Source organism: Rosa chinensis, chromosome 7, assembly GCF_002994745.2.
Source record: "Rosa chinensis cultivar Old Blush chromosome 7, RchiOBHm-V2, whole genome shotgun sequence".
In the NCBI taxonomy this organism is placed as follows: Eukaryota; Viridiplantae; Streptophyta; class Magnoliopsida; order Rosales; family Rosaceae; genus Rosa; species Rosa chinensis.
Genome location: NC_037094.1, coordinates 23,962,496 through 24,237,941, shown reverse-complemented (window position 1 = coordinate 24,237,941; position 275,446 = coordinate 23,962,496). Strand labels below are relative to the sequence as shown.

The 275,446-nt window shown below is 37.8% G+C and overlaps 26 protein-coding genes, 6 long non-coding RNA genes, 1 other non-coding gene and 1 pseudogene across 55 annotated transcripts; 12 read left to right on the top strand and 22 right to left on the bottom strand.

The window, feature by feature from the left end:
• Positions 1–12,909: 12,909 nt before the first annotated feature.
• On the top strand, positions 12,910–13,980 carry LOC112177638 (LRR receptor-like serine/threonine-protein kinase ER1). Its single transcript, XM_024315911.2, has one exon. The coding sequence runs from the start codon at positions 12,910–12,912 to the stop codon at positions 13,978–13,980; it is 1,071 nt and encodes a 356-aa protein (XP_024171679.2).
• Positions 13,981–16,930: 2,950 nt separating this feature from the next.
• Positions 16,931–21,344, bottom strand: LOC112176926 (probable serine/threonine-protein kinase PBL19). Its single transcript, XM_024315064.2, has 4 exons — positions 20,320–21,344; positions 18,772–19,032; positions 17,735–17,857; positions 16,931–17,532 (listed from the first exon to the last, which is right to left on the bottom strand). The coding sequence occupies exons 1-4, from the start codon at positions 20,659–20,661 to the stop codon at positions 17,098–17,100; spliced, it is 1,161 nt and encodes a 386-aa protein (XP_024170832.1). The 5' UTR covers positions 20,662–21,344; the 3' UTR covers positions 16,931–17,097.
• A 9,741-nt stretch (positions 21,345–31,085) lies between these two features.
• On the bottom strand, positions 31,086–37,487 carry LOC112176929 (novel plant SNARE 11). Its single transcript, XM_024315075.2, has 10 exons — positions 37,411–37,487; positions 37,212–37,304; positions 35,013–35,106; positions 34,867–34,904; positions 34,126–34,214; positions 32,807–32,886; positions 32,629–32,685; positions 32,408–32,500; positions 32,229–32,303; positions 31,086–31,643 (listed from the first exon to the last, which is right to left on the bottom strand). Exons 1-10 carry the CDS (start codon positions 37,485–37,487, stop codon positions 31,554–31,556), a joined length of 786 nt encoding a protein of 261 aa, XP_024170843.1. The 3' UTR covers positions 31,086–31,553.
• Positions 37,488–51,143: 13,656 nt separating this feature from the next.
• Positions 51,144–52,481, bottom strand: LOC112177637. The gene is made up of 2 exons (XM_024315910.1): positions 51,923–52,481; positions 51,144–51,859 (listed from the first exon to the last, which is right to left on the bottom strand). Exons 1-2 carry the CDS (start codon positions 52,479–52,481, stop codon positions 51,144–51,146), a joined length of 1,275 nt encoding a protein of 424 aa, XP_024171678.1.
• An 8,015-nt stretch (positions 52,482–60,496) lies between these two features.
• LOC121050633 (SNF2 domain-containing protein CLASSY 3) lies at positions 60,497–65,577 on the top strand. The gene is made up of 4 exons (XM_040511387.1): positions 60,497–60,630; positions 60,919–62,146; positions 62,561–62,719; positions 63,619–65,577. Exons 2-4 carry the CDS (start codon positions 60,944–60,946, stop codon positions 65,497–65,499), a joined length of 3,243 nt encoding a protein of 1,080 aa, XP_040367321.1. The 5' UTR covers positions 60,497–60,630; positions 60,919–60,943; the 3' UTR covers positions 65,500–65,577.
• Positions 65,578–74,037: 8,460 nt separating this feature from the next.
• On the top strand, positions 74,038–81,440 carry LOC121050453 (SNF2 domain-containing protein CLASSY 4-like). Of its 6 annotated transcripts, none has more exons than XM_040510419.1 (7): positions 74,038–74,177; positions 74,704–76,565; positions 76,672–76,809; positions 76,998–77,402; positions 77,642–77,800; positions 78,603–80,518; positions 80,677–81,059. In XM_040510419.1, the coding sequence occupies exons 2-7, from the start codon at positions 74,733–74,735 to the stop codon at positions 80,678–80,680; spliced, it is 4,455 nt and encodes a 1,484-aa protein (XP_040366353.1). In that variant the 5' UTR covers positions 74,038–74,177; positions 74,704–74,732; the 3' UTR covers positions 80,681–81,059. The 6 variants fall into 6 exon arrangements, with proteins under 6 accessions (XP_040366353.1, XP_040366351.1, XP_040366352.1 ...); XM_040510417.1 differs by having other exon boundaries at positions 74,038–74,181; XM_040510418.1 differs by having other exon boundaries at positions 74,062–74,318.
• A 946-nt stretch (positions 81,441–82,386) lies between these two features.
• TRNAE-CUC lies at positions 82,387–82,459 on the bottom strand. Its single transcript has one exon. It is a non-coding gene; the product is annotated as a tRNA-Glu (tRNA).
• Positions 82,460–83,771: 1,312 nt separating this feature from the next.
• On the top strand, positions 83,772–85,217 carry LOC112178927 (60S ribosomal protein L37a). The gene is made up of 5 exons (XM_024317202.2): positions 83,772–83,889; positions 84,105–84,144; positions 84,572–84,660; positions 84,744–84,826; positions 84,919–85,217. Exons 1-5 carry the CDS (start codon positions 83,887–83,889, stop codon positions 84,980–84,982), a joined length of 279 nt encoding a protein of 92 aa, XP_024172970.1. The 5' UTR covers positions 83,772–83,886; the 3' UTR covers positions 84,983–85,217.
• Positions 85,218–86,394: 1,177 nt separating this feature from the next.
• On the bottom strand, positions 86,395–91,118 carry LOC112175773 (MORN repeat-containing protein 1). Its single transcript, XM_024313518.2, has 3 exons — positions 89,644–91,118; positions 88,038–88,293; positions 86,395–87,130 (listed from the first exon to the last, which is right to left on the bottom strand). The coding sequence occupies exons 1-3, from the start codon at positions 90,516–90,518 to the stop codon at positions 86,951–86,953; spliced, it is 1,311 nt and encodes a 436-aa protein (XP_024169286.1). The 5' UTR covers positions 90,519–91,118; the 3' UTR covers positions 86,395–86,950.
• A 6,967-nt stretch (positions 91,119–98,085) lies between these two features.
• LOC112179694 (putative casein kinase II subunit beta-4) lies at positions 98,086–106,949 on the bottom strand. Of its 5 annotated transcripts, none has more exons than XM_024318158.2 (5): positions 106,450–106,949; positions 104,813–105,031; positions 104,259–104,368; positions 104,000–104,165; positions 98,086–98,672 (listed from the first exon to the last, which is right to left on the bottom strand). In XM_024318158.2, exons 1-5 carry the CDS (start codon positions 106,697–106,699, stop codon positions 98,542–98,544), a joined length of 876 nt encoding a protein of 291 aa, XP_024173926.1. In that variant the 5' UTR covers positions 106,700–106,949; the 3' UTR covers positions 98,086–98,541. The 5 variants fall into 5 exon arrangements, with proteins under 5 accessions (XP_024173926.1, XP_024173923.1, XP_024173924.1 ...); XM_024318155.2 differs by lacking the exon at positions 98,086–98,672 and adding an exon at positions 102,523–103,131 and having other exon boundaries at positions 106,450–106,944; XM_024318156.2 differs by lacking the exon at positions 98,086–98,672 and adding an exon at positions 102,532–103,131 and having other exon boundaries at positions 104,003–104,165; positions 106,450–106,944.
• Positions 106,950–107,871: 922 nt separating this feature from the next.
• LOC112179693 (coiled-coil domain-containing protein 97) lies at positions 107,872–110,244 on the bottom strand. Its single transcript, XM_024318154.2, has 3 exons — positions 110,020–110,244; positions 109,064–109,608; positions 107,872–108,412 (listed from the first exon to the last, which is right to left on the bottom strand). The coding sequence occupies exons 1-3, from the start codon at positions 110,186–110,188 to the stop codon at positions 108,038–108,040; spliced, it is 1,089 nt and encodes a 362-aa protein (XP_024173922.1). The 5' UTR covers positions 110,189–110,244; the 3' UTR covers positions 107,872–108,037.
• A 5,512-nt stretch (positions 110,245–115,756) lies between these two features.
• LOC112179609 (NAD-capped RNA hydrolase DXO1) lies at positions 115,757–121,046 on the top strand. Of its 2 annotated transcripts, XM_024318071.2 has the most exons (13): positions 115,758–116,281; positions 116,730–116,980; positions 117,324–117,389; positions 117,488–117,566; positions 117,780–117,859; positions 117,951–117,974; positions 118,368–118,492; positions 119,022–119,238; positions 119,341–119,394; positions 119,665–119,711; positions 120,001–120,085; positions 120,279–120,342; positions 120,609–121,046. In XM_024318071.2, exons 1-13 carry the CDS (start codon positions 115,912–115,914, stop codon positions 120,710–120,712), a joined length of 1,566 nt encoding a protein of 521 aa, XP_024173839.1. In that variant the 5' UTR covers positions 115,758–115,911; the 3' UTR covers positions 120,713–121,046. The 2 variants fall into 2 exon arrangements, 1 of the variants encoding a protein (XP_024173839.1); XR_005803815.1 differs by lacking the exons at positions 119,665–119,711; positions 120,609–121,046 and having other exon boundaries at positions 115,757–116,281; positions 120,279–120,295.
• Positions 121,047–123,507: 2,461 nt separating this feature from the next.
• LOC112179562 (receptor-like protein EIX1) lies at positions 123,508–127,065 on the bottom strand. Its single transcript, XM_040511385.1, has 2 exons — positions 123,977–127,065; positions 123,508–123,802 (listed from the first exon to the last, which is right to left on the bottom strand). Exons 1-2 carry the CDS (start codon positions 127,063–127,065, stop codon positions 123,778–123,780), a joined length of 3,114 nt encoding a protein of 1,037 aa, XP_040367319.1. The 3' UTR covers positions 123,508–123,777.
• Positions 127,066–132,583: 5,518 nt separating this feature from the next.
• On the top strand, positions 132,584–141,019 carry LOC121050632 (annotated as a pseudogene).
• Positions 141,020–158,845: 17,826 nt separating this feature from the next.
• On the top strand, positions 158,846–163,036 carry LOC112175405. Of its 3 annotated transcripts, none has more exons than XR_005802695.1 (8): positions 158,847–159,271; positions 159,349–159,541; positions 159,934–160,121; positions 161,137–161,283; positions 161,383–161,487; positions 161,554–162,026; positions 162,191–162,349; positions 162,751–163,036. It is a non-coding gene; the product is annotated as an uncharacterized LOC112175405 (long non-coding RNA). The 3 variants fall into 3 exon arrangements; XR_005802696.1 differs by having other exon boundaries at positions 158,848–159,271; positions 161,554–161,754; XR_005802694.1 differs by having other exon boundaries at positions 158,846–159,271; positions 161,554–162,349.
• Positions 163,037–164,950: 1,914 nt separating this feature from the next.
• LOC112179365 (protein ABA DEFICIENT 4, chloroplastic) lies at positions 164,951–168,636 on the bottom strand. Of its 2 annotated transcripts, XM_024317764.2 has the most exons (7): positions 168,536–168,636; positions 168,277–168,389; positions 167,228–167,459; positions 166,110–166,210; positions 165,647–165,775; positions 165,463–165,551; positions 164,951–165,372 (listed from the first exon to the last, which is right to left on the bottom strand). In XM_024317764.2, exons 2-7 carry the CDS (start codon positions 168,325–168,327, stop codon positions 165,219–165,221), a joined length of 756 nt encoding a protein of 251 aa, XP_024173532.1. In that variant the 5' UTR covers positions 168,328–168,389; positions 168,536–168,636; the 3' UTR covers positions 164,951–165,218. The 2 variants fall into 2 exon arrangements, with proteins under 2 accessions (XP_024173532.1, XP_024173533.1); XM_024317765.2 differs by lacking the exon at positions 168,536–168,636 and having other exon boundaries at positions 167,231–167,459; positions 168,277–168,508.
• A 1,672-nt stretch (positions 168,637–170,308) lies between these two features.
• LOC112179167 lies at positions 170,309–171,792 on the bottom strand. 2 transcript variants are annotated; one of them, XR_005803476.1, is made up of 2 exons: positions 171,483–171,792; positions 170,309–170,754 (listed from the first exon to the last, which is right to left on the bottom strand). It is a non-coding gene; the product is annotated as an uncharacterized LOC112179167 (long non-coding RNA). The 2 variants fall into 2 exon arrangements; XR_005803477.1 differs by having other exon boundaries at positions 170,309–170,748.
• A 571-nt stretch (positions 171,793–172,363) lies between these two features.
• Positions 172,364–177,543, bottom strand: LOC112179900. Of its 3 annotated transcripts, none has more exons than XM_040510218.1 (5): positions 177,407–177,543; positions 175,074–177,108; positions 174,878–174,992; positions 174,492–174,785; positions 172,364–174,097 (listed from the first exon to the last, which is right to left on the bottom strand). In XM_040510218.1, exons 2-5 carry the CDS (start codon positions 177,098–177,100, stop codon positions 172,583–172,585), a joined length of 3,951 nt encoding a protein of 1,316 aa, XP_040366152.1. In that variant the 5' UTR covers positions 177,101–177,108; positions 177,407–177,543; the 3' UTR covers positions 172,364–172,582. The 3 variants fall into 3 exon arrangements, with proteins under 3 accessions (XP_040366152.1, XP_040366153.1, XP_040366154.1); XM_040510219.1 differs by having other exon boundaries at positions 172,364–174,094; XM_040510220.1 differs by having other exon boundaries at positions 174,878–174,989.
• Positions 177,544–178,420: 877 nt separating this feature from the next.
• On the bottom strand, positions 178,421–181,398 carry LOC112176130 (bromodomain-containing protein DDB_G0280777). Of its 2 annotated transcripts, none has more exons than XM_040510139.1 (4): positions 181,264–181,398; positions 180,717–180,896; positions 180,385–180,585; positions 178,421–180,141 (listed from the first exon to the last, which is right to left on the bottom strand). In XM_040510139.1, exons 1-4 carry the CDS (start codon positions 181,342–181,344, stop codon positions 178,729–178,731), a joined length of 1,875 nt encoding a protein of 624 aa, XP_040366073.1. In that variant the 5' UTR covers positions 181,345–181,398; the 3' UTR covers positions 178,421–178,728. The 2 variants fall into 2 exon arrangements, with proteins under 2 accessions (XP_040366073.1, XP_024169719.2); XM_024313951.2 differs by having other exon boundaries at positions 178,421–180,138.
• LOC121048883 (interaptin-like) lies at positions 181,380–185,645 on the bottom strand. The gene is made up of 8 exons (XM_040511384.1): positions 185,519–185,645; positions 185,318–185,397; positions 185,042–185,089; positions 184,362–184,520; positions 182,560–184,274; positions 182,365–182,479; positions 181,481–182,247; positions 181,380–181,407 (listed from the first exon to the last, which is right to left on the bottom strand). The coding sequence occupies exons 2-8, from the start codon at positions 185,351–185,353 to the stop codon at positions 181,380–181,382; spliced, it is 2,868 nt and encodes a 955-aa protein (XP_040367318.1). The 5' UTR covers positions 185,354–185,397; positions 185,519–185,645.
• Positions 185,646–201,023: 15,378 nt separating this feature from the next.
• On the bottom strand, positions 201,024–203,538 carry LOC112177636. Its single transcript, XM_024315909.2, has 4 exons — positions 203,514–203,538; positions 202,801–202,919; positions 201,468–201,928; positions 201,024–201,074 (listed from the first exon to the last, which is right to left on the bottom strand). The coding sequence occupies exons 2-4, from the start codon at positions 202,820–202,822 to the stop codon at positions 201,024–201,026; spliced, it is 534 nt and encodes a 177-aa protein (XP_024171677.1). The 5' UTR covers positions 202,823–202,919; positions 203,514–203,538.
• Positions 203,539–211,824: 8,286 nt separating this feature from the next.
• On the top strand, positions 211,825–216,072 carry LOC112179639. The gene is made up of 6 exons (XM_024318090.2): positions 211,825–211,959; positions 213,059–213,133; positions 213,222–214,318; positions 214,412–214,988; positions 215,078–215,545; positions 215,637–216,072. The coding sequence occupies exons 1-6, from the start codon at positions 211,945–211,947 to the stop codon at positions 215,817–215,819; spliced, it is 2,415 nt and encodes an 804-aa protein (XP_024173858.1). The 5' UTR covers positions 211,825–211,944; the 3' UTR covers positions 215,820–216,072.
• A 1,627-nt stretch (positions 216,073–217,699) lies between these two features.
• Positions 217,700–223,291, top strand: LOC112180793 (inner centromere protein). Of its 6 annotated transcripts, XM_040511833.1 has the most exons (8): positions 217,701–217,901; positions 218,264–218,348; positions 218,549–218,603; positions 219,340–219,470; positions 219,567–219,680; positions 219,762–220,198; positions 220,269–221,151; positions 222,878–223,291. In XM_040511833.1, the coding sequence occupies exons 6-7, from the start codon at positions 219,764–219,766 to the stop codon at positions 221,145–221,147; spliced, it is 1,314 nt and encodes a 437-aa protein (XP_040367767.1). In that variant the 5' UTR covers positions 217,701–217,901; positions 218,264–218,348; positions 218,549–218,603; positions 219,340–219,470; positions 219,567–219,680; positions 219,762–219,763; the 3' UTR covers positions 221,148–221,151; positions 222,878–223,291. The 6 variants fall into 6 exon arrangements, with proteins under 6 accessions (XP_040367769.1, XP_040367767.1, XP_024175125.1 ...); XM_040511835.1 differs by lacking the exon at positions 219,340–219,470 and having other exon boundaries at positions 217,700–217,901; positions 222,884–223,291; XM_024319357.2 differs by lacking the exon at positions 219,340–219,470.
• A 1,619-nt stretch (positions 223,292–224,910) lies between these two features.
• LOC121050815 lies at positions 224,911–227,822 on the top strand. Its single transcript, XR_005804052.1, has 3 exons — positions 224,911–225,208; positions 225,426–226,548; positions 227,503–227,822. It is a non-coding gene; the product is annotated as an uncharacterized LOC121050815 (long non-coding RNA).
• A 3,417-nt stretch (positions 227,823–231,239) lies between these two features.
• Positions 231,240–235,444, bottom strand: LOC112176001. Its single transcript, XR_002926748.2, has 6 exons — positions 235,134–235,444; positions 234,977–235,049; positions 234,391–234,488; positions 233,902–233,974; positions 232,132–232,303; positions 231,240–231,482 (listed from the first exon to the last, which is right to left on the bottom strand). It is a non-coding gene; the product is annotated as an uncharacterized LOC112176001 (long non-coding RNA).
• Positions 235,445–244,637: 9,193 nt separating this feature from the next.
• On the bottom strand, positions 244,638–249,100 carry LOC112175396. The gene is made up of 5 exons (XM_024313072.2): positions 248,867–249,100; positions 246,365–246,439; positions 245,648–246,277; positions 245,095–245,562; positions 244,638–245,004 (listed from the first exon to the last, which is right to left on the bottom strand). Exons 1-3 carry the CDS (start codon positions 248,972–248,974, stop codon positions 245,675–245,677), a joined length of 786 nt encoding a protein of 261 aa, XP_024168840.1. The 5' UTR covers positions 248,975–249,100; the 3' UTR covers positions 244,638–245,004; positions 245,095–245,562; positions 245,648–245,674.
• A 751-nt stretch (positions 249,101–249,851) lies between these two features.
• LOC121048852 lies at positions 249,852–250,970 on the bottom strand. The gene is made up of 2 exons (XM_040511971.1): positions 250,070–250,970; positions 249,852–249,988 (listed from the first exon to the last, which is right to left on the bottom strand). Exon 1 carries the CDS (start codon positions 250,942–250,944, stop codon positions 250,084–250,086), a length of 861 nt encoding a protein of 286 aa, XP_040367905.1. The 5' UTR covers positions 250,945–250,970; the 3' UTR covers positions 249,852–249,988; positions 250,070–250,083.
• Positions 249,852–254,041, bottom strand: LOC112175331 (putative mediator of RNA polymerase II transcription subunit 26). The gene is made up of 5 exons (XM_024313003.2): positions 253,925–254,041; positions 252,413–253,620; positions 252,217–252,331; positions 251,838–252,131; positions 249,852–251,444 (listed from the first exon to the last, which is right to left on the bottom strand). The coding sequence occupies exons 2-5, from the start codon at positions 253,165–253,167 to the stop codon at positions 251,208–251,210; spliced, it is 1,401 nt and encodes a 466-aa protein (XP_024168771.2). The 5' UTR covers positions 253,168–253,620; positions 253,925–254,041; the 3' UTR covers positions 249,852–251,207.
• Positions 254,042–256,495: 2,454 nt separating this feature from the next.
• Positions 256,496–258,588, bottom strand: LOC121050631 (putative mediator of RNA polymerase II transcription subunit 12). The gene is made up of 4 exons (XM_040511383.1): positions 257,950–258,588; positions 257,467–257,596; positions 257,083–257,321; positions 256,496–256,840 (listed from the first exon to the last, which is right to left on the bottom strand). The coding sequence occupies exons 1-4, from the start codon at positions 258,586–258,588 to the stop codon at positions 256,496–256,498; spliced, it is 1,353 nt and encodes a 450-aa protein (XP_040367317.1).
• Positions 258,589–258,916: 328 nt separating this feature from the next.
• On the bottom strand, positions 258,917–260,670 carry LOC121050304. Its single transcript, XM_040509865.1, has 3 exons — positions 259,680–260,670; positions 259,487–259,601; positions 258,917–259,375 (listed from the first exon to the last, which is right to left on the bottom strand). Exons 1-3 carry the CDS (start codon positions 259,724–259,726, stop codon positions 259,001–259,003), a joined length of 537 nt encoding a protein of 178 aa, XP_040365799.1. The 5' UTR covers positions 259,727–260,670; the 3' UTR covers positions 258,917–259,000.
• On the bottom strand, positions 259,853–260,515 carry LOC112177635 (transcription factor SPT20 homolog). The gene has a single exon (XM_024315908.1). It carries the CDS (start codon positions 260,513–260,515, stop codon positions 259,853–259,855), a length of 663 nt encoding a protein of 220 aa, XP_024171676.1.
• Positions 260,671–260,672: 2 nt separating the features above from the next.
• LOC112177634 lies at positions 260,673–262,750 on the bottom strand. The gene is made up of 5 exons (XR_005802616.1): positions 262,615–262,750; positions 262,416–262,492; positions 262,174–262,221; positions 261,536–261,693; positions 260,673–261,452 (listed from the first exon to the last, which is right to left on the bottom strand). It is a non-coding gene; the product is annotated as an uncharacterized LOC112177634 (long non-coding RNA).
• A 4,403-nt stretch (positions 262,751–267,153) lies between these two features.
• Positions 267,154–269,173, top strand: LOC121050792. Its single transcript, XR_005803895.1, has 3 exons — positions 267,154–267,665; positions 267,884–267,945; positions 269,115–269,173. It is a non-coding gene; the product is annotated as an uncharacterized LOC121050792 (long non-coding RNA).
• Positions 269,174–270,934: 1,761 nt separating this feature from the next.
• On the top strand, positions 270,935–273,913 carry LOC112180814 (protein argonaute 4A). Its single transcript, XM_040511382.1, is given in 12 exon segments — positions 270,935–271,112; positions 271,285–271,374; positions 271,413–271,462; positions 271,557–271,762; positions 271,845–272,075; positions 272,154–272,290; positions 272,368–272,465; positions 272,545–272,642; positions 272,790–272,949; positions 273,026–273,142; positions 273,235–273,372; positions 273,548–273,913. Coding segments are annotated over 12 exon segments (1,671 nt in total). The 3' UTR covers positions 273,716–273,913.
• The last annotated feature ends 1,533 nt before the right edge of the window (positions 273,914–275,446 follow it).

Here is a 275,446-nt window from a genome sequence, read left to right as displayed (position 1 = left end):
TTTATATCTAACCACCTCATTTTTCTCATTACGCTTTCTAACAAAGACCCATTTATGGCCAACAGGCTTTACATTTGGGGGTGTCTGCGTTAAAGGGCCAAATACCTGTCTCTTTGTTAGTGAATCCAATTCAACCTGGATCGCATCTTTCCATTTAGGCCAATCCGCTCTTCGTTGACATTCTTCAACAGAGCGAGGTTCGATATCATCATATTCTATAATTCCTTTTGCAATATGATATGCAAATGCATCATCAATCGCCATAGAATTTCTATCCATCATCTCATGTACACTAGTGTAATTTATGGAGATCTCTCTATTCTCTGGAGTTGGTTCTGACATTGGAGCGTCCCCCAATGATGTCTCTTGGACATAACCATAATCCGGAATATTCTCATGAGATGGATTATTTACATCGATGATTAATGGATTATTTTGTGCCGAACTCGCTTTCTTTCTTGGGCGAGAATCCATCGAACCTATGGGCCTCCCGCGTTTCTTGGCGGGAGCCGTGGGCCTAGCCATAACGTCACCATCATTGAGAGATGGGACGTTGGCGCCATGCTCATGCATTCTTGAGTTGGCGTCATGTCCTCTACTTTTAGGGACATCAATCCTTGCAGGCACATTTGCAGCAGGTATGTGTGATCTCGTCACTTTAGCGATATCAGAAAACGCATCAGACATCAATTCTGCTACGTTCTGAAGATCGAGAATTCTCCGCACTTAAATTTCGGACTGTGCGGTTCGGGGATCAAGATGAGATAGAGTGGGGATAGACCACGACAATTCCTGTCGTTCCTGTTGAACATTTATGTTCTTATCTCCCCCTAACGACGGGAAGACTGTCTCATCAAAGTGACAATCCGCAAATCTTGCGGTAAAGAGATCGCCTGTCAAGGGTTCTAAATAGCGGACAATAGTTGGAGAATAATATCCAACATAAATGCCTAATCGTCGTTGAGGACCCATTTTGGTGCGCTGTGGCGGCGCAATAGGCACATATACTGCACACCCAAATATGCGTAAGTGTGAGATATTAGGCTCATACCCAGTCACCATCTGGGACGCAGAAAAGGGTTGAGTGGCAGTGGTCCTCAGACGAAGAAGCACAGCTGCATGCAATATTGTATAGCCCCAAGCAGAAATAGGGAGATTGGTGCGCATTACCAATGCCCTAGCGACCATTTGTAGTCGTTTAATGGCGGCTTCTGCGAGACCATTTTGGGTGTGAACATGAGGAACTGGATGTTCAACCTCAATCCCAATGGACATGCAATAATCATCAAAAGTCTTTGATGTAAACTCCCCAGCATTGTCTAATCTTATAGACTTAATAGGATGATCAGGGTGGTGAGCCCTTAACTTAATAATCTGTGCTAGGAGTTCAGTAAATGCAGCGTTCCTTGTGGACAATAGCATGACATGTGACCAGCGTGTCGATGCATCAACCAACACCATAAAATATCTAAATGGTCCGCATGGTGGTTGAATAGGTCCACAAATATCACCTTGGATTCTTTGCAAGAATGGTATATTTTCTTTAGTGTCCTTTGCATAGGATGGTCTCGATCCTAATTTTGCTAAAGAGCAGGCTTTGCAGAATGAATAATGGGCTTTAGAAACAACCAATGAGGATTTTGGTTGAGCCACGAAGTCACAATGGACTTGAGAAGTAGAAATTGGAGTCAGGGGAGCAGAGGTGGCGTCAAAGCCACCCTTGGGCCGCAGGGGGATGGCGGCGTCGGCTTGTGATGGCCGAACTTGAAGGGGAAAGGCACCGTGAGGCGCAGATGCTCCTCCTTGATCCAAATTTCAAGTTTTACTTCTTTTCGTTCTGAAAAATGGATGTCCGTGTGAAGTCTTTAATATATGGATCATCATATCACGACCTGGATGTCCCAAACGGTCGTGCCAAAGCCTATATGTGTCGGAATCCCATAAATCATCCCTAATAACATGATTGGATTCAATTATTCGAATAGTGGTTGCATACAACCCACTAGATCGACACATAAGTTTCTCTAAGACTCTTTTATTTCCGTAGTCATTAGAGGTGATGCAAAGGAACTCATGTCCATTCTCACAATGCGTTTCCGCATGAAAACCATTGGCTCTTATATCTTTTAAGTAATCGATACTTTATTAATAATAGCCAATGATTACATCAAAGTTTCGGGACCATAATCTAATCCAAAGTAAAATCAAACATTAGACAAATTGTAGTCACTCAATTCGTTCGGTAATTCCAATTAAATATGACCAGGGAAGTAGAGAGAGATGTCGGTGGAGCGAAGCTCTCTTAAGTACCACTAATCTCAATTACTTTCCTAGACATCATACTTAATTGAGTACGCCTAGAGGAAAAGAGATAATCCAATAAGTCATTTTATTGATTAAGGCATAATTGCCATTACATAATTCTTGGAAAAATAAAAGACTATAAATAAAAATCTGAGGTATTTTGTCTTCATCGCCAGATTTAAAGTCTTTGAGAACTCGAAGTCTTGATCACCATGATGCGACTACCTTTGTAGGTACATTGCAAATTCAGGTCCATTGATCAGACGTTCCATATCAGAAATAGACACCATAAAGAGGATTCTCCCTTGATTGAGGTGCATTGGCGCAATATGCATAGTCCCTAGGACTGGTGGCGTTTGGAAAGTGGTGCCCATGGCCAACGTTGGCTCCATGGTTTCCAACCCTATTTCCCTCAAAATCACGCCTCCTACGGTCGTGGGATTGTCGCCTTGAGCGATTACCTTCTTGAGCATTTCAATCGTATGGATCATGACGTCGATGGCGACTTTCTCTAGCCATAGGACGATGCTCTTGATAGCTATCTTGAAGCCTATCAATTTCTCTTTTCACAAGTTCATTGCCATGTCTTTCAGTAGTGGCCATAGCTGCAATAAGCTGTTGGAAACTTGTGATCCGTCTTGCATTTACATGAGTCCGGAATAAGTCAGAGGACCTCATAGCATAGACGGGGAAGGTATTGAGGGTTTTCTCAATCAATTGGTCTTCTGTGATTGTTTTTCCACAGAGACGCATCATTGCTTTGATGCTGAGAGCTTCCGAATAAAATTGCATGACAGTGTCAAATTCAGAGAAGCGAAGATCGTTCCATTCTGCTTCTGTATTCGGAAGGATGGAGTCACGAATATTGCCATATCGTTCGCGAAGCGCTTGCCAAAGCTTTATAGCGCTATCCTCATTTATGAACTCAAACTGGAGGTCACTATCCATGTGACGTTTCATAAAGGCAAGTGCCTTGGAATTATCTTTCTCAGTTTGAGGGTCTGGAGCTGTTTCTATAGGACAAAGCTCTTGGATTGTATGCAATAAATCTTGGGCAGTAAGATGGGTCGCAATGTCAATGGCCCAGTATAAATATCCTTTGCCTGCATAATCCAATGGAACAAAATCGAGTTTGTTCGTGTTTGACATCCCGAGAGATGAAACAGGGACAAGTTAGTTTCAGAGCCAATGCTTCCACGACAACTAAATAATAAGATTTCCGAGCTATGCTACCAAGAAATCGATTTCCAAGAATAATTGGATTAGACCGAAACAATGATGTTTATATGGTCGTTAATCGATGCTTACGGACGCTCTTAGTCCGAAGTCTTACGAACGCTCTTAGTTCGTTAATTGCGTGAATCCCCACGATTCCGCTTTTCTCAAAGATCGAACCCACGTTATAAGAAAGGTGGGATGTAGAAGAAGGGAGGTTTTCAAGTCCCCGAGAAAAGAAGAAGGAATATAAATTCTGAAATTACAGGAACTTCAAAACTTACTCTTTTGAATACTTACTTGGTGAAAATTCGGAGCAGATTCTGTTCTGAACAGCTTGTACCTCGATTGGTGTACAGATCTCAATATGACTCCGATAAGGCTGAAATTCGGAGGTTAGATGGAAGAGACAGAGACGAACAACTTTGATGAAGAAAGTTTTTCGATCTGAGCTTCCGAACTAGACGTTTCGAGGCTTGCAAGAAGACGGATGTGCACAGGAAAGGGAAAAAGATGCAGTGGGTGTGCGTTGGCTTGTTTGCGCAGCAGGGATGCTTCGGTGGCAGCAGGCTGGAACGCAGGGCTTCAGGGAGGGGGCAGCAGGGGCTGCTGTGCAAGGTTGTAAGCACACGGGCGCTCGGGCTGCAGCGAAGGCTCGGCTAGCTCGGGCTAGGGGCTGCTTTGTGAATGAGTTTTGGTTTTCTGTTTTGTGGTTAGAGTCGTGCTGATAACGTGTTTAAGGATATGTGTATTGAGAGAGATTGATGAGAGAATTGTGTGTCCTATTATTGAGAATAGGAGCCCTATATATAGGGATTACAAAGTACTAGTTCTAATGTTACAAGGAATACCAATCCGTGTAGGATTGGGAAATCTAGAACCTTCTCTCCTATTGCTACTCCTAGTTTGATAAGGCACACTAAATCGATATTGCTTCAACACAAACTGGTTTCTTTGACTTCACTTATTACTTTCTTCAGTTCTTGAATTGAGTTTTAACAGCCACCAGTTCATCCCTGTTGAGCTCAAACCTCCCTAATTTCAAAACTTTAGAATGTTTCTTGTTTTTGCTGATGAACAAGAAACTAGTTCTTGTAGGAAAGTTCAATATCCCTTTAATAGTACCATCTTTACCATGAAGAAGAAAAAGGGCTTCGTGTAAATATTGATGTAGCATAATTTAACTAGCTAATACCTTTTTCAGTGTTTTAGCAAATTAGTTGACAACTACTGATAAAACAACCAAAGTAAATGCCAAAAGGCCATAGGCAGATACAAATCATCAACCAGTTAGCCACTAGGTTTGCATATTTCTGTACAAGAGAAGAGAGTAGGTCAGCAGAAACATAACGCTAGCCTTTCAGAAAAATAAAAAGAATATTGCATGGAAAATCCGAGATACATTTATTATTTCATCATCATGACAGGCAGGGCAAAGCCTCTATGATCCACAACAAGTAATATTGACACATTAATTCACAGAATGCTTCTTCATTAATTTGAAACACCAAAGCGTAAGATTCAACACCAACTACATTATCTAATTCATTCATCTTGAATAACAACTATGTCACAGCAGAAAGCTGCATCGTCAATGCAAGTCAGCATACAAAGGTTAAACTCCTCAGGAACGCACACTCTTCAGGATAGGTAAGATGACCTGAAAACAGCCAAAGATGGCTGAAGGAGTTTTCCAGTAAGGCCTTAAAGACAATGTTTTCTCAAGCTTTAACAAATGAAGGGATTTCCACACTGCCCACCTGATGCCATCAGCCTGCACCCAAACAACTGAATAATTCACAATCCAAACAGGAATCCCTACGATACATGAATCAAAATTCAAACTTAAACAAGAATTCACATTCTGAATGACATTTCATATATACAACTATTTCAATTCACATTTAATTTCAAGTACACGGAGAAGAGTGGCAAATATATAAACGCAGTAAAAGACTAATTACATAAGAGTGCCATCAGCTTGCACCCAAATAGAGGGATAGTGGAGCATCTACTGTCTAGGTTCAAACACCACATCATTCCACCAAAAGATGATTCAAAGAATAAAATTTAAAAGAAAGAATAATAAGAAAAAAGTTCAAACTAATTTTTATCAGCTGTAAGAATACTATGATTCCAATTTCATGTTGAGCCTGTAATGTGACATTAAAAAATCCAACAATGAGGCAAAAAGAAGAAGCACGCCCTTAGGTTTACAGCAGAACACCATCTTTATAAGTAAACTTTAACTGAATTACATCTTAGAATTATATCTTAGAGTTACAGCATCGGGATTTTACTGAAGTCTTGTAATTTTACCCAAGTCCTCTGCTTTTGGTTTTCAGTTTTGAATCAATTTTACATTCACTTGCAACAAGAGCACACATTAAACCCAACCAAGCACACCCAGTGACTCCTTTTGTTTGTTCTTGGATTTGAAGGAAAGAAGCACTTCATTTCTTAATCAAAGCTCTAAACAAAACTATAAGGCTCTAGTCTCAAATTGGGTATTTGATAAAAGTTGTAAAAATGATAGCATGATATCACAGAGATAAAAAAGAAGAGCTCAAAAGCTGAAACAGAGAAAAAAAAACAAGGAGAAATGACAGAAGGTCTTCGATTGGGAGTGAGTGAGTGAGTGGGTGAGAGAATGGAAGTACCGAATGAAGTCAGGAATGAGGATCGGAATTGGGATTCTGGCGGTGAAGGTCTTGGATTAAGCTTCTGAGATCTTTGCGAGAAGATTCTCTTCCAAACATGAAGCCGTACCTGATTCACAAAAATGAAAGCAGATTCTGTTCCAATTCAAGTTCTTGAGAGCAAAAATCTCTTTCTTTAGTAACTGGTAAGAGCATTGTCAGACAAAGAACGCTGCATAATATGTTTTCCAGCTGAGAGAAACAAGTCTATTTACCATTCACTTTAGGAATGGTTTTCAAACACTGCATGAAATCCATTTGCCTTATATTAGTATTCACTTTCCTTTTGGTTCTTGTTAACACTACAAATGATGATATACTCTCCACATTCCTAGAGTTCCAGCACCAGATGGATTCCAAGGTCCATAATTGTCATATTCCACAGAACTACATATAGGGTCATTAACTAATGTACAGTTGTACACCACAGAACTTCAGTGACTTGATCAATAGAAGACATTCAGATTTCTTTCAACCTCAATAGAAAATCATTACGTCGCATTTAGTCTTTTTCAAGCCCTACTCACTTTAGCACATTCTCTATTGATTATTAACTTCCATTTCATTTCCACTCCAATTGGCCAAGAATTAGGAATGACAGATGGGTTGGTAACCCCATGCCCTTTTTTCCACCCCACTTTACTATGCCTAGTGCCTAGCGCCTACCATGTATTTTGGGATTATATTGAAGCAGTATACAGGAGGAATTGAATAGTGTTCTTATAAATCCAATGAAAATCTAAGTTCAGCTGACAAGCTATATTAAGTTATTAACATGTAATAAAATCACAGAGACCCAATAAGTCTACTAAACAAACCACACGTACTAGTCAATTAAAAACCATATGTTTATTAACAAATGCAGAACACGGCCACTACTAGAAGTATAGTCAAAACATTAACATATATATAACTATTCTTTAGGAATAATTCAACCCAAAAACAAACTAATTTAATTCCCTATCCAATATGACAACTCTTTCAGATCAGAATATAATAGCATTCAATGCTACCATCACAATCGTTCAACATCCAAGACCAAGAAAACCAACCAACCAACCAATTAAGTAGTAATGTAGAAAAACCAAGTGGAAGAAAAACAGACAGAAAAAATGGAAAAATTAACCAAACAGTTTAAAGTTCCTTGAAGTTAATAAAGATAAGAACTGGAACCTGTACGCTATGTGGATTCAACTTCTTTATGGCAACCCAAATTGGAATACCCTTGCCATTTTTGGGCTTGATTATTCGTTTATACACACTCCCAATGTTACACCCCGTATCCAATTATTTTTTTCTGAGTCTAAAGGAATTATTATACGTTTTACCGTTTTTGATTTCAGTTTTTATCAATTAAGGAGTTGCTTGAAGTTGACTGTTTATGGGTTAACAATTTGAGAAAATTTCCTTCATGTAAGTTGTAGGGGACGTTAAACCGAGTCCGTGGACATATGGTATACTTAAATCGGAGTTCGTACGTGAAAGTTATAGCTTAAAATGTGGAAGTTACTGTTTATGATAATAAAAATATATATGGAAAATTACCATTGTAGGTTTCCATTTTCGGAAACCCACGGTAACTCTCTCTCTCCTCTCCCCCGACCTCTTCCTCATTTTCACTGATTTCTTCTTCCTCTGATTTCTCCCTTTTCCGGCCGACCCACGAAGGAATCCGGACACTGGCAAGCTCGTCTCCTCCTCCTTGTCACGCCTGTGGTGTGTTTTGCGGTGGCTCGGCCAGTGGAGCTCGGAATTGAGCCGTGAAGTTCACTGTAGCAGTTTGGGAGTTTTGTCGATTTCCAGCGATTCCGGCTGTCTCCAGCCACCAAACTGGCGTCGAAGGTTCGGTTTTTGCCAAGGATCATTTCGCCCCTATCCTTGAGCCACGATTTGCAGTGTGGAGGTCGAATCGATCAAAACCCGATCCTAGGGTTCTTGAATTTTCTGGAAATTTTTCACCTTTTAGATTGGAGCTCTTCCAGGTAAAATTGGAACTTGTTGTAGTTGAGTAAGAGGTTGGGTCTGTTGAGTAGGTGGTGCTGCCAAAATTTGGTGGCCATTGGTGGTGGTTGCCGGTGGCGCGTGGGCCCCACGTGCGGCCATTGTGGGTGGCGCGTGGTGCTGCGTTTTATATACTGTTTTGGCTCCATAAATCCTTTAATGATTGTAGAATTTTATACATTAAGTTTGGTGGAAATTGGAGAAATTACGAATTGAGCATGAATTGTTGATTGTTGATTGTTGATTTACGTGAATTCGATTGCCGAATTTCTTTCGAATTCACTTTAGAATTTATATATCGATGAATGAATATTATTGGAGAATTACGGATGGATTCGATGTGAATTAAGGAGTTGGATTTTGAAGGGGGACGTTCTGAATTTCAATTTCTAATTATCGTAAAGTTAATTTTTGTCCTGTAAATATATTTTTACGAGTGCTATCCGTACAGGACGAGAGGAGTCTTCGTACGAGGAAAATACCAAGCGACGTCAGGATTGACCATATACTGTGAGTGGACTTTTATTTTCAAAGAATGATGCATGCATTTATTTATTTGTTTCCGAGATGATAATTTGTTTATCGTATTACTTTCTCGAGCATATGGTTATTTTCGGAAATGGTTTTGGATATTTGATTTTTTGAAGATTTTATGGCGTGCGGGATCACGTCATTGGAATATGCTTATTTTCTCTTATTTATTTTTGAATTTGAGTTTATCTTGGCGTGTGGGACACGTCATGGGAATTCTTTGCGAGAGTTGGGGAAGCCTTATGTATTTACGATTTTACTGTGGTTTTCGGATTTTCTTTTGCCATACTTTGGGTGACTTATCATTGCTAGCTTTGATCTTCCGCCTTTGTGGCGAGGTGATGGGATCACCGAAGCCCTCCGTCTTTGTGGCGCTGGTTACTGTCTCTGTGACAGTAATTCTGAAGCCCAGTATCCTATCGCTACACTTAGTGGCGTAAGGGTATATTACAGGAGTAATGGGAGTACTTTAGCCTGAGAGGCTATCACCCGAGCCTGGGAGGCTCACTTGTATGGCTATCGTCTTCCCCTACTCACTTTACTATTTTTTTACTAGCGGGGCTAGTTCGATTTCCGTTTAACTAGCGGGGCTGGTCTTATTTTCTTGAGTACCGGAGTTTCAATCTTTTCATTTAGTGTGTGACTAGCGGGGCTAGTCGGTTTTTCTTGTACAGAACTTCTCTTGTTTTGTTTTCCTTAAACATTGCATGCATCGGGAGTTTATAGAGAAATAAATGGGGAAAGTATAAAATTGCTTTTGTTTAAAATTGTTTATTTTTGTCTACTCACGCTAACGTGTTTTAAATTACTTTTCCCCTAGGCCCTTCGGTTTTAAATGCCCAGTTTACAGAATTGCTGCTTGGCTTTCAGGAGTGAGCCATAGTGACCGCATCCGCTTCCGCCATCACATTCCGTAGGTTACCTGTTTAACCTACTGTACTCTATGTTATTTTATATTCCTAGAATTGCTCTGATTACTACGGGATTTGTGACCCAGATTTGTAATTAATTATATTTGAGGTCTACGACCTAACTTTGGTGAATTGTGGTATCTTAAATCTTGGAGTTTCTTAGACTTGAAGTATTTGATATACTATTATTATCTTTGAGTTTGAGTTGGTTGATTTATGGGAGCAAGGTGGCTCCAGGAGTATGTGGTTGAAATTTTTTTTGGAAGTGAAATTTGTTTTCCACAGGTTTTTGGGTTGTCCATTTTTAATGGAGGTTGTGCCGAAATTTTTGGTAAACCTTCTTTAAAAGTGGGTCCCGCAGGGCCACTTCGGATTTCAGAGTGGAATCCGGGGCGGGCCTTGTCACCCAAAGCCTCCTTCACCAAGCTATTGCAACCTGCTGAAGCCATTGGTTGAATCCCTGAGCTCTTGGAATGAGAAAACCTTCAAATTCTGCTCCTTCTTTTTGTACAATTCTGGTATGCTTCTTGGTGAAGGTAGAGATTTCGAGGCACGGTCTAATACTGCAGTTAAGGAGCACACATCAAACCCAACAAACCACACCCAATCTGTAACCACCATGACAAACATTAAAACACAAATTGAAGGAAACAAAAATGTATCATTATTTATACAAAATATCTGAGGCTAAACATGTCAAAACAGATTGTGTTGAATTAGTCCAAGCAGTGTCGAGTTTATCTTTGGATTTTCTACCTCTCGGGTTCTTAATGGAGGATCTTAAATATAGGTTAGAGCAGGCTTCTTCAGCCTCTTTACGTCATATTAGGAGATCAGGTAACGAGGCTATCCCATTCTTTAGCTCAAATGGCTAGTCATTTGCATATATAGAGATTTACCTCCATTATTACCATTTTTACCCTAAGAAAAAGGGCTACAGGCATAAATAGATGTAGCTTGATTTCACTAACTGATACCTTTCACAGTGTTTTAGCATATTAGTTCACAACTACTGATAAAACAACCAAAGTACATGCCAAAAGGCCATAGGCAGATACAAATCATCAAGCACTTAGCCACTAGGTTTGCATATTTCTGTACAAGAGAGTAGGTCAGAGCAGAAACATAACGTTAGCCTTTCAGAAAAATAAAGAGAACGTTGCATGGAAAGTCTCAGATATATTCATTATTTCATCATCATGATCGGCAGGGCAAAGCCTCTATGATCCACAGCAAGTAATATTGAAACATTAATTCACAGAATGCGCTTCATTAATTTGAAACACCAAAGAGTATGATCAACACCAACTACATTATCTAATTCATTCACAGCAACTATGAATAACAACTATGTCAAAGCAGAAAGCTATAATCTTCAATGCAAGTCAGCATACAAAGGTTTTAAAGTTAATATCCAAAACTCCTCAGGAACGCACATTCTGCTGTCAAGGATAGGTAAGATGACCTGAAAACAGCCGAAGATGGCCAAAGGAGTTTTCCAGTAAGGCCTTAAGACAGTGTTTCCTCAAGCCTTAACAAATGAAGGGATTTCCACATTGCCCACCTGATGCCATGAACCTGCACCCAAACAGGGATCCCTACTTGATACATGAATCAAAATTCAAACTTAAAGAAGAATTCACATTCTGAATGACATTTCATGCAGCTATTTTTAAAGTCAAGTACGCGGAGAAGAGTGCCAAATATATAAAAGCAGTAAAAGACTAATTAAAATGCACCCAAATGGAGGGATAGTAGAGCATCTACTGTCTAGGTTCACACACCACATCATTCTACCGAAAAATGATTCAAAGAATTGCATTTAAAAAGAAAAAATAACAAATAAATAAAAAATTCAAACTCTATCCTTATCAGCTGTAAGAATAATATGATTCCAATTCATGTTGAGCCTGTAATGTGACATCAAAACTTCAACAATGAGGGAAAAAGAAGAAGCATGTCCTTTTACCCAATGTTATTTTTACCCAAGTCCTAGAGTTACAACATTGGGTTTTTACCCAATGTTATTTTTACCCAAGTCCTCTGCTTTTGGCATTAACAGCGAAACCCTTTTAGTTTTGAATCAATTTTACATTCAGTTGCAACTAAGCACACCCAATTAGAATTCTTTAGTAAACAAATAACTATGAAGCCGACGAAGGTCCCAATGAAGTCAGTGAGAGAATGGAAGTACCCAATGAGGATCGGAATTGGGATTCTGGCGGCGAAGGTCTTCGATTAAGCTTCCAAGCTCTTTGCGAGCAGATTCTCTTCCAAACATGAAGCCGTACCTGATTCACAAAATTGAAACATGTTGAAATTTGAAAAGAATGGAATTCCGGGAAGTGAGAGAAAGAAAGTAAGTACCAGCCGGAAACAGCAGAAAAGAGAGGAGGAGGAGTTTTCTCAATTTTACAAGAGAAGAGAGCATTGGGCTAGACTTAAGGGCCCAGCATAGAATGATTGTACAAAACTACAACATATTCTGTCATATTCTGAGACTGAGACTGAGACTAAAGAAAATCAATAAAGAAAAAACCAATTTCCAAGTTATGCCGATCAAGTCAGTCAATGAAGCAACTCCATTGTTGTTTCCACGATTATACATGGGTAGTTTCCAAAATCCTTTTGCTTCAACTATATATTACTTCACTTTGGTTTTGTTGCATATCATCTTCATAATCATGTTTTTCAGTATAATGAGTGGTAGGTCTATGCATTCTGTTGTGGTTGGGCTTGTGTGCCTGGCCATTGCCTCTGCTGTTTGTTGTTCTAGTGTTGGAAGCTCCAACAACATCATGTGCTTGGAGAGTGAAAGGCATGCTCTTCTCCAGTTCAAACAAGGCCTTGTGGATGACTCCAATGCTCTTGCCTCTTGGAAAAGTGAGAAAGATTGCTGCAAGTGGAGAGGAATAGCATGCAACAACCAAACAGGTCATGTTATCACTCTAGATCTCTCTTATAGTTATGATGCTAATCTCGATTCCACTGAATTGAGAGGTGAAATTAGTCCTTCCCTACTTGAATTGCGATATCTAAATTACTTGGACCTCAGTTTTATTGATTTTGGAGAAATTCTGATTCCCAAGTTCATTGGCTCTTTGAGTCAATTGAAAGAACTCAAACTTGTATATGCTAATTCCAATGGACCTGTTCCTCCTCAACTTGGAAACCTCTCTAATTTGCACACTCTTGATCTTTCCTCCAATGATTTTGAAGGAATGATGATTCCCAAATTCATTGGCTCTATGAGTCAATTGAAAGAGCTCGAACTTGCAGATGCTAATTTCAGTGGACCTGTTCCTCCCCAACTTGGAAACCTCTCTAATTTGCACACTCTTGATCTTTCCTTCAATGATTTTGAAGGAATGATGATTCCCAAATTCATTGGCTCTCTGAGTCAATTGAAAGAACTCAAACTTGCATCTGCTAATTTCAGTGGACCTGTTCCTCCTCAACTTGGAAACCTCTCTAATTTGCACACTCTTGATCTTTCCTTCAATGATTTTGAAGGAATGATGATTCCCAAATTCATTGGCTTTCTAAGTCAATTGAAAGAGCTCGAACTTGCAGATGCTAATATCAGTGGACCTGTTCCTCCCCAACTTGGAAACCTCTCTAATTTGCACACTCTTGATCTTTACGGTAACCAAGTTGTTAGTTCAGAAAATCTTGAGTGGTTATCTCATCTTTCTTCCTTGAGATACCTGAACATGTCATGGCTGAATTTGTCTGAGGCTGTGAATTGGCCAGAATCTTTGAGCAAGCTCACTTTACTGACAGAGCTCGAGTTATCCGACTGTAACATTCCTGATGTCAATCCAAGATCACTTGCCTTTATTAATTCTTCCACCTCTCTTCAACTCCTTGACCTCTCTTATAACTCTCTGAATTCTTCAATATTTTATTGGATAGCCAATGTCAACAGCAACTTTGTCCATATAATTCATCTCACTTCCAACAATCTTGAAGGTCCCATCCCAGATGTCTTCACAAGGATGCTTTCTCTAGTAACACTAGATCTGTCACATAATCAACTTGAAGGTGGGATATCAAAAGGCTTTCAAAACTTATGCAGCTTAGAGTCGTTGACCTTACGGGCAAACCAATTGTCTGAAAACATTGGGGACTCTGTTAAAACCTTGTCTATTGCTGAGAACACGCTTGAGACCTTGAACTTGAGAGATAACCTGTTTTGGGGGTCGCTGCCAGATTTGTCACGTTTTTCAAAGTTACGAGTGTTATATCTCGGTCTGTACCCGAGAGTGTCGGGCAACTCTCTAGCCTTGAAACATTATTTCTCTCCGGGAATTCTTTGAGTGGTGTCATAACAGAAGCCCACTTTTTGAACCTCTCTCGTTTACAATCTCTGGCCGTTTCTAATAACCGTTTCTCTATCAACCTGAGCTCTGATTGGAATCCACCATTTCAACTTGATTGGTTAGAGATGTCCTCTTGCAAGGTGGGCCCAGCTTTTCCCAAGTGGATTCTAACGCAGACAAATCTTACTGCTCTTTATCTCTCTAATGCTGGACTATCAGGATCATTACCTAATAAGTTTTGGGATCAATTTTCTGGCTTAGTGTGGTTAGATCTCTCTATGAACCAAATCCATGGGAAACTACCGAATCTGTCATCGACAAGCTTGAGTTATGTTAACTTGTCTTCTAATCTATTTTCTGGCGCATTGCCCTCATTTTCTCCTATGCTAGAAAGGCTGTATCTCTCAAATAATAGGTTTTCAGGACCTTTGTCTTCCTTCTGTGCAACGCAGGATCCAGATTTAGCATATCTTGACATTTCTAAGAACCTATTGTCTGGGGAGCTTCCTAATTGTTGGATGCAATTTCAAATTTTGTATCTATTCAATTTGGGAAAGAATAAATTATCTGGAAAAATACCAAGCTCGTTAAGCAATCTACAGGGAATTCAGGTATTGCGTTTACATGATAACAACTTTTCAGGAGAATTGCCTTCTTTGGAGAACTGTACTAGATTATCGATGGTTGACCTTGGCAACAATAACCTGTCGGGAAAGATACCAACATGGATTGGCCAAAGCCTAACAAAAGTGGTGATTCTACGCTTACGGTCAAATGAGTTTAATGGAATCATACCCTTCTCCCTGTGCAGTCTAGCTGCCATTCATGTTTTGGACCTCTCTCACAACAATATTTCAGGAGGCTTGCCACATTGATTCAATAACATCACCGCTTTGGCTCATGATTCGGGAGTTGGTGGTTTTATTGTGGACCTTGTGTGGAAAGGAATAGAAATTGAGTTTCCCAATATTAGAAGTTTGAGAAGCATTGACATTTCAAGCAACTATTTGATTGGGGAAATTCCGCCAAGTATAGCAAGTATGACAGAGTTGATTTCTCTGAACCTGTCTAGAAACAAATTGACGGGAAAGCTTCCTGAAGACTTTGGTAACATGAAGATGTTGGAATCTCTTGATTTGTCAAGAAACCGGATATCTGGTAAAATTCCTACAAGTTTTGCGAGCTTAAACTTTCTTAGTGTCTTGGACTTATCACACAACAACTTGTCAGGAAGAATTCCATTAGGCACCCAACTTCAGGTTTAATGCTTCTCAATATATGGGAAATCTTGGACTTTGTGGACCACCGCTGACACAAAGTTGTCCAGCAGAAGGAACAGTTCAAGATGATGGAATTGCGAGAGGAACTGAAATTGATAACAAAGAACAGGTTAGTGATGGTCTCATAAACCTTGGATTCTTTATTTGTGCAGTGCTGGGATTTGTCACTGGATTTTGGATGGTCTGCGGCAGTTTACTGCTTAAGACTTCTTGGAGATATGCTTATTTCAGATTCCTGGACAATGCAAAAGATTGGATCTATGTCAAAACTTCTGTGTACAAGGCAAAAGTGCAAAGGAGACTTCAAAGATAAATGGTAAACTAAGCAACATAATGTTGAAGGTTTTCAGATGTCGTTACTTTCTCTTTCGGCAAGAAATAAATATTATGCTTGTTTCCCTTGAGATATGTGTATGAATAATGGATTGTATGTTGTATGAGTTGGCATAACTTTTGATTCCATGCAACAAGACCTCTATTTAGCTTCCTAATCTTTCTGGCTGTAATTTAAACCTAGCTTTCTCGATTGATTTCAAAGTTATTGGCTGCAGTTATATAATGTCCCATTCCAGAGCATTTCAATGTATCTATTCCAATCTAACTTGATCATGTTTGTGTTATTCAACTTGTTTTCCAGAAGTTTCATTTATGTCAATCTAACTTGATCACTACAATAGTAATCCATGTCTCTTAGTATTTCAACTTGAGTCCAGATGAGAATCCAACATTTCAATATTAAGCATACCACAGCTCTTAAAGTCCCCCAAATATGGGTCTACTCAAGATCCAGTTATCTCTAGTGGCAATGGAAGTGAGAAAACTGATGGTATCAGAAACCTAGGATTTTAAAACGATAGTGCATTGCTTGGATTCTTCAGAGGATTTTGGGAGTCTGTGACACTTCACTACTAAAGTCTTCATGGGATGCGCCTATTTCAAATTCATGTATGGTACTAAAGATAGGATTTATCTAATGATACTAGCAGATCATCATTTATTGTTTCGTACTTACATAAATGTTTGTAGTGTGGTCTTTTTTTCTTCGTATGATGATCTTAGAAGTTGCAGCCTACTGTGGAGGAAGGAATTAGTAGCCTGCTCCAGAGTAACCAGGATATAGGAGGTTTTTCTGATTTGAGATGTCTTTGCCTTCTGCTTCTTCAGTTTGTAGCTGCATTTCGCTCTGTTTCTTTTTCTTTTGTACCTTGTTTCAGTTTAGAATGCGTACTTCTAATGTAAGATAAGAATGGATATGTGAATGTGACAGAATATAACAATTTTGCTTTCTAAGAAAAGCAACCAAAAACGGATGTATATTGTACAGTAGTTTCTTCAAGGTTTCATACATCACTAACCAGCCAAAAAGAAAGCGCACATTGTAGCTCCAAGAGATCATTTGACACTGAGGTGGTGAAATCATCAAAGCCTTATAAAATCAACTACCCTTTCTAATGAGTGATCGAGTCTTTTGTAATTCTTTTCACTCCCCCTTTTTCTGCATTCTTTGCTCAAACTTTCATAGCTTCAATCTCAGGAAAACAAAACGTAGAAATAGTAACCTTCCAATTGTACTTGAACCCCCTCAAGTAGTACACACCCTCTCTGAGAAGTGATCAAACCATCCTATGTTGGACCAGAGACTTCGGTTAATATGAAGGGTGTAAAAATAGAGGTTAAAAATATTTGAAGTCTGCATAATTGGAACTTTTACAAAACTTCCCATTTCCACATATCCAATCATTTCAACCTGTTAAAAAATTTAAATAGAACATAGTCACAGTAGACACTATTAATAATGCTTTCGTTTGATTTGATCACAGGCTTCTCTCTTATATCACCTCAACTTGGGGTTCTTTCTACCCATTTTAGACCCAGATGCCCCAAAATTGTTATTTACAGAGTTGGTACCCTTTTCTGAATCTTGTATAGCTTGCTTCAAGATCTCTACTACCTGATTCATTGTTGGCCGGTCTTTTGCATTCTTGTTTAGGCAGCTATCTGCCAACTTGGCAATTTTCCGAGCTGCATTAATAGGATACTGGTCTCTCAGAAGTGGATCTATTATCATGCTGAATTTTTTACTGTCTGCAGGGTACTGTCTAACCCAATAAAGAAGCTTCTGCTCCGCCGTTGGCCGATGTCTTTCTAAGACACGCCTCCCAGTGAGGATCTCATACAGCACCACACCAAAACTCCACAAGTCACTATGGATGGAAAGATGGCCTGTTTCAACATACTCCGGGGCAGCATATCCATAAGTCCCTACCACCTGATAACAAAAGCAAATGCAATATGAACCAGGGAAATGTTAAATAGAAGCAAAGAACCAGAAAGGCGAATAATAACTAATACCAATTGTCCTCTCAATATTGCAATTCAAACAAGATTCTGCCAACCTCCAAATGAAGTTGACATCGAGTTCTAAAAGAACTTGGGCTAGTAGTAAAATAAGTCATCTATTATCTACTTACAGCTGTCGATACATGAGTACGGTCACCCTTGGGCCCTTCTCTAGCAAGCCCGAAGTCTGAGAGCTTCGGCTTAAAGTCCTCATCCAAGAGCACGTTGGAGGATTTGAAATCTCGATATATCACCTATTGAAACAATGCAACAAAAAAGGTTCAACAAAGTATATAAAAATTCTTGGCTTCAAACAAATAAAGAGTTACCATGCGAGGTAAGCCATTATCTACCATCCTTAAATACACTCCTTAGCATTTGGATATTGATGGCCAGAAGCAAAAATAGAAGATGACTTTTGTTTCAACCTCACAAGCAGAGCTGAACCAAATCTATGATGTAGTATCATAAGTTCATAACATTAAAATTAAAGCAAAAAAAGCATTTTTAAGTAGCGAGAATTAAAATTTTTCCCCTTAATTGACTGTCAGTTTCAGCAATGGAAGAACAAGATCAGTGGACGAGTGTGTTGAAGTAAACAGGGGGTACCTATTAACGCGCAGAAATTACATAATGATTACACAATGATAACTTAGTTATGCTTCTTTTATATTACTTTCAAGTTTTATGTCCAAATTCAATTAGTACAAGACAGGAAAGAAGAGTGCAACGTCATTCGAAGGTTTTGAACTCAAGAACTCTTTTACCATGTGACAAAACCACAGGTCCCAACAGCTAAAGCTTTTAGAGAACAGAATACATCAAGATAATGGACAGTTACTGAAGTGACAGTGTCCACCAACGCATGTAACTGAAGGCAATTATATTAGTTGCGGATACAATTTAAGTTCCAAAATGAGAGATGCCACTATAAATGCAGCAAACAAGTAAAAGATGTATAACGTAATATGTAGTTGCTACATTCCAATCATTAGTTATGGTTCTAATACTACACTGTCTTAAGCAGGTCACACTGATTTGGTGTTCCATTGGTCAAAATAACATATATGAGTCACATGTTCACATGATATGGTAGTTCTACATTCCAAACAAACTGAAAGGAAATACGTGGTCAAACATAGGTCAAATAAATGAAAACTATATTCACCTGGACTTCCAGTCCCTCGTGTAGATAAGCCAATCCTTGAGCAGCACCAAGCATTATTTGTAACCTAGTGATCCAAGGAAGAGGGTTCAAAGCCCTATTGAAAAGATGATCTTCTAAGCTCCTATTAGGCATATATTCATATACCAATAGCCGTTGGATCCCTCTTTCTCCATCTATAGAGCAATATCCTAGAAGCTTTACCAGATTTGGGTGATTTACCACACCAAGAAATTGAACCTCTGCTAGCCACTCTTTATGACCCTATATGAAAACAGCAAAGAACCATAAGCTTGACAACTAAATAGATAAAAATGATATAGAGGCACACAATGTCTCCAAAATGGGTGTTTAGGAAAGGATAACTTTGAACTCAGAGTTTAGTTGAATGTGCGGATGTCTCTCAACTATTTAAAAGAGTAATGAGATGTATCTTTTACACAGGCCAATATCATCTCTAGGGCTTAATCATTACTTTTATCCATTCTCAAATATAAAGTACTATTTCCACAAAATTTGACAATCTGTTCCAATTCAAGTTCTTGAGAGCAAAAATCTCTTTCTTTAGTAACTGGTAAGAGCATTGTCAGACAAAGAACGCTGCATAATATGTTTTCCAGCTGAGAGAAACAAGACTATTTACCATTCACTTTAGGAATGGTTTTCAAACACTGCAAGAAATCCATTTGCCTTGTATTAGTATTCACTTTCCTTCTGGTTCTTGTTAACACTACAAATGATGATATAATCTCCACATTCTTAGAGTTCCAGCACCAGATGGATTCCAAGGTCCACAATTGTCATATTCCACATAACTACATGTAAGGTCGTTAATTAATGTATACCACAGAGCTTCAGTGACTTGATCAATAGAAGACATTCAGATTTCTTTCAACCTCGATAGAAAATCATTACGTCGCATTTAGTCTTTTTCATGCCCTGCTCACTTTAGCACATTCTCTATTGATTATTAACTTCCATTTCATTCCCACTCCAATTGGCCAAGAACTAGGAATGAGATTGGTTGGTAAACCCATGCCCTTTTTTCCACCCCAGTTTACTATGCCTAGTGCCTAGTGCCTACCATGTATTTTGGGATTATATTGAAGCAGTATACAGGAGTTATAAATCCAATGAAAATCTAAGTTCAACTGACGAGCTATATTAACATGTATATAAAATCACAGACACCCAATAAATCTACTAAACAAACCACATGTACTAATCAACTAAAAACCATGTGTTTATTAACAATTGCAGAACAGGGCCATTACTAGAAGTATAGTCAAAACATGGAGAGATATATAACTATTCTTTAGGAATAATTCAACCCCAAAAACAAACTATTATAATTCACTATCCAATATAACAACACTTTCAGATCAGATTATAATACCATTCAATTCTACCATCACAATCATTCAACATCCAAGACTAAGAAAACCAACCAACCACGTAGTAATGGAGAAAAACCAAGTGGAAGAAAAACAGACAGAAAAAATGGAAAAATTAAGCAAACAGTTGGTCCTTAATGAAGATAAGAATTGGAACCTGTAAGCTATGTGGATTCAACTTCTTTATGGCAACCAAAATTGGACTACCCTTGCCATTTTTGGGCTTGATTATTCCTTTATACACACTCCCAAAGCCTCCTTCACCAAGCTTTTGCGACCTGCTGAAGCCATTGGTTGAATCCCTGAGCTCTTGCAGTGAGAAAACCTTCAAATTCTGCTCCTTCTCTTTGTATAATTCTGGTATGCTTCTTGGTGAAGGTAAAGATTTCGAGGCACGGTCTAATACCGGAGTTAAGGAGTCGCTTTTGTTTCTCAAATCCGGAGCTGATTTTGACTCCTTTTGTTTGTTCTTGGATTTGAAGGGAAAGAAACACTTCATTTCTTAATCAAACCTCTAAACAAAAACTCAAGGCTCTAGTCTCAAATTGGGTATGTAATAGAAGTTGTAAAAATGCTAGCTTGATATCACAGAGATCAAAAGAAGAGCTCAAAAGCTGAAACAGAGAAAACCCAGAAAGAAAACAAGGAGAAATGACAGAAACTCTGGAAAAGTGAAATCCTTGACAGAAAATGAAGGAATTGAATGAATTATATAGAGGATTAAACAGAGGAAGGAAAACCCAGTTGGTTAATTGAACAGAAACTCCTACAAAGAGACAAGCCCGGATCGAATTTGAAGGTGAAAGGAGTAAGGATTGGATAGAAATGGAAACAGAGACCAGAGAAAATGGAAAATATTAGAGAGAACGAAAACGTGAAAGTATATACAAAACAAAACAAGTGTCGAAGTCCTTTGTTATAGTAGACAGAGTGAAAGTGACAGAACTAAAACACGGCCAGAGATTTTTCTACCTACACAAACATGGTTTTTCTTCCAAACCTTTTCAAAGCTTAGCTGTATGAGCAATTCTCTTCCTGGATTCACATTTTAGAGAGAGACAGAGAGAGGAGTAGCTTTGGGTCTTGGTCGTTGCGCGTTTGGTTTGGTCTCCTAAGAGGCTTGACTTATTTGGATTGTCCTTTAAATAATTTTCTTGGTAGTCAATCAATCCAAAACCAGCAGTCACGTATAGGAAGCACAGATAATAACGGGCACAAGAAACAGTGATCCCGTACAGAGAGCCACATCATAATAATTTATTGCAGTATTGGAATGGTGGAATTTGGGTTCTCGTAGGACCATGCCATGTGGTTTCTGTGTGGATATGGAACAGGGAAGTGGGGGATAGATAGACGATGAGGAGTGACGTATGCATATCTGAGTCGGTGACTCGGTCTGGGGAAGGTGTTTACAAGACTACTGACGTATCCATGAAGTAATTGCAGTCGTCTTTGATCGGATAACCGTCAAAGGGGAAAGAGCGTTGCAAGGGATTGAGTACCCTATCTAGACCGGTAAAGGCTATGCCACATTAATATTTGTCGTATGAGTGTGGCAATTGCGGAAAAATATAGTGAAGGTAAATAAAATCCTCATAAGAATAAAGTAAATGATCAAATATGTAATCAAGTCTTAAAAATTGTAATTCTATATAAATTTTATGACAGTAACGACACACTTTTAAGGATTGTAAGAAAGAGTCGTTACACAGAATACACTATGTAGCACTTACAGACACACACCCATCTTTTGAACTTGCTGTATCCATAGTTTGGTGCAATATTAGCCACAAAGCTTTATTATTATTTGTTTCAAGGAAGATTAACCATAGATCAAGCATATGAGATGTTTGCATCAGCATGAAGTAAAATTGGACAACCAATGTAAGTTCATTCTCAATTCAAAATTGAAATGTTAAAAACAAAAGCCTTTCAAACAAGTAGCCTGATACTTGATTCAATTGACTTCTTTTTTTTTAATTATTTGATGATGATTAACCCATGCACTTAAGAGAAATTGAACTTTTGAAAATGTCGAACATAAGCATTGAAAAGTAGATGAATGCTCAGGCATGCCGATTTTAAATTTCAGTCTTTCCACTCCACTTCTCACAAGTATTACAGGTTGGTGATAGATAGCTTATAATTAGATTATTATCAGGAAGAAAAAGAACTTAACTAGTGGGTTTTTTTTTTAAAAGTACTTAACTAGTGGTTTAAAAACTTAAAATGCATAAACAATTTAATGAATAAAACCAATGTTTACACTTTTGTAGGTTTAACTCCTACTTTTATTGGTTAAGAGCGTTTATTCGTGCATCAAGGATTATATTCAAAATCAATTACCGGAATTGTGTTTGAATCTGTAATTTCTTTTGATTTAACAAAAATTTCATGAGTTTTTCTATTGGAACCTCCAAATTTACTCACTTGACCTCTATGCTTTTTACGCCTCTTATCAAATCTTCAAATACTAAATTTACTCACTAAACCTCACTAAACTTTCTCAAATAACCTCACTTATATAATTTGCAAACAAATTATTATCTTTAAAATAAAAAATTTAATCATTTCAATGATTTAATCACTCTATAAATTTTAACTAAATATACATTTCTTAATCAAACTTGAGTTTCAAAAATTAATGTCTAATCAATAAGAAAATGCCATGAACTATTATTTTTTTAATTTTTTTTCTATTTTAGCTGTGCAAAAAAAAAAAGAGGAAATCATTTATTTTTATTCTCAAAAAGAAAAATCATTCGTTTTTTAATGTTTATTTTTTCTGTATTTTTTGTACCACATGATTAATTATTTAAATATTTTTATTTTTTTTTTAATTTTTGTTTTCTATTTTAGCTGTGCAAAAAAATGAAGAAATCATTTGTTTTTATTCTCAAAAAAAAAAATCATTCGTTTTTTAATGTTTTTTTTTTCTGTATTTTTTTTTACCACATGATTAATTATTTAAATATTTTTAGTGTCTTTTTTTTTTTTTTGCAAATATAATGGATTGACTTAAATTTAGGTCATAAATCATAAGAGGATTTATTTTGTTTTCTCTCACCAATATGTGTTCAACATATATATCATACATTTTTATGTTACATGATCTTAATCATATTTTTAATTCTTATTAAATATATATATATATATATATATATGAATGCTTTAATGAGTATGTAGTGAAATACTGAAATTGGAAAATGAAAATAGATAAGGAAAATAATAAGGAATACAATCTAATATTATTGAATTGGATAGTCTACATAAAATAAATATAATATTTTGTTGGTATAATTATTGTCCTTAATAGTCATTTTATAGTAGATTATATATGTCATTTAATAATTCATAATAGAGTGAGGTCAAGGGAGCAAATTTGGAGGTTCCAATAGAAACTCTCAAATTTCATTCATAACTAAAATTACAATCATAATTGGGGACAAAATATGGTCTCATTAAAAAACTTGCACATGAATCACAAGTAAAAAAGACTATCACTACATTTACATCAACCAGACATATTATCCATTACAATTTTTCCCAATCATAGAGAGTCAGCTTCCTTCCAAAATCTAGTGTTTATTTCCATCAATGCTTCTTGAATCTATAACATTGATATAACCTAAGGATTTGCAGAAAATTAAAAGTAAATCATCTACAAAATAAATATGTAATATACCAAATAGAGATAGGATTGAGATCGCTTGACTTTAGCTGTTTAGTGCCAATTAAAATGTGCATCCCTTTCAAAATGGAGTTATGTTTTTGTCACCCATTTGACTTTGTTTAGTCTTTTTCTTGTTCCTGAATTCCATTGGGTGCGTCAAGCTTAAGATTATGCGTTCAGTTGAAATGCTGCCGCTCGTTTTTTCCAGATGCCTCTTCATATGCTTAAAAAACAGTTGAACATTATTTTATATTGGGATGCATTTTCTTCTTTGTAGAAAACAAATGCTGCAGCCGCCTATAAGAAAATGCATGTGTTTATTCTTCTTTTTTTTTTTGGCTGGAAGAATTTATTCTTCTATGTTAGGGTCGTCATGATCTGACCCTAATATTGCGCATATATTTTTCTCACAAATCAATTCTGCCATGGCAACTGATATTTGAAGTTTCCAACTAGATGAGGTAGGCCGGTTCCGACGCCCGAACCAATACAATACGTCAATACCCTTTTAAATTGCTTTAAAAGCCAAGTTATAGAACCATATAGCCGCTCTCTCTCTCGAGGAAACCCTAAAGGCCGGTTTTTGTTCTGGGCAATCATCCTCGTCCAACGGCGCCTGGGCGCACCGGCTGGCCTTTGGCCTCGCCATCGTCAAGAGGTTGGCTACCGGACGGGTATTGGATGGGCTATTGCTTATGGGATGGCATCTGATGGGGGGTTTGCTCGGGGCTTGTGGATGGCCCGGCTGGGATGGAGTCAGAGGTGGTAGTTGTGCTAGCAGATCCGGCGATCGAACCCTGATGTCGGCGTCATTGATATGGCTGTTTGGCTGTGGCTCGGGGTTTGGTTTCTCTGAGGAGTCGTGGCTCGTGCGGGTTTGGGTTGTCGATGGTATGCTTGTGGCGGTGCAGATCAAGCGGTGCAGGTCGTGGTGGCGTGTTCCGTGCGGTTTTGGGTCGCAAGAGGTGGATCGTGGGGCGCAGATCAGAACGGTGCTGGTCATGGCAGCGTAAGGCGGACAGAGCTTGGCTGGCTGGTCTGTGCGACGGGGATGGAGTTTGGCTGGCAGGTGGACTGGACCGGACCAGGCTATTAGGCCTTGGGTAGACCTTTGCTGATGGATATCCTATTTGGGCTTTGAGTTTCTAGGCTGGGGTTTGACCTTGGTCTCTCAATTGGGCTAGGGTTTAGGCCCTTGGCCCAACCCTATGTTTTTAGTTTTATCTAAATTCAATAAATTCCTTGTATTAGGAACCTAGATCTCTAGCACCTCCGGCGTAGTACCAAAGGAGGATTTCCGCTATCTCTACGATCTGAAATGTACAATGAGTTGGTCTATTTCTATGTACCACTGTGGGTAGTACCACTACCTTCTTGCCTGTCTATGTCCGTAAATGACAACGGAATGGTATGTAACGGTCTATTCTGGCTTGTAATGAATATATTAATTCGCCCCGTGTGCTTGATTCAAAAAATATAGAACCATATAGCCGAGCACCCAAAATATCGGAAACGTAAGGTAAAAGTTACTAGGAGATAGGCAAGTGTTTAGACCGATTTTTATTTTATATTAATATTATTATATAATATATAAATAAGTACTTACTTAAAACAAGAAACTGTACTGTTGGGCCAGTACAATTCGGTGTCACATAAGTCTCTCATTCGTGAATTCGATTCATGGAAGATTAATAAGTTGTTGATTTGATCAAAAAACAAAAATAAAAAATTTGTATTGTTTTTTATGGAAGAATATAAACATGCAAAATAGAAGGATCTATAAAGTATTATCAATATTAATTAAGCCAACAAGGCTTAAGGTTAAATTTTCAATAATCCTACCATTGCCCTTGATTAATTAAAACTCTAAGACTATAAACTTTAATAGATAATGGATAAAACAGTAAATTAAAAATAGGAAAAAGAAAAACAGGAAAAGGGAAAAGAAAAGAAGAGAGAGAAGAAACTGTTAATCTCAATGTGGGAGGGCTTTTACTAGACGTGTGAGCAATGAATCACCAATTATTATTTACCATAAATTCAGAAACTGTATTATTCATTATTTTTTATTGCAGTTTGATAAAGAAATAAATTATGTAAAACCAATTTTTTAGTACAAAAAAACATTAAGAAAAGTCAATTGACACACGCTTATGCGTGTGCTAAGAGGCTAGTAATTAATTAAAAATATGTGGAAAAAGTTGAGCATATAATAAGTACTTACATATAAAAAGTTATTTTCAAGAATTTGACCCCAAAAAAAAAAAAGTATGAGCATTTTATTAAACTCAGCCCACCGGCCCCACCCCCACTTTCCATCCTGCCTAGGGGCCACCCAGCTTATGGTCTACTTGGCAGTTTTCAATTAATGGAGTTGGCCACCACCCAAATCAATTTTTAGAACACTGTCATGTGGGGCTTCAAATCTTCTATCCCCAAAATCCTCTCTCTCTCCCTGTCTCCCTATAAAAATTGGACATTTGGCACTTTTGCTTGACACCTGGCCTTTTCATTGACAGCACTTTGACAACGTTAGGCCATCTCCAACCAGGGGCTAAATTTTAGCCCTAAATTCTTTACTATTTATCGATGTGACATCAACCGTCTCTAATCCGTCAAGGCTAAATTATAACCCTAAAATATATTTTAAACATTTGAATGTTATATATATACAGATTTTATCTAGAGTGAGGCCTCGCTTTGAAATTTCAGAGCGAGGTTAGGGTTTAGGATCACTTTTTGGTTTCATATCCACATCTCAACCGTTCAGTTTTTAGGTACTAATGTATAGATCATCTCTACAAAATTTCAGCCAAATTGATGATCTTTAAGGTATCTAACTCGCTTAAACCAATGGACGAACTGAATATGTTAAACTTGAACCATACTGGCTTTAAGACAGTTATCAATGCCTTAACGACTATCAATTTAGCTGAAATTTTGCAAAGATGATCTAAACATTAGTAGCTAAAAACTGAACGGTCGAGATGTGGAAATGCGACCGAAAAGTGACCTTAAACCCCAACCTCGCTCTGAAATTTTAGAGCGAGGCATCGCTCTGGATAGGATCTGTATATATATATATATATATATATATATATATATATATATATATTCTTTTTTTTATCAGATTCTTACTTACAGTAATTAAAATCATTTTTATGATAAAAAATATTTTTCCGATTGTAATTTTCAAATTCCATGTATTGCTTCACAAGCAATGTTGTAGTTTCTTATACGATTTCATATATGTGACATAGGTCATGAATAAAATAAATATTGAAAATATGACACATGGTAGTAGAAGGATGATGTGAAAAATAAGATTGAGGTGATATGTATTTATAGTGTAAATTTTTTTAAACCATATGTTATAAAAATAAATAAAAAATAAAAAATAAACCAACGGCTACATGACGTCAGCAACGTGCATTGGTCAAGCTGACCCTAAACGTGGGTCATTATAGTTTTCTGATCCATTTCTTAATTTATAGGGCTAAAATGCTAACCAAATGGCTATTTTTGCCCCTTTGGGTTACCCTTTGCCCCTCAAATTTGGCCCTTTAGCCCTCCCCCCATGGGTTGGACACCATTTGGGTTATTTTTTTGCCCTTTAGCCATTTCCCCCCATGGGTTGGAGAAGGCCTCAGTTCCCTTCCGTCTACTCGTCCAAAAAACATATACTAATCAAAGCTAAGGGGCCAAGTGCTCAACACTTCGGCCAAGTTCGAAGATCTCTTGCTTGAAGATACTTGAAGAACATTTAATGAATTCTTCTGGTACTTAGGTTTATATTTTCATTCATGTGGTTGTAAACTAAAAATAGATCACTGTGTCCTTGGGTTATTCTGTTTCCTCTAATTAGGGTTGTCAATGGGTCGTGTCGGGTTAAAATATTTGTCGTATCGCAAGATACAAACCCAAACCCAACTCATTTAATAATCGTGTCAAAAATTAAAACTCAAACCCAACCTATTTATTAAACGGGTTACCCGTTTCCAACCCTCTTAACCCATTTATAACCTATTGTCGTGTTAAACAAAAACCCCTTTTTTGTGTTGAAACGGACAAAATGACCTCATTTAATGGTTAATAATGCGACCCCATTTAACTAAAAAAATGCATAAATTGATTAAATTCACTAAAAACTCCACAAGACGAAGAATATAAATAATTATATGTAATTCATAAATAATTAAATCCACTAATAATAAAGCAAAATATTTGAAATTATCGAATCTTATGATCAAATACTCTGAACGTCGAAAATTTCAATAAGTATAGCATAATCGTGTTATACGAGTTCACTTCGTGTTGGTGGGTTGACCCATGGCCCACCCATTTATTAACCGACCCGCTTTTTAATAGTGCGGATTGCTTTATTTCGTGCGGGTTTCGAGTCGTGTCGCAATTGACAGCTCTACCTCTAACTGGGTATTAATTTTGAAGAATCCATTCTAATTCATATGTATCTTTATGTACCTCAAGGATTTGAAATCTGCATTTGGTGCTGATAGGTTTGGATTAAGAAGGTTGGTTCATGTGAAATCAATCTGGAATCGAATAGAGATTTCTATTCCATGGAAACTAATCATGATTTCCGTGTCCAAGTTATGGACTAATTTCACGATTTGTGTTGTTAAGGATGATGATTTAAAGAAATCAAAATTGGAAAAGATGAGTGGTAGGTTTTTGAAGGATGATGATTTGAAGAATCAAAATTGAAAAAGATGTGGGGTGGGTTTTTGAACTGTATGAGAGAGAAGAAGATGATGCTTTTTTTTTTTTTTTTTTTTTTTTTTTCAGAAACGATAGAAGTATACGGCGTTAATTGCTGTCAAGTTAGTGTCCAGGTGTCGAATTTCTATAGGAGGACAGGGAGGGGGACAGAGTTTCAGGGATAGAAGATTTGGACCCGTCCTATGGCAACAGTGTCATAGACCAAGTAATAGTCTAATAATGACAATAACCGCTAATTCTCTCTTCGTCAGTTACTTTGACCAAAGCATATAACGTGTTTTTACTTTAACACGTGTCCAATCGTATTATTTATTTATTTATTTATTTATTTTAATAGAGGTTTGGAGGCTCAGCCCCACGCCCGGTTCCATTTATTATATTAATAGTAGTAAAATTTTGCATGGGGGACATAAAACTTGAACCCCAAGCTACATAAGAACAATGACACATATCCTCGTAGAGAACGTCCTAAATAATAGCAGGAGTCTCATCTAATCATACATCATCAATAGCAAAACAACTAGCAAGGTGTGCAAGTCTATCCGCAACACCATTTGCTTCACGGTAAATATGCCGAATTCTAACTGATTGGAAAACATCAAGATAATCTCTACAATCACCAAGAACCCGACTAACCTCTGAGAAATTCTTCTCCTCACTCCGTAGAGCAGCAATCAGAATGGTAGAGTCGCTTTCAATATTAATGTCATCCCAACCTTGGTGAATCCCAAGGAGTAGACCAGCAGCAATCGTAATCTTTATTAAGATGATTGGTAAAGTGTTTTTAATTTTAATTTTATTTTTTATGACGGTAAGACAAAAACATAAAACAAAAATAGAAAACCTCTACTAATACCCCCTTTGTAGCTGATCCAACTAGAACTTTGGGGACACAGCAAGGAGTAAACAAAAAAACCATACAGAGTTGGCGGAGCTGTGTTACGGTCCTGCGGGGTCCGGACCCCCCCAAGCTTTGTGTCAAATATACAAATATATATGCATGTTGTTAATCAATGTGAGAGAAAAACCTTCTCTTCTTGTAATGGACCCCTCCCAAAACCTCTGATGATCAATTCCTGTATAAAAGTGTAATAAAATAACCATAATAATACAAATCAATGACATATTAATTAAAATTTTAATTACCTTTTTTCATTCTTAGCGTTGGTTTTTTTAATTTTGAAGCAAGAGTTGTATATGATTTTGTTTCTAAACTATAAATTCCTTATGAATTATACTGTATATAATTATTTATTTATTTTTGGAGTAATTTTTTTTTTTAAATTTCTATCTCTAGTTCTGAACCCCCCCCCCAGTGTTTAAATCCTAGTTCCGCCCCTGATTTTGAGAATTATGCGCTAATGAAGCTAGATGATCCACTATAAAATTTGCTTTTAGGTAAACATGTCTGATATCCTAAAAGACGATAAAGAAATACCGGACACGTAAAGTGAATATGGGCCATACGACAAAATCTTCCACAACCCCTTATCATTCTTATAATTAAGATACCGTAACTAATACAATTTTATCTTAAAAGACTTCGATGAAAGTTGAAGCCAGATGATAAGATTTTAGAGTAGAACCACAATTTTTCCTATACTCATAGTTTCACCCGCTTCATACAAAATTTAGGTACCTTTATTACGTGGGTGGAACTTAATGATCTATAATTCACTACCATTTAAGTTTGACTCTTCATATCCGCCACGGGTTAAACTTGTGGGAGTAAAATGACCATGTTAGACTTTTTTCGTGAGAAAGCAAGAAATGTAGCTAGGACAGCTGATAACCTTTTTCCTATCCACTTGGCAAATGTTCGTACCACAAAAGGGAAATAAGCAAAGATACGATTACATAAAATTAGAAAACCCCAACTCTGTTTCAAACAGAGATGAACAGCGAACCAATGATGCATTTGGGGTCATCATTCTGTCTTTCAGTTGAAACTGCAGTTCCCTTAGGAAATTGAACACGTCATACATGTGAAAGCTCAAACAAATACCATAAACGCAAATTTTGAGTTCACAGAAGCTCAAATTGAGTTTCACAAACACCCAAAAAATGGTCAACACGAAAATGGGGATTTCTACTATATAAGTTTTGACTCTTCATTCCACCTAGTGGGGGGTTAAGCTTGTGGGAGCCAAATGACTATGTTAGACTTTTTTCGTGAGAAAGCAAGAAATGTAAGTATTTAACTAGGTCAGCTTATGAGTAGAACCTTTCTCCTATCCCTGACCAAATATTCGTACGACTGAAGAGAAATATGCGAAGATATGACTACTAAAGATTAGAAAACCACCACTTTCTTTCAAACAGAGATGAAAAGCGAACCAATGATGCATTTGCGGTCATCATTCTTTCTTTCGGCTGAAATTGCTGCTCCCTTTATTTAAGAAATTGCACACCACACATTTGAGAGCCCGAACAAATACCATATACGCAAATTTTGAGTTCACACAAGCTCAAATTGACTTTCACACATACTCGACAAAATGGTCGACACGAAAATGGGGATTTGTTTGGTCAAACCCTACACCAAAGATTCAAATTGATTTCACTTCAGAAGTATATTACGTTTTCGTACATCAAGAGGTTTTAGTAAAAGGGACTACAAAATCACTCTGTTTATACAAGGTAATAAGGTATAAACCAATACAACCTAGAATACACATTGTAAGTTTTCCTCGCTTTAATAGGGAGTAACTTTTATAGTCGGGCGGGGAAGAAGAAAAATTTTGATCATACAACAGATCTCAGGGGAAGCCAATGAACAAGGCACAACAACAGTAATGAGACTAGCTTTCTGGAAATTGAGCCGGTCTCTATTGCAACTGACTGGGAAGTCATTCACTACCTGCTTTATGAAACAGGGCCAAGAACAGCATCACAAGCTAACAGTCATCTGACCATGAATGCAAATCATCTTGGCAATCTTATCATATCATTCATTTTCAACTCTCTTTGAACTCTCTTCAATAAGGACTCCACAGTAATTTTCGGTTCATCGCAGGAGGGGCAAGCCCAGGAATATCTCGAATGTCTTTGTTGTTCGGATGAACGATCTGAAAAAAGTTCAATTATAAGGATGGTTTAACTACATATCCACAATAATGAGAAGTCAAATGTAAGTTTTTTCTTTCCTCTGCTCCACTGCATGCACAAACCATTGAAAATATTCAAACGACTGTATAACCTGATGTATAAGGGATAAAAGACATAAAGGAGGATATAGTAATCTATAATCAAGGGAAATTTTGTTCAATCCTTGATAATTTCAAAAACCTTGCATCAAGAATTATTCAGCACCCATAAATTGGCAAACATACTTTCAAAATATTAAAGAATCAATGACGTAATCTTTTTTTATGAGAAACAAACTGCTTTGACCCGAAAGGCTGTATGTTATTAAAGATAAGGAATAAGTTTCACCATCAGAATGTAAGTGCACTGAGTGGCTTCAACGGCAACAAAAGAAATCGATGGGGAAAACAACAATTTTCTACAATCCAAGAGGCTATATGTTTTTAAATAATGTCAAGAACTACTTGAGTAATTGCAGATGACAAACCGAAATCTTATATATGTAAAGTTTAACACAAATAAAAAAAAAATTAAGGAAAAAGAAATCTGTTGTATGCATTACATACCTTCACAATGATGATGGCTATGACTCCAATGACAATAAGGACAAGAAATCCCATAATACACCTATCAGTTGCAACCTAATATGAAAAGAACACGAAAAAGATAAGAAAAACAACAATGAGAAATAAAAATAGTAACCATCCTCAATGTAAGAAAAGCAAGTGGATATTCAGAAATTGACCTGCCTACCAATTTCCTTCACCAGCTTGGTAGCCTTCTTGATTGAGAAATGGATAGAGTCCAGCTCGTTAACAATCCTACTCATTTGTTCAGTCTGAACATATAAAGAAAAATAATAAAAATAAAAAATACCTTTGGCTACCATGACTTTGAAATTTGATTAACTTGACTTTTTATGAAATGATATAATATCAATTCTTCATTTCCAAGTTGAATACATACTTGAGCCTTGAGAGTTGCTGCTGTCTCTGTTCCAACATTGATAGTCTCATGAACAACCTATTATAAAGAGAAAGACAGAGAAAAGTTCAACTTGAATCACTTAAAAGTTATAAAAATGCCTGGTAGCAGGAACAGATGTTTGTCTAATGATGAAATCAGATATTGAAGATGAACCAACCTTTTGTGCTCTATCGATGGCTTGATCAGTCTCATCCATCATTTGGTGTCCATTATCAATAAGTTGCTGATTTGTCATACCTGCAAAATTTTGAAGACAATGTTCAGAAATTATACATCTGGTTTTTCTAAATTTCAAGGCAAACAAAACAAAGTAATCATTACATCAAGCAGAGGCTACAGAGCAAGAATTTGATCTCCTTTGTAACACATACTTTAAGTAACATCCTTAAAAAGTAATATGCATAACTATTTATCTTTTTTATACCAAATTTGGCCTATAACCCTCCACCAGCTTTTACTCTTGATCAGACAAGAGTCGTATATTCACAATGTAGTCAATATGGTGAACAGCGAGCAAGCTCATATCTACTCCAAATCCCAGTTCTTCTGAAGCATCCTAGATTCATACAGGTAAAGTACTAACATTGCACATCTACCGGAAATCAATTCTTGGTTATTGAAGTACTACCGTATCAGTATCAGGCAAACAAATTTCAGACAAGACCAGAGATGCACTTTCTAGATACTGTCATTAGAGTGAGAACCATGCCGCTCAGTGTTTACAGACATGTAACTGTCTTGTCCGGTGAACGAGTCTCCTCAAGAACCTCAAATGTGTATGGTAAGTAATCTCACTATGTATAGTAACTATCTTGTCCAGTGAACAAGGAGTTTCCTCAAGAATCTCTATGTGTATAGTAAATAATCTCACTATGTATACTAACTATCTTGTCCAGTGAACAAGGAGTTTCCTCAAGAATCTCAATGTGTATAGTAAATAATCTCACTATGTATAGTAACTCAAACTGACAAGTACTTTGATAGGGTCAAATTTACTTCTGATTAATTTGATGAACCTCCAAGTTGATGACAAAGGCCACAGTTATATTACCAAACCATGTACATCCCACAGAGGTCTACAGAGTACTTAATCTAATGAAGTGCATAAAGCACACAAGCCTTCAGCTTCCAGAGAGAGAGCATGTGATGGGGAACACAACTAAATAGAAAGAAATATTGCATTCATTGTTCCTCGACCGAAACATGACTCAAACCTGAACTACCCCCATCTCTATTTCTGTTATAAAAAAGGAACTCTGTTCTTTTTTCTGTCACAATGAACTCTGTTCTTTTTTCTGTCACAATGACCTACATGCATGTGCATAAGCATGTGTCTGAGATATATTTAAATCACTAATAATCAGCTGATGAGTAAAAGAAGATGTAGATAGTGAGTTGTGTATCCCAGAATTAGTGCAATTATTATGGCAAATGATGCCTAATTGTATGTTAGTAAAAAAGGAGATATTTGCTTACCCGAGGCAAGCAACACATTTTGTTCCCCGTATTCATTAGCTGGTGCATCAAAGAGATCCACTTTCTTGTTTTCAAGATTTGTTGCATATCTGTACAAGAACCACAAGACATGTGTATATTATTCTTAAAAGCAAGAGGATATGTATCATTTAATTATGGTTCTAAAACATTTGCCACTTTATCAAACAAACCAGTACATTGACATAGAGTTATAAAACAACAAGACAATTTGTTTTCAACCAACAAATCAATATAAGATCTTCCTGTATTCACTCATGCTTCTTGTGATGTTTAAAATACTATGTTGAGGCTAGCAACGTGTCTAATATCAGGAAACACACTGCATAACCAGTAACTCAACCCAAGTGCATATGTTAAAGTGCAGAGAATGAAAGGTCGTCAATTTGGATACACATTCATAATTGCATCAGAGCCTAATGATGAAATAGACATGGAAAAGTTTGGAAAATATAGGAACGTTCCATAATCATCTTAATCCAAGATTGTGAACCAATTATCAAGACACAGAAACAAAGCATTTATGTATTGCAGGTACTTTGGTTTCCCTAGAGATTGTAATACACATATGAAAACATCAATATATGTATTCAAGTGGGTCAATAGTCATCAAAGTCACTTATACAATGTACAGGCACCAACAAAAAAAGAAAACAAAGCACTCACACAAGTCTTTCTTATTCATGAATATGCTAATGAAACTTCTAGCTGATGTTAACTTACTGTTTTTTCAAAGCCACATATGAGTTCAACTCTTTGATCTGCATAAAAATTCCCAAGTACAACTTTAAAACGTTGAAATGAAAATGGATTCACAAAACAGGCAGTTTAAATAAATTAAGAATAAAAGTTAAGAACAAGTCACCCACCATTGATTGCTTTTTCTCACTCAGCATTCTACTTGTGTCTGGATCAATTCGTCTCTCCATATTCTTTACTTCCTTGTCAAACTCTTTGATAAGTCTGAAAACAATAAAATTATAACCTTCTTAACAGAGGAAGTACAGTAACTAAAAGCCGGGATAGAGAAAAATAAACAGAGAGATAGATATGGCTATAACAGGTTGGAATTTAAACATAAGAAGCAAACAAGCAGAGTTAATTGTATAGTCACAACTCCTACAAAATGAATGTCAAACATATTTTGTAATTAATTACAAATCCATAACACACGTTTCTCGAATGACATGCCATATCTTAGATCCCGCATCTCTATACTGAACGATGCATGGATACGTAAAAACAGAGGCGTATCCCGTACCGATACGGGAAACTGGTTCGATATGTGTCAGATACGCTTGGATATGAGTATTTGTGTTTGCTAGTTGGACATGTTCTTTTGTAAATAAATAGGATAAGTGGGGCCATATCAGACTTTACCCTAAAATAGAAGAAATAAAATACTGAATAAACCTAATGTAATCCTACCACAAGTCTGATACAACAGTCCGCAGGCTTCACTTCATCTTCGCACAAACAAAGAAGTTTTCATTGGACTTCATCAATTCATTTAATAGATATTATCTCTTGTAAGTATATAATCATTTATCTTGGATAACTCCTCTGGTGATTACAACTCCTAGAAGACTTGTGTAGTTTTACACTCCTAGAAGACTTGTACTTGTTATGTCTTATCAGAATATAAAACACTTGTCAGCCAGGCACAGATATGCTTGACAACCCGAATTATCTACTCTGTTGCCTGAACTTTTCTGTTTAATGTTTAATGTTTTTTCTTTTAAGTTACATAATATATATATAATTATATTATTTGCCATATCCTTAATTTTTTAAAATTTCTGCTTCCTCGTTATCATGTTGTACCGTTTCCCCAAAACCATACCCGTTTTCCATGCTGATACATATAATTATTACTGATACATATAAAACATTGATGTTGTGGCCAGAAAGCTGAAAGGTAACCAACAAGAAGCAGATGGCATTCATCACAGGCCATTTTTACAATTGTGGAAAAGACATCTCTCACCTACCATGAATGACGGAGCATGATTAGTGACCAAATGCAGAGTCAATTTCACCACCACATTAGTCACAAATGGCGTGAATTTTCCACTTCCAGTATATGGAGAGGCATTCAATGGCCTTCCAACCCCCACTGGTCAACCATCCCAAGCACAACTACAGATAAGACATTCAAATCCCAATGCCACAGGGTACCAACATCATCATATTTAAACTTAACCAGAACCTCACCCACAAATTGTATAGTTATACCAATTCCAGCATATAGGCACGTAAGTCTTAATTCCAACGAGTTTGGTAGCTTCCAACACACACAAACTTTCTTATCCCTTCACAAATAATGGAGAAGGATTACCAAAATGTCACCTTAGCCAAATTCATCTAGACCTTCTAACATTAGTCACAGATTGTATAACAATTCCAACTTTCCTATACTGTGTAATGGAGAGACATAATTCTCCTCCTCAGATTCAATTCCGGTGTTTCCATAGACTTCCAACACCCCCACGTCTAAGAGTTCACTAGATTCCTACTTGGCAAAAACTTCAAAAATACAGAGGGAGCTAATTGTATATGAAGAATGAAATTGAAAGGAGAATGAAATTAGAAATCAAATTATCACCATTGCCACGTCTATCTCATCCCAGAGCTGGTCATCAAAAGTTAAGGGTGCAAAAAAAAAAATGGTTATAAAAGAAGAGAAATAATTGTCAGATGGCAAGGAAGGATTTTTCCATGCCCTTCAAGGTGAAGCTGTGCTGACAATGGAACTTTTCTCCATTGTTCCAAAAACTTATAATTATGAACTTACATAACACGCAATGCAGTCTCATAGCAATGTACTTTCTTATCATCAACCATTCAACCAACTCAAGATGAACCCGATATAATGAGAACGAAAATTTTGACATTCCAAACGAAGCTCTAATTGAAAGTTAAAGTACTGAAACTCATTTATTTCTATGCCAACCAGTATCAATAATAATTCAATATCACCATCACCAATCAAATCATAATTCAATATTCCTGCGATCACAAAATCCACCAACTTATTAAAAGGCATGGAAAGAGAAAGGTCAAATTACCTCTTACAGTCCCGCATCTTATCAGTGAGATCCTCCAGCTGCCGGCTCTGCCTATTCGAGTCCTTGATCTTCTCCACCTTCTGAAACCCATTCCTGCCACAAATCCAAACACACCACCATCAAACCTTCAAAACTTCAATCAACCATCAAAAACTCTGCGATTAAACACAATCCAAAGCCAAAACTCGAAAATGCTTACGATAACGCACGGAAGACGTCGGCGATTTGGCCGTCGATCTCCGCCAGCTCCTCGCTGATTGCAGATAACGGATCCATCTCTTTTTATACAAAAACACTAATCCAATCTCACCAAAATCCTTCAGATCATCACAAACCTCAGATCCTCACACACGCGAGATCTTCAACTCCCCGATCCAAGCAGCTCCGAAAACTCGAACCGGAACCCGCAGAGATATCGGATCGGAGCAATGCAGGTTACGCCGGCGACGGAGGAGACCAGAAACGAAGGGTTTGATCTGAGAAAAGGATCTTTGGTTATAATAATAATGAAATGATGAGAGAATAGAAGAGAGGCTCGTCGTGATTTACAGAGAAATCAATTTTGGATTTTTTTGGTTTTTTAGAGGTTTCGGGTTGGGCGGGGGCGTTTTAAATATTTACGCCCAAGATTTCGGCCGTTTAAGCCGCTTATTAGTAACTGAGTGGGACCTGGGAGACGGGACCCACCCTGTAGAAACGCGTTTTTGTACCGTTTTCGAATGATTTCGCTGTTGTGGACTGTAACCAGCACCGGCGGTTGTTTACATCCCGTGAACTTGGAAGGAAAGGTTTATGTCATTATCTATAGCAGATTACATGCACCGTAGTTTTAAGGGTTTTTGTCAATTTATCATATTTTTGGAGATTTTTTACCTACTTATTTTTTAATTCTCTCTCATCCAAAACACTCTAAGGAAGTATTCCCTAATACTCCATTAAGGTTTTTTTTTTTTTAATACCATTTTACCCTCACCTCTTTGTTATTTAGAGAGAGAGAGAGAGAGAGAAACCATATGAGACTTCGTCAGAGCCGGTCACCGGTCAACGGAATCCGATCAACTTTCACTGAATCTGGTCACTGATTGCTGCCCACCAGAATTTTCTGAAAACATCTGTTGCCCAAATAGTATTGCCCCTTACTATATATCTATTGGCCTCCTTATTAGACGTCTATTTCGGTCACCATAATAGAAACTAATCTTCTTATAATTAGACAAATAAACCTTTGACTAAAAAAAAAAATTAGGAGATTACATCAATTCAAAACGTCTATTGCCCCCCAATAAATCTTTAACAGACCTCTATTACCCCCTAATAGCCCTTTATTGCCCCAAATATTTTTAGGATGAATGATCAAAACCCCAAAATAAATCTTGATGGTCAAATATCAATATCTCCAAACTTCACTTTCTTGGACACATGATGTTTAACTAAAATATACATACATCTATTTAAGCCAAAGTAGATAGGACAACCAAAGGCTCCTCTTCATTTTATATTTTTATATATTCTTGAACCAATCTAAAGCAAAAGAAGCATCCCCACACTTATAGATCTTTTGGCCTCTAGTGAATGATATGAGCGCACCATCAAAACACTAGGCAATGTATATATTGTATATTATTAGAGATTGAAGAAGAAAAGCAAGACAACACACCAACAAAAAGGTCATGACCTTGGAATCAACGCGAGGCCATTCCTGACAAACCAATAGAGAATTAAGAATTAAGAAGAAGAGCAGCATGAATCTACTCAGAATCTCTTCTCCGACGAGGACTTCTCCCATCTTTCGCTCTTGCAGTTCTTTCGTCCCCAAGGCCATGACAAATCTGGAAACTAAGCCTAGTCGAAGGCATAGAGGAGGAGGGGAGAGAGAGAGGACGCCGAGCCTTGACTACTACCCAGAGGAGAGAGACAGCGCAGAGGAATTAGAATCGGGTTTGGAGTTTCCAAAAGCTATCAGGAGGACGAAGTGGGAGAAGTTCGAGAGAGTTGTTCCGGCGAAGCTAAAAAGGTATGACACCGAGAAGGGAGAGAGAGAGAGAAGAGAGAGATCGATCTGAATCGGGGAGAGAGATCGAGAGAGATCTAAAGAGAGGTATCCAAGGGTTTATTAATTTGTTTAAGGACAAAATTGTCATTTTATTTTAAATTGGGTTAATGAGAATAAATTTTGTTGTTGGGGTAAGTGAGATAATTTTAGTTGATTTTGATTTTTTGGGTCACGAACCCTAATAATTAAGAAGTAAGAAGAAGAGCAACACGAATGTCCTCAGAATCTCTCCTCCGACGAGGACTTCTCCGATCTTTCGCTCTTGCAGTTCTTTCGTCCCCAAGGCCATGACAAATCTGGAAACTGAGCCTAGACGAGGCGAGGAGGAGGAGGAGGAGGAAGAGGAGGAGAGAGAGAGAGAGAGAGAGAGAGAGAGAGAGAGAGAGAGACGGCACCGAGCCTCGACTACGGCCTAGAGGAGAGAGACAGCGTGGAGGAATCGAAATTAAGTTTGGAGTTTCCGAAAGCTATCCGGAGGATGAAGTCAGAGAAGTTCAAGAGAGTTGTTCCGGTGAAGCTAAAAAGGTCGGACACCGAGAAGGGAGGGAGAGGGAGAGAGAGAGAGAGAGATCTAAAGAGAGGTATCCAAGGGTTTATTAATTTGTTTAAGGATAAAATTGTCATTTTACTTTAAATTGGGTTAATGAGAATAAAATTTTGTTGCTAGGGTAAAACTCAACAACATGATTAGCAATATCTTGTGGATCAGTAAGAAGATTTCCCCCAACCTGTAAGCAATGCATTAATGAGCGCCTTGCCTTATTGCTGGCATAAGCATGGAAAAAATTTGTGCATTTATCCCCCTCGGTAAAGCATTTAACACTAGCTCTGTCCCTCCACAAAAAGCCTCATGTTACTTAACCACATTAAGAACATAGGCCTTTGCAAGAACTTCAGCCTCAAAATTAATATCAGTAGAACCATTAGAAGCAATATCTTGTTGAATGGCAGTCAACTTAGCACGGGCCAACTCCAAGTTTCTATGAACATTCCCAAATACCGTGTTGTTCCATTGCTTAAGGCATAACTTCAAGGCCTTTAATTTTTGTAGCATCACATACATGGGACAACCAGCTGGTCTGGTGGTCAACCAACAATTCGCCACCAACTTCGTGAAAGAAGAGTGGAGAAGCCACATAGATTGGAAACGAAAAGGTTTAGGATCCCCTAGTAAAGACTTACCGACTAAAAAAAGTAAACCATTATGATCAGAAACCACTCGGGGAAGAGCTATACAGTTGGTAAATGGCCAAGCATCAAACTAGCCATCATCACATAAGGAGCGATCAAGCCGTCATTCTAAGTGCTTCCGACCTCGCCCTTTAGACCATCTAAAGAAAGCCCCAGAAGTATCAAGATGAGTGAAATTACATTGTTCTGTGGCATTGCGAAAATCCTCACAAGATGAACGCACAAGGATACTACCATTCATGGCCTCATGAGCCCCTAATACTGCATTAAAGTCTCCTATTGACATCCATGGAATAGTGGTCTGTTGACGAAGAAGTAATAAATCCGACCATAACTTACGACATTTGAGTGCAGTTGTAGCTGCGTAGACACAAGATAGTTGAGTAAGAGTGCCTTCCAAAGTAATCTAAATAGTAATGTGTTGATCTGCAGAGAGCACTAGTGTAGGAGAAGAGATATGTAAAGAACCAAGAAGCCAGATATTTGGAAAAAGAGTACCTCTATCATTTACCGAAATTAGTCGTAGATTCAAGGAAGCTCAGTAAGCAGCAGGGACAAAGTCAAAAGGAATCATTGGCTCTGAAATGCAAACCAAATCTGGGTGATATTTAGAACAAAAATTTGATAATTCTGCACGGGTATCAGAGTTGCCAATACCACGAATATTCCAATAAAGGAGCTTCATCTAAGACGGAGAGGCTTGTTTCGAACCCTTGATGGGTATGGATTTTTACAATCTAGAGAAGCGTTAGCGGTTTTTTTTTTCTTTTTCTCCAACTTCTTTTGTGATTTAGTGAGAACTGGAATAAACCCATCAATATCCTCACCATTAACAAATCTTGCAACCGCATCAATTTCTGAAGCCACATTATGAAAATACAAGGACAGAATATGATTTTCTGGAAAACGGGGATTGCAGTGCACTGATCAATCCTTACTGGGCAGATATCAGAAATAACGAACCAAACACCAGATTTTGGTTACGCAGTGAAAACCTCAAGTATGAGATTAAAAACACTGCGGGGCTCTTACTCTTGAGAACCCAAAATAAAGATCATCATATTGAAAATGATATGTTCTTTTACAAACTTTGAATAGCACTAGCTCGGCTACAAGATTCACACAAAATCTAATACAAAGTTTGTCTTCCTTCTAGAACTCCTTCACTTGAACGATCTTCAAATCTTGTTCTTCTTTCTTCACAGTCTCCCTACTGATCTCGAGAGAGTATTATGCATATGAAAGTATGATCACAAACACTTATACATGGACCAAGTGTTTTGACTCCTTGTGAAGACACAAACTCAAACAAACATGCAAGACTCTATCAAAATTCTTGCCTCTATAGATGTGTATGCAGACCGTGTATCTTTTCTGCTCATATAATAGACCTGCGGCAACTACTCAAAGATCATGCAAAAATTCTACCCTAATTCCCAATTAATTTGGAAAGAAACTTCCCATATATGAACTCCAACAAATCTTAAGGGAAATCAATTAGGAAGACAAGTCCTAAAAACCCTAGGGCATCAACACCACGATTTTAACACTCAGAAAAATCTTTTAAAGACATAAATACATAAAACCTAAAACCTACTTTCCAAAATCGGACTCCACATAAAACTGACAGCTGACTCGGGGATTGCAACACACGTTGCAATCCCATGCATATGCAGATGCAATCACTTGTGACTCTCCGAGATCAGTAAAGGGCTTTGTCATAGTTTTGTATGGGAATGCCAATACGATATGTACAAGAATTGTACCTACAATCTCCCCCTTTGGCATTCCTATACAAAACACATCTAATCCATGCAAACTCCCCCTCAACAAGTACAAGAGAGACATCACAATTCATCATCCATAATTTTCCTGAAACACTTATCACACAACACATTTAACATCATATATTTCTCCCCCTTTTTGAATAGGAATGACAAAGGCAACGTACGTAGCGGAAGCGATGTAGAAGGATCACAAATAGATGGTGCACAATAGACACTAGCCCAAGTCGAATCAATCAGAGGAAGATAGTCTAAGTATTAATACTCCCCCTAAGTGTGATCATGTTATGAAAGATGCAAGAATGAAATGAAAACACACAATGAGTGGGTTTGTATCCAAATGCCAAGAACAGATTTAATTCGCATAGCTTTTCCAACAAGAGCAATACCACTTAACCATAAACAAGAGTGCAACAAAATAAGTTCACACATGCGAATCGATTCCGACAATCACAGGGTAAGAGAGAGAATGATCGAGTATTCTATACCTCTTGATGTGTAGAGTGAACATATCTCAAGATGGGGTGTGGAATATTTGTGGAAACCTGAAAAGCAAAGCTCACATACGAAACACATCTAAGCACATAAACTTTATTCCCCCTTATAACACCGTGTGGGCATGATTTTGAATTTTTCTTTTTGCCTTTCACACAAGTAACATTTTTGCTCAAGAAGACTACGACCCATGTAACGAGTATTATGCTAGCAGCTCCCAAGTCAGATGACTTTAGGGTACTAGATGTAACAAGGACATCCCAAAGAGCACATCTACTCGAGTCAATAGTTTCACAATCCACCGGGGTGACCAAACCATTCCTGTTTCTTCCCAATCCTCATATCGTTCGTCACGACCGAGGCCTGTTTACTTTGGGAATAGCCTGGCCATGCTCCATAAACCAATAATTTTTTTTTTAATTTATTTATCAAGGAGCAACCAACAAGAGTAATTTTGTACATGAGCAATGAGAACAAGCCAACCATCAATTAAGACTTACCACCACTTAGAGTATGTGTGCATGTGAGGTTTCAAGATTGTAAAGAATATGTTGTTCAAGCTCACAATTATAGAGTGACAAAGTACAAGTTCAAAACGTGCTAGGCACCTTATTGCACATAGATTTAAAGAAAAGAGTATGGCCCTTGTCAATCTAAGTTCAAAATAATCTGTCAAACACTCGGGGATACAAACCACTATTTTTCAATTCTAAATTTCCAGAAACTGAACCTAACAATGCAGAGACATAAAGAAAATGCACCTATACCATCATGAAGACATACACCATGAATGCATGCAAAATGGATCAAATGAAGTGAGAGTATCAATACTTAGAGCATCCACCAACGGTGCTTTTAAGTGATTCAAATTGAGATATGTCTAAAGGCCTAGTAAACGAATTAGCCATTTTGTGATCAGTAGGAACAAAAGCACGCTCAAGCATATTATCAAGATTATCCATATGAGTAGAAAAACGATTGTTTGAACCTTTTTTAATCCAGATTTGCTTCTGCTTCGTTTTTGTTTCCAGATCCACGGGGATTGAAGCCAGCTTTGCAATCCTGGTGATCAGATTCAGACCCTCTTTCAACTTAGCTTGCAGCGAGACATGTGAGTTAATACCCATCGTTTTCCTCTGATTTTGAGTAACCCTGCGAAGCATATTGCACCTAGGACGTATGTGTCCTAATTTTCCACAATAATGACAAGTAGGAACAAAGTTTTTGGAGTTGTGAGTATACCTGGGCTGACAAAGTTTGTCAGGACTTACCTGAGCAACCTTTTTATAGGTTTGAAGGTCCAATTTACGTTCTGGTCTTTTGGGCAATTTGGGACCAGAATCAATGTCTTCTGAAGCATGTGATTGACCCAGCGAATTTTCACCTTCCACACCTTTTACAAAGGTCAAAGGCTTGCACGACTCACCTTCAAACCCTAACCCTTCTTTGTTGCCGTGAGTTTTACCAAATCCTATCATCTTGGAGACCTTTTCAGACCCTATGGAGAACTTGTTGAAGCTTTCCTTAACTTTAAGCAACTCATCCTGCAATTTCTCATTTTCAAGGGTTAGTGAAACATTTAAAGTGGATTGAGCCTTGACTTCAACCTGCAAAACTTTAATTTTATTAATGAGATCACCATGTTCCTTGTCCCCAACTTCAGACTTAACCTCATCCTGCAAAACTTTTATCTTATCAACAAGGTTAGTACGCTCAACATTCCATTCTTTTAGAGAAGTTTCAAATTGTAGCTCAATTTTCTCTTTTTCTTCTCTTAAAGAATCAACTTCTTTTTCAAGTGTATAATTTTTTCGAAGAACAATTTTTGAAGCTTGATATAATTGCTTACACTTGACATTTGTTTCTTCATCAAGGGTATCATCTTCTAAGTCAGAATTATCAGAAACATCAATATTAAGAGAGGAAGTAAGAGCAAGATTTACCTCTTCACCATCTGACTGAGAGCCTTCATCACTATCACTCCAAGTAGATTTTAGAGCCTTGTTTCCACGCAAATTATACCTTTTATTGCCACAATCGGCAGCAAGGTGACCAATTCCACCACACTCAAAGCATTTAGGTTTGTTAGGCAAAATTTTCGAAGAGTTTCCAAAGGATTTTTTATTTTTCAGAAAATTTTTGAACTCTTTTGTCAACAATGATAAATCCACATAATCATCAACAACATCTTTCTTTTTAACAGAAGAGAAAGCAATATTTTTTACCTTTTTCTCGGGCTTGATCCTCATCTCAAAGGTTTTGAGATTACCTATAAGTTCGTCAAGAGAATAGGTGTCCAGGTCTTGAGTCTCCTCTATTGCAATTTGCTTGGCTTGAAATTTTGAAGGAAGAGCTCTGAGAAATTTCTTGACTATTCGATGCTCCTCAAATGGATCATCAAGGCTACAGCATTGGTTTGTCACATTGAGAAGTCGAGCATGAAAATCATCAATTGATTCATCTTCCCCCATGGTCATGTTCTCAAATTCCAATACGAGTCTTTGAAGCTTCTGACCTCTAACCTTCTTGTTTCCCTCATAAGTAACCTGAAGTAGATCCCAAGCTTGTTTGGCTGTGTCACAGTGGCTAATTCTCATCCTCTCTTTCTTGGACAAAGCTATGAATAGTGAATTCCTTGCCTTAAAGTCACAAGTTCTATCACGAACTTCTTCTTCTGTCCATTCCTTCCTAGGTTTGAGAACCCTTGCAGAGGACCCTTCTACTTTCTTTGATTCTTCGGCCTTGGTTGGGTGTTCCCATCCATTCTCAACTATATTCCACATGTTTTCATCTTGAGAGTAGAGAAAAGCCCTCATCATAATCTTCCATTGTGAATAGTCTTCACCATCAAACAAAGGCGGGCAATTTATAGAACTAGAGGCTCTGTTATATTCACGTTCCATCCTTGACCACGGATCAACTAAAAAAGCTTTAGAACCTGCTCTGATGCCAAATGAAAATACAAGGACAGAATATGATTTTCTGGAAAACGGGGATTGCAGTGCACTGATCAATCCTTACTGGGCAGATATCAGAAATAACGAACCAAACACCAGATTTTGGTTACGCAGTGAAAACCTCAAGTATGAGATTAAAAACACTGCGGGGCTCTTACTCTTGAGAACCCAAAATAAAGATCATCATATTGAAAAGGATATGTTCTTTTACAAACTTTGAATAGCACTAGCTCGGCTACAAGATTCACACAAAATCTAATACAAAGTTTGTCTTCCTTCTAGAACTCCTTCACTTGAACGATCTTCAAATCTTGTTCTTCTTTCTTCACAGTCTCCCTACTGATCTCGAGAGAGTATTATGCATATGAAAGTATGATCACAAACACTTATACATGGACCAAGTGTTTTGACTCCTTGTGAAGACACAAACTCAAACAAACATGCAAGACTCTATCAAAATTCTTGCCTCTATAGATGTGTATGCAGACCGTGTATCTTTTCTGCTCATATAATAGACCTGCGGCAACTACTCAAAGATCATGCAAAAATTCTACCCTAATTCCCAATTAATTTGGAAAGAAACTTCCCATATATGAACTCCAACAAATCTTAAGGGAAATCAATTAGGAAGACAAGTCCTAAAAACCCTAGGGCATCAACACCACGATTTTAACACTCAGAAAAATCTTTTAAAGACATAAATACATAAAACCTAAAACCTACTTTCCAAAATCGGACTCCACATAAAACTGACAGCTGACTCGGGGATTGCAACACACGTTGCAATCCCATGCATATGCAGATGCAATCACTTGTGACTCTCCGAGATCAGTAAAGGGCTTTGTCATAGTTTTGTATGGGAATGCCAATACGATATGTACAAGAATTGTACCTACACATTAGATTTGACAAAACCAGGAGGTGGACCAAGGCTTGGTGGAGCACTAGCTGGAGCCTCTCTGTTCAAACCTTCAACCCTCTCCTCCTCAAAAATATCCCCCAAAGTATGGGTAAGTGAATCACTAATATCTGTGTCCGAAGCAACAGATGCATCATTAAAGGCAAGGTTAGAATTATTCTCCTCCATTACCCTTTGAGCCTATTCCTCCATAACCTCAGCCGCTGCTTCCTCCAAAACAGTATTTACAAGAGCCACAACAACATCACTTTGGATGGGAGCCTGAATGGAAATCTCTTTAGGTGAAGCCACTTGATCATTACCTGAATGGAGAACCTGATCACCTGCCAAAGGTTGCTCTATGGCATTCAAAGTAACAACATTATCGTCAATATCGTTAATGGCATGTGAGTCAGAGAAGCTAGCCTCTTGAACATGGGTTTCCTGCAATTTATTCTTTATACGATATTCTTGACGAACCTCTTTACGTTTCGCAGGACCTTCCTTGGACTTTAGTTGCCTGCAAATTTTCCTTTCATGCCCTATCAAACCACAGTGAGAGCATTGAGGAGGCAGGTTTTCGTACTCGATACCTACTGGAAAACAGAGGTGTTCTCTTTCAACCATAATGGACGTAGGAAGAGCACCCAACAGATCAACATCCACCAACACTCTAGCATAATATCCATATCTTTGTTCTTTAGTTGCCGTATCCAATTGCAACGGGGTGCCCACTAAACCGTGTCTCCACGAATTGTTGGCGCTGGTAGTTGGCTGATAGGAACTTGGGTTTCCTCTGAACCTGCAACAATGCATGCAAAGGTTTTTGCCATGTGAATTTTATGTTCAAGTGTAGAAGAAGGAGATCTCGTGTCAAAGAATGGCTGAAGAAAATTCCACGGCCAGGCTGGAGGAGGCTCGCCCATGGCGGTGGCCTGGTGAGAGACGGCCCCAATCCCTAGTTCGTACTTTGGTAAGCGCGTGTCCTAGTCGACATATAAACTAATTTAATCTCTTTAGTTGTGAGAATACAATTTTGTTATTCTACAAACATCGGAAGGAAATTTGGGTGGAAAATTGATGTGCAAAGTTACAAACTCGCACTAGGCACTACTAAGCTCGACGACGACAAGTGTATGTTGATGTTGATCTGTATAAGAACTAGTATATATCATTCTTTCATGTGGATCAAAAAGTTCACATTGCAACGCCACTCTAACAAATTAGGTCCCTCGAATATTGAACAATTGATATTCTTCTTCAACGTCTAGTCGATCTTACACAGGCCAGCTAGCTAAGATGAATTAACGCATGACTACAAATGAGGCAATGTGGGTTACCAGAAAATGCATTCAGTACATATAACTATACCTGACATAACAATACCATCACTGCATGGAAGGAGTGGTTGCATTTGAGTAGGAATTAGGACGATGGTAGGTGATGTAGGAGCTACATGTCAAAGTTCTGAAATAAATTGGAGATTGCTGAGAAAAAATTAAGCTAGCATAGGATAAAAAAATGAAAGGAAGTCAAAAAGTGAATGTATGACGAGGGCCCATGCCAGGTCGCACAATGAGATGTAGGAGTATCTTGATCTTTGGGGTGCGGCAACCTTTGCAAGTGCAACGTATTGGAGAAACTTTGCAAGGTGCAACTGATGCAACCAAGATACCATTTGCTAAATTCATGTTTGATTTGCTACCCACCCATTGAGGATGGGGTTTCCTACTAACCCGAGGGTGGGCATGCGTAGCAGTGCTCACCGAAGTGAACTACAAATCAAGACCCCGACATCTCTCCTAGCATGGTTAGGCAACCAATCCACTTTAATGCCTCGCTTAGTTACAAACCCACGCTACTGGGCTCGGTAATAACTTAGCCAAGTGCAGTCCTTTTAAGTCGCCGTTTATCCATGTTTTATTTGATGTGGGATTATACCAAAGTATAAAATATTTTCTTCTCCATTGGAACACAAATTTTTGTGGATTCTACATTATTAGTGATATCAAAAATTAATTCATGATGTTTTTGATCGAATGAAGGCTGAATGAGTTATAAAATTATAACTGAAGAACTTCGAAGAAAAGTTCCTTATAATTAAAACAATGGAAGCACACTGGTTAATCCTTATGGCAAGTTCACCAGGCTCAGTTTTGCCCGGGCACCATGTTAGTTTTGCAGCTTGGGACACCAGAAACTCACTATTGCAGCTTCCATCGGATCTGGGGCAAGAGCACAGTGGGCGGCCCAGGTCACAAGCTCGGGTAGGAGTGTGATTGAGCCTGTGACCCAGGTTGCCACGCTGGCCCAAAAAGAAGAGGAGAGGGGAGACGCGCCGGCTTGGTGGACTGGGAGGAAGTCGCTTGTCACGTAGCGCCGACAAGCCCTGCAAGAGCGTGCGAACCAGTTTTTTGGCTTGTAGCGGCGTGCAGCTGGAGACGTGGCAGGTTGCCATTGGCTGTGCATGGGAATTTGAATGCAACGGTCAACATATCTGGACCGTTGCTTATGATAATTGAAGGGATCGGACGACAAAGAATTATGGACCTATAATTCCTGTTTTGCAGAGGTAAAAAAAAAAAAAACTTTGTAACCGTTAGATTACAACGGTAACAAAAAAAAAATAGAACAAAATTTCCTATAAATACCTCACCTCCTATTTTACTTCTCACACCAAAAATATCATCTTTCTTCCTCAAATTTTTTTGTTCCTTCTCCTCATAGCTTTCATACTCTACAATTTTTTGATTCCAATATGAGTGTACGAGGCAATACTATTGTCCAACCAGTATCATATCCAAGTATTGACGGGACACATTGGCAGACTAATGAAGACATTCAATTATGCAAGTCTTGGAGGGCTGTTAGCCAAGATCCATCAAAGGGCACGGAACGAAGAAAAGATGATCTATGGATAGATGTACGCTAACACTATGCCGAACATTGGGATGGATATGTCCGATCATTGCAAGCTTTTCAACGGAGGTGGAAAATCTTGAAAGTCAAACTTTATGCTTGGCATTGTGCGTTAAGGCAAGTGAAAAGTTGGTACAAGAGTGGTGCGAATATGATTGATGAGGTATGAATTTGTAGTGTAACACGAATATTAATTTTTATGATTTTTTTAGTGTATATTAAAATTTAATTAGTTGATACATCTTACTTTAAATTATTTGTTGAAATATTTTGTTGATAATTATACTTTAAATTATTAGTTGATATAATAAAATTTAGTTGATAATTATACTTCAAATTAGTACTTCATAATCATACTTTAGACTTCATTTTGTTTAAATTATACATTATACTCACCTTATACTTAAATAGTTGATACATTGTACCTCGTTTATATTTGTACTAATAGATTTATACTTTTTTGTTTAAATTAAATAGCAACGTCAAGCACAAGATTCGTGGAGAGTTGCGATGACCAAATCGAAAGGAAAACCAAAAAAAGGTGATTTCATTAGTTTAGAATGTTACGAGATTGTTAAGGGGTTTCAACAATTTGATGACATTCCAAACCATTCCTCTTCGGTTGGAGGAACCTCCAGGGGAGGAACTGAATGGATGCACACACAACAATCCGTTCCTGATTCTCATGTCCAGTTGGACATAGATGCAGATGAGATAAACGCCGATGCAACTCCCAATCCTTCGGTGAGGCCTCAAGGAAAGAAGGCTGCCAAAGAAGTTATTTTGAAAGGAAAGAAAGCATCTAATGATTCCAGTCCTCTGACAGCCGCTAAGGAGACTATAGCAACCAACCAAACATCAATGTTGTCTGCCAAGGAGAAACGGGTTGAGGAATATGCTCGACATCTCCGTGACCAACAACAACGAGATTATATACGCTTGCAATTGGATATTCAAGAGAGGGAATTCAAAATTCAAGAGAGGGAAGAGCGTATTATGGAGATGGACACAAGTAAGATGATGCCAACCAAAAAGAATTACTAGCAAAGAAAACAAAAAAAAAATTACAGAGAAAGAAACTGAAGATGCAACCCGTGGATCTAACATCCCACAACCACTATTCACCGGTGGATATTATCCACAACCTCCTTTCCCCAGTGGCTATCCACAACCACCATTCCCCGGTGGGTATTATCCACAATCTCATTTCCCCAGTGGTTTTCCACAACCAACATTCACCGGTGGCTTCCCACAAACACCATTCACCGGTGGCTATCCACAACCACCATTCACCGGTGGAGTCCCTTCCCCACCTTTCTCTTCGAGTGAATACACCAACCCCAGCCATATGGATGACCCCACAAACACAAATTGGATTCCTAATGAAGATGAGGATTAGGAAAATTAGGGAGTTATATATTTTAAATAATTGTATTGTTATGATTCCAATGCTTGGCTTTTCACTTATGTAATATTATATTGATGAAATGAAAATTTATTTGAATAATACCCATACAAATGAAAAGCTAAATGAAACCACACCAACATAATTAAAAACATAAATACTAAAGTAGAAACCACACAAACATAATTAAAATCATAAAAACTAAATGAAAACACACACAAATAGCATATCTAGATACTCCTATTGCCTTGAAATTCCCAGAAGTGTTGAATGAGGTCTTCCTGAAGGTTGGAGTGACTGTGCTCAGATCTAATTTGTTGGTAGCGGTCCATGAATCCGTTCAAATGATGAGCATCTCTACCAACAGGATCAAAGTCTCTACCGGTTAGTCCCTCCCATACCTCAACAATCTTGGGCCTCATATTGTTATCCTCCTCATCATCGGACTCCAACTCATCATCGCTGTCTTCAGGTCGTTCATTTTCGACAATCATGTTGTGTAATATAATACACGTCAACATGATGTATCGAAGGTCCTTTTTATGCCACCCACGAGCAGCTCCTCTAACAATACCAAACCGTGACTGTAATATACCAAAACATCTTTCTACATCCTTCCTATACCCCTCTTGAGTCTTTGCAAACTCGATTTCATTGGGGCGTGTAGGATTTCGAACAGTTTTCAAGAAAGTCGCCCATCGAGGATAAATACCGTTGGCGAGATAGTACCCTAAACTGTGAGCTCTGTTGTTAACTTGGAATTGGATCAGAGGTGCTCTACCGGCGGTAAGCTCATCAAACAACGGAAACTTTGCCAAGACGTTCAGGTCGTTGCATGCCCCGGGCATTCCAAACAATGCGTGCCAAATCCAAGTGTCGTAAGATGCGACTGCTTCCAGGATGATAGTGGGGATCTGTTTCTTACCACTATATTCTCCAGCCCAACCTGTCAGACAATTCTTCCATTGCTAATGCATACAGTCGATGCTCCCAATCATTCCTGGAAAACCTCTCCTCTCAGCTTTGGCAAGAAGTCGTCTGAGGTCGGCATCAGTAGGAGCGCGGAGATATTCTACTGAGTAAAGATCAACAATTCCTCGTGTAAAGTGCTGAAGGGCTGTGACGGAGGTGGATTTCGCCATCCGACAATATTCAGCACATTGATCTGCCCCTGCACCGTAAGCAGGCATTCGCAAGGCAGCTGTCATCTTCTGCTCCGAAAGCAGTCCGACTTTGCCGGTAGCATCTGACCTTTGAACAAAGTAACGATCATATTGGCAAAGGTCAGTAGATATACGCTTGAAGAGATTGAGACTCATCCTGTAACGTGTTCGGAACACCGGATCTTTGAACACTGGTCGGTCGACAAAGTAGTCAGCCAACATACCTTTGCCCTTTTCTTCTCTAAGTCGTTCCTCTTTTGGTGCACGACTTGGATGAGAACCATGCCCTCGGTGTTGGTTTCCATATTCTTCTGCGACTGCAGCGATGACAATGGCATTGGTGGCCATCATCTCTTCATCATCTTCATCCTGAGACCGTCGAATTTGATCCCACAAATTATTCATTGAAACGAGGAAAATTTAGGAAATATGTAATGCTAGAGATATGAAAAGGGTGAAGGTTTGTTAAGCTCGGATGGTGTGTGTGTGTAGTGAAAACATCATGTCTATTTATTGAAAATTTTCACACACAAAAGTGTCGGTGGGTTATCACTCACTCATTTCAAAAAAATTATCGGTGGTGTGCATGTGATAAAAGTGTCGGTGGAGTTAAAAAAAATTTCACACTTTTCAAAAACTTTGTCGGTGGTGTACATGTGATAAAAGTGTCGGTGGACTTAAAAAAATAAAAATAAAATAAAAAAATAAATAAAGAGTGTCGGTGGACATTTAATTTGTCTACCAATAAAATTTTCTTTGGTTGCATTTTCAAATTGTTTATCAATACTATTTATTTAGATCATACATTTCTCATTTTCTAAAAAAAAAATTAATAAAATATTCGATGAACAGTAACTGACTGGTGACCCTGACCCAACGAGTGGAAGCAAAGATCCAGTGGCAGTGAATAGTTTCCTGCCCTGGTGACCTAGTGACCCAACGGGTGAACTTGCTCTTATGCCTCAAGTTTCCCCTTGTGTAGATAAGCTGAATTAATACGCCTCAAGTTTCCCCTTGTGTAGATAAGCTGCTTTAATTCGTACATAGATTTTAAATGTCTAGTAGTATAAATTTATACCCGAATCCTCTCATCAATTTTGAGTGATATCTTGAATTCAATGTAACGATTGAATTTATACTGCAGCTGCGTAAGATTGGCTTGGTTGATTAATACTAGAAGATCCATAATACAAGAGAAACTAACTAAAGATTCACTAGTGATCTCCAAAGATCCTTTAGAATATTAAGACTGGCCTCTAAACTAATTGGAGAGCACAGTCAGGAGCCTATTGAAGTTTAACATGCATGATATTTTTGTTTGGAAAGTCTGATTGCTAATTCTTGAACAGTAATGTATACTTTTCCCCATATGATAATATCTTACTTCAGTAGTCAGTAAATTTAGACTCAATGAACGTGATAATTTCATGATTTTAATTCTACTAGCAGTAAAAGTTAAAAATGGCAATCGATCCTTTCTGACAATTCCGCTACGGCTGATTGTGCGCTAAAAAATGTCCAACTGAAATGTGTTTAAATCATAGAAAATGTCCACTGTTCTTCTAGTTTTGTTTTCATCTGAAGGTGTCCCCGGTTTTATTAGAAGTGTCTTCTTATTGTTCTGCCGGTCATGTAATTACAAAGTGAAAATTGGTCATGGGAATGTTGAGGGCGATTTCATATGATCGATGTATGAAACACCTCAAGTTTCCTTCTAAGAAAATAAGTAGTCAATTTTAATTGATGATAAGCTTAACCTATGTTAACTTGCAGTAGAAATACCGACCTTGGTTGGTCGTACTCAACTTCCACTTCCACTATGGCCAATAGATGGAGGTCAAATCATGAGTTCAAGCTGGAGTTCAAGGAATGGGGCTGAGTGCTTTCAACCTGTCTGACTTTCAGTTGATGGCGGTGGCTGCACGGGGAGACGGTGAAGTCAAAAAGTGAATGTATGACGAGGGCCTATGCCAGGTCGCACGGTGAGATGCAGGAGTATCTTGATCTGTGGGGTGCAACTGGTGCAACCCCGATTGTATTTGCTAAATTCATGTTTGAATTGCTACCCACCCATTGAGGATGGGGTTTCCTACTAACCCGAGGGTGGGCGTGCATAGCAGTGCTCACCGAAGTGAACTACAAATCAAGACCCCGACACCTCTCCTGGCATGGTTAGGCAATCAATTCACTTTAATGCCCTGCTTAGTTACAAACCCACGCTACTGGGCTCGGCATTAACTTAGGCAAGTGTAGTTCTTTTAAGCTGCCATTTATCCATGTTTTATTTGATGTGGGATTGTGCCAAATTAAAATATTTTCTTCTCCATCGGAACGCAGATTTCTATGGATTCTACAATTTTAGTGATATGAAAAATTAAGTCATGGTGTTTTTGATCGAATGAAGGCTGAAGGCTGGTATGAGTTATAAAATTATCAACTGAAGAAGTTTGAAGAAAAGATCCTTATAACGCCTTGGAAGCATTGGTTGATCCTTAAGCCTCAAGTTTTCCCTTGTAGAGAAGCTGCTTTAATTCGTACATAGATTTTAAATGTCTAGTGGTATAAGTTTATACTCGAATCCCTCTCATCAATTGTGAGAAGATCGAATAGTGATATCTTGAATCCTATGCAATGATTTGGGGATAATCAGATGACTTTAACAACAAGATATTTCATGTAAGGGTTGGAATTCGTCCCCTTCATAGTTCTTAATGCAATTGTTTTACTTAAAGCATGACAATCTTGCTATATCTCTTTGTATTGCAATCCTACTTCTGCTTACTGTCAGTTGTGTTAGGTCCCTCCAGAAGGAAGAAGCCATAACTTGTCATACATTAAGCTCTCTTTGTTTTGCTTAGGGCTTTGGCATTTCTAAATCTTTCGAGTTTTGAGCAGGCCAATTCCGAGAAGCAGAATGGAAAAGATCACAGAGATGTGCAATGCTTTAGTAGGATTTCGCTGCTTTCCTAATGTACTATTGGGATAGAGCTTTTCAAGGACGGGGATGTTTAAGGACCTTTTCAATTGATAATCACTTTCACTGCTATTGTTTAGTTCTATATTTGGCTATTTGCAGCTGTTTTAAGTGATCTTAGTTGATTAGTACACTAGAAAATCCTTCAGAATCTGAAGATGGGTCATAAAATCTTGGATTCGAAAAGATGCAGAATGAGCCTAACCAAGCTTGATATGATACTTCAAAACTGCTTGGAAATTCAGATTGTCAATAAAATACCAATTTTTCTGAACCTATTGGTTCATTATTCTTTCCCTGATACCAAGCATATACCATGCTCGTACGATCAAGGATTTTGGAAGAGTTTGTATATTTCATAAAAAACTTTTATTACTGTATCTCCATTGACCCAGTGAATAGAAAAATTTCTGGCTTCACCAGCCATTCTTAAACAAAGATCTAAAGATCAAACTAATCCGTGGTGTGTACTTTAACTACGTAGAAGAGTTATTGATTTATTTCTTTACCTGTAATTGTATTACTCAATTTAGGAGCAGCAACTACAGATTGTAATTTTATGTTACTCTATGAACCTTCTTCACTCTCATTTGTATCACAATATAGAGGCAATCACTCAATTAGGCATCAGACCAGAATATCTGCATTTCACCCAGTAGCTTTCCTTAACTCCCAAGGCCTTCCAAACAGCTGGAGAGCCATCAACGATGTTGTGAGGGCATGGAAGCTGGGAATCATGAACAAGATCACAACCCATTGTGGAGTCACACTCATCAACAACCTTGGCTTTCACAGTAGTACTCCTTCCATTAGCATGCATGGTAATGTAGTGTGAACACCTCTTCCTATTGTTGAACCACCCGGTGGACAATGCCACGACCGTGGTGTTATCCGAGTGGAATTTATTGTCACATTCAGACGGTCCACCACCATCACCGCCTTTCTCGAAGCTGTTGATCGTCAAGGTTGATTTTGTACGCTTGGACACCGGAGGTGAGCACTTTTAAGTGGTGTAGAGCTTGCCTTTTTTGCAGCATTCAGACTGGTTCTCAGGGTTACATTGTTTCGGAGGAGGCTTTTTACCCACTATTTTGCCACTTGGCTTGCAGGTTTGAGCTTCAATGGTTAAACAGATTGTTACAAGAATGATAAAGACAAAGAGAAAAGCACCTGAAGAACAAAAGTGGTTCATGTTCTTTGTACTCTTGGCTTTTGGGTTTAGGTTGGTTGAAGAAGTTGGATCCTAAGTAGGCTGCTATATATAGAGATCATGAAACAGCTAGCTAGCTAGCTGGTTTTAATATCAAATTACTTGGTTTCTCTCTAGAATGATCATACTGTCCGTTAAAGATACGGCTTCGTAATATTGCTGATAAGTATACTGTCAAATTGTGCAGTAAGCTTCCATATACATGCAATCTGATTGTCTGCATACAGCTCATTATATCACCAAATACAAAGAACCATTTTTGTACTCAATACTGCAGATGTGTAAGATTGGCTTGGTTGATTAATACTAGAAGATTCCTTAATACAAGAGAAACTAACTAATGATTCACTAATGATGGATTGCTCCAAAGATCCTTTAGAATATTAAGACTGGCCTCTAACCTAAAAAATGTCTAACCAAAATGTGTTTAAATCATAGTAAATGTCCATTTTCTTCTAGTTTTGTTTTCATATAAAGGTGTCCCCTGGCCTGTTTTATTTGAAAAGTGTCTTCTTATTGTTCTGCCGGTCTTGTAATTACAACGTAAAAATTGGCCATATATGGTCCATGGGAATGTTGACTGTTGAGGGCGATTTGATATGACCGAGGTATGAAGTACCTCAAGTTTCCTTTTAAGAAAATAAGTAGTCAATTTTAATTGATGATAAGCATAACCTATGTTAACTTGCAGTAGAAATACTGACCGTGGTTGGTCGTATACAACTTCAACTTTCGCTATGGCCAATAGATGGAGGTCAAATCATGAGTTCAAGTAATTGATAATTTTAACTAGTAATTCAGATTATTCTACAAATACTTGATGCATGCAATGAGAAATAGGTAAGTCTAGGAGTTAGGAGGACATATCTCCTAAAAAATTTGCAATGCCTGTGGACCTGGACTGACTATAAGTTTGTTTCAACTGCATATATAGATTTGCTTGTAGAAAAAATGTTGATGTGGATGCTAACATTACATTGTGAGTGTCAACACAGGCAAGGATTAATCAACACAGAAACGCATGATAGGCATGGATTTGCAGATAGGGAGATAAGTCCAATTGGTGGTACGTAAATATATTGAATATAAAAATAGTGCAGTTTTGGTTTTCTTGCATAACAAAGTCGACGTAGAAACTAATTTAATCTCTTTAGTTGTGAGAATACAATTTTGTCATTCTACAAACATCGGAAGGAAATTTGGGTGGAAAATTGATATGCAAAGTTACAAACTCGCACTACTAAGCTCGACGATGACAAGTGTATGTTGATGTTGATCTTTATAAGAACTAGTATCATTCTCACATGTGGATCAAAAATTTCACATTGCAGCGCCTCTCTAACAAATTAGGTCCTTCGGATATTGAACAATTGATATTCTTCTTTAACGTCTAGTCGATCTTACACAGGCTAGCTAGCTAAGATGAATTAACAAGCATGACTACAAATGAAGCAATGTGGGTTACCAGAAAATGCATTCAGTACATATAACTGTAACTGACATAACTATACCATCACTGCATGGAAGGAGTGGTTGCATTTGGGTAAGAATTAGGACGATGGTAGGTGATGTAGGAGCTGCATGTCAAAGTTTTGAAATAAATTGGAGATTGCTGAGAAAAAATTAAGCTAGCATAGGATAAAAAAATGAAAGGATGTCAAAAAGTGAATGTATGACGAGGGCCCATGCCAGGTCGCACGATGAGATGTAGGAGTATCTTGATACGTGGGGTGCGGCGCCCTTTGCAAGTGCAACGTACTGGAGCAACTTTGCAAGGTGCAACTGGTGCAACCCCGATACCATTTGCTAAATTCATGTTTGATTTGCTACCCACCCATTGAGGATGGGGTTTCCTACTAACCCGAGGGCGGGCGTGCTTAGCAGTGCTCACCGAAGTGAACTACGAATCAAGACCCCGACATCTCTCTTGGCATGGTTAGGCAACCAATCCACTTTAATGCCCCGCTTAGTTACAAACCCACGTTACTGGGCTCGGCAATAATTTAGGTAAGTGCAGTCCTTTTAAGCCGCCGTTTATCCCTGTTTTATTTGATGTGGGATTGTACCAAAGTATAAAATATTTTCTTCTCCATTGGAACACAAATTTCTATGGATTCTACATTACTAGTGATATTAAGCCACGAAAGCGCACTGGTTGATCCTTAAGCCTCAAGTTTCCCCTTGTAGATAAGCTGCTTTAATTCATACAAGAATTTTAAATGTCCAGCGGTATAAATTTATACCCGAGAACCCTCTCAACAATTTTGAGAAGACCGAATAGTGCTATCTTGAATTCTATGTAATGATTGAATTTATATTGCAGCTGTGTAAGATTGGCTTGGTTGATTTATACTAGAAGATTCCTTAATACAAGAGAAACTAACTAAAGATTCACTAGTGATAGTTTACTCCAAAGATCCTTAAGAATATTAAGACTGGCCTCTAAACTAACTAGAGAGCAAAGTCAGGACTCAGGAGCCTATTGAAGTTTAACGTGCATGATATTTTTGTTTGGAAATTCTGATTGCTAACTCTTGTACATTAATGTATACTTTTCTCCATATGATAAAATCTCACTTCAGTAGTCAGTAAATTTGGACCCAATTAACGTGGCAATTTCACGATTCTGATTCTACTCGCAGTAGAAGTTAAAAATGCCAATCGATCCTTTCTGATAATTCCGCTAAGGCTGATTGTGTACTAAAAAATATCTAACTAAAATGTGTTTAAATCATCGAAAATGTCCATTGTTCATCTGGTTTTATTTTCATCTGAAGGTGTCCCCTATTTTATTAGAATAGTGTCTTCTTATTGTTCTGCCGGTCATGTAATTACAAGGTGAAAATTGGTCATGGGAATGTTGAGGGCGATTTCATATGATCGATGTATGAAACACCTCAAATTTCCTTCTGAGAAAATAAGTAGTCAATTTTAATTGATGATCAGCGTAACCTATGTTAACTTGCAGTAGAAAATACCGACCTTGGTTGGTCGTACTCAACTTCTACTTTCACTATGGCCAATAGGAGGTCAAATCATGAGTTCAAGCAGGCTAAGAACAATTAATATTCTTCTTATTTCTAAGAAAAAATTAAGCTACCATAGGTGAAATAAATGAAAGAAGTCAAAAAGTGAATGTATGACGAGGGCCTATGCCAGGTCGCACGATGAGATGTAGGAGTATCCTGATCCGTGGGGTGTAAGTGGGATAATTTTAGCTGATTTTAGTTTTTTGGGTCAAGAACCCTAGTTTTAACCCTTTTTTTTTGTTTTATCGATATTCAAGTAATCAAGTTGGTGATTTAGAAAACAAACGGTTATGATTCTAATTCTTACAATGATGACGTTGTCACTCTTGTTTGTGTTTTTTTTTTTTTTTGTGATACGATTAAATTTTTTTGTCTTTGTGCTACTGAATTAGGTGAGATTGTGGAGATTTTTGTATCCAATCTTGAGTTTCGTCAGAGTTTTCGTACCCATGGTTGATGATTTGTGAAGGATTGTCAAGTCTAGATTTTCTCTTGGATCAATGATGGACATTGCAACGGTTGCAAATGACATCCCTTCTAAATCTCATTATTTAAACCAACACCAACGATTGAGGATTTGGTTATCCTACATAAATTATGTCTCATTATTTCACCTCATCGATCTATTAGACACTATGTTGCTCTCAACTACTTTTATTTAATTTCTTTTAGTTCGAATCTCTTGTGTAATCTAGGTAGGCGTTAGATTCTTTCTAGTTAGATGATATATTATTAGGCAGGCTAAATAACACTCAGTTTTATCCTCCAACCCCTACCAATTGGATTGACACAGATTCATCCTTTTTTTTTCTTTTTTTTTTTTCAGGAAACAAACGAATAAATAATTTTAGAAAAAATTAAATACATAATTAGAACGATCGCCCTAAATCAACACTTGGGTAATCCCCGCAATCAGAATTGAGGTGGCTCAAAAAACTCTCACAACTTATGAAACCCTAGATGTTTTCATCTTTAACTATTTTCTTAATTTTTATTCCAATCTTGTCACTGTAATCCGATTGAGCACAGTAAAACAGAGTATCAGCGTGGCCTGCATTGATTCGCTGTGAGGTTGCTTCATCTGGTCGTCTCCTAGACTCCTACCAATCCCATTCCAACACCCTTTTCTTCCATTCACGATTTTCAAAGCCACCAAAGGGCAATCCCGTCAAACAGACAAAACCTCTTCTTTTCAACTCTCATGGACAGTCACTCCCAGTATGTCTGAGGAAAGAGACAGAAAAGAAAAAAACAAAAACAAAAAAACGCTGACGATCTCTGAAGGCTTTCTTCCCGCCTTTTTGCCTCCCTAGTTTGTCCTTATATTCGCCATTGCTGCACGTAAATCACCATCGCCTCTCTTTTCTTCTCTTTATATATTTGCATGTGTTCTGCGATCGTTTTATAGGTTTTTGCTATGATTTTACTTTTACATTTATCTTTCGTTTAAATTCTTAATTTTCAGCCGAACAATTATTCGTTTCATGATTGCTGTGGTCAATTTTGCTCTTAAAAGTGTGAAGCTTTTTTGGTTAAAAAGGTTGATTTGTTGTGGCTATCTGTTTCACGATCGTGTAAGATACAGAAGTAAAAGTGCTTAATTTTGTGATGGTTTTGTGTTTTTGGTAGGAAAGGTTGAATCTTTGCGGTTGAGATGTTTGACTTTAGCTTGCCTATAGCTAGTAGAACAAGGAAGGGGCAGGAGAGAGTTTACAAGGAGTTCAATGAAAAAAAGAAGCAGAAGAAGAAGAATGAGGGTGGCTCGGCGCCCAATGATTTTGAGAAATTGGGGTCTGAATGCATAGTTCTTTCGGATGATAGCATGGAGGATGTCGATTCAGAGGGTTCTGATTTAGAAAAGAGTGAGGGAAGTGAGAAGGTGGGGAAAGGGGGGAGTGTGGAGGTTGGGGGTGTTGAGACAAGTACAAGGTTAGGAGTGGATTTGTCAGCCGATTCTGTAGCTGATTTGGATGATGGTGACAGTGAAGGTGTGAAAGTCATTAGTTTGGTTAGTGATAGTGATGATGAGGAGGTGTCAATAAATGAAGAGGCAGGTGGAGGAGACTCTGACGGCGATAAGGATAGTGATTCGAGGAGTGTAGGTTCGGACGATGAACACAATGTGTACTTGGCTGATGATGATGATGATGATGAAGATGATATTGAAAGCATCTCTTCAGATGATGATGCAAGTAAGTATTTGAATAATGAGCGACCGGTTAATTTAGATTGTGAAACTGAGGATGCGGAGAGAAGTGGAGGAGAGGGAGAAAAGGTTGGTATTTGTCAAAAGAGAAAGAGAAACATTGGAGAGGATGGTCAAAAGTTCAATTGTGTAGCACACCGTACTCGGTCACGGTCTACAAGTCATTCTTCTGGCCATGATGATCAGAGGGATGATGTTGATAACAATCACTGCAGTAGTCAGACAAATAGGCATCCTAAAATGAATTCAAAGTGCAACAATAGAAGAAGTTGTGACAATGATGAGACCTATGCTTGCAGTCTGAACAATGGGCGTGATAAATGGAATTATGTGCAGAAAGCATCTCAAAAGAATGAAGGGCTGAGGAAGCTTACTAAGAAAAAGTGCACCAGGGTAAAAAAAGATGCTAGTGCTTACAAAATTCTAGCAGATTCGATTTATGAGGATGGAGAATTGCTCCCAGAAGGGTCAGCTTCCTTCGGGGATAAAGCCGTTAAAAATGGAACTCTTCCGTTGAAGTTCTCATTTGGTGAGCCGCCAAGTATTGTTCCAGTAGAGAAGTCAGATTGTGAGAAAGAACTAGAGAACCTTTTTAAAGAAATGGAATTTGCTATTAGATCTGCTCAGATTGGTTCTACTGACTCTAGTGAGGTAGGTTCTGCATAAACAATGCTCTTTTGACTCTGATCTATAAAACTAGCTATTCGTTATTGTGATTAGCAACTTAGTAATATGCACTATACATTTTACTTAGGTGGCTAATAACATTATGACATAGTTGTGGCAGTCCTATTATTTCCTGCATATGCAGCTAAGTTTTGAAAAGACGATAACATATTCTGTTCCATTCAAAAGAAATATAGGGTACATAAGCATGAATTTCAGAAAAAGTATCATTTTTATCCATCACACATGGATGGGTAATAGAATTGAAATGCATAGTAAACTACTCTGGTGTCTTCAGTGTCTAAAATTCTGCTCTTCTGCTTGATTATGTTGTCAATACTAGACGGTCTGTTTTGTTTGTTGCATGGAATTGTTATTAAGTGAAGGTTTGGTTGGCAGGTTGAAATTAATGACACAGTCCCTCCAGTTAAGGAAGTTACTCAGCATATGCTTTGTAGTCAAGGGAAACATCATCTTATACTTGATGAAGAAATTGGACTGATTTGCAAATTTTGCCCTCATGTGCATCAGGAGATCAAGTATATTGTACCAGAATTTGTAAGTCCTGCAATTATTTTAATTCACATTCATTTCGATTAAGATTGGTCATCCTAGCACTTTGTTTTTATATTTATGCTAAATCATTGAATGAAGTGCTGTATTATTGTGATGGTGCTGAATATAGTGCTCTATGTCCTGTTTGGCACGTGCCGTAGTAGTTGGTATGCATCGTCTTGTTAATCCAGATAGGCCTCAGAGACGTAGAGAAAGGCTTGCTTCATATAGCTGGGATTCTTTGGAATCATCTTAGCTGTATTTCTGTTTCTATTCCTTTTCCTTTTAGTTGGCTAAGTTTCACCAAATTTGACAACAAACTGTCAGTTCAAGTTGTGACCAGATTGGAGTCTTCAACTGTTGTTTTGTATGGTAAAAATTTTTATTAATTTTTTTTTTCCTTATGGTGATACTACTTGTGAGTCAGCTCTAGCATTGTTTGGTTGTGGTTTCTTGTGTTTCTAATACTCTGCTTATTGGTGCAGAACAATAGGAATAAAATGTAGAAATGGATAGAAATTAAGTACCAGCATCACACTAGAAATATATCGATATTTCATATATTAACTTCAATGTTTTAGCTTACCACATAGCTCGCTTTATAGAGTATTGATACACTAGTCATTCAAAGGAGCTTAAATGCTCTTAAGAATTCTAAAAGACATAATTGAAGACCCTTATTTCATAGAACATCATGACATAGAGAAATGGAAAACACACAGAACCTGAAAATGCATGTCTGAATTGCATTTAATACTTGATAATGATTCAATTCTAAGCATGTGGTGGAGTACTTGGATGAGCTTACTTGTTAATTTGAACATGGCTGCTGGATTGCTTATCAACTTACTAGTTTTTTCAAATCAGATATCTTATTTTTCCCTTGGTTACGATCATTCCAGGCTCCAAACCCTTATGGACGATCTGGCAGGAGATTTTATGAAGAAGACAACCGGTCTATTCCTGTTGAGCTACAATGTCATGACTCTGGGTCTGGCTTTAATTCCCATGCTCATGTTGATGGCACGGTATGGGACTTAATTCCTGGTGTTAAAAGTAGTGTGTATCCTCATCAGCGTGCAGGTTTTGAATTTATTTGGAGTCATATAGCCGGTGGAATTCATCTTGAAAAGTTGCAGAAGACAAGTAGTGCTGATGGTGGGGGTGGATGCATAATATCACATGCACCTGGAACAGGGAAGACACGTCTGACCATTGTCTTTCTTCAGGCATACATGAGATTTAACCCAAAATGCAGGCCACTTATAATCGCTCCTCGTACCATGCTTCTCACCTGGGAAGAGGAGTTTAAAAAATGGGGCTTCGATGTTCCCTTTCACAATCTCAACAATCAGAATTTATCCGGGAAGGAGAATAAAGCAGCTCTCAAGATTTTGGTGCAAGATGGAGGCCAGCGCCATGTGAAAAGTGTGGATGGTAGTCGTTGGTTGAAGTTATATTCCTGGAAAAAGGAAAGAAGCATCCTTGGAATTAGTTACAGACTTTTTGAGAAACTTTCTACTGCGCATAATTCTGGAGGCAAGAAAGCTTACCTAGCTAAGACAATGAGGAATATTCTATTAGACTTTCCTGGTATTGTAGTCTTTGATGAAGGGCATACACCTCGAAATGATAAGAGTCATATGTGGAAGGCTTCATCAAATATCAAAACACATAGACGTATTATTCTCTCAGGAACTCCTTTTCAAAACAATTTTGATGAGCTGTACAATACAATTTGCTTGGCAAGGCCAGACTGGATCAGGCCTACATGCAGTGGACGAAGCCTAAAAAGAAATGTAGTGAAAGCGCAACAGACGTCTCCGGCCAAATACATTACCAAAGGTGCCGGTGATAAAGCAAAACAAGCTGAGGAAATAGGAGCTAGAATTGCCCCAGTTGTGCATGTTTACAGAGGTTCCATATTACGAGATACACTTCCCGGGTTGAGGAACTCGATTGTTGTTTTACAGCCAAGCAAGTTACAGAAAGAAATTTCTACAAGAATTCAAGAGAGGAAGGATCTTCCATTCTTTAAAGATGAACATTACGAGACTTTAATATCTGTTCATCCTTCGGCTTTGCTGAACCTGGAGAAGGAAAAGAGGGTATCCTTGCTTAATCAGGTCGACTTGGAGAGGTTAAAGGAAAAAAGATTAAATCCTGAATCTGGGATGAAGGCAAAGTTTGTGATTGAACTCGTACGGCTTAGTGATGCTATGAATGAAAGAGTTCTGGTGTTCAGTCAGTATATTAATGCCTTGACCTTTTTAAGGGAGCTTTTGAAATCTCAGTTTCAATGGACTGAAGGGGAAGAGATTCTTTATATGTATGGAGCAGATGATGAAAAGCAGCGCCAAACATCAATGAAGGCTTTCAATGATCCATCAAGCAGAGCCAAGGTATTATTAGCCTCAACGAAAGGTTGTAACGAAGGAATAAATTTAGTTGGAGCTTCAAGGGTTGTGCTGCTTGATGTTACATGGAACCCATCTGTTGAGAGGCAAGCTATATCCCGAGCATACCGATTGGGACAGAAGAAAATAGTGTTCATCTACCATCTTCTCATTGCTGGGGCAAGAGAAGAGGATAAACACAGTAGGCAAGTTGAGAAGCATCATCTGTCTGAATTGGTATTTTCTTGTTCAGATATGGAAGCTGCCAAGAAAATCCCAGCTGCAGTTGCAGAGGACAAGATTTTGGAAGAGATGGTTCAGCATGAGAAACTCAAGCATATATTTGAAAAGATAACATTACTGGATGAAGCCTCATGTTATGACTAATATAAAGTTCTATGAAGCTGAAAGCCTTTTGTCAGCTCGGACATGTTGAAACTGTTCAATTTTGCCAAAGTTTTTTTCATAGGGAGATATTGTGTAGCTATTGTTAACTACTTGACAATGGTTTTGTTTTGGAATATCTCTTCTAGGTGAAAGAAGCAATGCACAGATAATCCACAATTCCGGTCACGTTGAAGCAATGAAACTTAGATCAATGTATGTAATGATGTAATATGAGGATGTGGATTTGAAAGTTTAATGGAATCAATAGCACTCATCTTTGATATTTATTTGTTGACATGCCTTTGTTTCTATTTGCAGTTTGTAACTTCCTTTATTGAGATATTCTTTGTAGCTTAACTTGCTTTGCTTAGGTTAGACAGCTATTTTACTAATAACCAGACATGAAATGCAGTGGCTATCATTTTATTCATTTACAGCAGCCAATGTCATCCTGCGTGCGTCTCTTAATTGCACAGTACAGGCATCTTTCCCACCATCACCACAGCTAATTTGGCTTTGCGAAGGTTTGTTCATTTAAAGTCAGACGAGCTTGCATTCTGTTTGTTTTTTATTCTGCTTTTCATATATCGTGTTTTGATTTCTTTTGCAGTTACCAGTTTACAAGTATTGTTTCCTCTCTGAAACTAGTATGACCTCAGAGGAGAGGTGTTTTCAGGATTTGAAATCCTACCGGCAGAGAGCTCTGATTGTATGCGGTATGATGTTTCACCAATCAACTAGTTTAATTGTTAGTTTCTGTCCTCACTGTATTCCATTTTGTGCCTCAAAGGTTGAATGACTCATTCAACATCACATCTTTGAAGCTCACACTAAAATAAGATAAAATAAAATAAAAATTAGAATTAGGATACATAAATTTTTTGCTTGCTTTCTGGACTTTCTACATCTACAGACAGTTTGTGTAACCAGTATGACAATCTTCATTGAAATGGAAGTGAAGGCCCCAGTTACAGTAGACACTAGACACACTGTTTTGCTCGGTAGAAAGCATTAGAATCCTAAGTGAATCAGTCATGAATTCAATTCAATTCAATTCAATTCATCAATCATGATCAACATGCGTCTAGACAATCAGTGGCATAATTTCTTTTGTGTAGATGCTTTTCTTTAGTAATAGTTTACATAATGTAAGGATCATATCATTCATATATTAATTGACACAGGCATGATTGAAAAGATTTGGACTGTTAGTGTAAAATAATCCAGAGCAGTCAAAAAATATGAGGTATATAAAGGACACTGGTAAGAAAACAGATCCAGTGAATCGAACTAAAAATCTTTACATAGGAGGAAGATTGAAAATTCCTCATATGGTTCAACAAACTGTGTTCTAGAATTAGGAGCAGAATGATTAGACTGAAGCCCCCTTGTAGCTGGTCTAAACTTTTTTAGCTACAACTTTTGAGACCATTAGCTTTAGACAGGTGTTAAGAATATTAATTCGTTTGCTCATTTTTGTGCAAATTCGGACTTCACTAGAGCTATGACAAGAGTTGGATTCACTCGGCTTTCCATGCTTTCAACTTTGATCTATCTGAGTAATTGTGCACTAAGGCTTAGGGTTATAACATGTGACTACCAATAGATATAGCTGGATGAAATTTTGATCGTAACATCATATGAATTATTGGATCATTGGAAGGGTGAATATTTTGGCTGCATTTAATTTAGGGACTTCCAATACTTGAAAAGGCCAAAGTAGTAGTAGTGCAGTATCATATATGTTTTTTTTCTTTCATTTTGAACAAAACTAATAGCTGCCTTGGTGCCTGTAGTCCGTGTAATCACCATTGTGGTTTTTTTCCTCTTTTGCTAAGCAAACATTAAACAAAAGAGTTTGCAGCTTTAAAATACATTACCAAATAAAGACCATATAAATGCAATTTTGTGTGGCAACACTTCCTAAGCGGAGGTGGATATCAATATTGGTGGAAATTTCAATTGTCATAACTTAGAAAGAAACTCTTACTTAAAATAAGAGATGTGGGTCTTTTGGTCACATGTGCTCTTGGTCCCAGAATTAATCCAAGAAAGGGCGTGGATTCTTGCCGAGTGAAGTGAGGGTTGTACTAAGGTTCTGATTTTTACTCCACTCAATGTCCCAAATAAGTAAAAGGGGTATATGCCTTTTGTTTTTGGTAATTATTTTTGGATGGGTAACAATCAATCGGCTTTTGTTAAATGTTAAATCTTAGCTCACAAAACCAAAAACCGAAATAAAATGTTAAACCGAACCGAACCGAACCGAATTAAATTGATTAGGTTTCTACTTCAATCTACCCATAACTAAACAACATCAAAATAAACCACTGTAAGTAACCTAGTAGTTCCTGCCTAGTTGGGTGTGCTCCCCAACCTAGGTTTGAACTCCGAAGCTGTCAAAGTGGATAGGCACTGTGTTGCAATGCATAGCTGGAGCATTTCACATGCGCCCAAGGGGTTTATCTTGGGCTCTTGGGCCTAGGAAGCCTTTAGGTTCCCTTTGACAAAGTCAAAAAAAAAAAAAAAACATCAAAATGATGTCACTTTGATAGTTTTTACTAAAGCAACGCTGATTTTTAGTTGTTTTGAGTCACAAAAGCTTCCTCAGTCTATCGCTCTCTCACTTCCACTCTCTTAGTCAAAGGCTCCTCCTTTTCTTCTCCATTGCATTTCTATTTTTAAGATTAATTACGCCGATCAGAGGGTTTTTTTTTTTTTTTTTTTTTTTTTTTGAGTGGAAGACGACAATAGAACCAACACACACACCCATGCAGTGTATCCCAGCATAGCCAGACTAATCACTGCACCGCAGACGCACGAACCATTGGGTGTTTTAACTAACCCAGATCCCTCAAATCTGCTGGCCACAGGATGGGCCTTAAATTCAAAACAAACTCCAAACTCACCAAGTATGGGGGACTAAAATCTATAAACATTTATCTTTCTTTCTTTCTAACCGTGTACAATTTTTTTTTTTTTTCATTTCTTTTTCACGGCTTTCACATACATTTTTTTTATGGACAAGTCTACCCCCACACTTGAACTTTCACCTCTTCTCAATTTTCATTCTCAATGCCAAATCCTTAAGTAAAGTCCCCAAAAGATAGCTCCACTAAGTTTTTAGAACAAAGGGTAGGAGTGTAGCTATACTAAGGTTCAGGGTTAAGGATTTTAAGGGTGATGAAAGAAAAGGCTTAATGTAGGCTCAAAGGGGTTTATCTAGGGGAGTCCTACGACGGGCACAAAAGGGGACACAGGCTTATATGGCAATTGTGGTAATTCCTAGGGTGCCTCTGTCCTTTCCAGAATCAGGGACATGTATTGATAAAAGTCTCAACAAGTACAAGAGCGAATTCTAGCATTCTCTAGTCCATCAAACTTAATCTATGGCAAGCAGTCAATCAAATGAAAGAATAATGAGATCATCAAAACATCGCCAAGAATAATGAGATCAGAGGGTTATAATAGGCAATAAAGTTGACTTCGCCAATCCTTCGGCCCCACACAGGCTCCCATCAATTACGAAATGGTGAGGCTATTTCCACCCTATCAATTCTTGTGTACATCCAATATTTTGATCTAAACTTCTAAATTTGCCCCCAATTATAGTTAATAGAAAATAAAATCGCAGCTAAAATATAAAAAGATTTCAGTAAACAAAAAACTTGAATCCAATCTTCACAAAACAAGCAGCGCCGTCTTCATCAGTTTTCGGTTGGCCTGCTTTCTTTCTCTCTTCTCTCATTTCTTTTTCTCCATCTTTGTGCTCTAAGTTTCAACTTCCACATATAATATAAGAAACCAAGAAACCACAACAAGAATTGAATGCCAAAGCTGTAATTAACGGCCTCCAGATTTGATCAGTCATGATATCATACCAATATTTCATTGAACTCCAAAGCACCATTTATCTTTGATCGGTGTATTGCTATATTAATTAGTATATAGTGTATATATGTATATGTTCTCTTAAGCTTGATCCCCTCATGCATTCACCTTGGCTTAATCGCCATATAGAGAAGGGAGAGAGGGAAACATGAAAGGATAAAAGTTGGGGTATGTTGCAGGGACATATTACACGACGGTGGAAGGGTAGCCTTAGCTTTGCAGCTTTTTCTTTCTTTCTTCTATTTATTATTTTTTATTTAAGGGGTGAAATCGGTAGTTTAGGCTATATATATTTAATGTAGGTTGAGAAAAGAAATTACTAGGGTGGCAATAGACGCACCCTTACAAAAACAAGCACTCGAGCTTTGTAGGTTTATTGGGCTATTGTAAATTATAGTTCTTGGGGTTTTTATTCTATTTTCATGAAAAAATGAGAAGTAAAAATAAATAAAAGAGATCAAAATAAACTAAGAAGAAAAAAGAAAAAAGCGATTCGGTTTGGGTTTTGTACTTAAAGGCGAAAAAAGGAACCGAACCGAACCAACCCTAACCTAGCTTTTATTTTTCTTCTTTATTCGATAATCCAATGCAGAACCAGTGGAGCAAATTAAGCAACAAAAACACTCAAAAAGGGAAATAAAATACCCAAAAAAAAAAAACCAACTTAAATCCTTAAGTTTTCAAATTTTGTTCTATTATTTCATTATATCAGTTGATTGACAGCTATCTCCCTCCATCAATATTCATCATATATCACATTGCTATAATTAGTTAAGTAACAGTCTTCAAGAACCATATGACCTTTGCTGCTTTAACCCTTTTGGTGTAACTGCTCAAAAGTAGTGCAGGGCTAGCTATCCTCATAGCTTAGAAGGATATATATTCACTTTTGAGCTACCTATACTTATAGCTTTTTTTTTTGTTTTTTTGAAAGGACCTATACTTATAGCTTAGAAGTACAGAGAGAGAGAGAGAGAGAGAGAGAGAGAGTGTGTGTGTGTGTTTAATAATAGGCAGCAGACGTTATGTATCTGCATGCTGAAAATATTGCAGCAGTACACTACTGCGTACGTTTCCACACTACCATGTATGAAAATTATATATTATCATCTGGCTTCTTTGAAACTTTGAATCTTTTGGAATGGTTTCAGTGGAGCAATCTTGTCATGTTCATGGTTCTCAACAAAAAATGAAAAATAAAAATGTTGATCGATCATGGTTAATAACCGAAAATGATTATGCATACCCCTTTTATTATTTGGTTCTTAATTTGGTTGGGTAATAATAATGAGCTTAGCGTTTGTATTTTTCTTCTGAATACAATAATCCAAGCTAGCTAGACATGTACCCCAGTAGAACAAGATAAGAAATTAAAACAACCCCAAAAGGGAGTTGCAAACTTGCAATTGTGCTGATCACCGGCCATCTCCCTCGCTGCTTGTATATACTTTATGTTCTTTATAGCACTCAACACCTACTGACCTTCATTACTGATGATATGGTAGAAAAGATATGGTAAATATCTTGCATACTCTAACTAGTAAGATGACAGTCTTCAAGAACAATATGACCTTGGAGTGCTTTAACTATTTTGGTGCAAGTATTAATAGTAAATTGTAGATATGCATGTAGGTTTCCCAGCACAGGAAGCTAGCTAGCAGGTAGCAGAAAACGAGATCAGATCAGAAAAGCGGTGCAGGTCTCATATTATAGCTAGTAAAGGCTTGCAATAAATTGAGGTACTGTTTCTTTAATCCTTGGCCAATCGGCAACTCCGATTATCTGCATATAAAAGACAACAGAGGTTATAAATATGTATCTGCATGCTGAAAAATTGCAGCAGCTAACCGTAGTAAAGTACCATGTTTATATAATTATCCATGATTTTAAATCTTTTGCCGGGACCAGAGTGAAATAAAGGGTCAAGGACACATTACTGATAACGATATAATGGTATGTTTAATCAATATCTTTCATGATTGAGAGCTTATATTAGGAAATTAAAGATAACATTAATTAGTGAGGAGATGAATGCTTCTAATATATGTGATTAATTAGAGAGAGATCAGTACTTCTTAATTTGTTAAAGAGTTGTATTATGATATCTTATAAATTGATTTGTTATATGGCTGGAGGGTTAATCTCATGCATATGCAGATTAGCTAGTTGCAATAGCTTATTATTAAGAGCAAATTCAAGAGATTCCTTATTCAAAGGTTTGTTAATATATGAGCTGAGATTGAGCAATATTTTCCTCCTCTGGCTAACAGACCCAGCTAGCTCCTATTGATCTTATCAGCTTGTCTAGTTTAATTAGGAGAACGCATGGAAGACTTTGTACAGTGTTTCTGAATTCATCCAGGGATGGCTGTTAGAGAAGATGGGGGATTCATATATATAACCACAGTAGGCAGTAGAATTAGGGCAATACCATGTCCTTATGTTACTTTTGTTAATGAACTCTTAACTCCAAATAGTAAAGTCTCCATTTGATCTATTTCCGATTTTAACCAAATAAGCTCATTGATCATGAACTGAGAAGAGAATATATTTAACTTTAAGGATTTACTTCACATTATAGAGATAAATTGCTTGGTTTGACTAAGTTACTAGTTGCAAATTTGCAATCCATGTATCTACCAAGTACGTACTAACAAATAGTCTAGTACGTATGTGAGTAATGAGTAATCCATATGGATTATTCTTCTTCGATGAATTTATGTGTACTGGCTAAGCACCCTCCCGTTATAGAAGGAGAGTTGTAATTAATACGAGAGTTTAGGAGCAATGCTTAGAGCAAACCAAGGCCACTACAACTGATATGAGTTAGTTACAGATTATGCTACTTATAAACTCGACAAAATTCTAATCTTATTGTCAAATCTGAATAATTTTGTATTAATAGTCCATATCAGTAATTCCATCTAAATGACTTATTGGTATGCTGAGAGAATAATACAAGAACCAAACTTATTAGGATTCTTTTTACCACTAGCATTATGCACTGCATATAAATAGAACTTTGCCAAATTTTCCTTACTACCGTAATTCATATCTCCTTGGGTAGTTTGGTTCTGGCCTTCAACAGATGCCATTATGACTAAGAGGGGATTTTGGATTAATGGAATCCACAAGTACTTAGCTAATTTTAGGACTTTGAAAACTACTTTCACCAAAAGGAATAAAATCCAACAACCCATCAAGCATAAAAAGAGAAACAATATAAAGAGGAGCTTTAGTTTTGAAGATGCAACTTATGGTAATTTGAGAGAGACATTTTGCCAGCTCCCATCTAATCTCCTCATAACCTCAGCTACTTTTCTTATTATTTGAATCCTTTTGAAAATGCATGTAATCAATAGATCAAATAAAAAACGAAGGAGATTTACAAATTTTTGCATTCTAAAATTAGTAAACAGAAAGCCTTGAAGAATCATGTGACGTTTAATTTGTTTAAGAATTTTGGTGAAAGTGAAAGTTAATATATATACTGAACTACAGTGAGTAAAGCAGTTTGTATTGTATGTGCAGGCCAGTAATATCCGGAGTAACACTAAGTAGAGCCGTAACTATATTTAATGGTATTTATTGAAGCCTTTAGCAGTGTTTCACTAGTATTACATACATGAGGATACTTGAATTGCAATTCCAAATCTTGGGAGGTGATTGGTTGAAAACTTACAGTGGTTTGATATTGTTCATGCACCTTCTCCAAGATTCAGAGTTGGTACTCGGTATATATGGTTTATTTTAGAAACAATTAAATTCGACATTCGACATTCAAGAGTTCGAAAAAATTAAGATGGTAAATTTTTTTTCATGGAGTTGAAGAAGCTGACGGAATAAGTGAGACACCAACTTCGTAACAAGTAATTAATCTAAATCACTATGTTTTGTCGTTCTTGAGACTCGAGTTGGTAATCGAGATTCGAAAAGATAATATCTTGAGCTAAACAAAGTTTGTTAGTTGAAAAAGTCTCAAAAAGTTAAATTGAATATATACCATTCTATAACAGAAAATCAACATTACTTATTCAAAATTGATCTTTATGGCCCAAATCACGCTACTTTACGAGATCATGTCTCTTGAACGTTATGTCAAAAAACTAACCTTACACTTTAAAAAAAAAAAAAATTCAATCCCTTCAATAGGGAATACCCCTAACACTTGAGAACTTATGTCTCTTGAAGTTCCACTTAGAAAACAGACGTCAGAATTATTCTAAAACCCAGCTTAGATTCACACTCCCATGTTTTCTTTAAACATGAAAAACCTCATTTCATTTATTTATTTCAATACAAACAATAATGATAAAGACTCGAGCGTTTTCTTGTAAATAGTTTTTTTGCTTCTAAAACTTGCTTGATTGTGACGTTTAGTCCAATCAAATTGAAGTATCCAAAGCATGCAATGATGATAGTATGGTCTCCATTTTTTTTTTTTTTTTTTTGGGTCAGAAATAGTGAGGTCTGTTTGAGGAAAGCCAATGAGCCTGTAACTTACAAATATGGTATTAATTTCCACTCACGGACACGTGTGCCATCAAATACCAATTCTACCCTCCCTATCTCACACCAGATTACAATCGTAAACCCCCTTGCAAGACCAGGACCTCAGAGCCATGAAGGGGTGTTTTGGTCAAACAAAGACTGAAGACTCCATTTGACTCAACTCTTGCTCTTCCAGTAAGAAACGAGAGGGAGAGGAAGAGAGAACAGAGAACCCAGCTAGCTCTCTCTGCATGCTCTGTATTTTCTTCTAAGCGCCTATTTGTATAACCTGTTCTGTCCGTACTGTATCTTCTCTCTGCTTCTGGTTTTATTTAACACAAGGCTTACATTTTTGTCTTGGAACACCTCTCTCATTATCTAAAGCAATGTTTTCTCTGTCTTTTTTCGTGTTCATGTCTTCAATGGTGTTGTTTTTGGTATGTGTGATCTTGGTGTAGCAGACATAATTTTCTGATGCACTTTGGTTCTTTTGAGTTTTGAGTAGAAAATATTGACCCTTTCTGATTATTTTGTTTTATATGTATGTTGTGTGTGGTTTCAGTGAGAAAGACCTTATACTTTTTTGTTTTGATTTTTTTGTCAAAACGAGTGAATCCCTGTGTTTAGTTTGTGATTTGGTGTGAAAGTAAGTGTTCTTGAAACTCTTTGTTTTTTTGGGTAGAAAAGTTGAATCCTAAGGTTCTGCGTTGAATGGCTATTCTATATATGTGGGTGCGTTCATTTTGGTGCGGAAGTGCAGTATTTGGTAGTAAATGTGGAACCTTTGATCTGTTATATGAACAATTTCTATGTTTTTGGCAGGACATTGTGGAGTCCTTGTAGAGAAGTCTATGGATTATAGGCCTATATCAAGCAGAACAAGGTCGAAGAGAGAAACAGCTCTCATGGAACGTTATCGGGAAATGAAGATCAACAGTGGGGTGAGTCCAGCAAGGAGTAAGAAAATGAGGAGGTCCAACCAGGCTTCTGTTTCTCATATGAGTGAGTCCAGTTCTAGGAAACAGAGTTTTGAGTGGGTTGCTGATCATGTGGAACAGACTGATGACGATTCGGAGGGTTTTTATTCTCAAGAGAGTAGTGGGAAACAGGGAAAGGGGGAAGGAGTTGCGGTTGATGTGAAGAGAAAGAGGAGTTTAGGATTAGATGATAGCAACAAAGATGGTTGCAACTGGAGAGCTGTTTCAGATAATGGTGTGGAAGTTGTTGATTTGGTGGATAGTGATGATGAGGAGGAGGTAGTAGTTTCTAAAGGTAAAGAGGGAAGAGGAGGAGGAGGAGGAGTTGATGTTGATGATGTGAGTGATGGTGGAAGTAATGAGGATGTTGATGATGTCAGTGGTAACGAGAGTGATGAGGCCATTTCATCCGAAAGTGAGTTCTTGCCAGGGAAAGAGTCCACAGTGGAGGAAAATGATGAGGAATGTATTTCTTTTTCAGATGAAGATAGCTGTGAGGAGGGAAATGAAGAGGAGAGAGAATTGACAGAGAAGAATGAGAAAGAAAGCAAGGAGGAAAGTGTTGAGGTTGGTTTGGAGAGAAATAGAAATGCTGATGGGGATGACCTGCATTCTTCTTATGGTCATGATTTTGACGACAGCAGCAAGAAAGTAAGCAAAGGAGAATCTGTTGAGGTTGGTCTGGAAGGAAAGATAAGTGATGATCTGCATTCTTGTTCTGCTCATGATACTGATGTCAGAATTGAGCAAGTCTGGAAGGAAGAAAGTCTAAGGATTCTTCCGAAGGGAAAGATTAATGCTGATGGGGATGATCTACATTCTTCTTTTGGTCATGATATCGATGACAGAAGTGCGAAATTGGGGGAGGCAGAGAGTGTGTTGGCCGAAGAGAGAACTGGGTGTGATAGAAGTGATGACAGCAATGATGGGAAAGTGTGGCAGGAAGAAATTGTTGGGGTTGGTTCGAAGGAAAACAGAATTGGTGAGGGGTATAATCTACATTCTTCTTCTGTTCATGATATTAATGACAGAATTGAGAAATTGGGGGAGGCAGAGAGTGTGTTGGCCGAAGAGAGAATTGGGTGTGATAGAAGTGATGATAACAATGATGGGAAAGTGTGGAATGAAGAAAGTGTTGGGCTTGATTCGAAGGAAAACAGAAGTGGTGATGAGTGTAATCTACATTCTTCTTCTGTTCATGATATGAATGACAGAAGTGAGAAACTGGGAAAGGCGGGAGGTGTATATGCTGAAAGGAAAGATGGGTGGGATAAAAGAAGAGAATACGGCAGTGAGGGAAAAACTGGTTTTGGTTATAGCAGAAATGAAAACAATGGTAAATTGAAAGCAGAGTCCGAAACTGGTTCTGCTAGTAGATTAAAGGATGGCACCAAATATAAAGGAAAAACTGGGGCTGTTGGACGTAAAACTTGGTCCGGTAAATGGAATGAGGTGCATAATGAATGCAAAAAGTCCGCAGGGGATAGCTTCCTTTCTAAACAAAAGGGCACGAGGGCACCAAAACGGAAAAGGTTACCTACAGTTGCATTTGAAGCCCCAAAAGTTGAATCTCTTCCTTTGAGATTCAGTTTTTCTAAGCAGCCAACTATTCCTGAGAAGCCAGATTATGAGAGAGAAGTAGATGAACTTTTTGATGAATATAAATTTGCTATGGCATATGATGAGAATGCTTCGACTGAATCTAAGGTTTGCATATATTAATCTCTGTACTCTGTTATTCAGAAGTACACTCTAGTCTTTATAGTGTTTCATAAACTATATTAGTTTGACATAATCTTTATTGATCATTCAGGCCAAAGGAAATGATGATGCAAGGTCAAAGAATAGGATACATGATTTCGATGATGAGACGCATGGTGGTACTTCAGAATCTGGTTTTGATAAAGGCAGTAAACTTGATGTGCAGACGGCTTGCAAGACGGGTGTAGAGGTAAGAAAGTACAAATTTATATATTTTTCCGAGTCGCCATTATCAATCTTTCCTTTGTTTGTATCATGCATATATCTAACATCGGCCCAGCTAATACGTAGATTGTAGTAAAGAACCTTTCATCTTTTGTCAACACAAGCACATAATTGTTCGACTGTATTTTGACATGAACTTTCCTGATTATCCAGGCTGAAGGAAACAACTTTTCAGAATCCATTAATTCACGAAAGGAAGACAATGATGAGGCATATGGTGGTAGTCGTCCGGAACTGTATAAGGAGCAAGAAAGGGTGAGGGAGCTTACCAACGAAAAGGGCATTACAGCACCAAAAGATTGCAATGCCTTTATGATTCTTGTAGATTCGATTTATGACAAGGGAGAAGTGTCAGGGGAACAGTTACCTCCTTCTAACGATGAATCCCCCCAGGATGAAGCTCCAAGAGATGAGCCTCTTCCAAAGTTTTTCAGGCTTGGTCATCCTCCAAGTCCTGCACCAGAGAAGTCAGCTTCTGAGATAGAACTAGAAGAACTTTTTGAACAATATGACTTTGTCCTCATGTCTGAAGGGATTGGTTCCACTGATTCTATTGTGGTAGGTTGCCATAAACAACACTCCTATAAATCTACTCTTTGAAACTACATGCTTAACTATGGTGTTTTATAGCCTATTAGTACATGCTTAACTATGGCATAAACAACACTCCTATATTATTTGTTGCTCTATGCTGTATTAATACGTGTACTTGGAACCAGTTACAAATTGTACAGTTTCACATCTGTTTATATTGTTTCTTCCATAAGATTGTTCATAATTGAAAGTTTGGTTGGCAGGTTGAAACTAATGACTCAATCCCTCCCGGTAAGGAAGTTACTCAGCATATGCTTTGTAGTCAAGGAAAACATGATCTTATACTTGATGAAGAAATTGGATACATATGTCGATTCTGCCCTCATGTGCATCAGGAGATCAAGTATATTGTACCAGACTTTGTAAGTCTTGCGATCTTTTATTTATGTTCCTTTCAAGTTTTAATTGAGATTCATCATGTTAAGTATTTAGGTGTTTTTCATTTGCACTAAAATCTTTTGAAGTCTGGTGTTTAAATCTGTTGATGATGCTGAATACAGGGCACTGTGTTGGCACATGCATTAGTATGCATCCTTTGTAGGCTTTCGTTCTGGTTTAGAGATGTAGCAAGGACTTACTGGAAATATGTGGGATTCATTGTTTGGATACCATACTGTATTTCTATTCCATTTTCTGTACCTTTAGTTTGCTTAGTTTGATTTGATTTCACTACAAACTGCAAGCCCTAGTATTTTGACTCAATTTGTATTCTCAATTGTTGTTTTCAATTTTTAGGTTTTAGTTTGATTTAATTTCACTACAAACCGCAAGCCCAAGTATTTTGACTCAATTTGTATTCTCAATTGTTGTTTTCAAGTTTTAGGTTCTATTGTATTGCTGATGTTGTTTGGGAATAACTCTTCCATTATTGGACTCGACAATTCCTTTGATATTTCTAATTTGACAAGTCTTGTTTGTTCTTTGATATTTGGAGGATTGAAGGATGACATTTTTCATTAAACTCATTGGTGCTTAATATTATTAAAAGCTTGAATTTGTTGATTTTAGACTTTCAAATAGAACTATCAAGTTAGTTGTGCTGAATGTCCTTGAATGTTTCTGCCGTTTGGTTAATCCTTTGCTTTGTCTAGCAATTTAATTTCTTATTGCTAAAACTTTGAAGTATCTGACATGTTAATTTTCCCTTGGTTGTGATCATTCCAGGCTCCAAACCCCTATGGAAAATCTGGGAAGAGATTTTATGAAGAAGACAACCGGTCTATCCTTGATGATCTTCAGTGTAATGACCCTGACGATTCTGGCTTTAGTTCCCATGCTCATACTGAAGGCACAGTGTGGGACTTGATCCCTGGTGTGGAAAGTGATATGTACCCTCATCAGCGTGAAGGTTTTGAATTTATCTGGAGGCACTTAGCTGGTGGAATCCAGCTTGGAAAGTTGGAAAAACCTACTGCTTATGGTGGTGATGGATGCATTATATCGCATGCACCTGGAACTGGAAAGACTCGTTTGACTATAATCTTTATCCAGTCGTACATGAATTTTAACCCATCAAGCAGGCCCCTCATCGTTGCTCCACGTACCATGCTCCTTACTTGGGAAGAGGAGTTTAAGAAATGGGGTTTTGACATTCCCTTTCACAATCTTAACAATCCTGATTTCACTGGGAAAGAGGATGAAGCAGCTCGCAATCTTGTGAAGGATGGTAAAAGTTCAGAAATGATAAACTTGACCCGTATCGTGAAGCTGAAGTCCTGGGCAAAGAAAAGAAGCATCTTGGGGATTAGTTATTCACTGTTTGAACAGGTATGTGGAGCCCCTACCAAGAAAGGAAAACATCCACTTTCTTCAAGACGAAAGTTCGAAGTTGAGCAGATGAGTGAAATCCTTCTTAAATTTCCTGGTCTTGTAGTATTTGACGAAGGGCACAATCCTCGCAATGACCAGAGTCACTCATGGAATGCTCTTTTAAAACTGGAAACAAGAAGGCGCATTATCCTCTCTGGTACTCCTTTTCAGAATAATTTTGAGGAGCTCTACAATACAGTCCGCTTGGTGAGGCCAGAATGGACCACCAATCTTACCTGCCTTGGAGCTTTTGACAAAAAGCAATGGACTTCGGACCAAATTCGAGGCAGAGAAGGCAGAAAAAGCAATGCTGGGAGAGGCCAATTTGCGGATGATAATACAAAGCGAGCCAAGGAGGTCAGAGGTATGATTTCCCCATTTGTGAATGTTTACAAAGGCACCATACTGCAAGATAAGCTTCCAGGGTTAAGGAACTCAGTTGTTGTTCTACAGCCAACAGCTTTACAGCAGAGATATTCTGACAGAACTCGGCTGATAAAGAATCCATTCAAATATGAAAGAATAGAGGCTAAAGTAACTATCCATCCTTCTCTCTTGCTTACTGAAGAGCGCTCTATGTTTCATGAGGGTGACGAGTATTCAGGTGACTGGGAAAGGCTAACTGAAATTAAGTTAAATCCTGAATGTGGAGTCAAGGCAAGATTTGCAGTTGATCTTATTCGGCTTTGTCAAGCTATGAAGGAAAGAGTTTTGGTATTCAGTCAGTGGCTTGATCCATTGTTCTTGATAAGGGACATGCTCAAATCTCAGTTTCAGTGGGTGGAAGGAGAGGAGGTTGTGTATATGGATGGAAAATGTGATGCAAAGCAACGCCAATCCTCAATGAGTTATTTCAATGATCCATCCTCCAAAGCAAAGGCAATGTTAGCTACAACAAAAGGTTGTAATGAAGGAATAAGTTTAGTTGGAGCTTCAAGGGTTGTACTGCTTGATGTTGCATGGAACCCATCTGTCGAGAGGCAAGCTATATCCCGAGCATACCGATTGGGACAGAAAAAGATTGTCTTCATATACCATCTCCTCATGGCTGGGGCAAGAGAAGAGGACAAATACAGCCGGCAAGTTGAGAAGCATCGGTTGTCTGAATTGGTATTTTCTTGTTCGAATACAGAAGCAGATGCCAAGAAACTCCCATCTGCGGTCGCAGAGGACAAGGTTTTGGAAGAGATGGTGCAGCATGAGAAACTCAAGCATATATTCCACAAGATAACATTACTGGATGAAGCCTCATATTTGGATGAAGATTTTATGTAAATCTCCTGATCTTTGAAGCTGAATTCATAGTTTAATACAATTGTTCTATTCTACTATATCTTGCAGTTACTTCTTTACCATGCTCTAGGAAAACATATTACCTCCATTAGATTCTAAAGCATCTGTTTTTTCTCTTATATTCTGGGTTTGACAGATGAAGATTCTAAAGCTTCTGAAGCTGTTTTTATACAAGAGGTACTTTGAGGATGGCGAAGAAGTATGCGATGCGACATCTGCAATTTAATTAGTTGTTCTTGTTGGTGTTGTTACGTTCCTGTCTGTACATATACAAATCTGCGTGTTCAGTGTCTGCTGTATGCATTCTCGCTTCACGGAAAGATCAATAGAAAAATCCATGCATTCATTTATTTATGCACCTGGATTACAGTTGCCAGTTATTTGCCGCTGTATTTAATTAGAGTTGAATCAAACATACTTTAATTAGAGTTGAAAGATGATGAATATTGTCCTCTTGTCATATAACTGGCATGGTATGTTGTGATATTTTCAGCAACTCAATATATCGCATCCCATTATCCAAAATGACTCCTCTAATGAATGACTGATCTTTTGATTAATCAAAGATATATTGAAACTCTGTAGGGTCTTTCCAGCTATAATCTATGAAGCTTTTGTAATTTTTGTGTAGCCATATTGTAAACTTGATAAGATTTTAATTGTTTCCTCCTTTACACATCTGATACAGGCTCAAAGAAGCAAGGCATAGGAAGGATTATCAACTTTCTATCTACCAGTTTCTTCCTCGTGTTATTTCTTAGTTGTCTTTAGGAGATCACAACACCTAGATAGATCAAACTCTTGGCTGTTTATATCATGCTTGTCTCGGTTTAACAGTACTCATCTCTATGTTCTAGTGTATCTATCATTTGGGTTTTATGGAAGTATTCAGACCATATTCTGGGAATGAGAAGATAATTTTGACAATGTTTTGGTAACTGTGGATGTCATTTCTATAGCTCAAATATGGATGTTTATTCCCTTTTTTCGTCACAGTAGTAGCAAGGAAACACTTACTGACCCAGCATATATCTAAACACATGAACTAGCTGCATATAAACATTAATTGAACATTACTTTTTCATGGAGTCTGTGACTCGCTAAAAAGGTATCAGATTCCTAATTGGTTAACTCAAAGGACTATGTACAACTTGCAAATGTATATAGTCAAAGGAAAAACTGAAAGGGCTATGCACAACTCGTTGATTCCAGCAAGATTTATACCATCTAAACTTCAATAATAGGGGGATGAATATTCCTGCCAAGTTAAAAACCTTTTTATGGAGTGTTCGTGGTACAAAAAGGTTTTACAGAAAATGATAAGTGTCATGCTTGCCCAAGGTGAGTAGAAACTCTATTACATCTATTTAGGGATTGCCCTAAAGTCCCCACCATTTGGGAATCTCTTTGTTGGCTTTTCAATTGGATTGGCTTGGATGGCTTGCTGGCTGGTGCAAATCTACACTGCCTCCTTGTATTTAAGATGGTGCAGTATTTTTGTTTTCACTTGGTATTTATGGAAGTGGAGAAATAAGGTAGTTTTGTGAGGATAATTTCCAGCTGCCTACCAATGCTACCCAAATCATCTTAAATGCTGCAAATGAATGGAGGAATGCTCAAGCTCAACTCTCCAGGTTGTATTGTTATTGTCTTAATATCCTTCTTGGTTGAAACCTGTTGGTTTATGAAACTTAATCTGGATGGCACCAGATCCAATCAATCTGGGTTTATCGGAGCTGTTGGGGTAATTACTAATTAGAGATCACAATGGAGATTGATTCTCTGGTTTCAGCATGAATGATTTCTGGATTGAAACTTGCCCTCGAGAAAAAGGAAAAAAAAAATTTTCCGTTGCCGGGACTTGAACCCGGGTCTTTCGGGTGAGAGCCGAATATCCTGACCAACTAGACTACAACGGAGCTTGCAATGTAATCCTGCAATTTTTTATTTCATGTGTAAGCGCATTTCACAACTATACAACTTGGCTTCATCATGAATTACAAGAATGCTACGAGTTTCTTTTTGTCTCAAGTATCACTATGGAAGATCAATGAGACTGCAAATCAAACTAAGACTGTAACTAATTTTGTCTTTTTGGTTATTGGGTCAAATAAATTTTCAATTTCTTCCCCCATTCTTGTTGACATTCCCAATCTTGCCTCATTTAGTATTGTGTTACGAAGAAAACACTTGAGCTTGTTAGTAACTGCATTAACAATGCTTGTGATGTCCCTGCGCCTTCGCTCCTTGGTGAAAAACATTTTGTCCCTTGCTAGGATTTTGAGGATAATTCCTTTTATCACATTATGAAAAGCAAATTTTATTGCTAATGCGGTTATGTTTTTGAATTCTTAATTTTAGGTTAAGAAGTTTCCCCACTCGACCTTCTCGCTCTTCTTGACCTTTTATTTAGATTATTTTAGTTTTGGTTGTAGGGCTGTCAATGGGTCGTGTCGGGTCGAATTCGTGTCGGGTCAAAGTATTTATTGTGTCACAAGAGACAAACCTAAACGCAATTTATTTAATAATCGTGTCGAAAATTTAAACTGAAACCTAACATATTTATTAAACGGGTTACCCTTTTTAAACCCGTTTAACCCATTTAATAAATATGTCGTGTCGTGTTAAACAAACAGACCCATTTAAGGGTTAATATTGCAACCCATTTAACTAAAAAAATGCACAAAATTGAGTAAATTCACTAGAGAATTTAAAGTATTAATGGTGAAGTGGTAACCCTAGTTTAAAGTGAGAAAAAGTCTTATTCGACCTTTATATACATATAATATTTTTTTAAAAAAAATTGGTCGTCTATGCGGATTATATATAATATAGAACCTGACTTATTTAATAAACAGGTTATACAGGTTCACTTTATATTGGCGGGTTGACTCGCGGCCGACCCGTTTATTAAATGGGTCATAGCGGTTGACCCTCGGCTAACTCACTTTTTAATCGTGCGGATTCAACCTGCTTTATTTCGTATGGGTTTCGAGTCGTATTATCAGGTCGTGTCGAAACTGACAGCTCTATTTGGTTGTCTTGGTGTTTCCATTTTGTAATATTTCTTTTATGTTCCATAAAAAAAAACCCACCAAACCAAGGAATTTTTTTTTATTTTTACTCAAAAGATAAGGAAATATGAAAATATGAAGTCGGCCTGGGCTGAATAGTAGATTTTGGTTCGGACCAAACTCCTTGACCCGTTCTAGGGTCGGCCCAATAGGTCATTTTAAAGCTCTATAAAAGCGAAGAAAGCAAGTTAGGGTTTCTCCTATTGCTCAGAGAAGTCAGTAGCAGCCGCTTCTCCACTTTCAGAGCCAGCGACCTTCTCCTATCCCCAACCATGGTAACTCTCTCTCTCTCTCTCTGTTTCCACTGAAAGTTGTTCTTCAAGGTTTCACTAAATCTGTGGCAGAAAAGGATTAAGTTTCTGTTGAGCTAAAGCTAGAAACTTGATTCGATTAGTGAATACAGAGTTGTTACGATGAATTTTAGTTCAAATTGATTTGGTATCTGGAAAAGTTGCGTGTTTCTAAGAAATGGTGATTGTTTTTGTTGCAGACTAAGAGAACGAAGAAGGCTGGAATCGTTGGGAAATATGGTACGTTCTATTGAATTTAGAGAGATCTAATTGCCTTTTCTGTTCTGATGGCTTGTATTGCTTTTGTGATGCCTTTGTGATTGTTTGTGAGAAATGTGTGGGCTTTATCTTTCGCTTATTGGTTTATATATGGGCTTTGTGGTGTTTGTGAGTGAAAACATTCGGTTCGGTATGTTAATTGAAGAGGTTTATGTGTCTTGAGAAGTAATTCTGAAAGTGATTGATAATCGGAAGTTATTAGTCGACACTGTTTGTCTTTTATTTTCTTGGAAGTTATGTATTGATGTGCGTTTTTTTTTTTCATAAGAGAAATGTGGTTCTATGCTACAGTTTGTGAGCTTGTCTAGATATGGTTTGCATTTGACTTTCTAGCCTAGTCCTTTTGTTGATGCGGGTGTTTATGATTTTTTTTTCCCTGTTATATCAGGTACCCGTTATGGTGCCAGTCTGCGTAAGCAGATTAAGAAGATGGAAGTCAGTCAGCACAGCAAGTATTTCTGTGAATTCTGCGGCAAGGTAATGCGGTTTTATTTTCTCAAAACCTTAAGTGTTTTACTCCCAAAGTAGAGCTGATTAAATTTTTAATGTCTTTGTTGCAGTATGCTGTGAAGAGGAAGGCTGTTGGCATCTGGGGATGCAAGGACTGTGGCAAAGTGAAGGCTGGTGGTGCCTATACTTTGAAGTAATATACCTCTCCTTACTTTTATTCAATTTTCGTTAAATGTTCTGTTTAAACAAATCAACTAAACAGTATTTTTTTTTCTTCTTCATCAGCACTGCTGCAGCCGTTACAGTTAGAAGCACCATCAGGAGGCTGAGGGAGCAAACTGAGAGTTAAGCTGCTGTTGGTGTACTCTTCTGTGTGTCGGGCAATTTCAGCTTTTTGTAGGCTTTCAAACAGTTTTGAGAAATTCTTCTCCTATTACTTGTTATTTTATTTTCAAGAACTATGGATGTCATTGTTGACTTGTGGTAGCATCTTTAATCAGAGATTATTATTATTTTGCTGTCTTGGAAGTTATTCGGTTGCTAGTGCAATGGAATTATTAATCAATGACTCAATTTCTGTTTTACTGCCTTTGAATTTGTGAAATGAGTTCATGCACTAGCCAGGTTTGATTTGTTCACTGTGCATTGCTCTAGCCTTGCATACATTTGGCTAGGACTTGATGTCTTGATTCGGGTGTTATAGAGTGGGTTTGTTCTGTAGGCATTGATCCTGCTATGTCATAGTACCAAAAAAGTTGCAGTAAACTTGAAAATTTGAGTCCCTGTGGTGTGAGCATGTTTTGTCATTACAATTGTCTAGGACGTGGGTGTTTTGGAGTGGGTTTGTTCTGTAGGCGTTGATCCTGATATGTACTATGACCAAAAAGTCGCTGTAAACTTGAAAGTACGAGTCCCTGTGTGAGCTTGTTTTGTCATTACATTTGTCTAGGACGCGGGTGTTTTGGAGTGGGTTTGTTCTCTGTAGGCTTTGATCCTGCAATGTCATAGTACCAAAAAGTCGCTGTAAACTTGAAAATTTGAGTTCCTGAGGTGTGAGCCTGTTTTGTCATTACTTCTGGTTTACTTTTGGTTTGGTTTATAAGTGTATTTCTTACTTTTTATTCCTTGAAGCTCAACAATTTCATAGAGGAATTGTAGGGAACTAGGCTGTGAGTTCTGCGTAGAACTGAGGAGCAGCCAAAAACTTTTCTTCATATTAAGCATGGATCAGGTATACTGGTAGAATCACCGACATGTAAACATGAAGGTGGTAATTTTCTATTTTTTTATAACTTATGTAAGGACCAAAAAATAAAAATAAGATACTACACTTTTAACGCAAGCACAAATCCCAGGTATCGGTACAAGTCTTGACTTGTTTGTCAAGCAACCTCCATGGCGGAGAGGTTTAGATAACTGTTGATGACAGATTGATATATGCCAACCCAGAACAGAATTAAGTAAAACGACTCTCCCTATGAGTTGTCAATGAAGTGATACTGAAATTTCAGTCCATCACCAATATCTATAACTTGGTGCCATTCAGTTTCATATGGTCCATATATCATCCCGAAAAAGTTCACCACAAAATGGATAGTTGCTTAATTATCTCCAGTTCGTTTTAACTTGTACTAAACCCTATACGACATATTCTCTTGCCCGTTTCAGCTTTTACTCCACGCTCTGATGTTGGCATAAAGTCTCTAGATTTTCTTTTCTTTCTTGTAGAAGACGTGTACACAAACAACATAGACAAGAGAGTGTTCATCCAGGAGCAATTACACATAATTATAAGTTTATAACCAGTTCAGTTTACATCACAGGAAAGCAAAAATGTAAAAGCAACCCTGGGCTATAGAGTTTGGCACTCTGGTGCCAAACTTCGTTCAGAACTTGAACGCTCTTCTTACTCACAACTCATCCTATGTACATAGTTTTTAGGCCAAGAAAATGGGAAAACCTACCTGCTCCTCAAACGGCCATATGTATATATGAATGACCAGAATGTGGTTCCAGGCGGGTGCCCATAGTAATAATTGCAGAGGAAAAAACAAAAACTAAAGAGAACAAAACAAAAGAACCATTTGCGTGGCACTCATCTCGGTGTGCGTCCGTGCTTTGTCTAACAGTAACAGTATAACATGCTGTAAGAATTCTGCTGCAGAAGTGTGATGCCTGCCTACAGAACCTGTTTTCATCGTCCAGACACTAAAAGGTGTAATACGAGCATCTGTGGACAAAATTATCACAGAAAGATGATATCTCATGGCTATTGGGAATGCATCAAATCAGAGGGCTCTAGATTGGTCTGTTAAGACTAGACGAGTCGTGAGGGAGAGGTGCCATCATTGTTATGCTGGTGTATTTGTTTTTGCACAGCCTTTACGGCCGCAACTCTTGCAGCATTTGCTGCTTTATTAGCTGTCGCTATAGTTCTCTTCACTCTTTCATCCACCTTTGCCACTTCATATGCTCTCTCAGCAGCTCTCCGTGCTTCCTGTTCATAATTCAAAAGATGATTTGGTGAAAAAAACTCAAAAAGTAGTAAACCACGGTGAACGCTTGTTCAATTCAGATAAATGCAAGGTGGACATATTTTATTGAAAAATGCAAAGGTGTCATTCCAGAGGAAATGCCCAGGCAGCTTAAGGTCAAAAGCCAAAAGCCTATCTCTAGTAACTGATGATGTGTAGTGTTAGTAAGTGAACTCATCAATCCACAAACTTCCAATAGACTGACAAAAATGCCATCATGAAGCTCCCCACCACAACAATACATCCACTACAATCTCGAAAAAAACCCAAACGAAGACAAACTGATCTAAAACCAATGGAAGATGCACCTCACAAAGATGTTTTTATAGACTGACAAAAATGCTATCATGAAGCTCCCCACAAACCACAACAATACATCCACTACAATCTAAAAAAAAAACAAACGAATCCAAATTGATCTAAACCAATGGAAGACACACCTCATAGAGTAGGAGACAGTTTATCCTCAGAGAAAGCTAATCTAAAGCAATGCCGACCTTCACATAATGCTGATAATGGAGCGACAACAAAAAGATCTAACTGATTGATGTTCCCATGAGAAGAAATGACTTGTATGATGGTGTGCCAAGGCCATACGAAGAAATAGAGCAAAAAAAAAAAAAAAAATACTAGATGATGATGTGTAAACTCTAAATTCATGAAGTCAGCAACTTATTACAAACTCAAAAACAATAACCGTAAAACAGCAACTTATTCCAAACTCAAAAACAATAACCATATAAACACCAGAGCCTTGGCAACTTGACAAAAGATTCATTTCAGGTAGCTAACTAATTGAAAATTGCATTACAGATAGAACTTCTTCAGAATTTTTTATTTTTTTACCACAAGGGCATAACATAGAATTACCTGGACTGCATTCAGAACTTTGGCATGGTTGATAGCATAGGAGGATCCAGGATGGGTATTCTGCATGCTGGGATCAATAACCCCATTTTGCCAGTGACCAGATTGTGTTTCACCATTTCTGAAAGTGTACATACCAAGTCCCTGCTTTCTTCCTTCATGCCAGGCTCCTTCGTAACGATGTCCATTTCCAAACTGATACACTCCAAAACCATGCATCTTGTCAGCAAAATATTCCCCAGCATAAGTGTCTCCGTTTCTGCATTATCAATCAGCAATTTTTGTTAATAAATACACATTGAAAATTTAAAAAATAACCCACTTACTATGGCTGAACTTTTCAACATATTCATATATGAAACTGTCAGTACCATGAAAGTATGTAATTTACCCATACTATACCTCTCCTGTATATTACTAATTATGATTATCATTGATATAAGGTCTTGTGGGATTTTCACTTGTATACATGGATTTATGTAACACAAGGATCACTACTAAAATATTTTCTCTCCAATTGTAATTTCTTGGTATATGGTGATTAATGTGCGAGTGATATACTGATTTATCTAGCAAGTGTTAGAACTGGTTTCAAGCACATGCAGAACTACAAGACAGATGCAGGTTGGAAACCAAACCAGTTGTCCATTTAACAAGTGAAAATACATCAGCAGCATAATCAAGAAGATACAACTTATAGCAGTTCATTTAAATCTATAAAAAAGGAGATTCAAGGGGACCCTGTAGTAAATGCACATGGTGAATGCAATAACAACAAAAATGAGAGGGTAATGCACATCATCAAGGTGAAATCCCTACTTATAATACACACACACACACACACACCTGATTATAGCCTAAGGCTGTAAACAGTGAAGCCTGCTGACCTACAACAATGATTTTTATTTTTTATTTTTAAATTTTTTTTTTAAAAGCAAAGGAACCCCGAACAGTAATACAACCAAAGGCCTCACAGACTTACGAGGTCTATTAGCTCATGACTCAAAGAAACAAATCTCTAGGTAAAGAGTTGTTAGTAAACTGCCAAACCTGGTGCACAATGTATTCCATTACGCTTATTATACCTCAAACATGTACTATGTTGACTAATACACTATACCTCTAATAATTCTATGGATTCCAGTCCCATAAGACTAATATTTCATGGATTGAAATCCATCCAAATATTTTGTTCCCAGGTTTTACCCACACAGCATACATTGAGGTTCAGTTGTCAATGAACTTTGCAACTGAGCTTCCTATATCAGATAGCATACCAAGCTCAACAATCTAGCTTGACATACAACAAAAAAAAATGCTTTACTCAATCTCGGAATAGCCTTTTAACTCAGAGAGGGTATGCAATCAGTTCAAATCCCTCGACTATTCCACCTCTCTTTCCATTTTGATTAACCTGGCCATAACCTACTGGAAATTGCTAATGTGTCATTACTCCAGTTTGAGTAAACTCTATATGCATCCATAAGAGGCCTTATAGAATAACATGTCCACCAGTAAGTGTGTTAACTCCAAATGTCAATATCTTATCATATACAAGAACATGGAAATCCGTTAACATATCTAAAACAAAGAGAAGAGTGTAATTTACCTGAAATGATAATGACCAAGTCCATGTTTGACACCCCACTTGAACTCCCCAACATACCGGCTCCCATCCTCACAAGTATGTATTCCACACCCATGACACTGCCCATTAGACCACTCTCCGGCATAAACATCACCGGTGAAGAACCTATACACCCCGATTCCATGCCTCAAGCCCTGCCTATACTGCCCGCGATAGCGGCTCCCTCTTGCCCAAGTCTCCACACCATGACCATCATACTTCTCATCCACCCAATCACCCTCATACCTCCCACTCATATTATAATAATAAACCCCACTTCCTGAACACTTGCCCTTATCAAACTCACCCTCATAAACATCCCCATTACTATAAACCTGCACCCAGGACCCAGAGTTCGGCCTCTTCTCCGATTTCGGCTTGGACCCAATTGACCAGAGCACAGGAGGAGGAGGAGGCTTGTTGAGCTTGGAGGTGTAACAAGATGAGCAAAGCGGCAAGGAGCGGGCAAGAAACAAGCGAATTGAGACCAAACGAGGCAGTGCAATGTTTATAGAAATGAGAATGGCAGCAGAGAAAGCTATCACAGAGAGGAAATCAAGAACGAAAGAACGGCGAGGACTTGTGATGAAGTAGAGAGAAGGCACCAAGAGGAGAACAATCAAGCGACAGTGGACTCTGAGCAAATGGGCACACCGGAAATGGCGAAAAAGCTTCAGAAGCAGCGACCTTGTGGCAAAGGGAATGATTGCCAGCGAAGCAGAGCAGAGAAAAGAAGTGGAAGACGATGATGATGAAGAAGAAGGGCCTGAATTCAAATGACTATGGTTGTGATGATAGTGATTGTGCAGAGAAGACAGAGTAGCGGAGTGGGATAGGGAAGAAGGTATGTGGGTCATTATAGGACTTGAATGGTGAGCTGAGAACAGGGTCTTGGATTAAAAGGGACTCTTGGAAAAGGGTTCCTCATTCGATTTTGGATTTGGGTTTGGTGATGGTGAATGATTTAGCTTCGGAATTAATCAAAAGTGGGTGGTGGCGATGACGTGTTCGACAAACTGGGTTTCAGATATTGGAATCAAAATCCAATCTTTTTCAGCCTTCCGGTCTCCTTCTCCGATCTGGGTCTGTGAAATATTATTGCTTTTCTGATGCAAAGACATACAAAGTTGCTTTCTTTTTCACTCTGTTGGGTTTTGTGGCATCACTGTGGGCTCTGCTGCGAAGACTGGCTTCTGGGTCTGCTCAGAATCAGAGAGACTCATCAATCTGTGTGTGTGTGTTTTGAGTTGCTTGTTTCTGCTGCTCTGGTGTGGTTTTCATTTCTGGTTTTTGCAGAGTGTACGAAACTATAAACCGACCTGGTGGAGGTTTATAACTTTATTTAATCTTGTTGGATTAAAACCCCCCGGGAATTTATGATATTTGCTTAAAAGCCACTGCTGAAAGATGAAGAAGGAGAGTTGGCGACGTCCAATTGGATAGAATGCTGACTGTGTGGGGAGAAAGAAGGATAATGCTGAATATCAGAGTAGAGTTTACCTTATAAAACAAAGAGGGAGGACTAGGAGGATAATGGTAATGACGCAAGTTGGTTCTGACAATTTGTAACGTTGATTGAGCCATGAGATTCATTGTTTTACATTATCAATATTAGTGATTATGATGTTTTAAGAATATACTATAGTGTTTTTGGTCTATTATGAGGTGTTTAGATAGGTGTAATCTTCTCATTAATGGCAAGTTCATACCCTCTAAACCTTCTTACCCAAAATGGTGACATGACAAAATGATTGATGGTAGATATGGATTCTCCTAATGATTTAGTTCATTTCCAAATTAGTTTGAAGGGGTAATGGGATTTTGTTAGATATTTGACAAGTTATAGTTGTCGATTGTGAATCTCCGGTTCCCAACCATTCAATTGCAGAAATTTTTACTTGCTAGGTGGTGCATTTGTCTAAATCACTCGCTGTTATGGCTGGTTTGTCATTATCAATTCTCATAATCGCAATCGGCGATGCCGAAAGAGGAAGGTTAATCAATTGTGCAGGCGACGTGCATTCTCAAACTCCTAATGTAAACAACATTCACATCATAGTCTAGCTACAGTTGTGGAGACAGAGGAGCTTCACCAAGATGATTGCTTTGATGTTTATCATGGAAGAACCATCCATGTTATGATTCTGAGTTTTCGAAAAGGGAATCCACAAGTTTCTTTGTATCTTTCACCTTCAACACTTTTGCAATAGTAACACAGCTCTCAACGCTTATTCTGAACTGTTGCTGTGATCAACTCGAGCAAGCAATGGAATAAAATTCCCAAATAGAAACCACCCAACAGTTAAAAAAATCCACCAAGCAACTTTTCAAGTTTTCTTGCAACTTCACTCTACCGTACTTTTCCCCATAACCACCCTACCCCATTAGTAAACGAAGCAAAAGACAAAAATATCGCTTAAATTCATTAGGCAAGTGAAACAGTGTCTGCAACATGGCTACTTGCTGCTACAGTAGTTCAATAATGATAAGGGATGAGTTTCCTTGGGCATTTGGTGGTGGTAATCATTTGTTTATATCTAACAGTGTGTATTGTGTGTCTACGGAAACGTTATTAGCACTCCCAGAATGTATTTGTTAAATTTTGCAATAATAACACAATAACCTTGGAGTGTAGAGTGCCACTAACAGCTACCACTAACTTTGGAGTGCTTACCAAGCTTTAGTAACCCTAAAGACTGTCCCTTGAGAGTAGCCAGGTCAAATTTACGACTGCAGCAACCTCTGATATCTAACAGAGGGTATTGACTTTTACCACTGAAGCAACCTCTGATACCTGGCCGAGGGTAACTGAAGCAACCTCTGATATCTAGCAGAGGGTATTGACTTTTACCACTGAAGCAACCGACCTTAGCAAGTAGCTGGGAGAGGGTTTTACCACTGCAACATTTCTCATCCTTCAACTGTGGGTTTACGGTAGGAAAATCAACTTCATGTTTTATATCAGGAACGTGATTTGAAAGGTGTAACACAAAAGGCCAGATCCCTCATGTTTCTGTGTATCACCATTTGACCTTCAATTAATTTTTTTTTCTCACATTAAGTGAAACAATATCATCATTCTTGGTTCAGCAAAAACATTTCTCTTGATTAAGAATGAAATACATCCATATATGACGTATAAGAATGAAAATGAAATTGGTAGACAATTCAAAACCATCATATCAGGCATAACATGACCAAAATATACAATTATACACAGAAAAACAGCACTGACAAGACACTGGCAGTATATCAAAAAGCAAATGCTCAAAACCAGAGTATGAAAAAATCCAAAAAGAAAAAGGCAACTAAAATGACATTGCATAACTGACAAGATCACCAAATATGTTGGTTGAATTAGTTCTATGGAGGAATAACATTCATCATGGTCACTTCACTATCCTTGGACCTTGATGTTGCAAGCTTCGAAGCTTGCCTCTCCATTATAGAAATAATGCTTTTGCAAACACCAATGCTCATTTTCAAGTGTCTAAGAGCTGCATATTTTCCTATAACAAGCCTATACCCAAAGTAAAGAATGTTTCTCCCTCATTTCATCTTATGATTAAACTCTAAATGTGCAATTATATTTACCCTCAAGTATCAGTTCAATTTTACATACATTGGCTTATAACAAAGCAAGTTGATCATCCACCCGGGTACCATAAAATGATCGGTCAACATTCTAGTACATGTCAAAATCGCCCAAACTATTATCCGGGGACCATAAATTGATCAGTTAAGTAGGCAACACACTAGTATATGTCAAAATCACCGAAACAACGTAGTATAACTCATAGATGCACACAAACGATGGCTACTCGGCATAAACAACAAAGATATAAACATCAAATTTATTAATCGAAAGGATATAACCCAGTAAATCTCCACTGATCATCAAAATAACACACCTACTGGATCCAGTAATCACAATTCAACTACCACCTAAAATGAACCGAAACATTTAAACATACACTTACAAGCAGAGAGCTCTTCACCATTCCCAGTACCACTGGAAATCCGAAACTCGAAACTCTCTTGTCACTGAATCCCGGCCAAAATAGAGGCCTCCTCCGCCAGCAACAGCACATAAAACTCATTCAACAGCAGCGGCTCATTCCTCGCCGTAATCGAGTTCCGAAACGCCTCATACTCCTCCGGCAACCCCCTCAGAGCATGACCAATCATCTCCGCGTCGTCCATCATCACCGAAAACCCGGCCAGCTTCGTCCTAATCTCATCAATCCTCCCCACGTACACATTCACCGAGTCGCCTCCCTTGGTAATCGTCTGCAGATCAGACCTGTACTTCATGATGTTGAAATTCGACATCGACGTGAACCGCCGCTCCAGCGTCAGCCACAGGTCCCTGGCCGTGTCGGCCCCGATGATGTGCGGCAGCGCCGACGAGGACAGCGTGGCGTTGATGACGACCTTGACGCCGGCGTCGTAGCGGCGCCAGAGCCTGAAGTCGGAGGTGAGCTGCGCGGTGGGCTCGCCTTGGGCGTTGAGGGCGAATTTGTCGGGGGTTTTGATGGTGCCGTCGACGTAGCCGCGGAGGCCGTGGGCGGTGAAGATGGTGGTCATGAGATGAGACCAGATGAAGTAGTTGGTGGATTCGAGGCGTATGGGCATGAGATTACATATGGATGAGAGGAGGACGTCTGGGGTTTCCGGGTAGGAGGAGGAGGTAGGAGATGAAGCGGCCATGGTTTAGGGTTTCGACCTCTGTGCCTCTGCTCTGTAGACCGATGATTTATATGAGCTCCGACGGAAAACGGAGACCGCAGGGCACCGGATTTTGACACGTGGCTTTCAACGGGGTAAATGAAAAACCAGCGATTAGGTTCATCCGGATTTGGTAACCAAAACACTATTAACACTCGATTTTTTATTTTTTTTAATACTACTCAAGTACTCAACAGAGTCACACACTCACACTTCATTAAAAGATTTTGGGTTTTTTTTTTTTAAATTACCGAAATAATTGCAAAGTATGTTACCATTACGAGCCGAGACCTGATTTGGATAAAATTCTCATCATGAGGTGTTTTTCATAAGCAGATAATCAGGGGCAGATGTAAGTGATGGGCTATATGGGCTCAAGCCTAAACAATTTTTTTTGGCAAAAAACGACCAAATGTGTGTGTGTGTGTGTATATATATATGTCTAATTTCAGCCCATACCCAAAGAAAAAAAGAATAGGGGAGGTAAACGCATCCACAGCAGGTCACTTCTCTCCTCTGTGGTCGAGATGTCAAGTGCTTCTCTCCTCTCTTCGCCTCCTGCCCTCCTCGCCTATTTTTTACTCAACGGAAATATCAAACCCTCAGCCTTTTCTTCTCCACCTCTCCCTTCCATTGCCCGATCTAATGCCCAACTGCCCAAGGTTTCTCTCACTCTCCTTTACGCCAATTTCTTATCTTGTTCGATTTTCTTAATGTGTGTTCACTGGGTTGCTCCACTTTTTTATTAATCATTTGCATCGCTATGCTATCTCACTAATTTAAGAACCAAATTTAACCTCAGAGCCACTTGACCACTTATGTTTTGATTCTAGGTATATTCCATTTCACTTGCAAATTTGCAAAGTTTCTTGGCTTCTTGTAGACTGGAGTGACCGAGTGAATGCTTGGGTTTCTGGAGCAGTTTTGGGCCTCCATGTAATTGTGAATTGGGATTTTGAGTTTTGGGTATAAGTTGATGATTGAGATCGTTGGATTTGTTTAAGGGATATCAGTTTTGGGTTTGTTTCACTCGGCTTAGTCGGTTATCTCTTTTAAATATGTCTTGCTTGTGTATAGTGTTTGTGTAGATTATATGAGGCTGAACTGTCAGAGGCCACGATAGAAAGAAGGGGAGCTATTTAATATTATAAGGCTAACTAATGCTCAACTCCTGAGTTTGATCCTTATCGCAGCGTTTCGGACTTAATTGACTGCTATTGAGTGTTGATGCCCTTTCCATTTGGTTAGTGTTACTAATTTTATATTCTTTAGCCTGTTTTATACACATAATTTGACATTAAAATCTGCTGCAAGTTAATAACTTCAAAACAAGATAGAAGATGAGTTTCTTGATGATTTGATGGTTCTCTACATCGAAAAAGAATTTGCCGATAGCATTGATAATGATTCTGTGATTGCTGAGTTTGAAGTGAGTGGGTCTTGAAGGATACGATTTAGTTAGTTTATTGTTGTTTTACAACCAACGTATGCTTGTAGTTTTTAATTTACGGGGTTTGGTTTTATGTCCCCTACGTTGTATGTTTTGATTGAAAATAATAAAGGCGTGAGAATAAGCCTCCCACTGGGCTTCAAACCTAAAAATAAAAAAAAATAAAAAAAAATTAGTGTACTTCTAAGGGAAAAATTCACCAACAGTGTCTAGACACTTAGGGGACTTTCAGAATAATACCTGAATTTACAAAGTTATCAATGTGATACCTGGACTCATTTTTTCGTATTAATGTCGTACCTACGACTAATTTCAGTCACGGAGCCGTTAAATTTTGCACGTGCATCGCACGTGAGTCACTTAATGAAGACAAAAAGACCAATTTACCCTCAAAAGTTTTTTTTTTTTTCTTTTCTTTTCTTTCTTTCTTTCTTCTTCTTCTTCTTTTTAGTTTTCTTTATTCTCTCCCCCTCTCCTTGCCAACACCACCGCAACCAATACCAAACCACACCGGTCGATCAGTTTAACCAATTCCATTGCCACGCCCATAGAGCCCATTTTCTTTCTTGATCTCCGGCGAAACCCTCTTTCTTCCTCATGGTCCTCTTCTTCTTCATCCTCGTCCTCTTTAGCAATGGGCAACCTAACCCTCTGCATCCTCGTTTTCCAGACCTCCGTCGGTATCATCTGCCTCTGCTTTCACTCTCAACCTAACCCTACAATTGCCTCTGATCGAAGTTGGGCTAGAGGCCGAAATTGTCGGCTAGACCGATGAAGTTGTAGGTGAGGATGGTGTGGAGGTGTGTTGCATGTCGGGAATGACGGAGAGGATGGCGGGGTGGGATTGGAGCTGTGATTTGAGAGTGGAGGGATGGTGGGGTCTGAGTTTCTGATCAATGGTGTATAAAAGGGGATTGGAGGAGAGAACGAGAGTGGTGGTGGCTAAGTCGGCGACGGCGGGGATGAACTCGGAGTGAGCGGCAAAGCCTCAGTGCACAATTCAGTTTGCTGTAGGATTTGAAGTGGGGGGAACCAGAAACATCTGCGGTGCATGAAGGTGGATTGAGACGCAGTGGCAGTGGGAATCGGACGAGCAAGATGATTGTGAATCTTGATGATTCAAATCAGGGGAAAAAGAAACCAAAAAAGAAAAAGAAGAAAGAAAGAAACAAAGAAAGAAGAAGAAGAATAAAGAAAGAAAGAAAGAAAATAAAAGAAAAAAAAAACTTTTTAGGGTAAATCGATCTTTTTGTCTTCATTAAGTGACTCACGTGCGATGCACGTGCAAAATTTAACGGCTCCGTGACGGAAATTGGTCGTAGGTACGACGTTGATACGAAAAAATAAGTCCACGTATCACATTGATAACTTTGTAAGTTCAGGTATCATTCTGAAAGTCCCCTAAGTGTCCAGACACCGTTGGTGAATTTTTCCCTATTTCTAATTAGCCTAAACAACTCTCGAATCCTGGATCCGCCACTGCAGATGATCGAACACTGGACCTCTTTGAGTATCCAGCTCACATTCACCCAACTTGAAAGCCTAGTCAGGTTTTTCACTAGAGCAAGCCCCTCGGGTCATTCTCTCTTCATAGTGGAATATACAAAAGAGAGTGTGAACGGAATTTTTAAGAGAAAAATTAGTGTGAATATCATCATCTATAAGAATTATTTATTTATCTAATTATATCGAAACGAATTCATCTTCTGCCCATACAACGGTCATTTAAGTCCTATCACGGTTCGGTTCCTTTGCAAACCCTTGGAATTTGGTTCCAATTGAAGAACCGGCCTCATATTATGAAGTCCGAGAGGGTTGGAGAGGTTATTGGTGCTATTGATCTCGATATTTTGAACCCAATTTGAAAACCAAGAACTTTATCAAAGGCGTACTTGGTTATGGAAAGCTGATTTGGGTTACCAGTGCATTACGATGGCGCCAAGCGTAATGAGTTCCGGTCCCAATCAAGTGCAGCTTTCTTTCTTCTTGTTAGGGACTAGGGAGTGTCTGCCTTATTTCTTTGGGCCCTAATTTGCAAACACTAACTTAACCCGTCTCATGTCCTCTGGAACAGCATGCAAATCCAAGCAAAAATTTACCAAGTTGACAGTACACCCTTTGTATTTCGAATTTTGAATTTGGCTTCAGTACAAGGATTTTCGAAAGCAGAATTCTATTTTTACAGAAGCTATAGGTTAAACAATGAAAATGAAAGAAAAGAGGGAGACATTGAAAATATCAGCACGTAGAATTGTAGATGGTATATATGACAACATATTCCAACATTAAGTGCATACAACCAACAGCTGACTTGACAGATCAAACCAAAATCATTAGACAAGAATATTACAGAATACACTCTGAAAATATAAGATGGGGATGAGGGGTGGCTATTCTCAAAGTGTCAATAATCCCAGCTGAGCTAACATGAAAATGAAGAGAGAAAAAAGTCGGCAGAAAACCACTAGAAAAGTAATTATTAATACTAAAACCAACCGGATAAGTTCTATAAAAGCCCACCAAGAGGCAGCTAAAATGGAAAAATGAAGCTTGGAATGGCTGCAAATTGATTTATAGTGGATCGAGAACACATGAAAGTTAAAATTTATATCCGAGTAACCCTGCCCTGAATCCTCAAGAGCATTTCTGACAGAGGGAAGGAAGTCTTGTATGAACCCCAGTTCAAGCTTGAAAATTTGGCATCATGGCTTGTGAAGCTTGAAGCCAAACACTCTTGGAACATAGCTCTGTGATGGCTTCCGTGGCTTCAGGTGCCCGTATGTCATCAAGAACAGGTGAGGAAATGTACTTCCGAAATAGGCTCCGTCAATGTCTAAATAGAGTTAAGTAGTTCAGGAACTAATGCTAGCAAAACTAGTGAGTATTGTGTCCGACCCTGAAAACGAGTCAAAGCCAATGATGTTATAATCATAAAGCACATGTCATGATTTGGTACTACCTAAATATGCATCAAGTTTCGCGCTTTTAACAAAATCAAGAATCAAATTTCCATATAAAAATTGAAAATGACTACATCAGTCTTAGTAATATATTACTGCGACAACTGACAAAGGTTTATTAAAGAAAAAATAAAGCTTACAGATAGAATAAAACCAAGCTTTTAAATTAGCCAAAAAAGTACTCATGTCCTTTAAACATCACCCACAAATCCATGCACAGATGAAATGAGTTTGACGAAAAGTGTAAGTTCTTTCATTTACCTTCTAAATATATATATATATATATATCTATATATATATATATATATATATATATATATATATATAATAAATATAAATGAAAGAAACTGAAAGTCCAGTTTCAACCTACATCTATTTAACAACAAAACCTACTTCTCAGGCTGTATGATGGTAGGTTAGGTCCAGTGGTGCCCTTGATCACCAATCATTAACTAAGGGGGGCAACTTAGTACAAACTTTCCATCAATTTTTGGCTACTTGGAGTTTCTAGTAGTGCAAGTTAAAAACTAAAATGCACCCCAGGTCCAAATTAAAACAGAAGACCAAGGGTAAAAAGAAAAACCTTATAGCCTAGCCAAACAGAACCATGGGATGGTAACCAGAACAAAAAAAAGCAGCAGTATAAAAAGTATTTTGTAAGCAGCATCTTGCCATACCAGCTGCTTATATTCGGCCAGCAGTTTCAAATGCAGAATTATAAATACAAAGGATACTACCTTGATACTTTGATCGAGGGTAGTAGATATCTTCACACTTGGGGGCAGTATATTTTTACAGTGCTTGACCGTGGGATGTCTGATTGGCCAACTGGTAAGCAGGGTTGTCCACAGCAGTACACTCTTGGACATCTCCTGAAATCATAGTTCTTGTATTTGTCTAGCTGTACATCCAATAACACAATTCTAGAAGTGCCCATATGTAACAGTTGAGAAAGCCTATACCCAAAGGAAAGAATATTTCTCCCTCATTTCATGCTGTAAATGTGTAATTATATTTACCCTCAAGCATCACTTCAATTGTACACACACTGGCTTAACAAAGAAAGTTGATCATCCAACTGGGGAGACCATAAATTGATCAGCCAAGTAATCAACAGTCAACACACTAGTATATGTCAAAATCACCTAAACAACGTAGTATAACTCATAGATGCACACAAATAATAGCTAATCGGCATAAATAGAGAAGATATAAACATCAAATTTATTAACCGAAAGGATATAACCCAGTATTTCTTCACTGATCATCAACAAAACACACCTACTGGATCCACTATCACCTAAACGAAACGAAATGAGACATTCACACTTACAAGCAGAGCTCATTACCATTCCGAAATCCAAAACTGAAAACTCTCTGTCACTGATTCCCGGCCAAAATAGAAGCCTCCTCGGCCAGCAGCAGCACATAAAACTCATTCAACAGCAGCGGCTCATTCCTCGCCGTAATCGAGTTCCGAAACGCCTCATACTCCTCCGGCAACCCCCTCAGAGCGTGACCAATCATCTCCGCGTCGTCCATCATCACCGAAAACCCGGCCAGCTTCGTCCTAATCTCATCGATCCTCCCCACATACACAGTCACCGAGTCGCCTCCCTTCGTAATCGTCTGCAGATCAGACCTGTACTTCAAGATATTGAAATTCGACATCGACGTGAACCGCCGCTCCAGCGTCAGCCACAGGTCCCTGGCCGTGTCGGAGCCGATGATGTGCGGCAGCGCCGACGAGGAGAGCGTGGCGTTGATGACGACCTTGACGCCGGCGTCGTAGCGGCGCCAGAGCTTGAAGTCGGAGGTGAGCTGCGCGGTGGGCTCGCCTTGGGCGTTGAGGGCGAATTTGTCGGGGGTCTTGATGGAGCCGTCGACGTAGCCGCGGAGGCCGTGGGCATTGAAGATGATGGTCATGCGACGAGACCAGATGAAGTAGTTGGTGGATTCAAGGCGGATGGGTATGAGATTGCATATGGATGAGAGGAGGGCGTCTAGGGTTTCGGGGTAGGAGGAGGAGGAGGCCATGGTTTAGGGTTTCGACCTCTCAGGCTCTGCTCTGTTAAAACCCTGAGACTGATGATTTATATGAGCTCCAACCGGAAATGGAAAGCGCAGAGCACCGGAATTTGACACGTGGGTTTCAACAGGAAATTGAAAACCCAGCGAATAAGTGCATCCGGCTTTGGAAAAAAAAAAAAAATCTATTAAGTCATTAACACTTCATTTCTACCTTCAACAAGGATACAAAAAGAAAGTACCAATGTGGGTTGGTTCAATTGTTATGGACGTACTTGTAATTGAACCGCAATCCAAATTTGATCCTCGCTGCCAATAGTTCTGGATTGGTTCACGCAATTTGTAAATCTTCCGCAAAAATTCATAACTTCACGTCAGTCATTTATATATATATATATAAAATAAATAAATAAAAAGAAACTTCACGTCAATCATTCGAGGTCAATGTTGTAGGTATTCCATAGCGCGGAGGTGTATAATGTCTTCCTCTCTTCAAACTTTTTGTAACCTAAAAAAAAAAAAGAGTATGAAGTGTGAACAGTATTTTTAAGAGAAAAATGAGTGATGATATATAAAAAGATTCATCGAGTGAATATCATCACATGTACGAATTATTTATTTATCTAATAATATATAAAAAGATTCATCTTCTGTCCGTCGTACGGACATTCAAGTCCTACTACGGCTTCTTTGCAAGGTTCACGGAAATGAAATCAATTCCTTTGTATTTCATATGGAAAAGGAAAACTAGTGGGACGTATGTTTTCCTTTCCGCTGTTTGAAAACGTTGGGAAAGCAACAAAAACATGTGTGTTTCAATCTTAGTGATTGGTTTGTGCAATGAAAATAAGCTAAATCATATTAAGATTTCATTTATATCCTCATGTATTAAAATATAGAATTATACAAATCTCATAAATTTTTTGAATAAAATTGTCAATAATAATTTTCAACAAAAATATGTAACTATATTATTTAATTAATGTTGGGAAGGTAGAAAGGAAAATGAATGATGGGAGGCATCACCTTCCCCCATATTTTCCATTCTTAAAGGAAATTGTTCATTTTCTTATGCACACCAAACATAGGAAATGAATAACTTTTTTTTACCCAACTCCTCACTTCCGTAAAACAAACAAGGCCTTAAGATTTGGTTCCGATTAAAGAACTGACCTCCTGTTGTGAAGTCCGAGAGGGTTGGAGAGGCTATTGGTGCTATCATAGGCGTAGCCCTTGGGGTTGATAAGCCTAAAGGTCATCCTACGACGCAATTGGCAAGGTTTCGCATTGACCTCAATATTTTGAACCCAATTTGGAGAACTAAAACCTTCGGACTTGTACAGAGTACAGACAATAAAAATCAACGGTGAACTTCGTTATGGAAAGCTGATTTGGGTTTCTAGTGCATGACACTGCCACCAAGTACAATGAGTTTCGGTCCCACCTATCTGGGTGAAAAACAAGTGCAGTTTTCTTTCTTCTTGTTAGGGTGTGTTTAGTGTTTACATTGTTTCCTTTGGCCCTAATGTGCAAACACCAACTTAGTAATGACTACCACCAAAAACTTGCTAACTTAACATTACACCCTTTGTATTTCTAACTTTGAATTTGGCATCAGTACAAGGATTTCTATAAGCAGAAATCTATTTCTATAAAAGCAATAGGTTAAACAATGAAATCGCAACAAAAAAGAGACATTACAAATATCTGAACGTAGAATTGTAGATGGTATATATGACAATATATTCCAACGTTAAGTGCATACAACCTACAGCTGACTTGACAGATCAAACTAAAATCATTAGACAAGAATATTACGGGACTACAGAAAACATTCTGAAAATATAAGATAGGGATGACGGGTGGCTATTCTCAAAATGTCAGTAATCCCAGCTGAGCTAACATGAAAATGAAGAGAAAAAAGTCGGCAGAAAACCACTAGAAAGTAATTATTAATACTAAAACCAACCGGATAAGTTCTATAAAAGCTCACCAAGAGGCAGCTCAAATGGAAAATGAAGCTTGGAATGGCTGCAAATTGATTTATAGTGGATTGAGAACACATGAAAGTTAAATTTATATCCGAGTAACCCTGCCCTGAATCCTCAAGAGCATTTCTGACAGAGGGAAGGAAGTCTTGTATGAACCCCAGCTCAAGCTTGAAAATTCAGCATCATGGCTTGTGAAGCTTGAAGCCAAACACTCTTGGAACATAGCTCTGTGATGACTTCTGTGGCTTCAGGTGCCCGTACGTCATCAAGAACAGGTGAGGAAATGTACTTCCGAAATAGGCTCCGTCAATGTCTAAATAGAGTTAAGTAGTTCAGGAATTAATGCTAGCAAAACTAGTGAGCATTGTGTCCGACCCCGATAACGAGTCAAAGCCAATGATGTTATAATCATAAAGCACATGTCATGTTATTGTATAGGCAAGGTAGTACCTAAATATGCACCAAGTTTCATGCTTTTTACAAAATCAAGAATCAAATTTCCATATAAAAATTGAAAATGACCACATCAGTCTTAGTAATATATTACTGCAACAACTGACAAAGTTTTATTAAAAGGAAAAAAAAAAAAAAAAAAAAACTGATGAATCTTACAAATAGAATAAAACCAAGCTTTTAAATTAGCCACAAAAGTACTCATGTCCTTTAACCATCACCCAAAAATCCATGCACAGATGAAATGAGTTTGACGAGAAGAGTAAGTTCTTTCATTTACATTTTAAAATATTATATATACATATATATATATATATATATATATATATAAATAAATAAAAGAAACTGAGAGTCCAGTTTTAATCTACATCTATTTAACAACAAAACCTACTTATCAGATTATGATGGTAGGTTAGGTCCAGTGGTGCCCTCGATCACCAATCATTAACTAAGGGGGGCAACCTAGTGCAATCTTTCAATCAATTTTTGGCTACTTGGAGTTGCTAGTAGTGCAAGCTAAAAATTAAAATGCACCCTAGGTCCAAATTAAAACAGGAGACCATGGGTAAAAAGAAAAACCTTATAGCCTAGTCTAACAGAACTATTGATGGTAACCAGAACAAAAAATGCAGCAGTGTAAAAAATATTTTGTAAGCACCATCTTGCCTTACCAGCTGCTTATACGCAGCCAGCAGTTTCAAATGCAGAATTATAAATACAAAGGATACTACCTTGATACTTCGATCGAGGGTAGTAGATATCTTCACACTTGGGGCAGTATATTTTTACAGTGCTTGACCGTGGGATGTCTGATTGGCCAACTGGGAGGCAGGGTTGTCCACAGCAGTACACTCTTGGACATCTCCCGAAATCATAGTTTTTGTATTTGTCTAGCTGCACATCCAATAGCACAATTCTAAAACTGCCCATATGTAACAGTTGAGAAAGCATGAAATTGTGAAAAGACAATGGAGAAAAGAAACTCACCATGGCAGCCATGCCCTTGCTGGTCAAAATATATCGTACATGAATCAGACCATAGAGCATCTCCGCTGCTGATTCAATTAATTCATTTTGTTCTTCTGTAAACATATCACCTGCATCATATCAAATGATGCAAAGTATTCATCAGAAAGGTAAACCAAATGGGAAAGATTAACATTTGGTCATTCTGCCTGAACGTAAAAGTTTGCTATTGTACCGAGTCTCACCCAAGATAAATACTAGGATCCAAAAATTTCAAAATACAATTTCACGATTGGTATAGCTAAAACCAATCTCAGCTCCAACTAATGGGCTTGAATTTTTCAACTTGAGCTGAAAAACTCAAAGAAGCTTTTTAGAGAGCTTGAAGTTGGTCTTGAATCTATATATCATCCTCCACCCTACTAACTAAGGCCAGCTATGGGTGTAGGCAAGCGATGTGCGACACGCCTATTTCCCTGGTTCTATAGGTTCTACCATATGTTGCTATAGCTATAAATCTCAATAATGATTAAACTGACGATGCACAATGCTGAGTACACTGAAGGTAAGCTTACCATGTGAAGACTCAACATCCAAGATCAAATCAAGTGCATAATCATAATACGGAACTTGGCTGCTTAGCCCACAAAGGTTGAAATCATCTTGTATGTAATCATCATCAACTTCACAAAAAAACTCATTTCCTCTCAAATTGCAAAACCATGATATCCAAGATGTGTCATCCCCATCTGAACCACTAACATCTGACTCTTCACTATCTGTTTCAGATTCCTCTACAATCAATATAAATACACCGTTAGTTCTTTATGGAACTAGTAATCTATATCTATCAATAGCCAAACCAGCAAAGAAAAAAAAAAAAGAGAAGCAGAGCAATAAAAACATTAGATGAATAAATAAAAGTGCACATATATCTTTTTCATGCACAAGAGTGGAGTTCCTTGTGTCCTTTGTAAGGAGGTCAGTATATGGATGTTCAAAGTAAAATAAATAAATAAATAAATTAGAAAAAAAGATCTCCTTTTGAGTATAAGATAGTAGAAAACAAATAATTACCCTTTTCTTACTTAATAGCGTATTCTCCATTTTCTTAAAAACAGTATATACATATTATTTCTCAAATGAAATATAATAGTACGTAGATACAAAGTAAATGCAGACTAATCTTAAGCTGTTTAGTATATGTAGGCAGACACAACAGTTTGCAAAGAATCACTTGTAAGAGAATGAAGTTCAATAAGTAAGTTGCTCTCTATTGTAATGGACGCTGCTCCTAATTAAAAGAAACAAATTTGGAACCTCAAGAACAATGCCTTCTTCATCTAGGCGGGAACTAAACACCGGATCAAAAGACACAGCAGTTTGATTTTATGAAATGTTACTAACACTAAGCTGTATGGTATTACTCCCTATAGAAGCCATATCATCAACTCTTGCAAAGACTAAAAAATTGAATAAGAACCGCTTTCTAATTCTAAGAATATTAAAAGAAAACGCAAAATAGTTTCTAAATGTTTCTTAGTGAATTTTACCAACAGTGCAAAATACCCAGTAACCTCAGAATTCTAGACCTAGTCATTTAAAGAACAATAAAATCAAGTGAAGGAAGGAATGCAACAACATAAAGAACAAAAAGACAACTGAGTTATAAAATGACAACTTTTCTACAGAGAGCTTGCTGAACAGAGACTGTGAAGTTAAAACAGTGAAACTATATACGAAAATTTGCGTTCATCCCTATGACTACCACTACATGTTTCAATGACTTTCAAAATCCGTGCATATTATACACAAATGACTACATGCAGCACCATCAGATAAAATTGAAATTATGGACACGAGCTGTCTGTGAGTCTGTCTATCAAGACTTTGTACTCATCCTTTTGAACACGCTAACATTTTACATCGAAATAAAAAGAATGCTCTTTACAATCCATGCATTGTTAAATATAGGACCATCAGATAACTAAAGTATAGACACAAACCCAGCTGACATCACAATGTGCACTATATGCATCAAAATATGCTCTCCCCAGATGCATCCCCATCCGAAAACTTTATCTAAAAGCAAATTTTGGGGAACAAAAACACGATTTTTTTTTTCTTTCAAAAATCTTGAGCAAAGCAAATTTGCCCAAATTGTAAGAAATTGAATAGGACATAGGGAAAAAAGAAAGAAAAAATGTCAAACCATCAGAGCAATTGGTTTTGGATAGAGAAGCAGAGGCAGAGCGAGAGTCTCTACGATGATCAGATATCAAACCCTTACCCCCCATGATAAGAGGCTTATTACTGCTGCCATCCTTGCCGTTGATTGCAGCCCTAGAAGTCGACGGCGACGATCGCTCCAGCTGCTTGTCCAAGGCGTCGTTGATCCGCTTCCGATCAACCGCCCCCACCTCCGTCATCTTCGACCCACCCGACCCTCGCTCTCTATACATCTCTTCCTTCTTCTTCTTCTTCTTCTCCGATTCCCCCTAATACTCTCACCCCAACATGCCTCGAATCGAAACCCCACAGCAAATTAAACGAAATCGGAAATCACCAAGCCCTAGGGCAAAGGGAAGACGCAGGGCTAGGGCTTTCTCGGTTTTGGATCGCTAGCTCATATTGGCGGGTTTGGTTCAGCTACTCTAGGAGAGAGAGAGAGAACAAACAGTGGGGGACGGAGAGAGATCGGAGAGGGGGGCTTTATGGTTATATAGGGAGGGGCAGGTTGGTAATTTGGGCGCGAACGACAATGAGTTTCTGGTTTATTACGATGCGGGGTGGAGAGATCTAGCGCGTCGTGTGTGGTCGTTTTTAGATTCTGCGAGGGGGACACGTGGCGGATTGGAGTGATCGTCAGGTGGGGGCCCAGGTGAGGAGGGTGAGGTGTCGCCAGAGATATTTTCGCTGTTTATGGAGGATTTATAACCAAGAAAGATTTATATAAATAAGAGCTTCCGAAATTGATTAATCAATTAAATGAGAAAAATTGAAGGGGGAAAAGGAATTTGGGGAATGCGATGGTGCCGGAATGGGAATAGCTGCTCTGAGAAGAAACTGGGTTGACATTCCCTCTCTCTCCTCTGACCCTCCGTTGTGGGGTCCACTCACCAATTAAGGGAGTGTGTTTTTTGTCACGTGCGGTAAGGACAGCATATGCTGCTATGCGTTTTGGGAAGCAGAACACTTGCTCAGTGCAGCTAGGGGGAGACAGCAGGCTAAGCCACTGAGGTATACCAATACCGAACTATTGAGGAAGGATGGCGAATTTGGCGATCAGAAGCTGCATTATCGATAGAAGAACACGAATATATCGGAGGGACGAAGCGTCTAAACCCCGAGAAACAGAGTCCAATTCCATCTCCAATCTGCCACTGGACATACTTGTTCAGTTGTTCATGGAATCTTATCAGCAAGCCACTGTAGAGTCTCATTCCGATTAGCTTTTGATCCACTTATTCTAATTCTTTTGGCAACTTTTAGTACAATTCTCTCCTTCGAGAAATGGAGCACTAATTGTATGAAAACAATGGGACAAGATGTTTTAGCTTCACAGTATCTTCCATTTTGCATAATCCAAGTGACTAATCATTAAGACGAATAATCGAATTAAATACTCGAAGGATGATCAAGTTGGAATACCCAGCAAACAACTAAAACAAACAGGCGGTTACATATAATGTACAGAGAAAGTAGGGTATAGTTATGAATACTGTCTAGAGCAAAAAATATTAACATCGAGTTAGAAGGCATAGAGTGCAGAGAAAAACATAAACGCGCTTCAACTTTTGTTAATCCTCATCAAAGTACTTCTGTTCAGCGTCATGATTCACTTCTCTCTGCCGGTGATCATCCAATGTCTCGTCCTCATCAATAATGTCATCAAAGTACTTCTCTTCAGCGTCATGGTTGGCTTCTCTCTGCCAGTGATCATCCAATGTCTCGTCGTTGTCTATCTTTGAGTAATCTAAGTACTCGTGATCTTCTCCTAACAAAAATTTCTCATGCATGATGTAGGTGAACTGGTCCATCAGATCTTGCAACTCTTCTGCAGATACAGTTGCTTGCTCACTCTGCCCTGCTGTAGTTGCTTGAGCAACATTAGCCGCATCCGTATGGTCTGCAGTTTCAGCACCACTGGCCACATTAGGAGGATCCACCAGCATCTATTGACAGAAAAGGAAAAATTACAAATGTCAGAAACAACAGGCAATATTTCTAAATCATAGGAGTATTTAAATCATACAAGAACCAAAGAACATAACATAACTCAGCACTTTGACAAAATTCATTGAGACTGATTTTAAAGTTTCATTAGTTGAGCACATAGGTTACTTCTCCTCTCTGTACCATTCAACTTAGTTTTCTTCAAAGGATATGTGAACCACAGGACAACTGGTGGTCATTTTAACATGAGTGTCATCACTGTCATGTGTCACTCATGACTTGTATGAATCATATTTACAGGTGGCAAACCAAGGCAATAGATAGTTTGCCAAGACGAGTGAACAAAAGAAAAACAGAGTAAAAGGAACTTAAAACCTGGAGAACAGTAGCCATAGATTCTCATCACCATCTACTTTTCTTTTATTAACATGTATGTAATCATGCACCTACTTCCATTTCCATAGTACAGTTATCTTACAGTGAAAAGAGTAGGGAAAAAAAACTCTAAAATTCAATTAGAGTGCAGACAGTAACTATATGGTTTTCATCTTTTATATATTTATCCTAGAGTGTGGCAGTTAGCACAAATACTGATAACGGAAATCTAGACAAAATTAAAGGCTTTTCAAGTGTAAGTTTGACAAGATTACCTCTGATGATTGTGTGCCCCCATTAGCCTTGTTAGATTCTTCCTCCTCCTCCTCCTCTTCTTCTTCCTCTTCCTCTTCCTCCTCCTCTTCCTCCTCTTCTTCTTCCTCCTCCTGTTCCTCTACTTCCTGGATTCTCTCACCGCCAACCCAATCACTCTCAGCAACACCCAACCTCTGTTGCTCCCCTCTAATCTTTGCTACCAAAATCGCTTCCTCTGACCTCCTCAACAAAGTATCTGACCACCGCTCCCCGGGTCTTGCCATGCTCCTACCACTCGGATCCTGAAACTTCCCCACATACTCATGATGCAAGTAGGGCTCTCTCTCCCTCATTGAATCCTCCGAGAAATACTGCCCACCAAATATCAACTTATTCAGGTAGGCTCGCCTCCTGTTCTTCACTTGAACTGCCCTTGATTTCAATTCATCCGATGTCGGACTCAATAAACTTCTAAGATGCTTCACATGCCAGCTGACTTCATAGTCATCTGTCAGCGCATCAAACTCCAGGAGCTCCTCAGATGTTAATTTCGATCCATAACGTTCTGCACAAACAAGTCACAACAAGAGTATTAGTCAAATTGGAAAAAACTAAGTTCAAGATCATCAAAATTTCAGAATAAACTGCAACAAAAATAAAATTCAGAATTAACACACATCGCTCTCTGCACTTAATCTTCTAAAAATTGCAAGCATTGAACACAGCAGCTAAGAAAATAACATAAATTACGAGCAATTTCAATGGACTTGTCTAAGCCTGCATCTCAAGGTAGATTATGAAGAATTTGTCCTATTAATGGTTTTGAGACTTAGCTATCCCAACCTATCACACTCCGCTGCTTAATTCGCTTTACCACATGAGTATGAATTACAAGATTGAAAAAGCTACACAATTGTTCTTCCTTTGCGGGAAGCAAAGAGAAGGTTAGGATTTTTTATTGAAGGTTAGGGCTTACCTAAGAAGACGGCAGCGTCGCGTGATAGGAGGTCGAGGAGAATGGCCTTGCGCTGAGAGGGGGTGATGGTAGTGGATTGCAGGGCGCGAGGGAAGTAGAGGTCCTCCGACGCCGATAGCCTGTCCGATATGCTCTCTATCGCTTCGCTTCTCACTACCTTCGTCTCCATCGTTGCTCTTCCTCTCTAGCTCCTCTTTCACCAAGAACTAGTTTCTGGGTTCAACGAACACGTGACAATCACGTATATATAGTAGTTGATTATGATTTTTTTTTTTTTTAAATCTAGCTAAATAATATTTCCACAATTTAAGAGGAAATTCAGACACCGTTTGGATTAATTCTAAACATTAGCAAAAGGCTTCATGTTATTAAAAAGCATTTTTGGTTTTGTAACAAAAAAAAAGTATTTTTGGTTTTGTAACAAACAAAAAAAGTATTTTTGGTTTGCTTATTTTTTTTTTGAGGTAAAAGAGGTCAGCCTTTATTGAGAATTTGGAAAATTACATATGATAACGTTCAGTTGCAATAGCAGCTAATAAGAAGGAAGGAGGAGAAAAATAAAAACATTCATGTACTAGAGAACTAGCATGCGCAGCCATTAGGTGTGCAACCTTGTTGGCACCTCTTCTAGTGTGAGTAATCTGCAAATTGGGATTTGAAGCCAATATGGAGTTCAGATCCTCATAGATACGGCCCAGCAAGGAAGTATTAGGCCCTTCGGAGTTACATAGTTGTCGTTGCACCATCTCAGAATCAGTCTCTATTACAGCAGGTAACAAATTCTGATCTAAAGCAAACTCAATTGCCATCTTACATGCCAAAACCTCTGCATGTTCTGGCGAAATTAATCCAGACAAAGGACGCCCACCACCAGCAACCATACTGCCATATTCATCACGAACCACAAACCCAACACTTCCCATTCGTGAGACATGGTGAAAAGAACCATCCACATTTATTTTCAACAAGCCAGATGAGGGAGCTTTCCATCGAGCAATTCTAGAACGACCACTCGCTTGAGTAATCGGTCTGGTATTATGAAATTGAAACTCATGCAATCTTGCAGTAGACTTAAGAAGCACATCAATAGCATGACACCTTTTATTGTCCCAAACTCTGCTATTTCTCTCCTTCCAAATTCCCCACAATAGATAGATAAATTCCCCCAAATGCAGTAACGAAAGGTCATGGACACATAAACTTAACCAATGCAACAAATCACAAGATATTGCATAAGAACTTAAACATACTTGGGCCAACACTCCTTTACTTTGGAGAGCCTGCCTTGTAAAAGAGCAATCACGAGTAATATGTAGTGTAGTCTCAACTGCACTATCACACAAAACACATACCTGTGACTCCAACACCACCCTTTTAGAAATGAGTCTTTCCATGGATGGGAGAATGTTATGGCACACTTTCCACATGTAAATCTTCGCCGAATTAGGAATCTTCACTTTCCACAATTTTTTCCAAAAATCAGTGTTAACTGATAGCTCAAAAGGTACACAAGAAGGAGAATGAGAGAAGGAGAACCTGTAAGCCGTTTTAACTGAATATTTCCCATCTCTTTCCAATTTCCAGACCAGTCTATCATCCACCCTTCTCAAACTTAGAGGCACACTTAAAATGGCCTCCACTTCTTCTGAAGAAAACAATCTAACAATCATATCATAATTACAATCACCATTAGTAGTACGCAAATCAGAAACCTGAGACACTTCAGCAAGACCTGCTGCAGTCTCATGAGGCCTACCACTGGGCAAGCTTGGCAACCAATTATCATTCTAAATATTGACCTCTGTCCCAGAACCAATCTGCCAATATGTGCTTTGCTTCAATAGATCCCTTGTAGAGAAAATACTCCTCCAAGAATATGAAGGAAAAGAATGATTGTCTGCCAACCAAAATGAGCTTGTAGGGTAATATTTTGCCTTAAAAATTCGAGCAACTAGAGAAGTAGGGTTAGAAATTACCCTCCAAGCTTGTTTAGCAAGCATCGCCGAATTAAAGCTAGCCAAACTGCGAAACCCTAGTCCCCCTTCTTCTTTCGGATTACACAAAGCATTCCATGTTTTCCAATGAATCTTTCTTTTATCCATTGTAGATCCCCACCAAAACCAAGCACAAAGTTGTTCCAAATCTTCACAGAAATTCTTTGTCAATTGGAAGACACTCATAGCATAGGTAGGTAACGCTTGAGCTACTACCCTGATCAAAATGTCCTTTCCTGCACCACTAAGCAGCTTCCCTTGCCAATTAGATAGCTTCTTAGCCAAATTTTCCTTAATGTACTGAAAGGTTGCAGATTTCTTTCTCCCTACATAAGTAGGTAATCCCAAGTATTTTTCATGGGAGGCAACTACTTCTACTCCCAACAAACTGGATATTTCTTCTTGTATAGCAGAGTCCACATTTTTACTGAATACCACTGAACTTTTGTCAAAGTTAACTAATTGTCCTGAGGCTCTCCCGTAAGTTTCAAGAACTTCTTGAATCTGGTAACAATCTTCCAAAGAAGTTTGAGCATATAACATACTATCATCGGCGAATAAAAGATGATTTACAGAAGGGGCTCCATCACAAACCTTAATACCTTGGAGCAAGCCTAACTCTTGTTTCTGGCGCAATAAAGCAGAGAAACCTTCTGCTCCAATTAAGAATAAATATGGAGACAAAGGATCCCCTGTCTCAGTCCCCTGCTAGGAATCACAAGCCCCCGAGGCTTTCCACGGACTAAGAATGAATACCGAACAGTACTAATACATTGCATCACCAAATCAATCCATGAATGAGCAAAGCCAAACCTATCTAGAACTTTTCTCAAAAAGCTCCATTCCATGCGATCATAAGCCTTGCTTAGATCCAACTTCAAGGCCATAAAACCTTCATTACCCTCCCTCTTATTATGAACAAAGTGAGCAGTTTCATTAGCCACAAGGATATTGTCAGTAATCAATCTGCCGGGAACAAAAGCACTTTGATATGGAGAAATCACCTCAGGTAAGATTAGCTTTAATCTGTTGGCTATCACCTTAGAACAAATCTTGTAAATAACATTGCATAACGCAATAGGCCTCAGATCTGACATATTTTCCGGATTATCTACTTTGGGAATTAAGCAGATATGAGTAAAATTAATTTCACGAAGAAGTTGACCTGAATGGAGAAAACTCTGAACTGCTTCAGTAATGTCTGCACCAATAGTGTCCCAATAATGTTGAAAAAAGAGCGGAGGCATGCCATCCGGTCCTGGGGATTTGGTGGGATACATTTGAAACAAGGCAGTCCTCACCTCCTCCTGTGTATAATTAGCACACAATTGTACATTCATTGCCTGTGTTACACATGGTTGTATAGCTGCTAAAGTGTCGTTCACTGCCTCAACATCAATATTCGAAGCTGTAAACATCTTTTGAAAATAAGTAGAGATAACTCGTTCCAGACCTGCGTCGTCATCACACCAATTCCCATTCTCATCATAGAGGCCATGAATGAAGTTTTTCCTCTTTCTATTAGCAGCCTTTCGATGAAAAAGCTTGTGTTCCTATCCCCCTCCTTCAACCATGTCACTTTGGATCGTTGCTTCCAGAAGGATTCTTCTTGTGAAAGAAGCCTCTGCAACTTGCTCATCAGCTCTTTCTTTTCATTCTGCACCTCCACCGACACAGGAACATCTAGTAACTCCTCAAGACGAGCACGTACCCCCAACATCTGTTGTTGCCTAGTCCTAAAGGTTCTCTTCTGCCAATCATCAAGTTGTATCCTTGTGAATTCAATCTTCTTGGTTGCACAGTACATAGGACTTCCAGCCACGTCTGTCGCCCATGTTTGCTTCACAACCTCGTCACAATCATTATGCTGAAGCCAGTAAGCTTCGAATTTGAACCGGTGCACTCGTTGTCTTTTGGCCAAAGGAACAGAGCTGGCTTGTAAGAGTATCGGTACATGGTCAGAATCACTGGGCGCGAGATGACGCACTCGTGCATGCCCGTAAATATCCCACCAACAGGGTGTACAAACTGCACGATCTAACCGGAGTTGTGTGTCAGAATTCCACCATGTAGACATAGCACCCTGAAACCCTAAATCAAGAAGGTCACCATATCCAAGAGCTTCGCGAAATCCACGCATCTGTTGTTCCGATCGAAGCAGACCATCAATCTTTTCTCCATTATTCAGGATTTCATTGAAATCCCCAATAACAGCCCAAGGTAGAGAATCGAGATCACGTAAATCCCTTAGCAGTTGCCATGACCGATCCCTTTCTATCGTCCTAGCATACCCATAGAATCCCGTTAGCCTCCAACGAGGATCTCCAGGACCTCCTACGATCTCCAAATCGATGTGATGTGCAGAGAAAGTCAAAACCTTCGCTTGTACATCATCATTCCAGAACATCGCCAAACCTCCTGATAGACCATCACTCAACACCTCCTTTGAGTGTGGAAATCCAACAGCCCGGTGCAATTCACGGAAATCAGCAAGAGTGCTGATCTTCGTCTCACAAAGAAAAATAATTTGAGGATGATTCTGGGAAATTAAATCCTTCAGCGCCCTCTTTGTCATGTCATTGCAGATCCCTCGGCAATTCCAACTAAGTATCTCCATATCCATGGTAGATCAGATCTTGCTTTCTAGAACCCTAGAAAGTAAACCCTAGCAGAGGAGGCTAGGTCAAAGTTTTTAAAAGTATACTAGTCATATATTTCGGTTTGCTTTTACAATGGGACGAAAAAGAGAAAGTGGTATAATAGAATTTTAAATCATAGAAACTCTCTTTTAAAAAGCACATAGCACTTGTTAGTTTTTAGTAAAAGAAGCAAGTCATAGTATCTTAAGGTTTTTAAACACGGACCTTCTAAATAAGTAAGACACGGACCAAGTATACGAGTGTCAATCTCTAAATAGATCGCTACAAACACATAAATATATATATATATATATATATATATATATATATATATATACTTACTTCATAGTCGTATCTCTCAAATTATTATTTGATTCGAGATTGATTTCTTTGTTAAAATGTTTAATTAGTTTAATGATAATATGATATATTGTGTGATCATGTATTCAGGTAAGATAATTGCTCAAATTAAGACTCCGGCACCTAACTCCCCATGCTACTAAATTCGATAAGAAACTGAGTTTATCCTTTCGAGTTAATTTAGGCGATGAGTAGGATTGAAATTTAAGTCAAAATTATGCTAAATCAGAGATTAAATAACATAACCAACTTGATGCACTTCTACAGTACTAAACTGCAAATTAAGACTCCACACCTCTCTAGGCAAGCCCTTGCTACTATATTCAACAGGAGACTGGGATTAGCCTTTCAAGTTAACCGAACGATGAGCATGATTAAGAATTGATGGCACGTTTACTTACTTGGAATGGAAAAAGTCATGAATGGAAGAAGGAAGAAATCGGAATCGGTACAGGAACAATACACCCCTTGGTTATCAAACTAAAAATTTATTCGGGAATCGATTCCTGATAATGAGTGGGATTCACATCTATTCAAATACCTTTATAAGTTAGTAAACACAAAAACTTTCATACGCATAATCATTTCCTTCATTCTCATTCTAATTTCAGATAAGTAAACATGTCCTAAAGTTAAACTTAGACCAAGTCAGGGCGAATCTCCTCAAAGTATGACCAACACAGCCAATAAACTTATGGGCCGAATAACTAAACCCAAACATCCAAGTTAAACATCCGAGTCCGCTCGTCCCAACTCTTAACAGAGTGAAATCTTTTTTTTTTTTTACCAACTCAGTCTCCCGCAAATTCTATTCTCAGCTCCGAACACACCCCCACACACACAGAAATCAATTCAACGGCAACAAAATCTAACCCAAACCCCACACAGATTCCCACCCAATGGATTTCGCAAAGCAGCACGCCGATATCTTCGGCGAGGACGAAGACGATGAACCTAACAACCAAGATGGGACCCATTCCTCCTCCCCTTCCTCATCCTCATCCTCCTCCTCCTCGTCTTCTTCGTCCTCGTCTGCTGCTTCGTCTTCCGGTAGCGAGAAAGGCGAGTCCAGCAGCGGCAATAGCCGAAGCGGCGCCACCACTGGCGGTGGTGGTGCCGGTGACGAAGAGGAGGAGAACGGTGAAGAGGCCACCACTAATAATGAGTACCACGATAGGGGCGATTTTGGGGACGACGATAAGGATCTGTTTGGCTCTGATAATGAAGACTACACTAGAACCCCTGCTACTAGCCCTTTCCTTATTCCTGGTAAAGTAATTTTTTTTTAATAGTTTTTTTTTGGTTTTGTTGATGGGTCTTGTAGCGTAGTAGAAAGTGAGCATTTGCATTTTTGATGTGCCAAGTGATTCACTTTGATGCACATTTTGCATTTTTGATGACTTTGGTTGCCTATGAGGTTGTAGTGATGGCTCTCTAGCTTACCCAATTGGTAGCCTACAAACTTTCTAGCTTGAGTTCGTCTCGAATTTATTTTCGTCTTCCTTTGTTGTGTACTTGTGTGTAATTCGCTTCCTTGAATGTGTCTTTGCTTTGGAGTGTTGCATAGGTTGGGAGGGATTAATGTTTGGTTACTTGTACATTGATTTGGAGTCTATTTATTTCGTCTAAAAGATAGAGCTGTTAAACTTTCAGTCTTAATGCTTGGTTTCCTACTCTCTGGGACTCTGATCCTATTATGATCAAACTTTTCTTGCAGTATTGCCTGTGGTACGGAATAATAATCATAGTCAGGGTAGAGGGAGTTTTGGGCGTGGTCGTTGGCAAGCGGGGCATCAAAATGACAGAGGTGCTGGCATCCTTCCCCGACCTGGACCTTATCCGCAGAGGGGGCATAATTACGGTTATGGAAAGTTCTCAAATGGTCGTCATGACGAACGTTTCGTTTCTGAACTTAGATTGTCAAAGAGTGAAGAAACGTTATCAAGAAAGGTTATTCAGATTCAGGAAGTAAGTCAAGTGATCATTTCTGTGATACTTTAAAAATTTCATTAGTCAAGTGCCTTCAAAGGGCAATGGTGCACTGAAAATGTTACAAATGTCGACATCTTAAACGTCAGACTGTTTAGTATACTTTGTATAAATCAATGTCATTAAGTTGTGGGGATTTTGTTCAAGTGATGCAAGTAACATAAGTTGGATATTTCCATATCAGATTGGTGAATTATATGTTGATGTGACCATTACTTGTTGATCAGCCATTCAACCCTCAAGTTCTCATCTTGTGGAGTTGCTGATGCATGTCATAAAGTTTGTTTTTGTTGCTTTCTAATATGGTAATCTTCTCCAATAGCCCTGTGAACTTGCTTGCTATAGTCGGGTAGAAGGTGGAGATGTCAACTTTGATGAGAGCAGCTTGGTAAGCTTTCTGCAGCTTTTTTTTTGGATGGGTGTTTCTATTTGTAGTACATGCTGATTGTTAATTTGTTCTTAGTGTTGTTTCTTCCACATTATCAGAGGCTTTTCAAGCGGCTTATTACTGAAGACATTGGAGCCGATCTTAATCAAGGCTTTGATACTTTCGTAGCAAAGAAAGGTGTGCTTTTTGTTTCAATTAGTTCAACTATCTAGTATCTAGTATCTAGTATCTAGTATCTAGTATCTAGTTTGATGATGAAATATCTAAATGGGGATTTGTATGTTGAATTAAAATATTTTCTAGACTTTAGGGTTTATACATAGGAAGGATGATCCTTAGGCAGCTTTATGATTCTTTTCCTTTTCTCTTTCCTTTTCCTCTCTGTTACAGATTTAGGCTCTGAAGGTTTTGGTGACCTTCTTGCCTGCATCAGAGACAAGAATATTCCACTTCAAAATATTCATTTTGTGGTGAGAACGAATTACTCTTTAAGCTTTCGTATTTTTATAGTTCTCATGTGAGTTATTAACTAAAATTTTTCTTCCACTTCTCTTTTGACAGACTTTTCGCAACAATCTCAATAAGGTATCTGCTTGTCTCTTTTGAGTATTCTTCTTCTCTCAATATAATTACTTTTGTTTGTTAGGATGAGTTATGATTAGAGTTGTAGATGCATAGTAATCTTGGATTAGATGGTTTCATCACTCAACAGACAGTTTATGAACAGATCTCTGATTGCTTTTTTAAGGGACTTTCAAGTCACTGACAAAATTTATTTATCCATATGCATACCTACGGTTGAATAAGAATCAAATGATACTAAATGAAGGATGAGGCGTCCACTCGGGAAAAAAAAAAAATACTAGACACTGGATACTGTAGAACACCGTCACTCACTAATATTGGATATTATCATCTTTGTCAATGTGATAAACAGTCTTTTTTGTTCCATTTCAAATGATTTGCTGTTTTCTTTAGATATTGGCCACTGCTTATATTCGGCATGAGCCTTGGGAAATGGGAGTGCATAAAAGGAATGGGGTTGTCTATCTTGATGTACATAAACTTCCGGAAAGGCCACAAAATGAGATGGATCGTCGAAGGTACTGGAATTTCATATAATCTTTTTGAAGTTTTTTTCTGTCTTTCTAGCATGATGATGATTCTGTTCTTGCTGTAACTGGTATTGCTTCTTGGTTTAGTAATGGAGTTCTACTGCCCAAGAAAGAAATTTATAATATATTAAGGGCTTTGAAACCTTTCTTCCCAATTAGTGTTTGAAAGATGAAAAATCAGCAACTGTAATTGAGTTTTCATATGAAAGAAGGGGAAGTATGATAAGAAATATGTAAGTCTAGTAGCATTACTTATCTTGTTGGAAATCTGGGAAGAAATTGAGAGTTGGTGCAGAAGCGATCTCATAATGTCTATGATATTAAAAGTTGGGATATAAGCACTTCCTTCTGGAATCAAATAAGAAATTCATCGAGGGAAATGGTGAATTTTCTATTTTATGAAGACCTTAGCAGTTAGCAGTTACTTTTAACTGCTTCAATAACCCTAGATATGTGTAGAGATGGCTTTCCATAATTTTCAGTTTCAGGTGTGTTTTATTCAATCTTTTCAATTTAGGTGTTACTGGGGATACTGTTTTGAGAGTCTTGCAACTGAAGATCCAGGAAGAGGTGATGGAGAGTTGATACATCACGTCGATGCCAATATTGAATACTGTTCAGTGATCAAAACCAAATTAGGGGCTCATCGTATTCTGATGGGCGCTGAAATGGATTGCTGTGATTCAACTGATGATGGAAGGAGATTTTACGTGGAGTTAAAGACAAGTCGTGAGGTTGAAACTTTTTATTTCTTCCCCATTGTGTATCATGCAGTTCTTTTGTTCTAGTAGATTTCTCACCTGACTACCTTTAAATTTTTCCATTCAATTTCACAGTTGGAGTACCATACTGAGGAAAGATATGAGAGAGAGAAGCTCCTCAAATTTTGGGTACAGTCAGTTCTTATGAAGACCATATAATGTTTCTCTTCAATTTGTACCCTGTTTACTGGCTTCCATTTCCTCACCTAGAAATACATGAATCTTCATGTGCATGTGCTAGAGACTGATATGCAATGTTTGCAGAACTCTTTGTACTTTATCTCACTGTTTTGTTTGAGCAATCGGGCTTTTGTCATTATCTCTAATTGCTTTCCTTTTTATGTTTCAAGCAATCTGTTACTTCTGAAATACTTTATTTCTCTATTGAATTTTCTGCAGATTCAATCATTCTTAGCAGGCGTTCCCTATATTGTAATTGGTTTTAGGTAAACCCAAGTATCACTTAACCCTTTTATGTTCTTACCGGATAGTCGATTAATTGTACATCAAAGAAATGGTTATGTCTCAAAATGGTTTTAGTAGAAACAAAGTTGGTTGAAGGAATAAATGGTGAACAGTAGTTATTTTTATGATCACAATAAATAATAGCTGCAAGTCCACAAATACTGAGCAATATCACATAATGACTTGCTCCAAGCAGATTTTTTCTGGAAATTCTTTCTAAGTTCCGCTTTATAAATATAGCTCTGTCTAAGTAATTACTATCTCATGCAGGGATGATTCAGGTCGACTTGTCCGCACAGAGAGACTAAGAACCAAAGATATAACACAGAGAGTGAAAACGAAGAACTACTGGCAGGTGAGTTCTTTTCTGCAATTTATATGGTTGCTATGTATTTGGCCTACCAGCTTCCTACCCATCACATGGTAAACATGACAAATACCCGTTCTGGTGATAGTATTTGTAAAGTTTATTGCTTGTGGTAGTGGTAAATAATCCTTTGTCACTCTTGGTGAAACTGGTTCACATGTCTAATGAACCTAATTGGCAGGGAGGAGTTTGCTTGGCATTTGCTGATGAGGTATTATGCTGGCTGTATGGAACAGTTAAAGAGAGTGAGTTTCTAATTTTACCCCGTTCCCTTCTTTTGGTTGAGCAGTAGATAGAAGGTTACATATTATCATATGGTAAATGCATCTTTGGTAAAACTCTTTGTAACTCTCTTACAATATTTTTGTTGCTGAACACCAAAGTTGTAATTTTTTTTTTGGGTCATGGAAGTAGTAAGATTCAGATATCTCTTGTAGCAATGTTTCCTCAGCAATCAAATGAAGCATTCTGATAAATATTCAATATGCTTGTTTTGCATGCGTGGCTTCAGATGAAGATTACATATTGCAGTTTGCTCCTCCTTTCCAGCGTTTGGAGCTTCTTCAAGCGCAATCTTGCCCAGAGGCAATCACTAACCACGTTGAGCAGTTGTAGAATTTAATGACACCATCAAGTCATCAATTGTAGGTGAAGCAGACAGAAGTGGGGTGAAGCAGAGACAGAATTTGACTGTTTTTCCTTTCCTCCGGGTCGTTTCTGCTTCTTCATACTAGTTGTAGCTTTTGAGGCACAAAACTAACAGTCATCTTATGAACAGCTACCGCAAAATGCCCGTTACATTGATAACCCTTTTTTGTTCCCTTGACAGTCAGTCGATTGTAATGTGGCCAAGGTCACCAATTGATAGGAAATTTATACAGTACTTGGGTTTCTTGTTTTTCATCTTCCCCTATTTTATAAATGTAATAACATTCGCAATACGCTACCATCATTTCAAACTGCTTATGAGTTCCAAAAGTTATGCATAGCTAATAAAAATCTAGATCTTAATCAACAGAATGCAACTCATGAAAGCTTACCTGGGAAATTCATCATAATCATTCTTCATACCATGACGTTGCTATGGTATGAGCAGCTTTGTTTCGCTCTCTTGAATTGACTGCTTCAGCACAATCAGTCTCAACCACAGCATGAATGAAACCGCCCTCAACAGAGAGCCTCAGGCCATCCAAAAAATTGCCTACAACTCAGATTCAAGGGGAAAGCACATTTCCCCTTTAAGGACTTGACATTGCTCCCATTAACTCGCCTCTGCAATTGTGAGCCACCAAACCAATATCTCTTCTTTTTCCAGGGACATCAACAGCTGCACCCGTGTTGATTTTGTGAGTCAGTGGAGGGAGTCTAACTGCTTCTCCACAAAGGCTGTGAAACTGTGACCATGAAACAACATTTGCACCAACATCTTCTTCACAAAAACAAAAACGATCTGCTCTATTGGCAAGAAAAACCGGGTGCCTGTCTTCCCGTGAAATATATTGTTCATTTCCTTCCATATAATCCACCATATACATGCACATTTCTATTCAAATTACTGGGTACTGTTGGTGTACAACTTGATACCAACTTGGCTCGCAGGAGTCGCAGCTGCTGCTGAACTCTGAAGTTTGATGAAATATATGCTCTCTTGATGAAGTATAGTGGAAAGGTATTCGAAAAGCTAATTTTAAGCATTATGATGAAAATAAAATTCTGATTAAACTATGCGATGTGGCAAGGAATGTCATAGGATCATGCAAATGAAATAAAGCATGATGGTAATAATCATGGTATCTATGTGACACTAGGCTATAGATTAACCTCAAATTTTGTTTTGAGCTTGGTCTGCCCCAGAGTATGTCAAAACAGGCCATCTTTCCATCCATAGTGAGTAGTGACCTATGGAGTTTTGGTGTGGTGCTGTATGAGATTCTCACTGGGAGGCGTGTCTTAGAAAGACACCGACCAACAGCGGAGCAGAATCTTCTTTATTAGGTTAAACAGTACCCTGCAGACAGTAAAAAGTTCAGCATGATAATAGATCCACTCCTGAGAGACCAGTATTCTATTAATGCAGCTCGGAAAATCGCCAAGTTGGCAGATAGCTGCCTGAACAAGAATGCAAAAGACCGGCCAACAATGAATCAGGTAGTAGAGATCTTGAAGCAAGCTATACTAGATTTACAAAAGGGTACCAACTCTGAAAATAACAATTTTGGGGCATCTGGGTCTAAATTGGGTAAAAAGAACCCCAAGTTGAGGTGATATAAGAGAGAAGCCTGTGATCAAACGAAAACATTATTATACTGTCTGCAGTGACTATGTTCTATTTAAATTTTTTAACAGGTTGAAATGGTTGGATAAGTTAGTTTTGTAAAAGTTCCAATTTTTGCAGACTTCAAATATTTTTACACCCTTCATATTTACCGAAGTTAGGGTATTTGGTCCAACATGAGGGTGGTTTGATCACTACTCAGAGGGGGTGTCTGTACTACTTGAGGGGGTTCGAGTACAATTGATCTCTTAGAGCTACAATGTGAGCTTTCTTGTTTACTGGTTAGCTATGTATGAAACCTTGAAGAAACTACTGTACAATATACATCCGTTTTTAGTTGCTTGTCTTAGAAAGCAAAATTGCTATATTCTGTCACATTCATATATCCATTGTTATCTACATTAGAAGTCATGCATTCTACACTGAAAGAAGGTAAAAAGAAAAACAAAGAGCGAAATGCAGCTACAAACTGAAGAAAGAGAAGGCACATCTCAAATCGAAAAACCTCCCATATCCTCGTTACTCTGGAGTAATAAAATCTCTGAAGTTTGAATCCTTCCTGACAAGTTAATGTATGGTAAGTCCAAGGAACTAAGAAATTTCAAGCTCGAAAAGCTTGTTGGATTCTACCAGATAGCTGTGTTTTGTATGGAATCAAGAAACGCTATCATCTTCAAGTGACCAAAGTTGTTAGCACCCTTGCTTGTCAAGTAATTTATGTGAGAGCTGGAGAAGCACATTCCTTATGTTTGGAGGAAATGGTTGTAGTAAACAGGGTGCAGTTTTTTTTATGACAGATTGGAAATTTATCGGGGATTTGTTTTGTAGAGCGCTAGAATAAATTTTCCAATACTTGTTAGGCACTGAATCGGATATTCCAGAAATTGCAGATATGAAGATAATGATTCTCTCTGCTCTAAATCCAATCAATGAAAAAAAAAAGAATGGCATGCCTAATATTGAAATGTTGGATTCTCATCTTGACTCAAGTTGAAATACTAAGAGACATGGATTATTATTAGTATTATTATAGTGATCAAGTTAGATTGACATAGATAAAACTTCTGGAAAACAAGTTGAATAACACAAACATGATCAAGTTAGATTGGAATAGATGAACTGAAATGCTCTGGAATGGAACAATATATAATTGCAGCTAATTACTTTGAAATCAATCGAGAAAGATAGGTTTAAATTACAGCCAGAAAGATTAGGAAGCTAAATAGAGGTCTTGTTGCATGGAATCAAAAGTTATACCAGCTCATACTACATACAATCCATTATTCATACACATTTCTCAAGAGAAACAAGCATAATATTTATTTCTTGCTGAAAGAGAAAGTAACGACATCTGAAAACCTTCAACATTAAGCCTTGAATTTTTTCACTTCCGGGATAATTAGGCTCATTTCCCTGAATTCCAGAATCTCCTAACATCATGTCAAAACAAATGACAGTCAAAAAACAATATTTCTAAAAGATTGAACAAATATTTTGTGTTTCCAAACGATTGTTATACTATAAATTTGAAAGAGTTTCTATAAGTATATCCAGCCAGAAAATATAAACACTAGAAAAAATAAGTATTATGTAGCTTAGTTTACCATTTATCTTGAAGCGTCCTCCGCACTTTTGCCTTGGTTTTGACATAAATCCAATCTTTTGCATTGTCCAGGAATCTGAAATAAGCATATCTCCAAGAAGTCTTAAGCAGTAAACTGCCGCAGACCATCCAAAATCCAGTGACAAATCCCAGCACTGCACTAATAAAGAATCCAAGGTTTATGAGACCATCACTAACCTGTTCTTTGTTATCAATTCCAGTTCCTCTCACGATTCCATCATCTTGAACTGTTCCATCTCCTGGACAGCTTTGTGTCAGCGGTGGTCCACAAAGTCCACGATTTCCCATATATTGAGAAGCATTAAAACCCTGAAGTTGGGTGCCTGATGGAATTCTTCCTGACAAGTTGTTGTGTGATAAGTCCAAGACACTAAGAAAGTTTAAGCTCGCAAAACTTGTAGGAATTTTACCAGATATCCGGTTTCTTGACAAATCAAGAGATTCCAACATCTTCATGTTACCAAAGTCTTCAGGAAGCTTTCCCGTCAATTTGTTTCTAGACAGGTTCAGAGATTTCAACTCTGTCATACTTGCTATACTTAGCGGAATTTCCCCAATCAAATAGTTGCTTGAAATGTCAATGCTTCTCAAACCTGTAATATCGGGAAACTCAATTTCTATTCCTTTCCACACAAGTTCCACAATAAAACCACCAACTCCCAAATCATCAGTCAAAGCGGTTATGTTATTGAAGCAATGTGGCAAGCCTCCTGAAATATTGTTGTGAGAGAGGTCCAAGACATGAATGGTGGCTAGATTGCACAGGGAGAAGGGTATGATTCCATTGAACTCATTGGACCGGAAGCGTAGAATCACCAAGTTTGTTAGGCTTTGGCCAATCCATGTTGGTATCTTTCCCGACAAGTTGTTGTTGCCAAGGTCAACCATTGATAATCTGGTACAGTTCTCTAAAGAAGGCAATTCTCCTGAAAAGTTGTTATCATGTAAACGCAATATCCCAATTCCCTGTAGATTGCCGAACGAGCTTGGTATTTTTCCAGATAATTTATTCTTTCCCAAATTGAATAGATACAATTTTTGAAATTGCATCCAACAATTAGGAAGCTCCCCAGACAATAGGTTCTTAGAAATGTCAACATACCTTAAATATGGAGACTGCGTTGCACAGAAGGAAGACAACGGCTCAGAAAACATGTTATTCGAGAGATACAAGTCCGTGAGCATAGGAGAAAATGATGGCACTGCACCAGAAAGTAGATTAGAAGACAAGTTAACATAACGCAAGCTTGTCGATGACAGATTCGGCAGTCTTCCTGATAGTCCAGCATTAGAGAGATAAAGCTCAGTAAGATTTGTCTGCGTTAGAATCCACTTGGGAAAAGCTGGGCCCACCTTGCAAGAGGACATGTCTAACATACTAGTAAGTTGAAATGGTGGCCTCCAATCAGAGCTCAGGTTGATAGAGAAACGATTATCAGAAAGACTCAAATCATGTAAACGAGAGAGGTTCAAAAAGTGGGTTTCTGTTATGACACCACTCAAAGAATTCCCGTCGAGAATTAATGTTTCAAGGCTAGAGAGTTGCCCGACACTCTCGGGTACAGACCCATTTAGTTGATTCCCGTCAAGATATAACACTCGTAACTTTGAAAAACGTGACAAATCTGGCAACGACCCCCAAAACAGGTTAGCACCCAAGTCCAAGGTCTCAAGTGTGTTCTCAGCACAAGACAAGGTTTTAACAGAGTCCTCAATGTTTTTAGACAATTGGTTGCGATATAAGATCAACGACTCTAGAGAAAGCATGCTTGTGAAGACATCTGGGATGGGACCTTTAAGATTGTTGGAAGAGAGACCAATATAGACAAAGTTGTTGCTGACATTGGCTATCCAATAAAATATTGAACAATTAAGAGAGTTATAAGAGAGGTCAAGGATTTGAAGAGAGGTGGAAGAATTAATAAAGGAAAGTGATCTTAGATTGACATCAGGAAGGTTACACTCGGATAACTGAAGCTCTGTCAGTAAAGTGAGCTTGCTTAAAGATAGTGGCCAATTCACAACCTTTGACAAATCTAGATATGACATGTTCAGGTATCTCAAGGAAGAAAGATGAGATAACCACTCAAGATTTTCTGAATGAACATATTCGTTCCTGGAAAGATCGAGAGTATGCAAATTAGAGAAGTTTCCAAGTTGGGGAGGAACAGGTCCACTGAAATTAGCTTCTGCAAGTTTGAGTTCTTTCAATTGACTCAGAGAGCCAATGAATTTGGGAATCATCATTCCTTCAAAATCATTGGAGGAAAGATCAAGAGTGTGCAAATTAGAGAGGTTTCCAAGTTGGGGAGGAACAGGTCCACTGAAATTAGTATCTGCAAGTTTGAGTTCTTTCAATTGACTCAGAGAGCCAATGAATTTGGGAATCATCATTCCTTCAAAATCATTGAAGGAAAGATCAAGAGTGTGCAAATTAGAGAGGTTTCCAAGTTGGGGAGGAACAGGTCCACTGAAATTAGCATCTGCAAGTTTGAGTTCTTTCAATTGACTCAGAGAGCCAATGAATTTGGGAATCATCATTCCTTCAAAATCATTGAAGGAAAGATCAAGAGTGTGCAAATTAGAGAGGTTTCCAAGTTGGGGAGAAACAGGTCCACTGAAATTAGCACCTGCAAGTTTGAGTTCTTTCAATGGACTCAAAGAGCCAATGAACTTGGGAATCATATTTTCTCCAAAATCAATATAACTGAGGTCCAAGTAATTTAGATATCGCAATTCAAGTAGTGAAGGACTAATTTCACCACTTAAAGGAACTTCAGCAGAATAGAGATATGGATCATAATTAAAGGAGAAATCAAGACTGGTAACATGACCTGTTTGGTTGTTGCATTCTATTCCTCTCCACTTGCAGCAATCTTTCTCACTTTTCCAAGAGGCAAGAGCATTGGAGTCATCCACAAGGCCTTGTTTGAAGTGGAGAAGAGCATGCCTTTCACTCTCCAAGCACATAATGTTGTTGGAGCTTCCAACACTTGAACAACAAATAGCAGAGGCAAGGGCCAGGCACACAAGCCCAACAAAAACATAATGCATAGACCTACCACTCATTATGGTGAAAAACATAATTATGAAGATGATATGCAACCTGCAAAGTGAAGTATATATAGCTGAAGCAAAAGGATTTTGAAAACTACAGCAATGGAGTTGCTTCATTGACTGACTTGATCAGCATAATTTGGAAATTGGTTTTTTTTTTCATTGATTTTCTTTAGTCTTAGTCTCAGAATATGACAGAAGATGACCCAGCACACTTATATCATGTGGTTCGAATATGTTGTAGTTTTGTACAATCATTCTATGCTTCTCTCCTTTCTGAATGAATACTAGTTTTTGTGATATTAAAAAAAAAAAAATACATGACGTAGGACTTGGGGCTGGGCCCTCAACTCTAGCCCAATGCTCCTTTTAAAATTGAGAAAACTCCTTCTCTCTATTCATGAAAATGGAGAAATCTTTCACTCTGATTCAGACAGTTGCAGTGGCAACAGTCTTCTCTGCCGTTTCCGGCTGGTACTTACTTTCTCTCAATTCCATTATTTTCAAATTTCCACATAATTGGTTTCAATTTTGTGAATCAGGTACGGCTTCATGTTTGGAAGAGAATCTGCTTGCAAAGAGCTTGGAAGCTTAATCGAAGACCCTCGCCGCCAGAATCCCAATTTCGATCCTCATTCTTGACTTCATTCGAGTACTTCCATTCTCTCACTTGCTCACTTGCTACCTACATACTTATTTCTTTTGTAAAGAATTCTAATTGGGTGTGCTTGGTTGGGCTGATGGCAATAAAGAAGGATTAGGATATAATGGTGAATCCTGCAAACCATTGGCTTTTGTAAAAAGTAAGGGAGGTGAGAGTTCTTCAAGTCAGTCACAAAGTTCTTGTGAAAATGGGTCTGGTTCCAAGTTGCTTGCAAAATCAGAACCACGTGTGGCTCACCAAACACTTCAGAAACACTCCTCGGTAAGTCCTGACAAACTTTGTCAGCCTAGGTATATTCACAACCCCAAAAACTTCATTCCTACTTGTCATTATTGTGGAAAATTAGGACACATACGTCCTAGGTGCAATATGCTTCACAGGGTTACTCAAAATCAGAGGAAAACATTGAGAATTAACTCACCTGCCTCGTTGCAAGTTGAGTTGAAAGAGGGTCTGAATCTGATCGCCAGGATTGCAAAGTTGGCTTCAATCCCCATGGATCTGGAAACAAAAACAAAGCAGAAGTAAATCTGGATTAAAAAAGGTTCAAATAATCATTTTTTTGCTCATACGGATAATGTTGATAATATGCTTGAGCTTGCTTTTGTTCCTACTGAACACAAATTAGCTAATTCGTTTAGTAGGCCGTTAGACAGAACTCAATTTGAATCACTTAGAAGCACCGTTGGTGGATGCTCTAAGTATTGATACTCTCACTTCGCTTGATCCATTTTGCATGCATTCATGTTGTATGTCTTCATGATAGTATAGGTGCATTTTCTTTACGTTTCTGCATTGTTAGGTTCAGTTTCTGGAAATTTATATCCCCGAGTGTCTGGCAAATTATTTTGAACTTAGACTGACAAGGGCTGTACTCTTTTCTTTAAATCTGTGTGCAATAAGGTGTCTAGCACGTTTTGAAATTGTTCTTACATCACTCTGTAATTGTGAGCTTGAACAACATATTCTCTATCACCTTGAATTCTCAAATGCACACATACTCTAAGTGGTGGTAAGTCTTAATTGATGGTTAGCTTGTTCTCATTGCTCATATACGAAATTACTCATGTTGGTTGCTCCTTGATATAAATATAAAAATATATATATATATATATATATTATAGTTGGTTTATGGAGCATGGCCAGGCTATTCCCAAAGTAAACAGGTCTCGGTCGTGACGAACGATATGAGGATTGGGAAGAAACGGGAATGGTTTGGTCACCCCGGTGGATTGTGAAACTATTGACTAGAGTAAATGTGCTCCTTGGGATGTCTTTTTTACATCTAGTACCCTAAGGTCATCTGACTTGGGAGCTGCTAGCATAATACTCGTTACATGGGTCGTAGTCTTCTTGAGCAAAAATATTACTTTGTGTGAAAGGCAAAAAGAAAAATTCCGAATTATGCCCACACGGTGTTATAAGGGGGAATACAGTTTATGTCCTTAAATGTGTTTTGTATGTGAGCTTTGATCATCAGGTTTCCACAAATATTTCACACCCCATCTTGAGACATGTTCACTTTACACAACAAGGGGTCTAGAATACTCGCTCATACTCTATCTTACCTTGTGGCTGTCGGAATGGATTCACTCGTGTGTACTTATTTTGTTGCACTCCTATTTCTGGTTAAGTGGTATTGCTCTTGTTGGAAAAGCTATGCGAATTAAATCTGTTCTTAGCATTTGGATACAACCCACTTATTGTGTGTTTGCATTTCATTCTTGCATCTCTCATCACATGATCACCCTTAGGGGGATTATTAATACTTGGACTATATTTCTCTGATTGATTCAACTTGAGCTAGTGTCTACTGTGCACCATCTATTTATGATCCTCCTTCTACATCGCTTCCGCTACGTAAGTTACCTTTGTCATTCCTATTCAAAAAGGGGGAGAAATTAGATGGGATGTGTGACTGAGATAACATTATTCTATCTTATGCCTTTTACCAATGTGTGATAAAGTGTTTCAGGAATGAATGGATGAAGAGTTGTGATGCTCCTCCTGTACGTGTTGAGGGGGAGAGATTGTCCTAATTTATGTTTTGTATAGGAATGCCAAAGGGGGAGATTGTAGGTACAATTCTTGTACATGTCGTGTTGGCATTCCCATACAAAACTATGACAAAGTCCCTTTACTGATCTCGGAGAATCACAGGTAAAATCACAGGTAAATGCATCTGCATATGCATGGGATTGCAACGTGTGTTGCAATCCCCGATTCAGTAGTCAGTTTCATGTGGAGTCCAATTTTGAAAAGTAGGTTTTAGGTTTTATGTATTTATGTCTTTAAAAGATTTTTTTGAGTGGTTAAATCATGGTGTTGTTGCCCTAGGGTTTTTAGGACTTGTCTATTCCTAATTGATTTTCTTTAAGATTTATTGGATTTCATATATGGAAAGTTACTTTCCTAATTAAAGGACAATTATGGTAGAATCTTTGGTTAAAAGGTTTTGCCATTGGTGCTTGATATTTATTCAGAAAATATGCACGGCAGAAGTGGGGATCTAGTGATGCAAGAATTTTGTTAGAGTCTTGCATGTTAGTTTGAGATTGAATCTTCACAAAGAGTCAAACACTTGGTCCATGTGTAAGTGTTATTGATCATGTTTTCATATGCATAAACAAACTCTCTTGAGATCAGTAGAGAGACTGTGAAGAAGGAAGAACAAGATTTGGTCATCGTTCAAATTGAAGGAGTTCAAGAAGATAGACAAATTCTGTTTTAGTTTTTGTCTAAACAAGATAGCCGAGCCAGTGCTATTTGAAGTTGTAAAAGAACATATACTTTTGAATACGATGATTCTTATTTTGGGTTCTCAAGAGTAAGAGCCCCGCAGTGTTTTTAATCTCATATTTGAGGTTTTCACTGAGTAACCAAAATCTAATGTCCCGTTTGTTTATTTTGGTTTCTGCTGCCCAGTAAGGATTGATCCGTGCACTGCAATCCCCATACTCCAGAAAACAGTTTTTGTCCTTGTATTTTCATATTATTCTTACAGCTCATAAAGATTAGTTTGAATTTTTTTCATTTATTATTTTTTCTTTTTAAATGCAATTTTGAATCATTTTTCGGTAGAATGATTCAAAGAATTGAAGTAGATGCTCTACTATCCCTCCATTTGGGTGCATTTTAATTAGTCTTTTACTGCTTTTATATATTTGGCACTCTTCTCCGCGTACTTGACTTTAAATGTGAATTGAAATAGCTGCATGAAATGTCATTCAGAATGTGAATTCTTGTTTAAGTTTGAATTTTGATCCATGTATCAAGTAGGGATCCCTGTTTAGATTGTGACTTATTCAGGTGTTTGAGTGCAGGTTCATGGCATCAGGTGGGCAGTGTGGAAATCCCTTCATTTGTTAAAGCTTGGGAAAACACTGTCTTAAGGCCTTACTGGAAAACTCCTTTGGCCATCTTCGGCTGTTTTCACGTCATCTTACCTACTTGACAGCAGAATGTGCATTCCTGAGGAGTTTGGATATTAACTTTAAAACTTTTGTATGCTGACTTGCATTGAAGATTACTGCTTTCTGCTGTGACATAGTTGTTATTCATAGTTGCTGTGAATGAATTAGATAATGTAGTTGGTGTTGATCGTACTCTTTGGTGTTTCAAATTAATGAAGCGCATTCTGTGAATTAATGTTTCAATATTACTTGTTGTGGATCATAGAGGCTTTGCCCTGCCGGTCATGATGATGAAATAATAAATACATCTCAAACTTTCCATGGAATGTTCTCTTTATTTTTCTGAAAGGCTAACGTTATGTTTCTGCTCTGACCTACTCTCTTGTACAGAAGTATGCAAACCTAGTGGCTAAGTGCTTGATGATTTGTATCTGCCTATGGCCTAGACCTGTAAATGGACCGGATTTTGATCCGGACCCGCTCCAGATCCGTAGCTATTAAATGGGTTTGGATCGAACATTTTGATCCGTTGATCCGTTAATGATCCGAATCCGTTAACCCGTTTAATAAACGGATCGGATTTGGATTTAGGTCTATCCGATCCGTTTTAGTAATAAAAAAATATTATTTTTTATTAATATATTATTATTTTTTAAAAATATAAAATATAAAATATAAAATATTAAAGATTTCTAATATTACTTTTTTGCAGAAATCTAAGAGGCAGTCTTCGTAATTTTATTTTTGGTGATACTCTTCATGTAGATCATGTTATTTTAATATTTTTATTAATATCTTATGAGATATTATGATATAAATTTAATATTACTATTTAAAATTTAAAAATATTTGAAATTATAAACGGATCGGATTAGCGGATCGGGTATCCGTTAATCCGACGGATACGGATTTGGATCGAGGTATCAATGATCCACCGGGTTAACGGAGCGGGTTTGGATCGAATTTTTTTTTAGTAAACGGATTTGGATTTAGGTCGATCCGATCCAAACCCGGTCCATTTACAGGCCTACTACGGCCTTTTGGCATGTACTTTGGTTGTTTTATCAGTAGTCGCGAACTAATATGCTAAAACACTGAGAAAGGTATAAGTTAGTGAAATTAAGCTACATCTATATATGCAAGAAGCCCTTTTTCTTCAGGGTAAAAATGGTAATAATGGAGGTAAATCTATATATGCAAATGATTAGCCATTTGAGCTAAGAATCGGTTAACCTTGTTACCTGATTTCCTAAGATGAAGTAAAGAGGCTGAAGAAGCCTGCTCTAAGCTATATTTAAGATCCTCCATTAAGAACCCCAGAGGTGAAAAATCTAAAGATAAACTCGACATTGCTTGGACTAATTCAACACAATCTGTTTTGAATGTTTAGCCTCAAATATTTATACAAAATGATACATTTTTTTTCCCTTCAATTTGTGTTTTAATGTTTGTCATGGTGGTTACTGATTGGGTGTGGTTTGTTGGGTTTGATGTGTGCTCCTTAACTCTGGTATTAGACCGTTCTTTGAAATCTCTACATTCACTAAGAAGCAGACCAGAATTGTACAAAGAGAAGGAGCACAATTTGAAGGCTTTCTCATTCCAAGAGCTCAGGATTCAACCAATGGCTTCAGCAGGTTGCAAAAGCTTTGTGAAGGAGGCTTTGGGAGTGTGTCTAAGGGAATAATCATGCCCAAAAATGGCCAGGGCAGTCCAATTTTGGTTGCCATAAAAAAGTTGAATCCACATAGCTGACAGGTTCCAATTCTTATGTTCATTACGGAACGTTAACTGTTTGGTTAATTTTTTCATTTTTTCTGTCTGTTTTTCTTCCACTAGGATTTTCTCCATTACTACCTGATTGGTTGGTTGGTTTTCTTAGTCTTGGATGTTGAATGATTGTGATGGTAGCATCGAATGGTATTATAATCTGATCTGATAGCGTTGTTATATTGGATAGTGAATTATATTAGTTTGTTTTTGGGGTTGATTTTTTTTTTTTTTGAGAAAAGAGATAACTTCATTCAATTTATCCATGGCTAGAAGGCTCGTACATCCAATACTGTCTTACACCAAAATCATAAATGGTCTAAGCTATCAGACAAAGGACAGGTGACCTTCACTGTTAACACATTCGCTCACTTATGGAGCCTAACCACAAGAAAGAAAATCCTCCCTACCAACTTCCCTTTGCTAGTAACCTAGTCGCCTAGAGACCTCAATTGGTGTACAACTAGAGAAACTAAGATGCAAGTAGTAGAAGATTAAAACTTCTAGTAATAGGCAGAGAAATCTGGAAAGACTAAATCTTTCCTTTGCCCTTGTCACTAGGGCTGGGAACTGTTCCAATGCTAGTAGGATAAGTGATCTTCAGAGGAGTACCACCAAGCTTCTTATTGACACTCTGAGCTTTATTCTTACTTCCAAGAGGCCTACCCGACCTCTTTTTCAAAGTGACCAAAGTAAGGTCACCATCTTCTTCAATAAGGCCAAGTGCCTCCGCCTGCAGTGTAGGAATCTTGCCTCCCAAGATTGTTTTGAACTTCTTGGGAGAAGGATGGTTAGCACCGCTCCGTTCCCGTTTCTTGGAAACCCGATCAATCTGTGTCTTCTGCATACCTGTAGGGACAACAAGATCACAAGAAACGTCCATAACAGGTTCCTCACCTGAGGCCCCAGTACTCTCCAACCTGTGCTCCAAATGACTACCCGCAGAAGTAGGACTGATTTCAGTTGGAACCGGATCAAGGGGAGAAGGAGGATCAGAGCTCAGACGCTCCACTCGGCGAAAAGCAGGTCTCTTCTTCTTTGGAATGACCGGGGAAGGATAGAGAAGGTCACCCTTGCTCTTGGCAGAAAAGGCAAAAGAATTCCCTGAGGTCGAACCTCCTGGAAAGTGAAGAACCCTAGGAGTAGGGTTGACTGCAGTTGGCTCCTTGATTCACACGCGATTTATGTGTGTTTCTAGCCCTAATTACCTTGAAATTAGCAAATACTCAAGCATTATTTCGTAGTATTACTTTGTTTTCTTCATTTGTAGGAAATTATGGTCAAGAGAGGAAAATGACGAAAGAAGTAGCGAATTCAAGCAAAAAGTCAACTGGTTGACCATCGGGTCAACCAAGTTAACTTGGCCCGATAGCAAGAAATCCATGGCCCAAGACCAAAGAAGCACACAAGTGAAGACCCAAGCCCATTTGTATTACATCTTTGTTTTTAAATTTCAAATTCAAAATTGATGTAATAACAATAAGGGAAAATTTCAAGAAGAGTACATGAAGTATTGGTCATTCTAACCTTTCGTGAATCAACTTTTGTTAAAATCAAAACGGTACATCAAGTTCAAATCTCGATCCAAGTTTGGTACATGCCGTCATCTTTTCCGTTAGTCTTATGTAATTATTCATTTGTTAAAGGGTAATATAGTATTTTTACAGTTCCTCTCTCTCTCTCTCTCTCTCTCTCTCTCTCTCTCTCTCCCCGACACACTCTTTCTGCCACCTACAGACCCAACCGCTTTCTCTTCCTCCATGGCCGCGACCACCACATCTCTCTCTTTCTCTCACCCTCGCTCTCCGACACACTCTCTCTGCCACCTACAGATCCAACCGCTTTCTCTTCCTCCATGGCCGCGACCACCACATCTCTCTCTCTGTCACCCCCCCATAGACCCTCCATGACCGCGATCACTACATCTCCTCCACCTTCCAAATCCACACCCACCAAACCCAACTCCCCATCTTATCAAACCCAGAATTTAAATAACTCATTTTGCATTATTATCCCTTCTTAATCTCCCAAACCCAACTCTCCATCACTACCAAATTCATATATTAATTCAATTATGAAAATAGGATCACCCATCAATAAGTTGACAACCAGTACCAAATTCATGTGTTAATTAAGAAACATGAGCTCACATCAATGAGAACAGAATTTGTCCATAAAGGAGAAAAGAAACCAAAGAAACATAAGAATGAACAAAATTATTTTCTACACCACCACCTACAACATCAACAAGGAGTTGCTCAATTCAATTGAGTTGTCAGGAACTCTCGGATTAAGCATCTGAGCAGTACCCGCTTGGGGGTTCAGCTAGAATCTACGATCCATCTTCTGGATCAAGTTCCGGCGAGTCAAGCCCAAGGCCGCCATGGAGTACAAAACGACGTCGTCAGTCGTCAGTCGTCTAGTGGAACTGAGAATGTGGAGGATTATTCCATGGTGTTGTTGCAGATCCTTATGTGCAATGAGGGGCCGCAGGACGAAGCCTTCAGGGGGGGTCGAAGACGGCGTCATATTCGGGATCATCGGTGGAGAAGAAGGTGGTTTCAATGGGGGTGGTTTGGCATTGGGGATGGGGGTGGTGGGTCGTGGAGAAGAGAGGAAGAGATAGATGGGTGTTGGGGGTTTGGGAAAGGAAGTGGTGAAAGGGAGAAATAATATGTTTGTTTTAGTTAAAAATAAATAAATAAATAAAAATGACTTTCTATTGTTTTGACTGATTTGCCCCTAAAAATTTGACAGAAGGTACACTCACTAACGGAACCCGTAACGGCATGTACTCAAATTGGGTAGAAATTTGAACTTGATGTACCGTTTTGATTTTAACAAAAGTTGATTCACTAAAAGTTAGAATGGTCAATACCTCATGTACTCTTCTTGCAATTTTCCCTAACAATAATAATTAGTGGATCACACACCTCACACACATCACACATGTGGATGGAGATATTTATTTGTGTTCACACTAGGCACACACTCACTTACACTTTTACCTTCCGGTTTTCTTTTTATTTTACAAAATATTTTCTAAACTTTTAATTCTCTACATTTTTATTAGGTTGTTTTAGTCTTTTCATTTTATCTTTTTTTTTTTTACTTGTTTTTGAGCCCTTGGATCTAGGGTACAAGTCTAATCTTGACCCTTGAACCCAATGGAGTATTTAAACACCTTTACACACACATTTCACAAGCTTAAGACCCATTTTTCAGCACCCTAGGCCTTTTGGCCGAATTTGAGACTTCTCTCTCTTCTCACCTCTTCTTCTCTTCTTCATCCCCCATTCTTCACATGTAAGCTTGCACAAGGAGGAGGCACACATATTTCCGGTATCTAGGCCACCATCTCTACACCATGGCTTCATAAGGGTAGCAAGAGAAGCCAGGAAGTTATGGCAATAGCTAGTGACAAGCTTTGCCTTAAATTTCATGGATTTCTCCTCTCTTTCCCTCTTCTTTCTCTCTCTTATTTCTTGCTTATGGTGTTGTTTGATGTGTATTGATATATACTTGTGTGTGACCTCTCATGGTTTTAGGGTTTTGAAACCCAAGTTTAGTTTTATATGGTTTTGTTGAGGAATTAATAAAATTGATGTTTATTCATATGATTTGTGTACTCTTGCTTTAATTTCTTCACTCTAGATGTATGGTTTAGGTTTTTCCCTCCTTAATCTATGTTTGGTGTGTTGGAATTGGAATATTAAATTGGGGAATTTATGTTTCAATTTAGATTATGGCATAAGTATGGTGGAATTAATTTGCCCATTGCATATCTCTATTTCCATTTGGATTTCTTAGATTGTGGTTCTCAAGTCACCCAATTTTGAGTATTATTACCCTTGATTGTCGGAATAGTATTCGGAATTTTTGGGTAGGGTAATTGTTATCACAAGTACTCTTTTCGACCTTATTATTTGTGGTGATGGTTGCTAGAGTGTGTTACAATCGATTGTCGAAACATAAAGCATTTAGTTTTGAGCACTTATGGCCCTAACAAGGCATAAGGTTTAAGACTAGTATAGGGTCGCCAAAAACTAAGTATTCTTTCTTTTTCTTGTTTTTGCTTAGGGTTTGACTACTATTTTATGACAATCAATTTAGCTTTCTTTTCGATCTCTTAATGCTAAATGGAAATCCGACAAAACATTTGAAGCATCATTTGAATTAATCATCATCATTCCATATAAATTTAGATTTGTGTGGAGAACCTTGATTTCCATGGTGACCCTTGATGTGATGCATCCCATCCTTCTATCTATCTTATTTTTATGTTGTAGTTAGTTAGTTTATTTATCATTTATGAAAATCCAAAAATATTGTGACTTTCCCACTACCATTCATTTGTAAATCCATGTGGGCGTGAGCATTACAAGCACTTTTGTGTGTTTCACGGCCCTATATAGGCCTTGCTTGGTGCAAGGCCGTCTATGTGACTTTGTGTGATGCATTTTTTTTAGTTTTATTTGGTGAATGAGGCTCGGTGCCTTATTTAGCATTTTTTTTAGTTTTATTTGTTTGTGCAAGTGATTGTCGGTGACCTAGAACCATAGGATTCTTAGCTAGCTCGTAATCCCCGAGGTACGATAAATCGGGACGTAAATACTTCCCATCTTTGATGACCGTGTTGATTGTTACGCGATAGGCGAATAAAAAACGCTCAAATCACTCCTCACAAGCAATTCCGGCATGTGTGACCAAACCACACTGAGAGCATCTCCCCCGCAGATGCTCGAATTGGAATTGCAACACAGGTTCAACTCCGGTATCAAGAAAGACTCTTCTTTCAAGCAGGATCGGTTTGGATGTGTCATGGGTGAACAAAACCCTATTCACCCCCTTCTTAAACTCCTTCTTGTCATAGTCCAAGAATCCACCCAACAGATTCCCAATCAACATGAGATTCTCGGGTTCTTCATACAGAGGAGGTATACCAGCAACTTTAGTCCAGATTCGAAGATGCTTAAAAGGAATCTCATGCAATGGCTTAACGCCATCATATTCTTCAAAGCAGACAGGGGCACGATCAAAACACCATACTCCCCCCCCCGAAGAATTTTGTTATGATCACGTGCAGAAGCAAAGGAGAACAAGAAAAGATCACCAGCCCGTTCTTGTATCCGAAACTCCTTATCCACCAGCCAGGTTCGATTGAAGTGAGACATGAATGCCTTTGGGTCGATAGGTTTTCGGGTCAAAGGCTTGCCAAGGAGAAAAAATTGGGAAGACTTGCGAACAGGACCTCCACCGATCTTCCCCAGATATGGGGCACGACCCCCATCAGCAAGAGCAAGCGAGGCAGCGAAGCTCGCTGTTACTGCATCAATGGAGGCCATAGTCAAGAGAGAAACGTAGGCGGGAAGAGATAGGGACGAAGCAATTGTTAGAGGAGGCAAGGAGGCCGTAGACAACTAGGGTTGAGAGAAAAACTCTCCTAGGGTTTTTTTATTAAAACCTTGTCTCACTTTTCCCCATCAAAGTCTGTTTGCATGTCATTTTTTTTGGGGTTGATTTATTCCTAAAGAATAGTTATATATAATATATCTAGTAGTGACCCTGTTCTGCATTTGTTAATAAACGTATGGTTTTTAATTGATTGGTACATGTGGTTTTCTAAACTTCATGTTAATATAGCTTGTTAGTTGAACATAGATTTTCATTGGATTTATAAGAAACACTATTCAATTCTTCCAGTATACTGCTTCAATATAATCCCAAAATACATGGTAGGCACCAGGCATAGTAAAGTGGGGTGAAAAAAAGGCATGGGTTTACCAACCAATCTGTCATTCCTAATTCTTGGCCAATTGGAGTGGGAATGAAATGGAAGTTAATAATCAATAGCGAATGTGCTAAAGTGAGTAGGGCATGAAAAAGACTAAATGCGACATAATGATTTTCTATCGAGGTTGAAAGAAATCTGAATGTCTTCTATTGATCAAGTCACTGAAGTTCTGTGGTATACATTAGTTAACGACCCTACATGTAGTTCTGTGGAATATGACAATTGTGGACCTTGGAATCCATCTGCTGCTGGAACTCTAGGAATGTGGAGATTATATCATCATTTGTAGTGTTAGCAAGAACCAGAAGGAAAGTGAATACTAATACAAGGCAAATGGATTTCATGCAGTGTTTGAAAACCATTCCTAAAGTGAATGGTAAATAGACTTGTTTCTCTCAGCTGGAAAATATGTTATGCAGTGTTCTTTGTTTGACAATGCTCTTACCAGTTACTAAAGAAAGAGATTTTTGCTCTCAAGAACATGAACTGGAACAGATTGTCAAATTTTGTGGAAATAGTACTTTATATTTGAGAATGGATAAAAGTAATGATTAAGCCCTTGAGATGATATTGGCCTGTGTAAAAGATGCATCCCATTACTCTTTTAAACTGTTGAGAAAGTCTCGCACATTCAACTGAACTCTAAGTTCAAAGTTATCCTTTTTTAAACACCCATTATATAGGGTCATAAAGCATGGCTTGCAGAGGTTCAATTTCTCGGTGTGGTAAATCACCCAAATTTGGTAAAGCTTCCAGGATATTGCTGTATAAATGGAGAAAGAGGGATTCAGCGGCTATTGGTATATGAATATATGCCTAATAGAAGCTTAGAAGATCATCTTTTCAACAGGGCTTTGAACCCTCTTCCTTGGATCACTAGGTTACAAATAATGCTTGGTGCTGCTCAAGGATTGGCTTATCTACACGAGGAACTGGAAGTCCAGGTTAATATAGTTTTCATTTATTTGACCTACGTGTGACCATGTATTTCCTTTGAGTTTGTTTGGAATATGTATCATGTGAACATGTGACTCATCTATGTGAATTTGACCAATGGAATACCGAATCAATATAATGACCTGCTTAAGCTAGTGAAGTATTAGAACTAGGACTAGGATACTACTTATTACGTCATACATCTTCTACTTGTTTGCTGCATTTATAGTGACATCTCTGGTTTTGGAATAAAAATTGTGTGTGCTGCTACTATAATTGCCTTCAGTTACATACATTGGTGGACACTGTCACTTCAGTAACCGTCCATTATCTTGAATATATTCTGTACTCTAAAAACTTTAGCTGTTGGGACCCTGTGGTTGTCTCACATGGTATAAGGGTTCTTAAGTTCAAAACCTTCAAATGCCATTGCACTCTTCTTTGCTGTCTAGTACAAATCAAAATTGGACATAAAACTTGAGTAATATAAAAGAAGCAGGAACTAAATTATCATTCTGTAATTTGTGTGCGTTAATAGGTACTTCCTGTTTACTTCAACACACTAGTGTCCCCTAATCTTGTTCTTCCATTACTGTAGCTGAAGGCAATTAAGGGGAAAAATTTTAATTCTTACTTCTTAAAAGTGCTTTATGTGCTTTAATGTTAATTTATAATACTACATCATAGATTTGCTCTAGCTCTGCTTGTGAGCTTGAAACAAAAGTCATCTTCTATTTTTGCTTTTGGCCATCAATATCCAAATGCCGAAGAGTGTCTTTAAGGATGGTAGATATATACCAACTTACCTCACATGGTTACTCTTTATTTTTTTGAAGACATGAATTGTTTATGTACTTTGTTGAACCTTTTTTCTTGCATTGTTTGAATAGGTGATATATCGAGATTTCAAATCAGTCCAACATGCTCTTAGATGAGGACTTTAAGCCGAAGCTCTGAGACTTTGAGCTTGCTAGAGAAGGGCCAAAGGGTGACCATACTCATGTATCGACAGCGGTAAGTAGATAATAGATGACTTATTTTACTACTAGGATTAGATGTCAACTTCATTTGGAGGTTGGTAGAATCTTTTTTGAATTGCAATATTGAGAGGACAATAATTATTCGCCTTTTCTGGCTCGTTGCTTCTATTTGACAATTTCCCTGGAATAATGGTTGATGTTGTGTTTCCTTTTGTTATCAGGTAGTAGGGACTTATGGATCACCTTCTAACTGGCGCATGAGCGCCTCATCACCAATTCACTACCGTCTTCCAATCTCCCTTGGATATTGATTCACTGTGATTACCTTTTTAATTCTCACCGTATTTCGTTCGACCAATAACAAGTAATTAACAACATAATATACACTTATTTTGTGAGCATAATTTGTGGGAGGGAGGGCATTTAATCTCCCCCAGGGCCTTTTTCTCTTGGCTCGAAGCTGCTGCTGAAGTTTAATGAAATGCTTTCTTAATGAATGAATAGTTGGATGCAATCATCATAGTGAAAGGTTAAAAATGCATGGAAAACTAAAGGCATCAAGAGGTGAAAATAAATTGTGATTAAACCATGTCATGTGCTAACGAATGTGATAGGATCATGTAAATGTCATGTGCTGACGAATGTGATAGGATCATGTAAATGAAGTGTGATAGGATCATGTAAATGAAGTAAAGCATGACCATCACTATCAATATGTTTATGTGATACTAGCTTATATATTAACCACATAATTAAATAGGACAAATGTGAGATATAGGAAGAAATTAAAATTTGATTTAGTTTGTTACAAAACAGTGACATATCAAGATTCACACAGACAAAATCGATTATGAGAATATGGTTCGTCTCATTCTCTCTCCTTTTTGCCCTGGCCCTCGTCTCCTCTTCTGATGGTGGCAGTGAGTGTTAGGATAGTGGCGGCGGACCTGGTGAAAGTAGCCTTGGCTGGTCTTAGGTATATGAGTGGTCTTGGCCTCCCTTATTTCTTCATTCTCTTTCTGCCGATGGTGGGTTTAGGGTGACAATGATGGATTTTCTGGTTTTGAATCCCCGAGACGACAATCTCTCTTCCTCCTCTTTGGGTGGGTTTGAGTTGACTGCATTAGGATCTACTCTTGAGAACAGAGGATGATGGAGGAGAGTCAATAGCCACCTACAGAGATACGAGCGGTGATCCAAACCATGGCGGCGGTGTTTACTGTTTGGAGGAGCCGGTTTTGCATTGGGATCTATTCTTGAGAACGGAGGTGATGACGAAGGAGAGTCAATAGCCACCTACAACGCAGGGAGCGGTGATCCAAACCATGGCGGCAGTGCTTACTGTTTGGAGGAGCCGGTATGTGCTCGGTTTTGTTCGCAGGTGGTCGATGCTATAGTTGGTTGCTTGCCAAAGTGGTTGGTAGGCAGTACGGTGGAAATTGAGGCAGATGCTTTGGCTGCCGGCAGAGGGAAGTCTGGGGAGACTGCTACCTAGATTGGCAGAATGGCAGCTAGGGTTTTCTTGGGCTTTGTACTGTTGTTTTTGGGCTTTTGGGCCGATATTTTAGTTAGGGTTTCCTCTCTTTGTATCAGGCTTGCAATTAGATGGGTAGGCAATTTTTATTTTTTATTTTTTCATTGAGCCTGGCGAAGGCCCCTCTTTGTAGGATTTTTTTGGGTCTATGAATAATATTGGGGAAGACTCTTGACTGCGTTCGGAGGCTTACCTGGTAGTGTCAAGGTTACTTGGTTCCTTGGAGATTAATCCCATGGTTATATTATGTTTGTTTAGTCTAGGGCTTGCTTCAGAAGTATAGATTATTCATTCATGGCTCTCTTCTGTCGTTGCCTGGAGTCTGAGTGAGTTATACTTGTAATGTTTCATACCTTACTATTAATGGACTGACACCCCTTTGCGTTCAAAAAAAAAAAAATCATCTATCTTTTGTCAAAAAAGAAAGAATAATTTTATTAACATTAATGTGTAACACTCTTTTTTTTTCGAAATATTTTTGTCTGGTGCTACTATTTATTTTTTGAAAATATTTTTTACAACAGAACCACGAAAAGCAAACCAAAATCTCTCCATGTTTGCTCACAATACGATTTAGGTTCCTGCAAATTAACAGAGTGAATAAGAGATCAACTTATCAATGTTCTTCTTTGAAAATGTTTTTATGTCTTATATTTTCTTTGCTTTATTGGGGAAGAGAAGGTTGAAGAACAAGCCTTGGGAAAGAGTGATAGGGATCGGACAAACACAAGCAAAGCTCAATTCGTAGATGACAGGACTCGCCCCGGATTTCACCCTGAAATCCGGAGTTGCCCTGCGGGGCCCATCTTAGAAGAGGTTCTACCAAAAATTTGGCGGAACCTTCTCTAAAATGGACTACCCAAAAAAAAAAAAAACCTGTGGAAAAACAAAACACTTCTAAACAATCCAACCATATTCTTCTGGAGCCACCCTGCTCCCTAAATCACAACTTCTCCCATTTCACAGAACAATTCTGAACTTAAGAATATTAATCTCATGGATTATCAGAGCAATTCTAATACACAAGAATATAAAATAAAAAGGGTAAAGGATCAATGGATCCTACCATGCGGAAACAGTGACAACTATGCCTCAAATGTCAAGTACGCCCGACCTCGACTAATCTCGCATGCACACTGGGCATTTGAAACCGAAGAGCCCAAGGAAAAAGCATTTAGAAACCGTTAGACTGAGTGGACAAAAATGAAGTAATTTATGAAAATAACTAACTGAATACTTTCCCCATTTCCTCGTTCTTCAAATCTGGCATGCAGTGCAATTTATAAAACATTCTAAATTCACTTCCTTTAAAAATCAACCTTTCATAATGAAAATTTTCAAACCCACTTCCATACAATATTCACCTTCCCATGTAAAACTTTTGATGACTAGAGAGGGCTGCTGACTAGTCATCTCATGCCATCTGGAGGGGTCTGCCGACCAGATGACGCATTGGAGGGGACTGCCGACCGGAATATTGTCTGGAGGGTACTGCCGACCAGACTATTACTTGGAGGGAACTGCCGACCAGGTAATGTGCGCATGCGCCGATACTAGCCTCCTTATCAAATTCATCCTCTTTCTTCTTCTTCTTCTTTTAAAACCTTTTTTTTTCCTTCGAAATATGTTATGTCAAACATAAATCTCATCCTCGAGAAAATCGTAGATATTTAATCAATCACTCACTTCCCGAAAATCATTTCTCAATTCAGTAACTCATAATTACTAGCTCGATTCTACTAAAAGCCCTCAGGAAGGAAATTGCAATACTAATCTTATAAACCATAAATAAGTCTTAATAAATCAAGCTCGTGAAATTGTAAAACTCAAAAATAAATCCTTGCTGATAAATCATAAATAACTCAATAATTTAATCCCTCGAAAGCATGATTCAATAATTCTCGATAAATCACATAAAGCATTATAAAAATCAATAAGATAATTAAATACCCAAGAACATATACTGCATGCAATTTAACTTAAAAGCAAAGATCCACTCACAGTACTATTTAGGCGACCAAGCTACCGGTTTCCTACGTCGAGCAGTAGCTCGGTACGTCGCCTTGTACACAATTATAATTCGTGAATAACAATCCGGAAATTAAATACGATTCCCACATCAAATCCTCATAAATCAACATTTATATTTCTTATCCGATTTAACCAAAACTTCATCATTAACAGTAATTCTTTAATTCAAAGTTTCTAGGGCAGAACTGAGAGAAATCTGACTGTGGCATTCTCGTAAATCAATAACCAAACTATCGAACTTCAGAAATTCCGATCGATACCCAAATCTCTTCCGGTTCCCACTAAACTCATATCTATAAATTCATAACAACAAGTACTATCCAACAGACCAAAACAACCCACCAGGAACGGCTAGACGCGCCCCCACGCGCTGCCACAATCGGCTGCGCTTGGGCTCCATGCGCCGCCGGTTAACCACCATATCTAGCTACCAAATTTCATCCACAACATCGTCTCATCATCCAAAACATCTTTCATAACTGTGACCAACCTCAATTTCAAGTTTAAGTAGTCGAAATTACCTCAAATCCGTGAGATCGTTCCTGCCATTGATTCGTCGTGATCCGGCGAAATTGAGGTTACCCACTGGCATGGGTCGAACCACGAAGACGAGGACTCCATGTTATGGGTGGTGGAACTGCAGGAAATTGCCGGAAAACGCGAAATTGTCGGAGACCCGAAATGGCCACTGCGGTCACCTCCTTGCTGCACTTCCTAATGCCCAAATCGCGCCACCAAAATACCACAGACTTGAAGAGGAGGAAGAAAGAGTTCCATAGCTGCCGGCCTTGTCCAAATCCGTAGCCAGACGAGGAAGAAACGGCCGGCCAAGGCCGACGGGGTCAGGGAGAGAGAAACGGGAGGAGAGAGAGAGAGAGTTACCCACTGTGGTAGGTTCTGACCTACTACAGTAATTTTCAATATATATATAGAGAATTACCATGAACAGTAACGGTACCTTTTCGCTTATAACTTTCGGATACGAACTCCGATTTTTACGAACCACATACGCACACGCTCTGTTTAACGTTATCTACGACTTTCATGAAGAAAATTTTCTCAAATTTTGACCCGAACAAAAAGTTAACTTTTAGGGCCCCCTAAAAGATCGAAACGGAGCCGAAAAATAAATGTAAATGTCGTTTACCGATCGAAAGACTCATAAACTGGTAAATTTAGGTTTGGGATGATACAGTGGAAGAAAAAGAAAAATTGAAATCTTGCGATACAAGTATCTAACATAAATCATAAATGGACATTACTTGAGGACACATATTCATTTAAGGATAATAATAATAGTTTATTGTGGTGGAATCTTCTTCATAATTTTGTCAAACACTTTTAGCTAGTAATTGAACACGTCCTATTGTTATTGGCTATGGTTAGTCAAGTATTATCCAAATATAATTCCAAAACCAATTAAATCATACCTCATATATACACATATATTAAATTTGAACTATTTGGTTTCTGTGCAAGAACGAGAAAAGGAAGGATGCTTCGTATTTTTATTAATAAAATTAGGGGCATAAGAGAAAGTTTGAAAGAGGTTGGACAAAAACATTCTTGGCAGATTGGGAAGGGTTGTTCTACTAATATTATTTTGGGAAAACATCACAAATGGTTACTGAGTTATGACTTATTCGACACTTAACTCACTGTATTTTCAACAATATCACTTAACTCACTCAGTTTTACATCCGTCTTTCACTTAACTCACTGTCGTTAATTCTGCTGTTAAAAGCTATTAAAATTGAGGGTATATTTGTCTAAACACTAAAAAAATGCATTTCTAACTTTTTTTTTTTTGAACAATTTTTTTTTTCAAATTATATTTAAGTTAAAAAAAATCATTTTTTATTAGAAATCTCAGAAATTTAAAAAATTTAAAAAAGTCTAATAAATGTAAATTGAGGGTATCTTTGTCTAAACACTAAAAAATGCATTTCTAACTCTTTTTTTTTTAAATACAATTTTTTTTCAAATTATATTTAAGTTCAAAAAATCATTTTTATTAGAAATTTCAGAAATTTTAAAAAATTGAAAAAAAGTCTAATAAATGTAGTTTTTTTAAGTTAAAAATGATTTTTAAGTGTTTTGACAAATATACCCTCAATTTTAACGGCTTCTAACGGTAGAATTAACGGCAGTGAGTTAAGTGAAAGACGGATGTAAAACTGAGTGAGTTAAGTGATATTGTTGAAAATACAGTGAGTTAAGTGTCGAATAAGTCATAACTCAGTGACCATTGGTGATATTTCCCCCTATTATTTTTTAGAACTCTTTGCTAATAATTCATTTGTGGGGAATAACTTCTTTCTCTTGTCGAAACTTAAACCCTAGGTTTCGAGTCCAGCAGCGGTGCCTCACTGCCGTAGCGTTCAGCGACTCCGGACGTCGAGAATCTTGCTGGAGGAGCGAACCTCTTCTAGGTCGAGTGGGTTTAACGGAGTTGCGAGGGGTTTTCTTTCTCGGGTTTAACGGAGTTGCGGGGGGCGGGTTTCCTATTACCCAGATGGGGTCCCCATTTCTATTATTTTCTATTTTGTACTCTTAAAAAAAAAACAGAATAGAAACTTAAACCTCCAATACTCGGAGTTTTCTTCTTCCATGGTTCCACCCAAGCTACCAGTACGTATACTTGTTCTCCTTTATTTTCTTCTTCCTCTACACTCATAAACCAATCACAACTGCAGTTTATGTCTTTGACTTCTCCTCCTCTCTCGAGACCCTTTTCCATTTCCTATTTGTGAGGTTGGTCTTTTCTAGCTATATATTCTTTTTCTACATTTTTTTTTCTGGGTAATACATCCTCATCTTCTTGGGATTGATTGGGTTTTTTGTTTTGTTGAAAAGGAAGATCAAGAAAACAAAGGAAAGCAAGGAGGTAGGGAGCAACTCATAGCTAGAATCATTCCTTGGTTTTGTGCAACCAAGGTGTTCGATAAAAAGCCTCTGAGAATTTTAGTTTCAGAAACAAGCTCCATTTTCGTTTTCGTTGCTCAATTTGGCATAAAGGTCAGTGCTTTCCCGTGAAAAAAAAAGTGAAAAAGAAGGATAGCCTGAAGTCTGAATTGGTGGATTACTTGGGAGAGAAGTTGGTACCAAGAACCAAAACTTCCCCTGAGCTTAATATTTTAGAATGATGGAAGGTTAATGGAATATGGTATCCCACCTTGCAAGCCATGGCCAGAGATATCTTGGCTATACCGGTATCCACTGTTGCTTCGGAGTCGGCATTCAGCACCAGTGGGAGAGTTGTGAGCTCACATCAGAGCCGACATGCGGACACCTTAGAGGCTCTTATGTGCGAGATTGGATGTGAGTGAAATGAAAGGTATACAATAATAATAAAATTTGTTTTTCTTCATTTTATTGTATGCATACTCATACTCTTTTTACATAATAATCATTTTTACACAAATTTTTTTTTTTTTCTTTTATCAACTGTAGGATTTACTTCAAAGGGTGATTGCACATTTGATGATGATTTTGACTTAGCTGAGGCTATGAAGGATACTGTCACTCTTTATGATTGACATTGGAAGAAGAGGGAATTGTTGATGAATGTACGATTTCGGGGGATTAATTAGAAGAGAGTTTCTATTGGGACCTCCAAATCTACTCACTTGACCTCACTCTATTATGAATTATTAAATGACATATATAACCTACTATAAAATGACTATTAAGGACAATAATTATACCAAAAAATATTATATTTATTTTATGTAGATTTTCCAATTCAATAATATTAGATTGTATTCCTTATTATTTTCCTTATCTATTTTCATTTTCTAATTTCACTACATACTCATTAAAGCATTCATATATATTTAATAAGAATTAAAAATATGATTAAGATCATGTGACATAAAAATGTATGACATATATGTTGAACGCATATTGGTGAGGGAAAACAAAATAAATCCTCTTATGATTTATGACCTAAATCTAAGTCAATCCATTATATTTGGAAAAAAAATTAATAATAATAATAAAAATATTTAAATAATTAATCATGTGGTACAAAAAATACAGGAAAAAAACATTAAAAAACAAATGATTTTTTTTTTTGAGAATAAAAACAAAATGATTTCTTCATTTTTTTTTTGCACAGCTAAAATAGAAATTTAAAAAAAAAAAAAAACATAATAGTTCATGGCATTTTCTTATTGATTAGACATTAATTTTTGAAACTCAAGTTTGATTAAGAAATGTATATTTATTTAAGATTTATAGAGTGATTAAATCATTGAAATGACTAAATTTTTTATTTTAAAGATAATTAATAATTTGTTTGCAAATTATATGAGTGAGGTTATTTGAGGAAGTTTAGTGTGGTTTAGTGAGTAAATTTAGTATTTGAAAATTTGATAAGAGGTGTAAAAAGCATAGAGGTCAAGTGAGTAAATTTGGAGGTTCCAATAGAAAAACTCTAATTAGAATGATTAATGTACGATTATTAAGTAGAATTTCGATGGATCACCAAGTTTTGTATTAAGTAGGATAATTAATTGTCTATTAATATGATTAAGTAGTTTCTTATAACCTCTATAATTTCAAACATTAACGCCTTTAATAAATGTACATTCTCAACATATTGCTTCCTCTTGATTAAACCAACAATTTCTTTCTTAAACACTGTCTCAAGAATTTGAAATACTCATTCAACTGAAACAAGGATGAAAATAAAAAGAATAAAATTTCTTTTTTGTCAAAAAAGGAAGGAAAAAAAAAGTTTGAAAAGATATAAAATAGAAAATTTCAAACTAGATTTATATAGAGAAAATTACCAATGCGGAGGCAAAGGCAGGGGGTGGGGAACACGTTCCCAGCGAGGGTGGTGGGGGGGGGGGGGGGGGGGGGGGATCCCCCCGTTTGCCCATTCCTAAGCGGAACTGCTCCTTGGTTCCAGCCTCGATGGGGTGCTGGCAAGGCCGGCCGCCAGAAAGCCTAGTGGCGGTGGCTGAGATGGATTTGCGGCAGTGCAAGATCTTCATCCTCCTGCTAATTTTGGGTTTTGCTTGGGCCTGGGACTTGGTCTTAGGTTTTGGGCCATTGGTTTTTTTAGCCTAGTTGGTTGGTTAGATTTAATTTGGAGATGGATTTGCGGCAGTGCAAGATCTTCATCCTCCTGCTAATTTTGGGTTTTGCTTGGGCCTGGGACTTGGTCTTAGGTTTTGGGCCATTGGTTTTTTTAGCCTAGTTGGTTGGTTAGATTTAATTTGGTCTATGCTAGTAGAATCTTCTTTAGAAGCCAATGTAGAAGTATTTTGGTCTCTCGTACCACAATGGCGTGCTCAAGGACTGAAAAATCGATTTTTTCGCCGATATTTCGGCGAAATTTTCATTTTTTCGTGTGCGCGATATTATCCTTACATACCATGATATCGAAATATCGCGATATTTTGGGATATTTCGGAAATTTGGGCGATATTCCTGAAACTTCGTCAATTTCTCGTGGCCCAATAGCCCAAATTGGGCCCAATTTACCAATTTGGATTCAAAATAACAGAAAAGGAGGGTCAAACCAACTTGATGGAGACTCGAACCTTGCTTATGCAATGAAGCAAATCACAAACAACCTACCCATCCCTGCTGGAAGCAGATTTGGTAGTTGTTGCATACCTTTTTATTTATATAAGGTTGTTCATAAATCTCAGTTTTATTATCCTTCTATTTTTCAATAATTTGTTTTATTGTAAAACATTTATTATTTTAAATACTTTCTATCTGAATACACTATTAATGTTATGTTCGAGAATTAGTAAAGTATCAAGATTATAAATGTTCATTTAATTAAATTTCAATAAATGTCTGTGATTCAATGTATACTAATTCAATTTAAATTATACTAATGTATTATATAATAATATTTGTTTAATATATATATATATATATATATATTAAATAGAGTAGATAATTGATCAAATAAACATCTTCTAAAGTTGTATTTATAATTTTTATGTTTTTCTCTAAGTTTTCATAGTTTCTGTCAAATTTCTATCGATATCGATATTTTCCGAAATTTCCTTTGAAATTTCCATTTTTCGGAAGGTCGATATTTCCTCGATCTTCGATATTTTAGTCATTGGGCGTGCTAGGCATAGTAGGATTAGATAGAATATTTTGCTTACATGGCGAGTTGAATTTGTTAGTATAGACTACTCGGATCTTTCAATTTCTATTAAGAGTAGTCTACTTTGTACTATTCTTTTACCATGATCAAGGGTCATACCAATCTATGAACTCTTTACCTAAAAAAAAAAAATCATTTGTGGGGAATGGTTGATCCACTAATGGTATGGTACGTACTTGTATATTCTGTTTAAGAAACATTTTGACTGCAATTTATTACCTTTTCTGAAAATGGTTAGATATCAAGTCAATCAGTTTGTTGTTTAACTCCTAATAATTCAAAACGTATTTTCTAAACTAAGAACAACTTTTGGTAAAGTAACTGACCATATAGAGAGAGAGAAAAAAAAAAGGGTACAAATAAGACCGAAGCTTCTTCCACCCACCCAAGTGGGTGCTCACCTGGGATCTTTAACAGCGCGTGTAAACACGCTCTGTTAGGATTTATGTTTCCGTTAATCGTCTGAGCCGTTGATCAAAATATAATATGTCTATACCCAATTCAGGTAGAAGAGTCAAGAAGTCTCCCGACCCGTTCTCTTGACCCACGGAGCAACGACTATGACCCGACTGTATCTCCCTCATTCAATTTTCCGGCGACTCGGTCACCATTGGCGGTGCTCTTGTGCTCCGGTAACGGCCACGCTTTCTTGTATTTCCTTACTTTTCATAGATACAGCAATCGAAATGAATTGAAACATCAGTTATTTATTTCCCTCAACATTTATTTCCTCTTGCTTTGTCTCTGGAGCTCCTCATTCTCAGACCCAAATAAAACTTTTCTTATTTTCTCCCTCAAAATCAAAACCAAAAATCGTTGTCATTCGAGCTGAATCTGGTTTTGGAGAAGGCTTAATACCAAAGAAAAAGAGATTGAAATTCTAGAGCACCTAGCAATTATGACTGGATTTCCATTTTTCCACGCCATACAAATTCACATCAAACAGAAGACCATTGTCCAGTGTTAAGTAATCAAACAACAACAAAAGACCTTGGGATTATGACTGAAAAAGGAGGTTGAAAAACTATAACTTCCAGGTCAATCTCATCTAATTAGGTGCAGACAAATTCGAAACAGTTGAATCTAATCCAATTGATGATTGAAAGTTTGAAACGCTAAATTGCTTGGCTACGCAAGAAATTTTTGGGTAGGTTTGCAGGCGGCAACGGTGATTATATGCCGACTTCCTCATCAATTAACACGATCGAAATACAGTTCCTAAACCCATATATTCTAAATCAAACACGATCTGTTTCTTGTTCGGCTACTTCTTGATTCCGGCGATGAGGCAATGTAGTCGACGACCTCGACGATGAAGGCCTTGCGGCCGGCGTAGCGGCTGTGGAGGAGGATCACCGCATTGGTTGGCCTCAGACACCTCACCTTGCAGGCGGCTCTCTTTTGGGTTTTTCCGAAGCTCTCGCTGCTTACTCTTGGATTCACCCAAAATACGAAGAAGATGAAAAGCAAGGAAGAAGAAACAGAGACGATTTAATTGTGTGGTTCATTTACCCATCCATTCATTTTTTACTTCATTGATTGAAGAGTTTTTTGGCCAACACTCTTTGAAACCGTGATCGTATCTCCGTCCATTAACTAACGACTGATCTAATGGCGTACATTGACTAGTCGCGTAAGGAGCGCCAGATCTCTTGACAGCACATGGGGTGACCACCCACCTGGGTGGGTGGAAGAATTTTCGCAAATAAGACTGCGGATATATATTAACCAACTCAAATCGTTAAACTTCCATATTCGAACTTAAAACAAACAGCCAAACTCGATCGTATAAATGGCCAAGCTCTCATAAAAATGCAACGAGCCGTGGGTTTGCAGTTAAAAGGCTTTCCCTGGAGTCCTTGACCCTTGTAACGGGCCTATTAAAAGACATTAATGAATCTCGATCTCTTTTCAATTGCGATTTGGTTGTTAGAAATCAATTCTCCAAAACATGCTAGTTGTGATGTTTGGGATTAATCACCTCATCGGTCAATTCTTAGATTCACCTTTCAGGTGAATGAGCATATTCACTCTTTATTGCGATTAACGCATAATAATTTTCTAATTTTCTAATCCAACCATTCATGTTATATAACGTAATACAAATATTATCTCTGTATAAAACCAATCAAATTGAAGACCTTTTAGTTATTCATTTTTATGAAATACATAGACGGTTTATCATAATAGTAGTAAGTGTTGTTATAACGACATCCATTTGTTTGATTTAATTGAATAATTAAACGATTTCCTATTTGATTGATTTTTTTACAGAGATAATCTTTAAAGGCTAATTTAAGATATGGACAATTGAAGTATAAATTTATTAAGTAAAAATATGTTTATCGATAATGGGGTGAATATGCTCATTCACCCTAAGGTGAAACTAAGAATTGTCCTTCTCTTTTTCAGTTTACAAATATGTTTCTGTTTAAGTAAATCTAAATTGTGTCTGGCCCAAACTCTAGGTTACTTGACCTAGTTGTAATAGGATTATTAACTAGAGATAATCTCAAAGAATCTTAGAGATATTCATTCAATGTATGATTACCTTTGTACGATTAAGATTCTATGCATTGTAATACTCTATATAAAGAGACCTCTATTATTAATGAGAATACACAGCAATTTTCTCTCAATTCCCATTTCTCTAAAACACGTTATCAGCATGACGCCCTAACCCTAAAACCTAATAGCCAAAACCCTAAATCCGAATACAAAACCTTGAAACCTATTCGGCCCCCGCCGCACATCTTGAAGCCCTCCATCCCAGGAGTCCAGAACCGGCAGTGCCACCTCAAGAATCGGCTGGAAACCAATCGAACCGGCCACCGGAAGCTCCAAACCACCTGCAGCAAATATTCCACCGTTTCACCACCTTTCAGACCTCTAATTGCTACCAACATTTTACACATACAGCCCCTCGATCCCAGAATTCAGGAACCGGAAAATTTTTCCCCTGAACAGGCCTAAAAGTAGGTGAACCGACCACCTGACTGCTACTACATCTTAAATCGGTAGAAGAAGAAAAAGAAAAAAAAAGAGTCAAAGCCCAAAGGTCAACGACCCAGAAGGAGTCAAAGCCCACTGCCACAGGCCCACTGACATCAGATCCGCCACGTCAGCATCTCTGCCATGTTAGCAACGGTGCCAATGCAACTCCCATGTCAGCACCATTGCCACTTTAGCACAGTCAACTTTCCGGCGACTTTTCCGGCCAGATTTTCGGTGACTTTTTCAGCCATTTTCATGCGACCTATTTCGAGGTAATTTTTACTAAAAGTTCCCGTTTTTGAGTTTTTATTCATTTTCTCTTCTTTTTCTTGGGGACTTGCAAACTCCCTTCTTCTACCTCCCTTTCTTCATCATAGGGGAGACCTAATTAAGCCGAACTGTGGGGGTTCGTGCTCACTCCAAGATTGGAGCTTGTTGAGATCTCCAAACTTAGAGTTTGTAGAGAATTTATGATCGACCACTTACGTCCTTGTTTCAATCTAATCCAATACCTCTTGGAATTGAATTTCTTGGCAAGCAATTACGCTCAGAAATTTTATATGTTTTCGTGGTAGCTTTTTCTGCTCCGAAACTAACCTTTTTTCTTGTTCTCTTTCATGATGAGTAAACCTGAACAAATTAGACTTTGCTCCATTGGGAACAACTGGCTCTAGATATCACAGGTGGGTTCGTGATGTCCGCCAGCATCTCAAGGCTGATCTAATCCTGGATACGATTCTCAAGCCTAGCTAGGACGTGCTAACTGTTGAGCAAGCTCAAGCTTTGGAAGCAAATAGAGCAGCCTTAAAGGAAAATAAGGCAAAAGCCATCATCCTAATGACTCGTCATATGGATGATTCACTCTAGTACGAGTGTATGAATGAAGAAGACCCCAGAAGGCTGTGGGTCTCACTCGAAGAAAGATTTGGCAACGTCCGTGACTCCCTGCTTCCTGACCTAGAAGTGAGACGGCATAGCCTCCGCTTCTATGATTTTAAGTTAGTTCTTGACTACAACTCGGAAACACCTCGCATTAAATCCTTAATGGAATTCTGTGGTAAAGAGATCACAAATGCGATGTTGATTGAGTAGACTCTCTCTACCTTCCCCTTCTCTGCATTGATGGTTGCTAAGAACTATCGAATCGATGTTACTGCAGGATAGATCACAAGCTTTCATGAGCTTATTGGAGCTATGAATGTCACTGAAAATCATGACAACATCCTTGTGAAGAACTATAATTCGAGATCCGTAGAAACAGAGCTTATTCCGGAATCCAATTATAGTCGCACCCCTAAGAGAAGGCGCCAAGAGCGAAACCCTAATCTTAGGGATACTTCTGGACATTCTGGTCCATATAATCGCTCTACTTGGGAAGGTAACTGCCAAAATAGGCGAACATGGAACCGAAGAGGTCAACGTGGAAAAAGAGAGGGAGGCAATGCCTCTGGCCTTGTTGGTGGCGCCACCAACACTAGGAGCCATCAAAATGACGCTTTCAAAGCCCCTCAATCAATGGAGTCTGAGCGAAGAGATGTATGTTCTCGATGTGGAGTATCCGGTCATTGGGCACACATTTGTAGAGCTTGTGAAGAAATTGTCACCGCCTACAAAGCATATTGTGAAGCAAGAGAAGCTCACTATGTGGAACAAGAAGATCAAGAAGATGATCTAGAGTGAAAGGTTGAAGACTACAAATCTGGCTAGGATCAATAGATCGCCAATTCTGTTTAAGTCTTTATTTTTCCAAGAGATGTAATAGGCAATTGCCATATACTTTGTAGTAAATGCCATTGGTTTAGTTTTTCTTCACATAGGCTCATCCAAAATAAGTATGATCTCTAAGAAGGTTTTGAGATAAGTGGTATTTAACCGAGCTTTGCTCCACCGACATCTCTCTACTCACCTGGTCATATTTATTTTGGAGTTACCGAAAGAAGTTAAATGACTACCTTTGTTTTGCAATAGCTTGCATTTGGATTAAATTCTCCGTATGGTTAAGAGACAATGATGTATTCTGTTGGCTTATGAATAAAATTTCAAGTTCTTCTCATTATGACTCAATTTTGATTCTGAGCATATTACTTTTGTGACTACGATGGATGGGCCATCAGTATTAATTCAAGGACATGGAATAGCCCAAGTTCCCCAGCCAAAAATGGCACCTTGATTATTGTCACAGAAACTCTCTACGCTCCTAGGGCAAATCGCCCCTATGAATAGCCAACGGATTCCATGCGAAAACGCATGTAGAGAACTGAAATAAGTTCATTTGCAATACCTCTAATGATTGAGAACAAAGGCGCATCTTAGAGAAGTTTATGTGTCTCTCTAGTGGACTCTATGTCACTATTCGAGCTATTAAATCCAATAAAGTCATGAGAGAAGATCTCTTGTATTTAGACACATATTGGCTTTGTCATGATAGGATAGGTCATGCTGGTCCTGATATGATGATCCATCTACTAAAGACTTCTCACGGACATCCATTCTTTCAAGCAAAACGAAGCATGAATCAAAAGTTGATTCTTGAACTAAGTGTGACCGTCGCAACTGCCTCTGGCGCTGCCGCCATCCACCACCAACGAAGGGCTGGCACAGTCCCTATTCATGATGCTATGGATGGCGTCCATCATGGTGATAGCGCCCTAGGTGATGCTGCAATCACCAACTTTGCTTCAAATAGCGTTTCAGACGCTCAGGCCCAACCAAAATCCTTATTGGTTGCTTCTAAAGCCTCTCGCTTGTTTTACAAAGCCCGTTCCTTAGGGAAATTAGGACTAAGAACCGTCCTATGCAAAGGAAATGAACATACTCATTCGATTCTCACATATAATCCATGGGGATTCTGTGAACTGATTCAACCAACTTACGGACGCTTAAATATTTCATAATATTGGTTGACACGCAAACACGCTGGTCACGTGTTGTGCCATTATCCACCTGTAAATTCCACATATACTACACTCCTAGCACATATCATATGACAACGGGCTCACTCCCCGGATCATCCTATTCAGTCAATTGGACTTGACAATGCTAAAGAGTTTACATTGAAGACTTTCGATGGTTATTGCATTGGGACTGATGTTGGGCATCATATTCCCATGAACACACCCAAATGGTCCCACGGAAACGACTACGATGGTAGTCAGGACATTGGTAATATGCACCAATCTCCTTATATCCGCTTGGGGTGATGCAATATTATATGTAGCTATGCTAATTCGTCTACGACTCACCGCCACTCAATCTACTTTTGCATTATAGCTAGTGACTAGGTACAAGTATCGTACTTACGCATATTTGAGTGTGCCATTTATGTGCCAATTGTGCTGCCATAGCGCTCTATGATGGGTCCTTACAGACGAATGGGCAACTACGTTGGATTTGAGATTCCAACAATCGTCCGCTACTTAATGCCTTTGCTAGGCGATCTCTTTAATGCATGTCTTGCCGATTGTCACTTTGATGAGACAGTCTTCCCGTCGTTAGGGGGAGATAAGAACACGAATGTTAAGTAGGAACGACATGAATTGTAGTGGTCTGTCCCCACTATATCTCATCTCGATCCCTGTTAAAGTGACAAGATCACACATCAGCTGCAAATATCCCTGCAAGGAAGGAAGTCCCTACGAGAGGACGTAGCGCCACTCTACATGGAGGTAGGCATGGCGCCAACGCCAACGCCAAAGCCAAAGAGAGTGGCACTCTGGCGTTATAGGCCATGGCCCCAGCTAGGATGCGTGGGAGGCCCGTGGGTTCGAATGATACTTTGGCACATTCCAATCCTTTGATCATCGATGCTCAAAATCCGACTCATGAGTATCTTCCAAATTATGGTTATCGTTGGGGGACGCCTCAACGTCAGAATCTATTCCTGAGAATATAGAGCTCTATAAAAATTACACTAGTGTACATGAGATGTGGGATAGAAACTCCATCACAACTGATGATGTAGTTGTGCATTTCGTTGTGCATGAGTTTGTTGAGTCCGATGATATCGAACCATACTCCGTTGATGAATGAATGCCAACGTAGAGAAATTTGGCCTAAATGGAAAGATGCGACCCAAGTTAAGTTGAATTCTCTAACGAAGAGGAAAGTTTTTGAGCTAGTGATGCCAACACCTTCTAACATAAAACCTATTTACTAATGGGTCTTCGTTAGAAAGCGTGATGAGAAAAAGATATGGTAATCTCGTCTTATGGCGCAAGGTTTCTCACAAAACGCCCTGAAATCGACTATGATGAGATATATTCTCTCGTAATGGATGTCATTGCACTCCACTACCCTGTCAATTTGGTAGTTTCCAAATAACTGATCATGCAGCTTACGAATGTGGTCACTATGTATCTCTATGGGGATCTCGCACTACGATGGTTTAAAACTGTCATCTCACGTTGTCAATTTCCGTAGTCTATCGAGGCGTCGTCTGATGAAACACTATCAGACGACGTTTTTCAACCGTCGTATACAAATCATTGGGTCGACGGTGTGCAGCTAAATCCGTCGTCTGATGGGATCGACAGATCTATTGACAACCTGTTAATAGCAAATTGTCGTGGTGTGACTTTTATTCATACCACAGTTTTTATGACCCAGCATTGTCTCTTTATTGTTCAGAAGTCAGTTTTTATTTTTAAGACGTTGTGCAAATTATACACACACGCCAGTTATTCTACCATAGAGATGGTGTGATGACTTAAAAATTTAGTGCAAGTGTGTTTTTACACGACACATATAACTCGAACCGTTGTACTGTGGCATTTGAGACAATGGTTTTTCCTAATAGTTGTTGTCTATGTGTGTATCCAACAATGATATCAGTATGAACCGTCATCCCTTACTTCTTGTACTAGTTCATGACGTATATACTAAGACGACTTGAATATATTGATTTGATCCAACAATTAAAAAAAAGGAACTATGCATTGAATGTAGAATAAATAAAGGATACACTACACTAATAACTTAAACACACAACACTTTTTGCACAACGAAAAAAAAAAAAATTTGTTGTGTGATGAGAGAAAGTGAAGCATACAACACGTTTAAAAAACTTGTGTCATATAAGACTGTTAAAATTCAAAAGTTTTTAGCAAGAAGGTAATTGTACAACACTTACAAGAATGATTCGTTGTGTGAATGAAAAAAAAATGAGCGGCAGATTTCCCTCCTACCTTGACTCAAATTTGGCCCCAAATTTATACTACATTGTACAACAGAATAGTTATATCTGTTGTATGAGTGTAGCTTGCAAAATGTCATACAACAGTTTTTATTTTTGTGTTGTATGATCAAGGAAGATATATTATATGCCTCCAAATGCCACTCATTCCTCCCCTAAAACTGAAACTTTGATTGCACATGGCGGGAATTTCCCCTTATTGCTGCCTCAGCTGAAACTTAAAATGTGCAGAATCAGACAACATAACTTCATTTATGTGTTGTGTGATTCACAATACAAAATACAAAGAGCCAACTGCCCGATGTTTGACAACTTAATTAAGCTGGGGCTAACAACTTTTGTCTTTTGTCTCCTACATCATTTATTTCCAACACTTGGACAAAACAGCATGAAAACACAGTTTCTTCATTAGTCTTCTTCTCTCCCCGAAATACAACTACCTTCCTCTTCATCCATAGCCAACCTTCGCGTCTGATTCAAAAGCAAATCCCTCATCCAATCGAAGCGCCCAGCTCCTCACTTGAGTTCCCAGTGGATTTCACCCTCTCTGCACTAAAACCCATCCCTCAGATCCCTAATCATCAATTGGAGAATAATGGCGAAGCAATCTAAAGCCAAGGAATTGGAGAATCTGGGCAAGGGCACCGTCACCCCCGTCCAGATCGCCTTCCTCGTCGACCAGTATCTCTTCGGTAATAGCTACACAGAAGCCCGCTTTGTTTTCAGAACTAAAGCCTCCTCACTCTTCTCCAAGTCTCCGATTCAAGAGGTACCCACTTCTTTTTCTCCTTCAATTTGGACTAAAATCTTCTAACATTTTTCTAATTTAGGGTTTTAATTTTTTAGGTGTCAAAGAGCTTGCTAAGTTAGTCTGAGATTCTAAACGAGTACATAGCATTGAGGAATAGAAGGTGCTTCGTGAAGCCAATGGCGACCCGGACAAGGCTGACGAGCCGTTCATGAGCTCCACCGAGCTTCATCTCTTCCCCTCAGTTTTTGCTCTTCCGACTGTTATACACAGAGTGCTTTCGCTATTCAGGTGTTTTCTTTCTCCTTGTTATTTCTTTCTTTTGAGATTTGATTATTTTGGTTATCACTGATTGATTGCACATATATATATATATATATATATGTTTACTTCCTGATTTGATTTTATTGATATGAGTTATCAGCCTATAATCTCTGTTTTTACACAAAGTTCAGCATTGGGATTTCCCCTTGTCTTTTGCCGCTTCATAATTTAAAGGGTTCTGTGCATTTTGTAAAAGATTTATTCTTTATGGAGTTGGGTCATGGTGAATTGTATTAGATGTCAAGTGGAAGTAGTGTTATGAATCGATTAAAGCTTGTTACTTTTTCAAGAAATGTGGTTGCTTTATGTACTGCTGTTTTAAGCTTGTTGCTTGATTTTTTGGATTTGATTCACTTTAGGCATAACAATAAGCTATGGCGCTGAGGAGAAAATTGGGTGACAGTTCAAATCATAATTGCAAAATGATGTCAAGGTTTTCGAGGTATTATAGCTCAAACGAGGTGGACTTAAAGAAGCTGAGGCTTATGAAGATCTGAAGAGAATCCAGGACGAAGATAAGGAATATCTTCATTCAACTCCTACTATGGTATTTTCTGATAATTTTTCTTTGAGCTTGAATATTTATGTAGCTCTCTAATTTTGTGAAGTAGCATTATGTTCAATATTGTATTGCATTAGACCAAAGGCTCCATGACCATCAAACTATTGGATGCCTGGTCTGAATTGCAGAAATAGATGTTGGAATTCACTTTGCAGCTTAAAGTTCTAGTGCTTCTGCTGCCATAATTCTAGAACATGTTACTGTAATTCTAAACTTATGTAGTCATATTAATTTCACAAGAAAAAATACTGTTTGCTTTAGTTTTTCAACTTAGAAAGGCCTGAAATTACAGCTCATTTTTCAACTTACCAAATGTACATGTAGCTGTCATGTGCAATTTTGGAACACAGAAAATTGTTAAGAATTGCTAACCTCAATGCTTCTTTATGTGGATGAGTATATTTTTTTCTTTCTTTTGTTCTATATAATATACATGATCATTGATTTAATTGAGAACCAACACAGCCTTAAAAGAATGTTATTTGGCTCTCTTTTTTCGGTCCCTATCCCATTATTGTCGGCAACTGAAGAAAGTTTTTTAATGGAAAAAAAAAAACACAAACATTGTATTTTGAGATGTGGTGTGTGCTCAAATGGTTTAGTGGATATAGCCTTATGACACATAACTATCAGAATAATAGGAATGGCCTTCTTGCAAATACATTACTTTTTGTCCTCCCAATTACAAGTTTGTTATGTTTGAAATTGATTGCATACTTCATACTCACTCAGATTATTTGAACCCCTTGGAATAACATATATAAGCTGTTGGCTTTGTACTACATATTATAGGTATATATTGAAATTGCTTAGGGTCATGTGTTATTACTAAGGAAGAATATGTTTATCAAATCATGGGCAGAGCCATAAATGGTGAAACTATGCTTTTGTAGAAGTACTATTTAATTAGCTATTCATCAGAATTACTAATAAATAATACATTTTGCTCTGACATCAGAGTTAATTCTAAAGCAGTGGAATATTTTGGGTTTTAACACAGGTCAGCAAGGCACTTCTTGCAGAGTTTATAACGGCTAAGAAGAGAAGCAAACCATTTAAAGCTTTGGGATCAGAACATATGAATAAACCTTGCCCCGTCATTCCATCTAACCTTACAAGTTCTGCTCTCCAAAGTCTCGAATTTCAGGTGATATAGTTTTTCAGAACTTGTGATTTGTGTTCACAATATATTGGATGCATCGCTATAGATTAGTCATGTTAAAATTCTCACTGTTGTCTAAATTAGATGGATGCATTTTGCTTAAGAGAGCGGGATCTACTGAATCGCTTTGCTATGGAAGTGTCCCAACGACAAAAACAGGGAGAAAGCAAAGAGTACTCAGTCCTTCTGGTGAGTATTGTCTTCTTTTCAGTACAACTGCTCTCTCTCTCTAATTCATTTCATTACTCTTTCCAGTTCCAGAGTTATCAGCCTGCAGAGGATTTGGGAAGAGCTTTCTCAGATCGATCAATATTGCAAACCTTCATCGATGTAGAGGCAACTGTACCTGTTGGTTCACTAAAGCTAAGAGTAACTGTTACTGACCTTGTGAAAATCTGTCTCTGCCACTTGTATGGATAGGACACTCAGTTGATGAGATTCGAATATCTTAAACAGGTTCTGTAGTACATTTGGTGCTATATAGTTCGTCATATATGACTAAAGGAGTAGGGTTCATGAATATATGGGAAATAAGAATGCGTTCTCAGGTCTTCTTGTGTTTTTGAGTCAATTTCATGCTTCACGTTTCATGCTAGGATACTGAAAATTTGCTGGCTTTTGGCGATAAGAAAAAAGAAGAAAGGAAGCAAGTCTGTTATGGATTAATTGCAATGTGTCACTACCCCCTGAATCATCAATTTTTCAGAACACTTGACATTATAGAGAAGGTTTTGAGTTGCTTTTTCCCAAAATAGAAACTATCTGTAATGAAGCTTATTTTACATATTGTAATGTGTGTAACTACCATTGCACCATAAACTATGTGTACTTAACATTGTAGTGAGAACGTAAAATAAATCCAATAACTGATCGTTGTTTGTTTCTACTACAGAATGTCTTAGCTACGTTGAGGACCTTGTATGCATTGAGTTGCTTGGAAGAGGTTGTGGCATTCCTCCGCTACGGGTACTTATCAATAGATAATGTTGCTGCCATTAGGAAAGAAGTAAGCAGCCTCTACAGGGAGTTACGACCTCATGCACTTGCCTTGGTCAGTTCTCTGCTTTCAAATATTTATGTTTATCACAAACTCTTCATACTTTTGATACTAAAGGCAAATGCTCTATTACTATTCTATTTTTGAATTTATCTATTCATTATATTTTTACTCTTTACAAGTTCACATTTCTTGCTTCTACTCAAAATTTACATTACATCTTTTCATGAGGCCCAAATTTTTGTACCTTATACATGTGTTATAAACCAACTTCACTTGACCCTAAATCTAATGTAAGCTAAGCTCTCTCTCTCTCTCTCTCATGCTATTTAGATGATGCACTTTTCCTTCTCTATAGATAGAGAAAATCTCTCTTTCTCTCTCTCTCTAGATGATGCACTCTTCCTTCTCTAGTTGATAGTTTGATACTGACTTGTGTGTTGCTTTCTTTGCAGATCATATCGTTCAAATAAAGGATGATGCACAATTGGTGCTGGGAAGGCAAGTGGAGAGCCAGATTTAATCCCACATCCCACCACCTCTTCTAACCATTTTACCCAATGTGAAGCCAGAAGTCCTAATTTCTCTCAAGTATTATGTACCAATTCATTATCAAAGTACTAGGTCGATCATTATATTTTTGGGTTGTTTAGTGATCATGTGCCACTTTGGCTTATTAGGTTTCATGATTTTGTGGAACACTGACTAACATGAATGCATCTTGGTGGATCCATTTGATGATTTGTAGTGTGTTTTCTTTTCAATTGATCACTGTTCATTAGGTAAAATGGAGCTATGCACAAAATATAGCAAATGAAATTGATCGTACAACAGTTTTATAGTGTGGCAATCCAACGTTGTCTGAATACACAAAACTGGCCATTCACTCGATGCATTCTTTACATATCACACAATGGTTTTAAAAAAATTATGTCTTCTCATTTTAGAATCACACAACGATTAAAACTGAACTAATGTTGTCCAAAACCAATTCACACAACAAATAAACAATACAACTGAAGTGTGATGGTATATCAGACGATGGTGAAATTAAAGAATACGTTGTCTGACTAGGCTTTCCAACAACAGCTTGAAAACAAGATCTGTTGTATGAATGATGCGCCTGCCATGCTGTGCAGCAGTTGTGCCTGGCATCTGCCGAGAGATGCCAAGAGAAGACACAACGGTGATAACAAAAATATGTCGACTGTTTGTATATCATACAACGGTGCAGCACCGTTGTGCAAATTTTAAACACACAACGCTCCGATACACAACGGTGATCCTCCAAATCAGACAACGAATTTAACCCGTCGTCTGTTTCATTTTTTGGTGTAGTGATAACTAGTTATGATCCATCGCACCGCATAAATTGTGATCAATTAACCCATGCACAGCGCAAGTGCCAAAGGATAAAGGATCATGAAAATGAAGTATGGTGCGGTCAAACGTGTTATGTGATTCTAATATATATATATATATATATATATATATGTATATATATATATATGTATATATATATATATGTATATATATATAGGATTTTTCTCAAGTGCGGACGTCCGTATCGAAATTTTAGTACGGATTTCTGTTTTCGACCACTTTCCGGCCACATTTTTACATCTTAACTGTTTAGTTTTTAGGTCTTAATGTATAGATCACCTCTGCAAAATTTCATCCAATTTGGTGATCGTTAAGGCATCCAAAACTGCAATTTACCATTATAAATACGAACGGTTCCGGTTAGACAAATTCGGTCCGTTCGTGTAAATTGAAGTTTTGGATGCCTTAACAATCACCAAATTGGCTGAAATTTTGCAGAGGTGATCTATACATTAGGACCTAAAAACTGAACGGTTAAGATGTGAAAATGTGATCGGAAAGTGGGGGAAAATTGGAAATCCGTACCGTCCGCACTGTAACTGGAATGTGTATATATATATATAGGATTTTTCTCAGGTGCGGATGTCCGTACCAAAATTTCGGTACGAATTTCCTGTTTTCGACCACTTTCTGGCCACATTTTTACACCTTAACCGTTTAGTTTTTAGGTCCTAATATATAGATCACCTCTGCAAAATTTCAGCCAATTTGGTGATCGTTAAGGCATCCAAAACTGCAATTTACCATTCTAAATACGAACGGTTCCGGTTAGACAAATTCGGTCCGTTTGTGTAAATTGAAGTCTTTAAGGTATCTAACTCGCTTCAACCAATGGACGAACTGAATATGTCCAACTTGAACCGTATTAGCTTTAAGGCAGTTATCAATGCCTTAACGACCATCAATTTGGCTGAAATTTTGCAGAGATGATCTATACATTAGTACCTAGAAACTGAACGGTTAAGATGTTGATATGAGACCGAAAAGTGACCCTAAACCCTAACCTCGCTCTGAAATTTCAAAGCGAAGCCTCGCTCTGGACAGGATCTATATATATATATAGACACACACACACGGAAATTCTACCATTTCTATCTTGAATCTCATAAAACATTTAAGTGACCAAAAAGGAATCAATTTGCTATCCTTTGACATATGTTAGATATTGGAAGAAATTAATATCTCTTTACATGAAATGAAAGGTCTTGATGAACATGACTAATTAATCTTATTGCTAAACAAATTACGTGAAAAAAGGACTGAGCTTTGCAATTATGGAATGGAGGTAGATGCCCGCCATAGAGGAAGTTTGTGAAGGACTGCTGTCCTCCATGCGATCATATGTCATGGGAAACCATCAGGATCATCACCTACCTCCAGAACAGTCAAATTTTGATTGAGAAAATGGGAGTTTGTAATTAGCTTACAAGAACCTATAGTTTGTAATTAGCTTTAAAAAATAAGCATCTTCATTCAAATCAAGGTCTTCTTTTCAACTTGCAAGAAATCCTTAAATTGTTTCAGCAGAGTGTAATTGTCATCAATGGATTTTGTGTGTGCTGGACTTTCCAGCACTTTTAGTCAGTGCTTTGGTAATGACATGAGTAAGAATTCCAATGGGGCAGAAAAACAGACAAAGGGAAATTGAATGTCGCGTCTCGATTTGGTTTTCCAGTCCATCGTGATAAACCTGCCTGTATAGAATGAAAGAAGAGTGTTAAGAGTTAGAAACTAATAATAAATTCACAGACATTCAACCGTGTGAGATGGAGAGAGTTATATACCTTGCTGCAAAGAGATCAACAACCAACAAGTGAATCCACGCAGAAGCTAATGTCATCTCATTCGAGAACATCTTTGCAATCCCAGGCAGCTGCATTTAGTATAAAGGCAGAAAAGAGGATTTATATGTAGTTACTTTTCATTTTCTCAGAAACAATTGCTTAACATGTATAAGCTAATACACACCTCAGGCAGCCAGTATTGACTTGCAAAAATCAATCGAATTGTTTCTGGAGTCCAAGAGAGGTATAGTAGATAAGCATAGAGAAGTCCAAGCACTATATACGGTATACTGCTTTCAATAGATGCTTTTGCCTGCAATTTACGTGACTTGAAATAATTAAGTGCATACGACCTGAAGACAGGACCCAAATTGAGAACATTATGGCATTCAAACAAACTCTTTTTATGGTCAATCTGCATTCATACAAGCTAGAAGAACCTAATATGGGAAACAGGAACCACACAGCAATGACTCAATGAAAGAATAGAAGAAATTTGGAAAAAGTAGGCAAACAAATTTTATAACTAACGCAATGGTTAAACAGCAGCAATCATTTACAACAGTCTATAATCGATATCTGCATGATGAAATTAACTTGCAACATTGAAGGAGAATCATAGGACTTGGTAATACAGTGAAACATACTAGTTCAGCTTTAGGTGCTAGAACCATGAGGCCATAAAATGGGAGTACTGCTGCTGTTCCCAAAGTAAAAGCAGTGCTAGCTATTTGAGAACTTGCCAACCCTGAAAAGGAAATACCAGCCTTACTATTATTAGAAGTAATGGCAAAAATCATTCATGGTCAGACAAAAGTAAGAAGATTTCTAGCTTAACATGTTAAACATCTATGCATCATATGACATGAGTAATTCACAACTGTTTTACAGAAATTCAAGTTCAGGAGTAGCTAATTAGATACCGAAAGAGAAATAAAATAAAAAATTGAAAAAACAGGGGTCTCTGTTTCTTCTATTAAATGTTGGTGCAGAACTGTTGTTCCAGTCTCATGCAACATGGCACCAAATATACAATGACTAAAGAACAATGAAGGCGTTTTTTTTATTTTTTATTTTTTTTATATTTTATTTTGTAAGCTAATAACCTGTGCTTAATGTTTAAGTTCTCAAGGCTAATACCTCAGAAGTCAGGTAGGAATTGATGTAAGCAAAAAATAATAACAAAAAAAACCCGAAAATTATTGTGAAACTTAAAGTCTTTTACTCATCCGAAAACCATGAACGATATTATCACATCTGACAATAGATCATAGTTAAAATTAGAGAAGATCCTCCTTGGTGCTTGTACAGGTATTCTAGTTTCCTGGAGTCTGTATTTCATGCCAAGGAATAGTCAGAAAATATGAGACTTTTATAGACATCAGTTTCTTGCAACGTTGTTGTAATTGTGACTCAATTGAATTCAATATATATGCAATCATAAATACATATTCTCCTAAACAGTACTAATCAAAGTTGTCAAAGCTAGTTACAGCTTTCACTCGCCATATAATACATGTAAATTGTTTCGCATATATGCATTTATATAAATGTCACTCCACCAAAACATGCTAGCAATTTTTCTCTTAAAACCTTCTGGCACCTGAAATCTTCTATGCATAAGATATTCATGTTCCCTCATATACAGTTATACTAACTTTTGAACTTCGCAATATATCAAGACTTAAATTGGCGGCCAGACAATGATACTAATGGTATAAACAATAATGAATGATGAAATAGAGATAAAAGTAGAAGAAAAGATCACATGATGCATATACTCCGGGGCTTTTTGGATGCAGACTGGCTATCTCAAGTTTTGGTGTTACAGTAACTCTTGAACCACCAACAAAACTCCAGTCCTTGTGTAGATGAGCTCCTGCCGTCACAATCTGTTGACCTAAAAGTGCAGTATTTTTACTTCGAAGTGAAAAACTGAACTTTTGTTCCCTTCCATCATTCTTCCAACGCCTTATAGTCTTCTTAGCATAGACAATCTATACGAAACAGAACTTTAATTGTAAGAGAAGCTGTGTCCAGCACGGAAAACTTATGGGGAGTTATGAAAATAGTTGCATGCTTTAAATGGCAGTAAGAGGCAGTGAAGCATAATAGCATATTGGAAAACTTGAGGCTTTTGAAAACAATGCAATAAAGAATACCCATCTACACTTACGATAGGACCCTGATGGAAATTTCATTATTTTTGAATCTCTCCATTACTGTTTCGCATAAGAATTAGTCAAATTCCACTTTCCATAATGTAGATGATAATGGCTGACTAGACCCTTTTATCGTGGATAAGGTTTTATAACAAAAGTACAAGTGATATGCAATGAACCAATTCAATTACTCTAAAAGTCATCAACTCAAAATATTAGACTGATTTCAGTTAAAAGTTTCAATTTTGGAAATCAAATAGCAGGCAGAAGAAAGAACAAGTACAAAAACTCAATGGCCAAGAAAACCAATTCTGGTGCACCCAAGCTGTGAATCTCTGTAGCCATACTGGGAAAGCACCCACCTTAGTAGAAATCTTGTGTCTTGGAGCAAACATAACTAATTTCAATACTATGCTATCTATCTACCCATTTCAAAGTGGATCAGAAACACATCTAAAACCCCAGATTACAAACAAAATTACAACCTACAAAGTATAAGATCACAGAAGAAAATATTTTAATGACCTGAACTGAAAAAACAAAGATCCCCAAATGAATTTAACACTTGCTTTGTTCTACTTACTTTCCATAATTGAACTACTTGGAAGTAAAAAAATGAAGCTTGAAAATCTTGGAGGAAAAAAGAGCATACCTTGAGAGCTGAGATTGGAGAGAGGAAGAGGCAAGTAGTAGAGAAGGCCATGACCAGAAAACCCAGCAAGACAAGAGTAGTGGTTGCTTCTTCATTCGCTTATAAATCCAGCACTGAGAGAAAGACAAGAAGAATTTAATAATGGAGCAAAAGTGAAGCATAGTTTCCACTGATAGAAGCATAGTACAGACACGGAGGTCAGAGATTGAAGGAGTGACGGAAGAGATGAGCTGAAAAGGAAAAGGGGGGTAGCACTAACTGTTTGTGTGCCTTCTCTTTTGTCATATCATCATATCACCCACTAAAAAATCTAGTCGGTGGTGACTGGTGCCTAAGTTTAAACAAGAACAACTTTCGTCTCCCCATTGGTTACTTCTGTAATTCTGTTAAGATTCCCAAATTCTAGTAATTAAACTCGGCGCCGAATTGTTCCTTCCAAATTCCAATTAAGGAAAGCTAATTGTGAGAGACTGAGAGTTTCTAAATATAGATAAAAATGAAATTATGGTAAGTTGCAAAGTTAAGGGGTTTAGGCTTTTTTTTTTTTTTTTTTTTCTTTTTTCTAGGAAATATGCAAACATTTCATTTAAAATGTAAGATTACGAGGAAATTGACTAAATTTATTGTCAAACCTAAAGAAATATTAACAGTGTCATTGATGATTAAGCAGTCTCGGTACTCTTTATATAACACACTCTACACAAGTACCTATACACTTATTGAGTTGCAGTCCCGAGACTTATTATTCAAAGCCCACCAAAATTGTCGAAACTTGAAAACATAAATTCACTGTTCTACTGTAGCTCAAGGTTCAAGTTTTATGTCCTCCCCCCGATGCAAAATTCTACTATTAATTTAATAAATGGAACCGAGCGTGGAACTGAGCCTCCCAATTAGGCTGGGTTCTAAATCCCTTTAAAAAATATATAATAATAATAATAATAATAACTAAATATCCGACTCTCAAATCTAGATATTAGATTCAAATCTGAAATCAACCATGAATCTCAATTCAAGCACTCTAGATGGATCTAGCGTCTTGGCAAAGAATATACATAGAGATCACAGTCCACACTCACAAACAAGAGTTGAGACACCACACGCCATAACCAAAGACTATATATGTTGCCTTCTTCTAGACGACTTTGTGCCCAAAGCGTGAGTTTGGTAAGTGGGCTCAAACTTGTACGTTTCTAAAGACAATGCTTGGGCACTTAGCCGACTAGTGTGGCTTTTCTTGTGTGGGGTGATCACCGTGATCGTAGGGTTAATTCCATTTGACTATCTTATCACTACCCCACCCCTCACCCTAAACCCACATCCTTGTCTCTTCGATTTCGGTGAGATTTTTTTGGTCTGGAAATTTCGGTGAGATTTGAACTATGACTTTCGCAAGTCTTAATCAACATGTAATGACTTACTGTTTCAAATATTTACAAACAGAATTATTTGTGCTCTTATATTTTTAATTTTATTATATGTGCCACATTTTCTAATTTTATTGAAGAATTTTTTTCGAAGGTCTAATTTTCCTGTTAGTTTACACAATCTCAAAATTTCCCAATAAGAATGTAAATGGTTAAGGACAAAAAAAATGAATATCTAAATTTCCCAATAAGGAATGTAAATGGTTAAGGACAGAAAAATGAATAGTCGACTACAACACTGAGTTAAGACCCGGCTCTAACTAATTAGTTAGAGTTATAAGGTCACATGATAAAGTTAATGGTCCAGATTCACCAATGTTTTTGGTTGTTAAGATAAGCGGGAAATGATACAAAATGAATTTAACTCTTAATTGTGAAATGACAAACAAATAAAAAAATCTTTCAATCAACAAAAAATTACCAACCTCACAGTACAAAGATTTTTCCCAACCAATAGTGAAATCCTGCAAATAAAACAAAAACGGCTCTCATAGAACATGTATTTCCTGCATTTCGAGTTCTGCAATTTTGATTTGTCTTTCAACATCTAGAGAATGTTCTTATCCAACAGTAAATTTCTATCCAACCAAGGTGTGAACAAGAAGTTTGATTCAGTGCAAAATGACATTGCAATTGTAAATTTTGGCTGTGAAACTTTACAATTCATATAATGATATACACAGTTCCAGACTACTGCTTTTTTGTACATGATGGGATACAATGTCGGTAAGTTCCAAACTAGGCCATTGGAGTCTCCAACATGTTTTACACAAGCTCATTTCAAGACTCTGTCCAATAATTGGTAGAAACCATTCTGGCTTTCATATACTGAGTCCCTAAAGGCCATCATTTTGGTAAACTAATTTCAGAAAAGGTGTTTTGTTCTACTTCTTGCTTCACTGCATTAAGAGAAAGAAAAATTAACACAGAAGCTAATCAACTTCAATACAATTCATTAAGAGCCTCATTCAATGGAAGTATTTTGGCCTGGCAATTGAAGAAATGCTTACATAACCTGCCATTCAGGTACAATATGAAATCCAGCCTAACACTGAGGGACAACAATAAGATAAAAACCATTTCAGGACAAGTTTTGGATAAGAACATCAATAACAAGCATAAAGTCACTAATATGCCAACAAATCACTTGGTATGCATTCTCCTGCGAACTCGATTATCATATCCAAACTTATACAACACAAAAATTATTGGTTCCAAACTGCAATCTTGAATATCATACCATATCATAAAAATTAATTGCTGCAACTTCGTAGTTCGTACCTTGGACTGTCACATATGAAAAGCCTAGGAGCAAGGGAAATTTAGTAGCCAAGAAAACCAATTTAATTTGTTATCTTTTGAAGATCTTTTGATACTGTTTGTGACTTTGCTCTTCATAGAAAATCAATAAAGCATCAATTCTATTTGATACCATGACCAGAGAATATGATGTAAAGGGTGAAATTTTAGTAGACTTTGCTTTCTCATCCTTTTAGTCATAGTACTTTCTGGGTTGGGGAAAGCAAACAACCTCCTTGGATTAGAAACAAAATATCTCCTTTGAATTACAGTATATCACAGGATTATGCCAGTGACCAAGGAATCAGTTGTAATAAAATTACCCCAACTTGAACCAGATCTAAACCAGTTATATCCTTTTTGAGAAAATGAAACCCAACATCACTAGAATCAATTGCCAATTATGTATACTTAAACCCAATAACTCATAACATAAGCAAATACACCACCAATTGGAGACATCAAGTAGTAAATCATTACCAAATCACCAGCAACCTCCTCAAATTTCACAAAACCAGCAAGAATTTGCAGATGTCGGCTACGATGCAGATGATGTGTTGGACGAATTTGCGATCCAAAACTTGCAAATGAAAGGTGCAAGACTTCTTTTCACGTTTAAGGGCCTTTGTTGTGTCGACGTGAAAAGAAGTTGTGCCCCTTTGCTTTGATTGGGAAGGCAAAATCGACCAGCACGTCACCTCATCGCAGTAAACATCTATGAGCTTCATTAGGGTTTCTGATATTCTTCATTTGTGGCTGCCGGCTTAGGATTTAGGTCTGATCCAGATGAGTGCTACTACTTCTCTTTTATAGCAGCTGGGCGGCTGAGGTCAAGGCCCCTAATCGTCATTTCAGTTTATAGGTGATATGATGGTTTAAGTTACTGACAGTTTTTACCACAACCGCGTTATGGTAAAACATAACACTAGAGATAATTGATGAATGAAAATTACTTTCAGAACAACTCTACTGGGTTCTTTTCAAGTGCCAATTCAACGACGAAAACAAAGGGTTTCAACATTTGCTTAGTAAAGTACCCAAGTGTGTTTTGAGGAAACTAGGAGTTACATGTTTAGCACTGAACTTAACAGTACATTCAGTGAGTTTGAAAGATAAACTCAACATTTGAACGTGAAAATTACTATAACTAAGAAATATGCACCTTGCTGAAGGTAGGAAAAGAATAGTACTTGATACTTCTATATGCTAAATATCAAATATTTTACCAGCATTGTGTGCAGCCATTGAAATGGATACTACCATTGACACCAATACCTTACACTTTATGGCATCATCAACATCCACCATCACTGCAGTATTTTACCACATTCAGTATTTAGAATCAAGCTCAACAAGTGACTTCCAAGTCAATGATTCGACATTCCAAGCTTAAATTTCAGTATTATCAACAAGCAAGTCTGGAATATTTAGTTAAGGATGCATTGCAAAAAGATCACGAACATTGACACTTCCATCATCACTAGGATCTTACTACTCCCCCTAGGAAGCAAATCCAAATAAGCCATACCCAGGAAACTAACAAACTACAGAGGTAGTGATCTTAAAACAATTAGCTTCAGTTACATAGTCGCTTCCTTCTGTTCCTTCAGTCGCTTGCTTTGGCGCCTTTCCCTCTGACTCATTTCTTGCTTCAGCTCGTTCACTGAGATGTTACAGGGCCTCCCTCGTCGTCTTTTTGGATTTTGTGGCTGCTCAGGTTGCTTTGGCAGCTGCAGTTCGTCTTCCCTTTTGTGGCTGCTCAAGGTACTTTGGGTGCGGCAGTTCTTCACAAGCTCATTATCTGGATTCAACTTTCGAGGCCTCCCCCTTCGTTTTTGTGGTTGCTCAGGATGCTTCAGGGGCTGCAGCTCAACATGATGCTCATTATCTGGATTCAGCTTTAAAAACGGTGGTTCTGTCATCGGTGGAGCAGGTTCATATTTTGATGCAGCAAAAAGACCCAAAACCATATTTCTTTCCAACTTAGGAGGCCTCTCTTGTCTTTGATTTTGTGGTTCTTCCTGCAGTTTCTGATACTTAGCAGGCAATGATACATCTTCAGTCGCAGCCACATCCAGTTTTCGTTTAGAAGGCCTCCCTCTTGGTTTCTGTGGCTGCTCAGGATGTTTTGGAAGCTTAAGTTCACCATTATGCTGATTGTGTGAAGTCAACTTAGGCCTCCGTAGGCCTTGATGCTTCATTTCTTGTGGCTGCTCATAATGGTGCTCCGAGGGCAATGATTGTGCCATCGATACAACAAGCTCAGATTGTGATGCAGCTTGGCTGCATGAACGTAAGTTCATATGGCACAGCTGCTTCTGTTGCAGCTCTTTTGCTGTTTGAGGAAGATCTTCCACTGATGCTGAATTGAGCTGTGGACTTTCTGCCATTGTTGTTGGCTTGGATTTCAACATCTTTTGTTGACCATGATGATCTGTACTTTGCACCACCGGTTGAGATGACTTGTCCATGATTGTTGGTCCTACATCTTCACATGCTTCAGGAGTGGGAAGTTCTACATTCTGACAGCCTAATGCTAGTTTCTTGCAAGGGAGGATTGGACCAATGGCATTTGGCATTGTTGTAGGCTCTGGTGTTCCCCGCTTTCGCCGATTAGAGTGATTTGCTGGTTGCTTCTTCGATTGAGATGAATTTTCTATTCCCGGCTTTTCCACTTGAGACCTTGCAGTACTTGAAATCAACTGATACTGCTCATAAAGAGGCTGTGAGGGTGATGAACCTGCCATAGATCTAGTTGTTACTTGTTTACATTCAGACAAAATTTTTCCTCGAGATCTAAGTTGCCTCTGCTGCTGCTGTGTTTGGCCTGTTTTCTTTGCTGATGTCTTCAGTTTTTGAGGCTTTTCAGTTACTCCAGTGTTTAATTGCTGGGGATCCTGATTCCTTCTTGGTGATAAGTCCACCACAGATGTAGTGAGTAACGATTCAGATTTGGACCGCCTCTGGCCCTGGGGAGGCAATTCCCTCTGCTGTGCTAGTTCCCGTGACTGTTGCTGTGTTTGACATGATAACTCAACTACTTGACCATCACACTTACTTTTTTCCTGTACTGGATCTCTGTGCTGCTGCTCCTGCTTAAGTTCCAAGGTAATACAAGAAATCGCAATCAGATTGAAACAACTTGTTGATTGTTACATGCATATCTATTCTATGTATAACCAAAAACCCACTTTGTCGACCATGTTAGCCAAAAGCTCCCATTATTCCCTGTTTCATTATTTAAAGGATATTCACATCACCTTTACATTTTTCTTTCCAGTAACTTTTATAACTCCTTCAACATCCTATCTTTCTCTGAAAAGATATTTCTGGCGTATGTAAAATCCTATAAAAAATATGTTTATATTTGTGCATGCATGTATTTTACTGTGCAATAACTAATTACCTATTGAAGAAAAGAGATGCATGTATTATCTATCGCTCTTTTCTGTAATAGAATAAGCAGAAAAGGGGGATAATTGTTGCTACCTGACAGTTAGGTTCCTTCGATACTCTGCAATCAGATTCAGATGCTTTTTTACCCCATGGACGTAGTTGCCTCAGCTGGTGGTGCTTCATTTGTGCCGGAAAACCACAATCCATGTATTCCCTCTCTCCACAAGAATCAGCAATTGGCATTGTTCTTTCCTCTAAGTCCACAAAAGAGTTAGGAGTTGTATGGCTTAACTCTCTAGTGGTCAAGAGATCCAACAAACTTTCCTGCACCCTATGTGTCTTTTCCTGAAGTTTATGTGTCATCCTCAACAATTCTAAACAATTCTCCTGAGTCCAGAAAAAAAAAAATCATAACAGGTATAAATAAGTAAATGACGTGGTTGGGACTATATTATATATACATAAGTTTTAGTATTTACCCTAGAGAAAGTTGATGAACTTTGGTAGGGCAGTTTCTGCCTAGTAAGAGGAGTTGAATTAACGGCTATGGCTGCAGCTTTCTCTGGCTTCTTGCAAAACGACGCCTGCATACTGCTGTTTATGAAATGAGATAAAGGCACATAACAAATAAACAATAACACAACTGACATAAAACATAGAGGGAGAAAGGCCAACCCAGCATTAAGGATCGTCCTTAATAACTCAATTTGCTCTTGCAATTCTGAAACATTCTCAACTTGCAGTGCTTCTGCTGTAGTCAGCTTGTCAATCCCTTCAACTACTTCTTCTTGGAATTGAATTTGTCTTTTAATGCCTTCAATATGTTCTTTGGTCACTTCACATTGTTGTTCTGTACTATGACACGGTTCTTCCATTTGATCTTCAGGCACTTTATATTTCAGTTTAGCATCAATCTGCTTTTCAACACTCACTACGATATCTTGCATTTGATTTTGAACTTGATTGCCATTTACGCCATCTAGCTGTTCATTTTGTTGCATTGGATATCCATCTTGACAGTCAATCACCTTACTATTCTGTTCTTCTTGACTTTGCTGCCCATGGTCTCTCTGTTGTTCAGTTACTTCAACTTCTTGTTCTTTGGTCACCTCATGAAAAAGCTCTGCAACATTGTGATTATCAACAATCTCAGTAATTACTTGTATTTGACTTTTATTTTTCTGTCCATTCACTTCATCTTTCTGTTCATTTTCTGGCTTTGACAATCCATTTTGATAGTCAATCACCTTACTGTTCTGTTCTTGAATTGGTTCTTGGTTTTGCTGTCCACATTCTGTCTGCTGTTCAATCACTTCAACTTGTTCTTCAGTCACTTTATACTTCTGTACTGCAACATTCTGATTTGTAGCAATAAATTCTTGACATTGTATCTGAATGTGATGTCCATTCACATCACCTTGCTTCTCATTTGGAGATCCACTTTCAGCTTCAGCCATCTTATCATGCTGTTCTTCTTGAATCGGTTCTCGACTTTGCTGTCCATATTCCGGTTGTTGTTCAGTCACTTGAACTTGTGCTTTGCTCACCTTATTTTTCTGTACCTCTTGAATTGGTTCTTGACTTTGATGCCCATCTTCTATCTGTTGTTCGGTCACTTCATATTTCTGTACTACAACATTCTGCTTTTCAACAATCAATGCAATTTCTTGCATTTGGTTCTGAACTTGATGTCCAATCACTTCACCTTGCTGCTCATCTGGACATACATTTACATTGTCAATCACCTTAATATTCTGTTCTTCTTGATTGGGCAGCCCATTTTCTACTTTACATGTCTGTTCTGCAACATTATAGTTCTCAACAATGACTGCAGTTACTTGCATCTGCTTTTGACTTTTCTGTTCATTGACTATATCTTGCTGTTCAATATGTTTCTCCAAAGAACCATCTTTATAGTCAATCAGCAAACTATGTTGCTCTTCTTGAACAAATTCCTGACAAAATTGCAGCCATTGTTCACTCACTTCAACTTGTCCTTCAGTCACTCTATACTTCTCTTCCACAATATCCTGCTCTTCAATAACCAATGCAATTTCTTGCATTTTTTGTCCAATAACTTCATTTTGCTGCTCATCACCCAACCCAAGTTGATGGTCTGCTTGAATTGGTTCTTGACTTTGCAGCCTATCTTCTCTATGTTGTTCAGTAACCTCAATTTCTGCTTTACATGTCTGCTCTGCACCAATCACTTCAGTTACTTGCATTTGATTGTGGTTCTTCTCCCCATTTGCTTCATCTTGCCCCTCATACTGTGGCTCCGGCGAACCATTTTGTTGATACTCAATCACAAAGCTATCTTCTTTTTCTAGAATAAGTTCTCGACTTTGCTCCCCATGTTGTAGTTGTTGCTCAGTCACTTCAACTTGATGTTCTTCAGTCTCTTCGCATTTCCCTTCTCCGGATGAGCCGAAAGATGTAGTGATTGGAGAACCACTTTCTTGACATTGCTTCCCATGTTGTAGTTTTTGCTCAGTCAAGTCAATCACTCCCTCCTCCTTAATCAGTTGTCCAATCAGCTCATCTTGATCCTCACCAGGACATCCATTCTGATCATCAATGACCTTACTCTGCTCATCTTCTCGAACCGGTTCTCGACATTGCAACCCTAATTCTCTCTCATTTTCACCAACTCCATCTCGTTCTTCGGCTAATTTCACATGTTCAACTACTTCGGCAGACATTGCAACAGCTGCAAAAAGGAGTAAAGTTTCTCCCTTTAGCTTTTTTATTCTTACCTTTTTTTTTTTCACTTTTACAAATTATAATCCAAAAGCATCAAACACATTTCTATCAAAATATATCTGAAAGTATAGAACTTTTTACTTCTTACACACTTGACACAAAACCAGAACAGTGATGCAACAGTAAAGGCTCAATCTTTCATTTGGATTCTGGTTTGATACAGCAACCAAATACCAAAACAGTAAAAAGTAAAAATAAAAATAATCCTAATATCATCATTATTATACAGAACGAAGATACCATACCTGAAAAATAATAGAAAGAAAGGAGCTTGATCGTTAACTGTTACCAATCATCTCCTCCTACGCCATTTTTGGAAAGAGTGATTCTCTCTCTTAGGGTTTCGTTGTGTTTTCTAAAGCTGAGCCTCAGTTGTATTTACCATCCAGTAGCTTCTGTGAAACTTTACCAGCTCTCTTATATAGCGTTAAACTGGTGCCTCTTCATTGTTTTCTCCGCCCGGGCCTCTTCTTGTTTGGGCCGACTTATTATTGGGCTTCCAGCGTTTCCCCGCTTGAAAGGTTTGAATGAACCGCGAAAACCCGATTCAGTTACTATATTATGTACAAACGAAAATTAAATGACCAACAAAAATGAGTTTATGGCTTTTACAGTTTACTTCTGTTGTACCTGTTGTTCTACATTTGCTTGTTTATGGCTTTGTCATTAGTACAAACGAAAGAAACTCTAATGTACTATACTACATGCTCACTAGAAATAGCTCTCGGCCATTGCTGGCGAGTAGTGAACACTCGATGTCTAGTAGTCACCAAATTCTGTTCATAGTGTTTGGTTCTTATCTACTGAACGATACTTCAAGTTCCTTTTCAAAAGTTCACTGGGCAGTAGCCGAATATTAGGAAAATTTTTGTTGTCTGACCATTGGATGTTGAGCGATCCACATTTTCAAAACGGGCTCATGAAAAACTTTAAAAGAAAATAGTTGAGAGGAGAACAAATGGAAAAGTCCGTTTAGAATCTGAAAATGGCGGGTTATAGTATGAAGTAGAAAACTGAGATGACTGGAACTAAATATTTTCAAGATCAGTTTCTCCTACCAAGTATTATAGCAAATGGCAAATCGTCCAACATTCTTTACTCTCTAACCCTCCACTTCATAAACCAATCACGAGACAAGAACACAAGCATAACTAAAGAGACAATATACAACATCTCCAGCAGCATTACATGATTATATTATCCAACAAAAGATAATTTAGAAATCGCCAGCTACATTCCAGTGCATTTGATAAGACAAAGTCAACAGTGAAGAGAAAAGACTGAAAATAAGATCAAATATGCACCTTGCTGAATGTCATGAATAACAAGTCCGGGATATTTAATTTATAAGCCTGTCCAAAAAGAAAATGGATTACTTCTGGTGTTTGATTTGTTCTGACCTAGCATCTTGACATCCATCATCACAAGGGACTCCCCAGGAACACAATTTAATGAAGTCAAAAGATGGAAACTAGCAAACTATAAAGCTAGTGATACTAAAAGCCAAAAGGTCTCCTTTCAAAAAAAAAAAAAAAGCCAAAAGGTCTCAGTTACCATAGTTGCTTCCTTAGGTTCCTTCAGTCACTTCTCGAGCCCTCTCCCTAACTTGACTCTTTACTGTTTCTTCAGACATTTTTTGAAGCCTTCCCCTCACTTGACTCTTTGGTGTTCCTTGAGTCACTTTTTGAGGCTTTCCCCTCACTTGACTCTTTGGTGTTCCTTGAGTCACTTTTTGAGGCTTTCCCCTCACTTGACTCTGTAGTTTTCCTTTGATCACTTTTCGAGATTTTGCCTTCCCTGGACTCTTTGGTTGCTTCTGTTTGTTCTTTGAGATCAATTTTCTCCCTGATATAGTATTTACATCCAACTTAGGGGGCCTCCCTCGTCTTTTTGGTTGTTCCTGCAGCTGTTGACGCTTAACAGGCCCAGCTCTGTCCAGTTTTGGTTTAGGAGTCCTCCCTCTTTGCTTCTGTGGCCACTTAGGATGCTTCTGTTCTTGTGGCTGCTCAGAATGGTGCTCTGCGGGCAACGTATCAATCATCGAAACATCGGGTTCAGATTGCGATGCAGCTTGGCTGCGTGAGTGTAGTTTCATATGGCGCAGCAACTGTTTCTGTGGCAGCTCTTTTGTTGTTTGAGGCAATAGTCCCACAATCAAAACATCAGGTTCAGATTGCGATGCAGCTTGGCTGCATGAGCGCAGTTTCATATGGTGCAGCAGCTGCTGTTTCTGCGGCAGCTCTTTTGTTGTTTGAGGCAATTGTCCCACTGCAGCTGGATTGAGCAGTGGAGGCTTTACTAGAATGTGAGGATCCACCACAAGATGCTGGGAAGTGAGAGCCAACTCATCAGGACTTTCTTTTGCTGATTTGAACTTCTTTCGTTGACCATGATGATTCTCTTTTTGCTCCAAATGGTCTGCGAGTGTTGGTCCTAGATCCTGAAATGCTTCAGGGTTGGGCTCTATAGTTTGACTTGACCGTCTCTGGTAAGTGACGATTGCACCAATGGCGTTGGGCATTGTTGTGGGCTCTGGAGTGCACCACTGTCGCTTATTTAAGCGGTTAACTTGCTTCTTCTTCAGTTGAGATGGATCTCCAACTCCAGGCTTTTCCACTTGAGGCTGCCTTTTCAGTTGAGACGAATCTTCGGCTCCTGGCTTATCCACTTGTGACATTCCAGTATTTGAAAGTGATGTTTGCTTGAATTCAGACAGGTTTTTGCTTCTTGTTCGAAGCTGCCTCTGCTGGAGCTGTCTTTGGCCTGTTTCCTCTGCTGATGTCTTCAGCTCTCGAGTCTTTTCCTCTGTCTGACTTTCAGTATCCTGACTTTTTCTTGGTGATAATTCAACCATAGATGTAGTGAGAGACAGTTCAGACTCAGAGTGCCTCTGGCACCATGGGCTCAATTGACTCTGCCCTGCTGGTTTCTGATCAAGCTTCATTCTTTCCTGCATTGGATATCTGGGCTGCTGCTCCTGCTATGTTCGAAGGTAAGACAAGCATATCAAATTATATTGAAACATCTAATTTGATTGGTGCATGCATGCATATTAAACATTTATATGTCTTTGACATGATCTTTTAGGTGTCTTGCATTTAATCTTTTAATTTGAGTTTTCATTCAGATTATCAGGTTGAAAATCCTGCTCAAGCTATTACCGAAGGAACTGAAATCATATTTGAAAGTTTTACAATTCAAGAGACAATGTCATTGCTGCTACCTGGCATTCAGGTGCCGTTGCCACTCCACAATCAGACTCAGCTGACTTTTTACCTCGAGGACGTAATCGCCTCTGCGGTTGTTGCTGCTGTTTCTCCAATTGTCTTTGACTGGATTGCTCACTTGCTGTCAATTCAAGACTCAGGTGACTTGACTGTACAGCCTTCTCCTTAATCACATTTTCTGGCTGATGGTCTTCATCCTGCAAGAGTGCATTAAAATGAATTATAAATTGCATCCACTCAAATGGTAACTTTCTTTTTTTATTATATCCAACTTCCTTGAATTAAATTTGAGGATTGTAGTTCAAGCAAAAGATGTCACTATTGCTACCTGATATTTAGATGCCTCTGCTCCTTCACAATAAGATTCAGATGGTTGTTTACCCGGAAGACCTAGTTGCCTCTGCTGCTGCTTTTGCTCAGGTTGTGTTCGACAAGATTGGTCACTTGCTGTCAGATCAAGCTCAACATCCTTGTCTTTAATCACATTTTCTGCTTCCTGCTCCGCACCCTGCAAGAGTGCATAAAATTGAATTAGTTATCATATGTACTAAAATGGACATTCTTTAGAAAGAAAGTAATGACAAATGCATTAAGTTCTCAACTTCTCTTTTGGCACCTTTGTTTAAACCATTTAGAGATATGTCTTCTAGTGTACTGCTTCTTGATTGGATGGAGCTTTGACTTAATAGTCTTCCTTTTTTTTTTTTTTTTTTTTGCTAGATAATGTTATTACTTGTTAGAAATAGGGAAGACTTCGTTCATCCTAGTTGTACTATTTCATCAGGTTCCTCATCATGAAAAAAGACTTATGCTTCTTCAGATATTTATCATTTTTCAAATAATTTAAATTTTGAAGAGCTGAAGATAATTCTCACAGTTGCTAATAGGAAATCAGGCGTCTTCACCACATCAGAAAGAATAGCTTGTTGATGCTTCTTGTGACTAAATGACTGCATTTCTTGCTCTTGCTCTTGAAGGTTTTCTTGATATGTTAGCTCAGGAACAATCTCCTGTTCTTCCTGAAGCAAATCAACAGAAGATTCTATAAGGTTTGTCCTGGATACATGAGCAATAATTCCTCCCTCCACTGACAGCAATTTGATTTCACGAGGTCTTTCTGTCTTTTGAACTTTTGGTTGCTGGGTCCCCCGCTCATAGTTTGGCGAGTGCAAGAAGACATCTGGAAAACTTGGGACTAGCACAGATACAGACGGCTTCTCTTGACTACGAAGATCAGGATGGCCTTCAGCATTATGCACTTGCAGTTGCTTTTCTTTCTCATGATTTGCTTCAATGCTTAAACGAATTCTCTTTCTATCAGGTCCAGATAATTCTTCATTCTCTTCTTCCATTGTTGGCAGTTCCCGCAACAATTCTGAATTTCCAATCTCCTGTTGTTGAGGTTGTTCAGCATCAGGCATATTCTTAATTGATTTGTTCTGGCCCTTAGGTACTTGTTGCTGACCAAGGTTGCATAGCTTTCCCTGCTTTAAAAATAACTCTGCTGCGTCCATGGGTAGTTCAAGAGATGCTAGCATTTCATTCAGCTGGGATCCCAATGCTTTTGTTTGAGCTGAGATCTCAGGTTGGTGCTTCTGTTTTGCTGGAAATCCACAATCTATATATTCCCTCTCTCCACAAGGACCAATGATTGGCATTGATCTTTTTTCTATAACAGGATTTCGAATGGTATCTGCTAACTCCTTCAACAGCTCAAACAACTTTTCCTGAACCTGAAGTGTCTTTTCCTGCACCTTAATGTTATTTTCCAGCAGCTTATGTGTCTTTTCCTGCACCTTAATGTTATTTTCCAGCAGCTTCTGCATCTTTCCCTGCACCTTAACGTTGTTTTCCAGCAGCTTACATGTTGTCGTCATCAATTTCATACAATTCTCATGTCAGTCCAAGAAGAAACATAACAGGTTTAAATTGGTAGTTAGGCACTGCATTATTTGTACACAAATTCCAACATTTACCTCAGACAAGTTTGACGAAACATGGTGGGAAAATTTCTGACTTGCAATAGAAACATTTGAATTGACGACAGTAGCCGCATCTTTCTCTTGCTTCTCAGGCAATAACTCCTGCATACTGTTTAGGAAATCAGAAAAAGAATGCATAGGATGGACAATAACACAGCCAATATCGAAGGTAGAGAGATAACAATCTACCTTGTTAATTCAATTTGGTCTTGCAGTCTATTTTGTTCTGAAATCATATCACTTTGCTGTGCCTCTGGTCCAGACCGAATTGCTTCAACTGCTTCTCCATGTAACTGTATATCTCTTTTGACAGCTTGACTATGTTGTTCAATTACTTCACACAATTGTTCTTTAGTTTGGTACTGTTCTTCAACTATTTTATCCATACTTACTTCAATACGCTCATCAGCCACTTTGTGTTTCAGTTTTGTGTCAATCTGCTTTTCACAACTCACAATGATTTCTTGCAATTGATCCTCATTCACATATTCTTGCTGTTTATTTTGTTGCTCTGGAGATCCATTTTGACAGTCAATCACCTTGTTATGTTGCTCTTCTTGACTTTGCTGCCCATATTCTCTCTGTGCAGTCATTTCAACTTGTTCTTCTTCATTCACATTACGTGTCTGTTCTGAAAAATTAGACTTTTCAACAACCACTGCAGTTACTTGCATTTGATTTTCACTTTGCTGTCCATTCACTTCATCTTTCTGTTCATTTTGTTGCTTTGAAGATCCATTTTGACAATCAATCACCTTCATGTGCTGTATTGGTTCTGCACTTTGCTTCACATGTTCTACCTTTTGTTCAATCACTTCAACTTGCTCTTCATTCACTTGATACTTCTTGACTTCAACATTCTGCTTATCAACAATCAACGCAACATCTTGCATATGTTTCTGATTTTCATGTCCATTCACTCTCTCTTGCTGCGCATCTGTAGAGCCATATTTATCTTCAATCATCTTACTACACTGTTCTGCTTGAATTGAGTCTTGAATTTCCTGCCCATCTTCTCTCAGTTGTTCAGTTACTTCTACTTGTACTTCATCTTCTTTATATATCTGTTCAATGTTCTGCTTTTCGACTATCACTCCAGGTAATTGCACTTGATTTTGACTTTTCAGCCTATTCACTTCATCTTGCTGTACATTTTCTTCATCTGGAGATCCATTTTGACAGTCAATTACTATACTATGCTGTTCTTCTTGACTCAGTTCTTGACTTTGCTGCCCGTGCTGCTGCTGTTGTTCAGTCACTTCAACTTCTTGTTCTTCGGGGACTTTATATATCTGTTCTGCGGAATTTCGGGGAACAACAATGACTGCAATACCTTGAATTTGTTGTTTAATTACTTCTCCTTGCTGTGCATCAGGAGATTCTTTTTTATCATCAATCACCTTACTCTGCTGATCTTCTTCAATTTGTTCTTGACTTTTCTTTTCAGCAATTGCAGCAATTTCTTCCATTTGTCTTTGACATTGTTGTCCATTGACTTGCTCTGGAGATCCAGTTTGGTTGTCAACTGCCTTACAATACTGTGGTTTTTGACTTTGCTTCCTCTGCTTTCTCTGTTTCTCAGTCACTTCAACTTGTTCTTCTGCTAATGTTTTATGTTCATTTCCTTTAGCTGAGTTTCCTTTTCCCCAACCCTTCCGAGTCTTCTTTTGTTTCGGGACACACTTTCTTCTAGAAAGAGAATCACCTTTATCAGTTGGAAGCATATAACAATTTTTTGATACACAAACAATTTCTCCCCTCTCATTTAGCTTCTTCAAGTGAAGACTCAAGAAACTTGCATGAGCCAATGGCAAACCGTCAAACTTCTCTCTAATATATTTTGATATTGCTTCTTCAGTTGACCCCTGTTCCTCATTCAACTCCTCAATTGCCCTACGAATCATCTGTACAGATATAAAATTACAAGTTTGTTAGAATAATCATTACCGTAGAAGTAACTTTGTTTTAAAAGACAAGAATGAGAGTGGTACCACGGCATAGGTGGGATGATCGGGCGTGTGAAACGCAGGTAAGAGTCTACAAAGACGTCGTTTGATATCATTCTTCTGATCCGGTGTGAGTGTTTTGGAGGGGTCTGAAAATGCGAGCTTCTCCATCACAGCACCAGCAAGCTTGTTTATCATTTGTGTCTTTCAGTGTTCAAAAGGACTAATAATTAGAGCAATGTCACAAAGACCAAACAATATGCCAATTTCCTAACATAAAGTGCTTAAAACTATGAACCGATCCAACTATTCACCTTTCATGTAAATACCTGTTCATTTATTCAAATAGGGTTTTTATGCTACTGTATACATTCGGCCATTGCATCCAGGTTTGTAATAAAGACTGTTTCCATGCTTAGCAGTCCCAAACATCAACTCGTATGGGCATGCATAATGCACTTGCTTCAAATCATGCTATATATAATACTCTAGTGAGATCCTAAAAGTGGAACTAAGGCCATTATACTCTTGTACTGATATCCTGCAAGTACATTTGCTTCATATTTCATTGCAGGCTACACTCATATGATCATATCCTAGTTCCACTGAATTTCATACTAAACCATGCAAGCCAAATCGGTCGTATATAACCAAATATCATCACATTTTCAACAAAACCAACATGCAATAAAAAGAAAAACAAGAAGGATGAAAACGAAACAAACATGATCTGGGTCTCCTTTAACTCCTCTTCCTTCTCCATTTCTTTCTTCCTGCATTAGGAGCTTAAAAGTTAAAGTCTTGCTTCAAATGGTAACTCAAGAAAAAATAAGAATCCAATTTACCAACCCAAAGATTGAATCTTTAATTCAAATTTGGCTCTCCATTCTATTTTTTTTTTGAATCTTTAATTCAAATTTGGCTCTCCATTCTATTTTTTTTTTTAATAAATAGTAATAATAAATAAATAAATTGACTAAGAGTAAAACTTCATAATTTACCCCAGCAGATGAAAATCTTGCGGAACTCGCCGCCATCCTTCAACTGCGTCACTGATTTTGTTTCAATTTTTTGCTTCTTTCTGCATCAGAATTTCTATATAAGCAATCACAGAAAGTGAAACCCACAAGGTAAAAGTAACAAAATCAAAGAAGCTGTGAACAAAGAGCTAGAGTAAAAGAGGAAAGTAAACTAAGACTCACCATTGACAGGAACAAGAAACGTCCTTTTCTGAAGGTTTTGACTCGGAACAGCAAAGGATATCCTTTGTTTGGGAATCAAAGCTCTCTGGTCGGTTCGTAGTTTCGTACTCGCCTCGGAATCTTCGATGATTCTGATATTATATTTGGGCTTCTGTGAATGAGACGTTCTGATGCTATTTTTTTGGCCCATTGCCCCTGTCGATTTCGATTCTTGTCCCACTTCTGCATGGCTCGTAGGGATGGCAAAAATCTCCAGCGGGGCGGAGCTCCATTGGATATCCGCGCCTAATGGGGGGAGAATTCGGGGACAAATGGGGAATGGGGATGGGGATCCCCAATCCCCGTTATCTAAGATTGGGGATGGGGCGGGGATGGTATTGTGATCCCCATCCCCAAATTCGCCCCAATAATATATACATATATTTAACTTATGGGGAAATTCCCACTTACACATTTTTTAGGGGGGTAATTCCCAGTCACCCAAAACATTTTCAAAATACCGAAAAGGGGTACAAGACCAGCATAATAGCATTTCTCTTTTGCTGCACCACCGTTTGTCCTTATAATCACATGGTGTTTGTCCACTTTGTATCAGATTGCATGAGTTTTTGTATGATAGCTCCTTGTAAAAAGAGTTTGCAGAGAGTTTGTTTCCTTTTGCATGAACTTTTGTATATTAGTGCATGTTATTTTGGACTTGTAGTACATGTAGCTTTGGCCTTGTCAGGAGCTCTAGATTGGCAAACTAGCTGAAGACTAGTATAAGATGTAGAATAGATAGCAGATGGAGTACGTTGGAGAAGAAAAAATCTCAGTACCCATTGCTTTCCTTTGTAAACACTTTCAGTATCAATAAAGCCCTTTGTTCATAATATCATCTGTTCATATACTTTCTACTTATTAACACCACAATCATCCATACATAACCCACAACAATAATCTGTAGCTGTAATATGGAGCAGTAGCTGTGGTGACACTTTATTCATGTTCGTGTGAAGCAAACTAGCATTCAACCAGTGTTTTCTATTGCAACTCCATAGAAGACTGTACAGTTTGTACTAGCACGTTCAAGTAGGTTCATCTTACTTTTTATTTTCCGGTTTTCTTAGTAGACTTCTAGTCCAAAATAGGGAAACACTGAGATAATTATGCTATTATATTGCTAAACGGACGATCATATTATCTTTAAGGATTCCTGTTTTAATTAACATGCATGCCAAGATAACTAATAAAATTAGTCAGGGAACCTCTGAGTCTAAGAACCTCTGTTTCTGCTCTTGTTTGGCCCAATAGGTTGGCTTTGTATGCAGTTTTAAGCTCTTGTCCATGTTCAAGACTCAATCTTTAATAGATGTTTTGGCATATGTGTAGTTAGGACAGACCCCCTAAAATTTGGTATCAGAGCCTAGTTTAGCATTATAATAGTATAGTTATATTAGTAAAGTACCTTGAGGACAGAAGTCATAAACACATCTAGTAAGAAAATAAGAAAAAAAAAATTTGAACCTGTAATTAAGAGTCAGTACAATCCGACCCTGTATTGGGGGGCAATAGACGACTATTGGAGGCCAATAGACGATTCAGTTATCTTGAAATCTAAACTGTTTGTTACATATATTTAAATCTGTTGTTGTTTTATGATAGATTATCTTAATTTAGAGATTACAGAGCATCAAAAACGTAAGATCACTCTAGATCAGAATACTTTAGTTTGTTATTTTCCACAGAAGAATAATAAGCATATTTTGCATAGTGAAGAACATCCACTAATTAATAGTGTCATAGACCTTATAATTAGCCAAGCAGAAAGTATAAAATTAGAACATAGTCAGTATAATCAGAAATTACAGCAAGTATTAGATTATTTTCAGAAAAATTCCCTACAAATAATTAGACAAAATTTAAGTTTTATACAATCACAACTAGAAGACAATAATAGAAATATACAAAGGTTTCCTAGTAGAAAAGAAATAAAAGAGCTTGTAGACATCATTGACAGTAAGCCGAAGCAAGTAGAATTGCAGTCCTTAGAAATTGTAGAACAGCTGAAAATAGAAGTACAGAAAATTAAATTAGTACAAAAAGAGTTAACAGAGCAAGTAGAAAAATTGCATAGTAAAATAGATAGATTATTAGTTTAATGAATGATTCCTATCTATTAGTTTAATGAATGATTCTAGAAATAATAATAATTACATCAAAGCATTAAAAGAAGTTAGTGAGTTAGAAGAAGAACCAATAGGATTTTCAGACTTTACAACAAGTGTTCCTAGTAATAATATTCCCATAAGGCAAAATAATATTATTATCCAATTGATAATAAATTTAGCAGAAAAAATAGATCACATAGAAGAACAAATAGCAGAAATTAATCAACTTTTAAATAGCACATCAGCATCATTACTACCATCATTAGTTAATAAATTAGAAACTTTAACATTAGGCACAAGCAATATAAGAAAAAGAAAAATAAACCCTTTTGATAATAGCAAATGGAACTCTTTAGAAGAAAAGGAAAAGAAATAGTAAGAACCGAAGATATATATCCTAGTGAAGAGGAAGCACAAGACTTTCTTAGAAATGGATTTTTAAGATCACAAAGAAATAGACATAATTTATATCAATTAGGAAGATTTGAAAATAGAAATAGCATAGTAAGTAGCATAAGTCAATATGAAATAAGTTGCATAGATAAAGAAGTTATACTAAATTTACTTAGTAATTCGGCAATAGAACAACTTAGAAAATCAAACTATTCACAAATTCATATAGGAACTATATTAATCGGAATAGCAGGATTAACTAGAGCACAAGTAGGAACTAAAGCATTAGTATACATATATGATGATAGATGGGATAATCACCAACAAGCAGCCATAGCAACAGCTGAAGTAGACCTTAGCACAAACTTAGCAATTATAGGTTGCATTCCAAATTATGTAATGAATATTAAAGAATTTAGTAAATATATTAAGGTAAGCATTAGAACAAAAAATTATAATATGAAAGGCGATTTTAAAAACTTAAGTGTTAGTTTAATGTATGTAGGAAAAGTGTCAGACAAATTTAACTATAAGTTTAATGTTGAATTCCAAAACTTAGTACAAACTTTTGGAAGTAAACATGTTAATATGATAGAAGCAAAACCAGTAGATAATAGTTTTTTAGAAGGAACTCAATGGTTATTACCTAATTTACATGGATCAAAAAATAAACAACCTGATAAAGCACAAATTTTTGAAAATCACTTAGGAGAAGCATCAGTAAGGTTTAGCAATTATAGACAAATAGAAAATGTAGACGACTTAGAAAGTGAAGCAGAAATTAATATGGCTTTTGATAATTTAGAAATCAATATGATTGAACATAATTTTGATAACATAGTAGATAAATTAATAGAAGACATAGATAATTTGAGTGAAGAACAATACTTAGAAAAATATAAAACTTATGAATTAGGATTACATAGACTAAATGATGAGGAACTGAAGCAATTAATATTAAAAATAGGATTAGAACATATTTTAGGAGAAAAAGAATATAACAATATGTTAATACAAGTAGAATGTATGCCTGTAGAAGAAACTAGTTCAACAGGAACTTCAGGAATCCATACTGAACCAAGAGTAGGTAGAACCGATCAACAAAATATAAGACCAACTAGAGAACATTATGCAGAAAATAGTAGAACTTATGATTATGAAGAAACTAGACCTAGAAGAAATAGAATACCTTATTCAGGAATAGAACATGTAAACTTAGCAGGAAATATATTAAACATAGATCATGTAGACCCACAAGATTGGGAAAAAACAATAGAAAGATGGGAGAAAGGATGTGTACATGCGGCAATCATGTTAGATTTTAGTAATACAACTGATATGTTAGATTATTTTGAACATACTTTAGATGGAATGGTATTTGATTTCTTTCAAGCATGGAAAGTAAAAAATCCACAACAACATCAAGCAGCAAAAGAAACTTTTAATATAGATACTTTTGTTAAACTTATTAAGTATGAGTTTCTAGATCATAATAGGTTAGATGGTAGAAACGAACAAGAACAAATTAGAGCAATAAGAAATTTAGAGCAATTACAAATTTGTGATTTGCAATACATAGGAGAATATACTACAGATTTCTTTAAATATTTAGGAAGAACAGGTAGGATTAATGACATAAATTTATTAAATACATATATGACTAAAATTAAAGGACCAATAGGAGAAAAAATATGGAGAGAATGGCAAAACCACCCTAGAAAAGATGATATAGCAATAGGACCTAGAACACAACATGTGTATGATATATTAAGAGAAGAATGTAGACAACTAAAAGCAAAGAGACAAATTAGAAAACAATTTTACATGAGCTGTAAGAATATAGATTTACCTAAGCAATATGGTTGTCATAGGAAAGATAAGTATAATAAGAAAATTAGACCATATAGAAAGAGCTATAGGAAGAAGTATAGATCATATAAGCAACATAAGACCTTTGACATACAACCTTCAAGAACCTTTAAGAAGAGAAAATACATTCCTAAGCACTTTAGGAAAAGAACCAATAAACCTTGGATTAGAAAATACAAAGCACCAAAAGATAAGAGTACTTGTAAATGTTATTTTTGTGGTGAGGTAGGACACATTAGACCTAAATGTCCTAAGTTAGGAAAACAACCTAGAGAAAAAGTACAATTAATTGAGCAATTTAAATTAGAAGAAGATGAAGACTTAGAGTCAATATATAGCTTAGACAACTTAAGTGATAGTGAAAGCATTTATAGCATAAATAGCATAGATATGTTATCCGAATCAGAATTAGAGTCAGATTACTCTAATAATTCAGATAGTGAACTAGATGAAAATATATGTATGTTTGAGGAAGAACAAGAAGAATTTCAATATGTTAATTTAGGTTGGCCTCAAGAATGTAGTAAATGTAAGAAAGTAGTAGCTGAAAAATATTATACAAGCAAGATAATATTTTGTAAACCTTGTTATACTAATGAAACATTAGAGCTAAATTCAATAGAGGACGAAGAAATTAATATGCAAAACATTGGAGAAAATCAGAAAACTAGTTCTTTAATAACTATTAATTGTGAGTTAGAACTATCTAAAGAACATAAGATTCAAACAGTAGGTATGATAGATACAGGTAGCACTAAGAGTGTCATAAAGGAAGAGTTAGTACCAACACAATTTAGGCAAAAGAGTTAGTACCAACACAATTTAGGCAAAAACTAGTTAAACCAGTTAGAGTATCACAATTCGATACTAGAACTGTATACTTAACACATTGTATGACTAATATACCTATAAAGATAGAAAGACAATTATTTACCTTACCTTTAACATTTATATCACCTGTAGGATCTTATCAATTTATCTTAGGATTAAACTTTCTTAAAAGCTTACAAGGATTTTTGTATGTACCTCCGGATATAACTTTCTTTAAGAAAGGTATAACTACAACTGATCAAAGTAATTTGATAGAAGCTTATAATAGCATTAGCATAGAAGAGTCAAGAGAAAATAGCTTTAGAGAAGAAGAAAATCTAGATAACAATGTCGATGAGCAGAATAGTATAGAATATGATGAATCAATCTTTGAACTTGAGTATCCAAACATAGGAGAAGTAGCTCTAGTAGAACTGAAACAAATAGGTAGACCTAAAACATTAGAAGAATTATTACAATTAGCAGAACATACTCGAATCATAGGAGAAGATCCCCAACTACATTGGAATAAAAATAAGATTTTAGCAAAATTAGATATAATTAACCCAGATTTAACTATTAAAACAGCAGATATGCCTTGTAATTTATTGGATAAACAAGAATTTGAGCAGCAAATAAAAGAGTTATTAAACCTTAAAGTAATTAGACCTTCTAAATCTAGACATAGGTCAGCAGCCTTTGTAGTTCGAAAGCATTCCGAACTAAAAAGAGGTAAAGCTAGAATAGTTTATAATTATAGGAGACTCAATGACAATACTTATGAAGATAGTTATAAATTACCTAATAAAGATGAGTTAATAAATAAGATTCAAGAGAGTAAATACTTTAGTAAATTTGATTGTAAATCAGGTTTTTGGCAAATTAGATTAGCTGAAGAATCAATAGAATGGACAGCCTTCACTTGTCCAGAAGGACACTTTGAATGGTTAGTCATGCCATTTGGATTGAAAAATGCACCTTCTATTTTTCAAAGAAAAATGGATCAACTTTTGAAGAAGTATGATAGTTTTTGTAGTGTATATGTAGATGATATACTTATACACAGCAAAAATAGAAATGAACATAGAAAACACTTAGAAATAATCTTGCAAGAGTTTATAGATAATGGTATCATTATTAGTAAAAATAAAATAGACTTAGAAAAACAAGATATAGAGTTTTTAGGAATATATATTAAGTCAGGAACTATTCAATTGCAGGAACATATAGCTAAGAAGGTTACAGAATTTCCAGATCGATTAGAGGATAAAAAGCAGTTACAAGCATTTTTAGGATTATTAAATTATGCTAGAAGTTTCATCCCAGATTTAGGAAGAAAAATAGCAGTTTTACATAGTAAGACTAGCAAAACAGGTCAGAAATACTTTAATACAGAAGATATTAAGTTAGTTCAACAAATTAAACAAGAAATTACACAACTTAAACCTTTAGCACTACCATTAGATAGTAGTTACAAAATAGTAGAAACAGATGCATCAGCATTAGGTTGGGCAGGAATTTTATATCAGAAAAAGTTTAAAGAATTACCAAAGTCTGATGAGCAAATTTGTAGATATGCATCAGGTAAATTTAGTGATATACAATCTCGATTACCAGCCACAGATTTAGAAATATTAGGCATAATTAATTCTTTAGAAGCATTTTCTTTATTCTTACATAATGAAATATTTACAATTAGAACTGATTGTCAAAATATTGTTTCTCATTATAATAAAATCACTACTAATAAACAAGCAGCTAGAAGATGGGTCAATTTTATAGATTGTATTACAGGAAATGGATTTAGGCCACAATTTGAGCATATAAAAGGAGCTGATAATACACTTGCAGATATCTTATCTCGGCTTCTTCTTTGACAGGTATGGACTTTTTCAGGCCTTCATCTTCTAGTACTCAAAGAGCAGAAAGTGGTGTGCCACCTCAAAGTGGTAATACACTAAGCATGACAGCAAGATCAGCAAATATTAGTTACAACTTTAATGGCTACACTGTGCAAGAAATTAGAAATCCACTCTTTAGATATAAAAGTACAGCATCATTATCCACTAGACAACAAGTTCTATTAGATAATTTTGGAATATTAGAATAAATGCTATGGACATGAGAAGAGGTCAAGAAAAATTAATTAGAGCACTTGAGCAGGAATTTTCAGCCAATAATTGTGATCTTGCTAGATATCAAGAAGAGTATCCTAAGTCAAGAGCACAATATGCTAGACTTCAGACACAATATAATCACCTTAAATCACAGCATGATAATCTGAATGCATTGTATTATAATTTGCAAAATGAGCATGATACAGTAGTTGATCATTTTCGTACACTGAATATAAATTATCAGAAAACAGTTGAGTTTATTAAGCAAGAAGAAGAAAGTAGTTGGCCTGCATCTCTGTTAGAAAGAGAAACAAAAAATCCCTACTTTTTACAAGCCCTAGCAAAAGAAAGGTTTTCGTATTTACCTCATGATTGTAAAGATAAAATCTACAAGTTACAGCATGATAAGCATCTTTCCCTTCAAGTAGCTATCCAGAATTGTCTCTTTAATCTTATATCTCATCCTCAACCTGGTATAGGAGTCATTTGTCATGATACATTTTCTCACCCTGAAGAAAAAGCACGATTTTATATTCTATTAGCTACTATTAATATGAGAGACTTTGGTGAAATGTACATTGAGCATGATAATCGTAGAGTTAGAGTTACTCCAGGTTTTCTAATGGAACATGGAGTGTTAAAAAGTCTTTATGTCCAAAATGAACATCATATAGAGTCATTCTCCTATCACCCTAAGTATGCCATATCTCATTATCTTAAGCAATGGGGAAGTATAGGATTAGGTTATAGTACTATCCGATTAGAAATAATTAGCATTCCTTCATATCCCCGTAGAACCAGTCTATATCATGATAAAGCCAGACACCTAGTCATCATATCACTTCGTAATTATATAGAGCCACCTCCTTTACCAACAATTGATGTGGCACCAACAGTGGAGGATATTCACAAATTTCGTGCAGCCCAGCTTGTAGTAGATGATTTCTTTGATGATACAAATCTGCAATTAATCTACCAAGCCAATGCTTTAAATATCTACACCAGAGAACACCTGGATGGAGTACCACGACCAGGAGAGCTGTACACTGTTGATATGAGCACAACCACTAAAGAAGTGTATGATTTATTGTATAAAGAAGAGCAGGAGAGCCAACAAGTGAGAGAAAGTGATGCTGATTATTGGGATAATCTCGATGATGAAGAACTCCACAACATTGAAAACATGATGGAAGCTTGACGATCATCTCACTACATCAATAGAAGATAAGATTCAAGCATGAAGATATAGCTTTACACTTTTCAAGAAGTTCATTTCTCAAGCAAGAAGATCAAGATGAACAGCTCAACATAGTTTTCTCAGCAACTGGCAAGAAGAAACGAAGCAGCCATCCAAGAGGCAAGAGGCAAGAAAAAGCCAAAATAACATTCAGCTTGAGACAAGCAAGGAATTCCTCAAAAAGATAAGGACATCGATGTCTTTTCACAGCAAAGAATTGTGTAACCGGGCAACTTTCGCTCGTACTGGGGCAAATGGGAAATATCCCTTAACTTATATATATATATATATATATATTAATTTATTTTTTATAATATAAATCACAAATATATACATTTACTATTTTTCTTTAATGGTTACCATTTTACTTTAATGGTGTTTTGACTTTTGCACTCACTGAATTATGATTTATGAATTTAATCATATTTTAAATTTATTTGTTGTAGATTTTGATTTTATAAAAGGCAATATGAGAAAAAATTATTTTATTTATTAAATTCTTATTGGGGATTTGGGGCGGGTTTGGAGGTTTAGTCCCCAATGGGGACGGGGAATCCCCAATATATTTTTATTGGGGATTGGGGCGGGGATGGGGGTAGAAAATGACCCTAGGGATGGGGATGGTATTGTGATCCCCATCCCCAACCCGTCCCATTGCCATCCCTAAATTGGCTCGTGTCATTTTCGTCAAGGGGTTTGTTCTTAATATTTTGTTCCTTTTATTTTTTATTTTTTATGGTGTTGTTAACCATGGGATTGGAGAGAAATATGGGTAACCCTCCTCTTACGTTGGTTAGCTTTCTTAATATCTTCACAAAATATATTATTTTGGGTTTGCAAAAGATCTACATATATTGCTCTCAAAAAACTATAAATGTGTCATTATTATAAAGTGTTAAAAGCTTGAAATATTAAGCCTAATATAAAACAGTTATGAAAATGATAATAGTAGTTTCAGTAATGAAGGTCCTAAGAGCAACTCCAACTATGAGTCTCGTCCATTATTTTGAGACCTTGCTTGAAAAATAATATCTCAAACACAAGAAGAAGAAAAGAAAAGGTCTTAACGCTCAAAATTTTGAGATTAGTTTTATAACAAGTCTCAAATGGAAAATCTTTTGGAGGCGGACTCTAATTTTGAGACCGTGGGCTCTACGGAGGATTCGTTATCAAATGGCAGAGAGGAGAGAAGAGGTCACTACTAGAAATATGCCCTATGACAATGGAGCGGGTTGGGGATGGGGATCACAATACCATCCCCATCCCCGGGGTCATTCTCTACCCCCATCTCCGCCCCAATCCCCAATAAAAATATATTGGAGATTCCCCATCCCCATCCCTACTGGGGACTAAGTCTCCAAACCCGCCCCAAATCCCCAATAAAAATTTAATAAATAAAATAATTTTGCCTCATATTGTCTTTTTTAAAATCAAAATCTACAACAAATAAATTTAAAATATGATTAAATTCATAAATCATAATTCAGTGAGTGCAAAAGTCAAAACACCATTAAAGTAAAAGTGTAGTCATTAAAATAAAGTAGTAAATGTATATATTTGTAATTTATATTATAAAAAATAAATTAAAATATATATAAGTTAAATATATGTATATATTATTGGGGCGGGTTTGGGGATGGGGATTACAATACCATCCCCACCCCATCCTCAATCTTAGATAGCGGGGATTGGGGATCCCCATCCCCATTCCCCATTTGTCCCCGAATTCTCCCCCCATTAGAGGCGGGTATCCAATGGAGCTCCGCCCCGCTGGGGATTTTTGTCATCCCTAAGTCCACAATTGATATGCCCCTGCTATTTTAGACTTTAGCCACAAATAACCTCCATCGCATAAAATAGTTTAGGGTATCAAAATTCCACACGCTTACCACATTGACCACATATATCCGTGGCATATGTGCAGTAACTTAAGGAATTAAATAAATAAATAATGTAAATGACCGTGCCTAAATGGTGTGTCAAATAGTGGGCAAGAGGAAAAAACCCAAAATGGAGTCAGTACAACAACTGTTGGACAGGTTATTCGTGGTTAAAGGCCAATAGCCACATTCTTCTGTCCCTAATAGTGTTAATAGCCATGAAATTATGGGTGTGGTTAAGAGCAAGTTCACCCGTTGGGTCACTAGGTCACACACTATTCACTGCTTTTTAGTGTTAATTTCCACTATCTAGGTCACGGGCACAGTTTTCATGATGACCTGGTGACCCAGGTCACTTTGTAGGTCACGATGGTGACCCAGAGAGTGACTCTAGGTGACCCAGGGCACGAAATACACTGTGCTCGTGGCATAGGGGGATTAAGTAGTGCAATCTTGCTAAAAACAAAAATAAGGGTGTTGTCTAGGCACATTCATGATTCATACGGCCATACGAGTGATATGACCCTTTATATAGGACTTATAATTGGAGTTGTCCTATGTTAGCTCCGAAATATCCTCAACATGTTTTAAGAAAAGATATTATAGAAATCAAAAAACATTATTGACGATGGTCAATAATTGAAGTATTCAACCCAAATATGCTTGAAGCATCAACACCGACCAACTCATCCATTTCGTCTCCTAGAGTAGAAATCTGAAGTTAGGTTGAGTTTAACTACATAAAAGAAGTCATCCATGGAGCGCTGTAGCCAGTACAGACAATGGGTCAGATCAAGAGGGGAGAATAATGACAAACGAAAAAGTATGGTGCAAGCTAGCGAGCCACACAACTAGTGGAGCTAATTGGAAATCTGAGGCATCAAACAAAATTACAAAAACAAGGTATACAATACAATATGGACCGTCCATATTCTTAACAGATAGCAGCATGATAATAATTTTATGATGTACTAAAAAAGGAGAAAATTTTACAAATAGTATCCGAAATAAAGTCCATTCATCATTTTCATACTTGAAACTTGAAAACTATCACATTAGTACCTTAACTTTAAAACTTGACATAATTTTCATGCCCTCCGTCTATAACGGTGTTAACTCTTTAGCTATGTGACTTTTTTCCATGGGCAATTCAGTCTCTTTCTTTAATCCACTTTTTATTTTATTTTTTGCTACAATCTCATCTCCACCAATAGCATACTTTCTCTTTCTTCACGCACACTACACAAGCAGCTTCTGGGTTTTTGAGGAGACAAGACGCAGAGATGAAGGTGAGAAGAGAGAAATTAATTCTGAGGTGATCTCCTATGACACTTAACTTCTGAACATAATTCGGTGACACCGCCGCCTCTAGTGATTTCGCCAACCTTTGGTTAGCAAAGCCCAGTAAGTGATTAGTTTGATTACAAATCAATCCCGCTGGTATCTTCAATCTCCAGTCTCACAGGTGTTCGTCGTTGAGGGAGTAAATGAGTTCAACCATAAAATAGCAGAGATCAAGAAAGAGATCGAGTAGTCTTGATTGCAATTTAATTCCGTAGTCCACACCACTCTCCGAATTCATTAAATATGTGGCTTTGAAGCCGAGTTCACCAAAGATGTATGACTTATTATGGAGATTATATAGTATGGCACTATGGCTTGTGAGATCTGTTTCTTTGATTTGAATTACTATTTTGCCGTTTGGGTTTTTGGTAGATTGGGGGGGGGAGGGAGAGAGGAAGAGACGAAATTTTACGGGGCATAGGGTTGACCGTTGACGTAGTTATAACCGGAAAGTATGAAAATTGTGTCAGATTTAAATATTGAGGTACTAATGTGATAGTTTTTGAATATGATGTACTAAAATGATGAATGGTTTTTATTTTGGATACTATTTGTAAAATTTTCTCCTAAAAAACAAAAAAGATTCTCGAATAGCTAAGATGAACTAATGATATCTGATATTGCTCGGCTTCATTCATCAAATAGCTTAAAATCAAAATAAACTATCAACGTTTGATGACTTTGATCACAGATAAAGGGAAATACGTACGTATGGAAAGACAAAGTAAAGTCACCCAAAAAGAATTATAACGCAAGGAAGAAAAGCTTTTTTTCTTAATTATATATAATATAATTTTGATCTTAGGTTTAATGGCCGGTCCTTTTAATGTGGGAGACCAAGTTACCGCTTCTTCAATGACTGAATTTCCCATTCGAATAAGGTGTTGGCTTTTCAACGAGTTAGAGGAGCAGACAGCTCATGACCTAACTAAATTGGCTAGCAGGAATGGCGAAGCAGATCAGACACACAAAAAATGTCCGTAATTTACTCAAGTCTTAAATAATAAGAATAGCTGCTGGTTTTATAATAAATTGTCAAGAAACTTTAGGTCGAATTCTGTTTTTTTTTTTTTTTTTAATCAGGTAAATAACTTAAATACTACAACTAGTATTTCGTGAGTCGAACTCACAATCTCTCACTCACGAAGATGAGACTATGCCACTAGACCAAATGGTACTGGGCAGGTTGAATTCTGATTTGATAAGAGAAAGTTTAGTCTTTTAATTTTACTTAATTATTTGATTGGCCTGTGGAAATTTATGTCGCTCAATGCCTATAAATATGCGTCCTCTACATGATCAGACTCTCCACACTATAATGAAATAGAAAAGATGCATTGTTTGATAGATATGAGATATGTAATTCCACCACTGATAAACCTCACCCTTCTCTTCCTAACCCCCCAAGACAAAGAACCTGGTGATTTTGCTTTAGAACTTGACATTTTTCCCCAAGATAAATCTCCATTTATGAAAATGGCATTTATATTTCTCGTCATTGTTCTTCTGCTCTTCCTTCTTACCTCTTTGAAACTTCCTCTCACAACCCAACCGATCCATTTGCGAGTTGGAGATTTTTCAGGTCCTTTCTGTGTCTTGTTGTTGGCCTCTACCATGTGACCACCATCGTTCTTCTGGGTCGCTTTTCCTGTACTTATAATTCTAAATCCTTTGTATCCATTGCTCAATAATGTGTTCAAGCGCATGTTCTACTCTGTTTGTCACATTCTTCGAGCCATCCCTACTTTTATTCTTATCTGCACAACCACCCGATATCACGGAAATGGAGATCAACCTCAAATACTTGGAAGTTGATGAATTGATTATTAATATTGAAGATACTAGTACTTGAACATGCCCTAGATTGAAGTCAAGACTGGTCCTCGGCAAGTACAAAGGATTGAACTAGTCCTCATGTAATTACTCTTTGTTTGTGGTCTGTATCCTCATATTTAGTATTGCACTAGCGAGATAGCCCGCACATTGCCGCGGCTTTGTTAGCTTGCTCCGGTACTTCTAATGCAACATTAACTTTTCATGACCAATATTAGTTGTGACAAAAAGAATATTTCACTTTTGAAGAATTCATTCAATTTGTGAACCAAGGAACTTTCAATCTCAGATCTTAAAATAGAGCCATAGGTCAGCTAGAACTTCTTTATATATATGAATTCAAGTGTACAATGAAGTAGGAACCCCCAAAAGAAAAGAAAAGGAAAAAGGATGGCGTAGAAGCCAAAACTACTAAACTAATGTAACTGATTCTACTGGAAATGTATATAAAAGTAACTATACTTATTAAGAGCAAAGCTCCAGTATAAGTTTTCTTCAATTTCTTTCTCATACCAGCAGCTCTTCACGATGGCTTTTTCTCTTGACTCCATTTCCATATACTCCCTCCCCATTTCCATTCACATTGGCATTCCCATTGGAATAAGAATTGTCACTCATCATGACAAAAAAGATCAGTGTCTTTTAGTTTGCTCAAACAGTTTAAGTTTTCTTCAATTCCTTTCTCATACCAGCAGCTCTTCACGATGGCTTTTTCTCTTCACTCCATTTCCATATACTCCCTTCCCATTTCCATTCACATTGGCATTCCCATTGGAATAAGAATTTAGAATTGTCACCCATCGTGACAAAAAAGATCAGTGTCTTTTAGTTTGCTCAAACATTCAGGTAACCAAAATTAGCAGTATGGTTACACAACCAATTCTGTTATTCATCTATCCTATATTGATGAGAATACCAGAATTTGTATTATGAAGAAATTAATTAATAGCATATTGACCTGAAGTTTAGTTGCATTGAAGCAGTCCCCATATGAAGGTTTACAAAAAGCATTGGTTGCATCCTGAAGCGCTGCCCCCCTTTTATGCTGGACACATGCATTTCCAGCCTCATTCTTGTTGTGCTCATTTATAGCTCTCTTTGGATTTGCTCGAAAAGCCAGATTCTGACTCTGCTTCGTGGGTTGTGCGCATAATTTTAATGGGTGAACCTGACTGGATGTATCTAATGAAGCAGATCCAGCACGTGTGTAGCCACGAAACTCTTTAACATTTGCAGTGGCCAATGTTTGCTTGACCAATGATGCCGCTATATTGTTTGCTTGCTGCAGGTTTGAATGCTTGCTTTCGTATTGTAGGCACTCCTTATAGCAATCCACTCCCACTGTTCTATTACAGAAGTGTCGCACAAAAGCAGAGATGATACTTGTACTTTGTCATATTAAAGAACACATGCTAGTATGAAACTTTATACTTTAATATGCAAGTTATGCTTACACAATCAAGCAACAAATTATAAAGTGCAATCATAGTTATTACTGAAATTGTACCTCCAAGTAGTTCTTCCCATAAAAGTAATTTATTTCAAGTGCTTGACCAAATGAGGCATTGTTAGAAAACTTAAATCATAGTCATGAACAAATCACCGCCGTGAAAACACAAACGTGAACAAAACATCGCAATGAATTCCCTACAGTGAATATTGTAAACTATCTCAAATTGAATACATGAAATTAAACTATCTGTGTAATACATTCTAGGAAAGTAAATAACAATCTTATTTGAACCACTCGAGTTGTCCATTTGGTTCTTCTCCTGATTCCACCTTTATTTTTCTCTTTCAGTTGATGGGACTATTTCAGAATGAGAAAACAACATTGTGTATCAGCAGGGACCAAATCTGACATATATACCATTAGCCATTCACGTCAGTTTCTTCCATCAAGAAACTGTCATCATATGTTAACTGTATTTTCAAACTGAATATCAGATAATACCTCATAACTGCATTTATTTGAATTTCATAATTTTAAGAGGTTATAAGTAGGACCAAATATGATTTAATAATATAGTCTCTATACTTATTTCAATGCTTGAACTCAAAAACCAGTTATACATATATCTACATTCAGCTTTATACAATGTCTTGTTCATTAGGATATCTAACAGGCATGCCTTCTTTCCCACTTTGCTTAACAATCCATCAACCATGGGGACATAATCATCAATTCTCATGACCCAAATCATATCATACTGAGGGATGGAATTTTATGACAGAAAAAAAAATATCATGTTAAGAGAAAAAAAAAGAAAAAAAGAAAAGAAAACCAGGAATGGTGGAATACAGTATCATGTAAACCAGGAATGGATCCTCAACAGACATGTTCAGTGCCCTGAGTTTCCCCGCAGTATCAGAAGCCCTCATTATATATTCTCTGACACTCCCTTTGCCATTGTATTGCATTCTGGTAAGAGACTTCATGAGATTCCCTATTTCTGCCTTGTCTGAGACCTTGTATTTCTCAGCAATAGAGTTGAAGAACACTTTTGCATATTCTGAGTCTGGAATGCCTCCTCTCACACTCTCACTTATACTCTTCTTCATCATGATTAGTGCCATCTTATTATGCTTATACCACTTTTCATATTTTTCCTTGCTTTCCCTACTTGCAGTTGGTGTCAATTCCTCAGGTGGATCCTCCTTCAACACATGATCATAATCCAAAACTCCCAAATTCAAGTCAATGTCACCTTTCCACTTCTTGAAGTTTGAGCCATTCAGAAATTCAATCTGACTAATGCTCATAGGAAAGTGCATGGCTGCATATGAAGTAAATTCAGTAAAACATTCTAGTTTATCTGAATACCAGAATTGTTTTCAAGTCCCAAAATAAATGAAAATTCATAATTTGAACATTCATTTAAACTAAAGTCATATGAACAGAAAAAAGAAACTCAATCATATTCAAGATTCTGACAGCCTTTGTGGCGTACTGATCTTTAATGATATCTAAATGCTCAGTGTTCTGCATATGCATAATCATGAACCAAATGTTTGATATGGATTTCTTTGGAAATAGATATCAATCTAATTTTAAGTTTCATGATGTTATTAGTGTAAAATAGACAAAACAGATAGTTTCTTGTATACTAAGCCATTTTGACAGCATGAAGTATGTGAAACTTAATTTGTCTAGTTTACAGTGTTATCATGATCTATCTGATTCTTAAGGAATTTCATGTTTATAGCCACTTTGGCAGCATATAAGATCAGAAAATCATACAGAAGATCAAGTAACATAATGAATTTCAATATGTATAACAGATACTAGAAAGGGAAACATTCATTATGTCAAGTGTAAATTATGCAGACATATATATGGAGATACATATATAAATAATAAATTGATTAATGAAAATAAAACTAAATGCGGATTATAATAATATCTTGATCCCAGAATTCTATATAATTTCACAGTACATGTAAAGCAATTTGAGTATAGCATGCTTTGATACCAATTGTTAGAAAACTTAAATCATAGTCATGAACAAATCACCGCAGTGAAAACACAAACGTGAACAAAACATCGCAATGAATTCCCCGCAGTGAATATTATAAACTATCTCAAATTGAATACATGAAATTAAACTATCTGTGTAATACATTCTAGGAAAGTAAATAACAATCTTACTTGAACCACTCGAGTTGTCCATTTGGTTCTTCTCCTGATTCCACCTTTATTTTTCTCTTTCAGTTGATGGGACTATTTCAGAATGAGAAAACAACATTGTGTATCAGCAGGGACCAAATCTGACATATATACCATTAGCCATTCACGTCAGTTTCTTCCATCAAGAAACTGTCATCATATGTTAACTGTATTTTCAAACTGAATATCAGATAATACCTCATAACTGCATTTATTTGAATTTCATAATTTTAAGAGATTATAAGTAGGACCAAATATGATTTAATATAGTCTCTATACTTATTTCAATGCTTGAACTCAAAAACCAGTTATACATATATCTACATTCAGCTTTATACAATGTCTTGTTCATTAGGATATCTAACAGGCATGCCTTCTTTCCCACTTTGCTTAACAATCCATCAACCATGGGGACATAATCATCAATTCTCATGACCCAAATCATATCATACTGAGGGATGGAATTTTATGACAGAAAAAAAAAATATCATGTTAAGAGAAAAAAAAAGAAAAAAAAGAAAAAAGACAGAGAGGCACAATGGCAGTGAATCTGTATCACCGATAAGGTGTATTTCATATTCAAGATCATCAAGAGACATAAAGGGAGATAGAGATGATATACGTTTCAAAATTGGATCTAGATACTTTATAAAATTCTCTAAAAATGGAGATAGAGATGATATAAGTCTCCCCACCAACAAAATTCTCAGCAAGGGTGCATCCTCAACCAGAGACCTCATCATATAGTATAGCGCTAAACTATATGTGGTTGAACCTGGAACCTGATTTATAGAACAGATAGTTTGGTGAATTCAAAGTTTGCCTAATATCTAAACCAAATGCCTATATATGAATTGCACCTTTGTAGCTGTTTCACACTTGCCTGGCCACAAACGGCATGAAGAAGGCAGACCATAGAGCAAGTGATACCGAAGCAAATACATTAGTCCACAGCAGGATTATTGAACACTCATTCTCTCCTGCTCCGAATGATTGGGTGATAGTTCCTGCCATTTACAAAAGGATAAGTGTTGTTAGGAGACGAGTATAATACGACTTGTTAGCAAAGTGTGTCTGAGGCTAAAATTGGAGAAACCTTGCCAAGTGAATTCATTAAGGTTACCTATGTTCATTGCAGCTGGGAGTGCAGACTCAGGAGAACAAATAGATACAATGGATCAGAGTGCACTAAGCAAAATTTAAGTTCCCCTTTAATGATCAATATGCCTGTAAGAAGCTGGAACACGTAATGAATGATTATGATCCCAACAATGATAGATTTCTGTATCCTTGACCCTCTCAAACCTGAAAGAACAATGTAAATTAAGTTAAAATCAATAACCTTAGGCATGAATCTGGGAAATGTAGACTTCGATATATAATTGGCATTGTATACCTTTAGGGAGGTTTCCTTCAATTGTCAAAGTGAGACCGGGGATAGCTGTTTGTACCCAATTTTGGTAAATCGGCCCATAAAATATTTGGCCGATAGATGAGGAAGATATGGTGCTTTTACAGATTATATCTCAATAAATTTCATATTTATGAGATTTTATTAGATATTAACTTTTGGAGAAGAAATGAAAAGGGAAGGAAATAACGGCGATAATTATTCTTTGGAATAATTAATGCCGAGACTTTATTGAGTTTGAAGGCGTTAGAGAGAATATTGCATGTTTAAGAACAAATCAATATAATGGCGCCGCAAGAAGAATGCAATTATGGTGCGATTAAGAAATTTATTACGCCTAATTGTATTTTCTTTCCTAAATGTTATGTTTGTAATAGTATAAATAGGAGGCATTTAGCTCATTGTAAGAGGTCCCCGACCAACACAACTCAAAATCAATATATCAAATTCTCTACAATATCAATCTTTTCATTCTTTCTCTAGCCTACTTTAATTTTTATCGCTTTCTTTACCTTTTGCACTTTATCTTTCCTGCAATTTACTCTTCAGTCTCTTTAAATTTCATGCAATTTAATTAATTCACATTTAGATTCTTGTTCTTTCACTTTTCGCACTTTACTTTCTGCAACCTACATTAAAAAATCAAAAAGAAAAGCAACATAGGTGAAGACGCCGAAAGTCCTTGCAACAAAGGCAAGAGAACCCAGCGGCTGAGACAGTTCCTTCCTCGGCCCACAGTCACTTGAAAGAAGTTAGATCAAGCGCAAATCTTATCAAAACCTCGCTTGGCCAATTGACCGCGAGTTGGCACGCCTGCGTATCAAGAAGGACAATTGGACTTCAAATCCCTCGGCTACTAATTTGAGCCGAGACGATTTTGAGGCAAACAATAGCTCTATCTCTGCAATCATAAACAAAGAAGTTAGAAAATTAAGTAGTAATACAAACAATAGTTGTAGGTCCTTATTGATGTGAATGGACTTCTTAAAGTCAATAAGCTAAATGATAAGTAATCTCATTTGAATACAAAACAATAGGAGCAAATATCATCTCTGGAGTCATGTAATAGAAGTTAGAAGCTATTTAAGAGAGTAGCAGACTCCTTGTTGATGAAAAATCCCAATAAAAACCCAATCTTTCCCACTACACATATCAACCAAGCATCAAACTTCAAAACCCCGCTATAAATCTGAAAACAACAAATCATATCTTTCTTTCCTTTTTCTTTCTTTCTTTCACTGCATACAAAAAGAAATACTCATTCATGTCAAAACATTGTAGGTGCATATCAAGAGATCAATCAAGAGGGAAGTTTTGTTTGACTCAGCAAAAAGATGGCTCATGATTTCAAATCCCTACATTGGAAAATAACTGAAAATCAAGAGATCAATCAAGAGGGAAGCATATAACTGAAAATCAAATTGAACAATTGCAGGTGGTCAAGGCTTACACTGAAATGATGCAGAAGGAACTGAAAGAAAGGAACACTCAGATTGGATTACTAAACATCGAAGCAGCGGTAAGCACCGAAACAAAAATAGCAGCTGGCGCTGCACCACATCCAAAAAACATATTTAAGTAAACAATTCAATGCTTTCATATGTGTTTACTCTTTGTGCAGCAGTTCAACACGAAAAGAAACTAGCGGATTTCAAAAAAGAAGGCAAGAACATTCTCAAAGACGATTTCAAAGGCCACGAGATTGAAATAGAGATATTCCTGATCGAAGAACTGTGGAGTAAGTTCAGAGATCCCAAGGTGCTTATCCCAATACACCATTATTACAGCCAGCACTACACACTCTGCTTGTCATCGACAATGAGAAAAAACAGTTTGTTCACATGAACTCTATGTTGCCACCAAAGAAGGAATGGACAAAAGATAACCAATATTACAACAACGCAAACTGGGTGGTAAGTAACCATATTAAAACAAATTGTTTATTTTTCAAATGGCGAAATTTGGAAAGTTTGTTGATGCTTTATATATCTACATTTAAACAGGTTAAGCACTTAAGGAGGTTCATACACGACGTGAAGGTGACAGGGACAATATTTCCAGATGACAGCCAGGATCAAGACAACACAAGAGAGAAGTGCAAAGGTGAGGACAGTAAAGGAGAATTTGTCATCGAGGTTGAAGAAATGACACCAAGAGAGAAAGAGGTCAGAAGGTGGATCTTGGATAATCAAATCGGGGAAAATGACTATGATCGAGCTTGTAGAAGACTTCAACTGCCCTTAGCAGAAAACCTGTTCGTAAGTGCCTCAAAATCCTTTACCCTTTATTTTTGATATAAAAAAAGACAGATTAATTGATAAATTTGTGCAAATTGTCAGTCTATTGCCCCCCAATAGGTGTCTATTGGGGAGCAATAGGAACTCTCTTTATTGTGGGCCTTTTATGATCCATTTCATGGAAAGCATAATTCACGGAGTGGAACCCAGCAAGAAGAAAGGCAATGACATGAGGAAAACAATTCTAGAGAGGTTTGCAAAGGAGGAATGTGCTTGGAGCGTCGAAAAATACCTTGTTGAAACTGCAGATGTTGTAGGAGAGCCAAAAAAATAGAAAATGAATATTTTAAGTAGTTACTTTATGTTGAACTTACTTTGATTTGGAATAATTTGAGATGATTTGATATCTTTTCAATTTATTTTCTGTCAACTTGAAAGAATTTATCTTCATTTACTATGGTTGTGCATAGGACACATGTCGATATTCAAATTGCAGGCCCCCATTACAAACCTGGTGCCTTAACTCCTTAGAAACCAGGTTCTATTGGGGGGCAATAGAGGTCTATTGGCCCCCAATAGAGCTTGGTTAGAGGGTCAGAAGTAACACAATAGGATATCAAACTACATTTGAATGTGCAAGTGTTAAAAATTTCACAACTGTAGGGTCACATTACAGTGGAAAAACTTAATCAATTTATCAGTCAGCAACAAAACTGAAGTACTAATCAATGTCAATAATCTTTGACACCAAAAAATGTTAAACTGACCCTGGATAAAATCATCTATTGCCCCCCAATAGCCTATTACTGCCCCCCAATACAACCAGTCAGAATGCTAAAACAATTGACAACTTTACATTCAAATAGGTTCAGTGCAGGTCTTCTTGTTATGCTGTCCCATTTTGCCACATCGGCCGCAACGAATGAGCTTCTTTTCACACTCTCCACTAAACTTGAACCTCTTGAGCCTAGGCCTCCCGGGAGACCTCTTTGTATTTGGAGGAAGTATGAAGTCATTACTTGCAGATTCTGAAGAAGCCATATCAACATTAGATATTGGATAAATTGGAAAATCATAACACTTCTTGTAATAAACAACATAAAAATGCTTATCCATAAAAGCATAAACATCCAATGAGGTCCAAAGTTGTGCCTTGTCTCTCCTCTCACCCATCATTTGCATCACCATAATCTGAGTCTGATCAAGCATAGTGTACACTGGCATCTCCCGCTCAACAGCAAACCAAGCATTAAAAGATTATTCCATAACAGCATCCAGGGAAAAATGCACGGCACCAATTTTGAACAGGCAGATCAGCAAGAAACGGATTTATAATATCAGCACCACCAGCTTCTCTCAACTCTCTTAAATGAAAGCGATATTCCTTTTTAGTGCATGAATATGCCAACTCAAAAAACTTCTTTTTAACATCATCTTTCAAAACAGAAGAGCCTTTACCGTTGTATTTAGTCATAATGTTATGCACCAAGTGCTTGTAACAGAAAAGATGAGGATTACCAGGAAATATCTTGTCAAAAGCACTCAACAGTCCAACACCGCGATCACTAATAAAAGTGATCTTTCTACCTTAAGGTTCCAGCAAGTTCTTCAAGTGTTGGAAGAAAAAGGACCAATTAGCATTAGTCTCGGAATCACAGACACACATTGCAAGAGGAAAGAAACCTACAGAAAACAGGAAAAAAAAGTGAGTATATTGGAGGTCAATAGACGTCTATTGGGGGGCAATACATGATTGCAGTGTGCCGCTGCACCGCCAACTGGAGAGTGCCGCTCCACAATTTCAACAAAAAAGAATTAAAAAAACAACAATAAACATAATAGAAACAAAAAGGGGAGAGAAATCAGAAGAAAATAAACGTGTATTGGAGGGCAATATATGTCTATTGGGGGTCAAAACATAATTGCAGTGTGCCGCTGCACAGCAAACTGGAGCGTGCTGTTGCACATTTTGAACAAAAAAGAATCCCAAAACCAATAATAAACATAAAAGAAACAAAAAGGGTGAAGAAATGAGAAGAAAATGAACGTGTATTGGGGGGCAATATATGTCTATTGGAGGGCAAAACATGATTGCAGCGGACTGCCAAAGGGAGCGTGCTGCAACACATTTTCAACAAAAATACCAATAAAAAATCATAGACATGAGAAAAATACCATGATTTCCATTCTTTCTGGTTGCACAAAGTATCTGCCCCTTGTAGACACTCTTCCCAAAAGTCCCATCAACATACAAGATGGAAAGACAGAATTCAAAGCCACGAACACAGCTGCGTAAGCTAGGAAAAGCCTCTGGAACCGATTACTCGATGAATCAACTTCCAAAACAAAAGAAGATCCCGGGTTCGTCTCAAATACAGCTTTCCTATACCATGTTAACATGTTAAACGAATCAGCCTCAGAACCATAAATCATTTCCCTAGCCTTCTGCTTTGCTTTCAAAGAAACCTTGTATGATATATCAAACCCATAAGATGACTTGAACTTGCTGATAATTTCCCTTGGCTTCAATGACAAGTTATAGCTAATGTCCTCTTCAATACATGACTTGACAATTTTCGATCCCAAAAGCTCATGTTTTTGCTTTCGAAGAACACCTTTGCAAGAGTGGACATTGTCCAACTCACCAATAATAAAGCAACCATTTGTAGGCAATATATAACCACAGACATTCCACTCACATCCTTCGGTTCCCCAATTGGAACAAACTGCATGAATTCTGTCCCAGTCATTTCTAATAAATACAAAGCTGAACCCAACTTCAATAGCATACTTTCTGAGCTTGTCTCGAAACTCAGGGGAACCGCCATGAAATTTCTGCCCTACACATTGAATGTAACTAGACCACTCATTTGATAAGTAAGACTTTTGAACTTCAGTCCTAAATGCCTCAGTGAGGTAATCATCTTCATCCACAATACCAGAGCAGCTATCTTCAAATGAAACAGAAGCTTTTTTGCTGTAACTTACACTATTCTTCAACACCATAATATCAACACAATCCAACTTGTAAATCTTGGCACCGCTAAACAGCATCTTGAAATCATCATCATTGCGAAGAAAAAAATAGCGCATCCAGGAAGCGAATAATGAAGCTCAATATCATCAATTGTAGAAAACTTGAACTGTTCACAAATGCATTCAAACAAATGAGCATAGCTCATATATTGATCAATACAAAACATGAAACTGTGTCCAGAATGAGTGCACTTAACAGCCAAGGAAGCATCCATATTCCTGTATATAAAAAAATAATAATAATAAATAAAAAAAATAAAAAATCAAACCACTATTGCCCCCCAATAGACATATACTGACCCCCAATAGATGGGCCTCAGATAAAATCTCTTTACAAAACTGAAACAAGTTACTATAAACACGTACTACTGAACTTCAGTAACAACTAAGAGTATCAAAAAAAGAAGAAAAGCGGCTTTTTCAATCCTCTATTGACCCCCAGTATGGGTCTACTGGGGGCAATATACGACTCACAAAGACCAAAATCATGTCAGAAGATACCAAATCACATCATTATCAACACCGTGAACAACAATTCATCCAAAAAAGAAGAAAAGCAGCTATGTAAACCCATATTGACTGGCAATCCATTTCAAAACAGAATCACAACAAACTTAGCACAACGAAACAGATCAAACTTAGCAGAACAAACTTATAAGCATGAAAAATAGCAAATCGAACCAAATCAAAGATGAAATTCACGAAACACATACCAAAATTAAAGCAATAAGCCGGAAATAACAAAACGTAGAGCAAAACAAAACTCAGATTCAAAAAATCAGCCTCAGACTCAATCGAGATGAATAGCAAACAAGGATACAAAAAAAAAAAAAATCGAAGAAACGGAATTGAAATCGTTTCAAACCGAGATGCAACATGGTTGAAATCCAAAGCGACATTGCTTCTTTCTCTCTCCATTGCAAGTTTCTCTCTCTATCGCACCAGAACCAGAGCTTCTCTCTCTATCGCACCAGAACTAGAGCTTCTCTCTCTAAGCAGAAGCTTCTCTCTATTCGTTACCTCGGGATTTGAAACTGCGTGTGTATTGGCTGGGAGACTAGGTCGTTAACAAAAGGGTAAAAAGGTAAACAAAAATATATTAAAATAGAAATGTTGTGTAAAAAGAAATAGATCCTTAGAGTGTTTAGGGTAGAGGGGAATTAAAAAAAGTTGCTGAGGTAAGTGGGAACATTGACTATAAAATTAGGATAAATGGACAAAAACCCAAAAAAAAATTGTCAACAAATTTCAACGAATAAATCTTGTGGGAAAACATTTCTGACCACTTTCTCCGACCACAATATCATTCTCGGAACCGAGGAAAATATGACCGTCGAAACTTATTCATTTTCGATGCCAAATAGTTGTCGGAATTAAATATTCTTATTGGAAATAGTTTTTTTCCGACCACTACTATTCGTCAGAAATAGGTCCTTGGGAAAAAAAATGGATTCGCTAGCAACTAATTTTTTCCTACAAGCAACGAATTATTTCCAACAAACATCTTTTGTTGGAAATACTATTTGTCGTTGTTGAGGAGTAGCAATTTCCGACTACCAAAAAATTATTTACGACCACATATGGCTGTCGGAAATATATCTTTTTTTGATGATATTTTTTCCGAGGACCACCGAGGGCACGTAGCTGTCGGAATTCGGAAATAGCTTTTTCCGACCAAATCGCACCTTTGGAAATGACTATCATTGTTGTAGTAATTATGATCAAATATGCATTATTTCTTCAACATTACAACAAAGATTACACAATTAGCAAGTAAAAATACTAAACTACCTTGCACGAGTTTGGCAATAACATTTCTTTCAAACACTTTTGTTAGTTTCATTTTTTTAATCAGATAAACAACTCAAATGCTACAACTAATCTTTCATTAGTCAAACTCACAACCTCCTACTTACGAATGGGAGACTACGTCACTAGACTAAATGGTACGAAGCTAACACTTTTGCAAGTTCTTTTAATATCTAAATGATGGTGTGACAATAAAAGTATCATTTATATTACAATGTTTTAAAAACACACACACTTCTTTTTATAGCATTTGGGTGTCAAAGAGTTCCCAATTTTTATCCTCATATCTGGTGCACTTAAACGAGTCTCAACATGTCAGCATACAAATCACCCAATAGGGCAAGATAAAGATATAACATGACGAAATGAAAAGAAGTTGGGCAATATATAATTTAGAAAATTATATATTAGCACATGACTAAAGATATAAACACAGAAAACCCACATTCAATTTGTTTTATACAAATAAGGACACAAGGCCCAAAACTAAATGAAGTAGGTTTTGAATTTTAATAGAAAATGACTAAAATGCTTAATTTTTATTACAATTTACGCTCATGCTTCAATGGAGGTCGATAACCCAAATACCCAGCGGCCAACGCAATAGCAGCTGCGATTCCGTGCTCTGCTTCAATGGAGGTCGATAAGGTAAGCCCTTTTTCTTTCGTGGGTTGGATGTGAAGATTTGAGTTGCAATCTTTGAGTTGGGTTTGGTTTTCAGCTGCATTTGGTAGTTTCATAGTGAAAATTTGCTTGATTTTGCTCTTTTTCTTTCGTGGGTACTTTCAATGGTGTCTAGAGAGCTGTTGAATTCATGTATTGGGTTGGTTTCGAGTAGTTGATTAGCTGTTATTTCCTCATTTGATTCGTACCAATGAAATTGATCACGAAACTAGGGTACTGGTGGTAGCAGTATCACCCTTTTTTTTTAAATCTTTCTACCTTCTGTTTCTTCTCATTCATCTATGGTTGGATACTACTCTTGCCTAACGGACCGACCATGAATTGTTGTTGTTAAGTAAGTAGGAATGGTACGGCCAATTGTCAAGTCTGACTCTGACATTTGCAACTTGTGCTGGTTCCTTGATTATGATTCATTGTATTGCAGTACTAGTGCACTTGCTCACTCCTTGTAGTTTTATGGATAATATTGTTTGTTCCAGTTAGCATCATGTTATGTGAATATGGTCATTTCTGCTCTAAGTCATATATATGATGGTAATCTTGGATACTCATATATATACATAAATCTAGAACAAAAATTTTAAATATAGCTATAGTAGATATAGGAATGATTAGATTGATCATGAACTACAGTAATGGGATATATGCTGCACTACTGGATAGTATATACAGTGTTAATATCCTTGTGGCTATGGATTGATGCACCAGTACTAACATTATACGTTGTTATGATTGGTTACAAAGCTATCTGCTACACTAGTACTGGTACTTGGGATCTAGTGCTCGTTCACTATCTTATATATTTTCAATCATTGTATTGCAGTACTAGTGCACTGGATAGTTGATGTATTAGCTTATATTTTGTTTCTGCTCTGCATTTCGTTCTTCTGCTGCTGCTTGCGGTTTTTGTGAAATATATTGTTAAAAAAAAAAAAAAAAAGAACCAATCAATTAATTGGTAGCACTTTGCTAGTAGAAAACTGGTGTTGAAGCCCATTATTATGTTTAGGGATGCATCTGAAATAGGAAATGCTGATACTTATGTATATTTTACATTTTGTAGGCTGCAGGGATTGGCTGCAGTGATGTAGGCTCTACATTTGCACTGGATCACACTAGTCAGTTCACCACGACTGAGGTAATCTTTACTTGAATGAGGTAATTTGCTAGAAGCTTACTGTTTTTGCATGATTATTTACTTTTTTGAAATTGGTGTTGATGCTTAGATATTCAAGAGCAGAAAAGATTTAATAGAATGGGTTTCGCGTGTTGGGAGGTCGAATGGTTTCAATATTGTGACATTAAATTCTGACGTTGGTAAAGGCAATAGAAGAGCAACAATTACATTGGGTTGTGAAAGGAGTGGAAAATATGGTAGACGAACTCCCAAGAAAGGGAAGAAGAAAAATTGTGGAAGACCTCAAGGCAAAAAGAAGTGTGGTTGTCCATTCAAGCTAAAGGGCAGAAAGCTAGAAACTAATGATGATTGGGAGTTGAAGGTTGTTGAAGGAATCCATAACCATGCAGCCTGGTACTCAAAGGCAGATATTTCAGTTTCTAGTAGATTACCTTCAGAGGACAAATTAAGGGGGAGGGATGTGTTTAAGGACGATATAAGTGAGAGTGGGTCTGAAATGCAATCATTGATGATTAAGTTGTCCAAGTACAACTACATTGAACAACATAGGAGCTGCCCACAGACCAAAACTATCTTAGATTTTTTCTTGACACACCTCTCTAGCTTTAAATTATTGCGTGCATTTGCACGTGTTTTGGAGGTGGAATGCATATCAAAGCAGGAGGGAAATCATGATGGGGCAATTTTAATGATTTTTGGACGCACATCAACTGATATACCATTTTTTGTGGGTATTGTATTCCTTTCTTCTAATCAAAAAGAAAGTTATGTATGGGCTTTACGAACATTGCAGGGTTTGATGGTTACTAGTGGTAATACTATGCCTGATATCATTGTGTTAATAACTACGGAGGTGGCTTTGATGGAAGCCGTTGAGGTTGTTTTTAGTAGGACAAAGCTTTTGTTGTGTGCGTGGGCCTTTCCTAGCTTTGTGGAATTTGCTTATGAGGAGGTATTTGACTTGAAGGAGGAGTTAGATTATTTTCTGAAGAGGTTGGATGTATTGATATCATCTCCCACTGCAGCTAATTTTGAGTTGCAGTTACTGCAACTACATAATGACTTTAGCAGATATCCTGCAGTACTTGAGTACGTAACCCACACTTGGTTGAACCCGCATAAGGAAAAGCTTGTTGCAGCATGGACAAATGTTTTTATGCATTTTGGGGTCGCAAATTCGCTCAGGTATGCCATGTTTACTGTTGAAATAAACTTCCCCTTATTTGTTCAATTTCATTGTTGTTTTCGTTAAGTAACAATTGTCTTATACTTCAACAGGGAGAATACAAAACTTCAAGAAATATTAGGAAATCTGATTGAGAATTTAACTGTGCCTGTAAAGAATCAAATTCTTAAGTTGGAGGAATCATTTGAAGAGATACATGCTGGGCTTGAATTGCAGGAGACCAAAATCAATGCTTCACTGGAAAGCTGTTTAACAGTGAATGCAGATGAGTTGAGGCTTCCAGAATTCAAAGAGCTTTGTGGGGCTATTTCTGTTACTGCATTGCATCTGGTCCTGCAGCAGATGATGTTGGTCAATATAGTTGATGGTGATCTCTGCCATTGTGCCATACGCAATACCCATGGGTTACCATGTGCTCATGAGCTTGCAAAATACAAGAAAGGTGATAGACCTATTCCATTGGACTGTATCGATCCTTATTGGATGAAGCTTGACACGAAACCTTTAGGAAAGAATGTAGAGTGTGGTGTGGAGGAGAGTATGAAGCTGCATAAGTTGTTTATGGAAATGGATACATCTGATCCTTCTTCTCCACCTTTGCCTAAGATTGGGGGATCTGCACAATGCAATACACCTACAGTGCATTTCAAAGAAGAGAGACAATCAGAGGTAAAATTTATATCCCTATGTCCTTAACTGTGTCTAACTAATCTTACACACCTTTTCAGCACGCTTATAATTATAATGCTTTCTTTCAGGTATATCACATGCCCCTTAAGTATGTGGGTACATGCCCGGCTGTTTTGACACCATACATCGTTGATATTAAGGATGTGGCAGCCGATGGTCATTGTGGTTTCAGGGCCATCGCTTCATTGTTGGGTAACACCGATGAGGATGGATGGATGACAGTGAGGAGGGACTTGATGGAAGAGCTGGAGCTTAAATCAGCTCAGTATGCCCAACTGTATAGGTTAGAATCGTTAGGCAAAAGGGTCATTGAGCTAAGTAAATCATTGGATTGTTTTGACAGAGTGTGTTATGATACAAACCACTGGATGACTATGCCTGAGATGGGCCATATAATTGCAACCCGTTACAACGTCGTACTCATGCACCTCTCTTCTGTTCAGTCTCTTACATTTCTACCCCTAAGAACTTTACCATCATCATTCTCATCGCTGAGGGAGATTTCTGTGGGATTTGTCAATGGTCACTTCGTTCAGGTATGCTTAATTTGCGTATTTATACTATGTGATATTTATCACTTAGTTCATTAGAATTTAGTTCACCCAAATGATCTAAAATTGTGTCCAGGTACACTTGAAACCTGGTCACCCAATGCCTCCTATTGCAAGGGACTGGGAAAGGTATCATGAGCATGAACGAACCTTCCCAGAAGAATGGAGCACCCTCTACTCTGCTCGTTTGGATCATTTCAAAGCCTTACAGCCTGAGGCCTACTCAAAAGTTGATAAGGAAGTGATTAAAATTGATTGACGTTGGCATTTCTAGATTTGTGTATTTGTTCAGTTGGATTGATTAACACTGTGTAGTTGCACTGGGGATTGTTCAAGGAATTGGGCACATAAAGACTTAGAAACTGCTACTTCGACTTGATGTGCATATATTGTTGTTGTTGCACTCTTCAATTTCAGTTTCAGTCATATTCAATTTCAAAGTACGTACTTGTTAAGTATTATTGGTTCTGCTTGTGAACAGATATGAAACTATAAGATATTAACAGACCTCATATCGATGCTTTATGACAAGAATGACAAGAAACAGAAATGCTGTGTTGGTAAAAGTATGATTAGCATGATAATTGTCAGAGTAATCAATTTTGTTTGGCCATAGGATAAAATCAGGAAGCCTACATCAGAATGTAACAAAAGAACTCGGAGTGTATGGCCTAAACGGAGGAAACTTGCAGCGTAAGTTACCACCAAAAATAAATTGCACTCTGATCTGTGAACAGAGCAGCAAGATAAATTACCCTGGTTCTTCTGAAAGTCATTTGAAATGTCAACCAATTCCCACATTAGAGTAGCAAGGCTATATACACATGCTCCAGTAGTTTGAGAGCCATGAATCTCAGAAATAGTGCTCAGAGTCAGATCTTCAATGATGTTTAGGTCTTTTTGATTCTCTCCACTTCTACGATCACATTTCACCACTTGTATGAGTAAATAATCAGCATTCACTTTACCAGCCTTTTCAATTCCTTTTTACATCAACAAAGCTCCTCAATAGTCTGCAGCTTACATGGATATCTTAACATATATATATCAAGAAAAAGACTTTACATAGATCAGCTAGGGAAACAAATGAAGTTATGCAGGTTCTGCTGATTTTGGAAGTGCTCACATCAGCACTCTAACAGTGCCAGCTGTTGCTAGGTCATCATCAACTAAATGCTGGCTCACTCATTCGGTTACCATAACATTAGGAAACTTGGGACAGTAAGCATTGGTTAAATTTTTAGAGCTGGACAAGTGAGGAAGTTTAGAGTGTGATTAGTGTGCTGGAATTCTATTGGCAACTAAATATTGGAACAGTAAGCATTGGTGAAATTGTTAGAGTAGAGCTTAGTCTATTTAAGGCATCAATGATAATACAAAAAAGCTTAGAAATTAGAATTAGTCATTTCTCTCTCAAATGCTTAGCATCTTTTGATCATAAGTTCGCCAAATTCATTTGCTGAATCAATCTTACGAGGAAAAGCGTTGTTGATACTTCAAGATCAAGGCATTTTTAAGTGTGACCTTGAAGCCTTACCGAGTTACTGGACAAATAAAGTATATATTTCCTCTGTTGATAACTTTTTTTTGACCCAATTACATATGGTGCTGAGACTTGAGCGGCTGCTCAATGATGTGGAAACTGAACTACCGCTGTATAAAGAAGCGAAATATGAATGTGTTATAGGCTGAGAACAGGCAAAGGACTTGGGACCTTCAACGTGCTCTAAAATCTCTAAAAGCTAAGTTGGAGCCTGCTTGCACTACAAAATCTAGAATTATTGAATTTGAAAATGAGCTGCTTAATTGATCTTAAGGAGAAAAGTACTAACAATGTCATATTTTGTTCCATTTGGATCGCATAATATCTTATGGTCTAAAATGTTCATGTTACTAATCTGGCAATCGTGATGTTGGGTGTGTGAAAAAAGGATGTGTATTTAGTATTTAGAGGTGTGTGAATAAAATCTACTTTTCTTTTTCTCTTGTAAAAAAAAATAAATGAGAGACTATTATTTGTGGAGAGACCATTATGTCCTCCGAAACAAATCGCCCGCCAAATTGTACTCTCTTGTTCGTGGTGGCACGATCGTAATTCCAACCTTTTCTGGGCGTTCAGCACTTGAAGTTCGACGCTTGGTATTATCTGCCCAGTTCAAAGCCGAAGAATATTGTTAGGACCCCAATTCCTATTGGGCTTATCGGGTTTTGTGCTTCATATGTGAAGAACATACGGTTCTTACCAAGACGACGACGAATCGGTACTTTCAGGTGAACCGGAAGACGACGACGAATCGGTACTTTCAGGTGAACCGGCGTTATCAAGTCCCCCGCCCCCAAGGTACACCCTTTAGGGTTTTCTAACTCGGTCTTTCGGTTTGATCCATGTAAAATTGTAGCTTACAGAACTCGTTTTTGGAATAGGTTTCTCTGAATTCCTAGTTTTGGGTATTAGATTTCGTGTTTGGATTAGTTTCTCTGAAATTCAAGTTTTGGGTATGAGATTTCTGTCTTGATTTATGTGTTTGAAATCATGTGTGGCATTGGCAATTTGGCATGGTGTTCTGAGAGACCAACTGATGCTTAAGAAAGTGTGTGGTAGAATTTTCTCATAGGTAATGAGCTCTTGAGCAGAGATTGTGTCTTTTTTTGGTGATTAACTCAGATTTTCCAAAACCCAATCTGACTCCAGTTTATGGGCAGATAGTAGTTCTTAGAGGAGGAGACTAGTGTTGAACCCTACTCGTCAGGTTGATGTTGGACCAGTTGAGCTCTGTTTTGTTAATAGGTATGTTCTGAATTTCGTTGTTTGAACTCAAGTATGGCATTGGGCACTTTGGCATGGTGTTCTGAGAGACCAATTGATGCTTAAGAAAGCAGTTCAGTAGATTTTCTCATAGGCAATGAGCAGAGATTATGGCTGTTTTCTTTGTGAGAGACCACTTGTAGTGACTCACTCGGATTCTCCAAAATCCAATCTTACTTCAGGTTACAAGCAGATAGTAGTTCGGAGAGGAGACTAGTGCTGACCCCAACACGGCAGGTTGATGTTGGAACCTTTTTTTTTTTTTTTTTTTGTGCAGAATTTTGATTTCCAGATTATATTGGCCTTTGATTACAGATCCTCCTCCTAGCAAGGTGATACTTGCTTAACCTTACCCATTTCGTGCTGTGGTCTGTCTCTTCCCCTTGAACCTTTTTGTTAGAGAGTTCCTATATAAAGTTAGGCTCACCTCGACTAATTGGTCTTTATGCCTTGTGGTCTGGATTCACAGATTCGGTAAAGATATAGGTATACCCGTGATTGATATATCGTCTCTCAAATTTAGGATATATAGATAGAGTCTTTAATATTGTAGGAAATATTGGAACATATAGTATGCAAAACGTTATTAATGTATTCAACATTGAGGTAGAAAATGTATTGTCAAGTCCATAATCCGTACACAACCAGAAAGAGGTATGAGCCAAAGTAGATGAGCTTCTTCTGCATATATACAATTTTTATATAAACAAAATATATGCTTAAACATGGAATGCACATCCCTCTTCAGCTTCCTAGTATCCCTCCATGAATGGGATATATACTTTGGTTCCACCGAATGAATATGCAAGATAGTTATTTCCATTCACATTAATATGCCCAGTTTGTGGCCAATATATACATGTACATCTATATATGTAAGCCTACTTTACTAGAGAAATTATCTTTACTGTATTTTGTGCTCTATACCAGCCGAATCACCTTTAAAAATCTGATGGTTGTACTAATATTATAGTTGTGCTTGGCCTTGGGAGTAAATGTCCTCTGATCAGGAAGAGCCCAACTTCCTGTAAAACTTGGAAAATCATGTGGTTTGCTTCTGGCCCATAGGATGCCTATTCTTCTGAGGAACCCCCAATGCAAAAAGTTGGAGCTGTGTTTTCTTTTAAGGTTATGATATGGCAGGTCCCTTGAATTTTTTCTCTGAATTGCCACTTATAATCTGTCACTCTTGTTATGCAGGACAATAGAAGCATCCTCCTGATTTCAAAATAGCAAACATAACAGTTGGCAGCAAACATAACATTTGCATCTTATCTCGAGCAGTCTGCGCTGGTCCTCAGGAGATTTACAACTGTGAGTTCTCATATTTTGCCTTGGTCTTTGAGATCAATGGGACATCTGACTTTTGTGTACTGATCTTTTCATTTCTTTCAGAAATGTGTTCACCACCAAGTGCCATGGAAAAAGGCGGGACAAGAAAGAGGCCACGACCTTCCAACCCATCGTGCAACCAATTAAGATCTTTTGCTCACAGGAGGTTTAACTCTGGCACGGGTCCATCCAGCCCCACAAAAGCTTTCCATGGAGGGCCTGGCCAGGTACCTTTTCAGGCTGTATCACCACATGGGAAAGCTAAGAAGGCTCGTACGGAAGAAAAAGATCATGAGTTCCAAAAGAGCTCCCCTTTGCACCCACAGCCCAGTGAAACTGAGGAGACCTCTGAATATTTGAGGGATTTCCAGGAAATCAGTGACAAGCATAAGTCCTTGGTTTCCCTGTTTACATCTTGTATGAGGTCCATCTCTCCCGAGGAAGTAAACAAAGTCGAACCACTTGAGCTCTGTCAAAAATCTGTCTCCATGAACCTGAATGTAAGTGGCTGCACCAAAAATCCTTTACCCACGTATATTCTTCCTTGATTAAACCGTATTTTCTTTTCAGGCAGTCTACTATCAGCATGGTGCAATGGAATATCTAGAAAGAGTACATTATGAGTTGAGTGGGCTTAGGATTGAGAAAAAGATGCTTCAAGATAGCAATTTGAAGTTGGAAAATGATCTTTTGACCGAGAAATCTGAGGCGCGTGAGGCAAAGGCTCAAATTGAATTGGAAATGATAAAGGAGAGAAAAAGAGCTGAAGAGGAGAAGGTCCGAGCAGACACTCTTGTGGCTCAAATTGAATTGGAAATGATAAAGGAGAGAAAAAGAGCTGAAGAGGAGAAAGTCCGAGCAGACACTCTTGTGGCTCAAATTGAATTGGAAATGATAAAGGAGAGAAAAAGAGCTGAAGAGGAGAAGGTCCGAGCAGACACTCTTGTGGCTCAAATTGAATTGGAAATGATAAAGGAGAGAAAAAGAGCTGAAGAGGAGAAGGTCCGAGCAGACACTCTTGTGGCTCAAATTGAATTGGAAATGATAAAGGAGAGAAAAAGAGCTGAAGAGGAGAAGGTCCGAGCAGACACTCTTGTGGCTCAAATTGAATTGGAAATGATAAAGGAGAGAAAAAGAGCTGAAGAGGAGAAGGTCCGAGCAGACACTCTTGTGGCTCAAATTGAAAAACTGTTAGTAGAGCTTCAAAAAGCCAAGGCGGCCCTAGAAGAGGAGAAAGAAAAAGTGTCTAAGCTGTCTGAAGGAATACCAGCTCTTGAGGTTGCTTCTGTTCAAGCTTTCAAGGAGTCGAAGGAGTTCACAAACTTAATGTTTGAGCAATTTGCCAGAGGTTATGATGATTGCAGAACAGTGATAGAGGAACACAATTTTCGGCTAGATCTGAGCTGGATGGACGTGGAAGATGTCACAAATGAGAGAATTCTTTCTTGAGCGGGTATATCAGACATATTCTTTTCATTTCTTTGCTGATAATATATAAGTTGAGTTTGAATTCATGAGTACAATCTGATATGTATTGACTTTTGAATTAAGTTTTCTGAATCTGATATATATCTAAACGTACTTTCTTACACACTGTATACAACTTTGAGTTCTTTAGTTTGCTTAACCCTTCTGTTGTACTGCTTTAATAGGTATTGTATTGACTGTAGATAGAGTAATGTTAATCAGTCTTGTATGTGCAAGCAAGCCTAGCAATTTGTAAACCATCTACTGTTTCATTGCATTGTTGCTTGGCAAAGGGCAATTATGGTATCATCCCTCTGTCCCTCTCTTGTTTCTCGCTACCTTCTGGAATCCCTTATATGCCAGCTACAGTTGGTCAAGTTTACAGAGTTGCATGTACATTTTTTCTGTCAAGAAAACTAATAACATAAGTTGGACCTTGATTTCATTTGTTCTTCATGTAGTCCAGTGGTGGACAACGCAAATTGTTGTTATTAATTTCGAGGGGCTAGAGTATTCTGCGATGGAAGTGAATTATTAGTTCTTTTATGTTACTATTTCATATATAGGAATATGATGTCTCACTTCCTCGTTTCTTCTCTTTTTTTTATTGAACATGCTCTTTGTCCTGCTCCCTTGTGTTTTCAATATAAATCTTTGCATTGAAGACACTATATGAAAGTGCACTAATTTTCTTCCACAGAAAAATGCATGAGATTTAAGTGTAGGATGCCTGCATTTAGATTTTTACTTGGTTTTTTCTTGTTGGAATGAGAAAGGTTGATGCAGTAAAAAGTAAAAACTTTGGAAATCTAAAGCAACATACTTGAGATATGAGTGAGGTTTTTTCAGGTGAAAATGTTGATATAGACTTTTCTTCCTAGCTAGTTTAGATAAAGCTGCTCTATTTTGTGTACCTAAACATGGGTTACAACTAGCGTAACTTACAAGATGTTTTATGTGCTTGGATGCCTGGTGCTGAAACTTGACATCGATGCGTATAAAAAGCGATGATCATTACACCTGCAGAAATGCTCAACTACCTAGCTTCAGAGGAACAGGATTCACTCAACTTTGCATTTTGAAGCTCTTCACAGCATTTAGTATCATGTCTGAAACTCTGAGATCTCAAAAACACAACACCTGGAAGTTGCCTCTTATAAATTCTAATGCTCCACTTGTTACTAAGGAACAATTAGCAACAACTTTCTGAACCAAAACCCAGTCATCATGATGTTATTCAGTTTAAAGTTTAAATGATGGTGTTTTGCTGTAAACCTAAGGACATGCTTCTTCTTTTTCCCTCATTGTTGAAGTTTTCATGTCACATTACAGGCTCAACATGAAATTGGAATCATAGTATTCTTGCAGCTGATATAGATTAGTTTGAACTTTTTTTTATCATTTTTTCTTTTAAATTTGATTCTTTGAATCATTCTTCAGTGGAATGATGCGGTGTTTGAACCTAGACAGTAGATGCTCTACTATCCCTCCATTTGGGTGCATGTTAATTACTCTTTTACTGCTTTTATATATTTGGCACTCTTCTCTGCGTACTTGAAATTAAATGTGAATTGAAATAGCTGCATGAAATGTCAGTTCAGAATGTGAATTCTTGTTTAAGTTTGAATTTTGATTCATGTATCAAGTAGGGGTTCAAACATATATACAAAGAACTTCTTTTCTGTTTAGATTGTGACTTATTCAGGTTTCAGGTGCAGGTTTATGGCATCAGGTGGGCAGTATGGAAATCCCTTCATTTGTTAAAGCTTGAGAAAACATTGTCTTAAGGCCTTACTGGAAAACTCCTTCGGCCATCTTCAGCTGTTTTCAGGTCATCTTACCTATCCTTGACAGCAGAATGTCCGTTCCTGAGGAGTTTAGATATTAACTTTGAAACCTTTGTATGCTGACTTGCATTGAAGATACAGTTTTCTGCTGTGACATAGTTGTTATTCAAGATGAATGAATTAGATAATGTAGGTGTTGATCATACTCTCTGGTGTTTCAAATTAGTGAAGAGCATTCTGTGAATTAATATGTCAATATTACTTGTTGTGGATCATAGAGGCTTTGCCCTGCCTGTCATGATGATGAAATAATAAATGTATCTCAGATTTTCCATGCAATGTTCTCTTTATTTTTCTGAAAGGCTAATGTTATGTTTCTGCTCTGACCTACTCTCTTGTACAGAAATATGCAAACCTAGTGGCTAAGTGGTTGATGATTTGTATCAGCCTATGGCCTTTTGGCAATGTACTTTGGTTGTTTATCAGTATTTGTCAACTAATTTGCTAAAACACTGAACGGTATTAGTTGGTTAAACTGAGCTACATCAATATTTGAATGAAGCCCTTTTTCTTCTTCATGGTAAAGATGGTAATATTGAAGGGGCATTGAACTTTCCCACGAGAACTAGTTTCTTGTTCATCAGCACAAACAAGAAGCATTCTAAAGTCTTGAAATTAGGGAGGTTTGAGCTCAACAGGGGTGAACTGGTGGCTGTTAAAACTTAAAACTCAATTCAAGAAAGAGATAAGTGAAGTTAAAGAAACCAGTTTGATATAGATCTTTAGTGAGTTTTTGTGCTATGAGCTGCAAGATATTTATACATCTCTAAACTCCATCTGCCTGCACCCTTTTTTTTTTTTTTTTTACATATATAGACATGATATTTATTTGTTTCCAACGGTAAGTATATCAGAAAGGGTTTAGTATGAGTCTTCCATTTCCTGCACTGTAGCTACAAACAATAAGCAAAGAAAATAGAAATTAGTGCTGATATATTAGAAGTTGTAGATGCTTTCACTAAGAAGCATGAAAGCATATTACTTGACACAATGGACTAGATTGACAACTATTCTCAAAAGTCATCTGAACAGCCCCTAAACTAGATGAAAACCTGGTTTGAATGAACATCAACTGACCATTCAGGTAGTGGAGACATATACAGGGAATTGTTTAACCATCTTAGGCCTCAGTATCCGATGCCAAGTATGGCTTGCTTATAATTAATTACTCCTTTTCTCCCTCACTCTCTCCCTTTTTCTTTTTCTCACTATATAACAGTAATTAACTATATACTCGGATACTCAGTTTGTAGACAAAGATGCACCTAAACAAATTTTCTACACAAGAACAGTTTCCTTTTCTTCCTGGACATTCTTCTATTTGATAAAATGAACAACAAGGTGGATGCCAGTGGAGTTGCACTCTGTCAGTCTTTGATGCCGGCCACCTTCAGCCATGCCTTCTCACAAATTCAACCATGTTCCGCCAGTTGTCCCCTTCGAACAATATCTTATTCAATCTTAGATATGTGAAAGCACTCAATGCATTGCTGGAATCTGATCTGCTTGTGGCCAAAACTTGTCCATATGCACCAGAATCATATCATACCTCTCCAGTGCATTCTCTTTTGCAAGTTCAATTCCAGCACTCTTGGTTGCCATCGATCTTTACTTGCCGGACAAACCCTTCAGGCAAGCAATTTGCATTGTCGGGCTGTTCTCCATCTTTCATTTCCATGCGAAGTTTAATATTACAACCCCATGTTTGCTGAACATTTTTGCTGTTGGTATGTAACCATCTCTAAGAGGGAGGCAGTGGTGATAGCCGTCAAGAACTTGTCAGGATTCATCTCTGTCAAGCCCGATGGCAGCTGGGTTTCTGAGAGCATCACTAACCACAAAGCAGACCAGCATCCTGATCCTGTCAGTCACTCTAGCTTTATTCTTCTCTGTTAATTATCAACTATCTTGACTAATTGTATTTCTACTTGCATATGTATTTTGATTGCTGATTATTGACTATGCAAGTATCCACAGTATGCATTCCTTTTCTTATTGTTGATAGTCTTCTATTTGGTTTTTGGATCTTTCAGTAATAGCTTCATAGTATTATCAGCAAAAGAGAATGGAAATTGAGGTCTTACATGAGTTTTGTTTAATTTTTGTATTTTTCAGCCTATCTTGAAAAGCAAAAGGAGCTGCTTTACCAGAAGGACATTTGTCTTGCAAAGTAATACTTTCCAATCCTAAAGTTTGGTATGCGCTCACATTTCCTAATCCTTATGATGTCTTGACCTGTATGAGTAGATATATATCTGAACAAGTAAAACTATATAAGCAAACTGTCTTAAAAAAAAAACATTCAAGTGCAATGAAATATGGAATGCATTCATTAGACTCTATTAATCTTGATGCTAATTTCCATAATCGATCTGTATTAAAAGTCTCATTTCACATACATTCTTTCTTGTAGTAATATTCAGTCAAGCAGTTTCCCACCAGAAATCATAACTTATGACCAGTGGGTACAAATGAAACCAGAACCAAAAAGTATGTTTTCTAGTTGGATGAAGGGCATTCCGTGGTGGAAAGAAAGAGATGCAAGAACCTATTCATCAGAAGCTTGATTTCATTCTTAATACAGCACCAATGTGGGACAGGTTTGTTCCCTCTACACCTTTTGCTGGTAAATATTGCATTGGAATTGGATGAGATTTTATCTCTTAGGCCTTGGTGAAGCGAGCTGAACTTTGGTCTGAGACAATGCAGAATTATGAAATGCATTGCATAGTATACACTATCCACAAGCAAATACATTATAAATAAATAGATGGCATTAAAGTGAAACAGATGGGCAACTAAATACGGTGAGGTTATCTAAGTATCAGCTAGCATCACTATGAACAACAATAATGTTAAAAGACTGCTCCAATGGAGGGGAAGTCACTTGAGATGTTGGGATGAGGCAGCGCTGCAACTAATCTTTATTCTAGCTTTAAGCCATTCCTTTCCGTCCAATTTGGAATTATAGGGAAATTGATTGTTATATATCTACGGATCTATCTGGTTCATTAATGTATGGGAGTTTTTTTTCCATGTTACTGTTGCACTCTCATACTTTGTTTTTTACTTGATATGTTTCTGTTTTGTAATGAGACAATGTTAAAGTTGATTATGGTTTTTGATATATGTGTCTACCTTTGCAAATGTAATATCATGTTGATATTGTGAGAGTGCAAATCTAGGTGAATCTGACCGTTCTTTTTTCAATATACTTCTGTTCTCTCTGATTCACTTTTTCTTCTAATGTTTATAAACCAACAAGTCACTCTCTTAGGACGCCAATTTGGTTATGCTTCCCAAATTCGTAAATAAGTACCTTGCAACCTTTGGCTGGAAACTTTTCTTCTCTTTGTCTACTTTAATCTGATAATTAGGAGTGCGTATTGAATATGTATTATATACTGGAGTGAATTTGCTACTTGAGTGGAGAAGCTATCCCATGTGGTCTGCCAGGAGGTACTTGGAACTCTACTTTCTCTGAAACTCTCTGGCCTCGAGGTCAATGATTTAACCAAACAGCTTACCAGTATCAGGTACTAGCATAACTTACTTCCTGAACTCTATTACTTTGCTTGGCATACCCCTTTGCTCATACTAATTTGAGGGTGCGAGTATGCTCTCTATGAATATAGGTTGGTTTCTTTATTGTCAATTACTCAAGTTTGATTTCAACAACAATGTCGACTAGTATGAACTATAAACAAGTTAGAACTTTGGCTATGGGGGATCATGATATTGGAGTGATAATTATTTATCACTCGACTGTTTGAGATTGGATGATATATCACTCGCTATTAATGTAATGTGACATGTGCACTCTGCATATAATAGTTGTGCACTGCATGGTAATGTGACGTGCACTCTGCATATGATAGTTGTGCACTCTACATGGTAATGTGACGTGCACTCTGCATGTAGAATATACATGTGCACTGCATATATTAATTATTTATGGCAATGGTAGTTGTAATTAAGTTTGATAATATACATGTGCCTGCATATGATAGAGCAGATTCATAACTCTGTCCATGTATCCGTATGTGGACTATTACAAAGCTAATGCATATATAAAGCCATGAACCATAATAGTAATTGCTATCTCCCTTTTAGAATCGACTGTATGGACTTTTACTTTGTTCTTTTCCCTTTCTGGAAATCATCTTTTCAAGTGCAGAAGGCTAGCACTAGTTTATTCTGCTGTCTTTTGTATATTTGGATGCTAATATCTCTATATTACGGATATTCAAATGTTGATTTCATATTGTTGTCCTGCGAAGGCTGGCACTAGTTTATTTTGCTGTCTTTTGGATTATCACAAGTGAAAATTTTATGTATAGATCAGTGCATACCACAAACTGTTTCTTAATCTATAGATGCACAATTCCAGCAATCTACATTGCTATGAGAACCTTGGTGGTAAAAGGAAAATGTGACAATTCAGTATCCTTTTGAGGCATGAAGTTTGACGTGGTGGTTTTGTTCTGCAGGGAGAAGTGGAAAACCTATCTTTAAAAAGCACATTTCTGGCCAAGTTTGACGTGGTGGTTTAATTTGTTCTAAAAACAATGATCCAGGTTTGAAGGCTGCTTATAAACTGGACAATCATGTGGAAGATGGAGTAGTGACGAAAGCTTTTGAAGTGATAGAGAGAAATTTGTTTAGCTAGAAGTTGTACTGAGGCTAGAAGTTGGTCTTTTCTGGGTTGGCCTTAGTTGCAGTTCTCCTATAGATGTGATTATGTGACAGTTTTAGGTACATTTCTAGATGAATTTTGCTATGAGAGTTTCAAAGATGTGATCCCTTATAAAGTGGATACAATTAGCATTATCGGATCCATTTAGATTGCTATGGGATTATAACAACTTTCTATTATGATTAAATTACTATTGTTTTGGTCATTTTTGCTTACAGAATCTGAATTTTGCCATTACAACAATGGTAGGAAAATATGTCGTCCGATGAGGATTATAGGCTTGAATCAAACAAAAGTTTTACGATTCACACGACGGTTCTTACTAATATCATTGTTGGATGTACACAAAGACAACAACTGTTAAGAAAAACCATTGTCTCAAATGTCATAGTACAACGGTTCGAGTTATGTGTCGTGTGAAAGCACACATGCACTGAATTTTTAAGTCATCACACCACGTTTATGCTAGAAGAACTGTCGTGTGTATATAATTTGCACAACGTCTTGAAAATAAGACTGACTTCTGAACAATAAAGAAGAGACAAGGCTTGGATCATAAAACAGTGGTATGAATAAAAGTCACACCACGGCAAATTGTTGTCGACAGCTTGTCGACAGATCTGCCGATCCCATCAGACGACGGAGTTAGCTGCACACCGTCTGCAGATCCCATCAGATGACGGAGTTAGCTGCACACCGTCGACCCAATGATCGGTATACGACGGTTGAAAACCGTCGTCTGATAGCGTTTCATCAGACGACGCCTCGATATACCACGGAAATTGAAAACCTCAGACGACAGTTTTAAACGCTTCACACGACGCTTTTGTGTAGTAGTGTTTAGGCATCTAGAGCTCCTTAATCACTTAGCACAAAAGAAAGGTGATTTGGCACTTCTAGAATTCCAAGGAAACATATATGTTGGACTCTCAGATGGTCCATAATGCTATATCAATCTTCCTAGAATCTTGCTAAGTCATTCAGGCTTTGAAAACTCGAGCTCTTGGAAACATAACGCAGATTCGTGCATTGACCACGTAAACTGCCATATCTCCCTCTAGAAATATCGAAATCAAGAACTGTAAAATCTTCAAGAAACTAGACATTCGGGGCTTTCCGTGTATGTAAGGCTCTTTTTCTGGTTATCTCTGGATCAGTACAGTTTAATCCTCAAAGTTAGCTGTTCTGCAGAGGCTACTTCAGATTTTAGGATTGCAAAGCACCTTCAATCCTTTTCCTCTTGTTTTTGCTTCTTTTCCTCATCCTTGCTCTTCATACCTATAAAAACACTAAAATAAGTAAATGAACCATAAACAAGGAGAACTAAACATAAATATCACCCTGCTTATAAATTATAGCCAGGGAGACTCGACTCGTGTATACAGAAAGATGCATTTTTTGATGGACTTGAGATATGGAATTCTACCACTCATAAACCTTACCCTTCAGTTCCTCACCCCTCGAGACAAAGAGCCCGGCGACTTTGCATTAGAAATTTACATTTTCCCAAACAATCATCATCCCTTTATGAAAATGGCATATCTGTTTCTTTTCTTTGTTCTGCTGTTCTTCCTTTTCACCTCTTTCAAACTTCATCTGATCATGGCCCAACCAATCCATTTGCGAGTTGGGGATTTCTCAGGTCCTTTTTGTATCTTGTTGTTGGTCTCCATCTTGTTACCCCCTTTGTTCTTCTGAATCGTTATTCCTGTACTTGTAATTGTAACTCCTTGGTACCCATTGCTTAGAAATGTGTTCAAGCGCACCTTACACTGTATTTACCACACCCTTCGAGCTATCCCTACTTTTATCGTCACCTGCATAACTATCCAAAATCAAGAATATGGAGATCAGTTGATAGATATTGAACAGCAAGCAGTCGATGATCAACATGCCCTAGTTTAGAGTCCAAGCAGCTTGATGATCAACAAAGCTTGGTGGAGGAATATCCTATCTCAGTGATATATGGTTTAGTATATATATAGCATCCAAAACTTTGAATTGCTTAATATATTTATGATCTCCGGCCTGTTTATGGATCCGTAGCTACCTAAGTTTATTACTATTACAGTATTCCTCAAAACTACGTATATCTCGTATAGCTTCAACATATTATCACTTTCCCTTATTTCCCTGAATCTTCTCTTCAGCGCCAAACTCTCTCTGCATCTTTTTCTCCTCCCTCGATCATGAAGCATTCAAGCTTGTGAACCTGCTCAGTCCTATATCCTAAATCCTTTTAGCTTATGATCCATGAAAATTTAGTCCTTTTTGAGTTTTTCTCTGGGCATAAGGAATTATTCCGTGTATTTCCACCAACAACTACTGTGCTACTTTGGAGAATGATCACAATCGAGATGATGAACAGATCGACCGGTTGGACACTCACAGCTCTAAACTTGTATCAATTTCTCATCTATCGACATTACATGTAAAAGCCTCAAGAAAATCCATGAAGGAGCTGCGAAAAAAGAAAAGAATAAAGTGCACCGATGTAACGGAAAAAGAGTCTGCTGCCTGTGCGTGATCGAGGATGAGAATGCCCAGAGAACAAAGTATCTTTCTATAATAAATAGTTTGTTAATTAAGTTTTGAGGTCAAGTTGTATATATAATTAACACGCATATATTATAATTGAGTCGATGTAGCATAAATGGGTTTTCTCACGCCTTTTATGTATTACTAATCACTAATAGCCACACCTTTATAAATTTGGGAATTAAATAGGAAATGATGACAGGCCATTCAAATCGTCCACACAATCCAAGAACTCATAGTATAACATGAATGCCACTGCAACAAAACTAGTCTTTTACGACACACATTTGTGTGTCGTAAAAGACAACTTCACGGCACAAAGAAACTTGTCGTAAAAGACAAATTTCTCTTGTGGCACACAAAATGTGCGTCGTAAAAAACATTTTTTGCGCGTCGTAAAACACTCTTTTGCACGCCATGAAAAATATATTACAACTCTAATTGTGTGCCGTAAAAAACCATTTTGCGTGTCATAAAAGGCCCTTTTGTGTGTCGTAAAAGGCCCTTTTGCGTGTCGTAAAAGATATCTTCATTCACTCTTCTAATAGACAATACTTTCAATTAAGGGTTATTATCACAAATGATACCTGAACTTATCCTCTATTTTATCGATGGTACCTGAACTCCAATTTTGATCACAACCAGTACCCGAACTTCTCAATTTCATTTTAAATGGTACCTAAGGCCACAATCGGTCACTATTCCAGCCAAAAAACCCAAATCTAAAAAAATAAAAAACAAAATAACAAGTTCAAGACAAGTCTATTACCAAAAAATCATCACTATATATGATCGCAACCCTTAAAATCATAAAAAATCATCACTATGATCGCCTCCCATGCCTTTTTTAGTCAGAATAGTGACCAAAGATGGCTCTAGGTACCATTTAAAATGAAATCGACAAGTTCAGGTACTGGTTGTGATCAAAATTGAAGTTCAAGTACCATCGATAAGATTGAGGTATAGTTCAGGTACCATTTGTGATAATAACCCTTCAATTAAACCCTTTCATTCAAGCATAGTAAACAAAAGCATTCATGTAGTAAATTATATCAATTAAGTAACTTCATATTACAAAATCATAGTATAATTAAACTGGTTTTCAGATATAGAACATGCTAGCTAGATTAGACTTGTCTTCTGATTGATTACATTAGTACTTGAAGGGGCTGATGATAACTTGATATGATGCCACATGCCAACCATTTCCCATAAAGAAGTCGTACATCATAAAGCCTACAAAGACAAGCAATGACAAACATTAGTGAAGTTGGCTCTTCAATCAGTCCATCTCTCTGCTAAAATGAAAGCACATCAACGTAAAGCCTCATCAAACCAAATTTACTTATTAAATTCTCCATCTATCACATTTGGCAATTGACCAGAACAGGCCATCAAAAGTAACACAAAATTCAACTGATAACCCATCATCACAAAACACCAAACAACACCAAAAGAGTCACACAATTCAGCACAACCATAACAGACCAAGTAATCCGACTAATTCAAACAAGAAAACCTAGAAAACAATTCTCAAAATTGGAAAGACAATAATACATAGTCCAATCTCTGGAAAGAAAATTCATGATCAAAAAGTTCGTAAATAATGTGTGTTAACTTTAAGAGATGCTCAGACCAAAAAAAAAACTTTAAGAGATGCTTTACCTAAAGTAGAAACTGGTATTAATGTGGAATTCAATTTTGGTGATACTTCCACCATTGAGTTCAACAATGGTTAAGACTTAAGAGGAGAAGAGAATATTGTCCTAAATTTCATCTCTACATATTATGCTAGCTAGTTTCCTAATTCAGGCAAATGAATAGAGAACAAAGATTTTTTTTTTTGCTCAGACATTATCAATGAAAATCAATTCTTGAAACCTACCTTAAAACCTCCACTGACCATCATCTCATAGTCATATGACTCCATGGAAGAATGCATGCATCCACAAACTTCCCTGACTGCAAACAAGAAATGTAGTTCTGAAGCCATCCAATTAAAAGAGCTTGTGCTCGGTCCGGGTTGGATACAAGTCCCCACATACTTCTCTACCATACTGTAGTAACAAATCAAATAAAGAACAAACATCACATCTACGTCTAAACACAAAATAAAAGCTAAAATGGTGAAGACTTGGAGAACAGAGGTACAACCGTACTAGTTACTATATTTTTTTTGGGTAAATAAATGAGTATATTAAACCAAAGGGGGGAGGGCAAAGCCCAGTACAACCAAAGCCAGAGGCAAAAAACTTACAAAAACAAAGGGAAACAAGCCATCCAAAAAGAAAGCAAATCAAACCAAAAAAGGAAGCAAAGCTAGGACAAAAGCTAATTAGTAGCTAAGTTCCACTTGTCAGCAATGGTTCTATTAGTACTTGTGGACTTAAACTCGATGGAAATGAGCCTGCATCTAATTAGTACTAGTTACTATATTTTCCTGATGTTAGCTAGTTTCTTAAATGAGAACTGATTCATGCATGCATTATAAACAAATGACTAGATGTCTAGACAAAACAGATAATTTCAACTTAAAGAACAATCAATTCTTTTGCTACCAACCTTAAACCAGCACTCTCTATTATCTCATAGTCGTAGGACTCTTAAGAATAATAATGCATCCATAAATTCCCAAGTCCAAACAACATATCAAGTTCTGAAGCATCCATTGGATAACAGGTATACTTCCAGGCTTTACTTACATCAACTGGTCAAAACTTTCAATTCCAGTTCATGCAAGTAAATGATCAAAACTTTGACTACCAGTTTGTAGAAGTTTGAGGGGTTGGGATTGATCAGGAAGCCAATATTAGCAGGTTGATTCCAATCACAATGAGAGATTCCACACCAGCAATACCTAAATTCTAATGTCCTACTTAATGGTAAGATTATGTCTTCCATACAGCAAACCCTATGAATATACAGACTGATCGATCATACAACTAACCTTTAAGATGCACCTAAAATGAACCTCACCCATATGACTGTCCACATCAACCAATCCGCATGAAGTAGCAGAACTTTCAAAGGGAAACCAATCCACAGCAACCAGTAGGAATCAATACCGACAATACTACTAATATCAAGAATTCAATGCAAGTATTGTGAACTACATTTACTACGACTTTCTGATTAGTGCTATGCAGTCATAATACTATATCAATAACAGCAGCACGGTTTAGATAAATATCTTCCCTGTAAAACAAATATGGATTGACCTCAATGAGCTTGTGTAGTACACATGCAAATCAATATAACCTATCAGAAACTAAATTTTTTGAACCAAAAAAGAAAAGACTATGTGATGCAATACAATGCCAAATTACTTTTTATGTCTAAAGCAAAGCAAAAATTTGAGCTTATACCAATGGGCCTTAAATACTTTTCAAATAGATAAGTTGAGTATATTTGTTCATTTCTGATAAAAGGATCTTGGGTGAAATAAGTAGTGAATTATGGAGCAGCAAAAAACCAACAAAACTCAAACTGTTAGACCAAACAATTACAATAACTCTTTGCAGAAGGTGATCTTGATTTCATAGTACTAAACCTTGACACACTCCTTCCACCTTATGTGCAAATGAAGGGCAGGCTTTACTCAGCTTATTTTTCAGTGCAATTGCTGTGAGAATAGGTCGAGTCAAAAATTATTTACCTCAGTTGCATGATCTTTCAAAGTGTGGTTACAGTTGTCGTTCCCATCATCAGAGCCTTGCCATATGAACTGTCTGCAACATTGTAAAGAAAACAGATAAAGACATTGAAAGATGGAGTACACTAAATAGTATATCTAGTACGCTACAGCCTTAAAACATATGCTATCATATCTTTACAGAAATATACTGTGTTAACTCCAACTTTTGTTATCCCTTTTGTTTAGGGGAGGTTGATGACCAACACAGGTAACGTTATATGAAGAAATTTACCATATCCATTTAAACTCTAGTTGATCCTTGTTTTAAACAAAAACCCCATGTTAAGCTCTCTATCATAGAGTATGCAGAATTATTAATGGCCATCCCAATAACCATACTGAATGACATGCAAAACGTCTACAAGCACTAAAATAATGAAGATAACAAGAAATCTATAAAAATCTTATAGATGTACGAAACCAAAAGAAAACAAAATAAATGCAACTTACCTTGTCGGCCAACCTGGTTATGACCAGATTATAGCGACCTCCAAATTTAACGCTGGTAACCTTCTTCGAATGACCACTAAGAGTAGATAAAATTTGACCTGATGGTAGAGCAATAAGCACATGAAAAGGAACGGAGAATTACCGAGTCCCAATCATTAAAGAACTACCGAGCCAAACCAATCCCAATTGTACAGCAATAAAGTACAATAGTAAAATTGCAACTTTTCAATCATCTTCAAGAATAAATTGAAGAAAACAAAACTAAATTTTCATAATCTCTACAAAATAAGAATAAACCCACCAAAGGCACCAAAGAAAAGGAACATAACTCTACACAGAAAACGTAGCCGAAATTACAGCCAAACAAACGGAGTCTCTAATCCTATAGTTACAGATTTTTCAATTCTTATCTGCATTTATAAAGCAAGAAAATGGAGATAAGAACGAGACAAACTTAGGCACGGTAACAATTTCCAGTGGAATCGTAATGGCACAGTAACAATTTCTCAAAGCCTAACATACATTACGAACCAAAAACTAACAGAAATTTAGAATCGAAGCCATGAGATGAAGCAGAAACGAATACCAGATATTGAAATCGAAACCCTAATAAAGGATGCACACTAGTTGCGAGCATCGACAAGAAGAATCCATCATACCTTGCAAAGCAAAAAAAAAATCACAATTCGAAATCAGAAACCTAGCACAGTTAACCTAGGCGGAGCAAGAAGAAAGGTACTGACCACTAGAAATCGACGCCATGGAGGTCAAGCTATGCACGAATCGCTGCGAGTGAGATACAAGATCCGACGATGCTCATTTGAGGAAGAAAATGCTTGATTCGGACGCTGATCTTTCACGGACGGAGAGAGGTTTGGGAGAGAATGTCGCCGGAAAAGAGAGAGGCGGAGTGAACGGTGAACCACATTGAGTCGGCGAGTCAGAGTCTATGGACTCTGAGATGAAATCAATTAGTCATTAGATCTCGTAAGCTAGGAGATTGGAGTCTTGTTACCCAGACTCACAATGGTATCTACGATGATGTGGCATGCATGTGGGCTAAAAGATAGGGGCAAAAATATCTTTTTAACTTGTTGATAAAATAAATTGAATTATACTAAAAGATAATAATAATAATCGGTGGTCATGATATGATAATATTCACTTTTTTTGTTTTCTCTTTTTTTTTTTTTTTTTTTTTTTTTTGTACTTTCTCATGCTCTTTCTCACAACGAGTCCATCCCTTATTTTTCCCTCTCTTCTTTTTTGAGCTGTAGCATGGATTCTTTCTAAACCCAGCAGGCTATCAAACCAAAACCCAATTCACACCTTAAATCAAAGAGTCAGAAACTCAATACAAGCAACCATTTAGAACCAATGAACAACATAATCTGTCTTATTTGAAACTGAAAACCCTGGTAGAAGTCAAATAGAACAAGATTGAGAATGAATTTTCCGATATGTAATTACACCCATTCTGTGGTGTATATAAACAGAATACAATCGTACTACAATGTACTACTGTACTACACAACATATACAAGGTAAGTAGTTACAACACTCCTAATAGGGAACTATGACTCACACTAACACTCCCCCTCAAGTTGGCGCATATATATCAACCATGCCCAACTTGCTAAGTGAGTCATAAAACGCCTTCCTGGAAACTCCTTTGGTAAGTATGTCTGCAAGTTGCTCTTCAGTTGGAACAAAAGGAAAACTAATAATTTTGGCATCTAGCTTCTCCTTTATAAAGTGACGATCAACCTCCACATACTTAGTACGATCATGCTGTACCGGATTTTGTGATATGTCAATGGCTGCCTTGTTGTCACAATACAACTGCATGGAACTCTTGAGTTTGAAACCCAAATCACGTAACAAATTTCTCAGCCACAACAATTCACACACTCCGTGAGCCATACCCCTATACTCAGCCTCAGCACTAGATCGTGCCACAACTTTCTGTTTCTTACTCTTCCATGTAACCAAATTACCTCCCACAAAGGTAAAGTAACCCGATGTTGACCTCCTGTCTGTGATGTTTCCAGCCCAATCTGCATCTGTGAAGCCACAAACCTCAAGAATGTTGCTGTGTTTAGAAAACAGTACTCCCCTTCCTGGAGCTGACTTTAAGTACTTCAAAATTCGCATAACAGCATCCATATGACTCTCACTCGGGTTATGCATGAACTGACTCACCACACTCACTGCATATGCAACATCTGGTCTAGTATGAGCCAGATAAATCAGGCGCCCAACCAACCTCTGATAGCGAGCTCGATCAGCAGGTACCTGATATGGATACTCAGCTAAACAATGGTATTGCTCAATAGGAGTCTCAACAGGTCTGCAATCCAACAAACCTGTCTCTGTCAGCAAGTCAAGAACGTACTTTCTCTGGCACAGATAGATTCCTTCTCTCCCCCTGGCTACCTCAATTCCTAAAAAATACTTAAGTTCACCCAAGTCCTTCATCTCAAACTCAGAGGCTAACTGTCTCTGCAGTCTATTTATCTCAACAGTATCATTGCCAGTGACTACCATATCATCCACATAAATAATTAGAGCTGTTACCTTCCCTTGTTGATGCTTAAGGAACAAGGTATGGTCTGAGTTGCTCTGTCTGTAACCAATTTTCCGCATGAACTGTGAAAATCTTCCAAACCAAGCACAAGGTGACTGTTTAAGACCATACAGAGATTTTCTCAATCTGCATACAAAATCACCAGGAGAAGCAACTACATACCCAGGTGGAAGGCTCATGTACACTTCCTCGGCTAACTCTCCATGAAGAAATGCATTCTTGACATCAAACTGTCGGAGTGGCCAGTTTAAACTAGCAGCAATTGAGAGCAGAACCCGAATAGTGTTCATCTTGGCAACATGAGCAAATGTTTCATCGTAGTCAATACCATACGTCTGAGTAAACCCCTTTGCTACAAGGCGTGCTTTGTACCGATTCACTGATCCATCTGCATTATGCTTCACGGTAAACACCCAACGACAACCTACAGCCTTCTTGCCTTGTGGTGGAGGCACAAGTTGCCAAGTATTGCTCTTCTGCAATGCCTCCATCTCTTCCTCCATTGCCTTCCTCCTCCACTTTGGATCCCCCAATGCATCCTGCACTTTGTTAGGTACTGATACAGCAGATACTTGATTCACAAAAGATTCATATGACTTAGACAACCTCCTAGTGGACATATAATTGGCTACTGGGTATTTTGATTTGGCAGCAAGGGTAGGTTCATATCTTTTGGCTGATTGACCCCTAGTGGTCCTATTTGGTAACACATATTGCCCAACATTAGACTCATTACTACTAGCAATAGTGGGTGGACATACCTCAAATGAGTGATCTTCAGTACCAGGAAGCTGTGGGTCAGGGGTAGAAGCAACGGTAGGAGGGACAGTTGTGTCTTCAACATCATTTTCGGCCATAGAAACTGGTGCTTGAATGTTTGGAGTTGTATCTGCAACATCATTTTCCACCATAGAAACTGGTGCTTGGATGTTTGGAGCTTCTCCTTTTGGCAGTGAGCTAATGGTCTCAACTGGATCCGTCACTATACCACCTGCTTCTTCTCCTCCTTCTGATTCCTCCCCCTCTCCATGATACAGCTCTTCAAAAAATGAATGCTCCCCCTGAAGAGCTGTATCGGAAGAGGTAAAATAACTCATGTCCTCAAAGAAAGTGACATCCATAGTGACATAGTACTTCCTGGTAGGTGGATGAAAGCACTTGTACCCTTTCTGATACCCTCCGTAGCCAACAAACACACACTTAAGTGCCCGGGCATCCAATTTAGACCTCTGGTTCTTAGGAACATGGACAAAAGCAACACAACCAAAGACACGAGCTGGAAGATTATGAAATGAAGGTAAGGAGACATGAGATGCAAGAACCTCAAATGGAATTTTTCCCTGAAGGACACTAGAGGGAAGACGATTGATAAGATGGGAGGAAGCATATACAGCATCGCCCCAAAGATACTTAGGCATATGGGCACTAAAGAGAAGAGCACGAGCCATATCGAGTAAATGACGGTTTTTCCTTTCAGACACTCCATTTTGTTCAGGTGTTTGTGGACAAGTGGTTTGGTGAACAATCCCATGGGTATTAAAAAACTCTTGGAAAACATGATTAACATATTCCCCCCCATTGTCAGAACGAAGGACTTTAATGGTGCTATGGTACTGTGTTTGAACAAGAGTACGAAAAGTTTGGAAAGCTGGAAAGACTTCATCTTTGGTTTTAAGAAGGGCAACCCATGACAATCTCGTACAATCATCAATAAACAACACAAAATATCTCATACCCGATACAGTGGGCTCTCTAGAAGGTCCCCAAACATCAGAATGAATCAACTCAAAAGGAATAACACTTTTCTTAGACACTCTAGGAGAATAGGTAGCACGATGACTCTTGGCCAAAACACAGGTTTCACAACGTAAAGCAGACTCATTCACACCAAGAAACAGAGTAGGCATGGTTGTTTTCATAAGACTAAAAGAAGGATGCCCTAAACGGCGATGCCACAACCAAATTTCACTTATCTTATCAGAATTTGAAGTCAAAGCAACTCGGGACTGTGCTCCTGGTTTCTCTCCCGCGTATGTCTGATCCAGATGGAACAACCTGCCCCTCAGATACCCCGACCGACTATCTCCCTGGTGAGAAGATCCTGAAAAAGCACATACATAGGATAAAAGGTTACGGAACATTTAGACTCAGTATTCAACTGTGGAACAGATATCAAGTGATGAGACAAGTCAGGTACATATAACACATTATGAAGCTCTAAAGTGGGAGTAATACGCACTGACCCGGACCCTAACACAGGAAAAGCCTCACCATTGGCATTGGTGACATAGGACACTGGTGGGGAAGACAAGTTAGTAAAATATGATTTATCATAAGTCATATGATCGGAGGCACCAGAATCAATAATCCATGTATCAGAACCAACAAAGTTAGAAACCTTTAAAGCCATACCAATCTTACCACAATCCCTAAAAGAACCTCCATCTGAACTTCGCACAGACACTTCAATCCTCTGGGCCTCATTGGTCTTAGAACTCTGACTTTTACTGTCATCACCACCCATTGCAATAATACAATAGAAAATATATATAAATCCCAAAGTACGCAGCGGAAATAAATAAATAATAACAGTTGACTCTTTTTTTTTTTTTTTTTTTTTTTTTTAACAGAGGTATAGGCTGACTGTTGTCCCATGTGTGTGGCTGAGTTGGGTGAGGCGAGTTGACCGAGTGGGAGGGTTGGAACAGTGAGCCGGGTTAGGGTCTTCCGGTTCGTCGTCGGCGTCAAGCGCTGGGTGACGGCGGAGTCTGAAGAAGAACGAGTCGAGGTCGGGTCTGGTCTGCAGGTTCCAGGTCGAGGCTGTGCTGCAGTGGGTGCTGCTACGTCGCTGGTGGTGGTCTGGGCTCCTCGGGTCGGGGTGGAAGACGCCGGTGGTCCGGGTGTGATCGAAGTGCAGTCGATCAAGCTAGTCCGGCGTCGATCAAGTCCGATTGTAGGTCCAATTCCGATCGGCGTTCGTCGCTAATCAAGCTGGTCCGGCGGCGTTCGTCGCTGCTCCTTGACGTCAGGTCTCGACGTGAGCGAGTTTGGTTCTGAGAGGACTGAATCTGACAACGTTTGGACACGGGTCCGATGGATGATGCTGCCCAGAAACGAGCAACAAAGGATGCCGGCAGACTTGCAGGAGGTCAGAAGCAACCGGAATCAATTGATCAATTGAAGACTGCGGGAATTGGGTGATGAATGATTGCAGGAATCACCGAGAATCGATCGATACACGATCTGGTGTGATATGAACGGGTCTCGGTGTTGGACAGGCTGATCTTCGTCGCCGGAGGAAGACGAAGGCAGTCTGGGGAGACAAGGCTGGTCTGAACGATATCCAAGAAGAAGATGCACTGATCGTTCTTGGACGGACGGTGATAGTAGGAAGATAACGACGACAGAATCCCAATAACGCCGTTAAGAGATTCAATAACCCTAACAATGGGGTTTTTGAATTAATTCCTCAAATTAAAGAATTAGAAAATAAGAGACAAAGTCCTCTCGGATCTTTGCTCTGATACCAAGTCAAATAGAACAAGATTGAGAATGAATTTTCCGATATGTAATTACACCCATTATGTGGTGTATATAAACAGAATACAATCGTACTACAATGTACTACTGTACTACACAACATATACAAGGTAAGTAGTTACAACACTCCTAATAGGGAACTATGACTCACACTAACAGTAGAGACACCCATCTCCATAAAGTTAATCACAGAAGCAATAATCAAAGCAACCAAAAGTCTTTTTTTTGAAGTATCACTCTCTTTCTGGATTGAGCTAAATTATAAGGCTTCTGGGTTTGAGTATTGACCCGAAATCGGCCCTCCATTTCAGTAAAACATTGCCCTCTATGCCCAACTCGCCGGAGGGAAGCTCAATCCGGAGGAATCGAACCTCATTGAAATTCTTGAGCACCTGAGTGGGGGAGTGGTGCGTGACGCCGGCCTGCTAGACTCGCCGTTGTCGTCTTTGTTCCCGATAGGCAGTGATGATGCCAATGAGAAAGATCCGCGGGGATCGAGAAACTGGGCGAGAGCCTGGAGAGGCTTGACAAAGCCGCCGAAGACCAACTGGAACAGACTCGAGAATAGGCGCATGACTTGTCAGAGGCGGAGGGTGACGAATCATCGTCGGAGATGATGCTCAGGGACCGCATTAGGATTTCAATTCGGACAGGACGATCTTGCCGTCGTTGCCGATGTCGAAGAGGGTGAAGGCCTCCTTGATCGTTGCTTAGATCCTTGCCTAATTTTTTTAGGTTTTTGGGTTCGGGTCGCAAAGAAACGTCTGCGTTTGAGTTGTTGCAGAGGAAGAAAGAAAGGAAAAAATTAAAATAGGAAGAAGAAGAGGAAGAGGAGAGAAAAATAATAAAAAGAATTATTTAAATAAATAAATAAATAATTTCAAGGACATATAAGTCATTGAGGCTATCGCTCTAGGCTATTTCGGTCATTTCTCCTCTTTTTCCCCCTCCACATGCTTGCCACGTCACCTATTTAACAGAGCCATCAAAGAAATTTGACGGAAGTATGTCGTTGATAGCAAATTTTGAGTCTAGGTATCACATTGATACATTGTGAGTCTGGGTATCAAACTGGCCGGTGCACAAGAGTTGAGGGACTGTTGGTGCATTTTTCTCTTTTCTTTTTTGTTTAATATACTTCGATCCAAAAAAAAAAAAATTTATAACTCATTTACGACATGCTTGAAAAATAAGACGTAAAATAACTCATTTACGGCACACATATTGTGCACGCTGTTAATAGCTTACTAAATTTACAGCACATAAGATGCATGACCCAAATAAAAACATTCCGACGGCGCACATTTCATGTGTGCCGTAAATAACTGTTATTTAAGGCACACGTAAAATGTGCGCCTAAACCCTAAACCCTAAAACCAATCTGTGGTGAGCTTCACACGCCTAGTTAAACAAACATGACTATATTCAGGTTACGGTTGGGTTAGTTAAGTTTGCAGTTTAGAATATACAGTGCGTGGTGGCTAGGTAATCCAAAACCAAAGATTAATTATTGCACGCTATTAGTGAATTGAGAAGTTACTCCCAATAAAGCAATTATACAAAAAGTATGAAAAGCGAGAGAGATCATCTTTACAATTGTATTATTAATCCCTGCTATGGAAAATAATTTACTACAGGATTTTAAAATATTGCAGTGCAACATGAAAAAATTACATAATTGATAATTTGTTATAAATTAGAGAATAAGAGAGAAATAGATCAGAGAAACAGAATATAAGAGGAGGTAGAAGTGTGTGTTTCATTCTCATTAGATCTCTTTATATAGGGGTAGAGTTTACATCATAAGAACGTAACTAATGAGTATTTACAGTGGACAGCCACATATAATAATATTTACAACATTCTCCCTTGGATGTCCACCACTGATATGGTGTTGGAAGCGCTTAATGTTGCCTCATCAAAAACCTTGTCAGGTAACAAAAACCCAGTAGGATAAAAAACAACCGTGGTCGAAGGAGAAAAAGAGTACAACACGCATATGTCCTAGGTGGCATAATTTTGAATGCTCCCCCTGATGAGAATCTCCCTCTGATTGTTGCAAGCTTCAATCATGTATGTAATAATATACATGCACCATGTATATTGGATACGGAGTGTCGATCACATAGGTGAGACTATGTGTGCTTTGCATAAAAGGGACTCATCATGAATTTTAATTCCTGCAAAGGTTAGGGTAATAGGGTAATACCAATAAAACTATGATATTCTTAATGAATTTACCTGACATGATAAGAGTAAAACCAATTTCATATATATGCTCAAATTATAGATAGAGATATTAGCAAAGAATAACAATATAAAGGAACAACAATATATAATTGACACATTGACCTTTATCCGAGCATTGAAATTTAAGTATGACATACTTAGCCATAAATATCAATTTGTGTAATTGATAATTTCATATAGGCTCAATATGAGCTCTAGATGAATTCATAACTTCGCGAAAGTTAGAATATGTTGCAACATTGTGAGCATGATTCAAATTCGATTTATCTCTTGTCATAGTACTCATTGAGGCAATAAGTAACTTTGACCGTAAATGAATGAGTATATATGAGCTTTAGACTTTTTGATTCCATAAGTGAGCTTTAAGCTCTTTCACTCATTCATGGACTTGCCTTTGGCAATATGAATCCATCAAGTATTTGATTAAGCAATACGCTTATAATGAAACATAGGATTTGGGGATTTGCTTTTAGCAATTTTCCTTTAAAATCTTCATATTAGCCAAGACAACATACCATAAGTCTCTCGTCAATATAACACTGTACTTATAGAAAAGTTATCGCTTGGAGAAGAATGATAAGCCCATGTCTCTATAAAGAGATTTGTGTCATAGTGATTTCAATTCAGTTTAGTACACCCTTTTGTAATTTTTTAGGGTTGATAAAGTCCAAGTATATCATGACGTTTACAATATTTAAATTTATTGTAATTGCCTCTTTCCAATTTGGCCAATATTATAGTTTGTCGACACAATGAAATGTGGTAGAAAATGCTTATCCTTTTAAGATTGATGAATTTAGCAAATTGATCAAGAAAATGCCAAGTGTTTGAGAGAGAAATGCTTAATCAATATTTCTAAGGTTTTGTATTATTGATCTTACTTCGATGCCTTAAATAGACTAACAATTCAACCACACTGTCCCAATATTTAGTTGCCAATAGAATTCTAGCACACTAACAAACTTCCTCACTTGTCCAGCAAGTTTACTAATTTTATGGTTACTGAGGGTGAGCTGATATTTAGTTGATGATGACCTAGCAACAGCTGGCACTGTTAGGGTGCTGATTTGAGCGCTTCCAAAATCAGTAGAACCTGCATGGTATTGAGCTTCATTTGTTTTCCTAGCTGAACCAAAGCTTTGTCTTGATCGATCTATGTTAAGATATCCATGTTAGCTGCGAAGTATTGAGGAGCTATGTTGATGTAATTCTGAAATTTGAAGGAATTCAAAAGGCTGGTAAAGTGAATGCTGATTATTGACTTAAAACAAGTACCGAAATGGGATCATCTAGCTAATGCTCTTCAATCAACAATGCAACAAATTGTGTTCGAAGTCATGACAGAAATTTAGAAGGTACACACAAAACATTTTTTTCATGACTGAACAGAATAGACTCACTGGATCGACTATGAAGTAGATGCTTCTGTGATTCTTATATTCTGAATACTTGATTTCTCCATGTTTAATTTCAGGGTAAGTGGAGGGAATTAAAAGACCTGGACATCATTGAAACTCTGACTTTGTTTGATTTTGGTAGAACTTGGTTTCCTCCCTTCAGGCCATAAATTCCGAGTCGTTTTCTGATGTACGCCTCTTGATTTTATTCTAGTGCCAAACAAAATCGATGATTCTCAAATTTATCATGCTAATCATGTCTACCAACATACAGTCTGTTTCTTGCATGCCACTGTTCTTTATCAAAGAGCATAGATATGTCTGTTAATTTCATGTAGTTATGAATTTGTTCACAAGCAGAACCAATAAGTGATGCTTCCTCATCAAGTACATACTTTTGATTGAATTGACTGAAATTGATACTAAAGATTGCAACAACAAAACATATACAGTTTTCAAGTCTGTGTGCCCAATTCCTTAAACAACCCCGAGTGCAACTACGGGCACAGTTGTTAATCAATCCAACCCAACATATATGCACATCTACAACTGCCAACATCAATCATTTTCAAGCACTCATGTATCAATTTTCAAGAAGACCTCGGGTTGTAAGGCTTTGAAATGATCCACACGAGCAGAGTATAAGGTGGTCCATTCTTCTATGAACCTTTGTTCACGTTTACAACATCTTTCCCAATCTCTCGCAATAGGAGGCATCAGATGACCAGGTGTCAACGGTAGCCGGACAGAATCATGCAATGTGAAACTTTGTTCACATTTATGGTATTCTTCCCAATCTCGTGCAATAGGAGGCATCGGATGACCAGGTTTCAACAAAAGCTGGATAGAATCATACATCAATTTAATGAAGTAAATGCTAATAAACTATAACGTGATCTCATGTAATAAAAATGTGCAAATGGAGCATACCTGCACAAAATGGCCATTGAGAAATCCGACAGCAATCTCCCTAGGAGATGAGAGTGATAATGGCAAAGTCCCAAGTGGTACGAATGTAAAACATTGGACTGAAGACAAGTGTATGAGTACAACATTATAACAAGATGCAATAATATGCCCCATGTTGGGCATAATCATCTGGTGCTTCTTGTCAGAACATGTACGGTCAAAACATGCCAATGCTTTATGTAGCTCATTAATCCCTTTGTCTGATGAGTCTGACTTGAAAAGTTGGGCATACTGAGTTGAATTAAGCTCTAGCTCTTTTATTAAGTCCCTTCGCACTTTCACCCATCCATCCTCATCATTGTTACCCAACAATGATGCAATAGCCCTGAAACCGCAGTGACCATCACTTACCACATCCTTAATATCAAGGATGTATGGCCTCAAAACAGCTGGGCATGCACCTATAAACTTAAGTGGGATGTGATATACCTGAAACAAAGAATTATTAGAAGACTGCTAAAAAGGTATGAAGAGTGATTAGATTCAGTTATGGCTGTAGCGATATAAATTTTACCTTCTCATTTGATTGGCCTTCTTGATTTCAATGCACTATAGGACTACCAACAGAACTGCATTGTGCAAATTCCACAATCTCAGGCAAGGGTGAAGCAAAAGGGTCATTATCCTCCTGTAAAATCTCCAAAAGCTGCTGAATATCATCCTTCAACTCATCCTTCCCCCTTGATTTCCCGTCTGAAACAATCTCAGGCAAGGGTGGAGCAGAGGGGTCATTATCCTCCTGTAAAATCTCCATAGGCTGCTGAATATCATCCTTCAACTCATCATTCTCCCTTGATTTCCCATCTGAAGGAAATCTACTAGAAAATAAAAGATCTGCGTTCGAGTACCAGGCGGAATGGTTATGGATTCCTTTAACAACCTTCAACTCCCAATCATCATCAGTTTCTAGCTTTTTGCCTTGTAATTTGAAAGGACAATCACACTTAATTGTTCCTTGAGGTCTTCTATTCTTCCCTCTCTTGGAAGTTCGCCTATCATACTTTCCACTCCTCTCACAAGCCAATGTAATTCTTGCTCTCTTATTGCCTTTACCATTTTCAGACCTGAATGTTATAATTTTAAAACCATTCAACCTCCCAACTTCACAGGCCCATTCCACTAGATCATCTCTGCTCTTGAATATCTATGCATCAATATCAATTTCAAGTAAGTATAATCATGCAAACACAAATAAGCTTCTATCAAATTACTTCATTTAAGTGAAGATTACCCGAGTCGTAGTGAACTCGCTAGTGTAATCCTTTCCACATGTAAACTCTACATTACTGGAGCCAATCACTGCAGCCTACAAAATGCAAAATGTACACAAGTATGAGCCATATTTTATTGTAATCAAAGATAGTGGAGGACAAGCATCTCAATTAATTTCCAATTATGAGGAATGCTATTGAATGGTATGGTCACTAAGTAGTGCAAGTTTGAATGCAGCCGACCTATTTCTGATTGCATCCCTAGTCTGGACATAAATAATGGGCAGCTTCAACATCAATTTTTCTACTAGCTAGTCTTATTGTAGAGCTACCTACCTTTTTCTTTTTGAAGTTTTTTTTTTTTTGGTTACAATGGAGATGATCAAACAAACCTATGCTACAGTTGTGGATAAACTTCAAGGTAAGCTTGCCAGTTGGAAGGGCAGAATGTTAAGCTTGGCTGGTAGACTTACACTCACTAACTCTGTCACTTGACTCACTTCTTCTATGCCTGTGTATGCTATGCAGACAGTGAAAATTCCTGCCTCTGTGTGTGTGATTCTTTAGAACAATTGAACAGGAATTTTTTGTGGGTTGACTACAATGATAGCAGGAAAATCCATCTTGCCAATTGGGATCTAGTTTGCAGACCCAAGATGTTTGGTGGTCTAGGAATAACAAGGATTAGACAAATGAACCAGGCAATGCTTGCTAAGATTGGGTGGAGGATGACTCAAGGTGATGGGGGATTGTGGAGCAAGGTTCTTCATCAAAAATACGGAAAAGACACTCCTCTTCTTCATGCTAATTATTCCTGTCCTTCTAGGAGCTCTAGCACTTGGAGAAGTATTCTCCATGGTGTTCAATTGCTGAAGAAAGGATTAATCTGGCGAATTGGAGATGGGGCTACTGTTAATTTCTGGAATGACACTTGGACATCTGATGGGCCTTTAGTTCAAACTATTGCTGATACGACTGATGCCAATCTTGACACCAAAGTTAATGAGTGTTGGAGCGGAAGGGAAATGGAATTTGAACTTTCTCAAGATGCATTTTAGTGATGATGTTATTAATAGAATTATCAAAATACCTACTGGTTTGGAGGCTTGTGGTCCTGATAGGATAAATTGGAATGGTACCAATAATGGTCACTTCACTGTGAGATCTGCTTATCATATTCTATTGAATGAAGAACACTTTGAGGAGTTCCCTTGGTATTTCCTATGGAAACTTCCTGTTTCACCTAAGTTGAAGACTTTCCTTTGGCTTCTTTGTCATGGTAAGATTCTCACTAATGTGGAAAGAAGCAAAAGGAGGTTGACCACAAATTGTTTCTGTCCTGTGTGTCATGATCAACCTGAGACCCTTATTCACCTTCTCGGCGATTGCCCTGTTGTTCAGAGAGTGTGGAGTCAGATCATATGCCTGGACTCTATTTCAAGAACTATGCAGCTAGACTGGTATGGATGGTTTTTTGCTAATACTCAATGCAAGAAATCGTGCTATGGCAATATGAAATGGCGTACTATCTTTGTGTACACCTGTTGGTATTTATGGAAATGGAGAAACAAAACTGTTTTTGACAATGACTTCCATTTCCCATTTAATCCTAGCAAGGTGATAATTGATGCTGCTAAAGAGTGGACGTCTGCAAATAATACTATTACAAGGAAATCTAAGAAAACTACTATTGGTATGTATTGGATCAAGCCCCCTACAGATTTCTACTAGTTAAATGTTGATGGTGCTAGGCAACAAAATGGTAATATTGCTGCTGGTGGTGTGTTAAGGGATCACACAGGCTGGTGGATTTTTGGTTTCACTGCAAATTTAGGTTGTGGATCTGTATTGCTTGGGCTAAAGATGGTTTCTGCCTCCCAATGCCATCATCTTTTGGTTGAGTGTGATTCTAATCAATCATGGAGTGGATGAGTTACATCCTCTAAAAACTATCACTGGCTCCTGCAATTTGTTGAGAAGAGAGTCCTGGAGTTGTGAGATGACACATGTTTACAGGGAAATTAATCAGGTTGCTGATGTGCTTTCCCAGGCTGGTTTGGACACTGACATTGGAGTGGACTTCATGGAGCAACAACCTCCACAAGTGATGCCCTTCCTGAATGATGACTTGTGTGAAAGTCCTAGATTTAGGAATGTTGTTTCTGGTTTGTAGTTTTCTTTGTGTCTGGACCTTTTGGCCCCAAATTATCCCAAAAAAAAAAAAAAAACACTCTTAGGAAGACTAGCCTAAACCCAATTTCCGCTTTCCCTCACCACTTGGCCAACCCCATTGGCTTAGTTCGACTCTAGCTTCTTCTACACATGGATGGGATACTTGAGAGGACTTCAGATTATCTCCATATGGTGATACATGCTCCTTGAAGAAATGCAAGACCCTAAATTGGAGACGGTACTCCCTCAGTCCCTCTTAGTTGTTTTTTTGTTCTTGCGTTGTATATTACTCCAAAATCCTTGAAACAAAGGGGATCAATATGAAAAAAAGGAAGCAGATATATACATACCCGCTTAGTAGACCTCCCTCTTGTTTCTTCGTTGTCGTTGTTTCCGTCCGCCGATAGAGCTTGACCCGTCGCAACCCCACCGACGTCCTCAACCGTGGTCAGCGACATCCCTACAGCGGTCAGAGGATCAATAGCTACTTCAGTGGTTTTATTGGGACCAAATTAACCTCACCTTGCCTCTTATTGTTTTGGCTCACTTAAATGAGGACTAAGACGAGTTAACCGAGATGTGGAAGCAAGGATCGCAAATTCAGCTTTGCTAAAAATTTCATTACTCTAAATTTATGAAAATTTTAACCAATTCATGAATTGAAATATTCCAACGAAATTTTAAGTATTCACCAATTAAACTGTGCAAAATGTTAGTATATTTTGTATTGTGACACATCAAAAGTGGCCGTAAGTAAGTTAATTAAAAATTCTTTTGCTTAAAATCTCAATGTCTTGATTGTCTACACAAAATTGGCATCACATTAAGTTAAAAATTTTCTTTTGTTCATCCAAAAAGAATATAGTAAGAAATCTTCTCGAAGACATGAAAATGAAAAAATGGTGAAAATAGTTAAAGAGAGAAGAAGCAGAAGACGAAAAAGACAAAAGAAAAAAAAGTGAGCTTTTTGGGTGCAAACCTCCTTTATCACGTATTTGGTGAAGCTAGTCATTTTATCAGTTCTTTCCAATCATGTACTTTGGTTATGCTCTAAGAGTAGTTTGTAATCAAACCGCCCATTGTGTGATTAAGGCTGCATTATCTTTACATTTTGCAACTTAATTATTAGTAGAAAAATGATCCCCGATTGGCTCTCCTCTACCATTCACCTCTGCAAGATATTGAGTTCATTTATCAAGTATGTTAATGGAGTGCTGTACTTTAATTTCCCTTCATCTGTGGGCGGCAGGGTTTAATTTCAGTTATTGAATGAAAAATTCTTTTTAATTTCCCTATTTCGTTTTCTCATTATCAGTTGACAAGGGAAAATTCTTGAGTCTGGAATATTTAGTTAATGATGCTTTGCAAAAAGATCATAAACATTTGACACTTCCATCATCACTAGGATCTTACTACTCCCATAGGAAGCAAATCCAATCAAGCCAAACCCAGGAAACCAACAAACTATAGAGATAGTGATCTAAAACAAATAGCTTCAGTTACCGTAGTCGCTTGCTTTGACGCCTTTCCTTCTTACTCATTTCTTGCTTCAGCTCGTTCGCTGAGATCAACTTACAGGGCCTCCCTCGTTGTCTTTTTGGATTTTGTGGCTGCTCAGGTTGCTTTGGGTGTGGCAGTCCTTCACAAGCTCATTATCTGGATTCAACTTTCGAGGCCTGCCCCTTCGATTTTGTGGTTGCTCAGGATGCTTCTGGGGCTGCAGCTCATGATGCTCAATATCTGGATTCACCTTTAGGAACAGTGAGTCTGTCATCGACAGAGCAGGTTCATATTTTGATGCGGCAAAAAGACCCAAAACCATATTTCTTTTCAACTTAGGAGGCCTCTCTTGTCTTTGATTTTCTGGTTCATCCTGCAGCTTCTGATACTTAGGAGGCAATGATACATCTTCATTTGCAGCCACATCCAGTTTTCGTTTAGGAGCCCTGCCTCTTGGTTTCTGTGGCTGCTCAAGATGCTTTGGGGGCTGAAGTTCACCATTATGCTGATTTTGTGAATTCAACTTAGGCCTCCGTAGGCCTTGATGCTTCATTTCTTGTGGCTGCTCACACTGGTGTTCTGAGGGCAATGATTTTGCCATCGATACAACAAGCTCAGGTTGTGATGCAGCTTGGCTGCATGAACGCAAGTTCATATGGCACAGCTTCTTCTGTTGCAACTCTTTTGCTGTTTGAGGAAGATCTTCCACTGATGCTGACTTGAGCTGTGGACTTTCTGCCATTGTTGTTGGCTTGGATTTCAACATCTTTTGTTGACCATGATGATCTGTATTTTGCACCACCGGTTGAGATAACTTATCCATGATTGTTGGTCCTACATCTTCACATGCTTCAGGAGTACTGAGAAGTTCTACAATCTGACGGCCTAATGCTAGTTTTTTTGCAAGGGAGGATTGGACCAATGGCATTTGGCATTGTTGTAGGTTCTGATGTTCCCCGCTTTCGCCAATTACAGTGATTTGCTTGTTGCTTCTTCGATTGAGATGAATTTTCTATTCCCAGCTTTTCTACTTGAGACCTTGCAGTACTTGAAATCAATGATGAACCTGCCATAGATCTAGTTGTAACTTGTTTACATTCAGACAGTATTTTTCCTTGAGATCTAAGTTGCCTCTGCTGCAGCTGTGTTTGGCCTGTTTTCTTTGCTGATCTCTTCAGTTTTTTAGGCTTTTCAGTTACTCCAATGTTTAATTGCTGGGGATCCTGATTCCTTCTTGGTGATAATTCCACCACAGATAGTGACTAACGATTTAGTTTTGGACTGCCTCTGGCCCTCGGGAGGCAACTCCCTCTGCTGTGCTGGTTCCCGTGACTGTTGCTGTGTTTGACATGACAACTCAAATGCTTTACGACCACCCTGACTTTTTTCCTGTACTGGATCTCTTTGCTGCTGCTCCTGCTTAAGTTCCTAGGTAATACAAGAAATCGCAATCAGATTGAAGCAACTTGTTGATTGTTACATGCATATCTATTCTATGTATAACCAAAAACCCCCTTTGTCGACCATTTTAGCCAAAAGCTCCCATTATTCCCTGTTTCATTATTTAAAGGATATTCACATCACCTTAACATTTTTCTTTCCATTAACTTTTATAACTCCTTCAACATCCTATCTTTCTCTGAAACAATATTTCTGGCGTATGTAAACTCCCATAAAAAAATATGTTTGTATTTGTGCATGCATGTATTTTTCTGTGCAATACCTGATTACCTATCGAAGAAAAGAGAAAAGAGATTCATGTATTATCTATCGCTCTTTTCTTTGCTAGAATAAGCAGAAAAGGGGGGTAATTGTTGCTACCTGACAGTTGGGTTCATTCGATACTCTGCAATCAGATTCAGATGCCTTTTTACCCCATGGACGTAGTTGCCTCAGCTGGTGGTGCTTCATTTGTGCCGGAAGACGACAATCCATATATTCCTTCTCTCCACAAGAACCAGCAATTGGCATTGTTCTTTCCTCTAAGTCCATAAAAGGGTTAGGAGTTGTATGGCTAAACTCTCTCATGGTCAAGAGATCCAACAAACTTTCTTGCACCCTATGTGTCTTTTCCTGAAGTTTATGCGTGATCCTCAACAATTCTAAACAATTCTCCTGAGTCAAGAAAAAGGTCATAAGAGGTATAAGTTAAATGACGAGGCTGGGACCATATTATATATACATAAATTTTAGCACCTACCCTAGAGAAAGTTGATGAACTATGGTAGGGCAGTTTCTGACTAGTAAGAGGAGTTGAATTAACGGCTATGGCTGCAGCTTTCTCTTGCTTCTTGGAAAATGACTCCTGCATACTGCTGTTTATGAAATGAGATAAGGGCACATAACAAATAAACAATAACATAACCGACATAAAACATAGAGAGAGAAAGGCCAACCCAGCATTAAGGATCTTCCTTAACTCAATTTGCTCTTGCAATTCTGAGACATTCTCAACTTGCTGTGCTTCTGGTCTAGTCAGCTTGTCAATCTCTTCAACTACTTCCTCTTGGAACTGAATTTGTCTTTTAATGCCTTCAATATGTTCTTCGGTCACTTCACATCGCTGTTCTTTACTTTGACACGGTTCTTCACTTTGATCTTCAGGCGCTTTATATTTCAGTTTAGCATCAATCTTCTTTTCAACGCTCATTACAAGCTGTTCATTTGGTTGCTTTGAATATCCATCTTGACGGTCGATCACCTTACTATTCTGTTCATCTTGACTTTGCTGCCCATGGTCTCTCTGTTGTTCAGTCACTTCAGTTTCTTGTTCTTCAGTCACCTCATGAGTCTGTTCTGCAACATTGTGGATATCAACACTCTCAGTAGTTACTTGTATTTGACTTTGATTTTTCTGTCCATTCACTTCATCTTTTTGTTCATTTTCTGGCTTTGACGATCCATTTTGATAGTCAATCACCTTACTGTTCTGTTCTTGAATTGGTTCTTGATTTTTCTGTCCACATTCTGTCTGCTGTTCAGTCACTTTATACTCCTCTACTGCAACATTCCCATTTTCAACAATAAATTCTTGACATTGCATCTGAATCTGATGTCCATTCACTTCACCTTGCTGCTGAATTGGAAATCCACTTTCATCTTCAGCCATCTTACCATGCTGTTCTTCATGAATAAATTCTTGGCTGCCCATATTCCATTTGTTGTTCAGTCACTTGAACTCGTTTTTCACTGACCTTATACTTCTGTACCTCTTGAATTGGTTCTTGACTTTGATGCCCATCTTCTCTCTGTTGTTCGGTCACTCCATATTTCTGTACTACAACATTCTGCTTTTCAACAATCAATGTAGTTGTCGTTCAGTCACTTCAACTTGTTGTTCTTCAGTCTCTTCCCATTTCCCTTCTCCGGATGAGCAGAAAGATGTTGTGATTGGAGAACCATTTTCTTGACATTGCTTCCCAAGTTGTAGCTTTTGGTCAGTCAGGTCAATCACTGCAATCTCCTCAACAGGACATCCATTCTGATCATCAATGACCTTACTCTGCTCATTTTCTCGAACCGGTTCTTTCTCTTTTTCACTCACTTCATCTCGTTCTTCTGCTAATTTTACATGTTCAACTACTTCCGCAGACATCGCCAATAGCTGCAAAAGGAGTAAAGTTTCTCCCTTTAGCTTTTTTTTTTTTTTTTTTATCAGTTTAGCTTTTTTATTCTTACTTTTCACTTTACAAATTTTAATCAAAAGCATCGAACACATTTCTATCAAAATATATCTGAAAGTATAGAACTTTTTACTTCTACACACTTGACACAAAACCAGAACAGTGATGCAACAATAAAGGCTCAATCTTTCATTTGATTCTGGTTTGATACAGCAAACAAATACCAAAACAGTAAAAGTAAAAATAAAAATAATCATCATATTATACAGAATGAAGAAACCATACCTAAAAAATGATGGAAAGGCAGGAGCTTGATCGTTATCTATTACCAATCATCTCTTCCTACGCCATTTTTGGAAAGAGTGATTCTTTCTCTTAGGGTTTTTCTAAGCTCTGTTTTAGAGTCTCAGTTGTATCTACTATCCAGTAGCTTCTGTGAAACTTTTCCAGCTTGATATAAGACTTCATTGTTTTCTCCGCCCGGGCCTTTCTTGGTTGGGCCGACTTGTTATTGGGCTTGCAGAGTTTTCCCGCTTGAAAGGTTTGAATGAACCGCGAAAACCCGGTGATTATATATACTATTATTACGAGAGAGAGGATGATTTATTAGCCAAAAGTCCAAAACTGAAAATTTTGACATATTTAACCTTGAAATATTAAAAAATTTTAACAATAAATTAAATCACAAGGGTAAATAGGATAATTACAAAATAGATTTTTATTCAGAAAATTAAAAAGAAATGATTCCATAACCCCTACTTTTCTCTCCCACTATTTTCTTACTGTAATAACTATCCACTGAATCTATTTATTCTGCAGATAACTTTTTTTCTTTTTTTTTAACAATTAAAATTTTTCTTACACATGCAGAGCATGTGATTACAGACTAGTATTATGTAAAATAACCAACAAAAATGAGTTTATGGCTTTTACAGTTTACTTCTGTTGTTCTACATTTGCTTCTTTATGGCTTTGTCATTACTCATTACAACGAAAGAAACTCTAACGTACTACATGCTCGCTAGAAATAGCTCTCGACCAATACTGGCTGAGTAGCGAACATAGTCACCAAATGATGTCCATAGTGTTCGGTTCTTATCTACTAAAAGATACTTCAAGTTGCCTTTCAAAAGCTCACTATGCAATAACCGAACATTATGAAAAATTTTGCTGTCCAACCATTGGATGTTGAGCGATCCACATTTTCAAAAAGGTCTCATGAAAAACTTCTAAAGAAAGTAGTTGAGAGGAGAACAAATGGAAAAGTCCCTTTAGAATCTGAAAATGGCGGGTTATCGTGTGAGGTAGAAAACTGAGATGACTGAAACTAAATATTTTCAAGATCAATTTCTCCTACCAAGTACTATAGCACTGACAAATTGTCCAACATTCTTTACTCTCTAACTCTGCACTTCATAAACCAATCACGAGACAAGAACACAAGCATAACTAAAGAGACAATATACAGCATCTCCAGCAGCATTACATGATTATATTACCCAACAAAAGACAATTTACAATATCTCCAGCTACATTCCAATGCATTTGATATGACAAAGTCAACAGTGAAGAGAAAAGACTGAAAATAAGATCAAATATGCACCTTGCTGAATGTCATGAATAACAAGTCTTGGATATTTAATTTAAAAGACTGTCCAAAAAGATGACGGATTACTTCTGACCTAGCATCATCTTCACTTCCATCATCACAATGGACTCCCCAGGAACACAATCTAATGAAGTCAAAAGATGGAAACTAGCAAACTGGAAAGCTAGTTATACTAAAAAACAAAAGGTCTCGGTTACCATAGTTGCTTCCTTAGGTTCCTTCAGTCACTTTTCGAGCCCTCCCCCTCCCTTGACTCTTTGGAGTTCCTTCAGTCACTTTTTGAGCCCTTCCCCTCACTTGATTCTTTACTGTTCCTTGACTGACTTTTTGAGGCTTTCCCCTCACTTGACTCGGTAGTTTTCCTTTGATCAATTTCAAAGGCTTTGCCTTCACTGGACTCTTTGCTTGCTTATGTTTGTTCTTTGAGAACAATTTTCTCCCTGATATAGTATTTAAATCCGACTTAGGGGGCCTCCCTTGTCTTTTTGGTTGTTCCTGCAGCTTTTGACGCTTAGCAGTCCCAGCTCTATCCGGTTTTGATTTAGGAGGCCTCCGTCTTTGCTTCTGTGGCTGCTTAGGAAGCTTCTGTTCTTGACTTCTTGTGACTGCTCACAATGGTGCTTTAAGGGCAGTGATTCAATCATCAAAACATCAGGTTCAAATTGTGACGCGGCTTGGCTGCGTGAGCGTAGTCTCCTATGGGGCAGCAGCTGCTGTTTCTGTGGCGGCTGTTTTGTTGTTTGAGGCAATTGTCCCACTATTGAAACATCAGGTTCAGATTGCAATGCAGCTTGGCTGCATGAGCGCGGTTTCATATGGCGCAGCAGCTGCTGTTTCTGTGGCGGCTCTTTTGTTGTTTGAGACAATTGTCCCACTGCTGCTGGATTGATCTGTGGAGGCTTTACTAGAATGTGAGGATCCACCACAAGATGCTGGGAAGTGAGAGCCAACTCATCAGGACTTTCTCTTGCTATTGGTTTGGATTTCAACTTCTTTTGTTGACCATGATGATTCTCTTTTCTCTCCAAATGGTCTGCGAGTGTTGGTCCTAGATCTTGAAATGCTTCAGGGTTGGTCTCTATAGTTTGACCTGACCATCTCTGGTAAGTGACGATTGCACCAGTGGTGTTGGGCATTGTTCTGTGCTCTGGAGTGCACCATTTTACGCTTATTTAAGCGGTTATCTTGTTTCTTCTTCAGTTGAGATGGATCTCCAACTCCAGGCTTTTCCACTTGAGGCTGCCTTTTCAGTTGAGATGAATTTTCGGCTCCTGGCTGATCCCTTGTGACATTCCAGTGTTTGAAAGCAATGAATGCTTAGATTCAGACAGGTTTTTGCTTCTCGTTCGAAGCTGCCTCTGCTGCAGCTGTCCTTGGCCTGTTTCCTCCAGTGATGTCTTCAGCTCTCCAGTCTTTTCCTCTGTTTGCCTTTCAGTATCCTGATTTTTTCTTGGTGATAATTCGACCATAGATGTAGTGAGAGACAATTCAGACTTGGAGCACCTCTGGCAATGTGGGCGCAATTGCCTCTGCTCTGCTGGTTTATGATCAAGCTTCATTCTTTCCTGGATTGGATCTCTGGGCTGCTGCTCCTGCTATGTTCCAAGGGAAGACAAGCATATCAAATTATATTGAAACATCTAATTTGATTGGTGCATGCATGCAAATTAAACGTTTGTATGTCTTTGACATGATCTTTTCAGTGCCTCACATTTAATCTTTAACTTGAGTTTTCATTCAGATTATCAGGTTGAAAATTCTGCTCAAGCTATTACCGAAGGAACTGGAATCATATTTGGAAATTTTACAATTCAAGAGACGTCATTGCTACTACCTGGCATTCAGGTGCTGTTGCCACTCCACAATCAGACTCAGCTGACTTTTTACCTCGAGGACGTAATTGCCTCTGCGGTTGTTGCTCCTGTTTCTCCAATTGTCCTTGACAGGACTGCTCACTTACTGTCAATTCAAGACTCAGGTGACTTGACTGTACAGCCTTCTCCTTAATCACATTTTCTGCTTGATGGTCCTCATCCTGCAACAGTGCATTAAAATGAATTATAAATTGCATCCCTAAAATGGTAACTTTCTTTTCTAATTATATCCAACTTCCTTGAATTAAATTTGAGGATTGCAGTTCAAGCAAAAGATGTCACTATTGCTACCTGGTATTTAGGTGCCTCTGCTACTTCACAATAAGATTCAGATGGTCATTTACCCGGAAGACCACCTAGTTGCCTCTGCTGCTGCTTTTGCTCAGGTTGTGTTCGACAAGATTGGTCATTTGGTGTCAGTTCAAGCTCAACAGCATTTTCTTTAATCACATTTTCCAACCCCTGCTCCGCACCCTGCAGGAGCATAAAATTGAATCATTAATCATATGTACTAAAATGGACATTCTTTAGAAAGAAAGTAATGACAAATGCATCAAGTTCTCAGCTTCTCTTTCAGCACCTTTGTCTAAACCATTTAGAGATATGTCTTTTAGTGTACTGCTTCTTGCTTGGATGGAGCTTTGACTTATTGTATTCTGTTTTCTTTGCTAGATAATGTTATTACTTGTTAGAAATAGGGAAGACTTCATTCATCCTATGTGTAACATTTCATCAGGTTCCTCATCATGAGAAAAGAATTATGCCTCTTCTGATATTTATCATTTTTCAAATAATTTAAATTTTCAAGAGCTGAAGATAATTCTTACAGTTGCTAATAGGAAATCAGGCGTCTTCACCACATCAGAAAGAATAGCTTGTTGATGCTTCTCGTGACTAAATGACTGCATTTCTTGTTCTTGCTCTTTAAGGTTTTCTTGATATGTTAGCTCAGGAACAATCTCCTGTTCTTCCTGAAGCAAATCGACAGAAGATTCTATAAGGTTTGTCCTGGATACATGAGCAATAATTCCTCCCTCAACTGACAGTGATTTGATTTCGAGAGGTCTTTCTGTCTTTTGAACTTTTGGTTGCTGGGTCTCCAGCTCATAGTTTGGTGAGTGCACAAAGACATCTGGATAACTTGGGACTAGCAGAGATACAGACAGCTTCTCTTGACTACGAAGATAAGGATGGCCTTCAGCATTTTGAACTTGCAGTTGCTTTTCTTTCTCATGATTTGCTTCAATGCTTAAACAAATTCTCTTTCTAAGATGTCCAGATAATTTTTCATTCTCTTCTTCCATTGTTGGCGGTTCCCACAACAAATCTGAATTTCCAATCTCCTGTTGTTGAGGTTGTTCAGAATCAGGCATATTCTTAATTGATTTGTTCTGGCCCTTAGGTACTTGTTGCTGACCAAGGTTGCATAGCTTTCCCTGCTTTAAAAATAACTCTGTTGCATCCATGGGTAGTTCAAGAGATGCTAGCATTTCATTCAGCTGGGATCCCAATGCTTTTGTTTGAGCTGAGATCTCAGGTTGGTGCTTCTGTTTTGCTGGAAAACCACAATCTATATATTCTGATGCAGGACAAATACGTAAACTGCCGAACTATGGATGCTGTAGAGATAATCTGCAGTAGACCAAGAAAACAGAAAGATAACAACTGGAATCACACCAGTAAGTTCTAGGAGTCACACCTAGGAGGGAGGTTGAGTCACACAACCAAGGAAGCAAATGCTCTCAATTTTATTAATCTCAAATCTCCAAATAAAAGACTACAAAGGCCTCTGTATATAGGGAGGCCAAGATAATTCTAGAATAATTAGGAATATCCTTAAAGAATCCTAAAGAAATAATCCTAATAATTATAAGAATCCTAACAATAAAGCCTAGATTTATTTGAACTACTTTCCAAATCCTGACTTAGAATATTCTGCTCGTATCCTTCATCATAACAATAAAGCCTAGATTTATATGAACTACTTTCCAAATCCTGGCTTAGAATATTCTGCTCGTATCCTTCATCATATTCCCTCTCTCCGCAAGGACCAATGATTGGCATTGGTCTTTTTTCTATAACAGGATTTCGAATGGTATCTGCTAACTCCTTCAACAAGTTTTCCTGAACCTGAAGTGTCTTCACCTCCTTAATGTTATTTTCCAGCAGCTTATGTGTCTTTTCCTGCACCTTAATTTTATTTTCCAGCAGCTTCTGCATCTTTCCCTGCACCTTAATGTTGTTTTCCACCAGCTTACATGTCGTCGTCATCATACAATTCTCATGTCAGTCCAAGAAGAAACATAACAGATTTAAATTGGTAGTTAGGCACTGCATTATTTGTACACAAATTCCAACATTTACCTCAGACAAGTTTGACAAAACATGGTGGGAGAATTTCTGACTTGCAATAGAAACATTTGAATTGACTACAGTAGCCGCATCTTTCTCTTGCTTCTTAGACAATAACTCCTGCATACTGTTTAGGAAATCAGAAAAAGAACATAGGATGGACAATAACACAACCAATATCAAAGGTAGAGAGATAATAATCTACCTTGTTAATTCAATTTGATCTTGCGGTCTGTTTTGTTCTGAAATCATACCACTTTGCTGTGCTTCTGGTCCAGACCGAATTGCTTCAACTGCTTCTCCATGTAACTGTATATCTCTTTTGACAGCTTGACTATGTTGTTCAATCACTTCACACAATTGTTCTTTAGTTTGGTACTATTCTTCAACTATTTTATCCGTACTTACTTCAATACGCTCATCCGCCACTTTGTGTTTCAGTTTTGTGTCAATCTGCTTTTCACAACTCACAATGATTTCTTGCAATTGATCCTCATTCACATATTCTTGCTGTTTATTTTGTTGCTCTGAAGATCCATTTTGACAGTCAATCACTTTGCTATTTTGACAGTCAATCACCTTGCTATTTTGACAGTCAATCACCTTGCTATGTTGCTCTTCTTGACTAGCTACTTGACTTTGCTGCCCATATTCTCTCTGTTCAGTCACTTCAACTTGTTCTTCTTCATTCACATTACGTGTCTGTTCTGAAAAATTAGACTTTTCAACACCCACTGCAATTACTCGCATTTGATTTTCACTCTGCTGTCCATTCACTTCATCTTTCTGTTCATTTTGTTGCTTTGAAGATCCATTTTGACAATCAATCACCTTCATGTGCTGTATTGGTTCTGCACTTTGGTTTACATGTTCTGTCTTTTGTTCAATCACTTGAACTTGCTCTTCATTCACTTGATACTTCTTGACTTCAACATTCTGCTTATCAACAATCAACGCAACTTCTTGCATATGTTTCTGATGTTCATGTCCATTCACTCTATCTTGCTGCACATCTGTAGAGCCATATTTACCTTCAATCATCTTACTACACTGTTCTGCTTGAATTGAATCTTGAATTTCCTGCCCGTCTTCTCTCAGTTGTTCAGTTACTTCAACTTGTACTTCATCTTCTTTATATATCTGTTCGATATTCTGCTTTTCGACTATCACTCCAGGTAATTGCACTTGATTTTGAATTTTCAGCCTATTCACTTCATCTTACTGTACATTTTCTTCATCTGGAGATCCATTTTGACAGTCAATTACCATACTATGCTGTTCTTCTCGAATCAGTTCTTGAATTTGCTGCCTGTGCTGCTGCTGTTGTTCAGTCACTTCAACTTGTTGTTCTTCGGGGACTTTATATATTTCTGTTCTGCGGAATTTCGGGGAACAACAATGACTGCAATACCTTGAATTTGTTGTTTAATTACTTCTCCTTGCTGTGCATCAGGAGATTCTTTTTTATCAATCAATCACCTTACTCTGCTGATCTTCTTCAATTTGTTCTTTTCTTTTCAGCAATTGCAGCAATTTCTTCCATTTTTCTTTGACATTGTTGTCCATTGACTTGCTCTGGAGCTCCAGTTTGGTTGTCAACTGCCTTACAATACTGTGGTTTTTGACTTTGCTTCCCCTGCTTTCTCTGTTTCTCAGTCACTTCAACTTGTTCTTCTGCTAATGTTTTATGTTCTTTTCCTTTAGCTGATTTTCTTTTTCCCCAACCCTTCCGAGTCTTCTTTTGTTTCGGGACACGCTTTCTTCTAGAAAGAGAATCACCTTTATCAGTTGGAAGCATATAACAATTTTTTGATACACAAACAATTTCTCCCCTCTCGTTTAGCTTCTTCAAGTGAAGACTCAAGAAACTTGCATGAGCCAATGGCAAACCGTCAAACTTCTCTCTAATAAATTTTGATATTGCTTCTTCAGTTGACCCCCGTTCCTCATTCAACTCCTCAATTGCCCTGCGTATCATCTGTACAGATATAAAATTACAAGTTTGTTAGCGAATAATCATCACCGTAGAAGTAACTTTGTTTTAAAAGACGAGAGTGGTACCACGGCATAGGTGGGGTGATCGGGCGTGTGAAACACAGGTAAGAGTCTACAAAGATGTCATTTGATATCATTCTTCTGATCCGGTGTGAGTGTTTTGGAGGGTCTGAAAATGCAAACTTCTCCATCACAGCACCAGCAAGCTTGTTTATCATTTGTGTCTTTCAGTGTTCAAAAGGAATAATAATTAGAGCAATGTCACAAAGACCAAACAATATGCCAATTTCCTAACATAAAGTGCTTAAAACTATGAACCGATCTAACTATTCACCTTTTCATGTAAATGCCTGTTCATTTATTCAAATAGGGTTTTTAGCTACGGTAATAAAGACTGTTTCCATGCTTAGCAGTCCCAAACATCAACTCGTACAGGCATGCATGATGCACTTGCTTCAAAGTATGTTGTATATGATATTCTAGTGAGATCCTAAAAGTGGAGCTAAAGCCATTATACTCTTGTACTGATATCCTGCAAGTACATTTGCTTCATATTTCATTGCAGGTCACACTCATATCCTAGTTCCACTGTTTCATACTAAACTATGCAAGCCAAATCGGTCCTATATAACAATATATCATCACATTCAACAAAACCAACATGAAATGAAAAGAAAAACAAGAAGGATGAAAAGGAAACAAACATGATCTGGGTCTCCTTTAACTCCTCTTCCTTCTCCATTTCTTTCTTCCTGCATTAAGAACTTAAAAGTTAAAGTCTTGCTTCAAATGGTAAATCAAGAAAAAATAAGAATCCAATTTACCAACCCAAAGATTGAATCTTTAATTCAAATTTGGCTCTCCATTCTACTTTTTATTCTTCAGAAAGAAAATAAATAGTAATAATAAATAAAGAAATTGACTGGAGTAAAACTCCATAATTTACCCCAGCAGATGAAAATCTTGCGGAACTCGCCGCCATCCTTCAACTGCGTCACTTTTGTTTCAATTTTTTGCTTCTTTCTGCATCAGAATTTCTATGTAAGCAATCACAGAAAGTGAAACCCACAAGGTAAAAGTAACAAAATCAAAGAAGCTGTGAACAAAGAGCTAGAGTAAAAAGAGGAAGGTAAACTAAGACTAACCATTGACAGGAACAAGAAACGTCCTTTTCTGAAGGTTTTGACTCGGAACAGCAAAGGATATCCTTTGTTTGGGAATCAAACCTCTCTGGTCGGTTCGTAGTTTCGTACTCGCCTCGGAATCTTCGATGATTCTGATATCATATTTGGGCTTCTGTGTATGAGACGTTCTGATGCTATTTTTATGGCCCATTGCCCCTTTCGATTTCGATTCTTGTCCCACCTCTGCATGGCTCGTGTCATTTTCGTCAAGGGGTTTGTTCTTAATATTTTGTTCCTTTTCTCTTTTTTTTTTTTTTTTTTTTTTTTAATTTTTTTTTTATGGTGTTGTTGACCATGGGATTGGAGAGAAATATGGGTAACCCTCCTCTTACGTTGGTTAGTTTTCTTAATATCTTCACAAAATATATTATTTTGGGTTTGCAAAAGATCTACATATATTGCTCTCAAAAAACTATAAATGTGTCATTATTATAATGTGTTAAAAGCTTGAAATATTAAGCCTAATACAAAACAGTTATGAAAATGATAATAGTAGTTTCAGTAATGAAGGTCCTAAGAGCAACTCCAACCATGAGTCTCGTCCATTATTTTGAGACCTTGCTTGAAAAATAATATCTCAAACACAAGAAGAAGAAAAGAAAAGGTCTTAACGCTCAAAATTTTGAGATTAGTCTTATAACAAGTCTCAAAGGGCAAAGCTTTTGGAGGCGGACTCTAATTTTGAGAACGTGGGCTCTACGGAGGATTCGTTATCAAATGGCAGAGAGGAGAGAAGAGGTCACTACTAGAAATATGCCATATAGCAATGGGGCGGGTTGGGGATGGGGATCACAATATCATCCCCATCCCCGGAGTCATTCTCTACCCTCATCCCCGCCCCAATCCCTAATAAAAATATATTGGGGATTCCCCATCCCCATCCCCACTGGGGACTAAGCCTCCAAACCCGCCCCAAATTCCCAATAAGAATTTAATAAATAAAATAATTTTTTCTCATATTGCCTTTTTTAAAATCAAAATCTACAACAAATAAATTTAAAATATGATTAAATTCATAATCATAATTCAGTGAGTGCAAAAGTCAAAACACCATTAAAGTAAAAGTGTAGCCATTAAAATAAAGTAGTAAATGTATATATTTGTGATTTATATTCTAAAAAATAAATTAAAATATATAAGTTAAATATATGTATATATTATTGGGGCGGGTTTGGGGATGGGGATTATAATACCATCCCCGCTCCATCCCCAATCTTAGATAGCGGGGATTGGGGATCCCGATCCCGATCCCCATTCCCCATTTGTCCCCCCATTAGGGGCGGGTATCCAATGGAGCTCCGCCCCGTTAGGAATTTTTGTCATCCCTGTCCACAATCGATATGCCCCTACTATTTTAGACTTTAGCCACAAATAGCCTCCATCGCATAAAATAGTTTAGGGTATCAAAATTCCACGCGCTTATCACATTGAGCACATATATCCGTGGCATATGTGAAGAAACTAAAGGAATTAAATAAATAAAAAATGTAAATGACCGTGCCTAAATGGTGTCAAATAGTGGGCAAGAGGAAAAAATCCAAAATGGAGTCAGTACAACAACTGTTGGACAGGTTATTCGTGATTAAAGGCCAATAACCACATTCTTCTGTCCTTAATACTGTTAATAGCCATGAAATTATGGGTGTGGTTAAGAGCAAGTTCACCTGTTAAGTCACTAGGTCATCCACTATTCACTGCTTTTTAGTGTTAATTTCCACCATCTAGGTCACGGGAACAGTTTTCATGGTGACCTGGGTCACCAGGTTATGATGGTGACCCAGAAAGTGACTCTGGGTGACCCAGGGCAAGAAATACACTGTGCCCGTGACATAGGGGGATTAAGTAGTGCAATCTTGCTAAAACCAAAAATAAGGGTGTTGTCTAGGCACATTCATGATTCATACGGGTGATATGACCCTTTATATAGGACTTATAATTGGAGTTGTCCTATGTTAGCTCCGAATATTCTCAACATGTTTTAAGAAAAGATATTATAGAAATCAAAAAACATTATTGACGATGGTCAATAATCGAAGTATTCAACCCAAATATGCTTGAAGCATCAACACCGACCAACTCATCTATTTCGCCTCCTAGAGTAGAAATCTGAAGTTAGGTTGAGTTTAACTACATAAAAGAAGTCATCCATGGAGCATTGTAGCTAGTACAAACAATGGGTCAGATCAAGAGGGGAGAATAATGAAAAACGAAAAAGTATGGTGCAAGCTAGCAAGCCACACAACTAGTGGAGCTAATTGGAAATCTGAGGCATCAAATAAAATTACAAAAACAAGGTATACAATACAATATGGACCATCCATATTCTTAACAGATAGCAGCATGATAACAATTTTATGATGTACTAAAAAAAGAGAAAATTTTACAAATAGTACCCGAAATAAAGTTCATTCATCATTTTCATACCTGAAACTTGAAAACTATCACATTAGTACCTTAACTTTAAAACTCAACATAATTTTCATGCCCTCCATCTATAATGGTGTTAACTCTTTTGCTATGTGATTTTTTTCCATGGGCAATTCCGTCTCTTTCTTTAATCCACTTTTTATTTTATTTTTTACTACAATCTCATCTCCACCAAGAGCATACTTTCTCTTTCTTCACGTACACTACACAAGCAGCTTCTGGGTTTTTAAGGAGACAAGACGCAGAGATGAAGGTGAGAAGAGAGAAATTAATTCTGAGGTGATCTCCTATGACACTTAACTTCTGAACATAATTTGGTGACACCGCCGCCTCTAGTGATTTCGCCAACCTTTGATTAGCAAAGCCTGGTAAGTGATTAGTTTGATTACAAATCAATCCCGCTGGTATCTTCAATCCCCAGTCTCACAGATGTTCGTCGTTGAGGGAGTAAATGAGTTCAACCATAAAATAGCAGAGATCAAGAAAGAGATCGAGTAGTCTTGATTGCAAATTTTGTTTGCCGAGTTCACCAAAGATGTATGACTTATTATGGAGATTATATATGTATGGCACGATGGCTTGTGAGATCTGTTTCTTTGATTTGAATTACTATTTTGCTGTCCGGGTTTTTGGTAGATGGGGGGGGGGAGAGAGAGAGAGAGAGAGAGAGAGAGAGAGAGAGAGAGAGACGAAATTTTACGGGGCATAGGGTTGACGCAGTTATAACCGAAAAGTATGAAAATTGTGTCATATTTAAAAGTTGAGGTACTAATGTGATAGTTTTTGAATATGATGTACCAAAATGATGAATGTGTTTTAGAGAAACTGAATTTGAGAGAAATTTGCTGTGTATTCTCATTGATAATAGGGGTCTCTTTATATAGAGGATTACAATGCATAGAATCTCAATCATACAAGGAAAGTATCGTACATTGAATAGGAATCTAGATCCTTCTAATTTAACCCTATTACAACTAGAGCAAGTAACCTAGAGTTTGGGCCAAACACAAATTAGGGTTTACTTGAACACTCCCCCTTATGCGCGGTGCTTCTCTCGTTGCCTCGTTAAAAACTTTGCCGAGTAACAAAAACCCAGTGGGACAAAAATAACCTCAGTCGAAGGGGAAAAAGAGCACAACACACCCTTCAGTTTTCGAGGTGAACATGTAGACATCTCCCTCTGATGTCTGCGTCTCCCCCTGATGACTACGATCATGGGAGTTCAGATAATTTCAGCAAGCCAATTCTTGCCACATTATCCTCAGATCGAACCTAGTTCACTTTGGTATTTGAGGAGAATCTGTTGTTGATGATTATGCTTGGTGTTGTCGCTGGAAATCCCTTTTCTTAATACCCTTATTCTCCTTTCATCCGGAGCTGCCGTAACTTTTGATGTAGTCTTGCTTCATTTGTTCAGCATTAACAGCATTATCCTAAATGCTCGTAGGCTCATCTTGTGGTAGACTTCAAACCACAATTGTTCGAACATGCGTAATTATGGATCCAATCCATAAATATTCACGAACACTTCATGAAGAGCAATAATCTCTGCATGGTTCGAAGATATAACGACTATGGTCTATTCTGTAGACCTCCAAGATATCACGGTCTTTTCCCATGGTGAACACTTAACCAGTTTGGGAGCAACCTTTGTGTGGGTCAGAGAGGTACCCAGCATCAGCAAAACCTTCCAAAACACTTATATTGTTTTGAGATGGGGATAGAGAACGCAAGCCAGCGTTGGCGGCATTTTGTAACGTCCTAAACCTTAGACGTTCACTCATTCACTAGTTATTGGACGATAACGACAATCGCTCACGTTTTACATAAGTTTCAGTACTATTAGGGGGCCCGAATAGTTGACTTTTTGTTCGAGTCAAAATTTGAGAAAGTTTTCTTGATGAAAGTTGTAGAGGACGTTAAACCGAGTTCGGAGACACATGGCACACTAAAATCGGAGTTGTAATGAAGAAGTTATAAGGGTTTTAAGTTAGTGGCAGTTTTGTAATTTCATGGAATTCATGTCTATAAATAGAAATCAGGACTTTCCATTTCGGGAAAGCCCCGAAAATTTCCAGTTTTCTTCCTCTCGCCGACATAACTTTCCGGCGTCGCTACCGCCTCGTCCGGCCACCTATGGCCATGAAATTGGTGTCCATCTCTTCGTCTTGAAACAAGGTTTCTATCTATATATGTCTTGCACCCTATCATTCACCATAGACAACGAATCGAAGCCAACAAGTTCACTGTAGCAGCTCGGGTTTTCTGGAAAATTTTCCAGATTCCAGCCATCTTCGGCGGCATTTTGAGCTTGATCGATGCTCCTCAAGACGTGGATGATATCCCTCCAAGTTTTTTTTCCACAAATCGAAGTGAAATTGACGAATCGAAGGTTTGAATTTCTGGGTACTATTTGGAAATCGGGTTTTACTGTTTGAGCTTAGTTTCGGGTATTTTCATGTGTTTTCTAACTTTGTGGTAGTTGAGAAAGATGTTTGGATGGTTGAGACGAAGTTGCTGCCAAAATTTGGTGGCTGAAGGCGGAGGTTGCCGCTGTGTGAACAGTGCGGTGAACAGTTATTGCGGTGCGTGAACAGTGACTTAATGTCTGTTTTTAGCTAGATTAATTTATTAAATGTTGTAGAGCTTGTATGTGAAGTTTGGTGAATTTTCGAGGAATTGGTGTTAATGGTGAAGTTTGGATTAAATTGGAGAAGAAATGAAAATGTTGATTTTTGAGAATAGGACATTGGAATCGTATTTAAATTCCGGATTGTTATTCACGAATTATAATTGTATACAGGGCGACGTGCCGAGCTACTGCTCGACGTAGGAAACCGGTAGCGTGGTCTCCTAAATAGTACTGTGAGTGGACATTTATTTTAAATTAAATGTGCATGCAGTATATTATTATTTTCCAATTGAGGTTTAATTTATTATTTGAATTATTGAGTATTATGAGTTTATGAGCTTGATTTCTTGAGATTTATTATGCTCTATGAGTCACGGGATTTTTAGTGGATTTCCTTCCCGAGGGCTTTCAATAGATTTTCAAGCTAATTATTTATGAGTTATTGAGTTGGGAAATGATTTTCGGGAAGTGACTGATTCAGAAAATATTATGAGAATTATTGATTTCGAATATTAGTTTTTATGAAGATATACGAGTACGAAGGATTTAGCAAATATTTGAGCATGATTGAATTATCGAGATTTATTGAGCTTTGAGCTCCGCACTTATCAGCCTTGAAGTTAGATTGAGTTTTCTTTCCGAAAGCATTTATTGATTTACAGAGTATTTGATTTATACTTTCGAGGATTTATTGAGATATTGAGGTTTGATTTAGCGAGATAATCCTGAGTTATGCTTTTGGTGAATTTTTAATGTTTTATTGAAATAATAGCGAGTTTGTTTCTGAAAACAAGTAATTGAAAGAGGTTGTTTCCAGTTTATTGAGGAGGCTATCAGTCAGCGCATGCATGCATTACCTAGTTGGCAGTCCCTTCTAGGTAATAGTCTGGTTGGCAGTCCCTTCCAGACTACAGTCGGTTGGCAATCCCTTCCAGACTATAGCCCGGTTGGCAGTCCCATCCAATGCGTCATCTGGTTGGCAGTCCCTTCCAGATGACATGAGGTAGTTAGTTGGCAGTCCCTTCTAACTACCTGTGGTTAGTTGGCAGTCCCTTCTATCCACCGCCTCCTGTTCCGGTTGGCAGTCCCTTCCGATGCGTCATCTGGGTGGCAGTCCCTCCCAGATGGCATGAGATGACTAGACAGCAGTCATTTCTAGTCATCAAACGAACCTCTTGAAAATGATGTTTTAAAAAGGATTGAGGATGAGATTTTAAGAGATTGCAGTAAAGATGATGATTAAAAGTATTTTCCAAGATTGTTACTGCATGCGAGATTTTAGAGAATAACTTGGGAAAACATTAAGTTTTACTTATACATTCGAAAGTACTTAATTTTCGTCCACTCACTCTAACGGTTTTTAAATGTTTTTTCCCTGGGCCCTTCGGTTTAAAATGCCCAGTTTGCAGGCCAGTTTAGCTTGAGGTCGAGCGTACTTGGGGTGGAGGCATAGCTGTCATAGCTTCCGCATTATAAAAGTATTGGTCGTTTATCTTATATTCTACCTTCTTGTACGCCTAAGAAATAGGTTGCTCTGATAACTCTTGAGATTAATATTCTTAAGTATCAGAATTGTTTGTGAAATGGGAGATGTTATGATATAGAGAGCAGGGTGGCTCCAGGAGAATAAGGATGGATGATTTAGAAGTGTAAATTTTTTTCTATAGGTTTTGGGTTGTCCATTTTTAGGGGAAATTCTGTCAAATTTTTGGTAGAATTTCTTCTAAGGTGGGCCCCTCAGGGCCTCTTCGGATTTCAGGGTGAAATCCGGGGCGGGTCCTGTCACGTTTCTGGCGTGTGATGGGTCCGAATCCATCATCTCTCTGTAGGGATAGAACAAGCCCATATCAATCGTACATTTCAAGTTCTGAAAGATGTCTTTTACACCAATCAAAATGGCGTCGCGTTGGCGCAGAGTTATACCTTAGCTAACAAGTTCACTGCAAATGAGATGTCTAGTCCTGTGCATTGAGCTAAATACAATAATTCGCCTATTGTACTCAAGTAAGGTACTTCTGCCTCTAGCACATCTTCGTCATCATCCTTCAGACGAAGATGATCATTTTCAGGATCAAGACTAAGAACGATCATGGGGGTGCTTGAAGATTTGACCTTGTCAAAATGCCTAAGCATCTATCGATACGATGCTCAAGTTCCAAATTGAGACATAATCGTATTCTCCCATAATCCTTCATCTTAAAATCGGATTTCAAGTGTTCAGCGGTTTTCCTTAACTCTTTAAGGGCTTCTAGTGAAGATCATGTCCAACATGAACCGCGATGGAATCTGAAACCTGTTATGGAAACGCGTGGGTATATCCCTTCCCAATCAAATAGTCATTTTAGTGAGCTTTTCAACCTCTTTGTAAACGCGTTTCGTGGTCTAGAGCCACTTGATTTGGGTAGATGAAGTTCACCATGAACCTTCAAGTATATTTCGTATCTAGATTCTCATATAGATACGTAGTGACCACATTTGTAAGCTGCATGTTCAGTTATTCGGAAATTACCAAAATGACAGGGTAGTGGAGTGCAATGACCACTACACCAATTTTGGAATCAGACAACACATATCAGACGACAGCAAACATTTTAACTGTCGTCTGAATTAATCAGACGACAGCAAGAAATATTCTGTCGTCTAAGTTTTCGAATCCAACAACAGTTTTTTTTTTTGCTCTTGTGCAATAGCATTTCAGACAATGGTTGATTTTTTTGATGTTGTCTGAATGAATTAATTCAGACAACAGTTATTATGTGATGTTGTCCAAGGTTGATTAACACAATGGTGGATAAAAGATGTTGTCTGATTGTTTTTAATCACACAACAGTTATTACTTCTCTGTTGTGCAATTACTCTTAATACAATGATTGAAAAATATGTCGTCTGATTGTTTTGATTCACACAACAGTTTTTTAGTTGTCTATTGTGTGACTTTGTTTCAGACAATGTACTGAAATTGATGTCGTCTAAGTTTTAGGGTTCAATAGTTTGCTCAGCCCGCCTAATTTTTTGGTCGAAAGTTAAACTTCCCACTTTTTCTTCCCACACATATTCGCACTGCAATTTTGCTCGGCCCGCCTCTATTTTTCAGTTGACCTCTCTCTTTCTCTCGCTGTGCATCTCTTCCCACCGAGACCCTCTCAGCAACGTCGTCGCCGTCGTCTCTCCCCAAACCCCCAACCTAGCCTCTGTCCCTAGACGCCTCCGACCCCCTTCACGATGCCATTGAGGATCTCCAGCACCGCCATCGCACCGATGTTGCGTGTGCCTCGCAGCACCACCAGCCCAGCGACCACGCGAATGACCTTCATCAATGGTAGAGCCTCCGGTATGCTCGCTACCTGCGTCATTCAATCCATCGATATCATCAAGGTGAGTGTTGAAATTCATCAAGATTGTAATTTTTGTGAGATTTGGATTGGACCCATGATTCCAACTCGGGTATTTGAGCTTAAAGTTGGTTTTTTTTTTTTTTTTTTTTTATGGGTTTCATATCTATGATTTGTGGGTCTATTTCGGTTTGGTTTCTGGTCAAAGTAGTAGTTAATATGTTTTTTTCTGGTTTCTAGTTTCCCTAAGTTTCGTCGTCATGGCCTCCAAGAGCATCTTGAAGGAGCTTAAGGATTTGCAGAAGGATCCTCCCACTTCCTTCAGCACAGGTACACTCAAAGATTTATTATTTACAAACTAAATTTAGGTGTTCCTAGCATACCCAATAAATCTAATGCTGAGTTTTACCATTATAGTGTAATCCCCTGGACTCTGTCTCTCTTGCCCAATATTTTGCAGTATAGATGATATTTTTATAATTTATCTTGTGTTTTGTAAAATGGTGTTACAGATTGCCATGCAATATGATGATGGAACCGAAGTTGACGGGAAAGGCATTGGACGTAAGGTTCTTGAAAAAGTAAAAGACACATATAGTGTGGAGCTGGAAAACAAGGATTTTGCTTATGATGGAGAGAAGAGCTTGTTTACTGTTGGGCAGCTCCCTCATAAAAAACTTGATTTCACAGTAGTACTGGATGACATATCATCAAGCAGGTACTTATATGTGGATCATGGTGTATCTCTGCTGCTTCCTATTTGCTTCTGGATATTAGCGCAGTGGTTATTTTGCACACAGGTCTAGGACGAATGGGGGATCTGGGGGCAGTTACTCCCTAGAAGAGAGTCAGGGCGATAGGAAGAGAGTCAAGCAGTCATTTCAATCCAAAACAATAAAGGTACAGGTCAACTTTGCTGCTAAAATCCCAATGCAAGCAATCACGAATGCCTTGCGAGGTCAGGACTCTGACCATTTTCAGGAAGCAATTAGAGTTCTTGACATCATTATAAGGCAGAATGCAGCAAAGCAGTAAGTACCCAAGTGGTATATAAATCCTCAGTCATTCTGCTCTTATTTTTGGTGCATCATAATTTGGTTTCTCTCCAGGGGTTGTCTCCTTGTTCGGGAATCTTTCTTCCATAACAACCCGAGGAACTTCATAGAATTAGGAGGAGGGGTGTTAGGCTGTAGGGGTTTTCATTCAAGCTTCCGGGCCACGCAAGGCGGCCTATCCCTGAATATGGGTTAGTTTCTAAAAGACTGAAGGCTTGGCTTTCTTTGTTGTTCTACTTAGCTAATCACTATCCTTGTTGGAATATAGATGTGTCCACTACAATGATTGTATAACCTGGTCCTGTTTTGAATTTCCTCATGGAGAACCAGAATGTCAAAACTCCTTACCAAATTGATTGGATTAAGGTAACGGTGGTCTCCTTAATTGTTGAGATTTCATTCATGTGACAGTTTTCATGATTTGAGCTGCTTTCTTTCATAATAGGCTAAGAGGATACTAAAAAATCTAAAGGTTGAGACCTATGCTTCCAAGATGGAGTACAAAATCACTGGATTGAGCCATAAACCCTGCAAACAGCAGACGTAAGCTCTTTCTACCTTCATCTGTGGCATGTCATTTTAAAATAGTAGTAGCATCTCACATTTGGTTTTTGATATTTTGATATAGTATTTACTTGTATTCCCTGCAAATTCTGCAATATATGTTTACCCTTCTTTATTTGTTTCTAGGTTCTTTTTTAAATCAAAAGGAGGACACGATGGAGATGGAGAAGAGATCACTGTTTATGAATACTTTGCCCAGCATAAGCACATGCAGTTACACGATTCAGCAGATTTTCCCTACATCAATGTTGGAAAACCAAAGAAACCTTCTTACTTTCCCCTAGAGGTGATATATTATCTTCAAATATATAATGTTAAAATGAATACCCTAGTTAACTAATAATTCATCCATTCCTCTGTAGCTTTGTAATTTGGTTTCCTTGCAACGCTATACCAAGGCTTTATCCAATCTCCAAAGGGCTTCACTAGTGGAGAAGTCTCGGCAGAAACCCCAGGAGCGAATGTCAACTTTGCGTGATGTGAGTTCTGCCCTCCACATGATATCAATTGTTTGAGTTTAATCATTTATGTAGCAATCTTGATTTTCTTTGTTTTATCTGCCCATATGCAGCTTGGCGAAATCAACTCCTTGCTAATGGTGGAGCATTCTCCTTCTCTGCCCTTGGTATCCAAGTCCCCCACTCTGATTTTAGGGATGGATGTGTCACATGGCTCACCTGGGCGTTCCGATGTGCCTTCTATTGCAGCGGTAACATTTTTTCTTCTTGACTGCACATTACATGCTATAGTTTTTTCTCCACTGCACATTACATTAGTTTTTCCCATAAATTTTACTACTATTGCATATTCCACATTCTCTTAGAGAGTCTGTTGCTGTATTATATATGTTAACGATTTACATATTAAAAATGGAAATTTTGTAGGTGGTCAGTTCCAGGAAATGGCCTTTGATTTCTCGTTACCGAGCTGCAGTTCGTACTCAATCACCAAAAGTAGAAATGATTGCTAATCTGTTCAAACCTGTGTCTGATAAAGAGGACCAAGGCATAATCAAGTTGGCTCCTATCTCCCCCTATACTCTGCCACTTTGATTTTTTTGTGAATGTATAATTATACAAACCTTACTATTGCGGTATAAAATTGTTTACATAGATTCTGCTCTGCTGCTGGCATCCTCATTATCACCACAAAGTGTTTTTCAAGACTTGGTTGGTTTCAACATTTCACTAAATGTTGTTAGAAAACTAGTTCTGTTGATGTAATGACTTTGTTGGATATATGGATGAATGTATCGGATTTTTACATGAATGAATGTGTTTTGGATGTGATGTCATTTTGAATGTATATCAGACCATTCAATCCAGCTAAAAACTATTGTGCAATAATTGATCATCACAAAATGCCTCACAAAAACTGTTGTATGAGCCATCTAACTATAATACTATAAGGACTGAAAGAACGAGAAAGTCATTGTCTAGCAAAACAACAAACAACAGTTTTTTGGAGAAATCTATAGTATCAGTAATGGATGGACAATGGGATTTGCAAGTACATATTGTCTGACTAAGCCTTCAGACAACAGGAAGCATATAAGCCCCTATTGTCTGGCACACATTCAGACAACAGTAAGTATATAAGCCGCTGTTGTTTTTCTTGGTGTTCAGACAACAGACAACATAGTAGTCGCTGTTGTAGTAAACTTTATCAGACGACAGTTTTTTGGTATTGTCTGATCCATGTATCAGATGGCATTGAGATAGACAACAGCAAAGTATATAATCAGACGACAATGAAAAACTGTCGTCTGATTGAAAAATTGGTGTAGTGGACATCCATTACGAGATAATATGTCTCATCATAGTCGATTCTAGGGTATTTTGTGAGAAGCATTGCGCCATAAGGCGAGATTGCCATCTCTTTTTCTCATCACGCTTTCTAACGAAGACCCATTAGTCAATAGGTTTTATGTTAGGAGGTGTTGACATCACTGGCTCGAAAACCTTTCTCTTTGTTAGAGAATCCAACTTAATCGGGATCACAACTTTCCATTTAGGCCAAATCTCTCTACGTTGACATTCATTCATCAACAGAGCATGGTTCGATATCATCTTACTCAACAAACTCATGCGCAACGAAATACGCAACTACATCATCAATTATGATGGAGTTTCTATCCCACGTCTCATGTACACTAGTGTAAGTTTCATAGAGCTCTATATTCTTGGGAATAGGTTCTGACGCTGAGGCTTCCCCAAACCATAACCCTAACCCGGAAGATTCTCATGAGACGGATTTTGAGTCTTGATGATCAAAGGATTGGAATGTGCCAAAGTGTCCTTTGAACCTACGGGCCTTCCACACATCTAGCTGGGGCCATGGCCTGTAACGCCAGAGTGCCACTCTTTTGGCGTTGGCGCCATGCCTACCTCCGTGTAGGGTGGCGCCACGTCCTCTCATAGGGATGTCCTTCCTTGCAGGCTTGTTTGCAGCATATTTGTGTGATCTCGTCACTTTAACAAGGATCAAGATGAGACATAGTGGGGACAGGCCACTACAATTCCTGTCGTTCCTGCTGAACATCCATGTTCTTATTTCCCCCCTAACGATGGGAAGACTGTCTCATCAAAGTGACGACTCACAAATCTAGCGGTAATGAGATCGCCTTGAAAGGGTATTAAGTGGCGGACGATTGTTGGAGTCTCAAATTCAACGTAGTTGCCCATTCGTCTGTAAGGACCCATTATAGAGAATTATGGCGGCGCAATTGGCACATAAATGGCTCACTCAAATATGCGTAAGTACGATACTTGTACCCAGTCACT

Bases quoted from the DNA above. Each gene is read 5' to 3' on its own strand.
- LOC112175773 (XM_024313518.2), bottom strand. From the start codon at position 90,518: ATGACCCACATACCTTCTTCCCTATCCCACTCCGCTACTCTGTCTTCT. The intron at 88,294-89,643 runs GTAAATTACACT...TTGATAATGCAG, and splicing joins CTTGGTCATTATCATTTCAG to AAACGGAGACACTTATGCTG. The intron at 87,131-88,037 runs GTAATTCTATGT...AATTATGAACAG, and splicing joins AAGTTCTGAATGCAGTCCAG to GAAGCACGGAGAGCTGCTGA.
- LOC121048883 (XM_040511384.1), bottom strand. From the start codon at position 185,353: ATGGCGGCGAGTTCCGCAAGATTTTCATCTGCTGGG. The intron at 185,090-185,317 runs GTAAATTATGAA...CTCCTAATGCAG, and splicing joins CAAGATTTTCATCTGCTGGG to GAAGAAAGAAATGGAGAAGG. The intron at 182,248-182,364 runs GTAAATGTTGGA...ACAACATGTAAG, and splicing joins TTTCGTCAAACTTGTCTGAG to CTGCTGGAAAACAACGTTAA.
- LOC112177636 (XM_024315909.2), bottom strand. From the start codon at position 202,822: ATGGACAACTCGAGTGGTTCAA. The intron at 201,929-202,800 runs GTAAGATTGTTA...CTTCATATGCAG, and splicing joins GGACAACTCGAGTGGTTCAA to CCATGCACTTTCCTATGAGC. The intron at 201,075-201,467 runs GTTTACATGATA...TTGAAAATACAG, and splicing joins CTGTTGAGGATCCATTCCTG to TTAACATATGATGACAGTTT.
- LOC112175396 (XM_024313072.2), bottom strand. From the start codon at position 248,974: ATGTCGCTGACCACGGTTGAGGACGTCGGTGGGGTTGCGACGGGTCAA. The intron at 246,440-248,866 runs GTATGTATATAT...TGCATTTTGTAG, and splicing joins GAGGGAGGTCTACTAAGCGG to GCTGCAGTGATTGGCTCCAG. The intron at 246,278-246,364 runs GTAATCTTCACT...ATTGATGCATAG, and splicing joins GCGAGTTCACTACGACTCGG to ATATTCAAGAGCAGAGATGA.
- LOC112177638 (XM_024315911.2), top strand. From the start codon at position 12,910: ATGAGTCAATTGAAAGAGCTCGAACTTGCAGATGCTAATTTCAGTGGA.
- LOC121050304 (XM_040509865.1), bottom strand. From the start codon at position 259,726: ATGATTTCAGAACAAAACAGACCGCAAGATCAAATTGAATTAACAAG. The intron at 259,602-259,679 runs GTAGATTATTAT...TTTCCTAAACAG, and splicing joins GATCAAATTGAATTAACAAG to TATGCAGGAGTTATTGTCTA. The intron at 259,376-259,486 runs GTAAATGTTGGA...ACGACATGTAAG, and splicing joins TTTTGTCAAACTTGTCTGAG to CTGGTGGAAAACAACATTAA.
- LOC121050633 (XM_040511387.1), top strand. From the start codon at position 60,944: ATGTTTGACTTTAGCTTGCCTATAGCTAGTAGAACAAGGAAGGGGCAG. The intron at 62,147-62,560 runs GTAGGTTCTGCA...TTTGGTTGGCAG, and splicing joins GTTCTACTGACTCTAGTGAG to GTTGAAATTAATGACACAGT. The intron at 62,720-63,618 runs GTAAGTCCTGCA...CGATCATTCCAG, and splicing joins AGTATATTGTACCAGAATTT to GCTCCAAACCCTTATGGACG.
- LOC112176130 (XM_040510139.1), bottom strand. From the start codon at position 181,344: ATGCAGTCATTTAGTCACAAGAAGCATCAACAAGCTATTCTTTCTGAT. The intron at 180,586-180,716 runs GTAGCAATAGTG...GCACTCTTGCAG, and splicing joins CAGAGGCATCTAAATATCAG to GATGAAGACCATCAGCCAGA. The intron at 180,142-180,384 runs GTAGCAGCAATG...CTTCGAACATAG, and splicing joins CAACGGCACCTGAATGCCAG to CAGGAGCAGCAGCCCAGATA.
- LOC112179365 (XM_024317764.2), bottom strand. From the start codon at position 168,327: ATGGCCTTCTCTACTACTTGCCTCTTCCTCTCTCCAATCTCAGCTCTC. The intron at 166,211-167,227 runs ATCTTTTCTTCT...TTTCCTTTTCAG, and splicing joins CGGAGTATATGCATCATGTG to GGTTGGCAAGTTCTCAAATA. The intron at 165,552-165,646 runs GTGTGTATTAGC...TACTAAATGCAG, and splicing joins GTCAATACTGGCTGCCTGAG to CTGCCTGGGATTGCAAAGAT.
- LOC121048852 (XM_040511971.1), bottom strand. From the start codon at position 250,944: ATGCCATTGGTCCAATCCTCCCTTGCAAAAAAACTAGCATTAGGCCGT.
- LOC112179639 (XM_024318090.2), top strand. The intron at 214,319-214,411 runs GTATGCCATGTT...ATACTTCAACAG, and splicing joins GGGGTCGCAAATTCGCTCAG to GGAGAATACAAAACTTCAAG. The intron at 214,989-215,077 runs GTAAAATTTATA...GCTTTCTTTCAG, and splicing joins AAGAAGAGAGACAATCAGAG to GTATATCACATGCCCCTTAA.
- LOC121050453 (XM_040510415.1), top strand. From the start codon at position 74,691: ATGTTTTTGGCAGGACATTGTGGAGTCCTTGTAGAGAAGTCTATGGAT. The intron at 76,810-76,997 runs GTAAGAAAGTAC...CTGATTATCCAG, and splicing joins CTTGCAAGACGGGTGTAGAG to GCTGAAGGAAACAACTTTTC. The intron at 77,403-77,641 runs GTAGGTTGCCAT...TTTGGTTGGCAG, and splicing joins GTTCCACTGATTCTATTGTG to GTTGAAACTAATGACTCAAT.
- LOC112175331 (XM_024313003.2), bottom strand. From the start codon at position 253,167: ATGGGCAGCCAAGAATTTATTCATGAAGAACAGCATGGTAAGATGGCT. The intron at 252,332-252,412 runs GTTGGCCTTTCT...TTTCATAAACAG, and splicing joins AGGAAGATCCTTAATGCTGG to CAGTATGCAGGAGTCATTTT. The intron at 252,132-252,216 runs GTAGGTGCTAAA...TTCTTGACTCAG, and splicing joins GTTCATCAACTTTCTCTAGG to GAGAATTGTTTAGAATTGTT.
- LOC112179694 (XM_024318158.2), bottom strand. From the start codon at position 106,699: ATGTATAGAGAGCGAGGGTCGGGTGGGTCGAAGATGACGGAGGTGGGG. The intron at 105,032-106,449 runs GTTTGACATTTT...TATTGATTGTAG, and splicing joins CAAAACCAATTGCTCTGATG to AGGAATCTGAAACAGATAGT. The intron at 104,166-104,258 runs GTGAGTTTCTTT...TTGGATGTGCAG, and splicing joins GCAAGGGCATGGCTGCCATG to CTAGACAAATACAAAAACTA.
- LOC112179900 (XM_040510218.1), bottom strand. From the start codon at position 177,100: ATGTCTGCCGAAGTAGTTGAACATGTGAAATTAGCCGAAGAACGAGAT. The intron at 174,786-174,877 runs GTAAATACTAAA...TTCTGGACTCAG, and splicing joins GTTCATCAACTTTCTCTAGG to GAGAATTGTTTAGAATTGTT. The intron at 174,098-174,491 runs GTAGCAACAATT...TTGGAACTTAAG, and splicing joins CGAAGGAACCTAACTGTCAG to CAGGAGCAGCAGCACAGAGA.
- LOC121050631 (XM_040511383.1), bottom strand. From the start codon at position 258,588: ATGGATGCAACAGAGTTATTTTTAAAGCAGGGAAAGCTATGCAACCTT. The intron at 257,597-257,949 runs GTAAGAATTATC...ATGCTCCTGCAG, and splicing joins CTGATTTCCTATTAGCAACT to GGTGCGGAGCAGGGGTTGGA. The intron at 256,841-257,082 runs GTAGTAGCAATG...GGAACATAGCAG, and splicing joins CAACAGCACCTGAATGCCAG to GAGCAGCAGCCCAGAGATCC.
- LOC112177637 (XM_024315910.1), bottom strand. From the start codon at position 52,481: ATGAATAATTTGTGGGATCAAATTCGACGGTCTCAGGATGAAGATGAT. The intron at 51,860-51,922 runs GTTTTCCAGGAA...ATTGTCTGACAG, and splicing joins TGCCAAAGCTGAGAGGAGAG to GTTGGGCTGGAGAATATAGT.
- LOC112177635 (XM_024315908.1), bottom strand. From the start codon at position 260,515: ATGATTGAAGGTAAATATGGCTCTACAGATGTGCAGCAAGATAGAGTG.
- LOC112180793 (XM_040511835.1), top strand. From the start codon at position 219,764: ATGTGTTCACCACCAAGTGCCATGGAAAAAGGCGGGACAAGAAAGAGG. The intron at 220,199-220,268 runs GTAAGTGGCTGC...TTTTCTTTTCAG, and splicing joins CTGTCTCCATGAACCTGAAT to GCAGTCTACTATCAGCATGG.
- LOC112178927 (XM_024317202.2), top strand. The intron at 84,145-84,571 runs GTACGTTCTATT...CTGTTATATCAG, and splicing joins TGGAATCGTTGGGAAATATG to GTACCCGTTATGGTGCCAGT. The intron at 84,827-84,918 runs GTAATATACCTC...CTTCTTCATCAG, and splicing joins GGTGGTGCCTATACTTTGAA to CACTGCTGCAGCCGTTACAG.
- LOC112176929 (XM_024315075.2), bottom strand. From the start codon at position 37,487: ATGGATCCGTTATCTGCAATCAGCGAGGAGCTGGCGGAGATCGACGGC. The intron at 34,905-35,012 runs GTGGGTGACTTG...ATTTTTATGCAG, and splicing joins GTGAGAAAAAGCAATCAATG to ATCAAAGAGTTGAACTCATA. The intron at 32,887-34,125 runs GTAAGCAAATAT...AAAATTTTGCAG, and splicing joins AAATGTGTTGCTTGCCTCGG to GTATGACAAATCAGCAACTT.
- LOC112176926 (XM_024315064.2), bottom strand. From the start codon at position 20,661: ATGAAGTGTTTCTTTCCCTTCAAATCCAAGAACAAACAAAAGGAGTCA. The intron at 17,858-18,771 runs GTGAATATAGTT...TTGTTTCAATAG, and splicing joins ACGAGGGACTGGAAGTCCAG to GTGATATATCGAGATTTCAA. The intron at 17,533-17,734 runs GTAAGTAGATAA...TTTTGTTATCAG, and splicing joins GTACTCATGTATCGACAGCT to GTGGTAGGGACTTATGGATA.
- LOC112179609 (XM_024318071.2), top strand. From the start codon at position 115,912: ATGGATTTCGCAAAGCAGCACGCCGATATCTTCGGCGAGGACGAAGAC. The intron at 116,981-117,323 runs GTAAGTCAAGTG...CTTCTCCAATAG, and splicing joins AGGTTATTCAGATTCAGGAA to CCCTGTGAACTTGCTTGCTA. The intron at 117,567-117,779 runs GTGTGCTTTTTG...TCTCTGTTACAG, and splicing joins TACTTTCGTAGCAAAGAAAG to ATTTAGGCTCTGAAGGTTTT.
- LOC112179693 (XM_024318154.2), bottom strand. From the start codon at position 110,188: ATGGAGACGAAGGTAGTGAGAAGCGAAGCGATAGAGAGCATATCGGAC. The intron at 109,609-110,019 runs GTAAGCCCTAAC...TTGTTTGTGCAG, and splicing joins CGACGCTGCCGTCTTCTTAG to AACGTTATGGATCGAAATTA. The intron at 108,413-109,063 runs GTAATCTTGTCA...TTCTGTCAATAG, and splicing joins GGGGCACACAATCATCAGAG to ATGCTGGTGGATCCTCCTAA.
- LOC112179562 (XM_040511385.1), bottom strand. From the start codon at position 127,065: ATGAGTGGTAGGTCTATGCATTATGTTTTTGTTGGGCTTGTGTGCCTG. The intron at 123,803-123,976 runs GTAAACTAAGCT...ACATGATGTTAG, and splicing joins AGGACGCTTCAAGATAAATG to GAGATTCTGGAATTCAGGGA.